The following is a 288,358-nucleotide window of genomic DNA, read 5'->3' on the forward strand; positions in this document are numbered from 1 at the left end:
AGATCTTTGGTTCCACTCACCGTGTCATTGTGCAGTGCAGAAAGGGTGAGCGGATGGTCTCTATGTGCATGGTTCCCCCCATTAAGCATGGAGGAGGAGGTGTGACGGTGTGGGGGTGCTTTGCTGGGGACACTGTTGGGGATTTATTCAAAACTGAAGGTACACTGAGCCAGCAGGGAAGGACTCCCTTATTTAGTGAGGACTTCTGGGACTTCAGCAAGCGTGTTTCCCTCTGCCCTGCCTGCAAAAGGTTTTCAGTGTTGCTTTTGCCATTAAGTGCACTGTTTTTGTTGTCCAGGCTGTACAGTTTAAGAAAGGCGAAATCTCTACATTTTGCAAACAACACTTTAGCTTCCGATTCACTCTCATCTCCTTCCTGCTCCGATTTCCGCCCATCTAATCGTGCTTCCCACCTATCTTGGTAGACATCGTCCCGCCTGTCCTTTCAGTGCAACCTCATGCCTAATGTTCACCCCTGCTTTAGTTGTAGCAGGGGTTGACAGTCTATTCAAGTGCTCACCTGGGCAATCCCACAAGTTGCATTTATACACTTCTTACAAGATGTGTGCGACACTCTTACAGAAAAAAGCAGTACAGTTACATGGTATACTTGTACATGTGTTCTGGATAACAGATAGCAAAGCAGCCACAGCAAAGACTGAGAAAAGGATCATATGGACAGAGAGACAAATACACTCCTGCAGCTTACTGTAAAGAATATTGCATAGCTTTCATTTCAGAGAGTGTTGTATAACTTTAAGAATTTTTCCATCACTCTCCTTTGCTAAGTACATCCATTTAATTTATTCCCTTGTTATTTTCACCTTTTCATTGCTTTCTTCTTGAGGTTGCGGCCCCCCCTCAGCCCCTCCTTTCACCACTTCATCAACATCACTGTTCTACAAGCTGCTTGAGAGGAGGGTACGGTGGCAAGATTTGATTGGATAATACAGTGTCAGAAAATGAAAATGAATGAATGGGCGGCACTCAGTGCTTGCTGGGCTGGTGTGGGCTGATAATTTCTGTACTGCGTAACAGTCGGCAAAAATGTTACCTGACAGAAGAGAAACAGTCCTGATCAGTAGTTTTAGACCACTTGAAAAATGGCAAAAAATCTTATTTTGCATGGTTGGATCTTAACAAGGTTACAAGTACAGCTTCAACATGCAACAAGAAGAAATGGGAGTGAGACAGAACATTTTTTTGAGTATGCAATTTATTGAAGACAACACTGGTCAGAGGGGCCGATGGCGCGATATGGCAGCCTCGCTTCTGTCAGTCTGCCCCAGGGCAGCTGTGGCTACAACCGTAGCTTGCCTCCACCAGTGTGTGAATGTGAGAGTGAATGAATAGTGGTATTGTAAAGCGCTTTGGATGCCTTGAAAGCGCTAAATAAATCCAATCCATTATTATCATTATTAAACTGAAACAGGCTGTTTTACAGCTGATCAAACGTTTAGGACCACATTCCTTTAAAAGGCCAAATCTGTGCAAAAATGTGTATTCATTGTCATTTCTGTCAGCTATTACACTGTCATGATGTTCTGATAGTTTGTCCTTTGCTAAATATTCAATCATTGTTGCTGCTTCTGTGTTGGTTGATGGAGATGATGTTTTTATTATTATTATTATTATTATTATTATTATTATTATTATTATTATTATTATTATTATTATTATTATTTAGTATTAAATAAAACAGTTTCCTGTAAACGTCAGTGAGAATAGTTTAATTTTACATAACAGGGCATGACTGTATTAGTATTGGCTGTTATTCACTGATAACTTTTAACTTCCCCTGCAACAAAAAACAAATGACTGGTTTTGTTGTGCACACAGTGAATCCATCTTCACAGCACTTAATATTTTATTATGTTACAGCTTTATTCAAAAACTGTATTACAGTCATTTTTCACCTAAAAATGAAGTCTTACATCTCTCTTGCAATGTTTTATGTTTTTGCAAGAGTTCAGTATTAACATTGTCTTCCCAGTTTATGTACAGTCCTCTTACTGTACTTACATGTATTACTTTGCTTTTGTACTTGATAATACATTTGTGAGAATTGTTGGATTGATGCAATATTCTTTTCATTAAGACATCAAGAGTTAAAAGAATACACTGCTTAATAGCATTGTAACTCTTAAGTGTTACTCAAACTGTGTAATATCTGTTTGCAAATAAGACACAGTTGTTTTCTTCTTTTAGTTTTGTTAAACAGGAGCATTTACTTTAATAACTATTGGCCTCTAAAGCAGTGCATAGTATTAGTGTTGTTTGAAAAGATATACATGAATGGCAATTCAATTCAATTCAATTCAATTTTATTTATATAGCGCCAAATCACAACAAAAGTCACCTCAAGGCGCTTCATAGGTACAGAGAAAAACCCAACAATCATATGACCCTCTATGAGCAAGCACTTTGGCGACAGTGGGAAGGAAAAACGCCCTTTTAACAGGAAGAAACCTTCGGCAGAACCAAGCTCAGGGAGGGGCGGCCATCTGCTGCGACCGGTTGGGGTGAGAGAAGGAAGACAGGATAAAGACATGCTGTGGAAGAGAGACAGAGGTTAATAACAGATATGATTCAATGCAGAGAGGTCTGTTAACACATAGTGAGTGAGAAAGGTGACTGGAAAGGAAAAACTCAATGCATCATGGGAATCCCCCGGCAGCCTATGTCTATTGCAGCATAACTAACGGAGGATTCAGGGTCACCTGGTCCAGCCCTAACTATATGCTTTAGCAAAAAGGAAAGTTTGAAGCCTAATCTTGAAAGTAGAGATAGTGTCTGTCTCCTGAATCCAAACTGGAAGCTGGTTCCACAGAAGAGGGGCCTGAAAACTGAAGGCTCTGCCTCCCATTCTACTTTTAAATACTCTAGGAACAACAAGTAGGCCTGCAGAGCGAGAGCGAAGTGCTCTAATAGGGTGATATGGTACTACAAGGTCATTAAGATAAGATGGGGCCTGATTATTTAAGACCTTGTATGTGAGGAGCAGGATTTTGAATTCAATTCTGGATTTAACAGGAAGCCAATGAAGGGAAGCCAAAACAGGAGAAATATGCTCTCTCTTTCTAGTCCCTGTCAGGACTCTTGCTGCAGCATTTTGGATCAGCTGAAGGCTTTTCAGTGAGTTTTTTGGACATCCTGATAATAATGAATTACAGTCGTCCAGCCTGGAAGTAATAAATGCATGAACTAGTTTTTCAGCGTCACTCTGAGACAGGATATTTCTAACTTTAGAGATGTTGCACAAATGGAAGAAAGCAGTCTTACATATTTGTTTAATATGCGCGTTGAAGGACATGTCCTGGTCAAAAATGACTCCAAGGTTCCTCACAGTGTTACTGGAGGCCAAGGTAATGCCATCCAGAGTAAGAATCTGCTTAGATACCATATTTCTAAGATTTTCAGGGCCGAGTACAATAACCTCAGTTTGATCTGAATTAAGAAGCAGAAAGTTAGCGGCCATCCAGGTCTTTATGTCTTTAAGACATTCCTGCAGTTTAACTCATTGGTGTGTGTTATCTGGCTTCATGGACAGATAGAGCTGGGTGTCATCTGCATAGCAGTGTAAATGTATGCTATGTCTTCTGATGATGCTGCCTAAGGGAAGCATGTATAATGTAAACAGAATTGGTCCTAGCACTGAACCCTGTGGAACTCCATAATCAACCTCAGTGTGTGAAGAGGACTCTCCATTTACATGCACAAACTGGAGTCTATTAGATAGATATGATACAAACCACTGCAGTGCAGTACCTGTAATACCTACAGCATGTTCTAATCGCTCTAATAGGATATTATGGTCGACAGTATCGAACGCTGCACTGAGGTCTAGCAGGACAAGCACAGAGAGGAGTCCACTGTCAGAGGCCATAAGAAGATCATTTGTAACCTTCACTAAAGCTGTTTCTGTGCTGAGCTCTGAAACCTGACTGAAACTCTTCAAATAAACCATTCCTCTGCAGATGATCTGGTAGCTGTTTGACAACTACTCTTTCAAGGATGTTTGATATAAAGGAAGGTTGGAGATTGGCCTATAATTAGCTAAGACTGCTGGGTCTAGAGATGCTTTTTGAGTAAAGGTTTAACTACAGCCAGCTTGAAGGCCTGTGGTACATAGCCGATTATTATAGATAGGTTGATCATATTTAAGATCGAAGAATTAATTAATGGCAGGACTTCTTTGAGCAGTTTTGTAGGAATGAGGTCCAAAATCTGCACGGCATAAGGTGTACCAGCTTCTTTCAGGTTTCACAGGTAAAAACACTGCTTCCACAGAATGTCTTTATTGTACTCTTTTCTCCCTCGGGTAGTGAGACCCAGGGAGAAGAAAGATGACACTCATTTCTAAAATAGTGGGCCAAAATATAAACTTGTTCCCAATGAATATACAACAATAGTGTTTTACCAGCAATTGGCTATTGCTTTACAATAGTTTCCAGTGCTGGGAATATGTTATGTAATACGGAAACCAAGCAGAAAATTGTGTGTGTGTGTGTGTGTGTGTGTGTGTGTGTGTGTGTGTGTGTGTGTGTGTGTGTGTGTGTGTGTGTGTGTGTGCGTGTGTGTTTGAGTGAGACAGTTTTTGCCTAAGGGGCTGCATTCCTTAGCATTCTCAGTATTTATGCAATATAGCTGTTAAGACAGTTTCTTCATGTTCACATTTAAATTTGGAGATGAATGTGCATTTAGCATATAACAGGCATTCAGACTATTGACCTTTTAGAGTAATTTTGCTTGTCAGTAAGATGTTGCTATTTTCACTGAGTGGTGAACTGGGCTGGTCTTTCTATTGTTCAAATCCAGTAAACTGACACTTCACTCTGGCTTTTCACAATAGATTCCATTGTGAAGGTGACTGGTTTTGTTGCTTTGAGCGAGATACTTTGTTCATGAGATAATGATGTAATGAAAAGACTTTCATGTATTTAGAAAGGAATTCTTTTGTCTAAGCAGGTTATTGGCATATGTTGAACTTCAGTGTTTTTAATTAAGTTTTTACAAAGTTTATTTACATTTTTAATGAAACATGAAATTAGCATCATTAGCATATGAGGACTACAGTCCTTTAGACTATAATTGTCACGGTCTGCGGGGCAGGCCGAGTGGAGAGAGTGAGATGGACCCAGGAGCAGACACAGGCGATGAGGCAGAACTGAACTTTAAACAGAAAGCAAGCCTTTATTGTGGCTGATGCAAAGGGAGACAAAACAGCAGGGACAGATACTAACCTTAACTAAAATCTAACCTGGAGCAGACGTCTCCGAAAACGTCAGAGCGCGTTTGGAAATATATGATATCTTGATAAATCGAGCAGATATTTAAAGCTTACACAGCTACATTCTTGCTTGAAAATAACTTAAAAGTTTATTTTGTGACCCAGAAAGAGGAATATTTAAAAGTTTTTAGCCCCGCTCGGCCGCCATTTTGGACGAAATGCATTCTGGGATATTTAGCTGTACCAAGTCCACACAAGTCACCACCGATACATGCTCGATAAAACGGGCGGAGCGAGAGCACGTCCGGGACTTTTTCGCGTTCTCGGCTTGATGCGTACTTCGAATTGGAACAGTACTTGGTCTCCGACTGATGACGTATCACGAGTACACGAGAACGCAAGTACGCACAAGTACGCATATTGAGAAAGGCCCAAGGTAAGCAAAACTGAATACGCTGACATAAGACAGGGACTCTCAAAGTAAAACAGGAAACAATTCACAAAGACGCAGATTTGACACAGAACTAAACCTACACTAAATACGAGGGCACAAGACACAAAATCTAAGAACAAAACCCTAAACCAGAATAAACCGGAACATAGAACTATAATAATAAACAAAGCATATCAAGAGAATCAGAATTCAAACCATAATACAGAAGAATATAAGAAACGCTGGGTCAAAATGACCCAGAACTGTGACAATAATACTACTGGAAAAATGCAGAGTGTTTCAGTGTGGCACTGCAAAATAGTGTTCATATTACAGTTTTTTCTGAATGCTTAAACCCTAACTGTGATTCTTACAGCACAATTTCTAAAACTATTGATACTTATAGCAAAACCACTAACTGAGTTTGCAAAACTAAAAGCACAAACACTGTTTGCACTTAGTTTGCCATTTTGTAACACACACTTTGCAAACCTGTAGCTACAATCCACTGCACAGCACTCTTTTTGCAGAACTGTAAACACAACTCACTGCTTTACACTCAATTCCCAAATGATCAACGCACTCCTAGCAAAACTATACACATGTACGGACATTATTTACACTATTTTGCCAACTGTCTGGCACACTGCCACAACTTTTTTAGATAATTAGTTCACTTTGCAATCAGCCTAAGCATTATAATACAGGTAAGCTGTGTGTGTGGAGTACAATGGAGGGAGCAGGAAGAGTGAGAAGTAGAGGAGACCGAGGAAGAGGACGTGGAGATGAAGAAGTAGGATGAAGAGGACGACAAGGACAAGGAGGACCAAGAGGAGGACGAGGAGGGGGGAGAGGAGGACGAGGAGGGGGGAGAGGAAGGGTAAGAAGAGTAAGAAATAGAATTGCTGACGACATCAGAGCTACAATAGTGGACCATGTAATCAACCGTGGAATGACCCTGAGGGAAGCTGGCCAACGGGTCCAGCCTAACTCGAGCCGCTACACTGTAGCAAGCACCATAAGGACATCTTGAAATGAGAATCGGTGAGTACAGTCACTTCGCACTAAGACTTGTAGCACTGCCATATGCTAATGAGAAACACAACAATACCATAGATGTAAAAATACTGAAATTGTTACTTTACAGAATTGCTAGATGACCAGATGCTGGGGGCAGAGGAAGCATGTTCACTGCAGACCAAGTAACCCATATAGTCATTATGGCGATTGCAAATAATCCTATACTTGGAAATAAACACTTGTGTTTGTTTTGATGTGTATACAGTTGAGATCTGAGTGCACAGGGCAGAGTTAGTGTTAGTTCAGACGAATACATTTTCATAAGGGCTTTCCCGCAGGTGTACGTTACCGCTGAGAGGCGACTACGGACTGGTCGCCTCTCAGCCTGGTGATCGCCTGGGATGGGATGCAGGTGTGGAGTTAGCAGCCACGCCCATGGGCGTGGGCATCCCATCCGCACCTCGGACGCCGGGCCGCGGACCATGACAGTACCCCCCCCTCAAGGGTTGCCCCCAGGCGACCGGCCGGGCCCCCGCATAGGGGAGAAGCATGGAAAGCAGAGATGAGACGAGGGTCCAGAACGAAGGAGCGCGGGACCCAGAGGCGGTCCTCGGGGCCGTACCCCTCCCAAACCACGAGATACTGCCAACCGCGCTGGCGCGCATCCAGGATCCGCCGGACCGCATAGGCCGGACGGCCGCCGACGAGCCGGGCAGGAGGAGGGGGCTCGGAAAGAGGGCACAGGGGGCTGAGGCGGACCGGCTTAAGCTGAGACACAGCTACCGCCACCGGGTTGATGACTCGGTCCACCTCGTACGGCCCAATGAAGCGGGGAGCTAGTTTGCGAGACGTGCCGCAAAGTGGAATATTCCCAGCTGCCAACCAAACCTTCTGTCCCGGCTGGTAGTCAGGGGCCGGGGCACGGCGGCGATCGGCGTAGTGCGCACGCCGTTCCTTCACGCGCAGGAAGGCGCGGCGAACGCTGCGCCACACACGTTGGCAGCGCCGGAGGTGGTGTGGAGCCGACGGGACAGAGAGAGTTAAGTCCTCTTCTGGGAAGAGCGGAGGCTGATATCCGAGGGACGCTTCGAAAGGAGACAGACCGGTGGAGGACGAGGTTAGAGTGTTGTGGGCGTACTCCACCCAGGGCAGGTAGTTGACCCAAGAGGAGGGGTTTTGACTAGCCACGCACCTCAGCATAGTCTCCAGCTCCTGATTGAGACGTTCAGTCTGCCCGTTGGATTGCGGGTGAAAGCCGGAGCTCAGATTGACCTTGGCGCCGAGAATGGAGCAGAAGGTCTTCCACACTTGTGAGGAGAACTGGGGACCTCGATCGGAGACAATTTCCAGGGGGATTCCGTGGAGCCTAAAAACATCAGTGATCAACGTTTGGGCTGTCTCAGCGGCCGAAGGCAGCTTGGCTAGCGGGATGAAGTGAGCGGCCTTAGAAAACCTATCTACAACGGTGAGGACGACACACTTCCCGGAAGAGGTAGGGAGACCGGTAACAAAGTCAAGGGAGATGTGAGACCACGGCCGGTGGGGTGTAGTGAGGGGGTGGAGCTGACCTACGGGGTGCTTGGTGGATGACTTATTACGGGCGCAGACGGCACAGGCAGAAACATAGTCCCTTACGTCCCTTATTAGCGACCTCCACCAGAAATGTCTTCTGAGGAGGTGCGTCGTTCTGCTCACGCCTGGGTGGCACGTGAATCGTGCAGTGTGGATCCAGTGGATGACAGCCCCACGGGCGGCGGCGGGAACGAAGCGCCGTCCGGGTGGTCCGGTCCCTGGATCAGGGTCCCCCAGGAGAGCTCGGTGAATGGTCTCCTCAATTTCCCAGGTGAGAGCGCCCACCACGCAGGCGGCGGGTAGGATGGTGGCGGGGGGGGGGCGCTTCACTGTCGGAGGAATATTGACGGGAGAGCGCGTCGGGCTTAATGTTCCGCGACCCTGGACGATAGGAGAATGTGAAGTTGAAGCGGGCGAAAAATAAAGACCAGCGGGCTTGGCGTGGATTCAACCTCTTGGCGGTTCTAAGGTACAGTAGATTCTTATGGTCTGTCCATATAAGGAAGGGCTGTTCAGCCCCCTCCAGCCAGTGGCACCATTCCTCTAAGGCGAGTTTAACAGCTAGGAGTTCCCTGTCACCGATGTCGTAATTCTTCTCCGCGGGGGTGAGTCGGCGCGAGAAGAAGGCGCACGGCCGGATTTTATTTTGAGGCCCGGACCGCTGGGAGAGAACCGCTCCAACTCCCGCATCAGACGCGTCAACCTCAACGATAAACTGCTTATAGGAGTCGGGATGGGTTAGAATGGGTGTGGACGTGAATAATCGCTTTAACTTGGCGAAGGCTGCGTGGGCCTCCGGGGACCAGGTGAAAGGCACCTTAGGTGAGGTGAGCTGGGTGAGAGGCGCGGCCACTTGACTGTAGTTCCGAATGAAGCGGCGATAAAAGTTCGCAAACCCCAGGAAGCTTTGGAGCTTCTTCCGCGACTCCGGGACCGGCCATTCCAACACTGCCTTGACCTTCACCGGGTCGGTCTTCACCTGCCCACCTGCTAGGATGTAGCCAAAGAAGGAAATAGATGAAACGTGGAACTCACATTTCTCTGCCTTGACGTACAACCTGTTTTCGAGCAGCCGTTGTAGCACGCTCCTCACATGGATGTGATGTTCTTCGGGCGTCTTGGAAAAGACCAGAATATCATCTAGGTACACAAAAACAAACACGTTCAGGAAATCCCGTAACACGTCGTTGACTAGGGCCTGAAAGACCGCCGGGGCGTTAGTTAACCCGAACGGCATCACCAGATATTCGAAGTGCCCTAGTGGGGTATTGAAGGCGGTCTTCCACTCGTCACCCTCACGTATCCGAACCAGGTGATAGGCGTTCCGCAGGTCCAGCTTGGTGAAGACTGTGGCTTCCTGGAGTGAGTCAAAAACAGAACTAATGAGTGGGAGGGGATATTTATTTTTGACGGTGATGTCATTCAGCCCCCTGTAATCGATGCACGGGCGTCCCGTCCCGTCCTTTTTTCCCACGAAGAAGAAACCCGCAGCTACGGGGGAGGATGACGGCCTAATTCGTCCTGCTGTTAGCGACTCCTGGATGTAGTTCTCCATGGTTTCTCTTTCGGGGCGAGACAGGTTGTACAGTCTGCTGGAGGGCAGCGATGCACCCGGGAGCAGATCAATGGCACAGTCATACGGACGGTCAGGCGGGAGTGAGAGCGCCTCGTCTTTACTGAACACCTGCCGAAGATCGTGATAGTCGGGGGCCACGGAAGAGAGATCTAGTGCGGGTGGCGGGGCGGGGCTCCGTTCCGTTGAGGCGGAGGGAACGGCTGACCTCAAGCAGTTCGCCAGACAAAACACACTCCAGCTCGCGATGCTCTTTCCAGCCCAATCAATGTGTGGGTTATGTCTCTGTAGCCAGGGGTAGCCTAAGATAAGCGGGGTGTCAGGAGCAGGAAAAGTGAAAAAGGACAGCTGCTCTTGGTGGTTACCTGACGCGACTAATCGTACTGGCGCGGTTTGGTGAGTTATGTACGCAAACACTTGGTTATTCAATGTGGACGCAGGGATGGGCGGTTCGAGTGGGGTAAGAGACACAGCTAACCTCTTAGCCAGCTTCTCATCCATGAGGTTCTGTTCCGCCCCGGAGTCCACCAATGCGGGGCATGTAAAAGTCTGGTTATTAGTCACGATGGTAACGGACAGTAACAATCGGGGTCTAGTAGTGCTTAGAGCGCTGCCCACCCGTATCCCCGGACTTACCGGTGGGCCGGGTCGTTTGGGCGGACCGGGCAAACAGCGATGCTGTGACCGGGCCTCCCACAGTACAGGCAATCCCCAGCCCGAAATCGGCGTTCCCTCTCCTCCGGAGAAAGCCGAGAGCGTCCGATCTGCATGGGTTCGGGCGGGGGAGGCGATGGAGAGTGCGCACACGCGGCTGTGGGCGGGGGCGGAGAAATGCGGATCCCGGGGCGCAATACGGAGCCCATAGGCTTAAGCCGCCGCTCGGCATCCCTCTCCCGCAAGCGTCTATCGATCCTACGGGCGAGGGAAGCCAATTCTTCGAAGGATTTAGTTTCTTTGTGAAACGCTAGTTGGTCCTTCATCTGGTCGGTTAATGACCGTAAAAAAAACCCACGGAGGGCTGAATCGGGCCAACCCACGGCGACCGCTCTGGTACGAAATTCAACTAGGTACTCCACAATACTGCGCCGCCCCTGACGGAGCCCCAGCAACTTCTGCGCGGCATCGTCCTCCGAAACCGGAGGGGAGAACGTAGCCTGGAACTCCTCCAGGAATTCATCGTAAGCACAATCGCGAATGGGGTGAGAGGCTAAGTAAGCCTCAGCCCATGCTAGAGCACGCCCCCGTAACAATCCCACGAAGTGGGAGATCTTAGCAGCATCCGTGGGAAAGGCGTGTGGCGTGTGGCTGAAAAACAAGGAGCACTGAAAAAGGAACCCCCCCACACAGGTCTAACTCCCCGTGGAAGGGTTCCAGCGGCGGAGATGAAACGCTGCGGTGCGCGGGGTCGGGCGGTCTAGTTCGCAGCTCATCCTGAGTGTCACTGAGCTCTTGGTAACGGTCTTGGAGAGACTGGAGCTGCTGATCGTGGCGACCGAGGATAGCGCCCTGTTTATTAATGGCGGAGCGGAGTGGATCTGCTGGGTCCATACGGGCCAGTCCGTACTGTCATGAACCGAAGTTCCGTGCGCAAGCTGGACCCAGAAGCAGAACTCACACACCAGGGTAGGAGAGAATAAAGAAACCAAATTTTATTATAACTAAAGGTGTCCCGTGAGGGTAGCCGGAAAAAAACAACGTATGGAACCAAAAAACACCGAAGGACCGGGGAGGTGAGTCGCGCAGGGAACGTCGAGAGCAGGGCTGTGGGAGGCTGCAACAGAAAAAGGAAAAGGAATATTGGGGTGCGGGGAAATGGCAGCATACGAGGGGAGGTAGAGTATGCGTCTTACGATGATATCGGGGCCGAGGGAGCCGGAGGGAGGGGTGAGGGTCCGCGGGGGAGCTCCAGAAAAGTCGAGGCGGCGAGTGCTGATCGAGATCCAAATTCCAGACGGGCAGGTGGACAGGCAGGTGGACAGGCAGGTGGCTCAAAACACGCCAAGTTGAGATCTGAGTGCACAGGGCAGAGTTAGTGTTAGTTCAGACGAATAAATTTTCATAAGGGCTTTCCCGCAGGTGTACGTTACCGCTGAGAGGCGACTACGGACTGGCGTGGAGCGGCAGGCTGGGCAGGATTAAATAGTCCACCTGGTGATCGCCTGGGATGGGATGCAGGTGTGGAGTTAGCAGCCACGCCCGTGGGCGTGGGCATCCCATCCGCACCTCGGACGCCGGGCCGCGGACCATGACATCCATAAGCATAGAGGCATCCAAACTTCAAGTACTGGTGTTTATTCAAACACATCAAAACAAACACAAGTGTGTATTTCCAAGTATAGGATTATTTGCAATCGCCATAATGACTATATGGGTTACTTGGTCTGCAGTGAACATGCTTCCTCTGCCCCCAGCATCTGGTCATCTAGCAATTCTGTAAAGTAACAATTTCAGTATTTTTACATCAATGGTATTGGTGTGTTTCTCATTGGCATATGGCAGTGCTACAAATCTTTGTGCGAAGTGACTGTACTAACCGATTCTCATTTCAAGATGTCCTTATGGTACTTGCTACAGTGTAGCGGCTCGAGTTAGGCTGGACCCGTTGGCCAGCTTCCCTCAGGGTCATTCCACGGTTGATTACATGGTCCACTATTGTAGCTCTGATGTCATCAGCAATTCTATTTCTTCCTACCCTTCCTCTCCCCCCTCCTCATCTTCCTCTCCCCCCTCCTCGTCTTCCTCTTGCTCCTCCTTGTCCTTGTCGTCCTCTTCATCCTACTTCTTCACCTCCACGTCCTCTTCCTCGGCCTCCTCTACTTCTCACTCTTTCTGCTCCCTCCATTGTACTCCGCACACACAGCTTACCTGTATTATAGTGCTTAGGCTGATTGCAAAGTGAACTAATTATCTAAAAAAGTGTTCACATGTGAAAGTGTGCCAGACAGTTGGCAAATTAGTGTTAATGATAGCCATACATGTGTATACTTTTGCTAGGAGTGTGTTGGAAATTTGGTAATTGGGTGTTGTGCAGTGAATTGTGCCTACAGTTTTGCAAAGTGTGCGTTACAAAATTGCAAACTGAGTGCAAAGCAGTTTTTGTGCTTTTAGTTTTGCAAACTCAGTGAGTGGTTTTGCTATAAGTCTGAATAGTTTTAGAGATTGTGCTACAGGAATCACAGTTAGGGTTTAAGCATTCACAAAAAACTGTAAATAAACACCAGTACTTGAAGTTTGGATCCCTCCATGCTTACGGATCTATGACAGAAGTATGAGCTCAAACTAACATAGCCTACCTTGTGCACAGAGGAAGCAAAAGCCAGATGTGTTTTTTATTCATACCATCAGTGTGTAGTTGGTGCATTGTGTGCTTATTAATATGATGGCTTGTGTTAACTGTTGGATACGGAAACACAATTTTTACAAAGGTGTGGAGCGTTAAGCAGGGTTATTCACTTTTACAAGGAAACTACAATGTTTTGCTGATTGGGTGAAGAGTTTTCTTATTTGTGTGTAGAGTTTTGCAAAAAATAGCCAATAGTTACAAAAAATGTGCTTACAGTTTTTTTTATTGGTTTGGCGCAGTTTTCACAAACAATTGGTACATTTTCAAAACTCTTAGTACTTATATCACAACAGATCATCAAAAGTGCACCTTTTTCAAACATTTCAGCATATTTTCAATTGTGTTAGTACAATACACATAATGACAAAATATCATTTTCACTACACAAAATAAGTGTTTCATCTAAATAAATGTTTTGTTCACAGTTACTGCCTTTCATAATGTTATCACTATAAAATTTTTGAGTTGCATCTCTTATTATTCAGTTTAATACATTTTTCTGTCATTTAATTCAACCGATCTTAATGTTTAATCAATGAATCACTATGTCTATGGATTGTCCACTTGACTGATTGTTGTCTGGTCATTTGTAAGTTCCTTTTGAGAGGAACAATGTCCAGGTGAAACAACTGCGTCCAGAATATATTCAGGTACAACACTAAACTGTCATGCAATTACTGTAACAGAGGGTGATGGAGCTGGACGCTGCTTTGAATCATCATACTACGATTTATGAACAGGAAATATAAAGTTGAACTCTTAAAGATGGGAAAGAAGTTAAAGGGAACCGGTGTATCTGTGAATGAGCATCTTACCAAGAGAAATGCTGAAATTGCACGACAGGCAAGACTATTGAAGAAGGAAAAGCCCATCCAAGATACCTGGACCAGGAACTGTAAGGTATTCATAAGAGTTAATGGGACACCAGAACAAGCTAAAGTAATTGTTGTCAGAGACATTGCAGATCTTGAGAGATTTAAACAAAAGAAATAGAGTTCAGTGTAGAAAAGAATTGTGTTGCTGACTGTGATATGAACAATATCTGATAAGTGTGAAAAAAATAACTATGCATGTGAACAAAAAAAAAAAAAGGCAAAAAATGGAATATTTTGGATCTCATGATTATAAATTTTATGAGTTGGACAATAGTATTGATACAGATATCCACCTCTATCAGAATGTTGATATGACATGTGAATATTATAATGGGGAAGAGTTGGATCCCAAGATAAAAGGTTTTTCATTAATCCACTTTAACAGTCGGAGTCTTTACAGTAATTTTTCTAAAATCAAAGCGTATCTTGATCAATTCCAAAATAAGTTTGCAGTGGTAGCAATTTCAGAAACATGGTTGAATGACGACAAAGAATTGCAAGATGGATTAACCCTAAGCCTGCCAATTCTAAGACTGTTTTTTCTGAGCCTGCTCCTTTGCCTGCTCGTGTTCCTCCTCCCGGCACCCCTGCACCCGTACCAGTTCCTCGGGTGAGGGAGGCTGAGGTCCAGTTGGTCCCTGCTCTGGTTTCCAGGCCGGCTGAGGCTCTGTCAGTTTCTGCACCCGTACCAGCTCCTCGGGTGAGAAGTACAATTGCCCAGCCGTTGCCGGTGCCTGTCCCGGCTTCCGGGATGAGGGGGGCTGTGAACCAGTCCACCCCTGCACCCATGCCGGTCCCCAGGGTGAGGTCCGCCAGGATACAGCCCGTCTCCACACCCGTATCTACTCTTCGGGTGGGAGCGACTAGTGTCCGGAAGGTGCCTGCACCCGTTCTTGTTTCTGCTGAAGGCTCAGGCAACCCCGCCCAGCAGTCCTCCCTGTGGTCCAGACCATCGCCACCATCTCTACTGCATGCTTTTCAGTCTATAGCTCAGTCATTAGCTCTGTTAGCAGCCCAGTCCATAGTTCATTTTCCTGTGTTTCCGTTAGCTCAGCCCTTAGCCCACTGTGCAGCTCAGCCAGCTCCCCAGTGTTTAGCTCAGTCATTTGTTCCATCACCCGCTCAGCCTTCTGTTCAGCCAGTAGTCTCTGCACCTACTGGTCCTGCCACTGCTTCAGCTGGAGGGCCCGAGGAGCCCGTCCAGCCTCATGCCACGTCAGCTGGAGGCCCCGAGGAGCCCGTCCAGCCTCATGCCACGTCAGCTGGGGGTTCAGGGGAACCGCACCAGCCTCACGCCTCGTCAGCTGGAGGGCCCGAGGAGCCCGTCCAGCCCCCACCTGCAGCTGCCTCGCCTGGTCCAGCCTCTGCACCTCGGGATCGCCGGCCACTTTCCGGGCCACCAGCTGGACGTCACCGCCGTCGAGGTCGGCCCCCTGAACTGTTTCTACACCGCTGCCGGCCCCCTGAACTGTTTCCGTGTTGTTGCCGTCCGCACGGTCGTCCCCCTGAACTGTTTGGACTCTGGTGCTGCTGTCCTTTGGGTTGGCCCGCTGAACTGAGTTTTGCACTGTCCCCTGTGCTTCTGGTGGAAGTTCTTGTTTTGGCCCTCCGTCCTGGACCCCCGCCGCCCGCCCGTGGTGGGCTTTTTTTGTTTTCATGGCTGTGGGCGTCTGAAATCTGCCCTTGAAGGGGGAGCTCTGTCACGATCCTGGGTCTTTTGACCCAACGTTTTGAGTTTTAGTTTATGTTTAAGCCCTTCGGGTTTTCTAAGTTCATTTTTTGTCATGCCTAGGTTATTCTAGTTCTTTGTTATTTGATTCTCCTTGTGTCTTCCGCCCATGTCAAGTCTCCCTTCCCCTTCATGTTTCATGTCTGTGTCTTATGTTTCCTGTTTTATTTTGAAGAGGTCTGGTGTTCCTGTGTTCATCGTGTTTAGTTTTACTCTGCCACTGTGACGTTGTTATGTTCATGTGTCAGCTGTTTCTCCATGTGTTCCCACTTCCCTCATTATCCTCCTGTGTGTATTTAGTCCGTGTGCTTTCAGTCATTCTTTGTCAGGTCGTCTGCTCATCCACGTCACTACTTCAGGTATCTATGTCAGTTCACCATGTTTAAGGTTTTTTCATGTTTAGTTTTAGTTCACCCAGTTTAGGTTATTGTTTAGTTTAACCAATGCCCTTTTGTTTGTACCCTTTTTGCTAGCCTCAAACGGCTTGTTTTTTGTTAAACCCACGCCACGTTCAGTTTTTGGTCTGCGTTTGAGTCCTCTTTTGCAAACACATACAGTCTGGAAAGAGCCTGTAAAAAGAAAAATAGGTTATACAGGATTTTTTTTTGACACATAGAACAAAGGAAAATGAAGACAAATATAAGAAATATCGAAATTAACATTTATTATGCGATATGAAAAGAAAAGAGTTTATGAACAGCTGCTTCAAAAACATAAAAGTAATATTAAGGCTACCTGGAGTGTATTAAATAGGATAATAAAAAATCAACATAATACATGTTCTCCAACACGTATTGTAAGAAGAGGTAATGTAGTGATTGAGAATACTGAGAGCACAGTTAATGAATTTAATGATTATGTTGTTAATGTAGGTCCCAACTTGGCAAAAGAGATTTCTGTACCAGGAGGAAATGATGAAGTAGATTCTACTTCTTGTGAATGTAGCTCAATGTTTCTTGGTGGAGTCTGTGAGAGTGACATTGTAGAAGTGGTGAGTAAAAAATCCACAGATTGTGATGACCTTGACATGTCATAATTAAAGAAGTTCTTCATAGTGTCCTTCAGCCGTTAACATATATTTGTAACAAATCATTTCAAACTGGAATTTTTCCAGATAAAATGAAAATTGCCAAAGTGATCCCACTATATAAAACTGGTGATAAACAGATTGTGTCAAACTATAGACCGGTATCTTTACTGCCTCAACTTTCAAAGATTCTTGAAAAACTATTTGCAAACAAACTAGATTCTTTTATTGATAAATATGATTTATTGAATGATCATCAGTATGGGTTCAGAAGAAATCGCTCAACATCTCTAGCTGTGATGGAATTTATTGAAAATATTGCAATGGCTGTGGATGAAAAACAGTTTGGAATAGGTGTGTTCATTGATTTACGTAAAGCCTTTGATACGATAGATCATTCTTTACTTTTACGGAAGTGTGAAAGGTATGGTTTAAGAGGTGTTGTACAATTGTGGTTAAATAGTTACTTGAATAATAGGTTCCAATATGTGAGTATTAATAACATGAAATCTAAACTTAGAAAAGTAACTTGTGGAGTTCTGCAAGGATCTGTTTTGGGACCTAAGTTATTTTTACTTTAAATAAATGATATTTGTACAGCCAGTGATACTTTAAAATATGTGATGTTTGCTGATGATACAAACTTAGTTTGCTCAGGAAAAGACATAAAGAAATTACTGAAAACAGTGGAAACAGAGCTCATGAAGTTAAATAGATGGTTTGTATTTAATAAACTATCATTGAATGAAAGTAAAACAAAATTTATGTTATTTGGAGGTAGTAAAAGTAATATTAAAGTAAAATTGAATTTAAATAATGTTGAAATTGAAAGAGTATATGAGACAAAATTTTTAGGAGTAATTATTGATGATAAACTTTGTTGGAAGCCCCACATAGAACATGTGAAACGGAAATTATCCAAGTCGATTTCTATTCTTTATAAAACAAGAGATTTTTTGAATAAGAACTGCCTTTATTTATTGTATACTTCCCTTTGTTTGCCTTATATGACCTACTGTGCAGAAATTTGGGGGAACACATACAAAACATATTTGGATTCAATATTTAAATTGCAAAAAAGAGCGATTAGAATAATAAATAAAGTTGGACATAAGGAGTCCACCAACCAGTTTTTTGTAGGATCGTCTATGTTAAAATGGACATTATATATTCTAAAACTTTAGAAATGATATATCGAGTGATGAAAAAGAATGTTCCAATTTGTATTTTAAGGATGTTTCAACTAAGAGATGGAAAATATGATTTGAGGGGGTCTTATAAGTTTGAAATGCCTAAAGTGAGAACCAATGTTAAGTATAGATGTGTGTCAGTTTTGGGAGTGAAATTATGGAATGGACTTAATGATGAACTGAAGATGTGTTTTTCTTTGTCATTCTTCAGGAAGATTTTAAAAATTAGTATTATACAAGGTTATAGAAATTTGGTTTGTTAACATTTTTTTGTGTTGATTTAATTTCTTGATTTATCATTGATTTCTTTTCAAACTGTTATACAACTTATTTATCAATGCTATTTATTTTCTTGGTTAAGGATTTGATTATTTCTATGGGGGTAAGGGATAGGATAAGTACTGTATAAGCCATAAGGCTTCAGCCTATTCCTTTTTCGGTTACTGTTTGAGTACTTTTATGTAAAATTGTAATCTGTTGTTGTTGTTGTTGTTGTTGTTGACTTAAATAAAAAATAAAAAAAAATTCAATTTCAAATCACTAGTATATTTTTGTTGATCAGGCTGGTTTCAATCTGGCAAAAACTAGACACAGAGGACGTAACCTTATTGGGCTACCATCCACGTCCCTGGACAACGTGGGGGGAACATCTCAATGTGTGCAGCTATATCTGAAGACGGTGTGGTAGGCTGTAGACCAGTTCTAGGGTCATACAACACTGAACACCTGATAGTTTTTTTTTTTTTTTTTTTTAAATGAACTGGAGCAGGCTTGTCAGGGAGAAGACATCGTCTATGTTGTTGTGTGGGACAATGTCAGCTCCCACCATGCACAGCTGGTTCAGGAATGGTTTCAAACACACCATATTCCCCTTTCCTCAACCCAATTGAGAAATTCTTCTCTACATGGAGGTGGAAGGTGTATGATCGCCATCCCCATGAGCATGTCTCCCTTCTTCAAGCCATGTGTGAAGCTTGTGGTGATATAACTGCTGAGCAATGTCAAGCCTGGATTCGTCATGCCAGGAGATTTTTCCCACGGTGCCTGAACAACGAAGACATCCACTGTGATGTTGATGAAAACTTATGGCCCAATGTTAATGACTGGCTTGATTAATGGTTTAAAAGTGATAAAAATATATTTTGCTTAGGTAAATGACTTTCCTCTTCTCCCTTGTGTGTGTGTGTGTGTGTGTGTGTGTGTGTGTGTGTGTATATATATACAGTGGGGCAAAAAAGCATTTAGTCAGCCAGCGATTGTGCAAGTTCCCCCACTTAAAATGATGACAGAGGTCAGTAATTTGCACCAGAGGTACACTTCAACTGTGAGAGACAGAATGTGGAAAAAAAATCCATGAATCCACATGGTAGGATTTGTAAAGAATTTATTCGTAAATCAGGGTGGAAAATAAGTATTTGGTCACCTCAAACAAGGAAAATCTCTGGCTCTCACAGACCTGTAACGTCTTCTGTAAGACGCTTTTCTGTCCCCCACTCGTTACCTGTATGAATGGCACCTGTTTGAACTCATCATCTGTATAAAAGACACCTGTCCACAGCCTCAAACAGTCAGACTCCAAAGTCCGCCATGGCCAAGACCAAAGAGCTTTCGAAGGACACCAGGAAAAGTATTGTAGACCTGCACCAGACTGGGAAGAGTGAATCTACAATAGGCAAGCAGCTTGGTGTGAAAAAATCAACTGTGGGAGCAATCATCAGAAAATGGAAGACATACAAGACCACTGATAATCTCCCTCGATGTGGGGCTCCACGCAAGATCTCATCCCGTGGGGTCAAAATGATCATGAGAACGGTGAGCAAAGATCCCAGAACCACACGGGGGGACCTGGTGAATGACCTGCAGAGAGCTGGGACCAAAGTAACAAAGGTCACCATCAGTAGCACACTACAACGGCAGGGAATCAAATCCCGCAGTGCCAGACGTGTTCCGCTGCTGAAGCCAGTGCATGTCCAGGCCCGTCTGAAGTTTGCCAGAGAGCACATGGATGATACAGCAGAGGATTGGGAGAATGTCATGTGGTCAGATGAAACCAAAGTAGAACTTTTTGGTATAAACTCAACTCGTCGTGTTTGGAGGAAGAAGAATACTGAGTTGCATCCCAAGAACACCATACCTACTGTGAAGCATGGGGGTGGAAACATCATGCTATGGGGCTGTTTTTCTGCCAAGGGGACAGGACGACTGATCCGTGTTAAGGACAGAATGAATGGGGCCATGTATCGTGAGATTTTGAGCCAAAACCTCCTTCCATCAGTGAGAACTTTGAAGATGAAACGAGGCTGGGTCTTCCAACATGACAATGATCCAAAACACACCGCCCGGGCAACAAAGGAGTGGCTCCGTAAGAAGCATTTGAAAGTCCTGGAGTGGCCTAGCCAGTCTCCAGACCTCAACCCCATAGAAAATCTGTGGCGGGAGTTGAAAGTCCGTGTTGCTCGGCGACAGCCCCAAAACATCACTGCTCTCGAGAAGATCTGCATGGAGGAATGGGCCAAAATACCAGCTACTGTGTGTGCAAACCTGGTAAAGACCTATAGTAAACGTTTGACCTCTGTTATTGCTAACAAAGGTTATGTTACAAAGTATTGAGTTGTATTTTTGTTATTGACCAAATACTTATTTTCCACCCTGATTTACGAATAAATTCTTTACAAATCCTACCATGTGGATTCATGGATTTTTTTTTTTTTTCACATTCTGTCTCTCACAGTTGAAGTGTACCTCTGGTGCAAATTACTGACCTCTGTCATCATTTTAGGTGGGGGAACTTGCACAATCGGTGGCTGACTAAATACTTTTTTGCCCCACTGTATATATATATATATATATATATATGTGTGTGTGTGTGTGTGTGTGTGTGTGTGTGTGTGTGTGTGTGTGTGTGTGTATATGTATATATATATATATATATATATATATATATATATATATATACACACACACACACACACACACACACACACACACACACACACACACACACATATATATATATATATATATATATATATATATATATATATATATATATGTATGTGTGTGTGTGTGTGTGTGTGTGTATATATATATATATATATATATATATATATATATATATATATATATATGTATGTGTGTGTGTGTGTGTGTGTGTGTGTGTGTATATATATATATACATATATATATATATATACATATACATATATACATATATGTATATATGTATATGTATATATATATGTGTGTGTGTGTATATATTTTTTATGTCTGAACATAAGTGTAATATTTGCTGTGTAAAGTTTTACAGTTCAGTTACACTCATACATCACCCAGGACAATTTGAAATGCTTGCCTTGTATTATTTGCTCCTGAATGAAATGATTGGTAAAAGTTCTAAGTTGAAAAAAGATCTTACTGTTTTGTTTGGTTGAGTAAAGCAAATGTTCTCAAAATATATCACAATGATCACATGTTCTGAAACAATGATTAATTGGAATGAAAATATGTGCAAATACAATGAAATCATGACATCAGATTTTAAAGAATGACTAGTGGTGTTACAAATGTGATCAAATGTGAGTTTTGTACTGAGAGATTTAAAAATGCACTCTTTAGTTATGAAAATAGTACCAAACCAATTAAAAAAAACTGTAAGCTATCAGAAAAAACTGTAAACGTGGTTCCAGCCACCCATTCATCCAGCCATGGTAAATCAGAACGTCATGACAGTGTGATAGCTGACAGAAATGACAATGAATACACATTTTTGCACAGATTTGGCCTTTTAAAGGAATGTGGTCCTAAACATTTGATCAGCTGTAAAACAGCCTGTTTCAGTTTAAGTGTTGTCTTCAATAAATTGCATGCTCAAAAAAATGTCTGTCTCACTCCCATTTCTTCTTGTTGCATGTTGAAGCTCTACTTGTGACCTTGTTAAGATCCAACCATGCAAAATATGATTTTTTTTGCCATTTTTCAAGTGGTCTAAAACTTCTGATCAGGACTGTTTCTCTTCTGTCAGGTAACATTTTTGCCGACTGTTACGCAATACAGCAACAATAACTAAATATTAAAAAACAACAACTAAGAGATACATACTTGTAAGTCATACAAAGTATGCTGATAGGGAAATAGGGCTAGGAAAATATAATTAATTAGAATTCAATCTGATGGCAGCAGCTAGTTACCACAGAGATAGCAACATTTATTTAAAAAAAATGTGCCAGATATCCCCTGATGTTCATTATCAGCTCATTAACTATATGTAATTACAGTTAATATATTCATTTACATAATCTAGCTAAATAGTCAGAGTAGATCATTGCAGAAGCAGCTGCCCTGTGTCACAAAGAGGCAGGACTTCAGTTTGGTCTATTTAAATTTCTGTTAACTTTCTGTTAAACAGGCCATAAAAATATATGTAAAAGTTAGAAGTAGATGTGATTATAAGCTCATCAATGTATTGTCTTTATTGTTTTAAGTGTATTTCAAACAACATGAAAACCAGGGAGCCCAACCTATATGTTCAAAGTCAAACTTATTTTTAGAGATTCAGGTAAAAAGCCCCAGAGCTAGGACTTATGCTACTGTTTGCTTTCACCTCTGTGATAATCATCTTGGCAGATCTCATGTGTTTAAAAAAAACTGTAGTTCTTCCTGGGAATGGCCAGGGAAAATCCCTTTCGCTAGCATATTCAAATCACCCATTTAGTCATAGGCTTAAAAGTTAACTTTACTAAACAGCAGCAGGCCTTCAACTGTGCTTACCATGCTGTTGTTGCATCACAAGGTTATCACTATCTCCCCCTTTTCTCAAATGTTTAATGTTGAATTTTGTTAAATGGGAAAACTATGAAAACATGAAGACAATAAACACCATTTATAGTGGTAGTGATTTTAAACGAGCATTTAGTAACACAATAAAGGTTAAGTTTCTATCTGTTTTCTCAGTATTATTATTCATGCCCTTCATAATAGGAGAAGCCAGATGCATGCATTTACGTTTCAGCTTCTGTCTTCATTTGTGTAGTCGTAGTAGTTTAAAAGAAACATCCATCCATCCATCCATCCATCCATCCATCCATCAATAATTCAATAATGTTCAATAATGCAAAATGAGAAAACATACAGAATGACAAAAAATTGTATTTTACCAGCCAAAAACAGTGCTATGAATTAATCACATGGGTATTTCTTATTGCACTCGATCCTTTTCTTCTGTCACCATCTTGTGGTCTGTCTCAGGTACTTCCCTCCTGGGAATAATGCAAAGTCATTACACACTTTGGGCGTTTTTTTCATATTTTGAGATGTTATGGTATGACATTATGAGCTCCAGCACATTCAGCCACATGATCTAATTGAATCATACATCCTCTTCACATTCCAAGGTTTGAAAAAAAATCTCTGGTGAACTGCAAAATGTGAAATGTGATAGCCTCTCTCAAAATTTTGAGTTTGCTTTAGGATAAGAAAAGAGTTTTGGTTTGGTTTATTAGCGGTGAGCCTTCTTGCCTTTGCAGACAGTAGTTGGCTTCTCACCATCTCATCATGAGCCCTGTTCTCATGTCTGCTAATTAACTTTTGTCTATGTATTTGTAATGTGTGTGATACCTTTATCTTTTCGTTGTCCATGCTTGTGTTCTTTGTCATTCCTTTTAAAACAGAGATTTTAACATTGTGGCTTAACTTTGCTTTTATGATGAATCCCAATTAAGGTTTTTTAAAAGTAGTTTTTTGGTGGTGGTCAGAGGGCCCGGTGGCGCCAGTGTCCGGCAGCCTCGCCTCTGTCAGTGCGCCCCAGGACGGCTGTGGCTACAATGTAGCTGCCATCACCAGTGTGTGAATGGGTGAATGACTGGATGTGTAAAGCACTTTGGGGTCCTTAGGGACTAGTAAAGGGCTATATAAATACAGGCCATTTACCAAAGGATAGTGCACAATGATCTCATTCACCACGGGGGACCATAAAAGCCACATGCATCGAAATGAAGAATTCTGTGCTTAAATAATGAAATGTATGAATAAATTATTTATTTGTAAATTAATTTACAAATACATTTTTTACAGTATTTCATTTCTTCAAACACTACTAATTTATTATTTAATAATTTCATTTTAAATAAAAACACTATTTTTACATTTATTTTTCAAAATGAATTTTTAATCCATCAATAAATACTTCAAATTGAAGATTGAAAAAACAAAATTAAACTCTCAATAAAAATCACATTTCAAAAACAGATTTTCAAAATCTTTTTTAAAACAAAATTTAAGAAAGAGAGAAAGAAAGTAAAGATTTATTTTTGACATTTAAAAAGGCAATTACATTTCCCTTTCCTGTTTGCTCCTGATTAGCTCATAGATTAATTATTGGATTAGCTATCTCATTTTCGAAATCGCAATGCAAGTTAACCACATGGTGCAACATAAAGAGCTCTCTTAATTGGTTGGACAGACTCAGGCCTGGATTTTTCTACACTGTTGTTTGTGCTCCTAGCTTTTCCCTCCTATGAAGCGGACGATACCTAGCACGACACTAATCAGGTGATCTACACCACCGCAGCAGTGATCAGTGAAATGCTTGGCTACAAGACTAGAGGCCAAGATCAAAGTAGGACGGAGGGAGGTTAACCATCTATTGAAGCTGGAGAAAGGTGCGATGAAGAAGGTGCCAGCAAGCTGTCCATTCCTGAGGCTTTGGAAACTACCAAGCAAAGACTCACAGCCTTGGCCATCCACTTGAAGAGGTACACCAGAGAGACAGAAGACAGGAGAATCAGCTGATCTTGATGGCTCTGTTCTCATGTTGTTCTCCGCAGTGGCAGGAGAACAACATGAAAACAGCGCCACCAAGATGAGCTGGAGACTGAGCAATACCTGAAGAGCATATGGGAGAACGACACAACCAATGCTCAGTGGCTAGTGGATCTAAGCGACCACAGCAACCTTCCTTGACAGGGCTCAGTAACCATCACAGTGGCAGACATCCAAGAAAGGGTCTCCAGTATGACGACTTGGACAGCACCAGGCCCTGACGTGGTTCACGCCTCCTGGCTCAAGAAGCTGACTGCACTCCACGAGCGTCTGGCAGCATAAATCAACCAGCTGCTCGTCAATGAGAGACACCAAGAACATCTAACCGAAGGCCGGTGTGGCTGGTGTTCAGAAACATGTTTCCCGAGGTCAAAATGGGAGGCGCCCCCAAGCGTGGTGGAGAATAGCCAAACTAAGGTCCTATGGGACTTCAAGATACAGACGGAAAAAATGGTGATTGCTAAATTACTGTTGGCCACATGTCGGCAAAGTTATCTGACATGAGTGATGTTAGTACTTAATGCGGTTCAGCTTCTTTTGGCTTTAAAGCCTTTACTTTAAAATATATGCAGTTCAGTAGCTGACCTCAATCTTACAGAGAATGTGACGCTTTTATGGATAATTAAAGTCAGTATTATATCCATAAACATAACAAGCTGAAAGTCTGTGAATATCCTGTCCTGAAAATCATGGCACAAGCAGGATTCACTGCACTGTTAATGTTAGCTCTGTCATTCTGCTGCTTCCGTTCAGTGGTGTCGAGCCAAATGGACTTCTGTGTAACGTTAAACAGATCTAACGTTTGTTTGAACAAAGCCAAACACAACAATCTTTTTTTGAAATCTAAGTTAGGAGGATTCATGTTTTAATTTCCAAAACTTGCATATGATCTTCAGTTTGTAGCAGATTCACTGACTATCACACAGCAGCTGGAGCAGTCTCAATGGAGGTCAGTCCACTGCTGCCACCTGTGGCCAAGTACCACAGCCTACTACTAGATGTGACTAGAGTGGCTGCACTTACCCCTGGCGGAGTCAGATCCGATGAACTTCAGATTAACTTGTGTTAATAAGTACCATCTTATTTCTCTTTCTTAAATTGTGTTTTAAAAAGATTATGAAAATCTGTTTTTAATTTGGAATTTCAAAATGGTTTTTGAAATGTTGTTTTTGTTGAGAGTTTAGTTCTGTTTTTGTGAAATTCATTTTTAATTTGAAATATTTATTGATGGATTAATAATTCATTTTGGAAAATAGATGTAAAAATAGTGTTTTTATTTAAAATGGAATAATTAAACAATAAATTACTTTTGTAATGTTTGAATAAATAAAATAATGAAAAATGCATTTGTAAATGAATTTACAAATGCATAATTTATTCTACAATTCATTATTATTATTATTCATTGTTTAAGCACAGGATTTTTTATTTCAATGCATGTGGCTCATGTGGTCCTCCATCCTTGGCCCCTTCTGGTTGGTTTAGAAGAAGGAAATGCATGGGCCAGCGCACATCATCTCCCCATCCCTATGTCCTCCATCCTCTCTTCCCCCTGCTATATGGCTCTTCTATCTAACAAACCCCTGTGCTACATAGGACCAAGGTAATGGTCCTATGTAGCACAGGACCATTCCCACAGGACCATTACTGTGGTAATGGTAGCACAGTACTATACAGTAATATAGAGATATGGCACCTACTGTTCATTAGCTCAACATCAGCACCTCTCTGGTAGCATGGTAGGATTTTCTAAACGTGACTGAGTCTTCATTAATCTCAAGCAAACACACACCCATCTGGAACAACCCTGACAAACGGAACAATGACATGATTACCTTCCTGAATTGTAAAGGAATTGGAATACGTATTCGAAGGAAAATTTGTTGATATTCTAAAAATGTATTCTTGTGGGGTTGTGGTTTTGCCCCGCCTTCGTTATTGTAGTTGATGTAGGCGTGGGTATGGGTGTGGTTTCTGGGGGTTCCCTAGGGGCAGGCTTCTGTTTATTCAGCCTCACCTCTGGTGCCGGTGCCCACTTCTCAATTTTAAATACATATAGACATTGAGGGTTCTCGTAAGGGACCATACTGACACCAGCTGTTATCTGGCAGATGACTGTTTTAAATGCGCTTTAGAACAGCACACATCAGCACCACATATGAGTGGGCGGAGTGACGTATGGGATCTTCACACAACACTATCTGGGGCAGGGGGCCAAGAAGAGGAGCTGCTTGTCTCACAGGGGTCTGGGCTGCTGCAAGACTGGGAGTAGTTTGCTTGTCTCCACCCCAGAGTAAAGGGAACCATCTCCTGGGTCTGGGGGCGGATTGCTCCTCTGGGGTTGCTGGTTCCTGGACCTGGGAGTGTAGAGTATGTATGGGGAGCGTGAGTACTGCGTTCAGTACTGTGTGTCTCCATGTTAGGTCGGGCCCCTTCCAGAGTGTGGAGGGCCCCTCAGGTCTCTGGGCCTGGGCCTCAGTCTCCTCTGGCATAGCTGACTGCAAGCACGCTCACACACACACAGGTGCGCACACAAGTGTTCACGCAGGTGTACAACAAACAGGTGCTCACAAACACACTTTCTTGATTGGCTGCTGCCTCTAAACACATCATGCATCGTTAGTCCTGTATGCTGCTCAGTAACATTTAAGATCAATTATTTTTACTGTCACTTATGGTTATGTTGGTTTTTGCTGTGGTTTCCCTACTGTGTTGTTGTTGTTTTGTTTTTGCTTGTTTATTTTCAGCAGGTGATCAAGCGAGTTTTCAGTGTCTTTCTTTCTCTTTCCTTCTTCTCTCTCCATTTTTCTTTCCCCATTCGAGCAGGAGAGTAGTTATGGTGAAGATACTGTTACAATCCAATGTTGTCAGTGTTTTGTTTTAGGCGTGACTGTTATGTGTTTCCTGTTTTACTTTGAAGGTCTGTCTTATCTCAGTGTGTTCAGGTTACACTTCCTTGTCTCGTCAGTTCTGATTTGCCCCAGCTGTGTTTCCCTCCTGTTGTCCATGCCCTGATTGCTCCCTCTATGTATTTAAGCCCTGTGTTTCAGTTTGTCATGGTTGTGATCTCCCCTGTGTTGTTGACACTTTTTCTTACTCGGTAGCTGTAGGGGTGAGAAGTAGTGATGTGACGTTCTGTATCGAGGCTTCGGAGCGTGTGTCGAGTAATGGAGGGGGCGTTTCCGCGAAGCGCGTATCGAGGCTTGCTTCATTTATGGGAGGAGCTGAAAATGATGACGTCCGAAGCCTCGCTGCCCGGCTGTACCACGTGACTGGTTCATGAAGCGGTTCGAACTTTGCCGCGAGATATGACAGCGATATAAACCCCTCAGACTTCATTCAAAATGTGGGTGTTTGATGGAGAGTTGCGGTTAGTGAGAGTTTGGAGACAGTTTGGAGGTTTATGAGAGTGAGGAGAGAAAGTCAGGAGAGAATGGAGCCAGCTAAGAAGAGGAGGATGTCCTCCCCTGTGTGGGAACATTTTGATCTTATTCCTCCCAACAAGGTATGTAAATTTCTACAGAAGATGTATTTTCATAATACTGATGGTGCAATACAATTTATGTTGAGCTGTCTTGACTTTTGTACAAGGTGAAGTGTTTGCTATGTGCCAGGGAGCTGGGATATAACAACAACACCTCATCCATGCTTAGGCACTACAGAGCTTTGCATGAGAATAAGGGGAACACCGATTGTGGAGCAAGACCAGGTGAGCCATCAAATGCAATGATAATATAGCATGCAGTAATGTTACTAAATGATATAACAATATTATACAGCTGTAATAAGTTACGTGTGTGATATTTATATTTGTGCTTTGTCTTTATTGTCTTTCCTCAGGAGAACAATCTCAAATAGATGAAGACCTGGTTAGCATGGTGATTGAGGACTCACAGCCATTTAGCATTGTGGAGGACAAAGGATTCAAAAGATTTGTTAAATCATTAGATCCTAGCTATGTTCCCCCCACTAAAAAGGTCGTAAAAGCAGTGAAAATTTAGTTTTTACAGAATAAAATGTGAACAGGCAGGACTGCCTCAGTGTGTAGCTGTCCACACCCCAACCTCACCTCACAGTAAATGATCGTTTCCATTTCAAGCATTTCCAAATAATCATTTCCCATACTGCCACTATAAATATACACAGTATACTGCCATCACTACAATATACATGTTTTACACACTCCTTTTGTTGTTGACATTTACAGGCTGTGTGCAAAATGCCACACTCTTCAAATTCATGCCAACTAATATTTTTACGTCCAGTAGGTGTCCTACTAGAGCAAATGAAGCTTCGCGTTGGGGTGAACCAATTGGATGAAAAGCTTCAGTGCTTCATGGGGCTTCATCTGCCCATCACTAGTGAGAAGCCATTTTTCTTTGGGCACCTTGTCTCCTGTTTTTGGTTAGGGAGGCAGGTAAGACACCTGTAATTTTTGTTTGGGCTTTTCTGTGTAGGTAAGCCAGCTGCATTTCATTTCTAGAGTTTTTGTTTATTGTTTTGGCCATGCTCACCCTGACGCCTGCTACTTTTTGGGACTTGATAAATTGACTGGCTGTTGCAAAATCCGTGGCAGCTGCTTTTTGTTGGTTTGTCTTCCTTGAGAGCAGGGAGTGTGGGGGCATTTCTCCTTTATTTTTCTTATGTTGCACGCCAGTTTTCCCTGGGCTGGGGTGTAACAATATCCTTCCAGGGAAATGGAGCAGGGTGGTGTGAATCCAGTGAGAGGAGCTCAGTGGCAAATTATCGCTCAGACCATGACAAGATTGTTCTCTCATGCTGGCCGAAGTGATCACTAATGATAAATGAGGGGGGGTTTAACAGAAAATGCGGATCTCAGTTAACACAAAGCCACTGGTAGATTGTCTAGCACGCTGATCTTGAATCAACTGCCCGTCCAAGACAAAAGGGCAAAAACCAACAAAATGTAGCTTAACAAAAAAGCTTGACAAGCTCAACACACTGTTTTCACTCATGCTCATTAGATCACTTACCCTATACAGATTTGGCAGTAATTTAAACATTAGATGCAAACAGGCTTGAGACAAGGTCTATAACAGAACACTAAAACGAAAGCACGGACGTTGCTTTACTTGGGTATGATTTCCCCATAGGCACGACTTACCCTGACAGAATTGACCAATGAAAAACTTGTTTCTGGTGGTGGACTGAGTTGACCTTCATTCTGCCACCACCACCCACTTTTTACAAATTTGTTGTTTCAGCCCTGATTCATGTGCAAACAATTAAGTCTTGATTTAATTTTTTCCTTCAGTCATAAACATCATTTATCAAAATAAAGTGTTGTATCAAGATGTTCTCCTAAGCTGCTGTTAAGCTTGGCTAAAATGAGATGATTGACGTCACCTGTAGTTAATGAGAAGGATCAAGCAGCAATTAATCTAGATCTTACCTGTCATCCTCCAGCTTCTTCTCTTTCACAGCACTGTTGTTCTACAAAAGTGCTCTAAAAGTGGTCTACTATCAGCTCCAAAAAGCAAAGAAATGAAAACAACAATCACAAGCAATGAAGTTAAATATTTTATTGGTTTAAAAACCCTGGTTTGGCCACCAATCCTCATTTTGCAACTTAGTACAATATGCAATCTGTACATTACCTGTGTGTTCAGAAAGAAAACTGAAAAGGTACATTTATAGTAATATTTAATATTGTTGTGTCTTAACAGGTTATTTCATATTTTTCATTTTACTTGGTTGACAATGAGATCTATCAGATCTAAAATAACTAATGGTGATTTACACTGCAATTCAAGTTTTACCAATTGTAAACACACACTAAGTAAAATAAATAATTTTTTTATTTATATAGCACCTTCCAAGACAGAATCACAAAGTGCTGCACATAAGATTACAAGTCATAAAAAGATTTAAAAAGAGAAAATAAAACAGGCAAAAAATTAACCAAAAGCAGTTTTAAAAAGGTGAGTTTTGAATAGTTTTTTAAAAACTACTCAAAACTAACAGTTCTTAATGTTTGGGGGAGAGAGTTCCATAGTCTCGGGGGGCCACAGTGGCAAAAGCTCTGTCACCCTCAGTCCTCCTCTTAGTATTTTTTATAGCAAGTAAGCCCTGATCAGATGACGTCAAAGACCTGCTGGGGACATCGGGCTGTAGCAGATCAAAGATGTAGGCTGGTGCCAGTCCGTGCACAGCTCTGTAGGTCAAGACCAGGATCTTAAAATCGACTCTAAATTTAACAGGAAGCCAGTGTAACTGAGATAACAACGGTGTCACATGTGAGTACTTGCAGGATTTTGTCAAAAGCCTCACTGCAGCGTTTTGCACAACCTGCAGACGATCCAGAGAACCTTTGCTTAGACACATAAACAGCGAATTACAATAATCCAAGCGTGACGAAATAAATGCACGTATAGCAATCTCCAGTTCAGAGCGAGATAAAACCGGGCTTAGCTTAGCCACGTTTCTTAAATGATGAAAACAAGACCGAACCAGAGATTTCACATGCCAAGTTGTCCAAAGTATTTGCTCGTCCACCTAAATAGTTCTCAACTCTTTTGGGAAGGCTTTCTGCAAGGTTTAGGAGTTTGTTAACAAGAATTTTTGACCAGTCTTCCAGAAGTGCATTTGTGAGATGTTGCATGAGAAGGCCTGGCTCACAGCCTCTGCTCGAATTCATCCTAAAGGTATTCTGTCAAGTTTAAGTCACAACTCTGTGCAGGCCAGTCAAGTTCTTCCACACCAAATTAACTCCTCCATTTATACACCTTGTTTTGTGCACTGGTGCACAGTCATATTGGAAGAAGGGGCAATCCCCAAACTGTTCCCACAAAGTTGGGAGCATGAAGTTGTCAAAAATGTTTTGATATGCTAAAGCGTTAGGAGTTCCTTCCACTGGAACTGGGGCGGTGAGCACAACCACTGAAAAATGACCATCTACACTTGACACAGTGCAGTGAGACAAGTACCGTTCTCCTAGCAACTGCTAACCCCAGACTGATCCTTTGGATTTCCAGAAAGAGAAGCACGATTAATCATGAACACAACACCGCTGCTCTAGTTTCCAGTGGTGGTGTGCTTTGCAACTCTTCACACTGTGCTTTGTGATGTAAGGCTTGAATACAGCTGGTTGGCCATGGACTCAAATCCCATGAAGCTCTCTACACACTGTTTGTCTGCTAATTTGAAAGCTACATGAAATTTGGAGGTCTGTAGTGACTGACTCTGCAGAAAGTTAACGACCTGCCTCAGCATCCACTGATCTTACTCTGTGATATTAAGTTGCCTGCCACTCTATGGCTGAATTGCTGACATTCCCCATCCCTTCCACTTTGTTATAAAGCCTAACGGCAGACAGCGGAATATTTATCAGCAAGGAAATTTTCACAGCTTCCTTTGTAGCAAAGATGATATATCATATCTCCGAGCTCCTGAAAGTGACTTTTTTACAAATGTTTGTCTGCAGCCTGCATGTCTAGGTGTTTGATGTTATACACCTGTGGCCATGAGAGTGATTGGAACTCCTGAATTACATTATTTGGACGGGTGGGTGAATACTTTTGGCAGTTTATTCATTTTGAGTACACTGCCCCCTCGATTTTCTACTTGTTCCTGTTCGGGCTGTATGCCAAGGTATATATGTCAAGGCATATATTTTGGCTCCTTGCTTCAGAGGTCAATACAGTGGATCTTCTGTCTCCATCTAAGCTTAGTCTTAGGTTACTGTTTTGTCTCACCAACTGCATGTCAATTTTTACCACATAAATCTTCTGTTACCTTCATCTTTTCCTTCTAGTTGGCAGCTCCATATTCAACAATCTTTCCCTAATATATCCACTGTTCCTTCTGCGAGCGAGACGTGACAAGGGAAAAGGTTAATCGTGAATTGTATGTGAGGTTGGAAGGTCCAACATCTCTTTATTATTGAACAGTGCCTGTTCAAAGGAATTAAGAAATGAAGGACTCCAGACATCCCAAGAGGTTGATTCTGTTCATCTGGACGTAGAGTTTTCAGTGGGAGAAACGCATCGTCACTCATCCAGTGACTTCTTCAGTCTCAGCTGACTGCAGGTTTCCCCAGTCTTACAAACAATATATTTGAACAACTGAAACCAGCCCACTGAATGAACTTTTTTTTTGTCACTGAATGATTGATTTATTTTGAACATGACTAAAATAACAACAAAATACACTTTAAACAACAATGAGACAAAGAAAGGGTTGGTACAAACAGACTTAAAGGTAAACTCATTTGATCCTACCTCAACATACAACATACATGTATAATTACATACAATTCTATAAGTCTACAAACAGATGTCACGCATAAAAATCCTAATGATGAAGCTAAATATTGGGTTTAATTGTGCCTGTCTGTAGAACAAATGAAATGTTTTGAATAAAAAAGGGTCCACGCATATCTCAAATCAGGCACCAAAGTATGTATCTCATTTACAGTGACAGAGTTTTCCCTTCCTTCCTCTCCCCCTCCTTTTACATAAAGTATAATTACCATTATATAAGCAATCATATATCTGTGTCTATACATACATATACCTAAATAAGTATATACAAAGGAGGGGGAGAAAAAAAAACAACGGAAAACAAACAAAACAAACAAAAAGTGCCATTACTGGGTCTGGGGGAGGTGTTTTTTAAAAACATCAGACAAAGTTTTAAATATTTTAGACCAGCAGGTGGCGATATTAGGACATGTCCAAAACATGTGACAACGAGGCAGAATTCTGGCCACATCGATCACAGCTTGAGTCCGCCCCTGGAAACATCCTTGAAACCTTCGATTTAGACAGATGGAGCCTATGCAGGACCTTAAATTGTACTAGTCCGTGCCTGCAGCAGACAGAAGTGGAGTGAACCAGTTCTTGTGCCTTAGTCCATTGATCTTTAGTGATGATGTTAGCCAGTTCTTCACTCCAAGCATTTCTTAAGTGGTCCAGTGTAGTTGTACTGTCTATTTGCAAAAGTTGGTTGTAGATCCTGGAAATAGCTCCTTTCTTTAGCGGGTTCATCAGGAACAGATCATCTGAAACTAGCTTTTGTGGTTCATTGGGAAAGGATGGAAACGTTTCTATGTTGGCCTTTCTTAGTGTTCTCTTTCATTCAGCTGTATGCAATCTCAGCACCTGCTCGCCATGAGGTAGAATATTTTTTTCTTCCCTCATTGCTTCAAAACCTACAGCTGAACCCATCCAACACATCAGGGAAGGAAACGTCCTACACTTATGGTATTATTTTATAGTCTTTTAAGCCTAAATCTACTGCGATTTGCACACCTGAATGCTACAGACTAGCAAACTGCCAAAACATGTATTTTACTGAGGTGGTTGATAATCAGTTGATCAGGTGCATTTGATTAGCACCTGGCTGCTACCTACCCTCTTAACTCCTGTGGTGAACAGCGAGGGTGTACTTAATTTTTCATATATTTTTTTATGATACATAAAGCCTTAGAATTGAAAGAGGATGTAGTTTCTACCATGACTTTTTCACCAAAATTCCAGTAGATGTAAGTCTCAACTCCAATCACACTTTTTACAGCTTTAACCACTATTTACACTATTTACTTTTTTATGGTAGCAGTGCTCAGTGACAAAAAAAAGCTTTATTTACTTTTTTTTTTAAATGGATGCATTAATATTCACTGATATTCAATTTCATGTGGATTCTTTTGTTTCGATGAGTGGATTTGAACAATCATCCAGCCGCTGTGGACCCTGGCACTGGAACGTAGAAAGGAGCGCTGAAGAGAAATATAAACGTATAGCCTGTATACTTATAGAAAATACAATTTTAATCCTTTCAACTTTTTGTTGTATGACAAAGAGACACACATTTGTATACAATTTTTGTATGTTTCAAACTAATGAAATGGCAGTCCAATCCACATACATTAGTAACTGGTGATTGCTCATTTTTATTCAACAGGTCACAAAGTCTGCATGTTTCTGATAGTTTGCCCACAAGAATCTTTCCTATATTCTTGCAGTTATTTCATAATATTTGACAACCTTATATTTCTTGTGCAAATTTAGGTCACTGATTTAAATGTTATTTAATCTAATATTTTAATACATTTTATTTTTATAAATGTTAATAAAGGAATTTTTCTCACTCAATCTGTAAACTTATTTAGAAAATCATTCAGACTGTTAATTCAGCCCCTTTAGCAACTACATTCGACTCTTCTGGAGTATTCTACAAGATTTTTACACTTTGATACCCAGGAGAGAATAAACTGCCAAACTCAAAGAAACCTTAGCTATGAAGCCTGATGACACAAAAAAAACCTAGTTAAGCTGCAAGCTGTTTCGTAAGACATAAATGCCAGAAGGGCCTTTATTTTCAAATACTAGATTCAGGCAAAAGTGAAGTCAATCTACTTGGCCCTGAAAATCTTTGAAGCACAGTGTCCAAACACAGATACTACACAAATTCTATAATACAGTAATGCTGTAAGGAAACGTGGTTACTCTTTTCAAGCACATGTCCTCTGTGTTTCATTAAAGAAATGTCAGTGACTGCCATCTTTCATCTGTACAATACTGCTGACCTTAGGAGGAAAGAAACATTCACTGTGTAGCTTTTATATTTCAGTTAGATCAAGTTAAAAACATAAAAGTAATATTAAGGCTACCTGGAGTGTATTAAATAGGATAATAAAAAATCAACATAATATATGTTCTCCAACACGTATTGTAACAAGAGGTAATGTAGTGATTGAGAATACAGAGAGCATAGTTAATGAATTTAATGATTACTTTGTTAATGTAGGTCCCAACTTGGCAAAAGAGATTTCTGTACCAGGAGGAAATGATGAAGTAGATTCTACTTCTTGTGAATGTAGCTCAATGTTTCTTGGTGGAGTCTGTGAGAGTGACATTGTAGAAGTGGTGAGTAAAAAATCCACAGATTGTGATGACCTTGACATGTCGTTAATTAAAGAAGTTCTTCATAATGTCCTTCAGCCGTTAACATATATTTGTAACAAATCATTTCAAACTGGAATTTTTCCAGATAAAATGAAAATTGCCAAAGTGATCCCACTATATAAAACTGGTGATAAACAGATTGTGTCAAACTATAGACCGGTATCTTTACTGCCTCAATTTTCAAAGATTCTTGAAAAACTATTTGCAAACAAACTAGATTCTTTTATTGATAAATATGATTTATTGAATGATCATCAGTATGGGTTCAGAAGAAATCGCTCAACATCTCTAGCTGTGATGGAATTTATTGAAAATATTGCAATGGCTGTGGATGAAAAACAGTTTGGAATAGGTGTGTTCATTGATTTACGTAAAGCCTTTGATACGATAGATCATTCTTTACTTTTGCAGAAGTGTGAAAGGTATGGTTTAAGAGGTGTTGTACAATTGTGGTTAAATAGTTACTTGAATAATAGGTTCCAATATGTGAGTATTAATAACATGAAATCTAAACTTAGAAAAGTAACTTGTGGAGTTCTGCAAGGATCTGTTTTGGGACCTAAGTTATTTTTACTTTATATAAATGATATTTGTACAGCCAGTGATACTTTAAAATATGTGATGTTTGCTGATGATACAAACTTAGTTTGCTCAGGAAAAGACATAAAGAAATTACTGAAAACAGTGGAAACAGAACTCATGAAGTTAAATAGATGGTTTGTGTCACGGTTTGCCGGGGGCAAGCCGTGTGGAGTTGTAGAAAAGGACCCAAAAGGCGGCAGCTCTGGTGCATGTGAATATTTATTTACCACGGTGGGTACAAAACAGCACTGGTGGAAAAACAAGAAACCGGAAACCTAAACTGGGTAAGCTAATAACACAAACCAGAAACGAGGATGCAGGGAGGTCCGGGGAAATACATACGGAGAGACGCAGGGAGACCGAGGGGAAACAACACAGACGAACCAGCAATTACTATGACAGAAGACACAACTTAAATACACTCAGAGAACACAGGGAGATTACATACAGGTGGGAACACAGCTGGGAGTGATTAACATGACGAGACTAAGGAGGCAAATGAAAACACTCGCATAAGACACAGACCTTCACAATAAAACAGGAACTTACACAAGAAAAGACACAAACTAAGAAACGCGGACTAGATACAGGAACACACGGGCAGAACAGAGTAAACACTAACCAGAGAAAGAACAGAACCACAATCACGAAGAGAAAACACAAAACGCTGGGTCAAAAGGACCCAGGATCATGACAGTACCCCCCCGTCAAGGGCTGGCCCCAGACAGCCCAACACAAGAACACCAAAGCAAAAAAAAAAAGAAAAGAAAAGAAAAAAGAAAACCGCCCAAAGCAGAAAACAACCTGACCAGGGCGGGCGGCGGGGGACTCAGGAAGGAGGGCTCGAGGCAAAACAAAAACAGGAGCACCAGAAGGCCAAAAGACAAAAAAACAAAGAAACAAAACACGAGGCCAAAGACCAAAAGAAAAGAAGCACACCAAAGCACAGGAACACAGAGACCAAAACCAAAAGAAAAAGACCAATAAAACAAAACACACCATAGCCCAAGGAAAATGGAGACCAAAACAGAAAGGTCCAGGGGGCCGGCCAGGGGGCCGACAGCACAGGAGTCCAAGACAAAAGAGTTCAGGGGGCCGACCGTGCGGACGGCAACGGCGTGGATACAGTTCGGGAGGCCGGCCGTGCGGACGGCAACGGCGGCGACGACGGCGCTGGTCCGGGGGCCGGCTGTGCGGAAGGCAACGGCGGCCACTCAGGCGAAGAGGGTCCGGGGGCCGGCCGTGCGGAAGGCAGCGGTGGCCACTCAGGCGAAGGAGACGACGGAGCAGTTCAGGGGGCCGACCGCGCGGAAGGCAGCGGCGGCGCTCCAGCGTCAAGCGTACTGGCCGAGGCCCAGTGGGCACAGGACCAGACGAGGCAGGCAATGACGGGGCCGGACCAGGCGGGGCTGCAGAGGCCGAGGCCGGACCAGGCGGGGCTGGAGAGGCTGGACCAGGCGAAGCACAGGCCGGAGCCGGACCAGGCGAAGCACAGGCCGGAGCCGGACCAGGCGAAGCACAGGCCGGAGCCGGACCAGGCGTGGCTGGACCAGACGAGGACGAAGACTCGGATGAAGCCGGACCAGGCGAAGCACAGGCGGAGGCTGGACCAGACGAGGCTGAAGGCTCGGAGGCTGGGCCAGGCGAGGCGGAAGACTCGGAGGCTGGGCCAGGCGAGGATGATGATGAAGCTGCAGCCGGCGGCTGGACGGGCTCCTCGGGGCCCCCAGCTGATGAGGCAGGAAGCTGGACGGGCTCCTCGGGCCCTCCAGTTGACGAGGCAGGAAGCAAGGGCCGGAGTGGTCCCTCGGACCCTCCAGCGGAGACATGAGACGAAGGCCGGAGCGGTCCCTCGGACCCTCCAGCGGAGACAGGAGACGAAGGCCGGAGCGGTCCCTCGGACCCTCCAGCGGAGACTGGAGACGAAGGCCGGAGCGGTCCCTCGGACCCTCCAGCAGAAGTCATCACTAAGCCAGCAGTCATGGAGTCCTCTGGCAAACACGAAGGCAACTGGCAATGCACTGAGCACGGGCTCTGCACAGGCAATGCTGACATGGCGCAGTTCTCAGGTAGCTGCTTAGACTTCAGGGGTCCAGAATCAGCCGGGGACTGAGACCTAGCCTCTGGGGAAGCCCTGGAGCGGCAAACTGTGCCAATGGCGGCTGAACCATGAAAAGCACCTTGAGGTGAAATTAGACTTTCTCCCTGCATGGAGTGAATGAGTGAAACCGGTGATACTGGAGCCAGAGCTACGGGTAGCGGGGGCACTGGAGCTACTGGGGCCTGCGCTACAGGCGGCGCTGGAGCTACTGGGGCCTGCGCTACAGGCGGCGCTGGAGCTACTGGGGCCTGCGCTACGGGTTGCGCTGGAGCTACGGGGGCCTGAGCTGAAGGTGACTCTGGAGCTATGGGGGCCTGAACTGGAAGTGGCACTGGGGGCTTTGGAAACTGAACTGAGGGTGGCTGCGGGGGAGCTAACTGAGCTGGGAGTAGCTGCGGGGGAGCTAACTGAGCTGGGAGTAGCTGCGGGGGAGCTAACTGAGCAGGTGATATGCTGTTCACAATATCATATGCTGCACAGAACATCGCCCCTGAATGAACAGTCATACAGTCCGAAAATGAAAAAGAGTCCTCACTCACCACAGCCGGCGATTTAGAAGCCCGAATGTCCGGCTGTGGGGTGGCGCGCTTGCGGCGCGATCGGCGTTTCCTCCCCGCAGACGGCTCCGACGGGCCGGGCAAGATCATATCCGGCGAGTTGGGCAGCGAGGCAGGAGTGGCTGAGAAAAGGTGCGGTGTGAGCCGGAGAAAAGCCTGCATGGTCGGAGGAAGCGACTGCAGAAGCCATGGCAGGCCAGAAAAGAGCCGTTGCAGCCGACCTTCCACGGCGCGGCGAAGCTCGTACGGAGGATTCTCCAGCCACAGCCCGAGGAGGATCTCCACATTGTAGCCGATGTCATCCTGGAGCTCCTCGGACGGATTGACTGCCGCTGGGTCCATGGTGGCTGGTTCGTACTGTCACGGTTTGCCAGGGGCAAGCCGTGTGGAGTTGTAGAAAAGGACCCAAAAGGCGGCAGCTCTGGTGCATGTGAATATTTATTTACCACGGTGGGTACAAAACAGCACTGGTGGAAAAACAAGAAACCGGAAACCTAAACTGGGTAAGCTAATAACACAAACCAGAAACGAGGATGCAGGGAGGTCCGGGGAAATACATACGGAGAGACGCAGGGAGACCGAGGGGAAACAACACAGACGAACCAACAATTACTATGACAGAAGACACAACTTAAATACACTCAGAGAACACAGGGAGATTACATACAGGTGGGAACACAGCTGGGAGTGATTAACATGACGAGACTAAGGAGGCAACTGAAAACACTCACATAAGACACAGACCTTCACAATAAAACAGGAACTTACACAAGAAAAGACACAAACTAAGAAACGCGGACTAGATACAGGAACACACGGGCAGAACAGAGTAAACACTAACCAGAGAAAGAACAGAACCACAATCACGAAGAGAAAACACAAAACGCTGGGTCAAAAGGACCCAGGATCATGACAGTTTGTATTTAATAAACTATCATTGAATGAAAGTAAAACAAAATTTATGTTATTTGGAGGTAGTAAAAGTAATATTAAAGTAAAATTGAATTTAAATAATGTTGAAATTGAAAGAGTATATGAGACAAAATTTTTAGGAGTAATTATTGATGATAAACTTTGTTGAAAGCCCCACATAGAACATGTGAAACGGAAATTATCCAAGTCGATTTCTATTCTTTATAAAACAAGAGATTTTTTGAATAAGAACTGCCTTTATTTATTGTATACTTCCCTTTGTTTGCCTTATATGACCTACTGTGCAGAAATTTGGGGGAACACATACAAAACATATTTGGATTCAATATTTAAATTGCAAAAAAGAGCTATTAGAATAATAAATAAAGTTGGACATAAGGAGTCCACCAACCAGTTTTTTGTAGGATCGTCTATGTTAAAATGGACATTATATATTCTAAAACTTTAGAAATGATATATCGAGTGATGAAAAAGAATGTTCCAATTTGTATTTTAAGGATGTTTCAACTAAGAGATGGAAAATATGATTTGAGGGGGTCTTATAAGTTTGAAATGCCTAAAGTGAGAACCAATGTTAAGTATAGATGTGTGTCAGTTTTGGGAGTGAAATTATGGAATGGACTTAATGATGAACTGAAGATGTGTTTTTCTTTGTCATTCTTCAAGAAGATTTTAAAAATTAGTATTATACAAGGTTATAGAAATTTGGTTTGTTAAAATTTTTTTGTGTTGATTTAATTTCTTGATTTATCATTGATTTCTTTTCAAACTGTTATACAACTTATTTATCAATGCTATTTATTTTCTTAAGGATTTGATTATTTCTATGGGGGTAAGGGATAGGATAAGTATAAGCCATAAGGCTTCAGCCTATTCCTTTTTCGGTTACTGTTTGAGTACTTTTATGTAAAATTATAATCTGTTGTTGTTGTTGACTGAAATAAAAATTTCAATTTATTTAAAAAAAAATTCAAAAGTTAGATTTCTTTTGGTTGACTTGGTTGGTTGATATACAGCATAATTCAGCAAAGATTTTGAGGATTTAATATACATATAATCAAATTAAGTCAAATAAAACAATAATATTTTTTATTATAGTTCACATTGCAGATGTTTATGTTGAACTTTATGTTCATGGCGGTGCTGCCTTTATTGAATTACTGACATCATTGGTTCAGGTTTCTAGAGCTGCTTCCTCAGATCTGAAGCTTCTGCTGCCATTTCTTCCTCTGATCTCCACTTGGATGGTATGTCCTTATCCTCTTGATCGTGGTTTTGTAACTACAAAGACAATGAAGATGTGATATGTAATAATATATTGCCAGAACAAATTTGGATTGTTTTCTGTATTAACTAGTCCATGAAAATGCATTGAGATATCAGCTGTTATTGGGTTTAAAAAAATGTTTACAGAGTGCAGATTTTCTTCTTCAAAACTGTACATGAGACCACTCTTTAAGTTCAGTATGGAGACCCAGTGATCAGCTTTTGCTTGCACAAACTCATCATAATGAATTTGTTCCTCGACTTGTTTGTACTTGTCACTGTATATTCTTTTATTGTTTATAGAAAAAAAGCGAGAGCATATGTAAGAAGATTCAAAATATCAATTAAATAGTTCCACTTAGCACATCAGGTCAACACAGTGATTTATACGTAAAACCTAAACAGCTGGTGGAGCTTGCACTTCATAACTTGCTTGTCTTGTGAATTGTGAACTGCAAAGTGGTCACTTCCTGTCTGAAAAATATGACATGGTTATTTAAAAGAATCTAGTTTTCTACTGTACTCATAGAGATAGGCTATTCACACTCATGTAATAATCTGTCTCCTGGTATCTCTACCACACTCTTGAGACTGCTTGGAGACACAGGCTACGCCCACATGTACACGAGAATTGGATTGGAGTTTTGGATCACTGAAAACTGAGAAATTCCTCCAAGAACATCAGCTCGGTTTAATGTTGACTTTGGTGAGTGCCCGGTGTTTGATAACTTGTGTAAAGCGATCACTCAGCAAACTAATGTTAAAAAACCTCAATGTGAGCCCAAAGTATCACTGACCCAGCTGGGTGAGGCAAGTTCCGCTGAAGGCTGGAAAATAGGGGGCAGCGCTTACTCAGAGCTAGGTGAGGCCCCAGAGGCTGTTAAAATCTGCTGCTATTATGGCTCAGGTGCAGCATTTTTGTGGGGTTCAAAGTCCTCTTTATAGCTATACTTTGGCAAAACTTCCAATTTTTGCATCTGACTCAGCAAGAGCAGTCTGCATTGCATGCATTTCAGTTCTAGTGTCTATAGCAGCTTCTATTTGTTTGTCAAAGGAGCTTGCAAAGAAAAGCGTTTGGACTTCTTTAAGTTGCTTGAAGACGTTTCACCTCTCATCCGAGAAGCTTCTTCAGTTCTAAGGCCAAATGGTGGATAGTCCCAGATATAAACCTAGTGGGAGTTTCCCCCCACAGAGGGACAAAAGGACCCCCTGATGATCCTCTAATCGCCTGAGCCAAGGTGTGAAACTGGGTGTGGGTCCCAATCAGCCAGAGTTTCGGGTGTGTTCATTGTGAAACCTGGCCCCACCTTATCATGCGAATTCCTGAGGTCAGATGGCCCAGGATGTGAGTGGACGTTAAGGCGTCTGGGAAGGGATCTCAAAACTGGATTATAGATGGCAGAGAGTTGGTGTCGTAAACCCCCGCCTCTGTTCAAAGATGGTCACTCACAGTGGACATAGATGCTTCTTTCACTCCTCTTTCAAACCATCTGTCCTCTCTGTCCAAAATGTGAACATTGGCATCCTCGAAAGAGTGTCCTTTATCCTTAAGATGCAGATGGACTGCTGAGTCTTGTCCTGTGGAGGTGGCTCTTCTGTGTTGTGCCATGCGCTTGTGAAGTGGCTGTTTGGTCTCTCCAATGTAGAGGTCTGGGCATTCCTCGCTGCACTGTACAGCATACACCACATTGTTAAGTCTGTGTTTTGGAGTTTTGTCTTTCGGGTGAACCAGTTTCTGTCTGAGTGTGTTGCTGGGTCTGAAATGCACCGGGATGTCATGCTTGGAGAAAACTCTCCTGAGTTTTTCTGATACACCGTCTACATAGGGGATGACAATGTTGTTGCGTCTGTCCTTCTTATCCTCCCTCGCTGGTGTCTGGTCTTCCTTTCTTTGCTGACTTTAAGAACGCCCATTTAGGATAGCCGCACGTTTTGAGTGCTTCCTTTACATGTGTGTGTTCCTTCTTTTTCCCTTCAGGCTTAGAGGGAACATGTTCTGCCCGGTGGTGTAGGGTCCTAATCACTCCAGGTTTGTGTTCCAAAGGGTGATGGGAGTCAAACAGGAGGTACTGGTCCGTGTGTGTGGGCTTCCGGTAAACTTCAATGTTGAATTTGCCGTTCTCTTCAATGTGCACAGCGCAGTCCAGGAAAGGCAAACAGTTGTCCTTTGTGTCTTCCCTCATGAACTTGATGTTTTTATCCACAGCGTTAATGTGCGCAGTGAAGGATTCCTTCCTTGAGATCCCTTCCCAGACGCCTTAACGCCCACTCACATCCTGGGCCATCTGACCTCAGGAATTCGCATGATAAGGTGGGGCCAGGTTTCACAATGAACTCACCCGAAACTCTGGCTGATTGGGACCCACGCCCAGTTTCACACCTTGGCTCAGGCGATTAGAGGATCATCAGGGGGTCCTTTTGTCCCTCTGTGGGGCGTCACTCTCACTAGGTTTATATCTGGGACTCTCCACCATTTGGCCTTAGAACTGAAGAAGCTTCTCCGATGAGAGGTGAAACGTCTTCAAGCAACTTAAAGAAGTCCAGACGCTTTTCTTTGCAAGCTCCTTTGACTACGATGACCTGGATGACTGAGAACCTTCACAGACATGGCTCTATTTGTTTGTGTTCAACATCAGATTTCCTTTTAGCCTCCAAATTTGCCAACATTTTTAAGAATGAAGAGAGACAAAGAGGTCAAAAAAGGGGGTTGGCTCCACACACATACGTGCATCTCCTGTCTTTTTTCCTTTTCTTTTTTTTTCTTGGTACATGTTCAAATTGCACCTTATAGAAATGCAATAATAAACACACACATGATAAAAAATAAATAACAACAATTACCTTACAAACACATAAATTAATTATACTAAATGAGCACCCCACCTTACAGTGCCAAAAAATATAAATCATTTGCATGTTACTATTAAATATTACTCAAACGAATGAGCCATGAAATCTGACCAATCTAACCAAGTATCAACCCATTACATTCATCATGCAAAATATTGGACATGAAATTAAGACAAATCTGTCTATGCATTTACGCTCCTACAAACATCTTCAGACTATGTCTCATTTGCTGGATGTGATATGGAAAATACAAATGGGACTGCTCTTACAATAAACCTTATGATCACATGCAAATTAAAAACAAACCTATTTCCATTTTGCTGCTGGGACTCCACTGTGGAGATGCACGTCTCATTTCTCCCCTTAGGCAGGAGCAGGAAGTATAGAGAGCTCTTTTTTATTAGACGTGGTTATTAGAATATTCATATCATAGTCCCCAGTCATTGATATTCATTTGCCACAGACTCTCTTGTTACAAATTCAAAATATCACAGTGAAATTTAAAATAGTCTGAAAGTCACGTTCATTATTTTCATAGTGAAGTGCTATAGTTCATTGGTTTGGGGATTCTGGCTCCTGAGGATAGATAGCTCACTGATATTTGTTCAAACTCAGATGTTTAATTAACATTATTAGCAGCCACATGTGACTCAGTTCATTAGCAGTGAATTGTCCTTTCATACTGCTGTGGTGACACACTGAAGCATGAGCTTGGGAGAACAATGCCAGTTGTGCAGAACTAGAAGATAAGTCAGCAGCCACCATAGTGCTGTTTTCATTTAGTTATGTTCTTACTGGTCAGCAGGAGAGAATGGGGAAATAGGCTGTCTTGTGTCACAGACATCTCATCAGTGATCAAGTACCCAGATCATATTTTTTTACAAAAGCCATGCAAGTCCTGGTACCCTCAACTATTTCTTAACATTTTTCACATAGCTTACCAAAGTATAAGCCCACACTGACTCAGATGTTTTTGTGTCCTGTACACAGTGACTGACAGTGAAAAAAATCCTTTTTTTATTTAAAATGAAATCTAAAATAATTTTTAAATGGACTAATAGGGATGGCCCAAAGTTGTCCATCTTACCTCATCGTAGATGCTGTCATTGTGCTTGAAATCCCCAGCCTTCCTGGGCAGCACGTGGACGTGGACATGCTGTAAACATACAAACAAGGTTTAGATATTGTGGTTGATCTGGAGAAAATCTTACTTTTTCCTGGGAGCACTATGACAGAGTTTCACAGTATGCTGGAGAAGCCATCAGAATGTTACTGGCATGGCACAAATCACCGGAGGGAAGGGTGCATTTCACCAAGCAGGGATTTTTTATTTTTATGTTTTTAAGAATTGACCTGACTTTATTCTAGGACCCAGGAGCAACAGATAGCTAACAGTTTTTGCTAATATACAATTGTACTATATACCTATACTACTGAGTATATCACTTTACAGTAGGTAACTAGTAATTATGCATTTTATCTACAATTTACAAAGAAATAAAAAGACAAATTCAGACCACTCCAATATAAAACTATGTTTTAGCAGCAGTGTTCTGGGTCCTTTGAAATTCAGAACCATTGCTTTTACATATCTTTATTTCTTGGTTTTGAGTAATTTTGCCATATTAATCTACACTGATGTCATAATCTGTAGTAAATGTTTTTACTTCATTAATTAAACTATTATTTTGTTTGTTGGCTGTGTTTACTTTAGAAGTAGAATTTCCCCAATTACGGGATAAATACATTTGCCTTTAAAATACAGAAGGTGTGTGTCTCTGAAATCCAAACTAAAAGCTCGTTCCACAGGGTCTGAAAGCTGAAGGCTCTGCATCCTAGAAATGCTACCCCACAAATAAATCAAACAAAGCCTAAGAATAAAGTGATAAGGATAATGTGGTACTATGAGATCTTTAAGATAAGATTGGGCCTCATAATTCAAGACCTTGTGTAACCCAGTGTTAAAAACAGGATTAAAAGTATAAATATTCATACTCTCACAATGGGAATAAATATTGATAAAAATAAAGTTAATTATAATAAATACTGATAAAAAGCATGTAAATATAAGTTTAATATGTACATATGTATATGTAATGTATAAATGGTGTGGGGGCAGGACTTAGTCCTGTAGAGTGTGTTTGTCAGATCCACTGAGCGACCAATCATTGGCCGGTCTGACCCTCCCCCAGACTGTGCGCTGCTCAGACACCTGTGTGTGCCTTCGTGTGCCAGTCAGATACGCCAGAGACACAGACGGTGAAAGATCAGTTTACCCGTGTGGCGAAGAAGCTAGCTGGATAGAGAAAGTCCTTTTTTCGGCGAGAATAATAAGAGTGATACTGTATTCCAGAGGCCGTGAGCCAACGTGAGCACTGTGAAGCCCCGTGTAGCATTTGTTGCTTCGCATGGTAAGTCCCAGGCAGTACACGTGCGCTAGCATAGCATGCTACCTGCCGCTAGCTCTGATGCTAACTTCCGTTAGCCATTTTGCAATGAAAGTGCCTCTTCTGAGGCTAAAGCAATTAGCACTGAGTCTGCTGCACTTTATACGAGATGTTCTTTAAAGGTTTATGTCACATTACTGTGGTATTGATGTATAATGCATGGTTTTGTGCGATGTTGTTATGTTAGCACATGTTCCCTTTTCTCATGGTGCTAATTATAGTTCTGCACAATTAAGTATTAGCAATGTGAAATTAAGTGCCTTCACCTGCACTTTACTTAGCTGAAACTTGATAAGTCTCAAGCCAATGTGTATTTTTAATGCACTGCTGAGCTATTTTGTATTATTTTAAATGTGTGTTTCCTATGCACTTTTCCCTTTGAAATGAGAATAATTTGTTGTACAACATAGAATATTTTGAAAGAAATTTAGAAGCACTACAAGCAACCAGTAGTAATAATAAGTTACAAGCATGATAGCTTAAATGTTGAACTACTGTGTTCTGGCCTGGTCCCCAGGTCAGGTTTTTTTCCCTTTGCTTATTTGGATTGGATTGGTTTTGAGGACCTGAGAAGAATCGAGGATCCCTTTTCCAGTACTGGATGGCGAGCCCAGCCCAAAGAGCCAGATGAACTGGTAGATTGTAACCCGACTGGTTACACACACACTGAGTGACTATTGAACATTGAAAGACTGAAATTGACTTTAAAAAAGACACAAAGACAATCTATCCTTAGGTCGACCATTTGTGGGGTTTATTTTATTTTATTTTGTCTTCAAGAAGAGCGCTCTACTTTTGTTAAATGTGCACAACTTTAATAATTGCTAATAAATGCAATTGTGTTTTCTACACCTACTGTGTACAAGTCCTCTGTTGTCATACACCCTTGGCTCCTACAAATCTAGAACCTGTCTGATCTGGTCCATATTTCCCTTCTGTCCTCATACTGTGGTTAAAGGTAACTATACTGCCGTACTACATACAAAGAAGGCAAGAAGTAGCACTAACAGGTCTAGTATTGCACCACCATTGTTACACTTGTGTGTCAGGTAAAGGATTTTAAAGTCAGTTCTGGATTTATCAGGGGGGCAATGAAGAGAAGCCAGTGTGGGAGAAATATGATTTTTCTTTCTTGTCCTCTTTCAAGTATACAAATGAATAAAATCCTTTTCCAGCATCACTCAGACAGGATATTTCTAATTTTAGAAATGCAGTGCAAATAGCAGAAAGCCTCCATATTTGTTTAATATGCACACAGAACATATTGTGGTTAACAATGAGTCCAACAGTGCACTTGAGGCCAAAGTAATATCATCTAGACTAAGATTTTACGTGCAGAGTACAAGAACCTTTTTGTCAATTAGGAGAAAGTAGTGGTACGTAATGATATGTCTCTAAGCTGGTTATGAATCATTTCTTCTATAATGATTAATATTGTATTTGTGAAGAAGGTCATTACTAGTTAAGGGTAACGGACGCTTGGCTCAAACAGAGCTCTTACTTTTTGTCAGCCTGGCCACAGTGCTGAAGAAAAACCTGGGGCTTTTCTCTGTCAGTGACGTTTCACAGAATAAAACAAGTAAAACTTTTTCCAAACCAAAGAAAGATCTTTTAAATAAATGCAAAGCTATTTTCTCTCAAGCTTAAGACTTTTCTGGTTTGTCATGACTTTATACCAGGGTATGCCGGGGCATAAACCTCCAAAATTTCCTGCTTCCTTCGCATGCAGTGAGCATGTAACACTATTAACGAGATAATCGACCTCTGTGGGAGTCGAGTCCAGGTATCTTCTCTGCACAAAGAAGAGAAGAGCTTCTTTCAGTTTTGTTCCAACACATTCAGAAAGATATTTAGTGTACTGAAATTGTTTTTTCGTTGTTTTCCTTTCCAGTGCTGTGCAATCCATTGTAAAACTAAATGCCATTAAGAAATGGTGAGAAAAAAGATCATTTAAAAGTTTTTCCTGACAATGTTCTCATGGTGGGTGTGTGGAGACTGGAAAGAGGACCCACATGCAGGACTTGCAGGCTGATTGAGGAAGTTTTATTATCGAGACTGGATGAACTGAACATGGATGATGAAATGAACTGAATGACTGATCTAGACTGAGAACACACAGGCGGAATTAATGATGCGCAGAGGGACTGACCTGAAAAATAGGATCATGGCCAAGCTAGAAAACTGGATCCCCCATAGCCGGTTACCAAGATTACGTGAAGTACCCTCAGAAGGTCTGCTAGATGATGTTAATGCAGCACTACGGACGATACCTACAACCACGATTACCGACACTAACAAGCTGATCTACAATACGGCAGCAGTGATCAGTGAGATGCTTGGCTACAAGTTGAACAGCCACAAGGGGCAGTACCCTCCATGGAGAAGGAGGCTAGAGAGCAAGATCAAAGTAGCACAGAGGGAGGTTAGCCAACTAACGGAGTTGCAGAAAGGTGCGGCAAAGAAGGTGCATAAGAAATACAGCAAACTATCCACACCTGAGGCCTTGGAAACTGCCAAGCAAAGACTCACAGCCTTGGCCAGCCGCTTGAGGAGGTACACCAGAGAGATAGAAGGCAGGAGAATAAACCAGCTGTTCTCCACAGAACCAGCAAAGGTGTACTCTCAGTGGCAAGGGAACAATAAGAGAACAGCACCACCAAGGCTGGAGACGGAGCAATACTGGAAGAGCATATGGGAGAAGGACGCAACCCATAACAGCAATGCTCAGTGGCTAGTGGATCTGAGGGCAGACCATAGCAACCTCCCTGAACAGGGTCCAGTAACCATCACAGTGGCAGATATCCAAGAAAGGGTCTCCAGTATGAAGAGTTGGACAGCACCAGGGCCCGACATGGTTCACGCCTACTGGCTGAAGAAGCTGACTGCACTCCACGAGCGTCTGGCAGCACAAATGAATCAGCTGCTAGTTGACCAGAGACACCCGGAATGGCTAACCGAAGGCCGGACAGTCCTGATCATCAAGGACCCCCAGAAGGGACCGGTCCCATCCAACTACCGACTAATAACCTGCCTCAGTACTACATGGAAGCTCCTATCAGGCATCATATCGGCTAAGATGAACAGGCACATGGGTCAATACATGAGTGGGGCACAGAAAGGGATTGGCAAGAATACCAGAGGCGCAAAACACCAGCTACTGGTAGACAGAACAGTCAGCCGAGACTGAAAGACCAGACTGACCAATCTGTGCACTGCCTGGATTGATTACAAGAAGGCCTATGACTCAATGCCCCACAGCTGGATACTGGAATGCTTAGAATTGTACAAGATCAATGGGACCCTAAGAGCCTTCATCAGGAACTCAATGGGGATGTGGTGTACAACACTAGAGGCCAACTCCAAGCCCATAGCACAAGTCACCATCAAGTGCGGGATCTACCAAGGAGATGCTCTGTCCCCACTGCTGTTCTGCATAGGCCTGAACCCCCTCAGTGAGATAATTGACAAGACTGGCTATGGATACCGACTACGGAACGGAGCAGTTGTCAGCCACCTCCTGTACATGGATGGCATCAAGCTGTATGCCAAGAGTGAACGAGACATCGATTCACTGATCTACACTACCAGGCAATACAGCAATGACATTGGAATGTCGTTCGGACTGGAGAAGTGTAGTCAAATGGTAACAAAGAGAGGGAAGGTAGTCAGAACTGAGGGGATTGAACTACCAGAAGGCAACATTGCAGACATAGAGGACAGTTACAAGTACCTGGGGATCCCGCAGGCGAATGGGAACCATGAAGAGGCCGCTAGAAAAGCTGCAACCACCAAGTACCTGCAGAGGGTCAGGCAAGTCCCGAGGAGTCAGCTGAACGGTAAGAACAAGATCCGGGCTATCAACACCTACGCCCTGCCCGTGATCAGGTACCCTGCTGGGGTAATAGGCTGGCCAAAGGAGGAGATAGGAGCCACTGACATAAAGACAAGAAAGCTCCTTACCATGCATGGAGGGTTTCACCCCAAGTCCAGCACCCTGAGGCTGTACGCTGAGCGGAAGGAAGGGGGCCGGGGACTGGTGAGTGTCAGCACCACAGTCCAGGATGAGACAACGAACATCCAAGAATACATTGGGAAGATGGCCCCAACTGACCGAGTGCTCAGTGAATACCTCAGGCAGCAGAATCCCAAGAAAGTGGAGGAAGGCGAGGAACCATCATGGAAGGACAGGCCCCTGCACGGTATGTACCACCGGCAGATAGAGGAGGTGGCTAATATCCAGAAATCCTACCAATGGCTGGACAAAGCTGGACTGAAAGACAGCACAGAGGCACTAATCATGGCAGCACAAGAACAAGCTCTGAGTACAAGATCCATAGAGGCTGGGGTCTATCACATGAGGCAAGACCCCAGGTGCAGGCTGTGTAAAGATGCCCCAGAGACAATCCAGCACATAACAGCAGGGTGCAAGATGCTAGCAGGCAAGGCATACATGGAACGCCATAACCAAGTGGCTGGCATAGTGTACAGAAACATCTGTGCCGAGTATAACCTGGGAGTCCTGTGGTAAAAATGGGAGATGCCCCCAAGGGTGGTGGAGAATGACCGAGCTAAGATCCTGTGGGACTTCCAGATACAGACGGACAAAATGGTGGTGGCTAACCAACCGGACATAGAGGTGGTAGACAAACAGAAGAAGACGGCCTTAGTGATCGATGTAGCGGTTCCCAATGTCAGCAATATCAGGAAGAAGGAACACGAGAAGCTGGAGAAATACCAAGGGCTCAGAGAAGAGCTCGAGAGGATGTGGAGGGTGAAGGTAACAGTGGTCCCCATGGTAATCGGAGCACTAGGTGCGGTGACTCCCAAGCTAGGCGAGTGGCTCCAGCAGATCCTGGGAACAACATCGGAGATCTCTGTCCAGAAGAGCGCAGTCCTGGGAACAGCTAAGATACTGCGCAGGACCCTCAAGCTCCCAGTTTACCCTACTACTCTCGATACCAATGCTGCCCCTTCAAAAGCGAGTGCCTTTACCGACATGACAAAAGTCGACACAGCGCGTCCTTTCTGCATTTTGGAGAAGATGACTTTGAGGATGAAGATGATGGAGTGGATCTAATTAGTTTATTCAAGGATTTAGTTTCTTGAAGGATAAACCGCCCGCAGGGGCGTGCCGGGTGCTTGCTTATATATATATATATCTATATATCTATCTATATATATATATATATATATATATATATATATATATATAAAACACCCAGCACGCCCCTGTGGGCGGTCAATCCTTCAAGCTCGGGTCCTCTACCAGAGGCCTGGGAGCTTGAGGGTCCTGCGCAGTATCTTAGCTGTTCCCAGGACTGTGCTCTTCTGGACAGAGATCTCCGATGTTGTTCCCGGGATCTGCTGGAGCCACTCGCCTAGCTTGGGAGTCACCGCACCTAGTGCTCCGATTACCACGGGGACCACCGTCACCTTCACCCTCCACATCCTCTTGAGCTCTTCTCTGAGCCCTTGGTATTTCTCCAGCTACTCGTGTTCCTTCTTCCTGATGTTGCTGTCATTGGGAACCGCTACATCGATCACTACGGCCGTCTTCTTCTGTTTGTTTACCACCACTATGTCCGGTTGGTTAGCCACCACCATTTTGTCCGTTTGTATCTGGAAGTCCCACAGGATCTTAGCTCGGTCATTCTCAAGGGGGCGTATCACATTTTGACCACAGGACTTCCAAGCCATACATATCACAGATACTTCTGTAAACTATGCCAGGCACTTGGTTATGGTGTGCCATGTATGCCCTGCCTGCTGGTATCTCACATGCTGCCGTTATGTGCTAGACTGTCTGAGTCTGGCCTGTACCTGGGGTCTTACCTAGCATGCCAGACCCAAGCCTCTATCATACTTGCAACTTGTTCCTGTGATGTGTTTCTAGCTTGTTCCTCTGTGCTGTCTTCCAGTCCAGCTTGGTCAAGCCATTGGTAGTGTGATGGCCAAACCCATGGCCACACTCTAAAGTCAGTAACTCTTGTATTTTCATTTCTTCATTTGAACATAGTAATACACTTTAGTTTTCAATAACTTTATTGATTGGTTTGGATACATTTGTTCTATTGTTAAGCGCGCACATTTAGTTTACTTATGTGTTCATACCACTTCATTTTTTTCACTTTGATTTTTGACTAACCTTTGTCTTTTTATTTCTTACCTGCCGTCATCCATGGGAGTTGCTGGACAAAAGATGGTAGCCAAGGTTTGAAACCACTAAATGCAAAGAGGGATAATTGGACCACACCACCACTTCCTACTGAAGGGGAGAATGTTTTTAAATTAAAGAAAACACACAAAGTATTTCTATTTAATTAAATATTTGAGTTTAGGGTTTAGTGGTTTTGATTTTCTTCTTTAGTGTTTAGTTTATTAACAAACTAGATTGTACTGCATTGTGTTGTGATTTATGATTGTGTTTGTTTGTTGCCCCTCATGTGTCACAATGGTCTGATCAGCTATTATATATACCCCTGTGCGTCATGTTTAGGTCAATTATGTTTGTTTGGGCAGTCATTTGGTTTGTTAAGTTTGCAGTCTTTGCCTGAGTTCAGTTTTGTTTCTTTGACCTCTTTCATGAGCTCAACATTTATTACTTTTGTAAATCTAATTTTTGGGGGTTAAATAAATGAAAACCATATTTTTCTAATAATTCCTGGGACTCCTGTTTTTCAACTCAGTCCATCACAGGTAGGATTTTTCAATATCAGCCACTTTTTCTGTCTACTGGTGGTTCATGCCATGTAGGGGCCTGTTGTTCCATGATTGTTCCTCTTCTTGATCCCCTTGTTTCTTGGGTTTCTCGCTGCCTCACGTATTTACTGAGCAATTAAATTAAATTTTATTTATATATCACAAAGCAAGGTGTTTAAAGCACTCTTCTGGGAGATCTCAGATATCACTCCTGGGATCTGCAGGAGCCACCTGCCCAGTTTAGAGGTCACTGCCCAAAGTGCTAGCATCTTGCACCCTGCTGTTATGTGCTTGATTGTCTCAGGGCCATCTTTACACACTCTGCACCTGGGCTCTTGCCTGGTGTGGTAGACCCTAATGATTTGTGATACCACTGATTTCCTTTCCGATCCAATATTGAATTTTATTTCATAATGCAATATGTAATTGTAATATTATTATAATATAGCTTCATAATGATTACAGGAAATCACACTACTTGTTCTTATTGCTTAAAAATGCAGAAAAATCATATAGAAATAAATAAAACCTGAAGTTGTGCTATTTGAACACGTTGCCTGCCTGCAGCACTAAAGGACTCCGTGAGAGACGTCTGTCTCGCCCTAGCAGCACCTGTCCCTCTCCTCCTCTTCAGTTCGGCTCAACATAAGCTCGTCATATTCTGTGATATGATTTACTCTGAGGTGTTTGACGAGGTTAGTGGTGTTGCTACAACACCTCACTTTCTTGCCACATGTATCGCAAACCGCGTCTTGGCTGTTTGTGGAAGTAAAATATGCCCACACATGACTCTGTTTACACTCAGCCATTGTGAGTGCGCACGCCAGGGGCTGCCACACATTTATACAGCCGTATTTCGCATATGACTATGAACGGCATAAGAGGAAGTGGTTCCTTCCAATTTAGACGATCCGAATGATATAGTTTCTTTCCACTGTGTTCCTGTTAATGAAAAACTACAAATTTACCCCAAAGTACTAAAATATTGATATTTTAATATGAGAAGCGATTCTAGAACTTAAACTACTGGTATCAGAAGAATCGATATTTCTATATCAATCCGCACACCACTAGTATACCCATCTATGAACCTTGTGAGGTTGTTCCTGTGCCCTTCACACTTGGCTGCAAACCATTCCAGTGTGAGCTTGAGGCCATCACCTGATGAACCCAACAGAACAACATCATCCGGGAAAAGCAGAGATGAGATTCTGAGACCCACTAAGTGAATGCCTTCCGTCACTTGGCTACGCCTAGAAATTATGTCAATAAAAATTCTGAACAGAATCGGTGACAAATGGCAGCCCTGGCAGAGCCTATCACCCACTGGGAATGAGTCTTATTTATTACCGGCTATGCGACCCAACGGTTGTATAAAGATCAAATGTTTCCTTCTTGCCTCATACAGCATACAAGCACATCATCTAAACCTTTTACTCATTTGTTGCCAAAAACTTCTCCACTTATGATGTGCATTTCAAACTGTAATATGAGCAACACATATGCTGGATCTCATACACTGATATTTTATTTATTATTCATAAGGTTCAAATGCATCATACATTTTTTAATATAGTAAAAAATAGCACAACAGTACAGTGGATTATTTTACAAGAGGATGATTCTCTCCCCTCCTTTAACCTGTGAACTTTCCCAAAGGCTCCCAAGCAAGTGACATGAATTATTTCATGTAGCCTTCAACCAAACTAAAAATTACACCTTTTAGAAAAGATAACTGAATAATTCGCCATCTCCAGGAGTTTAGCTCTACAAGTTAATTATGATGATTATTTAATAGTGCATAACTATTGCAGAGGGTTCATGACATATTTCAAGGTCATAAATTATTAAGTTCTCACCTTCACAGTTTGTCCGGCTTCAGGGCCATCCTGGTGGGAAAAGAAAGGGGTAATTAGTCCAGAGATGAGAATTTAGATATACTTGCATTAATATTTTAAAGAAAGAATTTAATTTAAGATGAGGTAATAACATCTCACCTCCCCTAAAACAACCCCCTTGGTTTGTGTCAAAGCCGTCTTTATCCTGAGATATTTGTCTTCATAGGCAACTTTTTGGCTATATTTATTCAATGGGATTTAGTTTTTTAAATGTTCCATATTTAGACTAAAGTGCATACAACCAACGTTAATTGATGGGTTTTAACAAAGATATAGCAGTATCTGTTTAAGAATTACAGCCAACTCAAAATCTCCACTTCAAACCATTACTCAAAACCTTTTGGAACAGATGGATTTGCAGAACAGTCATTAACACTCGATCCAACAGCTATAATGTAAAAATACAGCAGGTAAATTCTCCATTTATCTTGTAGAGATTGTCAAATTATGTTAAATGTGATTTTTTATCTAATTGCATTTATGTATTTTGTATGTGATTTTTCCACTGAGCTTACCTGCAGTGGAAAAATTGCCCTGGCAATAGTCAGTTGGGTCACTCAGATTTCCCATGCTAGGAAATATTATTAAAACCTATTTTGTGGCTCTAGTCAGAGTGTGAGTGTGGTTTGTTACAGATGCAGCAGTACAAGACACAGTATGTTTGTTGTCCCTTTACTGTCCGCTGCAGCATAATACTCGCTGGAGGTGAGTGACTATTTTTTGCGCCTCGATTCTCTTCCAAAATGAAGGAAAGTGAAATAAATACTGAGTTACCAGTTTATGGGCCCACGCATGAAAAGACCAATCCTCTCACATGTACTATTGCTAAATCGCCACCTTTTTTTCTTTACTTGTGGTCCCTTGCGCAAAAAGATCTAAGAAAAGACCTTTTTTCAGATTAACATTTGATATGTTTTCAAGGCTATATTGTGAACAAATATGGTTGATCTGATCATTGAATCTGACTTTTCGTTTTTACATGTTACACAACTTTTCAACTTTCTCAGATTTGGGTTTGTAGAAAAAAAGATACAGTCAGTATCTACACAATTATGTGACCACACTGATCATTATTTCCCATCACCTTACAGTAAAAAAAATGAGCTACATAGTTTTTTTCCCCCCTCTCTCTCTCCTAAATGTGCTTCAAGACCATCTCCATTGTGCCAGGGCCGAAACACTCACCACCAACATACCTGAACAACTGTCACCCTGTTGAACTCGTGCCCATAGTTATGAAATTTTTTGAGCAACTGCTCATGGCAAAGCTCAAGAGATGCTTGCTCCCCTCGGATCTTCAGCTCTCTTGGGTGCCGTGGACGGCTGGGGTCTCCTGGGTCTTACCCAGTCTACCTCTGGCTCTCGGGAGGGTGGCATTACTGCATTATTATCCTATTTTTTTATCACCCTATTTTTATTATTACCCTACTTTTCAAGTACCGTCATGGTTCTGGGTCATATCACCCAGCATTTTGAGTTTATGGTGTTTTCATGTCTGCGTCCTGTTTTGATGCCTGTGGCATTCCTGTCCCCTGTGGAGTCCTTGTGATCATTCACCTCCTGTGTGTATTTAGTCTGTCAGTTTTCATTCATTTCTCATCTGTCCATCCTACTTTGTCATGCCATGATTCCAGGTCTATGAAATGATGCTTCTTCAAGTCTTCATGTTTCAGGTTTCCCATGTTAGGTTTCTATGTTCACGTCCAGCTCGCCCTTTGTTAAGATCAAGTTGGGTTTTTGCTTGTCTGCACCTGGGTCCACCAGGTCACTCCACAAAGTCAGTTTCTCCCCGACTGTGACAGTGACTGTTAAAAAATATTACCGAGTGTGTGGTTTACCTGAATGGCGATGGTGATTGAGGTGGCATTGAAGTGTTTCTCCACCAAGTTGGCGACTCTCTGAGCGGTGGAGAACAAATCTGCTAGCTCATCTGGCCGAAGATCCCGAAAACGCTCAACTGGTCTGAGTGGGCACACCAGCACATCTGAGCAGCTCTGTTAAGGAATTACTATGCTGCAGATATGGTTGGAAAGTCAGAAAGCACTGAGATAAGAAAGTCGGTTAGCTCTGCAATATTATGACAAAAGCTCGTGTTTTTCATTCAGCAAAGTAAATCTGAGAGTTTTTTGTTGAAGTAATATAAGCTTAAAAGATATAATCAGGCAATGCTTTTTAAAGTGAAAATTGTGAAAATGGCCTAGAAAAAATTGAGTGTACCCTTAACTAAATATTTTATTACAGCCTTATGAGACAAACTGCAATCCAGGGATTTCTGTAACTCCTGGTACAGTAAATAACCAAAACAAAAGGTTGCACTTCTGATTTGCAGCTCAAAACTAAGAATCATGTCAAAGATGACACCTAAATATTGGATTTGGAGGTATTCATTGCTAGTAAATATACATGTGCTGACAGCTTCTAGTACCAATAACTAAAACTTCTGATGAGCTGTAAAATGTTTTCTCCCATCTACGTTTTTACTATAAAAAGATCTAACTTAAAAGAGTCTATTGGCCCAGGTTCAAAATGAGACACAGAGTATTTGGGGTGGCTGTCACCTTTGATTTTATTTTTATACTTAGGTATACTTATACTTTAGACTTAATACATATTTGCCTTAAACAAATATATATTAAATTTTTAACAATAATATTCTATGATAATTACAAAAGACCTCAGCAAATTTAAAATGCATATGCTGTTAATGAATTAACTTCTTTTGGATTACTTTCACTGGTTGAAACACTATACTTCATCACTGGCAGGAACTGATTGTAGCCAAGGATCTCGCAAAATCATGTCAGAGGCCAGCTGTCTGCTTCAAGTGGCTAAATCTTACTGCTCAAGAACCAGTGGGGAGCGAAAGTCATCAGAGATGCTTAGCATCCGATTTTAAACTCCTCCCCTCCACCTGGCAGGTACTAGAAAACCTCCCATACCACAACAACTAGAGACAGTTTGTTCCCCCACTGCCATCACACTCATAAATCATGACCAGTATCTGTGCTATATACCCATTCTAGGTTATTCTACAGGGTGGGCCATTTATATGAATACACCGTAATAAAATGGGAATGGTTGGTGATATTAAAGTCCTGTTTGTGGCACATTAGTATATGTGAGGGGGCAAACTCCTCAAAATGGGTGTTGACCATGGTGGCCATGTAGAAGTCGGCCATCTTGGATACAACTTTTGGTTTTTTCAATAGGAAGAGGGCCATGTGACACATCAAACTTATTGGTAATGTCACAAGAAAAACAATGGTGTGCTTGGTTTCAACGTAACTTTATTCTTTCATGAGTTATTTACAAGTTTCTGACCACTTATAAAATGTGTTCAATGTGCTGCCCATTGTGTTGGATTGTCAGTGCAACCCTCTTCTCCCACTCTTCACACACTGATAGCAACACCGCAGGAGAAATGGCAGCACAGGCATCCAGTATCTGTAGTTTCAGGTGCTGCACATCTCATATCTTCACACCATAGACAATTGCCTTCAGATGACCCCAAAGATAAAAGTCTAAGAGGGTCAGATCGGGAGACCTTGGGGGCCATTCAACTGGCCCACAACGACCAATCCACTTTCCAGGAAACTGTTCATCTAGGAATGCTCGGACCTGGCACCCATAATGTGGTGGTGCACCATCTTGCTGGAAAAACTCAGGGAACGTGCCAGCTTCAGTGCATAAAGAGAGAAACACATCATCATGTAGCAATTTCAAATATCCAGTGGCCTTGAGGTTTCCATTGATGAAGAATGGACCCACTATTGTTGTTCCCCATATACCACAGCAAACCATCACTTTTGTTGTTCCAACAGTCTTGGAGGGATCCATCCAATATGGGTTAGTGTCAGACCAATAGCGGTGGTTTTGTTTGTTAACTTCACCATTCACATAAAAGTTTGCCTCATCACTGAACAAAATCTTCTGCGTGAACTGAGGGTCCTGTTCCAGTTTTTGTTTTGCCCATTCTGCAAATTCTGTGGCCGATCTGGGTCATCCTCGTTGAGATGCTGCAGTAGCTGGAGTTTGTAAGGGTGCCATTTGTGAGTAGCTAATATCTGCCGAAGGGATGTTTGACTAACGCCACTCTCCAGTGACATGCAGCCAGTGCTACGCTGTGGGCTCTTGCTGAATGAAGCTAGGACAGCCACTGATGTTTCTTCATTAGTCACAGCTTTCTTGCGTCCACATTTTGGCAAATCCAACACTGAACCAGTTTCACGAAACTTAGCAAGCAGTTTGCTAACTGTAGCATGGGAGATGGATGGTCTCGTAGGGTGTCTTGCATTGAAATCTGCTGCAATGACCCGGTTACTGCGTTCACCAGATATCAACACAATTTCGATCCGCTCCTCAAATTTATGATATCGGTATCGGACATAAAAAAGTGGTATCGTGCCATCTCTAGGATACCACTTTTTTATGTCTGATACCGATATCATAAATTTGGATATCTGCCGATACCGATATGAATCCGATATAGTGTTTTTTAATCAACAAAACTGTTTTTTAAATATCTTGCTGCATTTTGTATAAGTTCATACTCAAGTTTAAAACAACAACTACACTAAAGCTATTCTGTTATACCTGTATGCAAAAAAAAAATTTCATAGTTCAGCAATACTGATCAATCTAATAAACTTAAACCTACACCATCCTCCCTATTCTGGTATTTTAAAGAGTACTTAGCATAAATATTAAGCAACCTAACTAATAGGGTTCCAACTCCCAGCAACAACAAAAATAAATAAATAAAAAATAGGGAACCACCCCTCACGCTCCACCTCATGATGCTTAATCGACGTAATCAACCTTAATTTGATGGAGTGTGAAAAAAAATGCACAGAAATCAATTATTTTTCAAGAAATATTAAATAGAACATCTTTCTTCAACAAAATTGCAGACTGCACAGATGGTACCTTCCCAAAGGAAAAAGTACTATAGCTTACTAGGGTATATATATTAGACTTAATAGTCACTATATACAGTAATTGACTTCTATTCATTTTACATCAAATTAAAACTTTGGGTGTCAGATAATTATTTATTAAAAGCTAGACATTTTAAATGAGAATAAGAAAGAAAAGTATGTCTTTGTGCCCCTTTTCCCTGTTAATGCCCTATCGGCCCCCCTGGCTAAACTTTTCTAGATCCGCCCCTGCACAGTTACCAGTGTCAGCTGTAGAAAAAGATCCTGGAGTAGAAAGTAATATTAAATACATTCTAACAACAGCTGATCAAGCTTAAACGTGCTGCTGTTGTTCAGCCGCTGGTTTCCTCTTTCTGGTGCAAAGTGGGCCAAAAGCAAACTAGAGACACGGACTCGCGACAGAAAAGCCGATCAGCTGATCGTTAAGCAGTTTCATGATTGAAGTAGCAGCAAGAAGAGGCAGTCGCTCCATATATCGCTTGTTAAGCTTAACGCAGGAATGCTTTACAAACATTCAGAGATGGACTTACACACTTGCTTTACTTCTCTCGGGGATAACTTTGTCGGAGATGAAATGCCGGGTTGCTAGCGAAGCTCCAAATGCTATCCAGACCACCGACAGGTCCTGCATGCCACAGCCGCTCTATCACGTGATGCATACTGCTCCAACGTGCTAACGTTCTGAGGCGAGTTACGGCGTGTTGCAAGTTTTGTGAGGTGCTTTCGTGATATTTAATGGATCGGATTACATTTTTTATTTTTCTCCGATATCCGATCCAGTAATTTAGGTCAGTATCGGACCGATACGTAATATCGGATCGGTCCATCTCTACTCCTCACATGTTAACCTCTTCGACATGTCAATGGCTCTGAACAAAGAGAGAATTGTAAATAATTCATGAAAGAATAAAGTTACATTGAAACCAAGCACACCATTGTTTTTCTTGTGACATTACCAATAAGTTTGATGTGTCACATGGCCCTCTTCCTATTGAAAAAACCAAAAGTTGTATCCAAGATGGCCGACTTCTAAATGGCCACCATGGTCACCACCCATCTTGAGGAGTTTGCCCCTCACATATGCTAATGTGCAACAAACAGGACTTTAATATCACCAACCATTCCCATTTTATTACGGTGTATCCATATAAATGGCCCACCCTGTAGAGAGTTACTACACTCTGCTGTTACTGTACACATACTCAGCATCACATCTTTATCTATCTATCTATCTATCTATCTATCTATCTATCTATCTATCTATCTATCTAGATACTGCATCATTATATATATATATATTTATTCATTAGGGGTGCAACGATACTCGTATCGATATTGAACCGTTCGATACAGTGCTTTCGGTTCGGTACGCATATGTATCGAACAATACAAAATTTTTAATTCATTTTATCAACTTTTTCTTCTGACGATGCTGTCTGTGTTGAACGCTTGGTGGATCTGCGCTCGACAGTGCAGCCTAGGCGGAGTAGTCGAATGCAGATTCACAGAGTGTATGACCCTGAAGGTAAGCGCGTCATGGACTAAAGTACAACAGTATGTTGGATGTGCCACGCAATGCTCAATTACATGGGTGGGAGCTAGTGTGTTAGCGCAGTTAGCTCGTTAACGTGTTGGCCGTGTCTAGCCCCATGCACGGGTCGATCAGGGGTAGCTCGTTAACGGAGATTTGCCGTGTTGTGGCGTTAAGGTCATTTCAACGAGATTAACCTGAAATCACTGGTGGGAACACAACGAATATGACTGCACACTTACGCCGACGACATCCTAGTGCAAAGACAAGTGGAAGCAGACAAAAACAACAAGCATGCATGCTACAAACTTTACCCGAGTCATTTAGACAGCCGTTAGCACATGATCCTCCTTATGGGGACCTGATATGTTTAATATGCTGCTGAGAATATAGCCCAGAAGAAGCGTATAGTATACACTGTAAAAAAAATCCATAAAAATACAGTACAATCTACTGTATAAACGTGAAGGAATTTTCCGTATTAGTCATTTACAGGTATTTTTCTGTATTTCTCAACTACTGCAATGCATTGTTGGAAAAAGAACCTGAAAAGGAGGGAAAAGTAAGCGCAAGAGCAGCCATTAGGCTTCTTTCAGGCTTCATCTGGATTTTGGATTCTGAAGTTGGAGAAACTGCCTTCAAATTTCTGTGGTAAGTATTAAAACTCATGTTTCGTTTTATTAAAATAATGTTTTTCAAAAGACTCCGTGTTTTTATTTAGAAAGAATTGTTAATTTATTTGTTAACTGGTTTCGGCTGTCTCCAGACAAGTCAGGAATATTTTGCTGACTCATTTTTTAAAATAATTGTTATTTAGGTTTAACATGACTTAAGCTTTATTTTAGTTAATGTTAAAATAATTTTTACTGTGATACCACCAGTTTTGCCCTTCAGTGGCTGAACCAGTTTTCATAAATATTATAGTTAGCTGTCTGTGTCTCTCTGGGTATTACACAGCTGTGACTGCTAACTAGCTAATTAGCGAAAGTCAGCGATGTGGATAACTGGGAAAGTGAGAACTTCATGGTCCTAGAAATTATTCTAGGACTCTAATAAGTACTGTATCAATACCTGTGTTTTACAGTTGGCTCTACTGTACACTTTAAAGGGTTTCAGGCAAAGTTACACTAACCCTAGTTTAAGCCTCAGACCTTCCTGGCTGACGCTAGCAAATGCTAATGTTAGCCTCTGATTTAGGCTGCTAAAGTAAAGACTTTTAGCTAGCTGACCAGCATAGATTATTTCGGTGGTTAACAGACTGTAGTGGTAAAATTATTGAAAGTATAGTTTCACCTCAGCACATTTACAATTACAGTGTGTCTATTTTGTAGCACATAGAAATGTTTAGTTAATATTTACAGACAGACACATTTTCCCTGTAACTGTGTTTTTACTCCAACATTTGTTGAAAATGTAATTTATGAAATGCTGAGCAGCATTTCTTGTATGTGGAATATTTTTGTCACCCCACTGTGCTAATGTGATTAAATACTAAAAATTATTACTAAAAAAATTCAATAATAAATCAATAATAACTATTTCTTGATTGAACTATAATGTTTTTTTTTTTTGTTTGTTTTTTTTTTTTTGCCTGTCCCATTTGGTTCTTTAGCCATCAGAATTGTTGTCTGAAGACCAACAAGGATACCCAATGGATTTACTTTGCCAAATGGATCATCGTGGCATTGCCGTATTGGTCCATTTGGTCGATCTTTGTTTTTATTATTTATTATATTTTATTTTCAGATGTTACAGACGGGACAGACATGAGTGAGGGATAGGAAAGGGAGAAAGAAAGAGGAAGGAAAGGAAAAACAGAAGGGGAGAGGGACAGTGAGAAAGGGGAAAAAAATCTCCTGGATCACCTGTTGAGAGAAGAATAGAAAACAAGCAGAAAAAAAAACAAAGCAACACACTAAACACAACACCATCGCATTAATCTAGCTAAGTGTAAACAGCAGTAAATACTAAATATTCAATGTTGTTGTGCAGCACGCAGGACAGATGTGCTTCGAAGTAGCAGCCAAGAAAGGTGTAATTTGGGTCTACGAGCAGTGAACACCCGTGTGCATACCTGTGTGGATCAGCGCGCTTGTATTCCAAAGGTTGAACTATAATGTAAGCGCAATGCTGGTGTGCAGGGGCTCTATATGCCTTGTCTATATCAAGCTTTTAGCCAAATATAAGCAGAGATATTTGTATCTTTCTTAAAAATCCAGATCCTTACAGATTATTTGAGAAATGGATCAACAGCTATCACTACTTGAAGCACTTTAAGTCCTGCAGTGGAAAAATATCCCTTATTTCACCTTTGATCACACACTTTGGTTTTCCAGTGCAGAGCAATGGCCAAGAAAAGGAAAGACTTCCCCGAGTGGAAAAAAAGATGAAGATACAAGCTGGTGATGATCCAGAGCAGCTGGTCTCAGGAAATGAAGAAAAACCCTGATCACCTTCTCTACAAACACAAGGTGAGTTTAATGTTGTGGTTGATTTAGTTTTTCAAGGTATGTATGTTACTTTAATTATAAACTGCTTTTGCTGCAACAGAATGGTGTTATGTGTATGCAACTCTACGTGAATTATAATCCTTTGTAGGGCTGCGTGATATGACCAAAATCTCATATCCCAATATAAGACGTATCTCTCCTGATAACGATATATATCACAAAATAGTGCATTTTCTGTAAATTCTGTGATTCTCGGGCAACTCGACTTATGTGAAATGTTTTCAGTTGGGCGTCGTGTACCTGGAGTCGAGTGTTTTGACCGATGCATGAAACTATACATTTTTAGACATGAGTTTAAATGGCCGCCATTTTCTTTCTGAGTATTTATTACACGGCGTGCTGCAAGGAAAAGCCTGTTCTAACGTTTGAGTCTAAGGATTATTTTGAGCACCTGACGACTCTTTTTTGCTTTTCATTCGTAAACTCTCTCGAAACTCTTTCATGTGATTCTTGTGTAGGTGGTTAAAGAGGTTTGTCGTGTTCGAGTGGTGGTGGGGACCAGTTTGTGGCATAATTTGCATAGTACAGTTTTCTGGGGCGTGTCAGACTTTTCATAACCAAACCATGTCCATGCTACAGAGGTAGCCCCTCATTTAACAATAAGGTCCTCGATTTCTTTTGACTGGTCCTTCTGGTTCTGCCTCATCCTTGCTGGCCATGCTGGTATTCTCTGTGCCTTCATCTGCGTGGTGACTGTAAGCGCCATTTATAGTTACTTGATGTTTTTATTTGAGGTCATTTGTTTGATGCATATTCTGAAATTTTATGTTTGAGAATAATGTATATCATTTCAGTTTAGTTTGAAAAGTCTCAACAGAAACTTGAGCTTTATTGTGAAAGGTTTATGTGGAAAATAAACAAGCGTACGGCGGAGCCACACGATGGTTTTATCCTCATTGTTGGTAACGAAAGTACGCGTAAAAACAGTCACTTGTCCGTCCATAGTGTGGTTATTTTAAGTATAAGAGAAGGAGAGAACTTTAAGAAATAATATAGCAACTACAGTGACCATCAAAACCATGAAAAAAATATTGCCGTAAACAGTTTATTTTGCAACACCACAAAACAAAGAATAGTGTATAATATGAAACGATAGACATTTTTATATCGTAATCTGATATACATCGTCATATCGCACAGCCCTAATCCTTTTTTTGTTTTTGTTGTTTATGCTCTAGGTAAAAAAAAATTATAAAAATACAAACTTTTTAAAAATGTCTTGTTGTTTCTCTTTTTTTCCTCAGAATAAATTGCGACTAGTCTCAATGGCTGACACGGAGGAGCAACACAGCGACACGTTAACTCCGACTGCTGCAGTTCCTGTATGAACTGAGCAACTCTTAAAATCCAAGGAAAAGCTGAGTGTATTTTACTTAAAGCTCAGATGGACCTTGATGTACTAACATGCAGGCTGCATTCAGGACTTTGTCACACTGTTATATGAAGAGCGGTAACAAGACTTTGTAGTAATTTGTCTTACTATTGTCTTATTTGTTGTGATTTAGGGTCTGTGCGCACAAGCAGAGGTTTTTGTTTGTAACTGTAACCTCGTTTTCAGAGCCTTGTCTAACATTTAATGGTCATGAAATATGTCAGACTTTTTCCTCTACTTAAACAGCTTAGAGAATTTGAACACCGTGGAGAAAAAGGTGTGCATTAAGGATTTTGAACTATGATGTTTAAGTGTTGTCACTGCTGAGGATTCGTGGACACAGATCCTTATTCACTATGCTGCTGTTTACAGTTTAACTTTTCATCAGAACAAGCACTTCTAATTATACTTTGCTCCTCACTGACAAAACAAGTCCCATAAATACACTTTTATCTTTAAGTTTGGGACAGTAATCTGTCTTAATTTATTATGTGTTGTAGTTATCATATGGGGAAAAGTCCTGTGGTTATCCATCAGTCCTGTTCGAATAAACCCAAAGTTCAGGAACATCTTCTTTAGATCTGTTCAGTTGTATTCATGTGGCACCACTTAAACAGTCAACAAATTTTGACTCAAGTATGTTATATTGTAAGGTAAAGAGCCCAAAGAGTTAATCTCAGACAAATGTTCACACAAATGTGAATTACATTCACTTCATTAATGAAGTGAATGCAATTCAGTAATCAAAGGTGTTTGGCTATAACTGACTACATGTGTATACTGTATCATAAGTGGACAGAGATGGATGTAAACCACACCTTAACCATTTGGCTGAGGCAAAACTACCACAAGGCAGTGATTCTAACTAAAAGGTACTCTGGATATTATTAAATGTGAACATGTCGTTAAATATGACATTTTTTGTTTGTCAGGTGTCCTGTTTGAAGAAAACACTTGGTAGCCACTTGAATGAATGTAAATAAACACATTTACATGAGGGAAACCTGATTTCACGGAAATAAAAATGCTCAAATTTGAAAGCTTGTGAGTTATTTTGTTCATGTATCAGCTGTTTAGTAGTTTTATGACAAGATGGATGCTGTCATTATATTTTAGTATAGTGTTTGAGTTAAGGAGAATAAAAGAATATTTAACATTAATTGTACCAATGTTGTTGTGTACGAAGCACAAATTAATTTAAGTTTTAATTTATGAATTTTTGAGTACATGGTGTACTAGGTTGTAATTGCATAGAAATGTACGTTTAAGGATATAAAGAACTATATTTAATGAGTTACAGTGAAAAGAAGTGCTTGGAAATAGTAATATAAACAGAAATTTCAATTTTTCTATTAACGGAAAATATCAGTTAATGATACAGAAAATATACTGTGAATAAACGGAATTTTCTGTTTTATAGCTGAAGGAAATGTCCGTAAATAGTACAGAGAGTATACTGTAAATCTATAGAATTTTCCGTTTTATCATTTACAGAAAGGTCCGTCAAACCTCCGTAAAAAAACAGAAAATGTACTGGCAGAAAATTACCAGGACATTTTCTGTTTTTCTACGGAATATTTTTTTACAGTGTAGCTTTTATTTTGGAAAGAGCCATTTCTCTGTAATAAACTCTCTTTTCCAAAGATGAGTGATTCCTCAATCAGATACAGGGCTCGCAATATCGCTAGCCCGACGTCCTGGGGCTAGCGATTTTTCCAGTCGGGCTACCAAAATCTATCTCTGCCCTGCCTGTCCGGCTATTGTAGGAAGGAAAAATATATGTCAATGCTTTTGCATTCTTTCGGAAATGTAGCTGGGTAATTATGTCATTGGCATCGGTGAGCCACTGTCAATATGTGACATATTGAAATCGCGTTTGAATTTGCGCTTGTTTTTTGCTTTCACTCTGCAATCGCGCGAACTGTGTATAGAGAGCGACAGCACTGATTGGTGAGTGACGATAATTTGTGCACCAATTCCTCTGACATCGTCTTATCAATCGTCAGCTTACTATGCAAACATGACAAGTGAAATCTCCCGCAGCTTAAACATGTGAGTGTCACGATGAGTTGTGTGGCTGTCAGTGGCTGGACCCACGTGCAGGACTCGGAGACAAAACATTAACTTAAACGACGGCTTTATTTGCTGGAGAGTCACCCTTGGACGATACATAAACAACAACTTAAACTAACTAGACAGGAGATGCTGAAGGTAGACGACCATGGATACACACACAACAAACGTGGAGGACGCAACAACTGGCAGGGAAAAACACAGGGCTTAAATACATACTGAGGTGATTAGGGAATGTGAAACAGGAGGAGAGCACAGCTGGGACTCATCAGACATGACAAGGGGAGGCAAAACTCAACACATTGACATAGTACACAGACTTTCAAAGTAAAACAGGAAACTGAACAGACGAGGACTAAACTAGGGGATACAGTGACAGAAATCAAACCCAAGAGAATCAAAACACATCATGAAAACAAAGATAACTAATACAAACAGAAAAACACTGAGTCCACAGACTCAGGACCGTGACAGTGAGAGGTTGATCGCGCAGAGAATCGCTGAGCTTATGTGAGTGCGTGTGTAAAAGCAGCAGGATTTATATTTCAGTTCTGCTGAGCCAAATAAGACAGGTCAGGGTGAAGAAGTGACAGCCAAAGAAAAGCTTAACACAAAACGGAGAAGTTATGACAAATCAGACTATAAGGCAAAAAGAAAGTGCAGCTTTATGGTTTCATGGACAAAAGAATTTCTGTGGCTGCAATATGACTGTTTGCTTTTTTTCAACAGGCCAAACAAAGGTTAGTTTTAATGTTTGCTGATGAATTATGATTATTTAAAATGATTTATTTCAGCAGAAGTTTTCAGTCTGATAGCTGCTATATTTTCACGAGCCATTGATTTGCTTTTTGTTGTTTTGCTTCCTCAGGGATAAAACTAGTGTAGTGATTTGTGCTCTGCAACCATAAAGCACACAAAGACAAACCATTATAGCAGTGGTGATTAATTTGTATTTTAAAATATGGATACAGTGTATCTATATTAGTAAATAATCTTTATTCAAATAAAAAAATCAACACAGTTTCAATGACTTCAAAAAGGAGGTAATCTAGGAGGTAAAATATTATTCTGAGCCATCACAGAACAAATGACTAGTTAAATGGAATTCTCACAGTTATAATTGAATGTTTCTGAACCAATGTGGACGTCTTCTCTCACACGGGCTGCTGTGTATAGCTTAGAGGCCTGCAGTAAAGGCAGGAATGATGGTGTAATCATCATAAAGCATGGACGCTGCAGATGCAACTAAATGAGCTTGCCTTCCAAGCCATTAACTGCATTTCAGATCCAGCATCTTTACCACAGAGCTTTCTTCTCACAGTAGCTGCCTTTCTGTGCTTTAGGCTACACTCACCACAAGCTCTATCCACTTAAGCTCTTTAGAGAGTCCATTAGGGAAATGAAAGACACCATTTGTGAAGATACGATGCTTATTGGAGAGATAATCAAGACGCTTGATTTGCCTTGGGCCCATGACTTGCTGTAGTTTACTGTGGGGTCAAGAAGACACAAACAGTGCATTCTAAACAGACACAATGCACCTACAATTTAACAAAGGCAGAGAAAAAACACCAAACCACCTGTCAGTCACACAACTTGCAACATGCTTTTTCATTAAAAGTTCAAGAAGACTGCAGTGCAGGTAAACAGCCTCAGAACCTGTAAATACACTACCAGTCAAAACTTTGGACACCTTCTCTTTTAATAGTTTTTCTTTATTTTCATGACTATTTACATTGTAGATTCTTACTGAAGGCATCAAAACTATGAATGAACACATATGGAAAATATGTAGTAAACAAAAAATGTGAAAAATAAGCCTTTGCTTTGATTACTGCTTTGCACACTCTTGGCATCCTCTCTCTGAGCTTCATGAGGTCGTCACCTGAAATGGTTTTTAATGATGTGTCGGTCGGAGCCGGCTCTTTGAAGTGAACAAAGGAAGTGTTTTGTTTGTTTTCTTTCTCTCACCCTCTCTCTCTAACTTGTGTTTGCGCTGAGCAGAGGGGTGGTAGTAATTCCACACTCTTCCAAAAAATCATCCCAGGCCCATATGACAGAGAATGTGCATCTTCTTTTTGTTTTGCATATTTTAATTTATATTTTATCGTGTTGTGGTTTGCAGTGTTTTGTGTTGTTTCACTTTAAATTTGTTTAAAAGGAAAAAACTGAAAATTTTACTAGTTAAAAGTTGAATTGTATATATATAGTTGTTTTTTGTATTTTATAATTTATTTTTTACATATTATGTGGAGTGAATAAATAAAAGCATATTTATATATAAACATATATAAATAAAAAGCATGTTTTTTTAACATTAGTAATTCATTTTGTGCATAATTTTATATTGTTGTTGAAAATTTATTAATTAAAGCAACAAAACAACCTGAAGAGCCGGGAGCCGAAAGAGCCGGAATTCCCATCACTAATGGTTTTCCAACAGTCTTGAAGGAGTTCCCAGAGATGCTGAGAACGCTTGAGGGGCGGGGCATCAGACCTTTGCATTCATTATAGAGGTTGGTGTTGTGCCAAAAAATGATTTTCAACGTTTCCTTGTGTTTTTTGTGTGTGATATCTTTATCTATGTTGGTAAATAGACTTCGGTGAACAGGGTTTGCAAAGGGGTTATATGTAAAGTTTAAAAATGACCTGTTTTTCAAGTATCTTTATAACTCTGTGTTACTGTACTTACATTATAACCAATCCGGTCCTCTTTGTCCATGTCATGGCGAGTGCTGTGTGGCAGGCAGGTTGAAGGACCCAAGTGAGGACTCAGAAACAGAGAGTTAAGCTTAGGGCGCAGCTTTGTTGCTGGGAAAAACCATTTCAGGTGACTACATCATAAAGCTCATTGAGAGAAGGCCAAGGGTTTCCAGTGCTGTCAACAAAGGAAAGGGTGGCTAATTTGAGGAATCTAAAATATACAAACATATTTAGTTATTTATTAATTTTTTCTTTACTACATAATTCCTTATATCTTGCTTCATATATCTGATGTCTTCAGTATGTGTATGCAATGTGCAAAGTAGTACAAATAAAGAAAAACATTGAATGAGAAGGTGTGTCCAAACTTTTGACTGGTAGTTTACAAATAGTCATTTATTTACTTTTATGTTGCTATACACTGCATAAAGGCATTTGACTTTTAAATTTAATCTAGCAGTCCGCCACTTTAAATCTGCAAACACAATGACAGTGTAAAAGTGTATCCACTATTGGATTGTCCCTCATAAATAATCATGTCCAGGAGCTTCAAAGTGATTAGCAATGTGGAGACACGTCACAATCATGCACAGCTCGCCACCCAAGCAAAAGGCAAAGAGAAGGAAGACTATAACATTCTCATTTTCCATCATCCGCTCTATTCCTCTGGGAACTCGGAGCTCTGTAGTAAGATTGAAGAAGAACCAAAACTCTCATCTTTCCTTTCATCTTTTCCCAAACTCAACTGCTGTCATAAAGTTTTAAATGCAAACCTCACCAGACTGCAACTGCTTGCTATTATTCTGCTAACCATCCCTTGGTTGATGCTGAGAAGAAAAAGCACAATGAGGGGAATTTGGGGGGGCATCTGTTAATGCTACCACTTCCATAGCTGAAATTCATTAAAGGCTGTTCAGAATTTAGGCTTCACATTGCTCTGTGCATTTATTACAGTACATCAGTCAAATAGACGATTGTATACCTGCACATTTGGCAGAAGAAGATCTTCATGGGAATTAGCCTTTGCAGTTTTCTTGCTTAAAATAACCACAGAGCTTCTGAAGAAAGTGACAGGAAATCAAGTGCAAACACATTGGCCCTTAGATGCAAAGTCTTACGGTAAGGTGAAAACAGATCGGAAGCATGAAAAATGATTGTGAAATGATGCTGCTAACATTTTTGTCCTGGTTAATTACACAACAAATGAAATGTGAGGGAAAAAATGACCTCACAGCCTCCACTGGAAATAGTAACAGCAGCTGGTACAGTAACTGTTCTTATTACTTTGGGTTTAGTAAGTGTCACTCTTTGAGACGTCTTTGGGAGAGTGAGGGAGCAGAAATTGTAGGAGGTCAACTTTCTTCTAATTGGCTGGCCCTCACAAACAGAATGTTCAAGCAGTAGGTAAGCATAATTTATGTACCCACAACGAGAACTCTACACCTGAGATGACCACATTTAAGGACATCCCCTCTCACTGACATCATAAGAGCCACGAACATGAATTAATTTAAAACTTGAGCTGTAATTTATGTACAAACTGACCTCAATGTTTACAATTGTTACAGTATATAGTAGAGATGGACTGATCCGATATTACGTATCGGTATCGGTCCGATACTGACCTAAATTACTGGATCGGATATCGGAGAAAAATAAAAAATGTAATCCGATCCATTAAATATCACGAAAGCACCTCACAAAACTTGCAACACGCCGTAACTCGCCTCAGAACGTTAGCACGTCGGAGCAGTATGCATCACGTGGTAGAGCGGCTGTGGCATGCAGGACCTGTCGGTGGTCTGGATAGCATTTGGAGCTTCGCTAGCAACCCGGCATTTCATCTCCGACAAAGTTATCCCGAGAGAAGTAAAGCAAGTGTGTAAGTCCATCTCTGAATGTTTGTAAAGCATTCCTGCGTTAAGCTTAACAAGCGACTGCCTCTTCTTGCTGCTACTTCAATCATGAAACTGCTTAACGATCAGCTGATCGGCTTTTCTGTCGCGAGTCCGTGTCTCTAGTTTGCTTTTGGCCCACTTTGCACCAGAAAGAGGAAACCAGCGGCTGAACAACAGCAGCACGTTTAAGCTTGATCAGCTGTTGTTAGAATGTATTTAATATTACTTTCTACTCGAGGATCTTTTTCTACGTAGCTGACGGCTGTAACTGTGCAGGGGCGGATCTAGCAAAGTTTAGCCAGGGGGGCCGATAGGGCATGAACAGGGAAAAGGGGGCACAAAGACATACTTTTCTTTCTTATTCTCATTTAAAATGTCGAGCTTTTAATAAATAATTATCTGACACCCAAAGTTTTAATTTGATGCAAAATGTATAGAAGTCCATTACTGTATATAGTGACTATTAAGTCTAATATACCCTAGTAAGCTATAGTACTTTTTCCTTTGGGAAGGTACCATCTGTGCAGTCTGCAATTTTGTTGAAGAAAGATGTTGAATCTATTTAATATTTTAATATATTGAAAAATAATTGATTTCTGTGCATTTTTTTTCACACTGCATCAAATTAAGGTTGATTACGTCGATTAAGCATCATGAGGTGGAGCGTGAGGGGTGGTTCCCTATTTTTTATTTATTTATTTATTTTTGTTGTTGCTGGGAGTTGGAACCCTATTAGTTAGGTTGCTTAATATTTCTGCTAAGTACTCTTTAAAATACCAGATTAGGGAGGATGGTGTAGGTTTAAGTTTATTAGATTGATCAGTATTGCTGAACTATGAAATATTTTTTTTGCATACAGGTATAACAGAATAGCTTTAGTGTAGTTGTTGTTTTAAAATTGAGTATGAACTTATACAAAATGCAGCAAGATATTTAAAAAACAGTTTTGTTGATTAAAAAACACTATATCGGATTCATATCGGTATCGGCAGATATCCAAATTTATGATATCGGTATCGGTATCGGACATAAAAAAGTGGTATCGTGCCATCTCTAGTATATAGTATGCATAACATCCATCAATCCATCCATTTTCTTCCCCTTATCCTGTGCCAGGTCACAGAGGCTGCAACCTAACCAAAGGAGCAGATTCTGCTGTTTGTCCTAAAGCTTCATCAGTTTTCAGAAGGTCTGTATGTAAGAACTGTGAAATATCAACAGCGAGCAAAACTGTCAGAAGGCAATATGAAAAAAACAGCTACGCTTTCTGCAGGTGTATACCAAAGCAGATCCCCTTTGAGAGCACAGGAATGAAAGAAATCTCCACATGAAGCACAAAGCAATCATTTGTATTTGTCTGGCAGGCAGCAGTACTGCTCATCTCAATATATTTCAATTTCATTTACATTTATTTAAATACTTCAACCCTAGTCTGTGGCTGATTTTCATGGTGGCAACAGACAAGACATCTCTTTAAAGAACTAAAAGAGCAGGATAGGACCCGCAGGTGACTCAGCTACAGGCTTGACAATCAGTTTAGTGCCATGTTTTAATGACAGCTATTCAGGAAAATTACAATAGATCTGCATAAAGCTTGATCAAGTCAGTAATTACAACCTGAAGGTATATGAAAATGCTGGAGTGTAAGCTGTTTTAAGTATAAGTTCAGAGAAGTGCTTGTGTAACCATTTTCAGTTCAGGTGATTTCAGAATAAACTATTTTGAAAGAATTCAAACCTGAAACAAGAAGGAAAATAAGGAATATTTAAGTTATACTTGTGCATATGCACATATGCCACAATTTAAGATACTGCATATTTATGGCCACTGAGGTGGAGTTAATACCTCTTTTAAAAAGACAGCCCGCTCTAGGTTGAATGTATTTTATTTATTGACACAAATTGTCTAATTTAGAGCACTTGTGCCACAAACGATTATTTTGATAGTCGACTAGTCACCGATTATTTATGCAATTAGTCGACTAATCAGATCATCATCCATTGGACGTAAAACTACAGCTTATTGCACCAGCAGCATCTGCTCTTATAACTATCATTAGCTTACAGCTTTAAGCTTTTAAGGTGCTAACTAAAAATAAAGACAAGATGATAGTTTATTCAATTTTAATGAAATTTGCAGATTGTTTTGGTAAAGTTTAATAAACTCCTTGCTATCTAAAATATAACAGGACACTGGAGTATATTCTCCAGCATCTCACACTTCTGATAATCAGCTGTCTGCTTGACGTTTATTCAGCTGTGTAAAAACTATAACTTTAATCTCAGCCAAACCGATTTACTCAGGAACAAATAAAATACTAAAAAAAAAAAAAGCCAAACAACAACATTTTTAAGTTATCTAAGTGACTCATATATATTTAACCTGAGTCGCGAAAGACGGCGGTGGGTTTGAAAACAATTTGCCGGGAGTCCGGTGTTCTCACGGCGCTAGTGACCTAGCCCCCGGCTAGCTGTCGAGCTAGTGGGTAACAGACGTCTCCGAAAACATCGGAGCGCTTTTGAAAATATGTGGTGTCCTGATAAACTGAGCCGATATTTGAGGTTTGCACAGCTACATTCTCACCTGAAAATATGTTAAACGTTTATTTTGTGACCCAGAAAGAATAATAAGAATAACATTAAAACTAACTAGCTGCCGCCATTGTTGGAAACTAAGCTGGGCCGCGCTATGAATTCTGGGACACAGCTGCTTCTTCTTCTTCTTCGGGGTTTAACAGCAGCTGGCATCCTTGTACATGCGGTGCTGCCATCTTCTGTTTCAGTCCGTTATTACACTCTTAAATCCTGCAATTATTCCTGCGTCTTTTGCGATCTTACAAAGCTTCAAACGACACGTCGACTATTAAATCAGTCGTCGACGATTTTGATAGTTGACGTAATCGTGACTAGTCGACAAATCGTGGCAGCCCTACTTGTGATAAATATGTCTTCTTTATATTGTCACGTGTAGTTACATTGACAGCTTGTTTTTGTAGTGATGTTTTAATTCTCACTGAAATAAAGTAAATGGTAAACAATTTTTTAACCACTTATCCAGCTGAACTTGCTGGAGCCTATCGCAGCTGGCTTTGACCAAGAAGCAAGATAAAGCCTGGTCAGTTTACCAGTCCAATAGATGGCCAACTTTTTATTCATATTCAGTGTAGTGGGACATAAGCTGTAAGCTGGGACAGTGTAAAGGAACATCTGTGGTACATGCATAAATATGTTCCCAAGTCTTGATCTTAGCCTACATAGTTATGAAATATTTATCACAACTCGATTCTGTAATAGCCCTAAGCCACAGTCTATTGAGGGCTCATCATTTTAAGAAAGAACGCTGATATTCCTGTAGAAAAAGTAAAAGATGGAATAACGCACAAAGAACTTTTTGTTCTGTAAAGTGTCCTTGGGTGTTTTGAAAGGCGCTTTTAAATAAAATTTATTATTATTATTATTATTATTACAATTATTATTATTATTATTATAACTGTGTGCAAGTCTAAACAAATAAGTGTAGACAGGGTGTAGAGGGTTTTAGCCAAAGGACTCAATTTTGCCATTTCCCCGCAACAGTTGCCCATAGTGGACCTCATCACAGCCACAGAATCTGCCATACGCATTAATAAATTATCACCGTCAGAAGCAGAGCAAATCAGGATGAAAGTCTCAGCCACCCTCTCCAGTGCCAAAGTCCCTCCATCCAACCTCACATTACAAGAAAAGAAGGCCGTCGCTTCCCTGAGCAAAGACCACAACATCACTGTTTTACCAGCTGATAAGGGAAGATGCACCGTGGTCCTAAACACTACAGATTACCACACAAAGATCACTACTCTCCTCAGTGACAACAATACCTACGAAGCCTTAAAGCGAGACCCCACAAGCAGCTACAAAAAGAAAGATAAGATAAGATAAGATAAGATAGAACTTTATTAATCCCTCGGGTGGGTTCCTCTGGGAAATTCGACTTCCAAAAAAAGCACAGCAACGACCGAAGTTACAGTTACAGAATTGTTATATATATATATATATATATATATACACACACACACACATATATAAATACAGAGACAAATATAAATAAAATATACAAAGGGGATAAATAGAATAAATAGGAATAAAAAATAAAAATACAAGTGAATTGCACATTTCAAGTATTGAGTCTATTGCACTGTTGACTATTTACAAAAAGGATTGCACAAGGTATTGTACAGTGAGGTGAAGAGGCACTACAGCTTAGTTGTTCCCCCCTCCTTTGTCCTCCTGTTTCCCCTCCCTCTCCCCTCCAGAGAGGAGTTAAACAGTCTGATGGCGTGTGGGACAAAGGAGTTTTTAAGTCTGTTAGTTCTTGTCTTTGGGAGAAGCAACCTGTCACTGAACAGACTCTTCTGATTGTTTATGGGCGTGTGCAGAGGATGCCCAGCATTGTTCATAATGTCCATCAGTTTCTTTAATGTCCTTTTCTCTGCCACTGTCACCAGAGTGTCCAGCTTCATGCCGACCACAGAGCTAGCCTTCCTGATCAGTTTCTCCAGCCTGGATGAGTCCCTCTTTGCTGTGCTGCTCCCCCAGCACACCACAGCATAGAAAAGTACTCCAGCAACCACCGACTGGTAAAACATCCTCAGGAGCTTCCTGCAGATGTTAAAAGACCTCAGCCTCCTGAGGAAGTACAGTCGGCTTTGGGCTTTTTTATACAGGTGCTCTGTGTTGCATGACCAGTCCAGTTTATTGTCCACCCACAGCCCGAGGTACTTGTACTTGTTGACCACCTCCACCTCCTCCCCCTCTATCTGAACCGGCAGTGGACCTTCTCTGGACCTCCCGAAGTCCACAACCAGTTCCTTAGTCTTTGAGGTGTTGAGTTGCAGGTGGTTTGTGTGACTCCATGCGACAAAGTTCCTCACCAGACTTCTGTACTCCTCTTCCTGATCATCCCAGATACACCCCATGATGGCTGTGTCGTCTGCAAACTTCTGAATGTGGCATAATTCAGAGTTGTAGCAGAAGTCAGAGGTGTACAGGGTGAAGAGAAGAGGGGACAGCACAGTTCCCTGTGGTGCTCCTGTGCTGCTGACCACTGTGTCAGACGTGATGTCCTTCAGCCTGACGTACTGTGGTCTGTCGGTGAGGTAGTCGGAGATCCAAGCCACCAGGCAGGGGTCCACCTCCATCCTGTTCAGTTTTTCCTGAAGCATACAGGGCCGGATGGTATTAAAGGCACTGGAAAAGTCAAGAAACAGGATCCTGACCGTGCCTTTTCCCCCATCCAGGTGTGAGTGGGCTCTGTGTAGGAGGTACAGGATGGCATCCTCCACTCCACACTCAGTTATAGCTTGCCTTCAAGACTTTGAAAAGGACAAAATCATTGACCGCCTCACATATCACCGCCTTTACCCAGGGGATGCCATACCCTGCATCTATGGACTTCCTAAGATCCACAAGGAAGCTGTCCCACTCAGACCCATAGTCAGCAGCATAAACTCAGCCACTTATAACATTGCTAAACACCTTGCTACCATCCTTGCTCCTCTCGTGGGGAACACCCCACACCACATCAAGAACTCCACCAACTTCACCGACAAGGTCCAGAAACTTACCCTGGATCCAGATGAAACCATGGTGTCCTTTGATGTAGTCTCTCTCTTCACTTGCATACCCACCACGGAGGCCGTGGAGACTGTCAGAAAACAACTACAAGAAGACAGCTCCTTGGAGGACAGGACCAACTTCACACCCGATCAGATCTGCACACTGTTAGACCTCTGCCTCACCACAACATACTTCAAATACAACGAAGGCTTCTACAGACAAAAACATGGCTGTGCCATGGGCTCCCCCGTGTCACCTATTGTAGCCAACCTTTACATGGAGGAAGTGGAAAGGAAGGCTCTTGGCTCTTTCAAAGGAAGAGTACCCAGCCACTGGTACAGATATGTGGACGACACCTGGGTCAAAATCAAGACACAAGAAGTGGAATCCTTCACTGCGCACATTAACGCTGTGGATAAGAACATCAAGTTCACCAGGGAAGACACAAAGGACAACTGTTTGCCTTTCCTGGACTGCGCTGTGCACATTGAAGAGAATGGCAACCTCAACATCGAAGTTTACCGGAAGCCCACACACACGGACCAGTACCTCCTCTTTGACTCCCATCACCCTCTGGAACACAAACTTGGAGTAATCAGGACCCTACACCACCGGGCAGAACATGTTCCCTCTAAGCCTGAAGGGAAAAAGAAGGAACACACACATGTAAAGGAAGCACTCAAAACGTGCGGCTATCCTAAATCGGCGTTGTTAAAGTCAGCAAAGAGGCACAGAAAAGAAGCTCAGACACCAGCGAGCAAACAACAGATTAAAGAAGGGAATATCAAACAGATATGGCACTACCCTGTGCAGAAATTCTAAATATTTCTCAGAGCTGGGTAGCCAGGCACATTTGAACAGCTTTTTCTCATTGCTATGTATGAACAGAAAAAGTGCAAAAACAGCAAAATGACACTGCATGTCTTTACATCCCAATAACTCGACAATGTTCTGTAAAGTGATGACAGAGACAAGCAACCACAATAAGAGCTTCAAGGGACATTTTGCCCAATTCTATTCATAGAGTAGAACCAATGACAAGACTGTCATCCAGCAAGTCTTTGATATTAAAAACAAAAACTGAGAGCAATGAGAGGAAATTGAAGTGAGAGAAAAAAACCCCAACAAAACAATACTCAAGACCTAACTGAGTTATGCAAATAGTGTCTGTTGATAGCAAAGTATTTTGAGATGCTTTCTTAAAGTCTGCTGGGAATAGGAACTGAGTGATGTAAACAGCCTTAAGATAAGATAAGATAACCTTTATTAGTCCCACACGTGGGAAATTTGTTTTGTCACAGCAGGAAGTGGACAGTGCAAAAGTTATGAGGCAAAAATTAGAATACAATAAGAATAAATACAGTACACAGCTGTACAGAATAGAATAAAATAAAATACTATATACAGTAGAATAAAATAAAATAAATATACAATAAGATAAAAATAGAATACAAATACAAATACTATATACAACTGAGTAAAAATACAACGATGACAGAAAGGATTATTGCACTTAGTATTATTGCATATGTATGGATGTGTGTGCTTGATCAGTTAAAGTCTTTATTATGGAGTCTGACAGCAGTGGGGAGGAAAGACCTGCGAAATCTCTCCGTCCCACACCGTGGGTGCCGCAGTCTCCCACTGAAGGAGCTGCTCAGTGCTGTCACAGTCTGCTGCATGGGGTGGGAGATGTTGTCCATCAGGGATGACAGCTTAGCCGCCGTTCTCCTGTCACTCACCACCTCCACTGGGTCCAGAGGGCATCCTAGAACAGAGCTGGCCCTTCGGATCACCCTGTTCAGTCTCTTCCTGTCCCCAGCAGAGATGCTGCCGCCCCAGCAGACCACGCCATAAAAGATAGCAGAAGCCACAACAGAGTCATAGAAGGTCTTCAGGAGTGGGCCCTCCACTCCAAACGACCTGAGTCTCCGCAGCAGGTACAGCCTGCTCTGCCCTTTCCTGTAGAGGGCGTCTGAGTTATGAGTCCAGTCCAGTCTGTTGTTCAGATGAACACCAAGGTACCTGTAGCTGTCCACAGCCTCAATGTCCATACCCTGGATGTTCAGTGGTTGCAGTGGAGAATGGCAGGAGATGAAAAATGCTCACACTGCTTCAGCTCTCTCGCAGCCATTTGTTTACCCATTAAGTAGGAAGAAATCTATCATAAAAGCCACAGTCATTAACAGTTAGGATGACTCAGTTGTGCACTCTTTGTAGTAAACTTCAAAAATTGATACATCATGTAAACTGCGCAGCTAAGATTCACTTCACTATGTAATAAAATGATGAAATTTTCAGGTGCAAAAAACATAATGGCCTGTCTATTTAAACATCAATTTAAACAGGCCAACATTTTGGGAAATCTACTTGTTTGTTCAGTCAGAGGTTAGTGGTATGTGGTATGTACCACTGGCAGAAAGAGGGAGTGGCTGACATCCAGAAATCCTACCAGTGGGTGAACAAAGCTGGACTGAAAGACAGCACAAAGGCACTAATCATGACAGCACACGACCAAGCTCTCAGCACAAGATCCACAGAGGCAGAGATACATGGAATGCCATAACCAAGTGGCCGGCACAGTAAACATGAACATGTGTGCCGAGTATGGCCTGGAAGTTCTGAAAAATGGAACACGCCACCTAGAGTGGTTGAGAATGACTAAGCTAAGATCCCTTGGGACTTCCAGATACAAACAGACCAACTGGTGATGGCTAACCAACCAGACATAGTAGTGGTGGACAAGCAGAGGAAGGCGACCATAGTGTTAGATGTATCCATACCAAGTGATAGCAACATCGGGCTGAAGGAACATGACAAGCTCAAGAAATAGCAAGGGCTCAGAGAAGAACTCAAGAAGATCTGGAGGGTGAAGGCAACAGTGGTCCCAGTGGTAATCAGTGCACATGGTGCAGTGACCCCAAGCTGGGTGAGGGGGTCTAGCAGATCACAGGAACAACATCTGAGATCTCCAGGAATGAACCTGACTTATTGCCATCTATGCATAAGCTCTTGGTTGTATAAGGATCAAATGGCTTTCATCAACAAGCCAGACACCCCATACTCCTGAACCACCTCCCACAGAATACTACCGAGTGAAACGGTTGAATACCTTCTCCACAAAACACCTGTAGACTGGTAGGGCAAACTCCCATGCTCCCTCAAGCATCCACGAGAGGATAAAGAGCTGGTCCAGTGCTCCGTGACTGGGACAACTGGGACTAAAACTGCATTGTTCCTCCAAGGAATTGAACTACTGGAAACCAGTTATCTACACAAACCTGTTCTCGATTCCCAACCCACCTCCAGTGTCCAACAACGGGTTCGGGGGTTACCACCACGAAAGACATCAGCCACTGTGCAGCCGCAGCTCAGTGCAGCAGCTTCAGCATACAGGGAGTGCAGAATTATTAGGCAAATGAGTATTTTGTCCACATCATCCTCTTCATGCATGTTGTCTTACTCCAAGCTGTATAGGCTCGAAAGCCTACTACCAATTAAGCATATTAGGTGATGTGCATCTCTGTAATGAGAAGGGGTGTGGTCTAATGACATCAACACCCTATATCAGGTGTGCATAATTATTAGGCAACGTCCTTTCCTTTGGCAAAATGGGTCAAAAGAAGGACTTGACAGGCTCAGAAAAGTCAAAAATAGTGAGATATCTTGCAGAGGGATGCAGCAGTCTCAAAATTGCAAAGCTTCTGAAGCGTGATCATCGAACAATCAAGCGTTTCATTCAAAATAGTCAACAGGGTCGCAAGAAGCGTGTGGAAAAACCAAGGTGCAAAATAACTGCCCATGAACTGAGAAAAGTCAAGCGTGCAGCTGCCAAGATGCCACTTGCCACCAGTTTGGCCATATTTCAGAGCTGCAACATCACTGGAGTGCCCAAAAGCACAAGGTGTGCAATACTCAGAGACATGGCCAAGGTAAGAAAGGCTGAAAGACGACCACCACTGAACAAGACACACAAGCTGAAACGTCAAGACTGGGCCAAGAAATATCTCAAGACTGGCTTTTCTAAGGTTTTATGGACTGATGAAATGAGAGTGAGTCTTGATGGGCCAGATGGATGGGCCTGTGGCTGGATTGGTAAAGGGCAGAGAGCTCCAGTCCCACTCAGACGCCAGCAAGGTGGAGGTGGAGTACTGGTTTGGGCTGGTATCATCAAAGATGAGCTTGTGGGGCCTTTTCGGGTTGAGGATGGAGTCAAGCTCAACTCCCAGTCCTACTGCCAGTTTCTGGAAGACTCCTTCTTCAAGCAGTGGTACAGGAAGAAGTCTGCATCCTTCAAGAAAAACAGGATTTTCATGCAGGACAATGCTCCATCACACGCGTCCAAGTACTCCACAGCGTGGCTGCAAGAAAGGGTATAAAAGAAGAAAAACTAATGACATGGCCTCCTTGTTCACCTGATCTGAACCCCATTGAGAACCTGTGGTCCATCATCAAATGTGAGATTTACAAGGAGGGAAAACAGTACACCTCTCTGAACAGTGTCTGGGAGGCTGTGGTTGCTGCTGCACGCAATGTTGATGGTGAACAGATCAAAACACTGACAGAATCCATGGATGGCAGGCTTTTGAGTGTCCTTGCAAATCGTTGGTTGTTACAATAAAAAAATGTCAGTTAAATATATCATACAGGAGACACACACAGTGATATTTGAGAAGTGAAAAGAAGTTTACTGGATTTACAGAAAGTGTGCAATAATTGTTTAAACAAAATCAAGCAGGTGCATCAATTTGGGCACCACAAAAAAGAAATGAAATGAATATTTAGTGTATATCAATGTGTGTGTCTCCTATATGATATATGGGGTGCCTTTGTCTGGACGTGTTTCCCATCCAGAACTGCACAGCACAGAGGAAAGTTCCAGCGCTCCTGGAGTCCCTCTGTGATGGACCGCCAGTCTCCAGGTGAAGGCGCAGCCATGAAGTCGTCCACTAGACAGTCCCAGATGGCCGTCGCTGCCTGGGGGGTGATCTGACACACCGACTCTGTAACTGAACGCTTGGTGCTGAAGGAGTCCGCGGTGACAAGGAACCTGGACAAAGTTGTTCAAAATCAGTATTATGTGTACTGCAGTTACAAAATACATTATTCAAATTCCAAAATACTTTTGTGATGTCAGATTTAAATCACAAAACTTAAATCTGACATAAAACATTTTGTAATTATAAGGATAATTACAAAATATATATTAGATAATATCTAAAACAGTTGTGTTTTATTTTAACTTTAACATATCATAATTTGATTGGTAGCAACTTTCACAACTACAGTGAGCCAATCACTCATAATTCCTAAACATGTCAATCAGGTAGGAATGAAGTAAGACATTAATAGAAATAAAGAGTTGTGTGTTGACATGTAGCCCTTTCCTTGCTTAAATCATTAATATTTTTGAAAAATTAATCTGTGATAAGACAGCTTATCAAGATAGAACCATGTAACTAAAGATGAACCAAACTGTTCAGTTTTATCTAACTCTGTTTTAATAAAGGCTGGTGACCCCTGTTATAGAGTCTGACAGCTGCAGGGATTATATACAAACATTCAACTATCCCAGAATCAAACCAGGTCTAAATAAAAAGGAGTGAGTATCACTACAAAGGTTAACTCAGTGGTCCTAATGCTACAGTTTGATATCAGCAAACACCGAGCGCATACATTGATGTGACACCACAGCCATGCTATCATTCAAGCACTGATAACAGCATAAATCGAATTAAATCGGGGCTTGATGAGACCTTCTGAGTATCACTAGAAATATTATAAATAGTTGTCTCTGTACCACAGTTTGCTTTCAGTAAACACCGACAGCATTCACTGTTAGCATAGCACATCCATGTGTATAAATGGATGGTTTAGCATATTAGCACAGGTATCAATAAAGGACTACCGTATTAAATACTTTTACTAACCTCAGGCAGACGGACAGGCGCTCTGCAGGTGGGATTGAGCGCCTGTAATTGGTGTCTAGGCGGGCGATTCTGGGACCGACGCGGGACAGCAGGTCCTCAAACTGGCCGAGTGAATGATGGTGATAGCGCTGGAATCGGCCGTAATCCAGGCGCAGCTCCTGGAGCAAGTGGTGAAACTCACCAAACTGCTCACACCTCTGGAGGACCTGATGGACCCAGGTACGGCAAGGATGTCCTTTACGCCGCTACTCTGCTCTCCACAGTAAATAGAGAAGGGAGACTCTCTCTTCAAGCGCTAACTCGACAGCTGCCATCTTGCAAAGATACCGGTCTGGCAAAACTTCCTCCCACATCCCTCCCACATTTCCGGTTCACGCACGTTAAAATATGATATTTTGGGGCGCGATGGATTTTTCTTGGACACGCGTAGAGGTGCGAATGTGCACGCGTCAAGTTAGGGGCGTTTGGGGCTTTTTTTTCGCGTCCATCGCGTTCGGTGTGAACACACCGTAAGAGGTATGTACTAAGAAAATAAATAATAAAAAGAGCCTATTTTAACGTTGACATTTGACATGCAAATTTTTTTTATCAATAATAATAATAATGGATTGGATTTATATAGCGCTTTTCAAGGCACCCAAAGCGCTTTACAAGTTTATCAAAAAGTTGGAACAAGAAAAAAAAGCATTTTTTTTAGTGGTTCTCAAGAGCCATTTTTATATTAAATATTATTTTGAAAGGACTTTTTTAACAAGACATTCACATTACTCACACTCTCATAACACATACATATAGGATCTTGGGGGTGGGCACGCTACACGGACTCCAAAAGACCATCAGGGTGTACACCTCACCCCTGGCGTCGTTGCCCACCTCTCAATTTTAAATACATGTAGACATTGAGGGCTAGCAGGAGGGACTATGCGCTTACCTGCTGCTCTCTGGCAGGTAGAACACACATGCACATGCATCAACACTACATATGAGCGGGTGGAGGGAGGTTTGGAGTCTTCTCATACCCCCGTTCTCTTTAGCCTGCTGGTGCGGGGGGGCTAGGAGGAGAAGTTGGCCGTCCGACTGCGGTCTGGAGTGTGGGGCTTCCCTGCTGCTGCGGAGTCGGGGCGGTCTGCATCTCCCCACCGCAGGGAAAAGGGTAACACCACCTGGGTCTGGGTGCAGTTTCCCCCTCCAGGGGCAAGGGTACCTAGACCTGGAGCATAGAGTACGCTTGGGGAGTGTGATCGTGTGTACAGCGTCTCTTTATGTCTGTCTCCACGTTGGTCGAGTGTGGAGTAAGTGCATATGAGAGCATGAGGGTGGGAATGGATGTTTGTAATGTGTGTGCCTGTATGTCTGTGTCTATATGTCAGGTTGGGTATCAGACGCCACCTCTCTGGGGACATCTCAGGCCCTCCAAGGTTTGGAGGCCTATCTCCACCCACCACCACTTCCCCTGCCAGTGGCAGACGCCCTCAGACATCGGTGCGTTGGTGGTTCTTTGTGTCCGGTGATGGGCGTCCAGGTACACACCGGCTGACTCCTGGTGGCTGCTTGTCCTCGGCCTCTCAGCCTGGGGCTCGGTCACTCAGGCACGGCTGGCTGCCAGCGGAGCTCACTGCAACTCCCCCTGGCTTATGCTCCACAGCTGCTGAGTGAGCCCTCATCTGGGACTCTCCTCAGCTCTTTCTGGGACAGTGGCGCGGCTGCCCCTCTGTTGGTCTTCCTTGGTCTCTTGTGTTCTGGGGGCCTCTGGATGTCTGGAGTTTTGATCTCCTCCATACCTGCTTCATGCTCTGGAGGACGGGGCTGTGGCCCCCCCACACCCTCTAGCAGATCATTACATGAAGGAACCTTTTAAAAACAAGTGCGTCCATGCTCACAGGTGTACACACGGGTGATCACACCCACAAACTACACCCTTTTTGGCTCCTACCTCAAAGCACACTGTGTTCTGTTGATCTTATGTGCTGCACAATAATGTTTAATATTTAGTATTTACTGTTATATTCCCATAGATCATCGTGATGTTGTTTATTCTATTACTCTCGTCTTCTTCTGCTTGTTTTCTTTTTTCTTTCTCAACAGAGATCTCTTCTTAAGAGGAAGAGTTTTGATCACCAAAGCAGGGCGAATTTTACGATTAATATATGCAGCTCTGTGTATCCATGTGGAGAGAAAAATTCTTGGATGTTGCTGAACTGCAGAGCTCCTTCAGTGACAGACTGCTGAATAAAAAATAAAAAATGACACTACTCCACACAATGGTGTGAAATCAAAACATACTGTTAGAGGTCGTGGCTACTATTTATGCTATAGCTACTAGACACTGTCAATCTCACGAAATGTTCTTCATTTAAATGTCATCCTAAATTGCTATGAGGGTGTCAAGCAATGTGCACCTAGGGCTGCACAAATGTCTGCCTGAAGCTAAAAAATATTCACAACCATAAGCATAGATGGAACTTAGGGACAAATTAAGATTTAAAACATGATGCTAAATGTTTTCAATTTAATTCAGTTCAATTCAGTTTTATTTATATGGCAGCAAATCAGACACTAAACCAAGGAACAATGTACATTTCAAATTCCTTTAATTTTAAATATGTTTATATTGTCTATCCTGTAAAATAGTCAGGTGTCTATTCATATTAATGTACAGAATTCACCTGCTTGCTGCTACTACTGCACATTCACCCAATGTATAATGTTCTTCCTCTACACCCCCCCCCCCCCCCCCCCCCCCCATTTTTGCACATGTCGAGGAGCGTGTCAGGCTACATTTCACTGTGTGTTATACTTGTATAACTATGCATGTGACAAATAAAGAACCTTGAACCTTGAACCTTGAACATCAGTTGCCTCAATGCGCTTTATATTGTAAGGTAAAGACCCTACATTAATACAGAGAAAACTGAGAAAACCTCCACAATCATATGAGTAGGGATGGGTATCGAAAACCGGTTCTTGTTGAAGTACAAGATTAACTACAGAATTTATAGAGTTATATAGAACACGAGGGTTATGCGAGCTGGCAGCAATAAGTTGAGAAAAATAGAAGTGCTTGGCAGCCTTTACTGCTCTCTGATAGACTTTCCAGCTAGTCTTAAGAGCTTCCATAGAGACACATCTTTTTTCCACCATCTTTCACATATTCTACATTCTTTTCTAGCGGCTCTGGTAAAATCAGTTAGCCAAGGACTAGCCTTTGGCTTGCATTGTCTGAATCTAAAAGGAGCGACAGCGTCGAGGACAGATTTACAAGCAGAATCTAAACAAGAAACTAATCCATCTGAGATGGACAACTCAGGAGGATAAGAAATAAATTGGTCAAACAATATGGAAAACCACTCGGCAGTATCTGAGCTAAAAGCACGATAACATCGAGCAGCCAGCTTAACAACAGGATTAAAAAGAACAATATCACATAAAATAGGCATATGGTCAGAGAAAACCGCATCCTTGACGAGTACATTATGGACAGATAAACCACGAGTTAAAAACAAAACCAGTGTGTGACCACGTTCTTGAGTGGCACCTTTAACAGACTGAACAAAATTAAAAGAGTTCACTAAGTCCAGAAAGTCCTTAGCCAGGGGCTTCCCCGGGCAGCAGACGTGTATACTAAAATCACCAAGTAAAAGGATCTGGTCATACCGTGATGCACAGTCAGCAAGAAACTCTGAGAACTCGGATAAAAACTCCTTATTATATTTTGGGGGCCGATAAACAATCGCACACAACAGCGAAGACGAGTGACCCAGTTCGCACAAACAGAGTTCTGGTGTGGCGTGTCGATGGGGATAGCTGCTTAAAGTCAAGATGTGCCTTTAAAACAACATCTAGCCCTCCTCTGTGACCAGAAACTCTTGGAACACTAAAGAAGGCACAGCCAGCCGGCAGTAATTCAGAAAAGGCACTTAACTCACCAGGTGGAATCCAAGTTTCAGTCAAGCAGAGAAAATCCAGCGCATGGGAAGTGAAAAATTCCTTCAAAATGAATGTCTTATTTGCCACCGATCTGGCGTTAATTAAACCCAACCTGAGAGGAATTGGCGGGAGCTTCCGAGGCAGCAACAACCAGATCCACAGGTCGGAGGTTTGTTTGGTCCACTCCACGCCAACGCAGATGTCGGAGAGGAGAGGGTTTTGCAGAACCCTTCTCGAGAGATCCCACAACAGGAACCAAGCAGGAGTCCACCGGGTCCAAAGCACGCAACGGCACCAAGAGTCGACAAATGGAGCAAAGCTCATGAGGAAAACAAGAAATCCTGAGTCTCAATTTGACGAGGCGACCTCCACGGTTACCCTGTCTCCTGCGTCGCTTCCACACATCCAGTGGCAGTGGTAAGGAACGGCAGTGAGGTGGTGTTACTTCCAAATTGCGAGGCAGAAAGCCTTGGTTGTCACTTCCAAACCGAGCTAAAGCTTGGGTAGATAAGCCTATTTCCAATAATGTCTGGCGATCATAAAACAATGTAGGGCTGACATGTTGCACAAAATTGACTAAAAACAATAAAATAAAACAAATAAAAGAGAGCGATAGACGGCATGCCAAAGACACAGGCGCCATCTTGTCATCTTGTCAGATGTGTCTAAAACGCTCAGTCGTAGCTCACATGACAAACAGTGATGAATAAAAAGTTGTTATACCTTTACTGAGGTCTTCTCTATAGAGCAAAAAACTATTTTTCTATGGTAAATGATGAATTTCCTAAACAAGTAACACCTTTTCTTCTTCAGGTTATAAGTTATCTATTTGTGTGCGTTTTAGAGTTGAAGTTGAGAGTTTGAGAATGAAGTGAAGTTCATACACTCATCAATTAAATCCAAAATATAAAATAGTTTTTTGTTTGCTTTTCTTCTATATAACTGGAAGAGTTTTTTCTTAACTCTGCTACAGACGTTGAATTTAATCAGGACATGTCCTTCAATGCACATATTAAACAAATATGTAAGACTGCTTTCTTCCATTTGTGAAACATCTCTAAAGTTAGAAATATCCTGTCTCAGAACTAGTTCATGCATTTATTACTTCTAGGCTGGACTATTGTAATTCATTATTATCAGGAAGTCCTAAAAGCTCCCTTTTTTACAATAAGAATAAATCTGACTAATTAAGTAATAATAAATAGTTTGATTCAGTTTTTGGAAATGAATTAAATCCATGTCTCCTGTACATGTTGCTTAAAGGTCTCAGAAGATGTCATTGCTTATTGCCAGTTGCTAACAGCAGCAGGTACCTCTCCACCAGAGGTACCTGCTGGCCCTGAGCCTGCCTCTGGAGGGTTCAAGACGGCCCCTGGGACCCTCCAGTGCAGTGCCGTAGCTCCGCAAACGCACATAACGCACACTGCGTAGGGCACCAAATGGCCGGTAGGGCACCAAAAAAATCAGGGTCGTAAAAAAAAAAAGTAAACCATATTAATACTATAAATATCATATGCATTAATATGGTTAAACAATACAAAAGCAACATAAAACAATTTTCCCGAGAAAAGGGGTGAATCTGCTTTGTGCCCTGTCTCCAGTCTCCTCCTGGTGCCCCCCCACTCCCAGTGGTCTGTTCTATAATTGGTAAACACCTGTTTGAACATGGCCTCGAAACGGCAACAGGAGTCGGGAGCGGAGAAAAGAAAGAAGAAGAGGAAGCGTGATGAAACTCAGGCGTCGCTTGCCGGTAAGGCAATGTTTAAATAATAATAATAATAAAAAAAGTTCATTATTGTAGCCCTTGCTTGCACGCTCATGTCCGTCAACTCTGTGATAGCTCCTGTTAGCAGTGTTCATACTGTGTTAACAAATGTTGCAAATGATTGATGTTGGGTAGTTTGTTTACGTTGTGGATATGAATATAGAATGGACTACTAAAAGCAACTCATCATGGTCACTCAATTGACGGTTTTCAGATAACGTTAGCAATCGTGACTCGTGAGACTAGCATTTCCCTCCTCAGGTTGCTAGCTGGCTAACGTCATGCATGCTACTGATTAACCTTAACTTTGGGATAGGTCAGTGATGCAGTCAAGTATTATTATCAGATTAGACAAGATTACTTTGTATGTTGCTGCATTTCAGGATATCTATAAAGACGCATATCTTATTTATGCCATTGACGTCTGAACACATAAATAGTTCTCGTCTTTCTTTAGGTTCATAGATCAAGGGCGACATCTGTTGGTGAAACTGTAATATGAAACCTATATCTTCCAGTAATATAGATTTCCTACTTGCGCATTTATATCAAATTATGTACAGCATGTTTATATTGCCATTTGCCATTATGAAAATCTATACATGTAAAATATAGTTAGTAATTTTTAAATGTACCAGTGACTTACTTAATTTATTAGTCTTATAATGCAATCTTTCGTAGGCCTACTGTAGATTCAAAATTGTATTTCTGTAAAATCCCTGAATATTTTCTCTTGTATGCAGGGTCAATGCTTAAATATGTTCAAGGAGGATCTCAAGGACAGGATGAACCATCCAGTAGTAGTGCCATCCCTGGACATCAACCACCAGCCATTGTAGACCCTGCAACAATCCCTAGCCAAGAAGAACAAGAACCATCAACCACCAGTTCAGGTACAGTTCCATACACAAGTACCACTGAGAGTCCTGTCACTGAGAGACTATCAGAAAGTGACACTGTGGAGACATGTGTGCCCCCTTCAACCGATCCTGCTCTTTGGCCAGCTCACATTGTAGATGCTGATCGTGTTGAAATTGTGCGGAGAGGTCCTTTTAATGTCAGCTCTGATTTTAATTTTCCAAAGGGGCCTGATGGAAGAGCATTTCACACTAGCCTTAAGTTCAAAATTCTTCCCAATGGAGAAAAGGTTCACCGGAGCTGGTTAGTGTACTCACCGCAGAACAATGCTGTGTTCTGCTTTGCATGTAAGCTTTTCAGTGTGAAGGATATAAAGCTGAGTACAGAGGGCTTCAGTGACTGGTCGAACATCAACATCCGTTTGAGGGGTCATGAGTGTAGCCAAGACCACATACAGTGCATGCTTAAGTGGAGAGAACTGGACACACGGCTAAAGAAAAGCATGGCAATAGATCAACAGGAGTTGACCTTACTAGAGGCAGAAAGGAAAAAGTGGCGAGAGATTCTCAAACGATTACTCTCAATAACTCTCTCACTGGCTTCCAGAAATTTGTCTTTTAGGGGCTCTTCTGACTGTCTTTATGAGCCGGACAATGGCAACTTCTTGAAGGAAGTAGAGCTTATGGCAACATATGACCTTGTAATGGCAAATCACTTGGCCAACATAAAAGATGAAGGTTCCCACACACATTACCTCAGCCCTGAGACACAGAACGAACTAATTCAGATTATCTCTTCAGAAACATTCCGCGCCATTGTGAAGCAAATCCAGTTGGCAAAATACTTCTCCATCATTCTTGACTGTACTCCAGATGTGAGTCACACTGAACAAATGTCAGTCATAGTACGCATTGTTTGTTTCCAAGCACAACCAGATATTAAAGAATACTTTCTTGGCTATATAAATGTGGAGCAAACAACTGGCCTTAACCTGTCCAATGTTGTCCTTGACAAGTTGAAGGAGCTTGGCATTCCATTTGAAAACTGTCGAGGACAGGCCTATGACAATGGGGCCAACATGAAGGGGAAGAAGCAAGGTGTTCAGGCCAGACTGCTACAATTAAACCCGAGAGCATTGTTTGTGCCTTGTGGAGCTCACACGATGAATCTGGTCATAGCTGATGCTGCCAAGTCCTCTCCAGATGCAACTGGCTACTTTGGGTATTTGCAGAAGTTGTTCAATTTCTTTTCCAGTGCCACCCAGCGATGGGCCATTTTAACAAAACATGTGAAATTGACACTTAAATCTTGGAGTGACGTTAGATGGGAAAGCAGGCTTCAAAGTGTAACTGCTGTCCGGAGTCAGACAAAAGAAGTGAGGGATGCTCTCCTGGAGGCCAGAGAAGCTGTAAGTGATGCAGTCGCAAAGGTGGAGGCTCAAGTGCTTGCTGAGGAAGTAGCCTCATTTCGATTTTTGATTTGCTCCATCGTGTGGTGTGAACTTCTTACAATCACAAACCAGGTGAACAAGTTACTACAGTCCAGCTCCATGCAGCTCGATGTTGCTGTCAGGCTCATTGACACTGCCAAAAGTAACCTCTCTAAATACAGACAGTCTGGGTTTGATGAGGCTGTGTCAGCTGCCAAAGAACTCTGTGAGGCCCTGAACATAGAACCACAGTTGAAGGAGAAAAGGCTCAGGAGCACAAAAAGGCAGTTTGCATATGAAGCTGTTGATGAGCCCCTCCATGATGCCCTTAAAAAGCTTGAGGTCACATTTTTCAATTGTGTTGTGGACTCTGCTTTAATCTCCCTACAGGAGAGGTTTGAGACCATGAATCAAGTGAAGGAGAAATATGGAGTGCTGCTTGATTTCAGCAAAGTGAATGGGATGTCCAAGGAGGATTTAAAAAAACACTGCACTGAAGTACAGAAGACACTGACAGATAAGGGAGTAGCTGACATTGATGGACCTGAGATGATGCAGGAAATCATCAACCTTCCTCAGCTGCCACCACAGACGTCTGCTTTGGAAATGCTGTCATTTTTACATGACAATCAGCTTCAAGAGGTATATCCCAATCTGTGGATTGCTCTGCGTATTGCACTGACCCTGCCTGTCACAGTTGCCTCTGCTGAGCGAAGCTTTTCAAAGCTCAAACTCATTAAAACGTACCTGCGTTCATCAATGGGGCAGGAACGTTTAAGTGGTCTGGCTGTTATCAGCATCAATGGTGACGTGGCTCAGAAGCTATCATATGATGACCTTATAGCTGATTTTGCAACCAGAAAATGCAGGCGTGTGCCTCTCTAGGCCCTAGAGAGGCACACCACGCCTGCATTTTCTGGTTGTCAGAGTATGCCCTAGAGTCTAGGGCATACTCTGACAACGAATTGTAAAAATGTTTAACATAGTTACTTAAGGAATGTGGCTTTTGTGTTCAAATTCTTATTTTTCTTATTTAAGTTTCTTATTTAAATTCTATTGTGAAACTATTTGTAAATATATTAATAATAATACTATTATATTATATATATTATTTTTTTATAAAAAAAATTACACATTATTGCCAGGCTCTTTGTTCTTGTTCCAATGTTCAATTTTTGTTTCAGTATTTATTTGTAACAGTATTTTTAACCTCCTTTAACCTTATTTATTTGTTTAACTGTCATGTTTGTTATTTAATTAAACAAATTCCACTGAGAAATTCAAAAGTATTAATGTTTTGTTTTTTTTTTTTCAGTGGCGGGGGGCACCATAAAGCATTTGTGCTTAGGGCACCCAAATGGCTAGCAACGGCCCTGCTCCAGTGACCTTCAGTCTCAGCTGGAGGGTCCAAGGGATCGCTTCAGCTGTCGTCCATCTCCGCTGGAGGGCCCGAGGAGGAGCTTCAGCCACCCATCATCGCTGAAGGGTCAGAGGAATTGCTTCAGCACCTTGTGTCCGCTGATGGCTCTGAGTCCACTCAGCCACATCCTGTGTCTCCAATTGCGGTTTCCACACCGTCACCCGCAGTGCCACCATCAGGGGCTTCCACGCCATCACCTGCAGCATCAGCACCTGCAGCTTTCACACTGCCGTCTGGTCCTGGAGTTGCCACGCTGCCGCCTGGTCCTGCCTCATCTGGTCCTGCCTCGTCTGGTCCTGCGCTTGGTACACCACCGTCTGATCCAGCTCGGCTGAACCACCTTGCCTTTGCCAGCCGACTGCCAGGCCTCTAGCTGGACGTCATCGCCATCGAGGGCGGCCCCCTGAACGAGGTCGTCGCCGCCACTGCCTTCCTTGCCGTCGGCCTCCGAACCTGTCTCGTAGCCGTCGCTGGCCTTCGGGTCGGCCACCTGAACTGCTCGGACTCCTGTACTGTCGGCCCCCGGGTCGGCCCCCGGGTCAGCCTCTGGAACGATTTCAGTGGACTCTGGGTTTGGTTATGCTCAGAGCCCTCCGTCCTGGACCCTGGTACTGTCACGGTTCTGGGTCTTTTCGACCCAGCATTTTCAGTTTCTTGTATTTTTTTGGGGGGGTTTTTTTTGTTACCCGTTTGGATCTTTAGCCATCAGAATTGTTGTCTTAAGGCCAAGAAAGATGCCAAGCGGATTTATTTTACCAAGTGGATCATCATGGCCTTGCCATATTGGTCCATTTGATTGACCTTTATTATAATTATGAATTTATTTTATTTTCAGTTGCTACAAACGGGACAGACATGACTGGGGGATAGGACAGGGAGAAAGAATGAAAGAAAGAGAGGGAGAGAAAGAAAACCAAAGGGGAGAAGAGACGGTGAGAAGGGGGGAAGAAAGAAAAAAAAAACAAACCAAACAACAAAAAAAAACAAAACACCTGGGTCACCTGTATGGAGAAAAAAAACAGAAGAGAAAGCAAACAACAAAGAGCAACATAATAAAAAAAAACGGCACCATCACAATAAACTAGCTAGCAGTAGATATCAGTAGATACTAAATAATAAACGATATTGTGCAGCACGCAAGATAGACAGCGCACAATGTGCTTTAAGGCAGCAGCCAAGAAAGCTGTAGTCCGCGTCTGTGAATACCCGTGTGTACACCTGTGTGCATACCTGTGTGGATCAGCATGCTTGCATTCCAAAGGTTTCTCCATGTAACGATTTGCTAGGGAGTGTGGGGGGGCCACAGCCCCGTCCTCCAGGGTATGAAGCAGGTATGGAGGAGATCAAAACTCCAGACATCCAGAGGCCCCCAGAACACAAGAGACCAAGGAAGACCAACAGAGGGGCAGCCGCGCCACTGTCCCAGAAAGAGCTGAGGAGAGTCCCAGATGAGGGCTCACTCAGCAGCCGCGGAGCAGAAGCCAGGGGGGGTTGCAGTGACGCGCCCGTGAGCTCCGCCGGCAGCCAGCTGTGCCAGAGTGACCGAGCCCCAGGCTGAGAGGCCAGGGGCACCCCACCCCTGAAGTGGCCCGAGCGAGCCCCAGGCTCCAGGCCCTGATAAGCGGCCGCCAAGGAGTGAGCCGGTGTGTACCCGGACGCCCACCCCCAGACACAAAGAACCACCAACGCACTGACACCTGAGGGAGTCCGCCACTGGCAGGGGAAGTGGTGGTGGGTAGAGATAGGCCTCCAAACCTTGGAGGGCCTGAGATGTCCCCAGAGAGGTGGCGTCTGATACCCAACCTGACATATAGACACAGACATACAGGCACACACAGACACAAACATCCATTCCCACCCTCATGCTCTCATATGCACTTACTCCACACTCAACCAACGTGGAGACAGACATAAAGAGACGCTGTACACACGATCACACTCCCCAAGTGTACTCTACGAACCGGGTCTAGGTACCCTTGCCCCTGGAGGGGGGAACTGCACCCAGACCCAGGTGGTGTTACCCTTTTCCCTGCGGTGGGGGGAGGCAGACCGCCCCGACTCCGCAGCAGCAGGGAGGCCCCACACTCCAGGCCGTAGTCGGACGGCCAACTCCTCCTTCTAGCCCCCCCGCTCCAGCAGGCCGCAGAGAACGGGGGTGAGAGAAGACTCCAAACCTCCCTCCGCCCGCTCATTGTAGTGTTGATGCATGTGTGTTCTAAGGTGCATTTAAAACCCAGGAGGGCATGGAGCTACCTGCCAGAGAGCAGCAGGTAAGCGCATAGTCCCTCCTGCTGGCCCTCAATGTCTACGTGTATTCAAAATTGAGAGGTGGGCAACGACGCCAGGGGTGAGGTGTACACCCTGATGGTAATTTGGACTCCGTGTATCGTGCCCACCCCCAAGATCCTATATGTGTGTGTAATGAGAGTGTGAGTAATGTGAATGTCTAAGTTGTGGGATAAAATTGAGGCAGAGGCAGCCAGAAGGGGACAGGGGGGGGGGTGGCCTCCTCTGCACCCTGGTGACATACCCCTACTCCAAGGCCCTGCATGTGTGGGTGGTTGTGGTGGAGCGGGAGGAGGGAGGCAGCTGGAGATGGGGAGGGAAGGAAGGGAGGGGCAGGTGACCCCTCCCTGGGGCCAGCTCCCCCGCTGACCCCAGTAGGCACTCCCATACTCCGCGACCCGCCAGGGAAAGGGGGCCCAGGCCCATCCAGACCGGGGCCCAGCGCAGCAGCGCCCCCCGGCCCCACAGAGCCCGGGACAGTCCACCCAACCCCACCACAGAGAAAACTGCACCCACCCCATCCACTCATCTTCCAGACTACATGAGACAATAGACGCCCAGGCTGAGATCTTCCTCCACCTCTCCTGTATCTCCCCCTCCTGCAGAGAGTTCCTGGGGAGAGGAAAGCTTCTGCTAGGTGTGACAATCTCCCCCACCAGTTGAAGAGCCCCCCAGGTGGCTCGACGCACCGGCGGCACCCTGCGCCAGGGATGGGCCCCCATGCACCCACCCGCCCACAACTCCAGCAACACACAAACCAGGACCCAAGGCCCCGAGGCCCGGCCAGGGCCCCAGCCCAGAGACGGAGCGCCCCCAGAACCTCATGCCCATCCCGGACCCACCCAGGGGCAGACAGGCTATCAGGTCAGTAACCCACGTCCGTCAGCACAGACCCTCCCCTAGCCCCGCTGCACGCAGCCACGAGGAAACAGTCACCCGAGAGCCAAAAGAGCCCCCAACCGGACATGACCGCTACCCCGGGTTGAGCCCCCCAAGGAAGATTCCTCCGGGGAACCCCCCGACGCCCTAAGCCTGTCCCTACCCCCACACCAATCACAACAGTGAAGGTGGGACCAAACTAAGACCCCCCCACCCCCACTAGGTGATGGAGCTGATCAAAGGAGCCCAGAGCAATTGATCTGATGTGGTGGCAGAGGCTGTATCAAGACTAATGTAATCTAATAGATAATTTCTATATTGGTTAGAATTAAGATTGTTTTTATTTTTCCAGTTCATGAGGACTGTTTTCTTGGCTATGCATAGGGCAGTGAAAACCATATGGGCGATATTCTTTTCTGAAGTGACATTATCTAAGCTGCCCAACAAACACACTAAGGGGGAAGTTGGAATGTTACATTTCAGACACTTTGATAAGTCTTTACATTAGGGGTGCAACGATATTTGTATCGATATTGAACCGTTCGATACAGTGCTTTCGGTTCGGTACGCATATGTATCGAACAATACAACATTTGTAATTTATTTTATCAACTTTCCTTCTGACGATGCTGTCTGTGTTGAGCGCTCAGTGAATCTGCGTTCGACTACTCCGCCTAGGCTGCACTGTCGAGCGCAGATCCACTGAGCGCTCAACACAGACAGCATAGTCAGAAGGAAGAGCGCAGGGCAAGCTAGCGAGACAGAAGTTAAGCTCTACTTGCAAGATGGACCTCCCCCACTCTCATTCAGATCTGGCGTTTGGAATTATTTTGGTTTTCATGTGACGTATGACCCTGAAGGTAAGCGAGTCATGGACTAAAGTAAAACAGTATGTTGGATGTGCCACGCAATGCTTAATTACATGGGTGGGAACTAGTGTGTTAGCGCAGTTAGCTCGTTAACGTGTTGGCCGTCTAGCCCCATGCACGGGGCGATCGGCGGTAGCTCGTTAACGGAGATTTGCCGTGTTGTGGCGTTAAGGTCATTTCAACGAGATTAACCTGAAAGCACTAGTGGGAACACAACGAATATGACTGCACATTTACACCGACATCATCCTAGTGCAAAGACCAAAACAACAAGCATGCTACTAACTTTAGCCGAGTCATTTAGACAGCTGTTAGCACATGATTCTCCTTATGCTGCTGAGAATATAGCCCAGAAGAAGCGGATAGTATAGCTTTTATTTTGGAAAGAGACATTTCTCTGTAATAAACTCTCTTTTCCAAAGATGAGTGATTCCTCAATCAGATACAGGGCTCGCAAAATCGCTAGCCCGACGTCCTGGGGCTAGCGATTGTTTTCAGACGGGCTACCCTGCCCGTCGGGCTATTGTAGGAAGGAAAAATATATGTCAATGCTTTTGCATTCTTTCAGAAATGTAGCTGGGTAATTATGTCATTGGCATCGGTGAGCCACTGTCAATAAGTCACATATTGAAATCGCGTTTGAATTTGCGCTTGTTTTTTGCTTTCACTTTGCAATCGTGCGAACTGTGTATAGAGAGCGACAGCACTGATTGGTGAGTGATGATAATTTGTGCACCAATTCCTCTGACATCGTCTTATTAATCGTTAGCTTACTATGCAAACATGACAAGTGAAATCTCCCGCAGCAAGCTTAAACATGTGAGAGGTTGATCGCGCAGAGAATCGCTGAGCTTATGTGAGTCCGTGTGTAAAAGCAGCAGTATATATATTTTAGTTCTGCTGAGCCAAATAAGACAGGTCAGGGTGAAGAAGTGACAGCCAAAGAAAAGCTTACCACAAAACGGAGAAGTTATGACAAATCAGACTATAAGGCAAAAAGAAAGTGCAGCTTTATGGTTTCATGGACAAAAGAATTTCTGTGGCTGTAATATGATGAGCTAAATAACCAGGGCTGCACATAAGTGGTCCGCAGGTGCGCATTCGCTGTCAAAATAAAAAACACGCACAAGGGTTAGGGTTAAATTTAAAAACTGTACTTTTGAATTAAAATATATATTTATAATTTTAATAAATGACAAATTAAAAAGGCATGAACATTTTTTTTGTATCGAAAAAATATCGAACCGTGACACCAAAGTATCGAACCGAACCGAACCGTGAATTTTATGTATCGTTGCACCCCTACTTTACATATCTCGCGCCAAAACTTCTGCACTGGTGGACAGAACCAAAGAGCGTGAATGTAATTGTCTGGTGTATTGCCTTGACAGTGTGAGCAGTTGTTGGAAGATGTTTCTTGTGTTTTGAGTATTTTTCTGTATTATGATTTATGTTCTGATTCTTTAGTTGTGCTATTTTGATTATTATTGTAGGTTTAGTTCCGTGTCAAGTCTACGTCTTTGTTTTTTGTTTCTTGTTTCCAGTTTTACTAGGTTCATGTCTGATGTCAGTGTGTTCAGTTTTGCTTCCCCCTGTCTCGTTAGCCCTAATTTCACCCAGCTGTGCCTCCCTCCTGTTTCCCATTCTCTTATTACTCCCCTGTGTATATAAGCCGTCGCGTCGTACCCTCTACATGCTGTGTGTTTGTCATGTTCTAGTGTTCCAGTGGTCCAGCTACTCTGTTCTGAGTTTTGTTTTGCTTTTATGAGTTTTATTTTATGAAGAAGTTTTGCCAGCATTAAAGCTGCATTTTGAGTTCCAGTCTTGTTTTTGAGAGTCCTGCATTTTGGGTCCTTTGCCTGCCTTCCACACAGCCTATCATGACAAAAATAGCAATCGTATTATTAATATAGCATTATTTAAGGCTAATAATAAATTCCTGTCAGAGGAATAATTGAAATATTATCACTATGAAGTTTCATGTAATATTTAACATATACAAATCTGCATATTTATTCCGCTCTCCTCTCCTCTATCTGCCACGTTGTCTTCTCTAGCAGACATCTGTATGATAGCTCTTAGTGGATGCACTTTAAAAAGGGTCCTACAGGGAAAAATGATATTGCAGCTAATTGCAGGTGGATCCCAAGAGAAACCACAGCAGTCTGGGTTTTTTTTTTTTTGGTCTTTTGTTTTCCCGTCAGTATCTGGCCGCTTCAGTCTATAACCCTATTTGCACATTCCAACGGAGTTAGAAGTTAAGTCTCAGCTCCAATGTGAGTGGACAGTTGGGCCTCTATGCTTCTTTATCAGAGGTTGGGTTAAAACACACACACACACACACACACACACACACACACACACACACACACACACACACACACACACACACACACAGAGTCAATAACACATAAATACCTCAAGTTAAGTTTTAAAAAAAGTAAAAAATAAATTAATTGTGGGTAAATTGCAGTGATTACTGATCAAAAGGAGAGCTCCACTCCAGTCCTTAAGCTTTGAAAAGCTTTAATAAGTTGCCTACATGCCCAACAATGTAGACTGCTTTTCGCAAAAACCAACTTTTACAGAGAGGTAAGAGAGCCCAGGCTATTATTAGCATCACAACAAATACTTTTGTCACACGTTAGGTGACCATTCAATCTGCTCTCCGACCCCCCACAGAAGTCCAACGACTTCCAAACATCCTCTCTATCCTGTCGCTGTGATTTTGTCACAGACTTGTAAATGGTATTGAGGAATGAGGAATTTTTGCTTTCCTCATTTCAGTGCTCATTGTTTAGCTGCTGCACTTTATTTGGATTAGTTTGACGCTGTCAACACTCATCAAATGGTGAAATAAGAGCCTTCTACAGACAAGCAGCAACCCCGCCCCCATCTCTGCCTGTCTGTAAAACCTTACTTCAGGGGTCGGCAACCTTTCTGATGACGAGTGCCATCAAAAATTTCCTCTAAAGTCAATGTGCCATATGATTGCCTTAGCAATAAATTTAATAACGCTCTATATGAACAGTTACACACTATATAGAACCACTTTACAGAATTATATTTGTTCACAGATGTTGGCAGCTATCAGCGAATAGTTATCAGCTATTTAGAAACAAAAAAAGACTTTTTATCCATAACAGCAAATGAACTGAACAACAGAAAATGCAAATGCTATTTATGGTCTCCTCTCAACAATAATAAGAAAAATAAACTGGACCAATATGGCATGTTTGTTTTTTTTGTTTTTCTGCCTGTCCCGTTTGGTTCTTTTGCGATCAGAATTATTGTCTAAAGGTGAAGAAAGATGCCCAATGGATTTACTTTACCTCAAACAGAGGTCTGAAGAAGCAACAAACAGGCTAAATGAAAGATTTCTGCAATTCAGTTAGATTAAAATGGCTAAATGAAGAATGTTTACTGGAAATAGTTCTTTGTGATCTACAGTGTAAAAGTTCTAAAAAGTTGTATTTATTTATTTTACATCTTTAAAATGTAATTTTTTTTATAATTGAACGGGTGAAGGGAATTACGAACAAAAGCTATCAATGAAATGTGAATAAATGTGAAATTCAATTCAATTTTATGTACATGGCATTAAATCAAAACAGTGAGTTCAAGCTGCTTTTCATTATAAGGCAAAGACCCGACAATAATACTGAGAAGAGCATCTACAGCCAACTATCCAAGTTTTTTCTTTTGAAGAAAGCGCCATCTCTTGGTTATACTCTGCAATTGAGTGAATGGGGCGTGTTTGTAGTTGAAAGTTAGGGAAGGAGGGGGGACTCGCAGTGGCTGACTGTCAGCTGACAGCTAACAGAAAATACCTTTCCCTATAAACATAAAATGGAGCTTAGTCATTTGTGGTCATTAGTATTCCCATTTGGATTTTCCATTTGAACCCTAAACTTAAATACCGAACGTTAGTAACAGCACAGTTCACGTCTTCCTAATGATTCACAAGGAAATGTCACCTGACCAATTTTAAGTACATCTTTGACATGTTCAGTGCAACATAATGAAGTTTTTCTGCCAACAAGGATAAAACATTTCAAAAAGTTTAGAATTTTTGAGACGAGGCTTCTGTGTCTCTTTGTTCTGCTCACAGATGTAAATTTGGTCAACTTGACTGTCTTTATTCTTTAGCTCAAGAACAGAAACAAACAGTGAATCCTGATAAATAACATGAATTTACCATTTCAAGCTATGTTCTGTATTCTAGTGGAAAATGTGTGCTTTTGTTTAACACCGTGTAACCATAGAAACCTTTAAAGGAATCTTAGCTAAGCATTAGAAACTGCGTGATCTCTATGCCATTACATCAGAAACCTGAAGTTACTCCAGGCCTACTACCGTCACCTTTTTGACATTATCTCTTTAATCAGGTTAAATTTTTTGATCTAAGATGCTTACAAAAGTGTGGCTCACTCTGATCACAATCAGCACCCTTCGTCTGAATTCTCTCTTTCATCGTGATGTTTTACAACATTGCTTTGCCTATCTTTAAGGAAAAATACATTGAGCACTTGAAAAGCTTCCATGCACACATGGCCTAGTGATGTGCACAGTGAGAGTGCCATTAAAGCAGAGCCGAAATTCTGCCAGAGCTAAACCCACAGCAGCTTATTGTTCTCATTGGGAGTGTGGAATGTGCATCTTGAGCTGTTTATGGTAATTGACAAATATGCATATCTCAGTATGAGGGATTCCTCAAGTGTTGATGAATAGTTACCCATGTGTTTCTTTTCTGGCGATGCAGGTTACTGCTTGTGTGTCTGAAACCTCATTGGGCATATGCTGTCATCCTCCATCTGTTTAGCTGTCAGCCAGTAGAGCCAAGGAGAGAAGGGAAGCAAGCTGTCCACTTACTTTGACTTCACTTTTGATGTTTTTCTTCATTGTGTTTATACAAATGTTATACATTTCTTATCTTTTTTTGTTTGCGTTTCCTTATTACATCTCTGCTGTCCTTATTTTCTACCTCCTACTACACTACCCTGTCTAAAACAGCAGAACTGAATACTGACACTTCCTTTGCCTTCATAAAAACGGAAATAGCATTATGGGAGATTCACATTATGATTATGACTGGTTTACGACTGTACTTACAACGTTTCCTTTGCCCGCCCCTAAGGTACACAATAAAAAGTAGGCAAATCTTTCACATAACAGCCACTTTAGAATTCAATTTCCTTTATCAAATATAGCTTGGTGTTATTGTTTTGCATTCTGGGTTTGTCTTCTACTTTCTCTGCTCGCTTGTACAGGTAAACACGTGATACTAAGAATTCTGTTATCAAAGTGAAATGAGGTAAAAAATCTACGTATTGAGAAAAAGAATTCAGCATTACAGATTCTGTGGAGAAATTCCTCTGTGGTCCAAGAAAACCCAGATGTACTTCAGCAGGGAGCACAGAAAGACTGAGCTGGGAAGAGGTGAACAGGTGGATGGAGGCAAAGAGATGCAGTGTTTCCTCTGTCTGGATGGGATGTAAATAGAGTGGCTGGGATCAGAGTTTCCAATGAGAGTTGACCTCCAGAGGCTACTGCCTCGGGGATTCTGAGCTCTGTCAACCTTTGGGCCACTTCTGGGCTCTGCTAGCTGCCCCCATGCCCCTCCAAACTTTTTAATGAGGCGGTTAAGCCATGCAGTAGTGGCCTTTCAGTGGTGTTCACTGACCGAGTGCTCTGATGAAAGGAAATATTGATAAAGCTGTTGGGATAGAAGGTTCTACCTAACAGGAGCCTTATATAAGACTGCATACACTCACAGTCACACACATACTTATGTGTGTGACTGTGAGTGTATGCAGTCTTAATTATTTCCTGTCAGTCTGTCAGGTCCTGTATGAGTCCAAATAATCAACCACACAAATAAATGGGATGATTGCAGAGAGGCCACAAACAGAACCAGTTGGCCTAAAGCCCACTAGTTCTTATCTAAAAGAAACCTTTGGGAAAATTAGCACAGATTTCAGGCTGTGTGTATGCATACACTATGAAGTCACATTTTACAGTAGTCCGAAGTACCTGGGTACATGTGAGTGCACCATAAAATTGAATTACTTTGTTCACAACAAACAATCATATAAAGTTAAAAGAATAAATGCCTCAATATCCACCAAGAGCTTTTCTTTTTTAGCTGAGGCTACACCAAAATTACAACAGGGGGATGCACATTGAACTCACGGAGAAGCTTGTTGAAGATTTGGCAGTGACCACACTCCAGCCAGACATTGTCTTTTTAACTAGGTGTACAAAACCAACAGTCATTGAACTCAGTTTGCATGAACTGAGGAAGGCCAAGTACCATGATCTGGTTGATGAAGTGACTTCCAAAGGCAGCTGCTGTAGGTTTCCAGCAACAATGGACTCTTTCCATCAAAAGATTGACTTGGAGGCAAAAGAACTGAAGAAACCATTGGGGATTGTCACAGCAACCACGGTCAGCTTAGACGGATTGCTAGTCAGCTCACGCAGGTGGAAGCCTTTCACAGAGGAAGGCTAACCACTACCACAGATTTTCCTATAAAGCCACTGTGATCAGAAATAGGCCCCTTTCTGTAGTTGCTTCAGCGATTTCTGCTTGTAGCAAAATGTCACCTCATGGTTAACGTGTTAAACTTCTATATCTGTCTCTGAAGATAATGCTATGATGTGTTACTACTCATGGTAGATAACAGATTCATGGATCACAGAACAGTGCCCACCGCTGTTAAAAAAGTAAAAAGATGGAGTGACGGACAAGGTAAGCGACTCGTGTTGTAACTGACGTCAGACGCCGGAGATTTTGGCGGAAAATTTAAGCGAATGGTAGTTTAGAATTCAACAAAGTTTCTTTAAGCTTCAGTATTACCAAATATACTAATCAATTGTCATATAACTAACAACATCTGTCCTATCATCTCTAACACCCTGGAGGACAACGGGGAGAGTTTAGACGCTCTCCAAGATTACATCGACCGCTGTTTTCAAGATTTAGTCATGAAGAAGGCCCAGAGTGCATCTTCCCCGCCAAAATTGAGACGCCGTCATCGAAGAGATGTCGCCCGGCGGACTACCCCGGCACAACATCGCCTGCCGGCAAAGACATTGCAGACATACTGGAGTCAATCGACAAGCGATTGTCCAGTTTCGATGCGAGGCTGTCCCTGGTGGAGATTTTACACCGGGAATTTAAATCTCTGAGAGAATCCCTGGAATTCAGCCAGCAGCAGATGGAAACGCTTGCCGCTGAAAATGCCACGCTACGGGAGTCGGTCAAATCTCTCACCGATAACGTGACCCAGCTAAACATAGAAAATAAAAAAAATAAGAGAGTCCGTTATCAATCTACAAGCCCGTAGCATGAGAGATAATGTTCTGTTTTCTGGTATTCCAGAATCTGTCGGAGAGGACGCGGCGGCAACGGTGAAAAGCTTCATTAAAATCCACCTGAAGCTGCCGGAGGACACAGTAAAGAACATCGCCTTCGATAGAGTGCATCGCTTGGGGGCCGTGAGGTCGCCGGACGGGAGACCACATCCAATTGTGGCCAAATTCGGCCACTTCAAACAAAAGAAACAGGTGAAAAGCCGTGGCAGGGAATTAAAAGGAACGGACTTTTTTTATTATGTTGCTCTTTGCTGTTTGCCCTCTCTTCTGTTTTTTTTCTCCATACAGGTGATCCAGGTGTTTTGTTTGTGTTTTTGTTTTTTCTTCCTCCTCCCCCCCTTCTCACCGTCTCTTCTCCCCTTTGGTTTTCTTTCTCTCCCTCTCTTTCTTTCATTCTTTCTCCCTGTCCTATCCCCCAGTCATGTCTGTGTTTGATCCAAAAGATCCAAACGGGACACAAAAAAAAAAAAAAAAAAAAAAGGAACGGACTTCAGCGTGAACGACCAGTTCCCAAAAGAGATCCTGGAACGACGCAGGGTCCTCTTCCCAATCCGATGTGGCTTCATGCGGAAGGGCTCCCGCGCTGTCATCGCTGTGGACCGGCTCTACGTGGATGGACAGCTGTACCGCGAACCCGGCATCACTCCGTGGCTGTATTAACCTCACACCAGATAAGAATCAGCTACACCCTTTCCCTATCCACTCACACTAGCTTGCATTAACTTAACATTAACATCTGTTTAACTTACCAGTATCAAATCGCATTTTAAGTGTGATATCATAGCACTCTCTGAACACTTACATTGCACACTCATTCTTGGCGGCGACCTCAACCTTGGACTAAATGAAGACATGGATAGGCTCAACACAACAGGAATTCAGTGTAATTGGCAATCCACAAATATAATCAAACAGCATATGAGCGACTTTGGTCTTTGCGATGCATGGCGCTCTCTTCACCCCACCAGTAAGGAATATACTTTTTCCTCACATGTTCATCACTCTTACTCTCGTCTGGATTATTTTTTGGTCAGCAGCTCACTGCTGAACGACATTTCAGACACTGAGATTCATCCTATAGCTGTCAGCGATCATGCTCCTGTATCTTTAACACTAATGCACAAGAACAATACTACGCCAAGTAAAAACTGGAGATTTAATATATCACTACTTAAAGATGAAGACTTTATTAAATATTTTAAAAAGGAATGGACTTCATATTTAGACTTTAATGACACTCCCGGAACATCAGCTTCTGTTCTATGGGAAGCAGGGAAAGCTGTGATGAGAGGTAAAATAATTTCTTTCTCATCACACAAAAAGAAAGAAGAAAACAAAAATATTCAGGAATTAGAAAAAAACCATCAAATCACTAGAAGAAGCCTACGCGTCCCACCAAGATCAGGAAACATTGAACAAAATACGCAAAACAAAACTAGAATTAAATGAGATAATTGATAAAAAAAACAAAATTCTTAGTAGTCAAAGGAGCTTGCAAAGAAAAGCGTCTGGACTTCTTTAAGTTGCTTGAAGACGTTTCACCTCTCATCCGAGAAGAAGTCCAGACGCTTTTCTTTGCAAGCTCCTTTGACTACGATGACCTGGATGACTGAGAACCTTCACAGACAAAATTCTTAGTACAAAGACTACGCCTACAAAATTATGAACATGGTAATAATTTCTAGCAAACCAGCTAAAAATAAATAAAGAAAAAACAACTATATGTGCTGTTCAAGATTCATCTGGGAACACAATATATGAACCGATACAAATAAACAACATTTTCAGGGATTTCTATAAAACGTTGTATTCACCACAAATAAACCCATCTAAAAAAGAAATTGATCAGTTTTTGGACAACATAACTCTTCCAAAATTATTGGACACTCAAGCAATGGCACTGGATTCACCACTGACACCAGGTGAACTCCAGGAAGCCCTGATAAGTATGCCCAATAATAAGGCTCCAGGTCCAGACGGCTTTCCTGCAGAATTCTACAAAGAATTCTGGTCGATTCTAGCACCAGTTTTCTACAGAACGTTGTTGGAAATTAAAGAAAAGGGCAGACTTCCATCAAATATGAATTCTGCAAACATTAATCTCCTGCTAAAACCAGGCAAAGACCCTGTATATCCCTCAAGCTATCGTCCAATATCCCTTATAAATGTAGACCTTAAAATAATCTGCAAAGCTCTCTCAAAGAGACTGGAGAAAATAACCCCCCTCTTAATTCATCCTGACCAAACTGGTTTCATAAAAGGTAGGCACTCATCAACAAATACACGTAGATTACTTAATTTGATAGACTACTCATACAGTAAAAACCTAGAAACTACAATATTCTCTTTAGACGCAGAAAAAGCATTTGACAGAGTTAACTGGAAATTTCTATTTGCAACTTTACACAAATTTGGTTTTGGATCCTCTTTCATAAACTGGTTAAAAATATTATATAATTCCCCAACAGCTTGTGTCAGAACAAATGACCAAACATCCTCCAGCTTCTGTCTCCTGAGGGCACCAGGCAGGGTTGCCCACTCTCCCCTTCACTGTTTGCAATTTATTGTAAAATAATATTGAGCCACTAGCAGCAGCAATTACACAGGCTACAACAATTAAGGGCATAAAATGTAAGAATGTAGAACATAAAATCAGCCTTTATGCGGATGATGTGTTACTTTTTCTCCAAAACTCACAAACCAATATCTCTGGGTAATTGCATTGATAAATTCTTTGTCTCAGATTACTCAATTAATTGATCAAAATCTACAGTCCTTCTGATTAATTGCTCCTTCCATAATTCTTCTCCTGCCCCACTGCAATCTGGAAATATAAAATATTTAGGTATGGAAATCTCTCCTAAACTTTCAGAATTAACTAAATTAAACCATATCCCACTTTTAAAGACAGTAGAAGGCGACCTGGCTAGATGGAAATCTCTACCCATATCACTCATGGGAAAGGTCGCCGCTATAAAAATAATGGCCTTGCCAAAAATAAAATAATAAATAAGCCATCACAAGATTGGTTCAGATCTCTAGACTCGTATATTTCTAAATTCCTTTGGAAAGATAAACCCCCACGTATCAGCTTAAAAACACTACAAAGGACCAAGGATAAAGGAGGATTAGATCTGCCAAACTTTAATCACTATTTTTTAGCCAACAGGCTTCAGTTCATCTCTAGATGGTTTAAACACACCCTCTTAGATGAACCTTGGCTAGATGTAGAACAGGCACTATGCAATAATCTAGAGATTTCAGACAATTTATCAGCTCAAACATCAAACGACATGAATGCTTCAAAAGCATCAGCATCAGCTCTTCTCTGACAGCATGGTGGGAGTTTCTAAAAATGACAGTCTTCATTAAATTCAAATTCAAATTCAAATTTTATTTGTCACGTACACAGTCATACACAGTACGATATGTAGTGAAATGCTTGGACAACTGCTCGTGACCTAAAGAAAACAAAAAAGGAAAAGGCTATGAATAAGATAGGAAATAAATATGAAAAATTAAAAAGGGTAAATTTAACTAGGAAGGAATAAAATATAAATTAAGGTTAAAAATGAAATAACTGTACAACACAAATTAGAATGAAGGGTAAATTTAACTGGGAAGAATAAGATAAAATATATAAATTAAAGTTGAAAATAAAATAACTGTACAACAAAATACACAATATAGAACTATATAAGAATGTATGAAGAAATATAAATAAATATATACACAATAACAGCAGCATATACACAATAACAGCAGCGTGATTTAAGTAATGAAGTGAAAACAATGTCCAGAATGTCCAGTGTGTGTAAGAACTGTATGTGTGGGTCAGTACTGTGTGGTGGTGTGATTGAGAGACCGTATCGCCTGCGGGAAGAAGCTCCTCCTCAGTCTCTCTGTGTTGGTCTTCAGGGAGCGGAATCGCTTTCCTGACCTCAACAGAGAGAACAGTCTGTTGTTCATTAATCCCATGCAAACGTACACCTATCTGGAACAATCCGGACATATTACAAAACAATAATATGATAAACTTTCCAGATTGGAGTTGCAAAGGAATTAAATACTTCGAATATATATTGGAAGGAACAGACTTTATTTCGTTTGACAGACTAGTTACACAAAATGGGATCAACAAGAAGCGATTTTTGGAATATCAACAAATTAAATCCATTTTTAATCTAAACCCCCCCAAATTATTGTCTAGAATATACAGAACACTTTCTAAAATAGATGAATCAATATCCCTTCCTATTGCAAAATGGGAAGCAGATTTATCGATCAGCTTAGACCAAAACCTTTGGTCTCAGATATGCTTAAAAACCTTTCAATGGATCAGAAATCCCAGTTTGCAATTAATACAATACAAAATATTACACAGAGTGCACTATACTGGTCATAGGATGTTCAAGATGGGCTATACGCCTTCCAACAACTGCTCACAGTGCACAGCAAATACACCGGACAATTACATCCACGCTCTTTGGTTCTGTCCACCAGTTCAGAAGTTTTGGCGTGAGATATGTGAAGACTTATCAAAGTGTCTGAAATGCAACATTCCAGCCTTTAGTGTGCATGCTGGGCAACTTGGATGAGGTCACTGCAGAAATAAACACAGCCCACGTTGTTTTTACGGCCCTATGCATTGCCAAGAAAATGGTCCTCATTAACTGGAAAAATAATCTTAATTCTAACCAATATAAAAACCATCTAATAGATCACATTAGTCTTGATACAGCCTCTGCCATCACATTTGATCAATCCCTTTGGGCTCCTTTGATCGGCTTCAGGAGGGGCCGCTTGCCCCTCCCTTTCTTCCCTCCCCATCCTCACCTGCCTCCCTATTCCCGCTCTACTACACCCACCCACACACGCAGGGCTTGGGGTGCAGGTATGTCACCAAGGTGCAGGGGAGGCACTCCCGCTCTGTCCCCTTCTGGCCACCTGTGCCTCAATTTTATTCTGCAACCTAGATGACCACATCACTCACACTCTCATAACACATACATATAGGGCCTTGGGGGTGGGCACGTTTTACAGCATCCAGAGGATGGTCGGTGTATTCCAACCCACCTCTGGCGCTGGGGTGCCAGTTTATATATTATATTTATAGTTTCAGTTCTTTAGTGAACCTGTACTTGGCCTCTCTGTCTCCGCTTCTGAACGCCTTTCTCTTTTCCAGCCACAGCTTTTTGAGTTTAGGAGTAAACCAGGGTTTGTCATTGTCCCACTTCAGGTCCTGAGTGATGGTGGGACTCATTCCGCTTCCTGGGTACCACCATCACTCAGGACCTGAAGTGGGAGCCCACCATCACCTCCGTCATCAAGAAAGCCCAGCAGAGGATGTACTTCCTGAGGCAGCTGAAGAAATTCAACCTGCCAACACAGACGATGATGCAATTCTACACCGCAATCATCGAGTCCATCCTCACCTCCTCCATCACCGTGTGGTACGCTGGAGCCACTATCAGGGACAAACAGAGACTGCAGCGTGTTGTGCGCTCTGCTGAGAAGGTGATTGGCTGCAGACTCCCATCTCTGCAGGACCTGTACACCTCCAGGACATTGCGGCGTGCAGCTCGGATCTCAGCTGACCCTTCTCACCCTGGACACAGTCTGTTTGACCTGCTGCCCTCAGGCAGGAGGCTCCGGTCCATTCGCACCAGAACCTCTCGCCATAAGAACAGTTTCTTCCCCTCTGCTGTTGGACACATGAACAATAACCATATGACTGTTCCCACCACTAACACATGACCCTACGCTGTGTTCACTGCATCATTCCATGTTTTGGCACTGATCACCACCTGCACTCATGTATATATCTTTCTACGTAGCACTTTTAATTCTTATTCTTACTTTTATTTTTTCATGTCTATTTAAGCGCAATTTATGACACTATGTTTGCACTGAAGCACGGCAGCAATTTCCCAATGTTGTAAACCTGCTCAACATTTGGCAATAAAACCCTTTCTGATTCTGATTCTGAGTTAGGTTGTTACACATATGAGAGTGGCTCTGTCTGGTGAGAGGTCATGAGTCGGCGAGGTGAGACAGAGTGCATTTGAGGTCAGACACACACCCACACATCGTAGGTAGATTCATTTCTAGGTAAGAGATCAGACATATTTCGCAAGCTTTCAACTGCATTTTGTGCCTGCATAAGTGATAGTTTGTTGCAGAGCATGCATCTGATGTTCCAGAGATAAGCAAGAGCAAGATGAGCTACCGGATGCGCCTGGCTTGGAGACGAAGAGAATGTTCTTTTCAAATGTGTCAAAAATTGTCAACAGAACATTTGTGGTTTTAACTTATGTATGTGATGTATTTGCTTGACGCATGTGGGGGCGTAAGAATACCCTGAGGTTATAAAAACAACTGCTTGTGTAATTTTGGGCAGAGATCGACGCTGATTGCGTAACGGTGTTCATCTCCCCACACGTGTGTTCATTAAAATCATCGTTTGACCAAACTCTCCTGGACCATCGTAGTTTTGTTCTCATCCTCAATATTCTGGACACGCGACACCTCCGATTTATGTAACCGGGTGTCATTTCTGCTGATGTAATTATTCTCATTGGTGAATTATAATTCTGCTGAATTTACATTTAACCTTAGGCAGCAGCTTTAAATTTCCCTCAATGTGGCCTGCTCTGGCCCCTGGAAGACAATCAACTATGGTTGCTGGTGTCTCTAGTTTCATATGTCTCAGAACATCATCCTATCCACCACTGTTTCTACTTTTCCCAAAAACAAGCAAAATTTGTGGCAGCTGTATTTTTCACACTCTCTTTCAACTGTTTACGTTCATATAAAAAGTATATCTGTGGCGGGGCGTGGCCTGCGGTGCTGTGCAGAGGAGGCGGACGCACCTGTACAGCATCCGCAATCACGCCCCGCCAAATTAAATATTGTACTGGGTCCTGTGGTTGGGTTGTTGTTGTGATAGTGTTGAGCGGGCAGCGGGAGAGCTGCAGCTCTGTGAGTATTGTGGACAGCAACCGTCAAAGCTTTAATAAAAAGCATCAAAATGCCACTGGGTCTGCCGTGTATGTTTACAATATCATTGTGTAGCATTTTTACCACATAAATGGTAGAGTTAGGATATGTCATATGCTGACTTGAAAACCAAAAGTGGTTTTGCCAAATCTAACAATCATTCTCCATGATCAATTATGCTCACCTTAATTTGTGTATCAGAGCTAGCCACAACAGTTTTGTTGGGAATGATTTCACTGCCTGCATATAGATTATGCATTATCATGTGTGCTACCCCAGACACCAGCTGTAACAGGAAGAAAAACAAAGGCAGTTTTCAGTCATTTGAGTTTGCTGGGAGGGTTTGAATCTATGAAGGTTGGAGGGGTTGAAATGTCCAACTCGTGCTCATATAATAATCTAATCACACTCACACACACCTTTACACACAAATACTGAAAGCTTATTGGCTATTCAATAAAGAACTTTGAAATTACTTAAAAACAATAGCATTAGCATTCGATAGAGTTGCACCTGCATAAATTACACTGATTACCCCTTCAAAATAGAAGTGGTAGTAACACATAAGATGTTAATATGATATGCAATTTCAAATCTCATCTCTCAGCTCCTCTGTCAGTGACACAGTCTATCACCTTGAAATGCTGAGCTGAAAGACAAAACCATTAAGTTCTGTAACTTTTTTTTTGGCATATATTTTCCTGATTGCAATTTTAAATTACAAGTTATAAGACTGAGTGCAGTGTTATTTTATTATCCCTGCATATTTATCTACTAATTATGGACCATTTCAGTAGCTCCAGAGTACGTTGTGCCTTAATCTTTGTTGGTGCGATTCACTAAGTAGAGCCCCCTTAAAACTCCCAATGAAAATGCAACATGGTTGTTCTGCTTTGCTGATTGTATTCCACCCTTGTGTTAACCCCAGGGGTGAATATAATTATATAATCCATCCTACAGGGTGGATAAGATCTAATTTTCTCTCACATCCAACTCTTTACATATGGAGGTTCATAAACCTCCCGGTATCATAACATTTAAACACATTTAAGCTTAACAAGATTTGATGGGTTATAGGTTTACTGATATACAGGGTGGGCCATTTATATGGATACACCGTAATAAAATGGGAATGGTTGGTGATATTAAAGTCCTGTTTGTGGCACATTAGTATATGTGAGGGGGCAAACTCCTCAAGATGGGTGGTGACCATTTAGAAGTCGGCCATCTTGGATACAACTTTTGTTTTTTCAAAAGGAAGAGGGTCATGTGACACATCAGACTTATTGGTAATGTCACAAGAAAAACAATGGTGTGCTTGGTTTCAACGTAACTTTATTCTTTCATGAGTTATTTACAAGTTTCTCTTTGTTCACAGCCATTGACGAAGAGGTTATCACGTGAGGAGTGGATCGAAATTGTGTTGATATCTGGTGAACGCAGTAACCGGGTCATTGGCTGAATTTCCCAGCCACTTAATGAAGATGCTAAAGAGACAACTCACTCACTGTCTTGTTGATAAGAAGCCACAGAGCACAGCCGTTTGCCTCCAACAACACTGGACAGGGAGTACACCAACAGTGTAAGTAAACTCTGTTCACTGGCAGGTCAGTATACTTATTTATTAACTAGATTAAACGAATACTGATACTGTCATATACCATTCCAATACTTTGATTTGGAGAAAATGTAGGCCTCATTACTGCTCCTATTCTTTGGTTTAAGAAAGTCTTTTATCAATTTATTTTTCTTTTCTGAGCATGTGCAGGGATTTTTTGGGAAAGATAAAAATTAATAAATAATAATAAAAAAAATCAATCAAGAACATAGGAGCTTACACATGAGATTAACCCCTACAGAGTAATAAATATAGCATTACTTTTCAAAAGGTAAAGTCAAATAAAAAAATAGGAACATTAGGAACAGCATTCAAACAAATAATCACTTGTTTTGAGGAACAGCACTGTCATCCAGTTGCAAGTGTTTGCACTTTGTAAAAGTGATAACTTTCCTGCTACTTGAATAAAGTAGACCAGGGGACGGCACCCCTGGGCACACGTGCAACGCGAAGGGTTAACTGATGGCACGACCATAGCTGGACTGGCCATTGGGCCTGATGGTGATTTTTTTGTTTTTATGGGCCGATGATTTTGTATATTTTTTTGTAACGGTATGAACAATGAGAGGTGGTGGATTGGCCAGATGACTCAGTTATTTGGTGGTGACCATGGCGAAGCTTCCACAGAGGCTGGCAGGTGGATGAGGGAAAGGGGAGGAAGGAGGAGGAGAGACCCGAGGCGGCCGCCGGTCCGAGTGTCAGGTGAACTGAACTTCAGGTAAGAAGTTATGACCTGCAGTCTATCTGGGTCAGATATAAACCAAGTTTAGGTGGAGTTTATTTTCCCTGTGCTGACTTTTTAGTTACAATAACTCATACCATGTACTAGCTAGCATGACGGAGTTTCTATACTGCTGGGTGGGTGCTATGATGTTACTGATCGTGAACTTTATTTTATTCATAAGGTTAGTTAGTAGAGTTGCCAACCGTCCCGTAAAAAACGGAATAATCTCGTATTCAGAGAAAATATTACGCGTTTTGTGTTGAGCTGAGAAGGAACACAGTTTGTCCTTCAGCTAGAATGGAAAAAGACACAAAGCTGGAGTTATTTTGCAGCTTTCCTCTTGATAGAAAGAGAGAGCAGATTTCTCCTGTTTTGGCTTCCCTTCATTGGCTTCCTGTTAAATCCAGAATTCAAAATCCTGCTCCTCACATACAAGGTCTTAAATAATCAGGCCCCATCTTATCTTAATGACCTTGTAGTACCATATCACCCTATTAGAGCACTTCGCTCTCGCTCTGCAGGCCTACTTGTTGTTCCTAGAGTATTTAAAAGTAGAATGGGAGGCAGAGCCTTCAGTTTTCAGGCCCCTCTTCTGTGGAACCAGCTTCCAGTTTGGATTCAGGAGACGGTGACCCTGAATCCTCCCTTAGTTATGCTGCAATAGACATAGGCTGCCGGGGGATTCCCATGATGCATTGAGTTTTTCCTTTCCAGTCACCTTTCTCACTCACTATGTGTTAACAGACCTCTCTGCATTGAATCATATCTGTTATTAACCTCTGTCTCTCTTCCACAGCATGTCTTTATCCTGTCTTCCTTCTCTCACCCCAACCAATCACAGCAGATGGGCCCGCCCCTCCCTGAGCCTGGTTCTGCCGGAGGTTTCTTCCTGTTAAAAGGGAGTTTTTCCTTCCCACTGTCGCCAAAGTGCTTGCTCATAGGGGGTCATATGATTGTTGGGTTTTTCTCTGTATCTATTAGTGTAGGGTCTACCTTTACAATGTAAAGCGCCTTGAGGTGACCGCTGTTGTGGTTTGGCGCTATATAAATAAAATTGAATTGAATTGAACTGAATGTACATTTTAGATAGTGAAGCGATAGTTTTAGCTATAGAGTAGATGATCCAGAACTGCTCATCTGGACAGCAGTAATGACAAACTCCATTTTTAAAGAACCTAACATAAACCCCAGCTGTGTCCTTAAGAGGTTGAATTGTTTATTATCTTATAACCCACCACAGTGTCCTTGAACAGGACTGCTGTACAGATAACTATTATTTTGTGAGTAAATGGAGCCTTTATCAGACAGCTCAGGGCTAGAAATGCAGAAGGGCAAGATGATCACATTTCTGTGTAGACTAACTACTAGCCTGGTGGGCAGAAAAATAAGACAGGTGAGTGAGAGGGCTGAAGCTAAGGAGACAAATGACAAGCTCTCTGTGCACTGGCACTATCAAAAGGAGACAATAACCCCAGGTCTTTTTGCTTGGCTGAATTTCCCAGCCACTTAATGAAGATGCTAAAGAGACAACTCACTCACTGTCTTGTTGATAAGAAGCCACAGAGCACAGCCGTTTGCCTCCAACAACACTGGACAGGGAGTACACCAACAGTGTAAGTAAACTCTGTTCACTGGAAGGTCAGTATACTTATTTATTAACTAGATTAAACGAATACTGATACTGTCATATACCATTCCAATTCTTTGATTTGGAAAAAATGTATTACGCGTTTCGTGTTGAGCTGAGAAGGAACACAGTTTGTCCCGGACTTCAGCTACAATGAAAAAGACACAAAGTTGGATTTATTCTGTCTTTGCTGCACAGCTGCCTCTTCTCCTCTCATTCTCTCCCCTGCCTCTCCTGTTGCTACTTCAATCATGAAAACTGATCAATGATCAGCTGATCGTCTCTCCTGTTTGTTTATCGCTCACTTTGCGCCAGAAAGAGGAAACCAGCGGATGTCGCGCTAAACAACAGCAGCACGTTCAAGCTTGATCAGCTGTTGTTAGAATTTATTTAATATTAATTTCTAGTATCAGCTGATGTTTGCTGGAGCCACAGCTGTAAAGCTGCTGGTCACGATGTCGGTTTGGTTATCTGGTGAGAGGGAAACATGAAGATGAAACCAGGAGATGTCCTTACTGGATCATCAGAGCTGAACAGGTGATGGAGAAACAGGTTTACCTTTTAGGTGACATGAATGAGTTGAAGGGAAGTTATGAACTGTTTCTGAGAGACAAATAACACCAGCATCCTTTTCTAAGCAGCTGACAGCTGGTAACTGTGCAGGGGCGGGCCTAGCAAAGTGTTGCCAGGGGGGCAGGTAGGGCATTAAAAGGGAGAGGGGGGCACAAAGAAATACTTTTCTTTCTTATTCTCATTTAAAATGTCTCGCTTTTAATAAATAATTATCTGAATCTTACAACCAAAGTTTTAATCTGATGTCAAACGTATAGAAATCATACATATACCAACAAGACTGTACATCACTGTCACCACAGTGTTTGTTTTTATTCAAAGGCTTTATGGCTTTAATAACTGGGGGGCCGGTCTCTAGTCAAAATGCCCGGGCTGTGTTTTTGTCCCAGTCCAGCCCTGGGCACGACATGCAGTGAATTAATCTGAGAGGGTGCATTAAAAAATAAATGCCGGGCCAGCAGTGCACATCGCAAATTAGCTCGCATAGACACATTAGTTGTGCCGCTTCCTAATGATGGTATCTCAGCTAACAACCCCAACTACCAGATTCAACTTGTAATTGGCTAAAATCACTTCGCCTACCGGTGAGAGGGACGTTGCTAGCTGGCAGTCTTTTAAAGCGATGTTGAAATTTCCACATTCTGACACTTCAAATGCTTCAGGAGCTGTCGGCTCAGCGCAGCATCAGCACCACGGATACATCCGTAGACTCGAGACAGAATTCACAATGTGTTTTCGGGACTTTCAGGTGTTTGGACCAATGTTTTCTTTTCTGATCAAACCAGAAAGGTTTGTCAGCTGGATTTGTCTCGCATTAACTGGCTGGACACAGAGGACATCGAAATGCAGCTGATTGAACTGAAAAGCTCGACTCTGTGGGGTCAAAGTTTGCAGAACTACGAACTCAGCTGGAATCCACAGCTGTGCGTGTTCATGGAGCTGCATGTTCACCTGCTGGACATCACTACCTGACAGGTTTAACCCTTTAAAGCCAGTTGGAGCGGGCACGCTCCGTTTCTCATAACTATTTTTAGATCCCTGTAGAACCTGAACCGTGTAAGCTAGCGCAATAATTTTTTTTGCATATGAAACTGGAGGAGTTCCAAACTCCCTTTTATTTCCAAAATATTGGAAAAGGTAGTTCTAAAACAACTACAGGCCTTTTTAGATGCAAATGCTATTAATGAAAAGTTTCAGTCTGGTTTTAAACCTCGCCACAGCACAGAGACAGCCTTACTTAGAGCCTTACTCTGGATATTCTGTGGTCTTAGTTTTACTTGACTTGTCTGCTGCTTTTGACACGGTTAACCACAACATTCTTCTATCAAGACTGGAACATGTTGTTGGTCTCAAAGGTACGGTTTTATCTTGGTTTAAATCCTACCTCTCAGAGAGGTCGTTCTCTGTTGCTATGGGGCAACACTCCTCGGCTTCTGCCCCTATTTATTGTGGTGTGCCTCAAGGGTCCGTGCTCGGTCCTGCTCTCTTCTCTTTGTACATGTTGCCCTTGGGATTAATTTTTAGTAAATACAACATCTCCTTTCACTGTTATGCCGATGATATCCAGATTAATTTACCTTTGAAATCCGATGTGACTGCTTCTTTGCCTTCTTTTGCGTTCCTCTGTTCAACCTCTGTTCAACTGTTTGCATGAAGTTAAAATTTGGTTATCACATAATTTTCTTACATTGAACGAGAATAAGACCGAAACCATAGTCTTTGGTAGTCACACTCCGCTAGACCAGTTAGTTGATGCCCTAGGCCCTCTCACTAGCCATCTTTCGTCCACTGTAAGAAACCTCGGAGTGTTCCTGGATGGCTCTTTTAAACTCGAGAAACAGGTGTCCACTGTGGTAAAAAACAGCTTTTACCAGTTGCGTCAGATTTCCAAAGCAAAGCCGTTCCTTCCTTTAAAGGACCTTGAAACGCTTATCCACACATTTATTACATCCAGATTGGTCTACTGTAACTGCCTCTACTCGGGCCTCCAACACTCCTCTCTTTGCCGGCTCCAGTTAATTCAAAATGCAGCTGCGCGTCTTTTAACAGGTACGAGAATTCATGAACACATAACTCCAATTTTAGCCAAATTACATTGGCTCCCTGTTAAATATCGTATAGATTTTAAAATTCTTTTGTTCACTTTTAATATTTTGAATAATTTAGCGCCCAGTTATCTTTCTGATTTACTCCACTCATACAATCCCAACAGAGCACTTAGATCGTCCAACCACAGGCTCCTAGCACAACCTAGGACTCGAATGAAGTCGAGAGGTGACCGGGCCTTTGCATCTGTGGCACCCAGACTCTGGAATAACCTCCCCGTTCATATTCGCACTGCCGAGTCTATCCAGTCTTTTAAATTACGTCTTAAAACTTATTTTTTTACTTTGGCTTTTGATTCTGTCTAGTTGGCTGTTTTAGCTTGTTGCGTTGTTACCTATTGTTTGTTGTCCTCTTTTATTGTTTGTTTTAACTGTCTCATGTTTTTATTGACTGTGAAGCACTATGGTCAACACTGTTTTTTTACTATGTGCTATATAAATAAATTTTGATTTGATTTGATTTGATTACATCTTATGCCATCAGCTTGTCCTCGGTCACGGTTTCCTTCCACATAAAGCTTTGCAAAAATTGCATAAAAAGCACTTGCAGCAACAAAAACATAATATTCCAGAAACACGCTTTGCCGATCCGATCAGCTGTTCATAACACTTCCCACATTGAAAAAGCTGTCAGCGAACGATCGCATGTCCACCATTTCCTGCCCGGAAGTGACGTCATTTTCGCGGAAAATGTAGTTGTAGGCCTTAAAAGCCTATACTGGTGTTTTTATAAGTCATGTTTGACTTTTCTGAATAGTTGCTGGGATGCTTAGAACTCGAATTGCACTGCTGGAAATAGTTTATTTTGATGCACCTGCTGTTTTCTTTGCAAATTTGCATCATAGGATTGTTTTTTCGTTTTTCCTGCAGTATATAAAAATTGCTGTATCTCTAAATTAAACTATGAAGACACTTAAAATAAATTTCCTGTTGTTGTAAACTATTTTTTGCAATTTTTTTGTATTTAAAATTTTGAGGGATAAACCTCTTAAATTTCTCCAAGTAGAAATTTATGTAAAAAAACAAACAAAAAGATTTTCAATTTTCTTGTAGTTTATTGCACTTTTTTGCAATTAATGTAGTTACTATGGACTTAATGCATACATATATTTAAAATATGGGCTATACTGGTTGTATTGATGTATATAAACTTGAAATGCTCCCAAAAATGGCTCCACAGCATGTAAAAATATAAAGTAAGCTCTGGCGGACTTGGTTCTATGGTAGGTCTTAAAGGGTTAACTGGCTTTAGAACATTGCAGAGGCCTTATTGACAGTGTTTGGCTCTACATGTCTGTGTGAGCAGGTTTTCTCTCACATGAGTCCTCAGGTAGCCTCTGAATGCTGGACACTCGGAGACCTGTGTCTCTGAGTGGGAGACCACAGATCACATTAACATGTGTGTCTCTGTATTAACAAACATGCCATATTGGCCCAGTTTATTTTTCTTATCATTGTTATGAGGAGACCATAAATAGCATTTGGATTTTCTGTTGTACAGTTGTTAAGAAATATACTCTAAAACACTTCTTCAGTAGAGAATCAGAGAAGAGAAACACACAGAACTTCTTGCTAACAAGGGCAGCCTCCAGAACTGAGACTCGCACTGAGAAACTGCCCTGGTCTTTATTTATACTCTTCAGTGAGCGTTTGTTCCTTACATTGGATCGTGGAGGGGTGTGTGTGTGTGTGTGTGTGTGTGTGTGTGTGTGTGTGTGTGTGTGTGTGTGTGGGGTCAGAGTGTGGCCCCATATACGACTTCCCTTAACCTGCTGGTCTGGAAAATCCAGCAGTTCATCTATATGTAAAAAAGCACTTAAACTAAACCTGACATAGCTACGTTAATCCTACCGTAAAACAATAAGACAAGGTACGACCTCTCCCAGGATGTGGGGGTGAACGCCAGAACACCTTGAAAGAATGTCACAGACCCCCTAGGATGAGACATTCTTTCAATATGCCACCAAATATATACTTCTAAACATGATTACATGCAGTATTCTACCATATCAAACTTATATCATTAAAATATTATACTGACTACTAAGTACAATTTTCCATTGACAACAGTTCATTTGCTGTTATGGATAAAAAGTTTTTTTTTGTTTCAAAATAGCTGATAAGTATTCGCTGACAGCTGCCAACATCTGCGAACAAATATAATCCTATAAAGTTGTTTTATATAGTGTGTAACTGTTAATATAGAGCGCTATTAAATTTATTGCTAATGCAATCATATGGCACATTGACTTTTGAGGAAATTTTCGATGGCACGTGTCTGTGAACGGAAGTCACAGTTTTGTTTCAGTCAAACGAGTTGAAAAGTGTTGAACTCACACTGACAAACTGCAAAAACTAAACTAAGGAGCAAACAGAACAAATGGTCGCAAGCAGTCTTGCTTGCTTTATTTAAAGTAGATTTATATATATAAATACCTCTGTGCCTGGTATAGATATGAAAGTGGTCATATTTTTCAGTTATATGTGCACTAATATATACATATTGACTATAACGGCAGACTGTATGTAAACAAAACTCAACAACTTTTTTATGCTGTGCAGTGTATAAATGACTGGACATTACAAATGTGATGATCAGCAAGCAGAGACATTGCTTGACTAATTTCTATATATTACTAAACACAATAAATGCATGTACCAACAAGGCCTTTGTGAATGTGTCATAAACAGTGAAAGATTTCAAATTTCAGTATGTGTTATAAAAGTAGAGCGAAAACTTTGACAGAGAAAGCTAGCAGAGCCCTATGTAAAGCTCTTAAAATATGACCTTTTTTTCTGTTGTTAACCATGAATTGCTAGCAGATTATTGCATTGTGCTGTGTTGATCCACGTTCCACAAAAAAACACTGTAAACTGGCTAAGCACATAAAGGTTGGACCAATTACCAGCAACAACCACAGGCTTCCAGCTATAAAACAGGACACTCCCTCAGCAGCTACTTTTCACATGTAGTTGTCAAGCGCTGAGATATTACACAAAGCACATTAAAAACTGGGGAAAGAACTTCAACAGTTTCCCATAGGCTAACACAACGCAAGTGGAAGGTCTTGGCTGTAGTGGTGCATATTTTCCCTTCCTCTGCTCTCTGGTAAATGAATTAATTAAACGAAGGAAAACTCTAGGAAAGTTGGTCCGACCAGCATACGTAGCCTTAGCGTTGTTCTCCTTCACTATAACAACTCAAGTTTGCAAGCACTAAACAATCCCATAGTGCCACCTACTGACATTCTTTGGGGGCAGCAGTTAATTTTCATGAGGCAAATTTTAGGTGGGTTACATAAATAATTTTAATTAATTAATTAATTAATTAATATATATCTAATATATACATGTAGCTCAAATGACTGACATTTTACTCTACCCTGTAAAACTTTGTGACATGTGTATGTATCTTTGCAGATAGTGTAACTAGACTGCTGACAAGATCAGACAAGCCTCAGGACAGATAATTAGTCGCTGCACTGTGCTTCACAGCTCACCAAGGCCGCCTGCATAATTTATTTTATTTTTTTCCAACACATTTTAAACCAAATCTTTGGATCCACTTCACACTTTTGAAATAAATAGCAAACAATAAATACATAAATCATTCAATTAAGTCAGTCAGAAAGAAAAGAAGCTGTATTAGCTGTGTCAGTACACACACACACACAAATAAAACACTGCATAAGTTTTTCAAATGCTGTCAAATTATCTTGACATTTCCTGCAGCTTCTGTACGACATTGGTGGCTTTTGAAGCTGTTTTCATACAATCAGTATAAGAGGCCATTGCTTCCCTGTCGGGTGGAGTCAGAGGCAGTTCTAGCTGAACAGACTAAACGGCCGGGATCATATGGTATTCTGAATTTTTTCTAATTCAAAGCCAGCATGGGTGATGATTGGGCTCAAAGTGTACAGTCATGGTAAAAAAACAAAACCAGTATGCTCTTATTCACATCTCAGGTTTCAAATATCATTCTGAAAACTGTCTCGTCATTACCAGGTCTTACAAAAAAAAATCAGCAACAAATCCATGAAACATCCTACCTCGTCATTATCAGCTTAACTAAAGCTAAACTGAAACTCAAAAGCAATGTGTGGAAAAACTACAAGGCCGATCCAATACAGCAAATCTGGATAATAAGTCCATTCTCTGATCCTGTGAGTATTACCCTGTAGGCAGTGCAGAGCTTGGACAGAGCTGAGATGTGACTCTATATTCTGGACATCTAGAATATGCCTACTCTGATAAAAACCAGCAGCCCTGAGTAGCGTTGCAGGCCTGGCATCTTACCAGCCACACCCACTGCGGCAGCTCCCGTCTTGATCGGTGCATCTAATTAAAAATTACACAATAATCAAATCACTTGAATTGCACTTGTCTAACTCTATTTTGTTCTGCTATTTAACAGGGGGGACATGGAAAAGAGAAGGGTCAAGTCCTATAGGCATGACCCAAAGAGGACTATCAGTGATTATCAGTGGTCATTGTCACTGTGGGCCACTCTTTTTATGATATTGCCGCAGCGCACAGCTTTGTTTATGCACAGCTTTCTTCAGGTCACAGAGTTTCAATGAGATTGAGGTCTGGACTTGAGTGTAACATTCACATGCGCTATTTATGTAACGCATTTGTGTATATGCACTATTAGTGAACGAGGGCCATTGATTTAAAGGTCTTGTGTTTTTTTAGATGTAGCTCTAAGCTAAGCCTGTCATTTGGAAAAGCCTTCCAAATAAGCCGCTTCAGTCTTTTACTAATTAAATTTGTGGTATGAATGTGTAACATGCTTAATGAGGCCCTAGAATTAAAATGTACCTATTTGAATTTTTGCACTTTCTCTGAGACAAAATCTGAAATCAAGCGCAATTTCTTGATTCTTTTTAAGTTATTTTTTTTATACTGAATAATGGCATTGAGTCATATGTATCTTATGTCATGCTGTATTGTTCATCTGATTTACCTATTTTTCCAACTTGCCATATTAACATTATTACGTAGTGGTACACGAAACTGACGGAGGGTGTACTTTCTTTTTACACCGTTCTTGTGTACCTCTCTATCACTCTATTTGTGGAAGGAGAGGAGAGTGATGGAGGAGAAACCCGTGCTACGTCACCTCACAGATGACCAAAATGAAAATGCTGTGTGTGCTCACACATAGTTTGCAAGAACACCACCAAACTTGAATCCCAGCCTCTCTAGGATATCAACCCCTGCTGCTTCGTGGACATGAGATGAGCCCGCAGTTCCCACCGTCTACCACCGCCACCTGCAATGCTACCACCGAGCCTGGACACGAACACGTAAGGTAGCGCCGCTACAATTAGACACATGAACCAGGGGCTTCATAGTCCTAAGACTATGCTTTCTCCTCACCATCTACTAGCCATCCTGTTTTCACGACTCCTCAGGACAATCTGGCACGGAGTGCTAACAGTGACCTTGGGTCTTTGATTCCAACATTTTGCATTTCTGTTCAGGACTTTCTTTGAAAGTAGGAAATCATTTATGTTTTTCTGAATTAATTATCTTTAGTTCTTTGTTCCTTTTGGTGTTAGTTCCCATTTGTGTCCACTCTGTCCTACTCTCACCTCCGTGTCCTGTCATGAGTCTCTCCATGTTTTTTTTACCTTCAGTCTCTCTACTCAAGTCCCCGTTGTCATGTCTCTGTGTCGTCTGTCAATGTGGCGTTCTGTGTTCTCTGTCTTGTCAAGTTCCTGTCTTTAGTTCTTGTCTCTGTGTTTATCTCTTCCTGTTACTGTGTCCATTTCTCTGTGTTTTGTCCTTTGGTCCATTAATATTTCTTTGTCAGTCTACTGTGACTCATCTTCCACCAGTGAAATTACAACCTTTACATGCTGGTTTCCTGTATTGTTAAATAATGAATTAAGTTTGTGTGGAACCATCCATAGATAGCTATATATTATGAAATTATCAAATCTATATGTCATAATATTCTGAGTAACATTTATATTTAAAAATTGAATTAATATCGCATTATTCAAACTAAAATCGATTCGAATCAGGAAATTGATACATACAAACCATACACGACAGCAGCTCTCACTGCCATCTTGTAAACCTTTCCTTTCTCTCTTGCTGCTATCCTTCTGTCACAGATCACCCCTAAGACCCGTCTCCATGTTTCTTCACCTCTCTTGTGCTCTTGTGTCTGTGGCTTTGGTAGGTCAACCCTGGGTAGGTAACTCATCTACCTTCTCTATCTCTACTCCTTGTGTCTTTGCTGTTTCTTTCATGCTAAGACAGAAATTAAATAGCATACTTTCGGCATTGATGAGTGACTATGTTCAGTTTTACAATACTAGTGTACAAACCCTTACACACAGTTTTATATTATCAGATTCTGCAGACCAACACCACCATGTTTGTCTCATAAGGACAGGAAAGAAGAGAATACGCATGTTTATTTTTTACAGGTTTCTATACTGAATCGAAATAGGTTTCATATCCATTCATTTATAAATATTTGGTGAAAGCACTCAGAAGTGCATCTGCTACTGACAGTTAATGAACAGGAAGTCAGCAATTAAAGATAGAATGCTAACACGCTAATTCAAAGCATCAACTGAAAGTTGGAGATGCCCAGAGGCTTCATGTACGATAGCCATTTCCACCTGATGTACTTTCAAGTACCTTCTGCTCATCACCTTGCACACTGAACAGCTACTGACAACTCAGGAAAAATGTAAAAATTCATTTATGATCCAGTTTTAAGTGAACAAATACAAAATATTGTTTTTATTCCAGAATTTCTACTTTCAGAATTTCAGATTAGTGAGGCTAGTCTGAAAGTGGCCAAATTCTTCATTGAGATAAATTAGAAAATGTAAAATGCAACGATTTACAGGATTGGTACTCAGTAGTAACTGTCATGGAACCATGCTTTTTAACTGCCCCGACCCAAGGGCAGGCACTGATGACAGCGTAGCATTGAGGGAGTTTATTTATAGTGCAGGAGCATGGTGGGGACTTAAACTAACAAAACCCAAACTGGTAGAAACTAACAAAAGAACATAAGGAAAGTAGAAAACATTACAAAAACTGGAATGCCGGGAAGGAGGAGCCTGAGACATAAATACAGAGGATGATACAGAGGATGGCATGCAGACAAACGAGCACAGGGCTTAAATACACAGAGGGATAGCAGGGGAATGAGACACAGGAGGAGAGCACAGCTGGGAGTAATCAAACATGATGAGACCAAGGGGAAGCAAAACTGAAAACATGAACATAGGACAAAGTAAAACAGGAAACATAACACAGAGACGCAGACTTGACAAGGGGAGACAGAGCTAACAAGGAACACAGAGACAGAAACCAAAAGACTAGAAATCACCAAAGAACTAGGGAGCTAGAAATACAGCAGTCCCTCGTGTATCGCGGGAGTTACGTTCTAAAAATAACCCGCGATAGGTGAAATCCACGAAGTAGCCAACTTTATTTTTTTACAATTATTATAGATGTTTTAAGGCTGTAAAACCCGTCACTACAGACTTTATACACTTTTCTCAGACAGGCAGGAACATTTTCAAATTTTTCTCTCTTGTTTAAACTCCATCCATCCATCCGTTCGCTTCCGCTGATCCTTTTCAGGGTCGCGGGGGGCGCTGGAGCCTATCCCAGCTGTCATAGGGCGAGAGGAGGGGTACACCCTGGACAGGTCGCCAGTCTGTCGCAGGTTTAAACTCTCAAAGTTCAAACCGTAAAGTTTTTGTAGTCCAGTATTATAGAAACCAAAGGGCCCCACGGTTGCCTTAGACAGTGCAAAACGATTCGTCAACATTGTTGTTTGTTGGGGAGAAAACTTACAAACATACAGTACAGCACTTCAGAATCACACTGCTAGCAATCACAGATTTATGTAAATCTGACAACCTGAACGCACCCTGTACTGTACAAGAGACACGGCATGGAGGAGATTGATTGACAATGCTCCACAGCCAATCAGGACGCAGAACACAATGCGCTGTAAAAAACAAACAAACAAACAAACAAACAAAAGCATGCAAAATCGCACAAAAAAAATAAATCCACAAAACAGCGAGGCTGCGAAAGGTGAACCACGTTATAGCGAGTTACCTCTGTACTGCAAACCAAAATCAAGAGACCAGCTGTGAAAACGTTTGATGAAATTAGAGATCAATGATAGTACAAAACTCAAAGCACTGGTTCGCAGTCCCAGGAAAGTAACAGTCTGTGCTCTGCAGGAATGTTACGACTCTACAGACAGGGACATGCTTAAAGAGACTTGTGTGGATGTTTCAGACATGCATACTGGTGTCATACTCAGAGGTGGGAAGGAGCAAAGTACAAATACTTTGAAAAATACTTTGTTACTGTAATTAAGTAAAATTTTAAAACTTTACATGAGGAGTGCCAGTTGTCTGGATTAAAATCATTTTCATTAATGTTGTGGTGCAAGCCGTAAAGGCACCTTTTTCACAGAAGAAAAAGAAAAAACAGTGTCTTTGTCCATCGCTCTAATAAAGCTAACACAACAAAGTGTGTGGACAGCCCCAGGGAAAGAAGGCTCTGAAAGGTGCTAAGAAACAAACCCGCACTGCAGCACACAAAGCTAAACACCTCTAACCTGTAAGTAATGAAAAGATACGTCCGGGCACCACAGGCTTCCTGTTGACCAGTGCGAAGGACAGCTCAGTCTGCAGGAACACAGCCGAGAGCTTGATGAGATGCTGTCCGAAGCGTAGAGTCGCCATGTGTCACTGACTGCCAGGCCTGGAAGAAATGCAGGTGCAGCAGGTTGTCAGTAACATCACACTAAACAAAGCTTCTGTTCACTGGCTGTATTTATGGTCTGTCCCAGGCAGAGCCCTCTTTTTGTGGGCTCTACCAGAGTCTGCTTTGTAACTGAAAGGCAATTTTCCAGCTGTAATTTTCTCACATTTTGTTTGGTTCTATTTTGTGTGTTGATTTGTAGGTATTTGAGTATTTGTTGATTAATGATAAGTGGGATGTACTGTGGCATAAGATTTACCGCTAAGTTTAACTTTGTTTGCTCCAGATGTGGTAGTTGTGTAGTTGTGGTAGTGTACACACAGGGCCAAACCTCGGCTTAGCTATTCTCTGAGTGCACGTTCAGAGCTGAGCTCCATATATTTCTGGTCCTCATTAATACTGCTAGTCTGATAAAACAGAGCTGAACTTAACTGAAGTTAAAGTGGAGAATTGTAGGCAGTGAAAGATACGTCTTTTTATTGTTTATTACAAACAGCCAGAATAGGTTTCATGGTGACTCATGTTCTTTTTTGAACAGAGCACACACACAAAGCCACTTTCTTTTTATGCTGTCTAATATTGTTACATACCAGTGAAAATGTCCATTAATATACTGATATTAACTCGGAGACATGCATAATGTGTTCAATCAATTTCTGAATCCCACAATATGTAATAATGACTTAAATATGCTGGAGCAGCCTGATGTGTACGTTTAAGGTGGCACATGCATTCATTAATGCATGTGTGGTTCAGGATCTGACAGTAAGTATATGTTCTGCAACATGTCAACGGTAACACTTAGAATTCAGTTGATATTCTTTTTTTTTTTTAGTGGAATAATTTATAATAAATCAGCCCTCCTTTGAATAAATAATGCGTTTCTCCTGTGTTGTTGGATTGATCCAAAGATCACTCCAATTTACACATTGATCCACACACTAATCCTGATATAAGAGCATCTGTTGTATTGTTGGGAGGTCAGTGATCCCTCAGCTGCTGTTCACTGATCTGAATTTCCTTTCTGTTTCAGCACAGAAAGACACAAATAATAATATGCATTATTAACCCTTATTACTTTGGTTAGCAAGTTTCATTGGTTTGTTTTCACCCACTTATTTGCTCCTGATACACTGATGACCATTATTTAAATGAACTGGCTGCATTTTTCTATAAGATGTGTATTTCCTTACCAATCCCAATGGTCCACTTCTGAAATGTGTGTGTGTGTATATATATATATATATATTAGGGGTGCAACAATTTTCGTATCGATATTGAACCGTTCGATACAGTGCTTTCGGTTCAGTACGCATATGTATCGAACAATACAACATTTGTAATTTATTTTATCAACTTTCCTTCTGACGATGCTGTCTGTGTTGAGCGCTCAGTGAATCTGCGTTCGACTACTCCGCCTAGGCTGCACTGTCGAGCGCAGATCCACTGAGCGCTCAACACAGACAGCATAGTCAGAAGGAAGAGCGCAGGGCAAGCTAGCGAGACAGAAGTTAAGCTCTCCTTGCAAGATGGACCTCCCCCACTCTCATTCAGATCTGGCGTTTGGAATTATTTTGGTTTTCATGTGACGTATGACCCTGAAGGTAAGCGAGTCATGGACTAAAGTAAAACAGTATGTTGGATGTGCCACGCAATGCTTAATTACATGGGTGGGAACTAGTGTGTTAGCGCAGTTAGCTCGTTAACATGTTTGCCGTCTAGCCCCATGCACGGGGCGATCGGCGGTAGCTCGTTAACGGAGATTTGCCGTGTTGTGGCGTTAAGGTCATTTCAACGAGATTAACCTGAAAGCACTAGTGGGAACACAACGAATATGACTGTACATTTACGCCGACATCATCCTAGTGCAAAGACAAAAACAACAAGCATGCTACTAACTTTAGCCGAGTCATTTAGACAGCTGTTAGCACATGATTCTCCTTATGCTGCTGAGAATATAGCCCAGAAGAAGCGGATAGTATAGCTTTTATTTTGGAAAGAGACATTTCTCTGTAATAAACTCTCTTTTCCAAAGATGAGTGATTCCTCAATCAGATACAGGGCTCGCAAAATCGCTAGCCCGACGTCCTGGGGCTAGCGATTTTTTCAGTCGGGCTACCAAAATCTATCTCTTCCCTGCCCGTCGGGCTATTGTAGGAAGGAAAAATATATGTCAATGCTTTTGCATTCTTTCGGAAATGTAGCTGGGTAATTATGTCATTGGCATCGGTGAGCCACTGTCAATATGTGACATATTGAAATCACGTTTGAATTTGCGCTTGTTTTTTTGCTTTCACTTTGCAATCGTGCGAACTGTGTATAGAGAGCGACAGCACTGATCTGTGAGTGATGATAATTTGTGCACCAATTCCTCTGACATCGTCTTATTAATCGTTAGCTTACTATGCAAACATGACAAGTGAAATCTCCCGCAGCTTAAACATGTGAGAGGTTGATCGCGCAGAGAATCGCTGAGCTTATGTGAGTGAGTGTGTAAAAGCATTTCAGTTCTGCTGAGCCAAATAAGACAGGTCAGGGTGAAGAAGTGACAGCCAAAGAAAAGCTTACCACAAAACACAGAAGTTATGACAAATCAGACTATAAGGCAAAAAGAAAGTGCAGCTTTATGGTTTCATGGACAAAAGAATTTCTGTGGCTGCAATATGACGAGCTAAATAACCAGGGCTGCACATAAGTGGTCCGCAGGTGCGCATTCGCTGTCAAAATAAAAAACACGCACAAGGGTTAGGGTTAAATTTAAAAACTGTACTTTTGAGTTAAAATATATATTTATAATTTTAATAAATGACAAATTAAAAAGGCATGAACATTTTTTTTGTATCGAAAAAATATCGAACCGTGACACCAAAGTATCGAACCGAACCGTGAATTTTGTGTATCGTTGCACCCCTAATATATATATATAATATATATATATATATATATATATATATATATATATATATATATATATATATATATACACACACACATATATATACACACGCACACACATATATATATATATATACACACACATATATATATACACATACATATAATAAATCAATGCATTGTAAATAAAGACATGCATGTACTGGTGACACTGTGTGCTGCCGGTCCTTTCTACTACACCCACCTACACTCTTTCATAAAAATCTTAGCAAAGCAGGAGGGGAGCCCTGCTGTCAGTGATGAAGCAACCTGCTAATGCATAATCTGGGTAAGAAAAGAGACTTTCATTTAATTAAAGAACATCTATGACAAGACTTTCACTGTGCAGTCCCCTACATCATACTCGGCACAAATAGGAAAAAAGGTCGTGAAAAGAGAATCTTATTTAGATTCAATTTTCTGATTGGAGATAAGTGAACAATATATCTGTCAGGCACACTTATCACATCTTCAGACCAAAATTACATGTTGACAAAAGGATAAGTAGATCGCTAATGGAGTAAGTGGTAATACAAAGACTAGAATAGAATAGAAATATCCTTTATTGTCCCTCACTGGGGAAATTCAGGTGTTCCGGCAGTAAAGTGACAGGCAGATGGAGCATGCAAAAAAGTGAAGAATATTAAATTAAAAACAAGAAGTAAGAGACTGTACAGTTATTAAAAATAGCATAATCAGATAATTTTTTCAATGTAATAAATGTGCTGTATATTTGTGCTTAAAAGAACAACAACATACTTTTAAAGAAAATGGAAAAACTGTGCAAATGCCAGCAGGGATGTAAACGATTTATTGTGTTTGTTGTGAGCAGTGATGGTTACAAAGTCTAACGGCTGCTGGGAGGAAGGACCTGCGATAACGAATATCTAGTCCTTGTGAAATTCTCTCAACTCATAATGATAGTCAAACCAAGACAGTTAGATGGAAATCATTGCAATGCTCTCTTATTTAGCCAAGAAAGGGTTATGCTGTCTTTACCATCCATGTATATAACCAGTGTTGGGAAGGTTACTTTTAAAATGTATTCCACTACAGATTACAGATTACATGCTCCAAAATGTATTCTGTAACATATTCTGTTATGTTACTCAATGAGAGTAACGTATTCTGAATCTTTGAATTACTTAATATATTATCATGCTGTTTACAACTACATGAATGTCCTATTGCTGTGATTTATTACTATTACTGAAGGTTACTCTCCACACCAACACCAACCAGATGTTTAAATCTTAATATAATGAGTAACAGTAGGTGGACATTAGGTAAGGCTGCACTTTTTGCAGCGATCTCGTGTAGAAAACTATTCAGCGCGCGTATATAAAACAGGTCCGCGGCTCCGAACTGTAGTAAAGGGACCTCTGGCTAATACGTCGAAAACTAGCTTTACTTTGTTGTCTGGGTCACTTTGCTAGCGAGAGACAGAGAGAGGCGTTGAAAGGCTGCTCCAATGGAGCTTATTGTTTCAGAGGAAAACACGAACACAGCGTACAGTCGAGTTTCTCCCTCCCTCGCTCACAGACACATAACAGGTATGGCAGTCCATTCGCCCTGCAGCACAGACTACACTGCCCACCAGGCTACATTCTTTAGGGTGATGCCTGTAACACTCTGCCTATTGCCTTCATATTAAATCATTTTTTGAATAGCGGGCCCAACACTCTAAAGGAAAAGAAAGACAACGCAGGAAATTTCACACCTTGCTTTCAAAAACACACACTCCTCATTCTGAATCTACACAACCCGGAGAAGAAAACACACCTGAAGACAGTCAGGAGAAATGGGTGAAGAACTTTTCAGACAGGATTCTCACTGAACCTGAAAAGAGAGTATTAGCCAAAGGACTCAATTTTGCCATTTCCCCGCAACAGTTGCCCATAGTGGACCTCATCACAGCCACAGAATCTGCCATACGGATTAATAAATTATCACAGACAGAAGCAGAGCAAATCAGGATGAAAGTCTCAGCCACACTCTCCAGTGCCAAAGTCCCTCCATCCAACCTCACAATACAGGAAAAGAAGGCCGTCACTTCCCTGAGCAAAGACCACAACATCACTGTTTTACCAGCTGATAAGGGAAGATGCACCGTGGTCCTAAACACTACAGATTACCACACAAAGATCACTACTCTCCTCAGTGACAACAATATCTACGAAGCCTTAAAGCGAGACCCCACAAGCAGCTACAAAAAGAAAGTTATAGCTTGCCTTCAAGACTTTGAAAAGGACAAAATCATTGCCCGCCTCACATATCACCGCCTTTACCCAGGGGATGCCATACCCTGCATCTATGGACTTCCTAAAATCCACAAGGAAGCTGTCCCACTCAGACCCATAGTCAGTAGCATAAACTCAGCCACTTATAACATTGCTAAACACCTTGCTACCATCCTTGCTCCTCTCATGGGGAACACCCCACACCACATCAAGAACTCCACCGACTTCACCGACAAGGTCCAGAAACTTACCCTGGATCCAGATGAAACCATGGTGTCCTTTGATGTAGTCTCTCTCTTCACTTGCATACCCACCACGGAGGCCGTGGAGACTGTCAGAAAATGACTACAAGAAGACAGCTCCTTGGAGGACAGGACCAACTTCACACCCGATCAGATCTGCACACTGTTAGACCTCTGCCTCACCACTACATATTTCAAATACAACGAAGGCTTTTACAGACAAAAACATGGCTGTGCCATGGGCTCCCCCGTGTCACCTATTGTAGCAACCTTTACATGGAGGAAGTGGAAAGGAAGGCTCTTGGCTCTTTTAAAGTAAGAGTACCCAGCCACTGGTACAGATATGTGGACGACACCTGGGTCAAAATCAAGACACAAGAAGTGGAATCCTTCACTGCGCACATTAACGCTGTGGATAAGAACATCAAGTTCACCAGGGAAGACAAGACTCAGCAGTCCAACTGCATCTTACGTATAAAGGTCACTCTTTCGAGGATGCCAATGTTCACATTTTGGACAGAGAGGACAGATAGTTTGAAAGAGGAGTGAAAGAAGCATCTATGTCCACTGTGAGCGACCATCTTTGAACAGAGGCGGGGGTTTACGACACCAACTCTCTGCCATCTATAATCCAGTTCTGAGATCCCTTCCCAGACGCCTTAACGCCCACTCACATCCTGGGCCATCTGACCTCAGGAATTCGCATGATAAGGTGGGGCCAGGTTTCACAATGAACTCACCCGAAACTCTGGCTGATTGGGACCCACACCCAGTTTCACACCTTGGCTCAGGCGATTAGAGGATCATCAGGGGGTCCTTTTGTCCCTCTGTGGGGGGAAACTCCCACTAGGTTTATATCTGGGACTCTCCACCATTTGACCTTAGAACTGAAGAAGCTTCTCGGATGAGAGGTGAAACGTCTTCAAGTAACTTAAAGAAGTCCAGATGCTTGTCTTTGCAAGCTCCTTTGACCATTTTTTGAATAATAATTTTTTAAAAATATTTTGTCTGGTCATTATGCGGCCGCAAGTAGAGGTAACATGGGCCGTGAGACTGAGACACAGACATTAGAGCAGGGGTGTCAAACGTACGGTCAGCGGGCCAGATCAGGCCCGCAAGCAGGTTTAATCCGGCCCGTGAGATGATTTTGTAAAGTATAAAAATGAGCAGCAATTTTTCAATAAAGAAACTGCTGTTCAAATTGTGTCCATTGGATGGCGCAATAGCAATTGTGAGCTACTTTGTTTTGCCTGTGAAATTTAAACCTGATGTGCTTTGGCACCCTCATTGCCCCAATATGTCTCTGTCAAAAAAGAGAAAAGTGGATGCAGAGTGCAGAGTGTTCCAAGAAAAATGGTCATCCTCCTATTTATTCACGGAAGTGAAAGCTGTAAGTTTGGTGTGTTCCCAGCATGTTGCAGTGCTGAAAGAATATAACCTCCGTCGCCACTATGTGAGTCTTCATGCCGACAAATATGACAACTTTCAAGGACAGCAGAGAAGAGTGAAGGTGAATGAACTGTTGGCGGATCTGAAGAAACAGCAGCAGACATCAGTGACACTGCAGTGAAAGCTGGCTACCTCGTTGCTAACGAAATTGCACTAGCTTCCAAACCATTTAGTGAGGGTGAATTTGTAAAAACATGTATGATGAAGGCATCGGAGATTGTGTGCCCTGAAAAGCGCCAGGCCTTTGCAAATATCAGCCTGACAGGAAACACGGTTGCCGACAGGATTTCTGATCTTTCAGTGGATTTGGACAGACAGTTGAAGCCAAAAATAAAGTTATTTATTGTGTTTTCAGTTGCAATTGATGAAGGCACGGACATTACAGATGTTGCACAACTGGCAATTTTCATCCGCGGAGTTGATGACACATTGACCGTCACCGAGGAGTTCGTGGAGTTGGTACCGATAACAGATACAACGACCGCATCTGATATTTTCACCCCACTCGTCGGCGCGCTGGACAGGGTCGGAGTGGACTGGTCCCGCGCTGTCAGCCTGGCTACAGATGGTGCGCCCTCAATGATCGGGAAGAAAGCAGGCGTTGTAAAAAAGTTCAGAGATAAAGTGCAATCTGCAAATGCAGGACATGATTTTTGGACTTTTCACTGTATTTTGCACCAGGAGGCTTTGTGTTGCAAGTCACTGAAAATGGATAACGTCATGAAGGTGGTCATCCAAACTGTTAATTTTATCCAGAAGCCTCAATCACCGTCAGTTTGACAGTCTTCTCAGAGAGAAAGACCACATCTATGTTCAAGAAATTGAACAGTTTATGGGAGAAAAGGGCAAACCAGTTTTAGAATTTCATTCCGCAGAATGGATGCAGCACCTTGCATTTATGGTGGATGTTACAGAGGACCTGAATAACTTGAACAAACAGCTGCAAGTTGTCACGCAGTATTATGACAGCATCCGTTCTTTCAAGTTGAAGCTGTTATTGTGGGAGACGCAGCTCGCTGGTGGTGATGCAGCTCACTTCCAAAGTGTGGCAGATATGAAGCAGTTCAAAGATAAAATAACGGGACTGTTACTAGAGTTTGAGCAACCATTTCAGATTTTTGGTGAACTGGAGAAAGACTTCAAAGTTTTGTGCTCGCCGTTCACCGTGAATCCCTTTGATCCGCCCGTCCGGATCCAACTTGAAATAATAGACTTGCAGTGTGACTCGGATTGAGTGTGACTCCTGAAGTTAGCTGCCGCTCAGGATGTGAAGCCTGATATTGATGAGCTGGTGAAAGCTAAAAGATGCCAGGTATCAGGAGTCAAATAAACGATGCAACCCCACTGAAAGTGCTGCATGACACACCCTGATGTAGTTCTGTGATCTGTGATATACTTCTGTGAATCACTGAGGCACTGTGTGCTTGTGTGTTCTTTGTCCTCAGAATTTTCAAATAACTTGAGGTGTTTTATGATTAATAGCTATGTTGTGCTTTTGGACATACTGTCCTCAGGCTCCAGCTTTATGTTTATATGTTTTTATGTTGATGTGAGAGTGTTTCTAATTGATTATATTTGATTTATATATTTAACTTATTCTGTGGTTCTTGTACTTCTTTGGGGAACAGCATTACATTATTTTTATCTACATTGCTGCCTGCGAAGTGACACTCTGATGTAGTTCTGTGATCTGTGAAACAGTTCTGTGAATCACTGAGGCACTGTGTGCTTGTGTGTTCTTTGTCCTCAGAATTTTCAAATAACTTGAGATGTTTTATGATTAATAGCTATGTTGTGCCTGTACTATTTTGAACATACCGTCCACAGGCTCTAGCTTTATTTTTATGTTGATTGTATTAAAACAAAGAAAACAATCTGAAGTTGTTGTTTTTAAGTTATATATACAATGGTCAAAGGAGCTTGCAAAGAAAAGCGTCTGGACTTCTTTAAGTTGCTTGAAGACGTTTCACCTCTCATCCGAGAAGCTTCTTCAGTTCTAAGGTCAAATGGTGGAGAGTCCCAGATATAAACCTAGTGGGAGTTTCCCCCCACAGAGGGACAAAAGGACCCCCTGATGATCCTCTAATTGCCTGAGCCAAGGTGGGAAACTGGGTGTGGGTCCCAATCAGCCAGAGTTTCGGGTGAGTTCATTGTGAAACCTGGCCCCACCTTATCATTCCTGAGGTCAGAGGACCCAGGATGTGAGTGGGCGTTAAGGCGTCTGGGAAGGGATCTCAAAACTGGATTATAGATGGCGGAGAGTTGGTGTCGTAAACCCCCGCCTCTGTTCAAAGATGGTCGCTCACAGTGGACATAGATGGCTTCTTTCACTCCTCTTTCAAACCATCTGTCCTCTCTGTCCAAAATGTGAACATTGGCATCCTCGAAAGAGTGACCTTTGACCTTTAGATGCAGATGGACTGCTGAGTCTTGTCCTGTGGAGGTGGCTCTTCTGTGTTGTGCCATGCGCTTGTGAAGTGGCTGTTTGGTCTCTCCAATGTAGAGGTCTGGGCATTCCTCGCTGCACTGTACAGCATACACCACATTGTTAAGTCTGTGTTTTGGGGTTTTGTCTTTCGGGTGAACCAGTTTTTGTCTGAGCGTGTTGCTGGGTCTGAAGTACACTGGATGTCATGCTTGGAGAAAACTCTCCTGAGTTTTTCTGATACACCGGCTACATAGGGGATGACAATGTTGTTGCGCCTGTCCTTCTTATCCTCCCTCGCTGGTGTCTGGTCTTCTTTTCTCTGCCTCTTTGCTGACTTTAAGAACGCCCATTTAGGATAGCCGCACGTTTTGAGTGCTTCCTTTACATGTGTGTGTTCCTTCTTTTTTCCTTCAGGCCTTCGAGGATGCCAATGTTCACATTTTGGACAGAGAGGACAGATGGTTTGAAAGAGGAGTGAAAGAAGCCATCTATGTCCACTGTGAGCGACCATCTTTGAACAGAGGCGGTGGTTTACGACACCAACTCTCTGCCATCTATAATCCAGTTTTGAGATCCCTTCCCAGACGCCTTAACGCCCACTCACATCCTGGGCCATCTGACCTCAGGAATTCGCATGATAAGGTGGGGCCAGGTTTCACAATGAACTCACCCGAAACTCCGGCTGATTGGGACCCACACCCAGTTTCACACCTTGTCTCAGGCGACTAGAGGATCATCAGGGGGTCCTTTTGTCCCTCTGTGGGGGGAAACTCCCACTAGGCTTATATCTGGGACTCTCCACCATTTGACCTTAGAACTGAAGAAGCTTCTCGGATGAGAGGTGAAGCATCTTCAAGCAACTTAAAGAAGTCCAGACGCTTTTCTTTGCAAGCTCCTTTGACTACGATGACGTGGATGACTGAGAACCTTCACAGATATATATACAATGATTTTACCAGTCCGGCCCACTTGAGAATAGACTTTTCTCCATGTGGCCCCTGAACTAAAATGAGTTTGACACCCCTGCATCAGAGCATCTTAATGCGTGTTTTGTTTGGGTTTCCACCGGCGTGGAATTACCAAAAATATAATTACATCTGAGAGAAGGTAAAAAGACTCGAAATCCAGCCATTTTTGTTTACTGTCACGGGTTACCAGGGCAAGCCGTGTGTAAAGGATTTAGGACACGGAGGCTGGACCAGGCGACGCTGAAGGCAGAGACACGGAGGCTGGACCAGGCGACGCTGAGGGCGGAGACACGGAGGCTGGACCAGGCGACGCTGAGGGCGGAGACACGGAGGCTGGACCAGGTGACGCTGAGGATGAAGACACGGAGGCTGGACCAGGCGACAGTGAGGGCGAAGGCACGGAGGCTGGACCAGGCGAGGCAGAAGCTGAAGAAGAGGCTGCTGCAGGCGAGGATGATGAAGCTGGACCAGACGAGGATGAAGACTCTGAAGCTGGACCAGATGGCATGAAAGCCGGAGACGGTGGCGCTGCAGGTGACGGCGTGGAAGCCGGAGACGGTGGCGCTGCAGGCGACGCCGTGGAAGCCGGAGACGGTGGCACTGCAGGTGACGGCATGGCAGCCGCAGGTGGTGGCGCTGCAGGCTGGACGGATCCCTTGGACCCTCCAGCGACGACAGGAGACGAAGGCCGTAGCGGTCCCTCGGACCCTCCAGCAGAGACAGGAGACGAAGGCCGGAGCGGTCCCTTGGACCCTCCAGCGGAGACAGGAGACGAAGGCCGGAGCGGTCCATCGGACCCTCCAGCGGAGGCTATCACAAAGCCAGCAGGCACGGAGTCCTCTAGCCGACCGTCGTTTCCTCCCCACAGACGGCTCCGACAGGCCAGGCAAAACCACATCCGGCGGGTCGGGCAGCGAGGCAATAATGGCTGAGAGAAGGTGTGGTGTGTTGTGGAGAAAGGCCTGCATGGTCGGGGTAAGTGATTCCAATAGCCATGGAAGGCCCGAAAAGAGCCGTTGTAGCCTGCTTTCAATGGCGCGGCAAAGCTCTTTCGGAGGGTTTTCCAACCACAGCCCGAGGAGAATCTCCACATTGTAAGTGATGTCGTCCCGGAGCTCCTCGGACTGATTCAGTGCCGCTGGGTCCATGGTGGCTGGTTTGTACTGTCACGGGTTGCCAGGGTAAGCCGTGTGTGAATGATTTAGGACCCAGGAAACGGCAGCCAGTGTTGGGGAGTAATGGAATACATGTGCCGCCGTTACGTATTTAAAATACAAAATATGAGTAACTGTATTCCGTTACAGTTACCGTTTAAAAAGGTGGTATTCAGAATACAGTTACTTTGTTGAAATAAATGGATTACACGGTGGTACTTCCCTGTTTCATATTGTTGCGGGTCAGGACTGTTTGGGTTTTGTTTGACAGCTACATTCTGTTGTTCCAGGTGGCAGCGTTACGGTTGCCATGGTTACAGGGTGACGCTCTCTCTCTGCGTGTTTCCTGGGTGAGAGAGCGCCTTTTTGTTGTTGTTGTTGTTGTGCTAAGCTAATAGGTATAGCTCTAAAGCATGCAGCCTGATGGGCAGTGTAGTCCGTGCTGCAGGGAGAATGGACTGCTGTACCCGTTATGTGTCTGTGAGCGAGGAGGGAGAAAAAGGAAAAGTAGAGCTGTCATCGAGCAAAAACGGGAGCTGGAAGCATGTAAATATAATAATAACCACTGCAGCCAAACAGAGAGCCTGATGAGCCCAGTTTGAGTAAGCTGTTAAGACTCGACTGTACGCTGTGTTCGTGTTTTCCTCCAAAACAATAAGCTCAGTTGGAGCAGCCTTTCAACGCCTCTCTCTGTCTCTCGCAAGCAAAGTTGACCCACACAACAAAGTAAAGCTAGTGTTTAGCTACAAGCCCGACACGAACCGGAGGTCCCTTTACTACGGTTCGGAGCCGCGGATCTTCAGTAACAGTAATAAGTCACAGCAATAGTCCATTCACGTTGTTGTAAACAGCATGATAATATATTAAGTAATCCAAAGTATTCAGAATACGTTACTCTCATTGAGTAACGTAACGGAATACGTTACAGAATACATTTTGGGGCATGTAATCTGTAATGGAATACATTTTAAAAGTAACCTTCCCAACACTGACGGCAGCTCTGGTACAAGTGAGTTTAATAAACAAATGTAGATACAAACAGAAATGGCGAGGGTGAACGTGAAACAGGAAAACCTAAACTGGGCAAAACTAACAAAACTAACCAGAAACAAAGATGCAGGGAGGCACAGTGAAATACGCGGGATGACGGACGGAGAGACGCAGACGAACCAGCAACTACTATGACAGAAGACATGACTTAAATACACTCGGAGAAGAAGGTAGAAAATAAAATCAGTCTTTATGCGGATGATGTGTTATTTTTTCTCCAAAACTCAAACTCTCTGGGGTAATTGCAGTGATAAACTCTTTTGCAAGAGTTTCAGATTATTCAATAAACTGGTCAAAATCTACAGTCCTTCCGATTAATTGCTCCTTCCATAATTCTTCTTCTACACCACTGCAATCTGGAAATATAAAATAAAAATTTAGGTAGTAATATGTTTCTCCTAAGCTTACAGATTTAACTAAATTAAACCATATCCCACTTTTAAAGAAAGTAGAAGGCGATCTGGCTAGATGGAAATGTCTACCCATATCACTCATGGGAAGGGTTGCCGCTATAAAAATGATGGTACTACCAAAAATTATTTATTCTCAGTGATCCCGACTAAACCATCACAAGATTGGTTCAGATCTCTAGATTCGTATATGTCTACATTCCTTTGGAAAGACCACCTACAAGCTTAAAAACACTACAAAAGACCAAGGATAATGGAGGATTAGATCTACCTAACTTTCAACAGTAGTTTTTAGCCAACAGGCTTCAGTTCATCTCAGGATGGTTAAAACATGGTAGCACCATGCCCTCCCAGGTTTTAAATGGACCTTAGAACACACACACAAAAGCAATACATATGAGCGGGCGGAGGGAGGTTTGGGGTCTTCATACACCCACGTTCTCTGTTGTAGGTCGGGGCGGGGGGAGAAGTTGGCCGTCTGATTGGGGTCTGGGGTGTAGGGCCTCCCTGCTACTGCGGAGTCAGGGGCGGACTGCTTGTCTCCACCCCAGGGAAAAGGGTAAAACCTCCTGGGTGCAGTTTCCCCCTCTGGAAGCAAGGGTACCTGGACCTGGGGTAGAGAGTATGTTTGTGGAGTGTGATTGTGTGTACAGTGTCTATTTATGTCTGTCTCCACATGGGTGAGTGCTGAGTATTTGAATACAGGGAGTGCAGAATTATTAGGCAAGAAGAAGTCTGCATCCTTCAAGAAAAACATGATTTTCATGCAGGACAATGCTCCATCACACGCGTCCAAGTACTCCACAGCGTGGCTGGCAAGAAAGGGTATAAAAGAAGAAAAACTAATGACATGGCCTCCTTGTTCACCTGATCTGAACCCCATTGAGAACCTGTGGTCCATCATCAAATGTGAGATTTGCAAGGAGGGAAAACAGTACACCTCTCTGAACAGTGTCTGGGAGGCTGTGGTTGCTGCTGCACGCAATGTTGATGGTGAACAGATCAAAACACTGACAGAATCCATGGATGGCAGGCTTTTGAGTGTCCTTGCAAAGAAAGGTGGCTATATTGGTCGCTGATTTGTTTTTGTTTTGTTTTTGAATGTCAGAAATGTATATTTGTGAATGTGGAGATGTTATATTGGTGTCACTGGTAAAAATAAATAATTGAAATGGGTATACATTTGTTTTTTGTTGAGTTGCCTAATAATTATGCACAGTAATAGTCACCTGCACACACAGATATCCCCCTAAAATAGCTAAAACTAAAAACAAACTAAAAACTACTTCCAAAAACATTCAGCTTTGATATTAATGAGTTTTTTGGGTTCATTGAGAACATGGTTGTTGTTCAATAATAACATTATTCCTCAAAAATACAACTTGCCTAATAATTCTGCACTCCCTGTATGTGTGCATGGGGGTGGGAATGGATGTTCGTATTTCTATGTGCATGTTTGTCTGTGTCTATATGTCAGGTCGGGTATTAGACGCCACCTCTCTAGGGACATCTCAGGCCCTCCAAGGTATGGAGGTCTATCTCCCCTCACCACTCTCCCTGTCGGTGGCTGACACCCTCAGACATCGGTGCGTTGGTGGTTCTTGGTGTTCTTGGTGGTTCCACTTTGTATAATAAATCTTGGTATAGTAAATCCATTAATCCATTGGGCATCTTTCTTGGCCTTCAGACAATAATTCTGATGGTAAAAGAACCAAATGGGACAGGCGGCAAAAAAAAAAAAAAAAAAGGAGCAGCAATAGAGGCCCGGAGTCAAAATTTTTTAATATTTGGTACAGAAGCCTTTGTTAACAATTACAGAGGTCAAACGGTTCCTGTAGTTCGTCACCAGGTTTGCAGGAGGGATTTTGGACCACTCCCCCATAAAGATCTTCTCTAGGTCTGTCAGGTTTCGGGGCTGTCGCTGAGCAACACAGAGTTTCAGCTCCCTCCAAAGATTTTCTATTGGATTTAGGTCTGGAGACTGGCTAGGCCACTCCAGAACCTTAATATGCTTCTTATGGAGCCACTCCTTGGTTTTCCTGGCTGTGTGCTTTGGGTCATTGTCATGTTGGAAGATCCATCCACGACCCATCTTCAATGCTCTGACTGAGGGAAGGAGGTTTTTGCCCAATATGCCACAATACATGGCCCCGTTCATCCTCTCCTTAATACAGTGCAGTCGTCCTGTCCCCTGTGCAGAAAAACACCCCAGAGCATGATGTTTCCAGCCCCATGCTTCACTGTAGGTACGGTATTATTGGGATGATACTCATCATTCTTCTTCCTCCAAACACGGCGAATGGAGTTAAGACCAAAAAGTTCTACTTTGGTCTATCTGACCACATGACTTTCTCCCATGACTCCTCTGGATCATCCAGATGATCCCTGGCAAACTTCAGACGGGCCTGGACTTGGGCTGACTTAAGCAGGGGAACCTTCCATGCGATGCAAGATTTTAAACCATGACATCTTAGTGTATTACTGATAGTAGCCTTGGAAACCATGGTCCCAGCTCTCTTCATGGCATTGACCAGCTCCTCACGTGTAGTTCTGGGCTGATTCTTCACCATTCTTAGCATCAATGGAATCCCACAAGGAGAGGTCTTCCGTGGGGCCCCAGTCCGAGGGACATTGACAGTCATCATTAGCCTCTTCCATTTTTTTTGACAATTGCTCCAACAGTTGTTCTTTTTTCACCAAGCAATTGCCCCGTAGCCCTTTCCAGCTTTGTGAAGGTCTACAAGTTTTTCTTTTGTGTCTTTTGACAGCTCTTTGGTTTTGCCCATACTTAGACTTTGGCTGATTGTGGGGTGCACAGGTCTCTTTATGACAGCTAACGACCTCAAACAGATGCTACTAATTTAGAATCATGAGCAGAGTGTAGCTAGACTATTTGAAAGCAAAATAACAGGTCTTTGAGGATCAGAAGTCTGGCTGATAAGCAAGTAATCAAATACTTATTTGACACAGAAATTCAAAAATAAATTGTTCAAAAATCATACAATGTGATTTCCGGATTTTTCTTTTTAGATTCTGTCTCTCACAGTGGAAATGCACCTATGCTGAAAATTGTAGATCCCTCCATGATTTCTAAGTAAGAGAACTTGCAAAATAACAGGGTGATTAAACTGAACTGAACTAAAATGAATCAAATTGAATTGAACTGACCTGAGATGCTAGAGCAATATGTGTAACAAAGAAAATCTCTATTAAATACTAAATATATATACTAATATCCATCCATCCACTTCCGCTTATCCTTTTCAGGGTCGCGGGGGGCGCTGGAGGCTATCCCAGCTGTCATAGGGCGAGAGGCGGGGTACACCCTGGACAGGTCACCAGTCTGTCGCAGGGCTAACACACAAGGACAGACAACCATTCACACTCACATTCACTCGTACATTCACACCTAGTGGCAATTTGGATTATCCAATTAACTTATCCTCACAAGTCTTCCGCCCACTGTCCAAAGACATGCAACTTGTGGGGATAGGTTATACTAATATTATTATTATATATATTACTAATATATTCTTTGAAGTTAGTTCATTTAAACTAACAACCCTCTATCTTCTGTACTTCAGTGTTTCTAAATTTTCATTGCATTCCACGACCACGTCCACTGGCTCAATCACTCCATTTTGGGCAAAAACATTAAAATTATAAATCAAATATGTACAAATAGACACACAAAGACTGGCAAATCTTTTTAAATATAGAACATAGTAGAAATAATAAAAACACACCACTAAGTCACACTAAGTCAGCCCTGAGCTTATCTAATGTGGGACAGGAAGTACATGTCATGGTCCTGGGCCCGTGACCCAGCGTTTTGAGTTTATTGTTATTATTTTCTAGCTTCTTCTGATTTTGTGTTAATTCTTATTTTGAATTAGTTCTTAGGGTTTGGTTCTTGTGTTTAATGTTTTAGTGTTCTCCTTTCTGTGCTCTGTTCGCGTCCCTGAGTCAGTATTGTAGAACAGCTTTTGAATTTCCTGTTTTACTTTGAAGGTCTGTGTCTCGTCGTGTCTAATTAGGTTCAGCTGTGTTCCCGGATTACCTTGTGTGTATTTATAGTGTGTGCCTGCCTGTGTTCCTTGTCGGTTCGTCTTTGTTATTTGGTAATCTCTGCGTCTCTCTGCTCTCCATTCTGCTCTTCATTCCCTGCGTAACCTCCTTATGTTTTCCCCTGCAGTTATGGTTTCGTGTTTTGTTTGTTATTAGTTTTCCCCAGTTTAGGTTTATGTTTAGTTCTGCCCTCGCCTCTGTAAATAAACTCACTCGCATCACCGCCGCTGTCTGCAACTTGGGTCCTCCTTCACTTCACCACACAACTGCTGCCCCAGCCAGACACTACAGCCCTTATATAAAAGGGACCGGTACTGTCAATAAAGACAAAAAATTTGAATCGATGTCAGATTAATGCCAACACCAAGACACACATACAGATGTGCACAGGTGGCCTTAACGCACACCAACAGCCCAAAGGTGTCACCAGGGTTTCCTCACAGTATGTGTGGAATCAAAACTCACGTTCAAACACGTTCTTAATGTGAGCCGTATTCTCAGGAGGACCCGCTAGGTGAAATAAAATAACAAAATCCAGCGTACACCCAGGAGGCAACATGACTGAACAGATACAATAATTCAATTTGCTGTTCAGTTACATTCACATTCATGCTTTCCCTCCTTTAATTAAACGCTTGCACATGTTGGTGCTGAGCAGACGCAAATACAGTCAAATAAAATCCATCCCAGCGCCCAGTATTCTTCCTGATTAAACAAATGGGGGATTTGATATTTAGCATCAAGCTTTTGTGTGTGTGTGCAAAGCAAATCAGTAATTTGCTAGCATGAAATGACATTCAAAGCAATATATAGTTAACAAACTGAAACTAATGAACACATTTCAAGGGAGTCCAGAGGATGAGAATGAACGCAGCAAGCAGACTCAGCTTCGATATCAGTCACACATTTGGAACCTGTAGACATCAAACACATAATTACAAAGGATTCCTACATTTTTCTGGTGTGATGACATGACTGCAGGTTGTTGCGTACACACGCAACCTGAAGAAGCTATCCATCTATCCATCACCTGTAATCTGTTATTTAAACCATCAAACTGCTAATGTTGTTCATGAAAAAACATACAGTTGAGTGTTAAGTGTCCAAGTCTTAGCTGCGGGCACCTCAAATTGTCAGTTTTTATTCTGAGAACTTGATAAAGAACCAGAAAGCATCTGTGTTACCAAATTAGTGTAAATGGCCTTCAGTTGAGTTTTAGCAGAGAGCTTGAAAGTGATTGTCCATTTACTTTAATGTAATGATGAAGAGTTCTATCGAAAAATACCTAAAATAACCAGTACTTTGGAGCATAGCGTACTACCCTGCTAACAGCATGACTTTACCCATGAGCAGTCTACTGGACGCACTTGATGTTATTTGGAGTTGAGCCAGTGTTCTTACATGTCTTTGTTTTACCCTTGAAAATACTGGAGCCTGACTAAGTGACAGAGACCACTAAAAACAAGATCACCCTGAGCGTGCTGTCAACACAGGTCACAATCATACCGTGTATTTCACAAATATTTGTGGGGAAAATAAAAGAAAGGCCACATGTATTCTGTGCATGTGTTTATCTGACGTGAGACTCCATGGCAAGCAAAAAAACCCAAACCTGTCCCTGTGCACATGCACATGAATGAAAGCGAGACAGAGATGTGCAATCTTTTCGTTGGATATTGAAGATTTCCTCAATGCTCGTGAAGGTTATGGAAGGTTTTGATGCAGAAGGAAGGCAGGGAGGAAGGAAGGTTGGGTGGATGGATGATGGATGGATGATAGAGCAGGACAAATATCAGAAAGAAAGGGGAATTAGAGATATATTAGAAATAATAATAGAGCTCTCTTTATCTAATAATAGAAAAAAATAAGGTGACAAATCAGTTCTTCGGTCCCTGGACCACTGGCACATCAACTAAGGGAATATCTTTTGTTTTTTTGGTAAATCCTCCTCATCATCATCCAGAGACTTGGAAAATCAATGCTAAGGCACATGAAACCTGTTATGTATCCTGGTATGTGGTGGCTCAGTCATTCAGCCTAGAGACCAGCCGATCTCTCACACTGTATAGTCTCAGGGCCAAACATACAGGGAGTGCAGAATTATTAGACAAATGAGTATTTTGTCCACATCATCCTCTTCATGCATGTTGTCTTACTCCAAGCTGTATAAGATCGAAAGCCTACTACCAATTAAGCATATTAGGTGATGTGCATCTCTGTAATGAGAAGGGGTGTGGTCTAATGACATCAACACCCTATATCAGGTGTGCATAATTATTAGGCAACGTCCTTTCCTTTGGCAAAATGGGTCAAAAGAAGGACTTGACAGGCTCAGAAAAGTCAAAAATAGTGAGATATCTTGCAGAGGGATGCAGCAGTCTCAAAATTGCAAAGCTTCTGAAGCGTGATCATCGAACAATCAAGCGTTTCATTCAAAATAGTCAACAGGGTCGCAAGAAGCGTGTGGAAAAACCAAGGCGCAAAATAACTGCCCATGAACTGAGAAAAGTCAAGCGTGCAGCTGCCAAGATGCCACTTGCCACCAGTTTGGCCATATTTCAAAGCTGCAACATCACTGGAGTGCCCAAAAGCACAAGGTGTGCAATACTCAGAGACATGGCCAAGGTAAGAAAGGCTGAAAGACGACCACCACTGAACAAGACACACAAGCTGAAACGTCAAGACTGGGCCAAGAAATATCTCAAGACTGGTTTTTCTAAGGTTTTATGGACTGATGAAATGAGAGTGAGTCTTGATGGGCCAGATGGATGGGCCCGTGGCTGGATTGGTAAAGGGCAGAGAGCTCCAGTCCGACTCAGACGCCAGCAAGGTGGAGGTGGAGTACTGGTTTGGGCTGGTATCATCAAAGATGAGCTTGTGGGGCCTTTTCGGGTTGAGGATGGAGTCAAGCTCAACTCCCAGTCCTACTGCCAGTTTCTGGAAGACACCTTCTTCAAGCAGTGGTACAGGAAGAAGTCTGCATCCTTCAAGAAAAACATGATTTTCATGCAGGACAATGCTCCATCACACGCGTCCAAGTACTCCACAGCGTGGCTGGCAAGAAAGGGTATAAAAGAAGAAAAACTAATGACATGGCCTCCTTGTTCACCTGATCTGAACCCTATTGAGAACCTGTGGTCCATCATCAAATGTGAGATTTACAAGGAGGGAAAACAGTACACCTCTCTGAACAGTGTCTGGGAGGCTGTGGTTGCTGCTGCACGCAATGTTGATGGTGAACAGATCAAAACACTGACAGAATCCATGGATGGCAGGCTTTTGAGTGTCCTTGCAAAGAAAGGTGGCTATATTGGTCACTGATTTGTTTTTGTTTTGTATGTATATTTGTGAATGTGGAGATGTTATATTGGTGTCACTGGTAAAAAAAATAATAATTGAAATGGGTATATATTTGTTTTTTGTTAAGTTGCCTAATAATTATGCACATAGTCACCTGCACACACAGATATCCCCCTAAAATAGCTAAAAATAAAAATAAACTAAAAACTACTTCCAAAAACATTCAGCTTTGATATTAATGAGTTTTTTGGGTTCATTGAGAACATGGTTGTTGTTCAGGTGGACTTAAAGGAACACAATTGGAATGAGGTTTTTGCAAATGAAGATTCAAATAGTGCGTATGATGCATTCTTATCAACTGTAATTTCACTATATGAAAAACATTGTCCTTTAATGAAAATCACTAGAAAGCATCACAGATCAAATAAGCCATGGATCACAAAGGGGATAGAAGATGCATGTAAAAAGAAAAATAATCTATATAAGAGATTCATAAAACAGAGGACAAAAGATGCTGAAATAAAGTACAAGTTATATAAAAATAGATTAGTAAATATTATAAGAACAAGCAAGAAAGAATATTACCACAAATTATTGGAGCAAAGTAGAAGTAACACACAAGAAACATGGAGGATATTAAACAGTCTAATCAAAAAGGGCTCAAAAAATAAGAATTATCCAGATTATTTTAAAAAAGATAAAGATATTGTGCTTGATAAAACTAAAGACATTGCAAATGAATTTAATGATTTCTTTGTAAATGTTGGCTTTAATTTAGCAAAAGAAATTCCAGAGTCAAGAAATAATAACGACCTGAATAAACATATTACCCAGAATGTGTCCTCCATGTTTATTGGTGCTGTAACTCATAGAGAAATAATTAACATTGTGAAGACATTTAAAAATAAAAAGTCCACTGACTGTTTTGGTATTGACATGATATTAGTTAAAAGTATTATAGAATATATAGTGCAACCTTTCGCATACATTTGTAATCTGTCCTTTCAAACTGGTGTGTTTCCCTCACAAATGAAAATAGCAAAAGTTATTCCAATCCATAAAAACGGAGAGAGATGTCAGTTTACCAATTATAGGCCAATATCACTACTCCCACAGTTCTCAAAAATTTTAGAAAAGTTATTTGTTAATAGACTTGATAAATATATTGAGAAGCATAATCTCCTAAGTGATAACCAATATGGCTTTAGAGTGAAAAGGTCCACTTCAATGGCAGTGATGGAACTTGTTGAAGGGATATCTAATGCAATAGATAATAAGGAATATACTGTTGGTGTTTTTATAGACTTAAAAAAGGCGTTTGATACAATTGATCATTCTATATTAATGAATAAACTAGAGAGATATGGCATAAGAGGGATAGCATACAAGTGGATGAAAAGTTACCTGGATGAAAGATATCAATATGTCGAATTCAATAATGTAAAATCTAAGCAGTTGAAGGTAACTTGTGGTGTTCCTCAGGGCTCTGTGCTGGGCCCTAAATTATTTATATTATATATAAATGACATATGTAGTGTTTCCAAACTGTTAAAATGTGTATTGTTTGCTGATGACACCACTCTGTACTGCTCAGGTAAAAACTTAGAACAGCTTCTGACTACAGCGGAAAAGGAGTTAAATATATTAAAAAACTGGTTTGATGTAAATAAGTTATCATTAAATATAAAGAAAACAAAATTGATTATTTTTGGCACTAGACAAATGAAAAATGTATCTAAAATCAGGGTTAATGGAACTGAAATTGAAAGAGTGTACGAAAATAAATTTCTTGGAGTGATAATTGATGATAAGCTGAGTTGGAAGTCTCATATAAACCATGTGAAAACAAAAATGTCAAAAACCATTGCTATTCTCTATAAAACAAAGCATGTCCTGAACAAAAAATCATTATACACACTTTATTGTACTCTGTTGCTTCCATATATGACTTACTGTCTGGAGATATGGGGTAATGCATATAAAACGAACACTCTTCATATTTTCAAGTTACAAAAAAAAGCTATAAGAATTATAAACCAATCAAACTTATATAGAACCAACTAACATTTTGTTTATTAATCTGAATACCCTGAAATTTTATGATTTAGTTGAATATAAAATGGCACAGATAATGTATAAAGCACAAAATAACTTGCTTTGCCCCAGTACTCAGAAGCTGTTCAAAGTCAGAGAGAGTCAATATGACTTAAGGGGAACAGATTTCTTTAAAAAAAAACAAGATGAGGACAAATATAAAGCAGAGATGTGTTTCTGTTAGAGGAGGTAACCTGTGGAATAGTTATGACAGTGATTTAAAAAGGTGTAGTTCATTTTCCTTGTTTAAAAACATGTTTAAAAATAGAGTAATAGAAAAATATAGAAATCAAGAATGAAAAGAGCAAAAAGGAGAAAAAAAAACAACCTCTTGATTCTTTTGCTTTGATGTAGTTACTTATCTAAGGTGGAAAGTTTTTTTTTTCTTTGTTTGTTTGTTTGTTTGTTTGTTTGTTTGTTTGTTTGTTTGGTTTTTGCTTTGTTTTATTATTTTCTTCAAGCCCTGTGTACAGGAGCTGCATACAGAAAGATATTTTGTGAAAAGGGTTGGCGTAATAAGCAAATGCTTCAGCCAATACCTTTTGATTAGCCTTGTCTCATGCTTTCTTTCTTTATGGTAGATTTTTGTTCTGTTTTCACTGTTTGTTTGTTGTTGTTTTTTCACTGTTTTCACTGAGATTTGAATTTGAATGCTAATCAATAAAATCAAAATCAAAATCAAAAAATCAATAATAACATTATTCCTCAAAAATACAACTTGCCTAATAATTCTGCACTCCCTGTATAGCAACAAAGATGTAGACAATCAGAAAGAGTCTGAACAGAAATAGTTCAAATATAGTTCAGAAAGAGTACAATTTCTTTCATTTCAACTTTGCCATTTATTGGGTAAAATCACTCAAAATAAACAAATAAAACATAACCTAAACATGCAATTTGTTTCTGGATAGATGGCAATGAGGAGAAGAAAGGCAGCATGAGCTGGCTGTTGCATCCATCCAAACAACACTATAATTTCTATGGCAAATGTCTCTATACTTCAATCTATCACCAGCAAAGAGCCTGACACCTGTTGTGAATATGTATGAGTTTATGGCAATTAAAAGCAGGAGAGCACTGACAATGATAGCACAGACAGAAGAGCTATGGGCCATTCAAAGCTGCAGAGATGTGATTCATCTGCCCCACACCACTCCGCACTCCTTTTGTAATTCCCCTCTTTTCTCCCCCTCAAGTCTTTCCAATCCACTCCCACTTCCTTTTTTGCTGGATCTGTGTACAAATTAATCTTTTCTGCTCCGCCCTTGCTTTTCAGCCAGACCCATACAGCAGCATATGAAAAGCAAAACATCCCCTAAACAAAGAGAAAATAGTGAAAGTCTTCAGAGACTGGGATTCAAAGTCACCCGAGACTTTTAGTAGCTACAGCTATGGTATCAATTTGAAAATCCTAGGGGAATTCTTTAGTTACGCGCATTCACAAACATTGGTGTTCACCCGCCTGGTGGGTCGACGACATCAGCTTTGCACATTTGAGCCATAAAAAAAGCCATAAAATGTCATTACCGTCAGGGTTCCTGGGTCGTTGACCGATGAATGTAAAAACAAAGAATTACCAGATTATTTTTTTTTTTTACATTATTTTAGTTTTTATGAAAAATGAGAGCCACATATGAGGATATTTGTTTAAAATTTTGATAGAACAGTAGCAGCATAATGTCCTCGTAAGTGGATATCAGGCCCTTGTAGAGCAAAATTGAGTATTTTGGTCTAAATAACCCAAAATGTGACGTCCACATATGTGGACGCAGGTCCTAGGAGGTTAAATAACAAAATTTCCACCACAGTAAGAAGCCATTCTTAAAGTGTAGGTTGACACAGTATGAGCTCAGTCTAACTGCATCTCTCTTTCAGCACTGACAGATTTGACTCAGTTATTGTGTGGTGCACTTTCAGTAATGTCTCTTTAGGCCTTTTCGAGCAGTAAAAGCAAACACCTCAGGGATACAGTCAGATGGAATGAATGATAGATGAGGCAGGCAACGCTTTTGTTCAAGAACTTCCTTTGACTTCTTTCCAAAAAGTTTTGTTTTTGTTTACCAACCTCTGAGAGTAACTGCCGACAGTGCTGAGGATGTTGCTGTATAGCGAACAATCACTGATCATCAGTCATGCCAAGCAAGAGTGTCTGTGCACAGAGAGGGAGAAACACATACTCTGTGTGGTGGATAAACGAGACGAGCTGAGGTCTTTCCCTGGTGGTGTGTTAATGGGACTTGCAGAGACAAGGAATTAAAAAAAAAGAGTATTTTAGAATATTTTTCATTTCAAAATGTCACTTTGTGTGACAGCTTCCATATCTCTTGAGAGAAATAAGCAGAAAGGTACGTCTGCTCAATTAAAGATGGCAGTACTTATTTGGCAGTAGTAATTTCAGCCTTGTTCTTATACAGTGCCTTTCTACTCCACTTGAGCACCAAAGTGCTTTATACAGCATGTCTCATTCACCCATTCACACACAGTCATACTCCTGAACGCATTAAAAGCAACTTAGTCCTGTATCTATCTATTCTTAGTTAGCGTATTGTCTGTCTTGTCTTAATGTTGGTTTTAAATGGAGCACTGTAACAAAAAATAATTTCCCCCAGGGATCAATAAAGTATTCTGATTCTGATTCTGATTCTGATATCTTAATATTGAATCGGTACTGTATGTAACTTTGCCAAAACAATGTTGGACTGTGGTTTTCTCTGGTCCCCTCCCCAATCGGACCAGGAGGGACATGTTTAGCTGCATGTTCTCCTAAAATAGCTGGCTGTCTGAGTGGTGCCCAAAGAACGATGTGGGCTTCATAGATAATTGGGAAACTTTCTGGAGGAAACCTGGTCTTTTTAGGAGAGACTGCATCCATCTCACTTTAGATGGAGCAGCTCTCATTTCTAGAATTAATTAATGCTTCAATCTTAAATATGATAAGATAAGATAAGATAAGATAACCTTTATTAGTCCCACACGTGGGAAATTTGTTTTGTCACAGCAGGAAGTGGACAGTGCAAAAGTTATGACGCAAAAATTAGAATACAATAAGAATAAATACAGTACACAGCTGTACAGAATAGAATAAAATAATATACTATATACAGTAGAATAAAATAGAATAAAAATATACAATAAGATAAAAATAGAATACGAATGCTATATACAACTGAGTAAAAATACAACGATGCCAGAAAAGATTATTGCACTTAGTATTATTGCATATGTATGGATGTGTGTGTTTGATCAATTAAAGTCTTTGTTGTGGAGTCTGACAGCAGTGGGGAGGAAAGACCTGCGAAATCTCTCCGTCCCACACCGTGGGTGCCGCAGTCTTCCACTGAAGGAGCTGCTCAGTGCTGTCACAGTCTGCTGCATGGGGTGGGAGATGTTGTCCAACAGGGATGACAGCTTAGCCGCCATTCTCCTGTCACTCACCACCTCCACTGGGTCCAGAGGGCATCCTAGAACAGAGCTGGCCCTTCGGATCAGCCTGTTCAGTCTCTTCCTGTCCCCAGCAGAGATGCTGCCGCCCCAGCAGACCACACCATAAAAGATAGCAGAAGCCACCACAGAGTCATAGAAGGTCTTCAGGAGTGGGCCCTCCACTCCAAACGACCTGAGTCTCCGCAGCAGGTACAGCCTGCTCTGCCCTTTCCTGTAGAGGGCGTCTGAGTTATGAGTCCAGTCCAGCCTGTTGTTCAGATGAACACCAAGGTACCTGTAGCTGTCCACAGCCTCAATGTCCATACCCTGGATGTTCAGTGGTTGCAGTGGAGAATGCTTGTGCCTGCGGAAGTCTACCACCAGCTCCTTGGTTTTACTGGCATTGATCTGGAGGTAGTTCAGCTGGCACCAGTCCACAAAGTCTTGAGTCAGTCCTCTGTACTCCTTGTCGTCCCCATCAGTGATGAGGCCGACTATTGCAGAGTCATCAGAGAACTTCTGCAGGAAGCACTGGGTGGAATTGTGGGAGAAGTCTGCAGTGTAGATGGTGAAGAGGAACGGAGCCAGGACCGTTCCCTGTGGGGCCCCCGTACTGCAGACGACCCTGTCCGACACACAGCCCTGAGTCCTCACATACTGTGGTCGGTCGGTGAGGTAGTCCAAAATCCAGGTAGTGAGGTGATGGTCCACTCCAGAGTTCTCCAGCTTGTCCTTCAGAACCGAGGGAAGAATGGTGTTGAAGGCACTGGAGAAATCAAAGAACATGATTCTCACAGTGCTTCCAGCGGTCTCCAGGTGAGCGAGGGAACGATGTAGGAGGTGAATGACGGCATCATCCGCTCCAATGCCAGGCTGGTAGGCAAACTGAAGTGGGTCCAGTGATGAGCTTGTTAGGCGCCGAAGCTGAGCCAGGACCAACCGCTCCAGGGTCTTCATCAGGTGATCAACCTATCTCTAATGATCGGCTATGTACCACAGGCCTTCAAGCTGGCTGTAGTTAAACCTTTACTCAAAAAGCATCTCTAGACCCAGCAGTCTTAGCTAATTATAGGCCAATCTCCAACCTTCCTTTCATATCAAACATCCTTGAAAGAGTAGTTGTCAAACAGCTAACAGATCATCTGCAGAGGAATGGCTTATTTGAAGAGTTTTAGTCAGGTTTTAGAGCTCATCACAGCACAGAAACAACTTTAGTGAAGGTTACAAATGATCTTCTTATGGCCTCTGACAGTGGACTCATCTCTGTGCTTGTCCTGCTAGACCTCAGTGCAGCGTTGAACACTGTTGACTAGGGATGGGTACCGGTATCCGGTGCCATGATAGCACCAGTTCTGACATAAACGGTAGTAACCAGACCGAAAAGCAGCGCACATTTCGGTGCTTGATTTCGGTGCTTTTTTTTCCTGAGCTGTGATACACTTTAGATTCTAGCCAATCACTTTACGTTTCTGAGGATAGTAGGCGGGTCCAGGTACGTCCGTTCTTTTAGAGCAGAGCTACAGATTAAAAATGCCCAAGGCGAAGCGGTCAAGGTCTGGCTGTACTTCACAGCAAAATATGCAAACTCAGCAGCCTGCAACAAGTGCTTTAAGCTGATACTGTGATACTGTGCAAAGGAGGTAACACCTCGAATCTGATGAAACACCTGGCGACGCATAGCGTTTTTTTTAAAAGCCGAAAAATGCGCCGTATTTGATAGCTTGCTGCGAGACCTCACACCGAGCACATCTACTGTGGGTGTGGTGCCTGTTATCGGACCCGGAGTTAGCAACATCCCCAAAAACCCGAAGAGGAGAGTCCTGGCCCCTAGCCCTGCCAGTGTAGCAGAAATGATGAGGATGATGATGCAGCAGCAGCCGTTCTTCTCTGCGTGAGTAGCTTAATGTTGTTCGTGTGTAATTTACGTTGAGTAGGCTAACCACGTTATTATATTAATGCATGTAAGGTGAACTAGCAAACATCATCATAGCTACATGCGGCTGTCTTCTTGTTTGATGGCAGATACTCCCTTCACCCTGGCCAAAAAGGCTAAAATGACCAAAGAAAAAGTGGGAAATAGTTAAACATGAGAGGTTTTTGGACAAAGTTTGTGTTTTTTCCATTGATTAAGCACTGCTTCCAGCCAAGAGTGATGCCATATATGCCCTATAGCTGCAGAAAAGGCTAACATTGTTATCTTTTTACAAAAAAACAGCTGAACATGAGAGGTTTTTGGACAAAGTTTGTGTTCTCCATTCTTTAAGCACCGGTTCGAGCACCGTTTAAGCACCGGCACCGTTTCAAAAGTACCGGTTTGGTACTGGTATCGGATAAAACCTAAACGATACCCATCCCTACTGTTGACTATAATAATTTATTACAGCATGCTGACCAGCATATTAGAGCATGTAGTAATACTCAAAGGGGGTCATATGATTGTTGGGGGGTTTTCTGCTTTTTTTGTATTATTGCAGGGTTTTTACCTTAAACCACATTGAGGCGGCCATTGTTGTGATTTAATTTTATAAATAAAACTGAATCGAACTGAACTGAATAGACAATGCCTGGTCAGCTGGTACTATTTTACTTTTCTAAGACTATTAATGGAATCTTCATTAAATGACATATCACAGTTTGGGTCATGGCAGCAGCACCTCCTGAGAATATAGGAATACAAATAAATAAATACAAATTTTCCTCCTTTACATGTGATTTTCTCTTTTAGCATCATCTATAAAGAGAAGGAAAGTTTTGGTATCTGTAGCAAGAAATTACCAGCCTTCCATCAACCTTGGTGTCATCCATCTGCCTGTCCTAATTTTTTTATTTTTTTTTTGGCCATTAGACATTGGACTGAATGACAAATTTGGAACAGACTCTCAAACATACATTAGGATTGAGAGGGGAAGAAAATGACTCAGTAGGTGAGGTTATGCATTACAGGTCATTATATGAGCAGCCTGAGAGCCACTCAGCCACCATTAACCACGATGAGGGGCGAATGGGACCATTTCCTGCTGGGACGTAATGGAAGAGATGTGGAGTACATGTTCAGAACTGATGGCTTCAGATGTTCCATGCTGGAAATTAACACTAAGGCCACACTCTGGACTATAGCACAGAATCTGTTTTTAATGCACTGCCCACAAGTCATTTATAGCAAAACCTGTTTCTCTGCTACCTTAAGTGGAACTGATGTACATAATGTGTAATAATGTCACTCCATATACAGTACAGTTAGCAAACAGAAAAGTAAGTGTTTAAAATAAGCACTGTTAAAATAAGACAATATTTCAGTGATTCTTAGGAGCTGTGGCGTGTCCAGCGCCACCCTCCCAACCAGACTGGCCACCCCAGGTGCCACCCCGAAGCTAAAACAATAAAATTCAATCAAATATCAAATGTACGATTATGTTTTCACAGTGAAGCTCAGATATCCGAGTGTAAGTGAATGCAGCATTGGCTTGTGCACTATGAGCATCACGTTAGCAAAGGAAGGAGAGCCAAGCACGAAAGACGGCACAGCAGAAAACAATTTTTCGGCAAAAGAAAATGAGGAGAGAATAAATGTCCCGGGAAGTAATATTAAGTTTGTTGAGCTTAGTAAACTTCGGTGAAATTTGAATACCAAGGAAAAAATAACACTTAAAGAATTAGTGAAACCGTCGAATACTTCAGACAGTAGGCTACTGAGGGGAGCTAACATAAGAGTTATGAGTTATAGGATATAATCCAAGTCGTAACATTGCTGTGTGGAGCTGCAGATTTGGTTGCAGGTTAATACTGGCAGTGTCACCATGCCAGCTGACTGTACTTCATCATCAGCCAGTGTTGTTCTTTATACATCAATATTACCAAAGTTTACCATGAGGCAGCACTTACACTACACTGTGCGGTCTAGCTAATTTCTCTCATTACTCTCCTATCTGCCAGCTCCATGTTATGAATAGAGTGTAAATCACCCCTGTGCCATGTTCAATGCAGGAATGTGCAGTTCTGGTTCTCAAGGCTCCTGTCCTCCCGGTTTCAGATGTTTCCATACTTCAACACAGCTGATTTAAAGAATCGTTTACAGACTCGTGCACAAATAGGCATTTGGGGATTATTTGATTTGAACTGGCTATGTTGGTATAGGTAACATCTAAAACGTGCAGGATAGGGGTCCATGAGAGCCAGAATCTGACATCCCTGACTTCTAGTTAAGGTCATACATCAGGAAAGTTGTTGTTGTCTTTTTTTAATAGGCAGATAAAGTTTTGCATTGGCATTGGCTAATTTGCCAATTGTATGCTAAAAATGTTTGTATTTTAATATTCAAAAATGTTTTTCCCAAAACATATGTGCACTACATGTCAGTAAAAATGCTATGCAAATATTGCTGTCCTTGAATGCTGAATAAACACTGACAGAGCACTGATTGTATCTCTTGTACTTTATCAACACAGTATCTAAAAACCGTAGTGGTTAAAATCTCATTCTAATAAGAGTTAAAAGCGCATTCGGTTATTAGGTTTATAGGGTTATTGAATTATGGTTAATGGTTGGTAGAATTTGTTTTGTTTTACATTATCTGCCAATTACATCTGCCACCCTTCTCCAAATCTGTGCCCCTACCTGGCCCCCCCAACAAGTATTTTCTAGAAATCCACTGTTTAGGAGGAACAGTGAAAACCAAACAATGAATTCAAACATATCAGTTTCAGCCTAATTCATCACAAGGATTAGTCAAACATACAGTGGGGCAAAAAAGTATTTAGTCAGCCACCGATTGTGCAAGTTCCCCCACCTAAAATGATGACAGAGGTCAGTAATTTGCACCAGAGGTACACTTCAACTGTGAGAGACAGAATGTGAAAAAAAAAATCCATGAATCCACATGGTAGGATTTGTAAAGAATTTATTCGTAAATCAAGGTGGAAAATAAGTATTTGGTCAATAACAAAAATACAACTCAATACTTTGTAACATAACCTTTGTTGGCAATAACAGAGGTCAAACGTTTACTATAGGTCTTTACCAGGTTTGCACACACAGTAGCTGGTATTTTGGCCCATTCCTCCATGCAGATCTTCTCGAGAGCAGTGATGTTTTGGGGCTGTCGCCGAGCAACACGGACTTTCAACTCCCGCCACAGATTTTCTATGGGGTTGAGGTCTGGAGACTGGCTAGACCACTCCAGGACTTTCAAATGCTTCTTACGGAGCCACTCCTTTGTTGTCCGGGCGGTGTGTTTTGGATCATTGTCATGTTGGAAGACCCAGCCTCGTTTCATCTTCAAAGTTCTCACTGATGGAAGGAGGTTTTGGCTCAAAATCTCACGATACATGGCCCCATTCATTCTGTCCTTAACACGGATCAGTCGTCCTGTCCCCTTGGCAGAAAAACAGCCCCATAGCATGATGTTTCCACCCCCATGCTTCACAGTAGGTATGGTGTTCTTGGGATGCAACTCAGTATTCTTCTTCCTCCAAACACGACGAGTTGAGTTTATACCAAAAAGTTCTACTTTGGTTTCATCTGACCACATGACATTCTCCCAATCCTCTGCTGTATCATCCATGTGCTCTCTGGCAAACTTCAGACGGGCCTGGACATGCACTGGCTTCAGCAGCGGAACACGTCTGGCACTGCGGGATTTGATTCCCTGCCGTTGTAGTGTGTTACTGATGGTGACCTTTGTTACTTTGGTCCCAGCTCTCTGCAGGTCATTCACCAGGTCCCCCCGTGTGGTTCTGGGATCTTTGCTCACCGTTCTCATGATCATTTTGACCCCACGGGATGAGATCTTGCGTGGAGCCCCAGATCGAGGGAGATTATCAGTGGTCTTGTATGTCTTCCATTTTCTGATGATTGCTCCCACAGTTGATTTTTTCACACCAAGCTGCTTGCCTATTGTAGATTCACTCTTCCCAGTCTGGTGCAGGTCTACAATACTTTTCCTGGTGTCCTTCAAAAGCTCTTTGGTCTTGGCCATGGCGGAGTTTGGAGTCTGACTGTTTGAGGCTGTGGACAGGTGTCTTTTATACAGATGATGAGTTCAAACAGGTGCCATTCATACAGGTAACGAGTGGGGGACAGAAAAGCTTCTTACAGAAGACGTTACAGGTCTGTGAGAGCCAGAGATTTTCCTTGTTTGAGGTGACCAAATACTTATTTTCCACCCTGATTTACGAATAAATTCTTTACAAATCCTACCATGTGAATTCATGGATTTTTTTTTCACATTCTGTCTCTCACAGTTGAAGTGTACCTCTGGTGCAAATTACTGACCTCTGTCATCATTTTAAGTGGGGGAACTTGCACAATCGGTGGCTGACTAAATACTTTTTTGCCCCACTGTATATATCATATATGTGTGACTATATGCCAGGGCTGCACTGTATCAAGCACATCCCGTCTCAAACATGGTGCTCTTGAGGAAAATACAAATAATAATAATAATACAAATAATAATAAATAACTTTATTTATAAAGCACCTTTCAAGGACACTGTACAATAGGATAAAACACATAATAGAACAATGACACAATGAAGAACAATAAAACAAAAGCACAAGATAAAATTAACAAACAGTGTGTTCACAGTGAATATGCAGATTTGAACAGATGGGTTTTGAGTTGAGATTTAAACTGGGGGAGAGAACCAATGTTTCTTATATTTGGGGGCAGAGAATGCCACAGCCTGGGAGCAGAGCAGCTGAAAGCTCTGCTTCCCATGGTGGTGAGGCGGAAGGAAGGGTACAGCAAGCTGGATAGAAGAAGGTCGAAGTGAGTGGGCAGAAAAGGTAGTGCTTAACAGGTCAGATAGGTAAGGAGGTGCGAGGTTATGAAGGTGAGCAGAAGAAGTTAGTATATTATCTGTAATTTCACTGCGAGCCAGTGAAGTTCCTGAAGAACAGGGGTGATGTGCTAGCAGAGTTCTGAACCAGCTGAAGCTTATGGAGGGATTTTTGGGGGAGACCATGCAAAAGAGAATTGCAGTAGTCAATACGGGAGGTAACAAGACTGTGGACAAGAATGGACGTAGACTGGGTGGAAAGAGAAGGAAGCAATCTGTTAATGTTACGTAGATGGAAACAGGCAGAACGGGTGAGATTATTGATGTGAGATTTATAGGAAAGTGAACTGTCTAGATAACACCGAGGCTCTTAACCTTAAGGAGAAGTGAAAGCTGTGGAGTTGATAGTGAGTGAGAAATGATTTGCCTTCAAAAGGTTGGATTTGGTGCCAATAAGGAGATTTCAGTTTTATTCTCATTGAGCTTTAGAAAATTAGAGCTAAACCAGGATTTTAATTTGGATAGATATTCTGTGAGGGAAGAAGGTGGGAGGAAGGAATCAGGTCTGCAGGAGAGATATAACTGGGTGTCATCAGCAAAAAGAGTAGATCAAATTTGCGGAAAATGGAACCTAGAGGGAAGATGTATATTCTGAAGAGAAGAGGGCCTAAGACTGAACCTTGGGGTACACCAGAAGTGACCGGGAAAAGACGTAAGTGGATTGATTTCAGTTGAATAAACTGGGAGCAGTCAAGGAGATATGATTGAATCCAGGCTAGCGGTGTGTCAGAGATGCCGAGAGAGGAAAGTCTGCTTAGAAGGACAGAGTGAGAGATGGTGTCGAAGGCTGAGCTCAGATCCAAAAGGACGAGAATGCTGAGTAGACCAGAGTCAGCTCCGATTAGAAGATCGTTAGTGACTTTAAGTAAAGCAGTTTCTGTACTGTGACATGAACGAAAACCAGATTGAAATCTGTTGTAGATGTTATTATTAACCAGGTGTGAATGAAGTTGAACTGCAACTACTTTTTTGAGTATTTTAGAGATGAAGGGTAGATTAGAAATCGGACGGAGGTTGTTAAAGTTGTTAGGATCTAAAGAAGGTTTTTTCAGTATGGGAGAGACTGAAGCAATCTTGAATAAGGAGGGAACGATACCAATGGTGAGTGAAGAGTGGAAGATAGCAAAGATGAGTGGGAGTAAGGAAGAGAGGCAGGATTTCACAAGCCCTGTAGGCATAGGGTCAAGATGACATGTGGCAGGCTTTGATTTGCATATAAACTCAAAAATATCAGATAAATCAGGAAGATGAAAAGTGGAAAACGGCTCAAAATAGAGAAACGGTTCTGGAGAGGGCGTAGACACAACATTTCAACAGAGTTAAATGGTAAATGGCCTGCATTTTGTAAAGCGCTTTACTCAGTCCCTAAGGACCCCAAAAGCGCTTTACACTACATTCACTCATTCACACACTGGCAATGGCAAGCTACATTGTCATTGCCGTGGGGCGCACTGACAGAGGCGAGGCTGCCGGACACTGGCGCCACCGGGCCCTCTGACCACCACCAGTAGGCAAACATGGGGTTAGTATCTTGCCCAAGGATATTTGGCATGCAGCCAGGAGGCAGCCTGGGATCGAACCACCGACCTTCTTATTCATGGCTGACCTGCTCTGCCACCTGAGCTACAGCCACCCCAAGTAGCTAGTGAGAGTTGCTGGTGGATGTTATTGATTTTTGTAGTCCAGAAGAAGCATCAAGGAGTTACAGGTTTCAGAAGAAGAGAAGTGTGGTGGTAAAGCGTTGGGGGTTGAATTAGTTTGTTGAGAACCGAAAACAAAATCCTTGCGTTGCCCTCATAAGAACTGATAATACCTGAGTAGAAACTTTGTTTGGCCTTGTTGATGGAGTCTTTATACTGAAGTACGTGGTATTTGTAGATTTCTACATCAATGATTAAACCAGATTTCTTATATTTACACTCAAGCTGCTGAGCTTTGGCATTCAATGCTCGGAGGTCAGAGGTAAACCAAGGAGCAGTGCGAGCGAAGGAAACGGAGTGAGTTTTTACAGGAGCCAGTGAATCAAGGACATTGAGTAAACAATTATTATAATATAACAACAAATTATCAGGAGTAGAATAGAAGTCTGGATTCTGAATATTGTCCAATCAATGTTCTTGATGTCGCGGAACGAGATGAGACGGGTTGACAGAAGAGCAGCTGAGAGTGAAGTTAAATGAAAGGAAATGGTCAGTTATGGGAATTTCAGCAGCAGAAAGATTTGAGGGAGTAAGACCAGAACAGCAGATCAAGTCCAAGGTATGTCCTTTGGAGTGAGTGGGAAAGTCAATAAATTGTTTAAATCCAAAGCCCTCGAGACAGGAGGAAAAGTCTCTGTTGAGCAGAAGGTCATTATTATCCATATGAATGTTGAAATCTCCCACCAAGATCACATTTGGGGAGAGAGATGAAAGATGGGCTAGTAGATTAGCAAAGTCACTGAGGAAGACAGGGTTAGGTTTGAGGGGGCGGTATACAGTAGCTACACAGCAAATTCAAAAGTGTTAAATGTTTTGGTGTTAATAGTCTTCTTGCAAAAGTAGAGTTAATTTTACTCTAAGTAGAGTCACATTCTTTTAATGTAACTCTTTTAATGTAAAATGATAGTAGTTAAAATCGAGTGTTAAAAATGAGTGTTTCTCTGTCAAATCTGGAGGTGTTACAATGGAAACATTAACTCTTGACCTCTTAACTCTGAACTCCTAGAGGGGCTATGACACCAACAGAGTAAATTCACAGACTCCGCCCCCAGCACGGCTCCAATCGAAGCTGAAGTGAAGCCGTTTCAGAACATTTTGCTCTACATATTTGAGTTGTTTGCCATGCTTGGTAAGTCATTTTTTCAAAGATTGTTTCAATTATTGTTATTAGCTTTTACTTCTGTGGCTCTTTGGAGTTGAGACAAAGCTGTGTGAAAGGCATTAGCCATGTTGCTCGGTGATAGCATAATATTCTGTTTTAGCTAGCTGAAAGGTATTGTTTGCGGGCAAATACCACAGCCTTGAAAAAAGCTTGCATGTGAATTTTCAGTCAAACTTTTGGTCAAATACACCTAAAACAATGTCTAGAATGTGAAATGTTGGTATAATGGTGCTGCTTGAAGCCTGAAAATGATCGCCCATAAAACAAAACGAGCAAACAGCAGTAGCTGACGTCCTGACTGGATTCTACGTTAGCATTTAGATCCCTCCAGAGTTTTGTGCACACGGTTTAGGTAAAAATTAAAAAGGTTGAGGTTTTACATTTAGTTCAGTATTACCTGTTGCCTGTGTCTTTGTCTTTTGGGAAAATACTTTACACAAGTAATGGCTCAAAGAGGATTCCTTTTTTTTTCTGTGCTGCAATTGTTTACTGGATTATTTGTACCATTAATTAGTGTCAACTAATTTTTATTCAATCTCCGCACAGGATATGCTTGTGAAGATGGAATATGGGGGAGAGCAGAAGTGCGTTGAAGTTCCACAAAGGGATGAATGAAGGACATGCATATTGTATTGAAGAAATAAGTGATGAGAATGCTGTTATTTGCATTTACCAGCTCACCTATGTCAGACCTTTTGATAAACAAAATTCTAATGAAAGTGAGAACATGTACACTGTTACATCTTTCAGAAAATGTTTTGAAATTGTGGTGCACAGTTCAGAATAAATGTTTTTCAAAAACCATTGCATCTTTTTAGTAAATGTTTATTTCCAAAAGAAATTTCTAGAAGTTCAGAACAGTAAAATTCCCGCTTTTTAGAATGAATTAGAAGATAACTCTTACGTAGTTAAACTAAAATACTCTTTGAGAGTTAATATATAAACTCTTAACACCAAGTGTTAAATTATTAACTCCAGACAGATTTGGTGTTTAACACTAAATCAGAGTTAACGTACCAACTCTCCAAAAAGAGTTAAATTAACACTCTCTGGTGTGGACCCATATAGACACTTTAATAGTGTTGAAATCAAATCCGACAGTGTTAATTTGGACATGCTGGATTTGCTGTGTATGATGGTGGGAATAGGTCCAGTCAGCTCACATGCAAGGCACTGTAGGGAACTAAAGGTATCAACATTTACTGGCAGGACTTTCAAGTGCTGGCGAAAAATGACCGCGAGACCACCCCCACAACCTGAGCAGTGAGGTTTAGAAAAGTAAACAAACCCCGGAGGACTAGATTCATTTAGATGAGAAAAGTCATCAGGTTGTTGCCAGGTTTCAGTTAAACAGAAAACGTCAAACATACAGTCAGATAGGAGGTCTTGGATGAGAGGTCCCTTACTTGTCAGTGAGCGGATGTTTAGAAGACCGAAGTTGAGTGGAGTATTTCCTTTTTTGCTAATCATAGTGGGTGCTCTGGTGAGGTGGGCTAGAGATCGGTGGTTGACAGCCCGATCAGAGTTCCTGCGAGGGCGGCGAGTAGCAGGCCAAAATGATTTGATTCCACTGGAGTTGAGGAAAATCCTGCGGGACCCACGATGGATATATCTCCAGTGAGGCTGGAAAATGATGTCTAGGCGGTAGTGGAGCTCTGCCGGCGATGGGAGCGACAGCTGGTCGTGAAGGCGCAGGAGCTCAGCGGCAGTATAGCGGAACAGTCCAGCCGTAGGATGGTGGACAAGTGTCAGGAGAATCCAGAATAGTGCCGACCAGCTCAAAAACATCTTGGCCCACATCTTAGACAATGTGGAGGAAAAAAAAAAAACAGCCGGTCGGAGCGACAAACAGGTAGGCTAAAATAGCCCAAACAGTTAAGCTAGTGCAGCTCACTGGGAATAAGATGTCAGAGCACATTTAGCTGGAGTAGCAGATGTTGAGGACAATCATTACAAATCAATCCCTGGCAGAGATTGATCTGGTCCTGAGTGTGTGTGAATGTCCCTGTTGATTCAAATCTGAATCCAAATAATCGAAAATGTACCATTGAGTAGCAGCAGCCAGATGCGTCAGCATTCACTCAAGCAGGAAGTCACCAAGAAGAGAAGGCATCAAAGAATTCCAGTATAGACCTTTCAACCAGTCCTACTGCGACTGCCACTGACACTGGCATTGTTTGTTGTTTCACTGGAAAGATGAAAATTAAAACAACTAAAGCATAATACAGTGGTATGCAAAAGTTTGTGCATCCTTGGTAATTTTCATGATTTTCCATCATAAATCATTGGTTGTTTGGATCAGCAATTTCGTTTAAATATATCATATAGCAGACAAACACAATGATATTTGAGAAGTGAAATGAAGTTTATAGCATTTACAGAAAGTGTGCAATAGTTACCTAAACTAAATATGGGCACCCCAACAGAAAAATTACATCAGTATTTAGTAGATCCTCCTTTTGCAGAAATAACGCCTCCAAACACTTCTCATAGCTGAGAGTCTGGATTCTGGTTGAAGGTAGTTTGGACCTTTCGTCTTTACAAAACATCTCCAGTTCAGTCAGGTTTGATGGTTTCCGAGCATGGACAGCCCGCTTTAAGTCACACTGTAGATTTTCAATAATATTCAGGTCTGGGGACTGAGATGGTCATTCCAGAACGTTGTACTTGATCCTCTGCCTGATTTTGAACAGTGTTTAGGGTCGTTGTCATTTTGAAATATCCAGCCCTGGCGCAACTTCAACTTTGTCATTGATTCTTGAGAATCTGCTGATACTGACTGGAATCCATTCGACCCTCAACTTTAACAAGATTCCCAGTACCTGCACTGGCCACACAGCCCCACAGCACGATGGAACTGCCACCACAGTTTACTGTGGGTAGCAAGTGTTTCTCTTGGAATGCTGTGTTCTGTTTCCGTCATGCATACCACCTCTTGTTATGCCCAAATAACTAAGCCTCTGCTTACCTAAGATTTTTCTTGACCTGTCACTTCCGGCCTTAACTAGAACTGTGCCTGTGGTCTTCCATTCCTTCACTATGTTCCTCACAGTGGAAACTGACAGCTGAAATCGCTGAGATAGCTTTTTGTATACTTCCCCTAAACCATGATGTTGAACAATCTTTGTTTTCAGGTCATTTGAGAGTTGTTTTGAGGCTCCCACGTAGCCACTCTCGAGAGAAGATGCAAAGAGGAGAAAAACTTGTAATTGGTCACCCTAAATACCCTTTCTCATGACTGGATTTACCTGTGTCAAGTGTCAATGAGCTTACCAAACAAATTTTATGTTCCAATAATTAGTGCTAAAGGTATTCAAATCAATAAAACGACAACGGTGCCCAAATTTATGCACCTGCCTAAATTAGTTTAAGTAACTATTGCACACTTTCTATAAATCATATAACTTAAATCTAAGTTAGTAATCCACAGGCCTAAATTACAGCTTTATCAACTAAAATTAAATAATTTGAGCAAATAAATCAAACCAAACCACAACTTTTGTCTGTGCTGCATCTGCTGTCTAGGGGGGAAAAGAGTTGTAGTTGTTTATCCAACCACAGAAATCCACTGTACAAGTAAATGTGATTTTTTTTTGTTACCAGGCAATGTTCTTTATATATATATTTTAATATTTATCTTAAAGAGTAAGACGTCAGAATAATGTCTCTTCTGCATATATCTTCCTGTGAAACTGAAGTGGGATATTTTGCACAAAAACTTCAGTGGAGATTTTGACTTGAGTAAGTGAAGTACATTTTATCTGTGACACTTGACAGAGCTCAAAACACCTCACAATCCAACAGCTAACAAATGAGTTTGTTATTTTAAAAAGAAATGTGTTTTTTTGAAGTGTAGAAACATGAGACTGCTTTTGAGCCTTACTGTACTCAGCTGAATGAATTAATAGTTATATATAATTAATAAAATTATCACTATTGTGCCGTCCCTTTCTCTGGAAACTCCAATATAGATCCTACTGCTGACTGAAGCAACAGGTAAACATTCTCTATGATTACAGACTAATGAAAGTGTCAATGTACTAAACATTTGATTAAAATGTTGCTCTTTATTGGAGCTACATTCACAAATGTGACCTCCAGATAACCGGAATGATATTCCTTCCTTTTTATTGCTTTTCTTAAAAAAAAAAATCTCTGGCCTTGTCAAGGTTAGAGTGATTTTAAATAAAAACATTTTGTATTCTTCCACACCCAACATCTTGACTAACGGCAAAACAATAACCGTATTTTCCACACCAAAAGGTGCACTTAAAATCCTTTAATAAGTGTGCCTTATAATCCGCGCGGCTTATGTATGAATTCTGGTTGGGCTTACTGACCTCAAACCGATTTGATGTGGTATACAGTGCTCAAAAATCTGTCAAAACATGTTTTAGTATGACTTCGATAAGCTAGGAAGCTTATCGGAGCCGCACCTCTTGATCGATTGTTGGAGCATTACAGCTACCGTAGTCAGGAGCCTGACGGAGTAATCTGGGTCCAAAACTCTGTCCGCTTCAGGTCCCAAAGTCAAATGATCACTGCGGCATCACTGAGAGTTAAGAACTCTCTAAATGTTTTCATCTTTAATGAAAGGATCAGCGTTGCTGCTTTACCAGGTGTAACAATTAAGTTTAACATCCAGGCATCCATGAAAACAGAATGTATTAAATCGTGGCTCAAGAGATGGCAGGTCATCTTGTAATCGGAAGGTTGCCGGTTCGAGCCCCGGCTCGGACAGTCTCGGTCGTTGTGTCCTTGGGCAAGACACTTCACCCGTTGCCTACTGGTGGTGGTCAGAGGGCCCGGTGGCGCCAGTGTCCGGCAGCCTCGCCTCTGTCAGTGCGCCCCAGGGTGGCTGTGGCTACAATGTAGCTGCCATCACCAGTGTGTGAATGTGTGGATGACTGGATATGTAAAGTGCTTTGGGGTCCTTAGGGACTAGTAAAGCGCTATACAAATACAGGCCATTTACCATTTAAATAAAATTGATTTCAATGCAATTTAATATAGATGGACAACTAGTGAAGGCTAACCAAACAGACATAGTAGTGTTGGACAAGCAGAGGAAGACAGCCATAGTGGCAGATGTAGCTATATGTAGTGATAGCAACATCAGGAAGAAGGAACATGAGTACCTTGTGTTTCTTCTTTCAAGAGCTGAGAGAGGAGACGAGAAGATGTGGAGGATGAAGGCAACAGTGGACCCTGTGGTAAATCAGAATCAGAATCAGAAAAGGTTTTATTGCCAAATGTTGAGCAGGTTTACAACATTAGGAAATTGCTGCGGTGCTTCAGTGCAAACATACTGTCATAAATTGCGCTTAAATAGACATGAAAAAATAAAAGTAAGAATAAGAATTAAAAGTGCTACGTAGAAAGATATATACATGAGTATGTTTGTAGCATGTAATGTAATGTAGCAATCCCCGTGTTTGCCACATGGCTCATTCAAACAGAATCTTATCCTTTCTCTCTACTATCTTGAAAATATCTGAGTTTTTTCCCTCAGAATACAACACACGCACACGTACTTTGAAAGGCCCAAGTATATCAGTCAGAAAACACTGACATTATATGTCCGCAACGAGGACATATAATGTCACTAGAAAGGAACAAATATTGCTATACTTTAAAATCTACTGTACTGGATTTTATTGATTGATTCTAACATGTTATGTAAATTGCAACAGCAATAGTTTGAATCGTTCAATTCAAAATAATGCAAAAGAAAGGGAATTTGCCTCTTTCTCACTACTTATTGACCAAAATTACCTCTGGATACGATAGACTTACACTACTTACACTACCAGTCAAAGGTTTTTAAACACCCCAATTTGTCAAGTTTTTTTTTATTGAAAATTATGCAGTTTACTGTCTAATTGCACTCTGAAGTGAAAGCATAGTAAAAATAAGCAAGTGGAGTTAAAAAAGAAATCATTGAATCAGTTTATAGACCAAAATGTATTCTAAACTTTTGACTCATCGATGTAGGCACCTTTGGCAGATATAACAGCTGAACACACACGTGGCATTCTTTCTACAATAGAAATCAAATATTCTCCCATATCTGTTGCAGATGTTCCCATAAATGTGGACCTTGTAGGCCGCTTTGCTCTTCTGTCCAGTTCATCCCAAACCAGCTCGATGGAGTTTAAGTCTGGAGACACTGCTGAACACGCCGTGTTTTCAAGTTCACCATCTTGTTCTTTTTTCCTGAGGTAGTTCTGGCATAGATTGGACTTATGTTTTGGGTCATTATCTTGCTGTAGGATGAACCCCTGACCAACTAAGCATGATGTTCCAGAATGCTGTGGTTTTGTACAAGTCACCAACCCTGGATCCAGCAAACAGGCCCGGACCATCACACTTCCTCCTCCACGCTTGACAGTTAATGCCACACATTGTGGAACCATCCTTTCACCTACTCAACAGAGATCCTGCATGATGAACCAAAGATTTCAAATCTTGCTTATATCAGTCCATAATACCTTCTTCCAGTCTTCAGTAGTCCAATGGCGGTGTTTCATGGCTTAGCGAGGGCTATCTTGCTGTAGCTCATCCTCTCAAACCTGCAGCTTGACCTACATTTTTAAGTGTTATGATGGTCTTTCTCTCTTCTTTTGTTAATCGCTCTTTTCTCCCCATTTTTGTAGCAATACACTACTTTCTGCACACAATACTGTTTCAACTCTTGCTCACGAGGGTGTGGTACCACAGTGTGTTCCAACACTGCTTTTATGCAGACAGCGGGGGCTGTAAGTAATCCAGTAAAGTTGGAACACCTATAGTAATTAGTAGCACCAGCTTTTAAGGCTTGATCAACCTCCATTAGTGCAGAACAGCTTTAAATTATTAACCTATGTTGTGTTCCCTGAAAGCTCTATTTCTTTTAAATAATTTGGAAATTTACATGATTTTTTAGTTTGGGTAACGTTACCTTTTTTCTTTTTTTTTAACCTCTGACAGTTCTTCACTTTCCTTTGTACCATTTCAAGCTATTCATTGGACTTAAACGACTTGAATTGCAATAAATAACTGGTAAAATTGGGATGTTCTAAAATGTTTAACCGGTTCTGTATATGATCCACAAGGCATCAAATCTAGCTGGGATTAAGGACACAGAAAGCTGCAGTTTTTAAAAATTCAAATGGCAAGTCTAGGAAGTCTTAGTCCTGTGCAAAAAAGACATTTTATGAGTGCAAATTCAGAAGGCACATGTAGCTGCTCAGGATGTAGAGCTGTTACATTTCATGTACATCTGGAGATAATCCTCTATTTTTGGCCAGTTAATAGAAGAACAAGACAGACACTGTTTATACGTTGCAGATTCTCAGCTGGAAACAGATGGGTGTGGTTCTTAGATCACAAAAGATCCCCAGGTAACAGTAGTCTGTTATCAGACATGTTCAGTTTGAGCCGTTTAAAGATGGCTCCTGATGTAGAACTAAACACAAAATAAACCTGCTGCAAGCTGTCGTAGCTGAAGCAGATGACTGGCTATCCATGTCTGTCCTGCTTGTTACTATTGCATGACTCTGTGTGTGTGTGTGTGTGTGTGTGTGTGTGTGTGTGTGTGTGTGTGTGTGTGTGTGTGTGTGTGTGTGTGTGTGTGTGTGTTAGTCTTAATGTGACTCAATTCCCAGAGGGCCAGAAGCAGGTTCCAGCTCCATTTAAAGCAAAGAAGGCTAGGGTGTATGCGTGTGTGTGTGCGTGTGTGTGTGTGTGCGTGTGTGTGTGCGTGTGTGCGTGTGTGTGTGTGTGTGTGTGTGCTGGGGGGATTATGAGCAGATGGCATGGGAACACACACACATGCAACCTGCCATCCATCTGGACAGTTCTGCAGGTGAAGTGAAAAGTGTTTGCTGAAAAAACGTGTGTGACATCACAGTGGTAAACAGCACAGGCAGACATAAAAGAAAACAGCAGCAGGACTTAAGGCCTGGTCAGGGAGGCTGCATTTCTCTGTTGATTAGCCAACATACCAGACAGACAGCCAGATAGGAAAGGGGGAGGAAAACACTGTGAAGGACATTTGGATAGAAAAGTGTTTTGCATGGTTTTTCACATCCAAGGCCTTGTTAGATAAACAACAACTGTGAAACACAGCCCACAGTTGATTAACACACTCTTTATAATTATTATATGTCCATAACAGATGATTCTGTAACTGACACTATAACACATGTGTACTGCATTAGTGCAGTTAGTCCATCTGTAGCTAACATGCAAAAATCAGCCAAGCACATGATAGAATTTAACTGAAATCAAACCTCCGCTAAGGTCCAGGGCAGAAGTCAGCAACCACAGACGTAATTTACAGTTAGGGTTAACCGTAACTAATTCATATGCTATGTGTAGTAATTAATCCTCTCCCAATTACATCTGGCATCTGCCCATATCCCCCTTGTCACATGGGTTTTTTCTCTTTGTGTCTCACTGTTTGGTAGGAGGAGCTAAAATGGCTCTTTTGATGTTGAAGGTTGTTACAGCCTGATCTAGGACACGAGCAGTAAGGAAATGGAGCACAAGTACAATGTGCAGTAAAAGAATACAATGGCAAAAACTTCCCCAACAAAGAGAGATACACCAATATGACTACATCATATATCATATCATCAGTATGTACAGTTAGAGCCATCATTTATTGGACAATTCTGGTCCAATTTTCTGTAACTTTAACTGCAACTTTGTATCTCTGTACAGAATCTCAGTAAAGTTTTGAAATCAAACAATCAATATGTGATTGAAGCACAGACTCCAACTTTAATTCAAGAAATTTTACAAAACTGCACCAACTCTTTAGAAATAAAAGCCATTTGTACAGATAGCCCTGCAGAAATGAATGAGAGAATTGACTGACGAGCAGTTTCATGTCCAGCTAACTGTAATTCGCAACAAATGAAGCAGATGTAATATTGAAGCTGACTCCAAGTGTTCAATTTTTATTTTTTTAAACTTTCACTACAGTTTTGAATATGAAGAGATAAGCACTGGGAGCAGGAGCCTATTCCAGCTACCACAGGGTCAGTAGCAGTTGAAGTGAGGGAGGTTTAATTAAAACACTAAATAAAGTAGACCTATCAGAGAGATAATCATTAGGAGTAGCCAAATCAACAATCTGGTACATTCTTAAAATGAATGAATTCAATGGCCAGTTCAGCAACACCAAAATGCCTGGAAGACCAGAACATACAGTGCAAATGTATAGCTCCAAAAGTTGATTCTGTTCATCTGGATGTAGCGTCTTCAGTGGGAGAAACGTTTCACCACTCATCCAAGTGTTTTCTTCAGTCTCAGCTGACTTCAAATTCACCAGGGAGGATATGAAAAGTGGCAGGTTAGCCTTCTCAGACTGTGAGATTTCCATCAGTAATGGGGGACATCTAAAAGCTGACGTGTACCGTAAACATACACAAACAGAGTAACATGGTGTACGCTGTTAAGTGCAGGAGGATTGGCATGATTTATACATGGGGGAAACCAAACAACCTCTGGCTAAGAGGATGGCACAACACAGAAGAGCTACCTCGTCAGGCCAGGACTCTCCAGTCTATTCACACCTACAGGCCAGTGGACACTCTTTCAAGGATGAGGATGTAACATCCTGGACAGGGAGGAACGCTGGTTTGAGGGCGGAGTCAAGGAGGCCATTTACGTGAAAAGGGAAAGACCATCTCTGAATCGAGGAGGGGCCTAAGGGTACATCTGTCACCATCTTACAATGCTGTGATTGCAGCCATTCCCCAACTCTCTGTGAATGGGACTCATGGCCTTTGATCAGTGGTTATTGATCAATGGCCATGAGAATTTGCATAATCATGATGAAGGAACTGACCTCACAGCCCATTGTTCCTTCATTGGGCTGGTTTCAGTCATTGTGCAGATGTCCTGTTTGTAAGATTGAAACCTGCAGTCAGAGTGATGAAACGTTTCTCCCACAAAACGCTACGTCCAGATGAACAGAATCAACTTTTGGAGATTTACTTACCTGGATGATTGAGAATGCATCAAGATGCATATGTATAGCTTTTGGCTATCACTAGCTGACTCTACAGAGTCCTACCTTAGTACACACCTGCAACAGCAACCACTCCCTGAAATTATGCTAATTTATATCTGAATTATATCTATTAGAATCTTTATTTATACCTTTTAGATATAGATTTCCCCTGGGCAGCACAATTGAGCAGTGATTAGCCTGTGCTAATTACTAAGCTAAACCCTGATCTGTGTGGGTTCTCTCCAGGTCCCAGTGTCCAAAGACACACAGTTAGATTAACTGATGATTCTAAATCAGGAGTCGTCAACCCTGGGCACAGCTGGCACGCGAAGGGTTAACTGATGGCACCACCATAGCTGGACTGGCCATCGGGTATTTGCCCAGTGGGCCGATGGTGATTTTTTGTTTTATTTTATTTTATTTTATTTTTTATTTTTGTAACAGTATAAACAATGAAAGGTGGTGGATTGGCCAGATGCTGGTCGATGCGTGAAAATAACTCTAATTTTTTGTCCCAGTCCAGCCCTGGGCACGACACGCAGTGAATTAATCTGAGAAGGTGTTTTTTGCAGACGGACCCAATCTGAAGCAAGCCCTCATTGAGGAGCAGCGATTCCACAGTTCCAGTTAACTGGATGGTGAGCCAATCCAAAATTGAATAGGATTTGCTGAGGTTTTATGAAGCCAAAGTTTCGTTCCCATTGAAGCTTCAGATACCTGCAGGACTACGAACTTTCTTCCTCCATCGGAGTGTGGTAGGACAAACATTAAACAAACTGAACGGGCCCCAACGATCCATCAGTTGCCAGACATTATTCACTCATACATTTGACTCAGAGAAAGCTGTATGCGCGCACTTTTATTTAGTTTGTTATTTTGGGGGAAATATTTTGTATTTTATTTTATTGCTTTCATTACATTTGTTGCAGCTGCTGTGTGTCAAATATAACAAATTTGTGAACAGTCTATTGTGGTGTGGTCTCTCCTTATTGGTGTTTATACTTTGGGCTCCTGCCGATCCTAGATCTTCTGATACTGGCTAGTGAGAGTTCGGTCATTCTTAATAATAATTCGTAAGTTGGGTTACAAGTGCACTTCGCAAATTAGCTCGCATAGACACATTAGTTGTGCCGCTTCCTAATGATGGTATCTCAGCTAACAACCCCAACTACCAGATTCAACTTGTAATTGGCTAAAATCACTTAGCCTACCGGTCAGAGGGACGTTGCTAGCTGGCAGTCTTTTCAAGCGATGTTGAAATTTCCACATTCCGACACTTCAAATGCTTCAGGAGCTGTCGGCTCAGCGCAGCATCAGCACCACGGATACATCCGTAGACTCGAGACAGAATTCACAATGTGTTTTTGGGACTTTCAGGTGTTTGGACCAATGTTTTCTTTTCTGATCAAACCAGAAAGGTTTGTCAGCTGGATTTGTCTCGCATTAACTGGCTGGACACAGAGGACATCGAAATGCAGCTGATGAACTGAAAAGCTCGACTCTGTGGGGTCAAAGTTTGCAGAACTACGAACGCAGCTGGAATCCACAGCTGTGCGTGTTCATGGAGCTGCATGTTCACCTGCTGGACATCACTACCTGACAGGTTTAACTGGCTTCAGAACATTGCAGAGGCCTTATTGACAGTGTTTGGCTCCACACGTCTGTGTGAGCAGGTTTTCTCACACATGAGTCCTCAGGTAGCCTCTGAATGCTGGACACTCGGAGACCTGTGTCTCTGAGTGGGAGACCACAGATCACATTAACATGTGTGTCTCTGTATTAACAAACATGCCATATTGGCCCAGTTTATTTTTCTTATCATTGTTGGGAGGAGACCATAAATAGCATTTGTATTTTCTGTTGTACAGTTCATTTGCTGTTATGGATAAAAAGTCTTTTTTTGTTTCAAAATAGCTGATAAGTATTCGCTGATAGCTGCCAACATCTGCGAACAAATATAATCCTATAAAGTTGTTCTATATAGTGTTTAACTGTTAATATAGAGTGCTATTAAATTTATTGCTAATGCAATCATATGACACATTGACCTCTGAGGAAATTTTAGATGGGACTTGTCATCAGAAAGGTTGCCGACCCCTGTTCTAAATTATCTACAGTTGTGAACGGCTGTTTGTCTCTGTGTGTTGGTCCTACAACAGACTGGCGACCTGTCCAGGGTGCACCCCACACCTTGCCCTATGGTAGCTGGGATTTATAAAAACCAGAGGTGCTCACTGGACAGACTTGAATGATAGAATCAATATATAATAGACCCAATATAAATCGATGAAAAGTTTTTGTTTTTTATGATCCCATTTTCATGGCTGCTATTCTAGACCTGTTGTGATGTTAGATCAGTCAAAACTAGAGTGAACAGACTGCTACAGTTCTGGTATCTCGCTCATTATCCCAGCCTTCATTTTTATGTCAGCTATACACAAAATGTCATAACTGGAGGAGTTTAAGTAGCTCTGGAGCTAAAAAATATTCTCCATCCTTATTTATATGTTATGTTAAAACGTCACCTGTTGTACTGCTCTGACAGAATTCTGACTTTGGTGGAGTTGTTCTATAACTAAACTGATGGGAATGGAAATCTCAAAATCTAGAAGAGCAACCTAGTGTGTCTAAACAAAACACTCTGGGTTTGTACTGAATATGGGGCCAAGCACCTATTTAACTGTGCTGAATTGTCCATATTTAACTGCTAAAGAGCGATAACTCCATTTATCATGACATCAGCATCCTATCAGGCACTGAGAAGAGCTGCCTGTGCTTCTGATAGACTAGCAAAGGTCACATATTACTACAGCCCACAGTCACTGGCAAACTCATCAGAATACCATTGGTCACTGGATGCATTCACCAGTTTGCTAATCCAGACTGAATAAATCTATTTGTCAGATGTCAGTTATACACTTATTTCTAGAGATCAGAAGCTGCCGTCATATGCTGCCAGACTCGTTTAACTGTTGCACAACAAATTTCAGGATATTAAAAATAGTTTGGAATCAGATTCTCCTGCTAACCTAAGAGAATTAACAAGTTTCAGGACTTGATTATGACTGTCACTGAATAAGTTGCGGCCGCAACTACAGAAAACAAAAGGATGAAACAAACAATATTATATTTACAATCACGCTTAAGGTACAATAAGCTACTTATCACTAGTCCAGAAACATTATTATTGAGTTATAATCCATATTGAAGGACTTCATGATGGCTCAGCTTAAGATCCCCACAGTCAGCGTCAACCAAATAACCTTTATCACATCCACCGTCTCGGTGCTGTTAAAAAAGACGCCAACAAACCAAGATAAGTAACTGCTCAATTTAACCATTAAAAGCACAAAGAACTAGTGAAAAAAACAAGAAAAAGAACTGAAAGGAACTCACAATTATAAATGATCAATTCCCACTAGAAATTCAGGAAATATGCAAACGCCTCTTATATTGCTTTGCCACTCCTTACACAATAGCACCACTGCACATTAAAACTACACTTTTAATCATCACTCACACATGTCCAGACATGCACAGTCAACCATATATTTAATCAAAAACCACATATCCATATTCATCATATCTCTACAAACGTGGATCAAATGTTTCTGTTGGAAAATCTGTGGAGTTGGAAGTCGGGCAAAAATCATTCAAGTCTGGTAATCCACTGTAATTCTAAAGCAATACGTGGAAGAGTATGGCCTTTGTGATAGTTGGAGGTTAAACCGTCACCAGATGATTGAGAATACACTTACGTCTGATCAAACATAGAACAAACATGGGAATTAAACAACAACACTAAGACAAAGTTTCTTATACAGCAGCTGAGACATGACAACATTGAATACAATAATAATTCTGGTAAATATCTGACAAACATACTTGATCAAAAAAAACAACAACAACCCAACAACAAGCACAGTTATCGAGGACTCAGCAAGTCTTCCCATAGTTCTGCGAATAAAAATTTGGTTTTTTTAGGGGGGTGGGGGGGATTTTTATATAAACACCTCTGACCATGAACCAAATATGGAAGATATTCACAAATTCAGCAATACTAGAGTTCAATCATTTCTATTTGCAGCACTTGAAAAATTTGGGTTTGGAGAATCCTTTATTGGTTGGATAAAAGCATTTTACACATCCCCAAAGGCAGTCACCACTGACAGGTCAATGTCAGCTTCACTCTCCTGAATGCTATCAGGCAAAGATGTCCTGTGGCTCCATCTCTATTTGCATTACTCATTGAACCACTAGTTTACGCTATGAGATACAATAACAATACTAAGGGGATTTCAAACGTTAACACAGAACACAAAATTCTCTTTTATGCAGATGATGTGCTATTACTCCTTCAGGATCCTCATTCTTCCCTGTCCCAAATATTTACGTTTATAGATATCTTTTCAGAAGGGATAATCTCTTCACCCGAGTTTGCATGTCCATCACTTGAACTCTCATCTGGATTCTTTTCTAGTCAGCAGCTAAATGTGTCAGGATCCTGGGTCTCCTGACCCAGCGTTTTTAATTCTGTGTGATTTTTGTGTTTTGGTCGAGTACTTGTGTGATTTATTCTATGGTTTCTAGTTTTGATCCCTTGCCCCTCATGTTTCTCTGTGCCCCCTCTGTTCTGTGTAAAGTCCGTGTTTCTTGGTCTGTGTCTTTGCATGTTTTGAGTTTCTTGTGTTTTCTGTCACTCTGTATTGTGAATTATGTTCTCATGGTTGGTCTTTTGTTACTCCCTCGAGTCCAGTTTCTTGTGTTCCCTGCTCAGTATTTCCCTCCTTGGTTCTTAGAGTCCTCTGGCTTATGGTTTATGTTTCTGTGTTTCTTAGTTGCTGTCTCCACCGTGTCAAGTTCGCATCTCTGTGTTATACTTCCTGTTTTACTTTGAAGGTCCGTGTCTAATGTGAATGTGTCCTGCTTTGCTTCCTTGCCTCGTCAGTTCTGATTTCTCCCAGCTGTGCCCTCCTTCTGTGTCTCATTCCCCGCGTTACTTCCCGGTGTATTTAAACCCTGTGTTTCTCTGAGTTGGTGTCGTCCCTCATGCTGTGTGGATCTCCCTGTGAGTTTAGTTTGTTATTTCCCAGTTTAGTTTGCTTTGTATGCTCGTTTCCCCGTGCCAGCAAACAAAGCTGTGGTTTTGAGTTCATCCCTTGTGTCTGAGTCCTGCCTGCCACGCAGCGCTGCCTGACAAAATGTGACATTTCACACACTGAGAAACATCCTATAGCTGTCAGTGATCATGCTCCTGTGTCTTTAATAAGGTTATTTCACCAAGTAAAAACTGGAGATTTAAAACATCATTGCTTAAAGATTAATTCTTTTTTTTTAAACTGTAGGATTTATATGTAGACTACAATGATCTGCCTGGAACATCAGTAATTGTTTTCTGGGAAAAAGTTAAAGCTGTGAGAGGTAAAATTTCATTTTCATCACATTAAAAAATCTAAGGAGCTGGAGAAGAAAGGCAGCTGGACCGCGTTGAGTCAACCATATATTTAATCAAAAAACACATGATGAATATGGATAGCTCTACAAATGTGGATCAGATGTTTCTGCCGCCTATGAAATTTCTGAGTTGGAAAATCAAATGTTTCATCTTTCATCTGAGAAGCTTCCTCAGTTCTAAGACAAATTGGTGGAGTTTCTCCTATGACATACAGCTGAGCCCGGTCCTGCGTGTTGACCCACTATTGACCATGTACCTAATCACATGAGCCAAGTTGTGAAAATGGGTGTGGGTCATTATCAGAAGAGGTTTTGGGTTCAGGAGATCTTAAAGCATGTGGTTATCCCAATTGGGCTTTCATCAAATCATCAAAGGTGTACAGTAAAGGAGGTCAGACACAAAGTAGGGAGAAAAAAGTTCAGGGATGGGTGGCTGCCCAATGTGGAGGAGTTTAAGCATCTCAGGGTTGTGTTCACAAGTGAGAAGGGAGCAGGAGATTAACAGATGGACTGAGACTACAGCTGCAGTGACACTGAAGCTGTAGCACTGTCCACTGTAGTGAAGAGAGAGCCCAGTGTAAAAGCATATTTTCCAGTCGATCTACATCCCTGTTCTCATGAGTTTTGAGTGACTGAAAGACTGAGAATATATAATCAGCAGAAATCTGCTTTCTCTGAAGGGTGGTTGGCCTCTCCCTTAGAGATAGAGTTAGACATTCACATTATTCACACTCTCATTACACATACATATAGGATCTTGGGGGTGGGCACAATCACGGAGTCCAAATTACCATCAGGGTGTATACCTCACCCCTGACGTCGTTGCCCACCTCTCAATTTTAAATACACTTAGTCATTGAGGGCTAGCAGGAGGGACTATGCGCTTACCTGCTGCTCCTTGGCAGGTAGCTCCATGCCCTCCTGGGTTTTAAATGCACCTTAGAACACACATGCATCAACACTACAATGAGCGGGTGGAGGGAGGTTTGGAGTCTTCTCCCACCCCCATTCTCTGCGGCCTGCTGGAGCGGGAGGGCTAGTAGGAGGAGTTGGCCGTCCGACTGCGGTCTGGGGTGTGGGGCCTCCCTGCTGCTGCGGAGTCGGGGTGGTCTGCCTCTCCCCACCGCAGGGAAAAGGGTAACACCACCTGGGTCTGGGTGCAATTCCCCCCTCCAGGGGCAAGGGTACCTAGACCCGGTTTGTAGAGTACGCTTGGGGAGTGTGATTGTGTGTACAGCGTCTCTTTATGTCTGTCTCCACGTTGGTTGAGTGTGGAGTGAGTGCATATGAGAGCATGAGGGTGGGAATGGATGTTTGTGTCTGTGTGTGCCTGTATGTCTGTGTCTATATGTCAGGTTGGGTATCAGACACCACCTCTCTGGGGACACCTCAGGCCCTCCAAGGTTTGGAGGCCTATCTCCACCCACCACCACTTCCCCTGCCGGTGGCGGACTCCCTCAGGTGTCGGTGTGTTGGTGGTTCTTTGTGTCTGGGGGTGGGCGTCCGGGTACACACCGGCTCACTCCTTGGCGGCCGCTTGTCGGGGCCTGGGGCCTGGGGCTCGCTCGGGCCCCTTTGGAGGTGGGGTGCCCCCGGCCTCTCGGCCTGGGGCTCAGTCACTCAGGCGCAGCTGGGGGCCGGCGGAGCTCACGGGCGCGTCACTGCAACTCCCCCTGACTTCTGCTCCGCGGCTGCTGGGCGAGCCCTCATCTGGGACTCTCCTCAGCTCTTACTGGAACAGTGGCGCGGCTGCCCCTCTGTTGGTCTTCCATGGTCTCTTGTGTTCTGGGGGCCTCTGGATGTCTGGAGTTTTGATCTCCTCCATACCTGCTTCACACCCTGGAGGACGGGGCTGTGGCCCCCCCACACTCCCTAGCAGATCATTACATGGAGAAACCTTTGGAATGCAAGCATGCTGATCCACACAGGTATGCACACATGGGTATTCACAGACGCGGACTAAAGCTTTCTTGGCTGCTGCCTCAAAGCACACTGTGCGCTGTCTATCTTGCGTGCTGCACAATATCGTTTATTATTTAGTAAATACTGATATCTATGACTAGCTAGTTTATTGTGATGGTGCTTTGTTTTCTCTATTATTATGTTGCTCTTTGTTGTTTGCTGTCTCCTCTGTTTGTTTTTTTTGTTTGTTTGTTTTTTTTTTCTCCATACAGGTGACCCAGGAGTTCTTTTTTTTTTTCTCTCTCTTCCCCCCCCTTCTCACCGTCTCTTCTCCCCTTTGGTTTTCTTTCTTTCTCTCCCCCTCTTTCTCTCATTCATTCCCCCTGTCCTATTTATTAAAAAAAAAAAAAAAAAATGACAAAGGATGAACTGAAGCTCTGCCATCACGTAATGTCGCATACTGCTGTTTCTGATGTCATTTAGAAAAAAAAAAAAAAAAAAAAAAAAAAAAAAAAAAAGAGATAGAGTGAAGAGTGCAGTCATTCAAGTGGGGCTCGAATAGTGTAGAGTGCCAAACCTCTACATTAACAGAACTCAGACAAGTTGGTTCCGGCATTTTACAAGCATGCTTTTTCGGTGAGGTGCTTGTGATAGATTGTATGTCTTGGCTGGCCTGGAAATGCCTGTGTTTCTTTGGATAACCTGGATGAGGCAACTAGAGAGAAGGAGCTCTGGGCGTTTTTGCTTAGACCATGAAGGAAATGAAGGGGTTGTGGTAATAATAACAATAATAATAACAAGAAGAAAAATAAGATTATTATTATTACTCAGTACTCCACCAAAACACTAGAGTGTAATGCTTGCATACTGCACCGATTAGATGCTGTTTATAGACGTAATGATAGTGATCCTTCTTATTATCTGGCTGATTGTCTATGAGTTCTGAGCCTCCCTCCCTTCCTGTCGGGCTTGGTCTCCCTCCTCTTCAGAATGAAAGTCACTGAGTGAATTACTGAGGCTTCAGCCTGAAGCACTGTCAGTTCACAAACTCTGAATGAGCCATTTGCTTTAACACGGCTCCTCACAGGAGTGTGTTTGCAGCACAACTGATTTGCATTTATTTATTACTGATGATGAATACTCCACCTTGAAGGATTCCACTGGTGAGTTTACATGTATTAATAACTAATTGTGTACACTTCAAATTGATGCCAACTGTTTTCAAAACAACTGTCAAAGATTGTTTTTCTCCCTAGAGCACAGAGAACAGACAGTACTCACATTTAACAATATGTTTGTTTTAGAAAATGTATTCCAAAATTATACTTTTAGATGTTTTCTTGTCTTTGCAAAGTTATGTTCATGTGTACTGAAATGTGCATGCTACGAAGACTGTGTTTTGTATCAAGTAGACACAGTTTGCAGCTATTTGCTTAAGTTTTTGTTTTCCACAGAATTGCAAAACAGCAGTGAGGTAGCGCTGTGATCTTTACCTTGAAGGATGGCTTCTCAGTGGTTCAGTAGACTGCTTGCGTTTGTGGCTGAGGCAGAATGTACATGCTGGGAAGGAGAAAGCAGAGTGGATGTTATTTTGATGTGAATGTAAGGACCAAAGAACCAACAAGGGGAGAGGTGGAGCACTCATATTCAGTTTTCTGCTCCTCCACATTAACCCTCTTGGTGGAAATCAGATGGCAGCTCCACTGACCTTGTACAGTGTGCATAGACACACTGATGGCTTACAACTGAGGAATTATTACAGCCAGCAGCCTCTCTTTCTAACTTTCTATTACTGTTATTTTTAAACAGTACTGATGGGCACAGAAATAGAAGAAGCCTGATTATGTAAATAAATTTGAAGTCATTCTCATTAACTACCTAAACTGTGGTACCCACATCTAACAAAGTTACACAATACTTACAAACACTTGCCAAAATGGCAACACTGACATTTTATTTTTGGAACCATCTAAAATCCTTTGTCACGTTAGAACTCAGTAAGTCAGCACTCTTCCCCCTCCCCTCCCTAAGTTTTATTAGATGACAGCAGCAATAAACCCTCTGCTGCCACAATCATGGGATGATATCAAAAATAGAGGATGATAACAACTTGCACGCATGATTTCCTGTCTGATGTCTTCTTGTGTCAGCAGAGCTAAGTCAGCATGTCAGAGAAGGAGCTCCACTGTGATGGAGAACACTTTGTTCATTCCAACACATCTTTAAAAGTGTCCAGTTTGCAGCCAATCACAGAGCTACCTTTATTCAGTCACCAGCTCTAATGCTGCTCTTCAAGCAGACCACAGCAAAGTTCATCACAGTTGCCAAAACCGAGTTACAGAAAATCGTCCTGTTGCTGCATTGACTGAAGGGTCTCAGCTTCCATAAGAAAAAGAGCCAGTGCATCTGCATTAGAGGCATCTTCATAAAATAGCTCCAGTACCAGTGCCACAACTGACATACTGGTGAAAAGCTGGTAATATATATTGAGTGTTTAGATCTACTGTAGTGATACACAAGTCAAGTACTCTAGACCACTCCACCTGTGCTCCACTGTGAGTATGAAGTCTTTATGGTTAATGCCAGTGCCCTTAAGTCTATCATCGTCACTCTAAACAAACAATTGCATTATTTGCTGCTCAGAGATGGTAAAAACAGTCCTTGAGTTATTTTCAGCCCTGAGTCTTGATTCTACACAAAAACAGGCAGTTTTTTTGTTTGGTTTTCTTTTTTGTGTACAACAGTATTTTCACACTTCTTACTCATCTTTGAAAAAGAACCCGTTATGGAATGACTAAATGCAAGGTGTTTAATACTTTAACAGTTCAGATGGTAGAATTACTGTGGGCAGTAATATTCGCCTGATTTTTTTTGCCGTCCAGAGAGACAGACAGAAAGGCCAGGGTCCAGCCTACTTGTAAAGCAGGTTAACTCATATATTGCTAGGGTCTCCAAGGCAAACTGGTCCTGGTTGAAGGACCAGAGAAGCGATTTAGATGCCTACGATGAGTAATAGAGCAAGGGAACGGTTTACCCTGCCTGGGATAGGGTTAGCAGCTCTGTCGGGCCCCTGCTGGGGGGCCTTTGGGTCTCGGGTCTGTGGACTCAGAGCTTGGTCTGCTCTGGCACAGACAGCTGCCACAGGCTTCTACACTGTGGCTGCTGGGTGACGCTTAAGTTGATTGTTGCTGTGTTGTTTTTGTTTTGCTTGTGTTTCACTGGCTCTCTTCACCTTTCCTTCTGTTAACTTTCTTCCCAACTTCTCTTTTCTTATTCTTTCTCTTTCCCATCCCCCGGTCCTGTACATTCTGACTGTAATAACTTAAAATCAAAAATATAAAAAATAAATAATAAAGATTGAATAAACTATGAAAATCAAGTAGACCAGTATAGTAAAAGCCGTAATGGGCAACAAACTAATCATGTGATTCAGGTGTGTTGACCCAGGGTGATATCTAAAACCTGCAGGACACCGGCGCTCGAGGCCTGGAGTTGCCCTCCCCTGGTCTACAGGAATCAAGACTGGGACCAGTAAGATGCAGGAGGAAAAATGGAGTATCCACTGAGTGGGCCACAAGAGCCTAGGTTGTTGGAAACAATGCCTAGATGGCTACTGCTGAGACTTGCCTACCACCAACTACGTTTGATGGACAGGTAGGTGGAGACAGATAACACCAAGAGATATTCTGATAAGTCTCTAGAAAAATAACAAAGGCAAACCTAAAAGAGAAGTTTCATACATGAAGCAGAGGCAAGGAAAACAAACTATATGACGTATTGTTGTGGCATGAATAAAAGATGCATAATTGACACAGGCCTCTTACATTATCCATCCTTGTTTGCAAATCTCCATGTGAAGTTATGACGTTAAGCAGGTCAATCAATCTGAGGGACACGGTGTCACTTATCTAATGACGAAAGATCAAATGCAGCCATTCTCAAATTAAATTTGAACCGCTGGCTCCACTAGCCTTTGGTACCAATGTAAAACTGCCACTGGTGTAAATTAACTTTGTCTGTCGTTGAGCATCAAGTACAATGGCAAACTGCAAACCTGAAATTTTTTTCATTTACATGCTAAGTTTTGTTTCTTATGGCCAGATGGTTCCTATTAGGGGTGGAGGATTCATGCAAGCTTCCTTAATAGCAATGAAGAGAACAGCTAATTAAATACAATTTTACAATAAATGATTCTAAAAATTAAGAAAATTAAAGTTGAGAGAATTTTAGTGCCAGCTCAGGTGTCAGCAATTCAAATTTGAATTCAAATGTTTCAGTGTGGCAGTTAGCCACATTGTGCAGTTATCATAACATATATAGGAAGCCTTATGATGACTCTTTATTGTGCCCTAGCAAACGTTAATGTCATGCAGTGCCTATGCCCCTATCCTCACTGCATCTGATCAGAGGAGCCCAAAGGATGAGCCCTGGCTTCTTCCTTGGTGATTTCAAAACTAGGATGCCATCACTTGCATTATCGAAGACAATAGTCCATAGGCTACTTGAGCTGTGTACTTATCACAGCGTGTGCATCATGAATAGCTGTGGAAACAGCAGCGCAGTGTTATGGCAGCACCCCATTACCAGAACACGGTGTTAAGCGTTCAACACATCAGACCATGCCTCGCAAGACAGACAGCACGACGCAGAGTTGAGTATCATTCACAGCATGAACAATGGGATAAAGAAGACACTAGGGCCTGATGTAAAAGGTTTCACCCCCCTCAGATCACAGGATCCGAGAAACAAATGGCCCAATAGCTGGAGCTGCGTGCAGTTATATTCTGCACCATATATTCTTCATTCACCTCTGATGTCAGCAGCACACCAAACCTGAGATTCTGGCGTTTTGGGCAAAATAAATTTATATTTAAAAATCGATTCAGGATTTTTAAAGACTCGATACCACATTATCCAAATTAGAATAGATTTTAATCGATAATCAAAAACCACCCCTACATCTGATGCTTTAATGACTTGCTGAAGTAGATCTGCATTATGTGAATCTCTTGTACTAATACTAACAGTAACAGTAACATAATAATAACAGCAAAGAAGCTTAAGTTTATATACGGTGGGAAAATATCATAATAGAAACCTGTGAAGGTTCTCAGTTATCCAGGTCATCGTAGTCAAAGGAGCTTGCAAAGAAAAGCGTCTGGACTTCTTTAAGTTGCTTGAAGACGTTTCACCTCTCATCCGAGAAGCTTCTTCAGTTCTAAGGTCAAATGGTGGAGAGTCCCAGATATAAACCTAGTGGGAGTTTCCCCCCACAGAGGGACAAAAGGACCCCTGATGATCCTCTAATCGCCTGAGCCAAGGTGTGAAACTGGGTGTGGGTCCCAATCAGCCAGAGTTTCGGGTGAGTTCATTGTGAAACCTGGCCCCACCTTATCATGCGAATTCCTGAGGTCAGATTGCTGGGTCTGAAATGCAACACGCTCAGACAAAAACTGGTTCACCCGAAAGACAAAACTCCAAAACACAGACTTAACAATGTGGTGTTTGCTGTACAGTGCAGCAAGGAATGCTCAGACCTCTACATTGGAGAGACCAAACAGCCACTTCACAAGCGCATGGCACAACACAGAAGAGCCACCTCCACAGGACAAGACTCAGCAGTCCATCTGCATCTAAAGGTCAAAGGTCACTCTTTCGAGGATGCCAATGTTCACATGTTGGACAGAGAGGACAGATGGTTTGAAAGAGGAGTGAAAGGAGCATCTATGTCCACTGTGAGCGACCATCTTTGAACAGAGGCGGGGGTTTACGACACCAACTCTCTGCCATCTATAATCCAGTTTTGAGATCCCTTCCCAGACGCCTTAACACCCACTCACATCCTGGGCCATCTGACCTCAGGAAATCACATGATAAGGTGGGGCCAGGTTTCACAATGAACTCACCCGAAACTCTGGCTGATTGGGACCCACGCCCAGTTTCACACCTTGGCTCAGGCGATTAGAGGATCATCAGGGGGTCCTTTTGTCCCTCTGTGGGGGGAAACTCCCACTAGGTTTATACAGTGGGGCAAAAAAGTATTTAGTCAGCCACCGATTGTGCAAGTTCCCCCACTTAAAATGATGACAGAGGTCAGTAATTTGCACCAGAGGTACACTTCAACTGTGAGAGACAGAATGTGGAAAAAAAATCCATGAATTCACATGGTAGGATTTGTAAAGAATTTATTCGTAAATTAGGGTGGAAAATAAGTATTTGGTCACCTCAAACAAGGAAAATCTCTGGCTCTCACAGACCTGTAACGTCTTCTGTAAGAAGCTTTTCTGTCCCCCACTCGTTACCTGTATGAATGGCACCTGTTTGAACTCATCATCTGTATAAAAGACACCTGTCCACAGCCTCAAACAGTCAGACTCCAAACTCCGCCATGGCCAAGACCAAAGAGCTTTCGAAGGACACCAGGAAAAGTATTGTAGACCTGCACCAGACTGGGAAGAGTGAATCTACAATAGGCAAGCAGCTTGGTGTGAAAAAATCAACTGTGGGAGCAATCATCAGAAAATGGAAGACATACAAGACCACTGATAATCTCCCTCGATCTGGGGCTCCACGCAAGATCTCATCCCGTGGGGTCAAAATGATCATGAGAACGGTGAGCAAAGATCCCAGAATCACACGGGGGGACCTGGTGAATGACCTGCAGAGAGCTGGGACCAAAGTAACAAAGGTCACCATCAGTAACACACTACAACGGCAGGGAATCAAATCCCGCAGTGCCAGACGTGTTCCGCTGCTGAAGCCAGTGCATGTCCAGGCCCGTCTGAAGTTTGCCAGAGAGCACATGGATGATACAGCAGAGGATTGGGAGAATGTCATGTGGTCAGATGAAACCAAAGTAGAACTTTTTGGTATAAACTCAACTCGTCGTGTTTGGAGGAGGAAGAATACTGAGTTGCATCCCAAGAACACCATACCTACTGTGAAGCATGGGGGTGGAAACATCATGCTATGGGGCTGTTTTTCTGCCAAGGGGACAGGACGACTGATCCGTGTTAAGGACAGAATGAATGGGGCCATGTATCGTGAGATTTTGAGCCAAAACCTCCTTCCATCAGTGAGAACTTTGAAGATGAAACGAGGCTGGGTCTTCCAACATGACAATGATCCAAAACACACCGCCCAGGCAACAAAGGAGTGGCTCCGTAAGAAGCATTTGAAAGTCCTGGAGTGGCCTAGCCAGTCTCCAGACCTCAACCCCATAGAAAATCTGTGGCGGGAGTTGAAAGTCCGTGTTGCTCGGCGACAGCCCCAAAACATCACTGCTCTCGAGAAGATCTGCATGGAGGAATGGGCCAAAATACCAGCTACTGTGTGTGCAAACCTGGTAAAGACCTATAGTAAACGTTTGACCTCTGTTATTGCCAACAAAGGTTATGTTACAAAGTATTGAGTTGTATTTTTGTTATTGACCAAATACTTATTTTCCACCCTGATTTACCAATAAATTCTTTACAAATCCTACCATGTGGATTCATGGATTTTTTTTCACATTCTGTCTCTCACAGTTGAAGTGTACCTCTGGTGCAAATTACTGACCTCTGTCATCATTTTAGGTGGGGCAACTTGCACAATCGGTGGCTGACTAAATACTTTTTTGTCCCACTGTATCTGGGACTCTCCACCATTTGACCTTAAAACTGAAGAAGCTTCTCGGATGAGAGGTGAAACGTCTTCAAGTAACTTAAAGAAGTCCAGACGCTTTTCTTTGCAAGCTCCTTTGATCATAATAGAAACCTGAAAACATTTGCTGGCTCAAAGACCAGCCTCGTACTGTAAAGCAGCAGCTCTGTGAATGACTTTGGCCATTCACAGAGCTGCATGGACATATTAATGGATTTGAATTAATATGTCCTGTCATAGTTCTGGGTCAGTTTGACCCAGTATTTTGAGTTCTCATGTTTTGGTTTGATTTTGTATTGTATTCTGATTCGTGTCCTTTCTTGATTATTATTAGAACTCTATGTTTCAGTTTATTCTGGTTAAGGCTTTAGTTCTTAGGTTTTGTTTTGGTGCCCTCGTTTTTCCTGCCGGTGTAGTTCAGAGTCTAGTCTGCGTTTGTGTTGTTATTTCCTGTTTTATTGTGAAGGTCCATGTCTTATGTCAGTGTGTCTAGCTTCGCTCCCCCTGTCTCATTAGCCCTAATCTCTCCCAGCTGAGTCTCCCTTCTGTTTTCCATTCTCTGATTGCGCCCCAGTGTATTTAAGTCCTGTCTTTCTCTGTGTCAGTGTCGTGTCGTACCATCAGATTGTGCCTGTGAGTTTCTGTTCTCAGGGTTCCTTGTTCAGGTCATGTTTTGTTCATCGCTGGCAATAAAGCTGCGGTTTTTAGTTGCAATCCGTCTACGAGTCCTGCATTTGGATCCTCACCTCTGCCTACCCGCACAGAGTCCTGACAGAACGACGCGACTAGCATGGGTCCAGCAGACTCGCGCGTCGCCTCAGATTGGGAGTATCTCGCACAGCTGTGGGATTACTACAGGAGGATAACCCAGGCTGCGGACCCCTACAAGAGGCAACTGGAGGTAGTGTTTGTTGATCACTTTTTGTTAGTGATGGCCAAATGAAGCTTTCTGAAGCTTGTATTGAAAACGGTTCATTACTCGAAGCTTTTCAACACAGTCCTCTCTGGTGACATCCAAACCATTAAGAGCAGCTTGAATCCACAAAATAAAACCAACCGCTTCATTAAGATGGCCCACTCTACAGAGTGGGATTCTGTCTGATATTGGGCCGCCGTTGTGTTGCTTTGAACGTGTATTTTTTTGGTGGTTTAAAAAAAAAGTGTTTTATTTGTTTAATAAATTTTAACCAGTAAACATGTTCAAACATGCACCATGGTGTGGTCTTTCTTTGCTTGTGACTTCTTGATGTTGGTAAATACTGTGATGGCATGCCACACATGGTAAGCTCCACACCTCACCACCTGTTGATTCACTTTAGTTTAATTTACAGTCACTACTTTAAAATATTCTATTTATTGTTCAATATCGTTTCTTTATTAAATGTATTCATTTTTCCATCACACCTTCCAATGTTTATATGGTGTGCACACATATTAACCTTGCAAGGTCAAAGTTCTGTTTTATGTTATATTAATACATCTTTCTTTGTTTGAGTTACCTGGGGGTTGGTGTCTCCTCCTGTCTGGCAAAAGGTGTGGCAAAGGGCTGGGAGACCTGAAGTACTACTGACAGCCTAATTGGATTGCACCACATGCTTCATTGCCTGGGGGGTGTTTCATGTTTGTTTAAATGTTTTGTATTAGTTGGTTATATGGCAGCCATCTTGTTTTCCCCCGTGTGTGTCATTTGGTTTAGCTAAACCAGTATTTAAGTCCCCCTGTGTGTCATTTCAGCAGGTCAGTTTACCATATGTTTGTTTGAGGTTTTGTTAATTATTATCTTGATTTTAGTCTATTGAGTTGACCTCTTTTATTGGTCTCCCTGTTTAAGTTTTGGCTTTGTTAAATGTTTTCATATTTTTGAGTCAATAAAACCCCTTTTTTGAATTGAAACCACCTGTGTCCTTTATGCTTTACTGCTTGGTCCCTGACAAATACAATAATTGAAAAATACCACGTTCTCTGAGACTTCAGGCATATAGTCCCTTCGTCGTCCATCGTCACTATTAAATTATATATACATATAATAATGTACAACACATTATGGAGTATGCTTCTGCTCTGAGGTCCTGCCTCCATGCACTTATGCAGTTAATCGCTAGACGGGTATATTTATAAATAATATTATATTAGGGAAATTGTCCCAGACATATTTTTGACCTGGGGGTAGAATTGATTGTGAAATGGAAAAGGAAAATGCTTATGAACTTGCAAATTAAAAACATGATGCATTTAAAGTAGCCCTTTTCCATTTATATTTAAGAAGAGAATTTGTTCCACTGTGCGATGGCTGAACCTGTTCCTTTTCGTGGAGATCATTTCTCCTGCCTTAAGGAAAATCCCTTCACATGGCACAGAGGAGGCTGGAGTGCAGAGAAACTGGTAGAGATGCAGGTATACAGTCTACCTGGGCCCCACAAACTATCAGCTAAAGAGAATAAATACATTCAATTGCTGCACGTTTGGCAGACTAACATTTTCAGATTAATTAAACAAAATATATATTTTCACAACATTACATGTAAAGAGTCAAGTGGAAGTTTTTCTAAAGTTATTTAATGATATTTATATTATGGAAGCAGAGTTTTGACATTTTACCTTTTTCCAGTTTTCAGATAAAATAAACACGCACAAAACAAAAGCAAACGGCCAGAACACAAAGCTGGAAAACCCACCGGATTGACAAAAATCAACTCAAAATCCTCCCACACAACAGAACCTCCTCTTTTCCTCACTGGTTCCAAATCTCTCAGTGGAATGATCAGTGGTTCGCTATCTGTCACCATCAAAACACCACAAATCCCCCGAATGATTCACTTCCTTATAAACCATTGAATCAGACACCGAAGCAGTTAGGCTCTAAATGAAGCTTCAGACGTCACTGATCACGTGACTCTGGCCAAACGAATCAAGCTTCGACACAGTCTGAAGCAGTGTGTTGATTTTTTTGACACATGCTTCAAGCGGGCCATCACTACTTTTTGTCATCCACTACCTCCACTGTCAGTTTTATGGACATAAAAGGACTAAAGCATATCATTACAGAGCTGAGGGCGAGGCTCTGTTTGGCATGGGCGGTCCGGGCAAGGGAAATTCAGCTGCCCTCCTGGAAGCCCTCACTACTTGGTGTTCTCAGTGTCAGCGGCCTTTCCCGTCGATGTTAATTGCCAAATTGCTAGATCCTCCCTTAAGGGAGAAATGGCACCCTCGTCATCTTCGCCCCACCACACCTCCACTCTCTCCTGTAGCATTGACTGAAGCAGCTGTTATTGGCCCTGCAGCACGGAACGCCACAGTGAGTAAAATAGACTCCGCCATCAGAACTAATTCACTCACTAAGACCTGGAAAGTTCAGAGGAGTCCTTCTGTGTTGACTGGCATTTCTAACACTGTTTTTGCTGCCAAGCCGCTTCTCTCTGAGAAGAAATCTGGTGTTCCTTCTTTTCTTGATTTTAAAACTAGAAGACTGAGATCTGTTCCGCTATGTTCAAGACTGTTAGCTCAGCCACAGTTAGCTTAGAACCTGTGAGCTTAGAAACTGTTAAGCCTGTGTCTGTTAATCTAACAACTCTGATTTCTGAGTCAGTGGGTTTTGAAGATGTTGACCAGTAGTCAGTGAACTTGGAAGTAATCAACCGTATCAGGTAGCTCAGAGCCTGGAGGTTTAGGGTTAGTCGACGCAGTGTTAGTGGACCTTTCGGCCCAGTCAGAGAGACAGAGATTCTCCCCAGGGCTTCCCCAGAGGCTGAGTTTGAGTCAGTTGCCACGTCTGGAGAAAGTAGAGCCTGCTAGGTTTCTGCCGTCAGTCCAGCCTGTAGTTCAGTCCTCTAGTCAGCCGCCCAGCAGCCGCCATCGGCTCAGTCAGCCGCCCAGCAGCAGCCATCGGCTCAGTCAGCCGCCCAGCAGCAGCCATCGGCTCAGTCAGCCGCCCAGCAGCCGCCATCGGCTCAGTCAGCCGCCCAGCAGCAGCCATCGGCTCAGTCAGCCGCCCAGCAGCAGCCATCGGCTCAGTCAGTACTAAGGATTTCTGTGCTGTCGGCCTCCGGGTCGGCTTCCTGAACTTCTGATTTTTGGACTTGTGTTTGACCCAGTTTCGTTTCGTCTCCTACTGCTGAGATTTTGATTTCTTGAACTGTTCCCTGGTCTCCAGCATTTTTGTTTTGGACTGCTTCCTTGTGTTTCTGGAACAATGCTCCCTCTTTTGTTTTGTTTCCATTCTCTGATTACGCCCCAGTGTATCTAAGCCCCGTGTTTCTGTGTCACGTCGTACCCTCAGACTTTGCCTGTGTGTTTCTGTTCTCAGGGTTCCTTGTTCAGGTCATGTTTTGTTCATCGCCTGCAATAAAGCTGCGGTTTTGTCCTGCATTTGCATCTTCACCTCTGCCTGCCCGCACACAGAGCCCTGACATGTCCAGTATGCTGACATGTTGCTATGTTCATAATCATAACACTATCAGGTGATAAATGATCTTATTTTGAAATTGGGGGGGGGACTATTCATACAGCACCATATCACCTGACAAACTCCAGGTCAGTGTGACATGTGGATCCATCATACAAGGTTTCAAGAAATTCAACTCTTTGACATTTCCAAAATTTGCGTATTGATTACTATAAAATGTGGCCTAATGTTAACATCTGCTGACAATAAGACTGACATCGTGCCAGCAGCTTTACAGAGCCAACAATTTTTGGTAAATTATTGTCACAGAAATGGAATAAAGTTAAAGTACCATAAGGCAAAGGGAACTACTTTTCTGCTCTATGCGCTCCTTCTTTCTTGCACTCCCTCTGGACTGGCAGTAGGTACAACTCAGAAAAAGCTGTCTGTGCATGTCAATGTCAGTTTTGTCTACAGAACATTAAAAAGCAAAGGGGGGGACATAGATCAACTAATAAAAAAGATAACGTAAAACCTGATGAGGCTCAAACTGAACTTGAATTAAAAGTCGAGGTAAATAAGAGAATTTTAAGATAGGATTTTAAAGACTGTATACACTCTGCAGTATGAATATCAAGTGGGAGGTTAATCCAGACAATGCAACTAAGAAATCCATCCATGCTTTAATTAAGACCTTGGCTGCATGCAAGAGCATTTAGATCGATGGTGTAAGTTTTGTTATATAAATTCATGCAGCTGATTGCCATAACATTTTAAACTATGCAAGTAAAAGAAAACTCTTAAAATCAATATGAAAATAGACAAAGAGCCAGTGTAAACTTGCTAAAACTGGAGTGATATGATCACGCCATCTAATACCTGTTACAGGACATGCAGCAGTGCTTTGGACCAACTACAAGCGACGAACAGAGGAATGTTCAGAGAACAGCAGTAGTCCAATCTAGAGGTGATGAAGGCATGGACAGGTTTTCCTTTTGGAGGAATAGTATTTTGCTTTGACATATCAAATTTTAGCATTTAATATCAGTAAACTAGTACCAAAATCGTGTTTAGATGTTAAAGAGATGAGAATGTTAAAAGTCCTTCCATACAATCAGAAAACAATGCAAAAGTAATACAGGCACATGCAAATGCAGTGGCCACATCATCCTCACTGTACGGCTGGCACAGTGAGGTACTTCATGTCCATCTCTAAGTGCCTCTTGTTCAAAAAAGCAACTTTAAAACGCCCCTTATCTTGAGATGCATACACATCATTACCACTTTTTGAAAACATGTATTTGCAGCCAATGTTGGGTTTAACTCATATTTATTGCATTACAAAGTTACCATAATAAACTTTCAATTTTTGTAACATGTAACACACTACTGTATTAAATTCAGTAAACACTAAAAGGCATGTGTCCTCATTTGGGAGGCGATGTGGTTTCTGTTGTTTGGAGGTAATTATTTGATAATGTATGTTAGCTCATGTTACACAGTAGCTCAAAAGTAATGTAAGGAATGGTATCACAAATTAGTTCAGTTCATTTTTTTTTCAAACATGTGCCTTCACAGTCATTACAAAATATCATTCTATTCTTTTGTTTGGAAAGGAGTAGGCAGAAGTATACTTATTAGTCCCCACCCCCTCAAGTTTTACCTCTCATTGATTTAATTTTCTTTTAGCCTTAAATTAAACAAACAACATATGAAGCAAAAGTAAAGCAAAGACAAAACAAAACAAATAAAGAAGCCCCACCACAGTATAGTTACTTTCATATAAATAAGGACTGAATGGTAACATTTGCAGATTCACAATGAGACAAACAAACTAAAAGACTATTACGAGCAACATTACTGCCCTGGGTTAACCCTGTGTTCTTCATTCTTATATTTGCTAAGAGTGTGTTTTTTATATTTCATTTTAAACTGGTTTATGTTGTTACTTTCTTTCATTTCTTCTGTTAAACTGTTCCATAGTTGAACTCCTGCTACAGAGAAACATACTTTTTAAAGTTGTTCTAATTACTTTGTATTTTTAAATTCCATTTCCCTCTTAAGTTATACCCACCTTCTCTTTCTATAAACCATTTACAGATTTCTTTTGGAAGCGTTTTATTTGTTTTACTTTATATATTATTTGCGCTGTTTTAAACTCCACCAAGTCCTGGAATTTAATAGCTTGCATTTTGAAAAATAGTCCATTTGTATGATCCCTGTACCCTGTTTCCCCAGACCTCTACACAGTAGCTCGTATACAGCAGTAGTAAAGCACAGTATAATATATGCAGGGCTTTCTGATCCAATATTTGCTTTGCTTTCCCCAGGACAGCAATGCCCCGTGCCAATCTCCCTCGAACATAAGTAATATGTGGTTTCCAACAGACCTTGTGGTCAATGATCACACCAAGAAATTGTATTTCATTTACTCTTACTAAACAAACATTGTCAACACATATTTCTACTTTGATATTCTTCTTTTGGTTTCCAAACAACATCAATTTGGTTTTATCTAGATTCAATGATAATTTATTTATATCAAACCACTTCTTTAACATTGTTAATTCCTGTGTGATCATCTCCAAAACTTGTGGCAATTCCACATCTGAAAACAGTACAATTGTGTCATCTGCAAATATTACAAACTTTAAATTCTGCGAGACTCTGCACAGACTATGTACATAATAAACGATGTACTCCACAAGCAATATGCATCATATTAGATTTATATTCATCTATTTGTACATATTGTTGCCTATTCCCTAAACAGCTTTTTAACCAGTCCAAAACCACTCCCCTAAACCCGTACCTTTCCAGTTTTTATAATAGAATTTCATGATTAACAGTATCCTGTGCGTACCTCTTATTATCCATACATTCTGTTATCTCTTCCATTAAGTCTATCAATGCATAGTTGTTGATCTGTTGTTTCTGAACCAATACTGATTATTTTTCAGCAATTCATTAAATGTAGTATTATTATTGTTATAATTAAGTAATGGAACACTCCCCCCCCCATGGAATGAGTCGTGTGTGTGTAATTGTGGATTACAATTACAACATCACTTAAAAAACGAATCTAAAAATATAAACTCAAAAAATCATTTTTGTGTGAGGTCCCACTGTTACCTCCATCATTGCAGACATAAGTACAGAAATTACTACCAGCACAGCAGAGGTCTGAGTTTCCAGGTTGCCAGAGCCATATCTAGAAATTAAAGCTGCAAAAAGCAATGATAGGGCCCTTACAACCTGGGGTACCTTGAGATATGCTGCAGCTGGATTATGCTGATAGCAGAGCAAGATGCAGTTTCGGGTTTTCTTGCAATAATTTAGATTAAACTTTAATTGACTTTTGCATAAGCAGGTTATTTAGGTTAACCGGTAATTCTATATTACCCATAAGGGTGCTGAATTTCAGACATGTAGTGCTGGAGCAGCTTCATTGAATGCTGGTAGGTGGCACACTGCCACACTCAGTAGTAAAGCCCATAAAACAGCCTTCATCACGTTGCAGCTAACGTTTATTTTAACCACATGAGGTGAATAAGAAGAAGTCCATCAAAATAACTAATAAAACGTTAAATTATTTAGTTCTCACTAGGTCGAGCTCAAACTATCCCTGACTACTGGCATAAAGATGCGCTCAGGTTGGGACTTCAGTGAAACATGAAGTTTGGGGCAGACTGAACAATGCGTAACAAGCCTCCGGTGCTTTATGGACTAACATCGAAATTCATCATGCTTTCAGAGCCATTTAATGACAACACACAGTTGTATAGGTAAAATTAGACCAGGGTTTTCTGACTACATGTTAGATTACTTTGTTCATTCACCTTGAAGCTGTGCCTTAAAGCCTGAAATAAGAAATATTTGCTAGAAAATTAAAGTTTATTGAACCATCTGATAAATTTGTTTAAAAAAAGATTTTATTTATTTTCATTTCTGTACATGATTTATAATTTGTATCACATTTGCTACATCTGACTTTTTTTTTTTTTAGATTTGCTTAAAGATGTATTGTGCAATTTTGTATTTGGTTTTTGAGAGGAAAAAATCACACTGATGATGTAACAGCCTTGAAAACTCACCCAAAAATTTTTTTTGTCAAATACGACACAGCAGTAAGCATTACGGTTTAAGTGTGAAATATGACCTTTCCTGTTGCCACTATGACCATCATCAAACATTACTATTATTATTGTTTCTATTACACTATTATTGTGGACCCTTATCAGAGCAGATAAAAAAGGGGCCTTTACAGTTCTCATGCCCTAAATATTTAAGCTGCCATAACTAAAAAGCCCAATAAGTACGACACAATGGCTTCAACAAGGGACAAACATACTCTAAATGAATGCAATACATTAAATGAAAGGTGAAATGTAAATAATATCAAGCATGGCAGTAAGTTGTTGGGCCATCCCAGTTTCTTTTTTCCTTAGCACTGAATCCCCAAGTCACTGTAGGGATGGCACACGATTTCATGACTGTAAAATCAATGGCTTAACCCTTCCCTTGTGTCCTATGAATGGGGCAGGTCCGATGGTTTATCACACGTAAACGTGAGCAGCCTTTTATCTTCAGTGACAGGTAAACTTTAACCATGACAGGTAACAGCTCCCACAGCACAACCAACCCTTAGACACTGCGGTGTGGAGGGGGGGCATATTTCTGTAAAACGTTGTGAGCAGCACATGGGAAGGACGGGTCAGCTGACCACACGCAGTTTTCAGTGGATATCTGCGTGTCAGTATCGCGCTCGCTGACTCATTATTTTACTTTCAAACACGAGCCTTCAGCTAGCCAGGCTGGCTAATTTAAAGGGACTGTTAATCTCGCGGATGTTTGCGGTATACATTGTCACGTGGAGCACAGGAAATCGCGTACCGGGTCTTGACCGGTTATTGTTCAGTAAAGATTTTGTTAAAAATCACGGGCACGTTTACAGTTAAGAAAAAACAACAAGATAACAGAGACATGCCGACAGGAGCTAGTGAGCTAGTGCTAAAGGCACTTTCAAAACAAGTAAATGTTCGACACACTCACCGTCTGTCAGACAGCTTCACCCACGTGCATTATGGGAAGTGTAGTTGTATGAACGAGTTGTAGACCGAAAAACATGTTTGAAAAACTACAAGTACCAGAGGGCATGAGGGACGATCTTTATGTGGCGTTCACAGCCAGGAGGAATATTTTTCACAGATTCGACAGATTATTTTCTGTAATCATTTAACTGAAATATGCTTTCGGTTAAAATATTGATTGGATGTGAGAAACAAAGTATGACACAAAAATGATGCAACTTACATCCAGAATAACAGAAAATTCCCACATACACGTTTAGTTTGTGTAGGCATAATCCTGAAAGCCAGAAAGTTAAATACTTTAGACTCAATAAGAAATTCAGTTCAATTCAGTTTCATTTATATAACGCGCCAAATCACAACAGCAGTTGCCTCAAGGCGCATTCAGGGCCGTTGCTAGCCATTTGGGTGCCCTAAGCACAAATGCTTTATGGTGCCCCCCGCCACTGAAAAAAAAAAAACAAAACATTAATACTTTTGAATTTCTCAGTGGAATTTGTTTAATTAAATAACAAACATGACAGTTAAACAAATAAATAAGGTTAAAGGAGGTTAAAAATACTGTTACAAATAAATACTGAAACAAAAATTGAACATTGGAACAAGAACAAAGAGCCTGGCAATAATGTGTAATTTTTTTTATAAAAAAATAATATATATAATATAATAGTATTATTATTAATATATTTACAAATAGTTTCACAATAGAATTTAAATAAGAAACTTAAATAAGAAAAATAAGAATTTGAACACAAAAGCCACATTCCTTAAGTAACTATGTTAAACATTTTTACAATTCGTTGTCAGAGTATGCCCTAGACTCTAGGGCATACTCTGACAACCAGAAAATGCAGGCGTGGTGTGCCTCTCTAGGGCCTAGAGAGGCACACGCCTGCATTTTCTGGTTGCAAAATCAGCTATAAGGTCATCATATGATAGCTTCTGAGCCACGTCACCATTGATGCTGATAACAGCCAGACCACTTAAACGTTCCTGCCCCATTGATGAACGCAGGTACGTTTTAATGAGTTTGAGCTTTGAAAAGCTTCGCTCAGCAGAGGCAACTGTGACAGGCAGGGTCAGTGCAATACGCAGAGCAATCCACAGATTGGGATATACCTCTTGAAGCTGATTGTCATGTAAAAATGACAGCATTTCCAAAGCAGACGTCTGTGGTGGCAGCTGAGGAAGGTTGATGATTTCCTGCATCATCTCAGGTCCATCAATGTCAGCTACTCCCTTATCTGTCAGTGTCTTCTGTACTTCAGTGCAGTGTTTTTTTAAATCCTCCTTGGACATCCCATTCACTTTGCTGAAATCAAGCAGCACTCCATATTTCTCCTTCACTTGATTCATGGTCTCAAACCTCTCCTGTAGGGAGATTAAAGCAGAGTCCACAACACAATTGAAAAATGTGACCTCAAGCTTTTTAAGGGCATCATGGAGGGGCTCATCAACAGCTTCATATGCAAACTGCCTTTTTGTGCTCCTGAGCCTTTTCTCCTTCAACTGTGGTTCTATGTTCAGGGCCTCACAGAGTTCTTTGGCAGCTGACACAGCCTCATCAAACCCAGACTGTCTGTATTTAGAGAGGTTACTTTTGGCAGTGTCAATGAGCCTGACAGCAACATCGAGCTGCATGGAGCTGGACTGTAGTAACTTGTTCACCTGGTTTGTGATTGTAAGAAGTTCACACCACACGATGGAGCAAATCAAAAATCGAAATGAGGCTACTTCCTCAGCAAGCACTTGAGCCTCCACCTTTGCGACTGCATCACTTACAGCTTCTCTGGCCTCCAGGAGAGCATCCCTCACTTCTTTTGTCTGACTCCGGACAGCAGTTACACTTTGAAGCCTGCTTTCCCATCTAACGTCACTCCAAGATTTAAGTGTCAATTTCACATGTTTTGTTAAAATGGCCCATCGCTGGGTGGCACTGGAAAAGAAATTGAACAACTTCTGCAAATACCCAAAGTAGCCAGTTGCATCTGGAGAGGACTTGGCAGCATCAGCTATGACCAGATTCATCGTGTGAGCTCCACAAGGCACAAACAATGCTCTCGGGTTTAATTGTAGCAGTCTGGCCTGAACACCTTGCTTCTTCCCCTTCATGTTGGCCCCATTGTCATAGGCCTGTCCTCGACAGTTTTCAAATGGAATGCCAAGCTCCTTCAACTTGTCAAGGACAACATTGGACAGGTTAAGGCCAGTTGTTTGCTCCACATTTATATAGCCAAGAAAGTATTCTTTAATATCTGGTTGTGCTTGGAAACAAACAATGCGTACTATGACTGACATTTGTTCAGTGTGACTCACATCTGGAGTACAGTCAAGAATGATGGAGAAGTATTTTGCCAACTGGATTTGCTTCACAATGGCGCGGAATGTTTCTGAAGAGATAATCTGAATTAGTTCGTTCTGTGTCTCAGGGCTGAGGTAATGTGTGTGGGAACCTTCATCTTTTATGTTGGCCAAGTGATTTGCCATTACAAGGTCATATGTTGCCATAAGCTCTACTTCCTTCAAGAAGTTGCCATTGTCCGGCTCATAAAGACAGTCAGAAGAGCCCCTAAAAGACAAATTTCTGGAAGCCAGTGAGAGAGTTATTGAGAGTAATCGTTTGAGAATCTCTCGCCACTTTTTCCTTTCTGCCTCTAGTAAGGTCAACTCCTGTTGATCTATTGCCATGCTTTTCTTTAGCCGTGTGTCCAGTTCTCTCCACTTAAGCATGCACTGTATGTGGTCTTGGCTACACTCATGACCCCTCAAACGGATGTTGATGTTCGACCAGTCACTGAAGCCCTCTGTACTCAGCTTTATATCCTTCACACTGAAAAGCTTACATGCAAAGCAGAACACAGCATTGTTCTGCGGTGAGTACACTAACCAGCTCCGGTGAACCTTTTCTCCATTGGGAAGAATTTTGAACTTAAGGCTAGTGTGAAATGCTCTTCCATCAGGCCCCTTTGGAAAATTAAAATCAGAGCTGACATTAAAAGGACCTCTCCGCACAATTTCAACACGATCAGCATCTACAATGTGAGCTGGCCAAAGAGCAGGATCGGTTGAAGGGGGCACACATGTCTCCACAGTGTCACTTTCTGATAGTCTCTCAGTGACAGGACTCTCAGTGGTACTTGTGTATGGAACTGTACCTGAACTGGTGGTTGATGGTTCTTGTTCTTCTTGGCTAGGGATTGTTGCAGGGTCTACAATGGCTGGTGGTTGATGTCCAGGGATGGCACTACTACTGGATGGTTCATCCTGTCCTTGAGATCCTCCTTGAACATATTTAAGCATTGACCCTGCATACAAGAGAAAATATTCAGGGATTTTACAGAAATACAATTTTGAATCTACAGTAGGCCTACGAAAGATTGCATTATAAGACTAATAAATTAAGTAAGTCACTGGTACATTTAAAAATTACTAACTATATTTTACATGTATAGATTTTCATAATGGCAAATGGCAATATAAACATGCTGTACATAATTTGATATAAATGCGCAAGTAGGAAATCTATATTACTGGAAGATATAGGTTTCATATTACAGTTTCACCAACAGATGTCGCCCTTGATCTATGAACCTAAAGAAAGACGAGAACTATTTATGTGTTCAGACGTCAATGGCATAAATAAGATATGCGTCTTTATAGATATCCTGAAATGCAGCAACATACAAAGTAATCTTGTCTAATCTGATAATAATACTTGACTGCATCACTGACCTATCCCAAAGTTAAGGTTAATCAGTAGCATGCATGACGTTAGCCAGCTAGCAACCTGAGGAGGGAAATGCTAGTCTCACGAGTCACGATTGCTAACGTTATCTGAAAACCGTCAATTGAGTGACCATGATGAGTTGCTTTTAGTAGTCCATTCTATATTCATATCCACAACGTAAACAAACTACCCAACATCAATCATTTGCAACATTTGTTAACACAGTATGAACACTGCTAACAGGAGCTATCACAGAGTTGACGGACATGAGCGTGCAAGCAAGGGCTACAATAATGAACTTTTTTTATTATTATTATTATTTAAACATTGCCTTACCGGCAAGCGACGCCTGAGTTTCATCACGCTTCCTCTTCTTCTTTCTTTTCTCCGCTCCCGACTCCTGTTGCCGTTTCGAGGCCATGTTCAAACAGGTGTTTACCAATTATAGAACAGACCACTGGGAGTGGGGGGGCACCAGGAGGAGACTGGAGACAGGGCACAAAGCAGATTCACCCCTTTTCTCGGGAAAATTGTTTTATGTTGCTTTTGTATTGTTTAACCATATTAATGCATATGATATTTATAGTATTAATATGGTTTACTTTTTTTTTTTACGACCCTGATTTTTTTGGTGCCCTACCGGCCATTTGGTGCCCTACGCAGTGTGCGTTATGTGCGTTTGCGGAGCTACGGCACTGGGCGCATTAAACAACGACATGAAATGAAACTACTTTCCCAAGTGAACTATTACCTAATACCTATGGAGGACCACAAGAGCCACGTGCATCGAAATAAAGAATTCTGTGCTGAAATAATGAATTGAAGAATAAATTCTCCATTTGTAAATTCATTTTTGAATTCCACTTTAATAAACTGCATTTCAAAATCCATTTCCTGTTCGCTCAGGGATTAACTTTTTGGATTAACCGTTGGATTAACAACTTCACTTTAAAAATACTGCTGCTATTTTATTCTGCAACCTAGACATCCACATTACTCACACTCTCACATAACACATACATATAGGGCCTTGGGGGTGGGCACGTTTTACAGCATCCAGAGGATGGTCGGTGTACTCCAACCCACCTCTGGTGCTGGTGCCCTACCCTCAATTTTAAATGCATTTAGACACTGAGGGTTTTCGGGAGGAGCCGTGCTGCTCTCTGAGAGGAAGCTAGTACCATGCTCTCCTGTGTTTTAAATGCACTTTAGAACAGCACACAGCAACACAACATATGAGCGTGCGGAGGGAGGTTTGGGGTCTTCGCTCACCCCGGTTCTGTTAGCCGTCAGGGCTGGGGGGCTGGGAGGAGGTGCTGGCCGTCAGATTGGGGTCTGGGATGCGGGGCCTCCCTGCTACTGCAGATAAGGAGGTGGTCCGCTTGCCTCCACCCCAGAGAGAAGGGTTACATCTCCTGGGTCTAGGTGCGGCTTGCCCCTCTGAGGGCGGGGGTACCTGGACCTGGGATATAGAGTATGTTTGGGGAGTGTGAATGTGTGTGCAGTGTCTATTTGTGTCTGTCTACACGTTGGGTGAGTGCCGAGTATTTGGTTGTGCATATGGGGTGGGAATGCACGTCTGTGTCTGCGTGCGCCTGTTCGTCTGTGTCTATATGTCAGGTGGGGTCTTAGACTCGACCTCTCTGGGTACATCTCAGGCCCTCCAAAGTACGGAGGCCTCCTCGGGTCCTTGTACTCTGGGGCCTCTGGATATCTGGGGCCTGGATCTCCTCCATACCTGCTTCATACCCTGGAGGACTGGGCTGTGGCTCCCCCACACTCCCTAGCAGATCCTTACATGGAGAAACCTTTGGAATGCAAGCATGCTGATCCACACAGGTATGCACACAGGTGTACACACGGGTATTCACGGACGCGGACTACAGCTTTCTTGGCTGCTGCCTCAAAGCACATTGTGCGCTGTCTATCTTGCGTGTTGCACAATATCGTTTAATATTTAGTATCTACTGATATCTACTGCTAGCTAGTTTATTGTGATGGCGCTGTATTTATTATTTTGCTTTTTTTTTTGTTTGCTTTCTCTTCTGTTTTTTTTCTCCATACAGGTGACCCAGGTGTTTTTTTGGGTTTTTTTTTCTTTCTTCCCCCCTTCTCACCGTCTCTTCTCCCCTTTGGTTTTCTTTCTCTCCCTCTCTTTCTTTCATTCTTTCTCCCTGTCCTATCCCCCAGTCATGTCTGTCCCGTTTGTAGCAACTGAAAATAAAATAAATTCATAATTATAATAAAGGTTAATCAAATGGACCAATATGGCAAGGCCATGATGATCCACTTGGTAAAATAAATCCGCTTGGCATCTTTCTTGGCCTTAAGACAACAATTCTGATGCTAAAGATCCAAACGGGACACAGAAAAAGAAAAAAAAAAAACCTTCAGCCCAGTTTAAACACAAGATTAATATTTACTTCATTTAATCATAATCATCTTAGTTTCACACACATCATTTTCTCATGGTGATTGTTGCCCAACTTGGCGAACCAGTGATTTGCCTTACGCCCTGCGGTGTGAGGACAAAAAAGGTACACACACACATACAGCCAAAAATCTGACTTTGAAGGAAAAACTATATCTTGATGGTTAATAGCTCACATTGGTCGACAAAAAAGAAGCAGAACAAACAAAGAGAGGTATAATTCTGCGTTTCTTAATATCTATTTGAATGTTGCTTGTTTTTGAAGATGCTATAAAGTCTGTTTGCATTTTCAGTGAGCTCAGCATTTATCTGTTCTCATCAGAGAAGTATGAGCTCAAAGTTTATGCTCCAGGTGAGGCTTGAACTCACAGCCCAATACTGTCATATAAGTACCGCACGCTAACCGATTGCGCCACTGGAGAACATGCACAAAGATTTTATTCCTTTCTCCCTTCATTCAACTGGTCTATTGGAAAAAAGGGGGGACAGTAACCGCTTGCTCAGTCATTCATAGAAAGAATACTTTACACTATACTATATTGCCACAAATCTCATGCTTGTAGTCTATGTACTATATATAAGATCCATGGATAGATCCATGCATTAATATATGTGGGAAATCAGTCTTTTTTTCTATACATCTATCTTACAAATGTTTTTTCAGTCTGTACACGTTTGTTTCAGGTCATTTCTGTTTCCTTTTTCATATTTCCCTTTTATTCTTTAATTTTTGTAGTTTTTAGTGTATTTTACCTAATAGATATGGAACTAATGGATAAAGAATTTAACCATGTGGCAATAAAGGCTTTGTATCCCTGTATTTTACCCCTGTATCCTTAACTCCTATTTTACCAAACTAAAATAGATTAAAGAAAACTGAAGTCTGTGTGTACTTCTTTTCATGTAAGTGAAATGTGCTTCTCTGCTATACTGTTTTCTAATAATGTGTTAGCAGCAATTAACTATACTAATGGCCCTAACGGCACACATTTCATTGCTATACTCACTTCCTTGGCTCTAACTTTTTGAGTGACATAAATGTTGATTAGCCTTCAGTATGATTAGCTCGGTACCACCGCAATTTTCTTGCCCGTCATATCAATACTTCAGTGTTTTTAACACTAACCTTTGACAGATTTAATTACAGTATTGATGCAAGTCAAGCAGAACCTTGGTAGCCATAACAATGATTGGTCAAATCCTGGTAGGTGGTTGGCTTCTGTAGTTCTTGGTAGTGGAAAAGCATATGATTCCTTATTTACTAAGAATTAGCCAAAGATACTGATTGAATTCATTTCCCTCCACAATTCCAGCAGTGGTGCTGCCGGGATAGAGAGACAGTACAGGAAAGCTGCAATAAAAGAAAAAGGAAAAAAAGGAAAAAAAATCCTGCTGCTAGACACAGCTAGCTCATAGCTTCGCCCTGCTAAGAAGCATGTGTGCATCTCCAGAAGTTGAGTAACGAGAGTAAAGACGGCCAGCCATGGACAAACAGATCAGAATCAGAATCAGAATCAGAATACTTTATTGATCCCTGGGGGAAATTATTTTTTGTTACAGTGCTCCATTTTAAACCAACATTAAGACAAGACAGACAATACGCTAACTAAGAATAGTACAATATATACATATATATACATACATACATACATAAGTCACTTATAAATAAATAGTTGGAAAAGAAACATGTGTAGTTGTAGCAGCAAACAGTGTGTTAAGTGGATGCGTTGTACAGGGAGATGGCCACAGGCAGGAATGATTTCCTGTGTCGTTCAGTGGTGCTTTTCGGTAATCTCAGTCTCTCACTGAACGAGCTCCTGTGACTGACCAACATGTCATGGAGTGGGTGGGAGGTGTTATCCAACATTGTCTTTATCTTGGACAGCATCCGCCTCTCCGACACCACCTTGAGGGAGTCCAGCTCCATCCCCACAACATTGCTGGCCTTACGGATCAGTTTATTAAGTCTGTTGGCATCTGCGGCCCTCAGCCTGCTCCCCCAGCATGCAACAGCATAGAGGATCGCACTGGCCACCACAGACTCATAGATTAAATAGATTAAATTTGAGATTAAATCTGCTCGGCTATTTTGAAAATAGCTTCTAACTGGTTCCTCCTTTTGCAGGATGGCTTCTCGGGGATAAGGCCATCACGCAGTCCAACAACAACAATTTTTAATCACCAATTTATCATCATCTGATGTGTCTCTGACTAGAGTAGGTGGCACTCATGGGGATCATTTTTTGTGGAAGAAAATCCTTTTGACCCGAAAAACATCCTTTTTAGATTATCAGATGCTGCCAACACCACGACTTCATGTGAAAGCACCTGATTTATCTGATCACCAGCTTTGCTTAGTTAGGTCAGGGTGGCTTTGCCCTTTGACCATTGTTCTCTTGCAGCTGGAGTACACCCTGAACCAGCTTTTGGAGAACAGGCTCTATGATCTTTGCCTCTGCTTCTCTTTTCTTGTAGGGCTTATTGTCCATCCTGGTTGTGTCAACTGGGACACCATTTTGGATCTCTGTTAGCCCACTAACTAACATTCTTCCAGGCTTCCTTTTGGCTTCCAAGCTTCTTCTGTTGTTGTGGCAGTTGTGCAGCTGCCTATAGTCTTGCCACAATCTTCACCCTAAACTCTGTCAGTGCATCTGTCATTGGGCATAGTCTAGTTCAGTTAAACTATTTTCTTCTACCAGAGTTACGTCATTATGGCCATTCTGATTAGTAATGTTCCCATTGTGCTGGAGTCTCTAGATCTCTAGCAGCTTTCTTCTGTTAATACTACAGCACTGAGCTGCCATGTGTTACTTGGTCAGCGTGAATGTTGGTCTTGCGTGCCCATCATCTGATGCAGATCTTGTTCGTCTGGCTAATCTCTAAGTTGATGTGTCTCTTGTGCATATGCTGAATTAAGAATGAGGCTAGTTGCAAAAAGCAATTTGAGCGCTTGGTTATGAGTAGAAACATGCTGTCCATGTCAATGTTCTAATCAGCCAACCACACTGCAACACCTCAATGCCTTTAGACATGTAGGCATGGTCAAGATTTTCTACTGACTTTTAAACTCAGAGTCGGTATGGGAAAGGGTCAATTCAGTGACCTTGAACATGGCACAATTCTTGTTGCCAGGATATGACCAAGTTTCAGGCAGAAAATCAGCTATTGGCTAACCAGTCAGTCAGTGACAATGTGTGGTTGACAATGAGTAGAACACCACAGCTGTGACAGATGAGGTGTTGCCAGGAGACAGCAACATCAGGAAAAAGAAGAAGAAAAAAGTACCAGAAATTTGAATTTAGCAGATTCTAGGCAAAACATCAGAGGTCTTTGTCCAGAAGAGTGCGTAACACTAATGTGTCTGTAATACTCTAAGACAGAGCTTCCCAAAGTGTTGGGCCCACCCCCTGGGGGGGGGGGGGGGGGGGGGGGGGGGGGTGCAGAGCCATTGCAAGGGGGGTGCGGTATGAACAGGGAAAAAAAAAGAATGCTTGGACACTGCTAGCATAATGGACAGGTTTTTGAGGGGGTGCCCAAACAAACGCTAAGCAGGAGATGAAGCATCGCTGAATATGTTTCCAAACCAACTTCCTTCCAAGCCAAAGACTAGAAAATATGATGAAGCATATCTTCCCTTTGGCTTGTGCCAAGGTAGGTCTCCCTGCAGAATTGGTTTTCCCCACGTCGGGAGCAGCGCTGGGCTCTCCAAATCACAGACAAACAGGATCCCACATTCTTGATTTTTAGTTCACAAACACTTGTTGTAATGACTAACTACTCCTGACATTTTAGAGATGTTTGCTCTTTATACAGTAAAGTTACAGCGGGATACAAATAACATCAGGCTGATCCTGACACGATTTGTTCCCTCGGTTCAAATCACAGACAAACAGGATCCCACAGCTGTTTATGTTTTTAAACCCATTTTGCACAGAGAGACATGTTTTGAAAAATGCATTGATTGCAGTGTTGAATATTATAAGATAAGATAACCTTTATTAGTCCCACACGTGGGAAATTTGTTTGTTACCACACAGAAAAAAAACAACTACATGTAAAATAATGACACCGTGACGCCTCTGCCTTTGTAAATGGAGGGACAATAACTGCGTGTAAAACCTGCAGACAGTCAGATTAACAGTGTTTTGTCTCTATCTGCCATTCTGCAATTCATCTCATGTAAACAATAACGTGGCCACAGCGTGACGTGAAAAAAGGCACATACCTTTGACGTTGTGTGACGAACTCTGTATTCCTCGTCCACACGGAAACGCAAAACAGGAGTTTTTAAAAAAATCTCCTTTGTCTGTGATTGGAAACGCCGTTTATGTGGACGAAACAGCTGCGTGTAGGTGTGGACGTAGCGTAAAAGAGTTAGTAGTGTATTTTATTTCTACCTGTAATTTATTGCAGATTACTTGTATTTGCTTAATTGTTTACTAAATGTTTTAGGTGTGAAATAAACCGCAATGGAGCAAAATATGGGCGTGTGGAGGATGTGTTTGTGCTGGGGGGGGGCAACATTTGTCTTGTAAAACCAAGGGGGGCGTAGCAAAAAAAGTTTGGGAACCACTGCTCTAAGATCAAAACGTGCTTCACCCAATTTTGATGCAAAAGAGCTCACTGCTTTGGACCAGTAGGTTTGACTACGTACAGGAGAGGCAAACTGAATGAGACTCAGGCAACTGCGAGTTTTGAAAACGCCGGCTTTTGTATTTTACTCACCCAGAAAACAAAAGAAAGAAAATGACAAACATACAAAAACATTACAAATAAAAGGCTCTCTTTTTTGGTACCAGTATTTTCCTCAGTAACAACCCTGACGTACAATCACAGTAATCACTTTAAAAAAAAACAACCTTACCTGCGTGCACCCTTCTAAATGTACAAAGTTCACGTTCAAAATGACCCACAATCTCAATTACCAAAATCCAGGGAGTCCAGGGAGATGTGTGTGAAGAAGGGGCAGTGTTGGGGAGTAACGGAATACATGTACCGCCGTTACGTATTTAAAATACAAAATATGAGTAACTGTATTCCGTTACAGTTACCGTTTAAAAAGGTGGTATTCAGAATACAGTTACTTTGTTGAAATAAATGGATTACACTGCGGTACTTTCCTGTTTCATATTGTCGCGGGTCAGGACTGTTTGGGTTTTGTTTGACAGCTACGTTCTGTTGTTACAGGCGGCAGCGTTACGGTTGCCATGGTTACAGGGCGACGCTCTCTCTCTCTCTCTGCGACTGTGTGTTTCCTGGGTGAGAGAGCGCCTTGTTGTTGTTGTTGTTGTGCTAAGCTAACAGGCAGAATGCTACAAGCATAGCTCTAAAGAATGTAGCATCATGGGCAGTGTAGTCCGTGTTGCAGGGAGAATGGACTGCCATACACGTTATGGGTCTGTGAGCGCGAGGAGGGAGAAAAAGGGGAGTGGAAAGGTACGAGTTGTCATCGAGGAAAAACGGGAGCTGGAAGCATGTAAATATAATAATAACCACTGCAGCCAAGAAGAGAGCCTGACGAGCCCAGTTGTAAGTAAGCTATTAAGACTCGACTGTACACCGTGTTCGTGTTTTCCTCCGAAAACAATAAGTTCCGTTGGAGCAGCCTTTCAACGCCTCTCTCTGTCTCTCGCAAGAAAAATTGACCCACACAACAAAGTAAAGCTATTTTTCGGCTACGAGCCGACAGGGACCCCGCCGTATTAGTCAGAGGTCCCTTTACTACAGTTTGGAGTCGCGGACCTTCAGTAATAGTAATAAATCACACAGCAATAGTACATTCATGTTGTTGTAAAAAGCATGATAATATATTAAGTAATCCAAAGTATTCAGAATACGTTACTGTCATTGAGTAACGTAACGGAATACGTTACAGAATACATTTTGGGGCATGTATTCTGTATTCTGTAATGGAATACATTTTAAAAGTAACCTTCCCAACACTGAGAAGGGGAACAGTAAGCTCAAAGTGGCGTGGTGTGTTTTTTTTTTTTTGTTGCAGCTGGCCTACCACACTCTGCTGTGCAGCACAGAACAAAGTCAATTGGTCCGTCAACGGGGTTGGCTCGCCATCGATTACAGGATCCGTTGCAATGCATCAAAAGGAAGACACAAAGGAAAACAAAAAAACCTGACCTGTCAACTACAGTGTCATAGGACATATTAAGTTCTCATATAATCACAGTCCACTATCACCTAAGATGTATTATTTGCAGCGTTACCCATGTTACAAATTGAAAATAAACAATAAAACACACAATCTGTGCATCGGTTTCAAATGCTTTTTTTTTCAGTACATTGAATAAAGTTTTCCACAAAGTATTTCTAAACAATTTCCCAATAAACACTAGACAAACATTTTGCTCGCAAAGAACTCATGAAAATGCAGATAAACAATGAACTATTAAAACACTTTGCTCACTGATCTCAGAAAAGAAAGGCGGAGCAGCGCGAGATGGCGCAGGAATGATGAAATGGCGTCGTCTTTAACTCCCGACCTTCCTCGACCAAACAATGTAAAAGGAACCAGCTAGTTACTTGACTTAGCAGTACATATACCATAAAACGATCTTTCATAAGCAGTAAATGCTAACTCTTCCGTTTCTATTGTTTTTTTTCCATACCTCGTTTCAGTGAATCTCCATGTCTTTTTCCTCGCTAGCGTGCTCATGGAGGATTTTCAAGAGAGGAGAAAAGCCTGCGCTCTCTCAGACGGAGATGGCGGGCGAGGCCCTGCACCCTGTTTCAGCAGCTCATTGGCTTAGAGCAACTCACGTCTACCTCAGAGCAGTTAACGCTTTAACTGCTGCACCTATGGCTTATTCACTATAAACCGAGTGTAACTGCTAAGATTAATGGTCTTTTTTTCATTTTGGTATATTTTATGCAAGCCATCGTTAATTATGGGTTACTAGTGCAGTCCTCAACTCTTGAAAGTCTCTAAACCCTTAAACTCCCAGGCCTTTTGTAGAACTTCAGAAACACAAATGTTGTGATGGGAGAGCCATTAGCTGCAATGAGCTGCGGCCCGCAGTTCGCTACTACCTACTACCTTTCGGCGGTGTTCGGGGGAAGGAGGCTCTTCTGGGAGCTGGAGTCCACGAGAGAACGTCTCCCGGAGCACGAGTCCTCTATGAAGAGCAGCCTTTCTGTATTGCCAGCGATCACGGCTGCTATGGCACGCTGGCAGGTCCGTTTCCCTGGACCGTGAAAGCGCAGGGCGGCAGGCAGCGACATGCTTTGGCACCAAAACGCTGATGGTAGAAACAGATGGTAGCAATCCCTGCCGTCAGCAAAGGGGCGGATGCTCCGGGGGAGACAGGTGGAGGCATGGAAGGTGCCACCGGGGGCGTGGACGTCGAAAGTGCAGCTAGCCAGAAGAATACGATCCGCTTCTTCAGCCAGGGAGCAATAATCCTTCGCAGCCAGAAGCGGGGAGTTGGCGAGGACAGCTCTCATGGCAGCCGGCAGTTGGCGGAGGAAGAGGTGGGCGAAGAGGAAATCCCCGTCATCCGGGCCGAGCAATGACAGCATGTTCTCCATGAGCTCGAGAGCCGTATCGCCACCCAGGCTTGACCGGGTGAGAAGCTTTTTGGCTCGTTCTGCGTCGGAGAGGGCATAGCGCCGAAGAAGCAGCTCTTTAAGGGCGGCGTATTTCCCTAAGGCGGGTGGGTCCTGGAGGAGGCTCATCGCACGACGGGTGGCCAGCGGGTCGAGCGAGGTCACCACATGGTGATACTTCGTGTCGTCAGCCGAGATGCCGCGAAGGGTGAACTAAGCCTCCACGTGCACGAACCACAATGGGGGATCGTGGAGCCAAAAGTCCGGCGGTTTTAGCGCCACAGCAAACGTAGCTGCAGCAGGGGGTGGAGGACCGGTGGCCGCTGACGCATCCATAGCGGAGTCTGCGTTATCCTCGGCCCATAGCATGCTCGAGTCAGGGGTCACCAATGTGGAGGTAAGCATGGACGACACGGAGCACTTAGTTCTCACTCCTGCTTTATTCCTCTCCACACTTCAACTGAACACATCGCGCCACAAAACACAGCAACACACTTCCTCAACACTAGGTGTGAGTGGAGCCCTCTAGTGGTCCACCACAAGACAAGTGATGGTGTCCTGGGGTATTATGTGGCAAATGCCAATCCACAGTTTTAGGCAGAAAGCACAGAGCTTGTTAAAGGAAATCAGGCCCTTGGTACCCACATGGAGTCTGTTTCTGATTCACTGGTCAGAGACACATAAGTGGCATGCTGGAGGTAATTTTGTAGCTCTATCGTGCTCATCCTATTCCTCCTTGCAATAAGGGGCAGATACCAGTCATGCTGTTTGGTTAAAGACCTTCCCCTCTCAGAGCAGGCTACAGATCACAACTTCATTCACTTCCTCTTACAAAGCTATTCACAATAAAACATGATACTTGTAAAAATGAACCATATGAAATGCAAATGCTTTTTTAAATTTATTACAAACATTGTACTCCTTTTTTAAAAAAAACCCAGTTTTTTTCTAAATACTTTAAGCATTAGTATTTTACATTGTTACACTGAGTTCAACGTTTTTAAGATTTCAACTAATTTTAATAAATTACAGTTTTAATCTGGTTATAAAGAAGTTAATTAACATCAATAAATAAACAGTTTTAAAAAAGGATAATGCAAACAACAACAACAACAATCCACATGTGCTGAATAAATCAACAGGCTAACACATATTAAAATGACCTGTATTCATATGTATCATAATGATGATATTCATAAACAAAATCTATTTATTCATTTTATACATTTCCTGTACCTGTCACATAAATCCACATGACTTCCAGTCCCAATTTCAAATGTTGAACATCATATTGATGTCCAAGTTGGGTCATGGTTGGATGTCAGAATTGTGGACCTAGTCCAGAATTGGTCACGGATGACAATCGTCTATCTGACGTCCAATGTCGAGTGGGTCTGATCACTAACGTGAGGAGTTTTATTGACCTATTTAATGAAGGAAATGTAGAAATATTTCTTATGGAACGCCAGGACTGACATAATGAATTAATTAAATACACCATTAAATAATTAATTAAATGTGTCATTAATTAATTAAAATGGAAAATAATTAATTAAATACTTATTTACGACACATTTAATTAATTAATTATTAACAGTTTTAATTAATTATTTAATGATGTATTTATTTAATTCATTTTGGCACTATTGTCCCCTTCATGTCTCACCTTGAAATCATTTTGTCTGTCAGCCTCACTCATCAAACTAAGAGGGCAGGGCTAATGCTGCCACTGCAGCTTCTCTAACATTTGATTGGTTGCCGTGCAAAGTAAGTCAAGACAGGTCGATCCTAGATAATCGATTGCTTGTGTGGACTTGGGGCAGCCAGGTATCCCAGAATGCATTTCAAATCACAGGCAGCAGTGGTGGTGGTGTAGTTTTAAAATACCCCGTTTTTCTGTCACCAACTACATTTTTAACAGTGTTTTAGCCGCGAATGTCGCGCCGTAATCTTCACGTCTGGTCAGGTTGTCAACATAGAACATGTTTACAAAAGTACTCAGATGTTTTCAGAGATGTCACTAGCTCTGCTAACAGTCGGCATGCAGAGTGCACCGAGCTCACAGCCCCGGTGTTCCAGCTGTATTTTTTTTGTTTGACTTTTGGGGGGAAGGGGGGTTAACCGGTTTGTTTACATATTCCACTCTCCGTGTTCCACATGTTGCATTCGCAGATTCTCATTTTCACCGAACGATCGTCTCTTTCCGCCTGGTCTTTTGTCTCTGTGCTTCTGTAACATAAAGAACGAGCTGACATTTTTCTCACAACACCAGCTATCAGCTCAACAGGCCCTCAGTTCACCTGCATGCACCCTCCTCCTCACCTGTCAGCTGTTTAACACCTGGTGCTAATTCAACAAACACACCCACTTTACCTGGTGATAGTCACAGTTTAACTGGGCAGCCGGTGCTCGATATAACGCAATGTTGGCGCATTTTTCTGCACAAGAAAAGTAAATATAGTTTTTTTTCCCCCGAGCGCATTGCTGCTGGAGCTCATTTCCCAACAGAGCACTTTATAAGCCAACCCACTTTATCAGCGGCTGATGTCCAATCACCGGCACACAGTGTTATGTGACAGCTGTGTGCAGGCAGGAAAAGGACCCAAAGGGCAGACTCTGGAGACAGACATGAACTCAAAAAACAGCTTTAATGCTGAACTCAAAAGGGTAACAAAACTGAGAATACAAAATAAGCTTACGCAGACAGAACACGCCGCAAGATGAGGGTAGATAAGGGTAGATCGCGACACAGACCAAAGAGAACACAGGGCTAATATACACAGAGGAGCAATCAAGGAATGAGAGACAGGAAGGAAACACAGCTGGGTCAAATCAGGGCTGACGAGACAAAGGAAGCAAAACCAGACCCATTAACATGAGACACGGACTTTCAAAGTACAACAGGAAACATAACACAGAGACGCGGACTTGACAAGGGGATACAGCTGACAGGGGAGACAGAGCAACTAGAGAACACAGAGACATAAACCATAAGACAGAACTCTAACAAAGAAACCAAAGACTAGTGAGGGTAGGGGCGTAGATCGACTGGTAAATTTAGAGCTTTGCTTTTACACTCAGCTCTCTCTTCACCACAACAGACCAGTACAGCATCCACATCACTGCAGCTGCTGCACCAATCCGTCTGCCCATCTCCGGCTCCCTTCTCCCATCACTTGTGAACAAGACCCCAAGATACTTAAACTCCTCCACTTGGGGCAGAGTCTCGTCCCTGACCCGGAGGGGGCACTGCACCCTTTTCCGGCTGAGGACCATGGCCTCAGATTTGGAGGTGCTGATTCTCACTCCCACCGCTTCACACTCAGCTGTGAACTGTTCCAAGGCGAGCTGGAGGCCCTCACCTGATGAAGCCAGCAGGACCACATCATCTGCAAAAAGCAGGGATGAGATCCTGAGACCACCAAAGCGAAAGCCCTCCGCCAGTTGGCTACGCCTAGAAATATTCTGTCCATAAAAATTATGAACAGAATCGGTGACAAAGGGCAGCCCTAGCAGAACCCATCACCCACCAGGAACAAGTCTGACTTCTTGCCGGCTTTGCAGACCAAGCTCTTGCAACGGTTGTGTAAGGACTGAATGGGCCAGACACCCCATACTCCCGGAGCACCCCCCACAGGACCCCCTGAGGGACACGGTCGAATGCCTTCTCCAAGTCCACAAAGCACATGTAGACTGGTTGGGCAAACTCCCATGCACCCTCAAGTATCCTGGAGAGGATAAAGAGCTGGTCCAGTGTTCCACGACCAGGAGGAAAACCGCATTGTTCCTCCTGTATCTGAGGTTTGACTAACGGATGGACTCTCCTCTCCAGCACCCTGGTGTAACGCGGTAAAGGACCTCTGCTGGCATATGCTACAACTCTGTTTTTTCCATCCTGCTCTTGATACAGCACCGCACCAAGACCTGTGGGACTGGCATCAGTGTGGAGTGTGTATGGTTTTCTGGGATCAGCAAATTCCAGAAACGGGGCAGAAGTAAGTTTGTCAATTATGGACTCAAAAGCTTGCTGACACATTTGCGTCCATCGTCCTCCAAATGGCTCTTTGGAGTTGAGGTAATTTTCTGGCTTTATAGTTGGTCTCAGTTTCTTCTGGGAAGGTGGAAGGTGATTGTTTGCAAACTGAGTTTGCGGTAGTCAATACAAAGACGTACACTGCCGTTCTTTTTACGCGCAACCACAATTGGAGAGGCAAATGGTGAGTCGGATTCTCTGATAACTCCAGAGTCAAGAAGTTTTTGCAGGGGTTTCCTTACAGCATCAAGATCTTGAGGATGAAATGGTCGTGGTCTTTGCTTGGTCTTTGGAGGTAAGCGGATGGTCGTTCACCTGGATTTTGAAGAATATTTAAGTATTGAGCATACAATTCGTCACCATCTTGAACTGTTCCAAAAGCTGAGTCAAGTACACGTAGTATGACTGAAGGCAATGTGTTGGGGCTTAGACCTTTACCAAATCAGCAGCAGGTGACAATAGGCTCTCTATAATACATCTGATGATGTGTAGAGCTGACAAACTGGGGTCGGCAAGCAGTAGATCAATTTGGGAACGCCATGATTCAAAATCTGCTTCACTACTTGGCTTAGGAATCCTTCCTGAAAAAGCACAGAGACGTAGTGAAGTTGTGGCGCTCATGTCTGGGTTTCGGACCACATGCTCAACAACAACCCTTTGTATTTGTGGTGGATTGAGATCATGTGCTGTGAGTGATACTCTTGGAGTTGGTCCAATCTGGCTTTGACGGGGTTGTGCCCCGTGCTGGTCAGTGGAAACCGGTCTGAAAGGAGGTGAAGACAATTGCTGCTGCTCCAGTTCCCTTTCTTCTTCCTCTACTCCATTGTCCTCATTTAAGTAACGAGGTATAAGTACGCAAGTAATCAAGATTTTCGTTATCAGCTTTTGTGTTAGACACACCGGAGATCATCACAGACTGTGATATATTTATGCCAGAAAGTGCAACTGAATCCATTTTTGAATTTCAGCAAAAACAAAGCAATTAAGAAAAGAAAAATTCACACACAAAGGCTCCTGGCTGGCTCACCACTTGTAACGCGGTAAAGGACCAGAGCGCCTGACTGCAGCTTCATAGAAAATGAGCAATCAGAAGTAGTTTTGTCTATGGAGCCTGAGTGTGTGAATAAAACACAGGAAACCAAAATAGAGCTCAAAAGTATATATATTATGTTTGTTATGAGAAATATATAGACAGATGTACAAAAAAATAAAAAAAATATATGCATATATATATATATCACAAACAAAAATAATGTTGACAATACAGAACAGCTTATTAGGTTCCAAAAGGAGGTGGGATGAGGTTTAGTCCAGTATGTGATCACTTTAGTTTCATTGACCTGTGACAGGTCATGTGTCAACAGTTCAGTTTAGTCCAAAGGTTCGCAAGTCCTACCGCAATGCAGCGGTGGTCGGGTGGCTCGCCATCCCGCGCTGATCAGGGCTGATCACGCGGAAAAAAAACCTGACCGTTGAGTCGATTGAGAGAGGGTGTAAAGGTGAATGAATCGGCCGGGTTATTGCACGCTGTCAACTGGTATGTAGTCTGTAATTTGTCAATATCTGACAAGAACGCCAACCACAGGCACAACAGCAGCCAGGGGAGCAGGGAACATGCAGCTGATTGACCCGGAACTTATACAGGGTTCATTCCTGCCACAATAAAGGGATTGGCGGAAGTGGGGTCAGACGTTACCGTGGTTACACTGGTGACCAGTGTTGGGCAATTAATTTTATAGTTTGTGACAAAGTGGGTGAGAAGACCATTTGTCTATATTCTTAGTTAACATTCTTGCTTTGATTTAACCATATTTCACATGTAATCTGCAACAGGCAAACATCTACTATCCCGGGTTTGTTTATGTTCTGCACTTTTACAGATTATATAATATAACATCTTGGTTTAAATCAATCCCTACAAGTTTGTTAAGTTAACATGTTCTTTATTTCAACTGTTAATTTGTATTGTTTAGAACTTACCTTATCTACCTGTCTTCCAGAAACAAAAGGAGGAAATGTAGTTTTACTTCCTGCTTTATAGCTTCTGGGTTCATCTGAGGTCACAGGAAGAGACCAAGTGCAGGAGGGGAAGAACTCTTATGATTTAATAAAGTTGATTTTAGAGGGTTCATAAAGAAATAGATTTATTGTTGTAATATGTATTGATTACACCACAGAGTTTATGTTGCCAGTAAAGAGGAGTAGTAGAGGATTGAATATAATCATGTTCATCTTACCTACTGAATGGAATAGCCCAGAGGAGAAATTGTTTGGTTAAGTGGACGATTTAAGCAGAAGAACTCAGGTGTTTCACGAGAAAGGTTCAGGTCAGTGTAGCTGTGTGCAGTTTGACTTTAATTTCCGTTGATTTAAGTTCAGTTATGTTTATTTGAACTGAGTTAATTATAGACTTGAGTTTCTTTTTTATTTCTTTGTAAATATTGTTTGGGTCACAAAATGGTGAATAAATCACTTGCTACACTGGACAGCATCAGTCTCCTGCATTCCTCCGCTTAAGTCAAGTCCTACCACATAGTTACTTATTCAAAAAAGTAACCGAGTTTTGCAAACAACAAAGTTTTTTGCAGCTGTTTTGTTGTAAAGGCTCACCTTCTAGCACATTCACTTCACCAGATGCACCTTGTTTCTTTTCCTCACCTTTGATTGGGTGTGGTGCTTGGCCTTAATTAAATCCTCTGTTTGCGGTTTACAAGCCATTCCCCAAACACATCAGCAACATGAGCAGTTCCCAGTGATTGATCCAGCAACATGTCAATCACCCTCTCAGCCCCCCCCAGGTTAGCCGTCACTCTGGTGAAGTTCTGGCTGCCAGCCCTCCTTTCCCTAATTCAACAATATTAGATGCTGCAGTTCCTTCAAGTGGTTTGCCTAGACCAGTTTTTCCGACACCAGATGAGACTCCTTTTAATTTCCTGGCCACGCCACTGCAAGGTCCCCACCAGATTTCATGTGTTCAACCTGCTGTTCCTCTAGATGAAGACCCCGCTCAACCTCTCGTTTGCATTCCAGAACCAAGGCAGCACCCTCCTGTAAAGCAGCAACCAGCTACATCTGATGGTTTGCATGCACAAAACCCTTCAGTACCCATTACTGCTAGTTCTAGTCACCCTGTTAGCACTAGAACACATGTGTATAAACTTGAGGGTCCTTCTTTCCCAGACCTTACCAGAGAAGATGAAATCCAGTATAGGCTGTTACGAATGGCCCTTACTAACCTGCTTGACCCTCATGAGACAGAGCATTTCAAATATCATGTCCTTCTTGATCATCTGAAAGTAGACCAAGCTAAACGGTTAGCTATTTCCTTTTCCTATGCTCCTGAACCATACACTCAAGCCATCAAAGCCCTTGATGAGCGTTATGGGCAACCAAGACAGCTAGCATTGAAAGAGCTACGGAATATACTGGAGCTTCCTCCTATCAGAGCAGGTGATGGTCGGACTCTGGATAACTTTGCTCTTCATGTGCAAGCTTTAGTTGGTTTGCTTAGCACTATGGGTGATCAAGGACGGACAGAACTAAATTGTGGCTCCCATGTCGATCGCCTACTTGAAAAGTTGCCCGCAGAGCATTCCAGTCGCTTCAAACGGCACATTTACAGGGAACAAGGAGATATGACGTATGACTTACCTTTGTTCTCATCCTGGTTGCAAATTGAATGCAAGTGTCAACCAAGAAAGGACAGTCGTGTTTCATCCTTTAACCAGCCACGACCTGCCCATAAGTACACCTCTCCACTCACAACAATATTACATGGGACAAATGCATCCGATCCTGTACAGGCAGCACAACCCATCATAATGACTAAGGCAAGATGTGCATATTGCTGCTCACCTGAACATCACATTAGTAAGTGTCCCAAGTTCATTCAGAAGACAAAGGATGAGAAAATAAACTGGATAAAGAGAAACAAACGGTGCTGGCGTTGTGCTAGGACTCATCAGGCCGCAAAGTGTGATCTGAGGAAAGCATGTGCCACCTGCATGGAACTACATCTACAGATCCTATGTGAGGTGAATCAGAGATCTAAAACTGACACTCATCCTGTAGTGAGGACACTACACTTTGATAGACCTAATGATTGTCCCAGTGTCCTTTTAAAGGTTGTGAAAGTGCTCCTGCGAAATGGCAAAAGAACCCTTGAAACATATGCAGTACTTGATGATGGCTCCCAGCGTACCATTCTTCTAACATCAGCTGCACAGCATCTCAATCTAACTGGGGAAGCAGAGAGATTATCACTTAGAACGGTCCGTCAAGAAGTTGAAACTATTCAAGGTTCTTCCGTAAGTTTCAAAATCTCACCCATCGCACATCCAGAGAAAACATACACAATTAATAATGCCTTCGCTACAAGTCACTTAGCACTTTCAGACCACACCTACCCCGTATCCTCTCTTCAACGGAGACAACAGAGAACAAGCATCTTCAAGGTATCCCATTAACCTTCATTAACAAAGCAGCTCCACTACTGCTCATAGGCTCTGATCATACCCACCTTATTACGCCTATTGCACCAGTTAGACATGGACCATTCGGATCTCCTGCAGCAGTCAAAACCTGCTTAGGATGGACACTCCAAGGTCCAATCACAGACTTCAACCCCAGAGCAGTTCCACACATGCCCAATGTTTATTCACATCTTCCAGTTCAGGTTCAGGAGAACCGCTCCAGCACATCCTTGTGTCCGCTGATGGCTCCGAATTCATTCAGCCACTTCATACTCTACCATCAGCAGTACCTATGTCGTCACCGGCAGTGCCACTATCACCAGTTCCACCACCTGTGGCTGCCATTCCGCCAGTGGTCAGGGCGCTGCCTGCTCCTGCATCACCTGGTCCTGCCTCTGCCAAGCCCCGTACATTGCCCCCAGCACCTGCAAAACTGCCCAACGGTCTGCAGGTCTGGGCCTGCCGCTGCATCCCAGGTGGTTGGCATTTGGACCTGCTTTGCCGCCACCGCTGGCTACATGGTCGGCCCCCTGAACTGTCTAGCCTGCATTGTCGACCTCTAGGTCGACCCCCTGGACCTATAGTAGACCTGTAGCATGTCTGATTCTTCTGCTCCCGCTTTGTGAAAGGAGCATCTCTGATCCTTTGAACATATTTCTCAGTAGAAATATGGGGGCGGCTGTTGTAAAGGCTCACCTTCTAGCACATTCACTTCACCAGATGCACCTTGTTTCTTTTCCTCACCTTTGATTGGGTGTGGTGCTTGGCCTTAATTGCACTCACCTGTCACACATTATATGTCACACAGTATATAAGGACTGCACTCACCTACCCCTCACTCTTTCTTCACTCCCACATGGGGCGGCAGCTGAGGTGAGTTTCTCTTTGAGTCTCCTGAGTTCATGTATCATTTTGAGTTACTTAAATCATACTTTATGTCCTTTTTAGAGAGAGCAGTCCATGTGTGTCTTTCTTTCCTTCCTTCTTTGCCTTATTGATTTGAGTTGAGAATAAAAGGAGAACCCTGAGAATAATTCTGCATTAGATGGCTGCTTTTTCTTATTCTAACCGGATGAGCCCATGATGCTGATTGCTTCAGCCCTGAACCTTCCTTCCTTCAAAACATGTTTACCTAAAAATGCAGCCAAGGCATTTTAAACTATTTCAAACTATTTACAGAACAATCAGCTGTTCTGCATCAAATTATTTGTGCCGCTCCAAAAAATAATTTCTGTCCACTATGAGATGAAGGAGAACAACAGCCTGATACCTGCAGGCCTGACAACAGCAGACGTGTCACTGCTGTAACACCTGTAACACTCAGCAGGCGCCTCATTGTTCTGACACACACAACAAAACTGTTGACTACACTACACACTAACTACACACTAACTACACACTAACTACACACTAACTACACAAGATTTGTGCAAAACGTCACAAATCTCTCACATCTCAAAACACCGCCTTCACTCCTTTTTTTTTTTTTTTTTTTTTTCCCCTGTCCCGTTTGGCTCTTTTGCATCAGAATTGTTGTCTAAAGGCAAAGAAAGAGGCCCAACGGATTTACTTTACCAAACTGACCATCCCAGCCTTGCCGTAATGGTCCATTTGATTCACCTTTTATTGTTTATTTTATTTTCATTTACTGAATACGGGACAGACTTGACTGGGGGAAAGAAGGGGAGAAAGAAAGAGGGAAAGAGAAAAAGCTGAGAAGAGGGACGGGGGAGAAGGGCAAAAAACAACAACCAACAGAATGAGCAGAAAAAAAAAGAAATAAAAAATGCATATATCAATCACCTGGATCACCTGCTGAGAAAGAAAAAAGAAAACAAGCAGAAGAGAACAAGAGTAATAGAATAAACAACATCACAATGATATATGGGAATATGACAGTAAATACTAAATGTTAAACATTATTGTGCAGCACATAAGATCAACAGAACACAGTGTGCTTTGAGGTAGGAGCCAAAAAGGGTGTAGTTTGTGGGTGTGATCACCCGTGTGTACACCTGTGAGCATGGACGCGCTTGTTTTTAAAAGGTTCCTTCATGTAATGATCTGCTAGAGGGTGTGGGGGGGCACAGCCCCGTCCTCCAGGGCATGAAGCAGGTATGGAGGAGATCAAAACTCCAGACATCCAGAGGCCCCCAGAACACAAGAGACCAAGGAAGACCAACAGAGGGGCAGCCGCGCCACTGTCCCAGAAAGAGCTGAGGAGAGTCCCAGATGAGGGCTCACTCAGCAGCCGCGGAGCAGAAGCCAAGGGGGAGTTGCAGTGACGCGCCCGTGAGCTCTGGCGGCAGCCAGCTGTGACTGAGTGACCGAGCCCCAGGCCGAGAGGCCGAGGGCACCCCACCTCCGAAGTGGCCCGAGCGAGCCCCAGGCTCCAGGCCCCGATAAGCGGCCGCCAAGGAGTGAGCCGGCGTGTACCTGGACGCCCACCCCCGGACACAAAGAACCACCAACGCACCAATGTCTGAGGGAGTTCGCCACTGGCAGGGGAAGTGGTGGTGGTGGGAGATAGGCCTCCAAACCTTGGAGGGCCTGAGATGTCCCCAGAGAGGTGGCGCCTGACACCCAACCTGACATATAGACACAGAAATACAGGCACACACAGACACAAACATCCATTCCCACCCTCATGCTCACGTGGAGACAGACATAAAGAGACGCTGTACACATGATCACACTCCCCAAGCGTACTCTACAAACCGGGTCTAGGTACCCTTGCCCCTGGAGGGGGAAACTGCAACCAGACCCAGGTGGTGTTACCCTTTTCCCTGCGGTGGGGGGAGGCAGACCGCCCCGACTCCGCAGCAGCAGGGAGGCCCCACACTCCAGACCGCAGTCGGACGGCCAACTCCTCCTCCTAGCCCCCCCGCTCCAGCAGGTCGCAGAGAATGGGGGTGAGAGAAGACTCCAAACCTCCCTCCACCCGCTCATTGTAGTGTTGATGCATGTGTGTTCTAAGGTGCATTTAAAACCCAGGAGGGCTTGGAGCTACCTGCCAGAGAGCAGCAGGTAAGCGCATGGTCCCTCCTGCTAGCCCTCAATGTCTACGTGTATTTAACCTTGAGAGGTGGGCAACGACGCCAGGGGTGGGGTGTACACCCTGATGGTACTTTGGAATCCGTGTATCGTGCCCACCCCCAAGATCCTATATGTATGTGTAATGAGAGTGTGAGTAATGTGAATGTCTAAGTTGTGGGATAAAATTGAGGCAGAGGCAGCCAGCCGCCGTCACTCCTAAAACGTCCCCCCTCCCTAAACAACTAAATGTCATGTTTTGATTGGTCAACATGGTACATTTTTTGACCAATAGGAAAGGGCGGGGTTTTTTGGTTTTGTTTTTGCTCACAGGCGGAGAGTGATTTCCAGCGTTTTTCTTATAAAACGCAGTTTTTACCGTTTCTTCCCGCAGTAAATATAAACAACGACAGTATTCAGGAAGAAAACCAAACATTGCAGATATTTTTATCATAACTCTGGTCACAATTTAAAAACTGGTATAAAGTCCACACTTTTTCCATCAATTCTTCCGTCTGTCCTGCTCAGATCTCCAGTGGTTGTAGTCGTTGTCATTAACGTGGCTTCACTCCACATCAGCCGCTTTGCTCGCTAAAACACCGGTGTGGGCGCATAAGGACGCTGTCATAGCCTGTCAGCGATGTTGATTAGCTGCGTATATACGAATGTGAATCGCGTGATTGGCTGGACTGTGGGATAAGGTGGCATCGTTCTAATCCCATACTGGAGCAGCCAGTCACTGACTGACACTGCCAAACAGAATTATTAATGTATTTACTGTAATTTCAATTCAGGTTAGATTGTTTTCTGCGCAGAGACGTGCCAGCAGTGCACAATTGGCCACTGGGAAAAACGGGATTTTGAAATAAAGACTGACTTTGAAAAAAGGTCATTTTGGAATAAAAACGGCTGGAAATAAATAAAATGCCTCAGGAATAATCTCTATTATTGTGAAAAATAATGACCATGAAATAATATTTCACAATAATAAGTAAATTTATATAGCAGAATGTAATATATTTCACAATAATGAGCATTTTTTTGTGTTCCATGATTTCACAATATCATTCTCACATTACATATCTGTGTCTTATTTATTCACATAGTTATTTATTTCATCTTGACCTATTTATTTATTTAATTTTGAACACTTTGGAGTTCCATACTGCGGGGGTTACAGCTGTACAGCTGTGTACCAGGCCTGCGCTTTGTCGGTGCTAATAACAGCTCGATTGCTTGGGAGGCGAGTGGGTCTATCCCACGCTTTGCCCTGAGACTGGGCTGGGCAGACATTTCCGAAATTATCGAAGCACTTTTGCAAAGAGGCTGTATCTTGACAAACCGACCAGATATCTAAGATTAAACCGCTACATTCTCAGCTAAAAAATATTAAAGCGGTATTTGGTGACACACAAACAGGGTTTTTCAAAGTTCAGTTCTGTTCGTTTCCACATGCCGGTTGTTGGTGTGCAGAAACGCCTTTTAAAAACAACGGCCACCAGGCCAAAGCAATGGTTTTGACTCGATCAGTGTTAACCCCGCCCCCTGGGTTTGATGGGTGAGGCTGACAGATAAAATAAATTCATGGTGAGACCTGAAGGAATCAAGTGTGCCAAAATGAATGAATTAAATACACCATTAAATAATTATTTAAATGTGTCAATAATTAATTAATTAAATGTGTCAAAAATATTTATTTATTTAATTAATTATTTCCCATTTTAATTAATTATTTTCAATTTCAATTAATTATTGACACATTTAAATAATTATTTAATGGTGTATTTAATTCATTCATTACGGCGGCGTTCTATAATTTCAAGGCTTTGTTAATTTTGTTTGAATAACCACGGTCGCTGCACTCATTCCAAGACAAACCTGAGGCGGAGGTGCAATCCTTTAATTGTGAACACACACCGAAGCTGTGGAGATGGAACATCTCTAATTATCTGTGCGTGTGCTCAGAGTGCGCGCTTCCTCCCCGGCGCTAGGATCCAGAGGACTGACCGCTCTCTCTCTCTCTCTGGCCGTTTGAAGCGTGTAGCAGAGTAGGGCTCGCTTGTTACTTGGTGGATGGGTGGAGGGATGAAAGCTACCCTCCCCGCTGCTCCAGCGCCGACTGTTCTCTGTCCCTGTGCCTAAACAGCGCTACCTCCACCGCCGCAGCCACACAAGCCAGAGAACGCTTTGAGGAGCTGCGTGCACACGCACACGCGCGCTTTCCCGGAGACACCAGCGTCCGCGCGAGTGGTATGATAAGAAGGGAATAGTGTGGACCTCTGTGGGTCCGTCCGCCTGCATCTTGCCTGCTGCGCGGTCACTGAGTGGACGGTGAGGACGGAGAGTCAACAGTTGTTCGTGGGTGCTGTATGCATGTGGACGCGCACATCCCTGCCATGTGGACACTACTGCGGTCGTGCTGTTGCTGGATTTTACCTCTCGTGTTTGCAGCCTTCGTGCTCCGTGGGGCCCACAGTCATCCCGGTAAGTTTCATCCGCACACGTCCAACACGGGCTTTCTGTTCCACACACGACCACAATTATTCACTGAATAATTGTCTGTCTCTGGTCCGTGACCTGTTTGTGTCCCTTCACGCACACTCCTAGCACAGCGTTACAACCCCGCGCTCCGTCTGCTGGAGGAACTCGGTTCACCTGTCCACACCAGCAGAGTGGGCTCGGTTTGGCTTGGATGTGATGATGTGATGGCTTGTTACCTGCCGGCTCACCCTGGAGCGAGACAGTGGGGCTGTGACGCGTTCACACAGCCCCACTGCAGTGAGGCTCTAATCTGTGTGGGGGAGGCAGACCTGATGTCTGTGTTTGGGCTGACACTAGACCCACAGCACCTGATTGTAACACTGCACGCCTGCTTTACAGTGAACGGTGGAAAATGTCCTGCTCTGTCTTTTTATTAGGCCTCTCCAGCTGTTCTATGAGGCAATTTTACCCTCACCTCCAACACCGGACCTAAACCCTTCACTTGTTAGGAAGCAATACTTGTACCACAGATTGTTCTTTGTCTTCTCAAAGGTAGAAGAGGACAAGTGTGTGATCACATTCAGAAATAAAGCCCACAAATCGAATTTGACCTTGACCACGCTGCACTCTTTCAACTGTGGAAGATGCTGCAAATAGACATTCAACACTTTCCGGGCTGTCAGCCCAACAGAAGCTATAGATGTGTAATTACCACCCACTCAGCCACAAAAGGCTCACACGTATTCCACTCGTATGCAGTAATATCTAACAAAGCAACGAGCCTTTGTTGTTTGCAGGCGTTCAGCACCAGAAGGTGTACCTACGTTTGAAAGATGTTGGATAATGGTATATGCCGATACGTACCTGTATCATGGGATGTCAACAAAGGCATTTCCTGTGGCACGCTTGGATGCTGTAGTGTCAAGGAAGGGCCCACAGTGTGCAGGTAACATGACAAAGAAGAAGCCAGCGGCCACATTCAAAGTGCAGCATTTATGCTGTGTTGAGTCACATCCCCGTAATGCTATGGGTGAACACACATTTTTCACATAACCTGCCATGAGAAGAAAACCACTGACCCCATTGGGCCCTTTACCTTACAGTAAACTCTGTTTGGCTCCCAGACCCCCACCCTGAGGAGCCAGGCTGATGTAGAAGTCCTGTGGCCGTCTGTGGATATGACACGTTTTCAGAGCTGCTAGTTAAAAAAGAATAGACTGAAATAGCCTTTTATTATCATTGTACGTGTACAGTGAAATTGTGGGTGCTCATGCACATTATTAGACAGCAGCAAATGACAAGCAGGAGAAATATAGTAGAAATAGTAGAAAAGCACACAATTGAGAACAAAATAGTTGCAAAGTGCTCAGACGTAGTGCAAAGAAAAGAGTCCATGTGTGAGTTGCCCGAGTGATGAGGTTTACTGAGACTATGGCTCAGATTGGTAAGGTGTGTGGGAGTGTCAGTGGTAGACAGCATTAGCCTACTTTCAAGCTCAACTACATTAGCTCTGATGTGTCAGATATCACAAAACACACTCACGGGAGAGTTTCTGGGACTGCTGTACTGAGCAGTAGCGTGCCTTTGCTCGAACAAACCGTACCAGTGCTAGTGACACTTTGGGAGCGACTGACGGATTTTCAGACGTAGAAAGTTAAAGTTTATCTCAGACGCTCATGTCAATCACAATCTGATCACAGATCCGGAGAAAAGCAGAGTGCAGGGAGAGTGAGAGGGACCCACTGACCCACTGGTGGAGAACGTATACTTGGACTCCTTGAAAACACAAAGATTCAGTTTCTGCTCAGAGGAAATACTGAAGCTAAAAAAAGAAAGTCTCAGGGTGTGTGACATCTGGCCAGGAAACGTATTTATCCGACAAAAGTCAAAATTAGCTGCGTGATGCTTTGTCTTCTCAAACATAATAACTCGTCCTGCAATCACAAACCGTCTCCTTTTTGTGGATCTAAGGATGGAGCGTGTGAAAATGTGCACAGTGCTAATATGTTTCTGTCTGTTCTCTGTCTCTGCTTGACCGGCTCTCGACTCAGACCCATGCAGCTGTCATGATAGTGAGCCCAAGGTGGCGGCTCGCTGTCGAATGGCTGACAGACGCAGTAGAAACAGAGACGAGCTGCTGTCCTGCTGGGTATCGGCATTGACAGCCTCTGGCTTGCTTACTTTCCCATTAGCTGTACGGAGAAACATGCAAACGTGGATCACGCCAGTGTCTGTGAAATCAGCCGAAACCCCACAGAGCAGCAAATGATCTAAACATGAGAAACACAGCGAGCTTCTCCTCAGAGTTCTGTGCAAATACATCCAGGAGTTCAAATAGGAAAGTGCAAACAAATTCAAAATTCTTCAACATCCTGGTTGTAATACAGTCCTGTCACAGACAGATCACTCTGTCACGCCTTATAGTGGGCGTGGCTGTGGCTCAGGAACGAGAGCTTTGAAGGTTGCTGGTTCGATCCCTGGCTGCTTCACACTGGATGGGCGTGATACTCGCTGCAAGTATCACGCCCATCCAGTGTGAATGTGTGAGAATGTTGGATAGAAAGAACTTGTCCCGTGTCCGTTCACTAGTTCTTACAATGCTCGTCCAGTGTGTAGCGGCACCGTCAGAAGCACGCGTACTTTGTGCTGTTATGTCTGCAAAACTGACCTGAGTGCTGTCAGTGCCCCCTCGCCCTCATAGTGGGCTGTTTGTAGCCACAAACATGTGCTCGCTGTGCTTCTCTGTTGGTTGGGGTGTTGAGAGCAGTGGCTGTCACTGCAGGGTGTCTGCTTGCTGACACGGGGCATCACGTTTGCTTTCCCATCTGTGGTGTGCACTGTCACACCCCGTCACGGTGCCACCCGTCAGCCCCGGGTTAACCAAACACACAGAGGTCACTGTCATCTGTAAAGCTAGCACACCTTTCCCACAAGCACCACCCCCTGCTCCTCCATCTATCTCCATCTCGTTCCTCTCTAACTCTCCGTTCATCTGTCACAGTGGATATGCTCACACAGGGGCCAGGCTCATAACTGTAGGCAGGCCTGCGTGTCACAAGCCTCGTAGTCACAGTAATGCAGGAAGACGGCTGACATTTAGGATGGGGCTGGATATGCTCCGTGGCCTTGGGTTTCTAACATTATCATCATCATCATCTTGGTGCTCACTGAGCTGTTATCTGTCCTCTGCTGTGGCCGGAGTGGGGAACGCACACCGGCTCACAGGTCACTTTATCATCAGCACGGCACCCCTGCTCTCCTTAATAGACTGATTAAAAGATACTGCTCTGTGTGTGTGTGTGTGTGTGTGCGCGCGCAGGGGTGGTGTCAGGCAGTTGGTAGATGTGGTTTTGTCATGAGGAGGTAGCAACAGGAGAGGCATCGGGAGCCAGATTAATGAGGACAGAAGAAGAAGCATCCTCTTTAAATCACTATTGATTTTTAGCAGGAAAGTGTGCTGCTCGCTGCACACAGGGGGACTACAGATAAATAGTTCTGATAATGATAACAATAGCAATAATGATATTAAGCGCAGAGGCACTAATGATATCTGTAGAATGCGGTGAGGGAGGCCAAGTGTGCAGCATAATTTATTCTGCTGTGAGCCTGCTCGGCTGAGCGTGCCACTGCAGAGTCCACTTGTTCAGGCTGTTCTTCTGATTGCTACGTGAGTAAGGAGTGTAGACTGGAAGGACAGAGCAGTCCTGCTGGCTCCAAAAGGATCTCCATTCTTTTCCTCCTGTACAGTTTTAGCTCTACGTCAGGTTATTTGGAGGGGCTGTGCTGCCCAGTATATTTTCCAGAGGAAGCTCCATCCAGCCCGTAGCAGCTATTTCCACCTGCAGTGTAGCCCTCCATCTCTGCTGCTTTTGTTCTGCTTTGCTAGGTCTCGTTTGCTGGTGGCAGGAGCCATATGTTCTCCTTGCCCATGCTGTTATCACCATAATGTTTCTGAAGCAGATATTTTTCAGACTTTATCGTTAGTGTGACTTTTTTTCTCAGATAAATCACACGATAAATTTTTTCTGGAACAATTTGCAAAAAACATCTGATGTAGAAAATATGAGACAGTTAAAACACAGATGCAAATAAATGTTAAATTCATTTTTGAAATTTCATCACAAAGTTCACTCGTGAAAAATGGCCTGATCCAAGTCAGCTTTGTGACGCGATGATGGATGAAACATTAACCAAGGTAACCGGTAGTGTTATGAGCCACTGTGACATCACAACGTGCTCAGCTTGTACCAGCGTTGAGCGTGCACCGTACATGCTACAGTACAGCTGTCATCACACAGACAAAACTCAGCTTTTGTCCCTGTTTGGAATCTAGTCTCATTTATTATTGAAATGCTGATTAAAAAGCAGCATGGCCGTACACCTGCACTTTCAAAAATCAGTCAAAAATTGAGAACCAGCCCTTAGTGTGGCAGAAAGCAGCACATTCCTCCTCTACCCTTCTTTGCCACTGTGGTACCATTGCCTCTACCTCTGTCATACTATATCATTGCATACTGTCCAAAGTTTGACGTTATACCCCGCATGCTGATACCATACCAATGTCATGCCATGGGCACATCATGCATTACTGTGAGATCAGGGTGCAAAGAAACTAAAAAGATTTCCCTCTAACACAAGAATGAAACATCATCATTATTTCAGCTCTGCGCTCCTGAAAACTGAAAAAGCTGCCAAAGAACAGCCAGTTTGTTTGACTGAGAGAAGTTAGAGTGAATTTCCATCCAATACAGTGGTCCCGCCTTTATCGCGGGAGTTACCTTCTAAAAATAACCCGCAATAGGTGAAATCCACAAAGTAGCCAACTTTATTTTTTACAATTATTATAAATGTTTTAAGGCTGTAAAACCCCTCACTACACACTTTTCTCAGACAGGCATGAACATTTTCACACTTTTCTCTCTTGTGTAAACACTCTCAAAGTTCAAACCGTCATAAATAAGTTCAGTATTATAGAACGAAACCAAACCCTGTTTTCAGGTCCAGAACATGGGAATAGAGCAGCTGCGAGAGAATTCAACATTAATGAATCAATGGTACAGAAGTAGATGATGCAAGAAGAATGAGTTGTGTAACGTTTGACTTACAGTGGTTTGCAAAAGTATTCGGCCCCTTGAACTTTCCCACATTCTGTCACATTACAGCCACAAACATGAATCAATGTTATTGGAATTCCAGGTGAAAGACCAACACAAAGTGGTGCACACGTGAGAAGTGGAACGAAAATCATACATGATTCCAAACATTTTTTACAAATAAATAACTGCAAAGTGGGGTGTGCGTAATTATTCAGCCCCTGAGTCAATACTTTGTAGAACCAGCTTTTGCTGCAGTTCCAGCTGCCAGTCTTTTAGGGTTTGTCTCTACCAGCTTTGCACATCTACAGACTGAAATCTTTGCCCATTCTTCTTTGCAAAACAGCTCCAGCTCAGTCAGATTAGATGGGCAGCATTTGTGAACAGCAGTTTTCAGATCTTGCCACAGATTCTGGATTGGACTTAGATCTGGACTTTGACTGGGCCAGTCTAACACATGGATATGTTTTGTTTTAAACCATCCCATTGTTTCCTGGCTTTGTGTTTAGGGTCGTTGTCCTGCTGGAAGCTGAACCTCCACCCCAGTCTCAAGTCTTTTGCAGACTCCAAGAGGTTTTCTTCCAAGATTGCTCTGTATTTGGCTCCATCCATCTTCCCATCAACTCTGACCAGCTTCCCTGTCCCTGCTGAAGAGAAGCCCCCCCAGAGCATGATGCTGCCACCACCATATCTGACAGTGGGGATGGTGTGTTCAGAGTGATGTGCAGTGTTAGTTTTCCACACATAGCGTTTTGCATTTTGGTCTCATCTGACCAGAGCAGCTTCTTCCACATGTTTGCTGTGTCCCCCACATGGCTTGTGGCAAACTGCAAACTGGACTTCTTATGGTTTTCTGTTAACAATGGCTTTCTTCTTGCCACTCTTCCATGAAGGCCAACTTTGTGCAGTGCACGACTAATAGTTGTCCTGTGGACAGATTCCCCCACCTGAGCTGTAGATCTCTGCAGCTCGTCCAGAGTCACCATGGGCCTCTTGGCTGCATTTCTGATCAGCGCTCTCCTTGTTCGGCCTGAGTTTATGTGGACGGCCTTGTCTTGGTAGGTTTACAGTTGTGCCATACTCCTTCCATTTCTGAATGATGGCTTGAACAGCGCTCCGTGGGATGTTCAAGGCTTGGGAAATCTTTTTGTAGCCTAAACCTGCTTTAAATTTCTCAATAACTTTATCCCTGACCTGTCTGGTGTGTTCTTTGGACTTCATGGTGTTGTTGCTCCCAATATTCTCTCAGACAACCTCTGTCACAGGGCAGTTGTGACGGCCTCAGAGGCCTCTTTTTTATTTTTGGTGATATCGCCCTGCTCTAGCGTCAACATAATATTACCGCATTGTGTGTATAAGGACCCCAAAATGGCACCTGTTAAGAGACATGCGTATGAAGCCCATTTTAAACTCAAGGTTATCAGTCACACAGTAGAACATGGGAATAGAGCAGCTGTGAGAGAATTCAGCATTAATGAATCAATGGTACAGAAGTGGAGGAAGCAAGAAGAATGAGCTGAGTTAAGTTTGACTTATCCCACTGTTTTGTTTTGCTTAATGCGCCTTATAATCCGGTGCACAAAATGGTCTGAAAAATATGTATTTGACCTGTTTATGTGGCACACTGCAGTTTCATGTTGCAAAACACCTCTTTTTAACTTTTGTGGATATTATACATGGTTATGCTCAGGATATTTCAGCCCATTTCTACTGAAAATGTTAAATTGTCAGCAAGGAATTTGCATTTGCACTGTTAAATTTTTACATAGCATTAATACACATAAAAAACAGCTGCTTGTTTAAGTAAAAAATGAATTGATGGGGGATTTTTGCACTAATAAATTTGTGGAGTTGTAACGTATTTTGTCTCACGTCAATTATATCGTCAGTTATATCGTTATCGCAAATTTTCAAATATATATCGTGATAAACATTTTTGGCCATATTGCCTTGCCCTATGTGTGTACACGTGTACAAACGCAGTGTTTCATTGATTCCTGCATGCAGAATCCTTTACATTTATATTAGCAGACCACAAAACCATGAATAATGGGGAAAAATGTAACGTATAGAAATGAGATTTTATTCGCTAGGACCTGATTGGCTGAAGAACGCTGTTCACCTCTGGTTTTAAAATCAGTGTGTGGAACAAATAGGAGACTCTGATCAGACAATTGGAGATGCTGTGGGTATAAGGTCTCAGTAGCTCAGCTGTATATGCAGGGGTGATGTAGAGTTTTATGTTATTAATAAAATGTTCAAAATTCATTTTTAGTCAAAAATAGAGATGCACGATTCCACTTTTTTATGTCCGATACTGATATGAATCTGATACAGTCTTTTATAATCAATAAAACTGTTTTTTTTTAAATATCTTGCTGCATTTTGTATAAGTTCATACTCAAATTTAAAAAAACAAAACACTAAAGCTATTCTGTTACACTTGTATGCAAAAATACACTGCACCAAAATATTTCATGGTTCAGCAACACTGCTCTTTTTATTTAAACTTTTAGCAGAACTTTAAGTCTAAGTGTTTAAAGTAATATTCAAAAAGTAATTTAAAATGCAATTTTATGCAGATCTTTGGTTCTGACCCAGTATGAACCTTCCAGATCCCTCAGGTCATCTGGATCCGGTCTTTTATCAGTTCCCAGAGTCAGAACCAGACACGGAGAAGCTGCATTCAGCTTTTATGCTCCTTATATCTGGAACAAACTCCCAGAAAGCCTCAGATCAGCTGAAACACTCAGTTTATTTAAATCCAGGTTGAAGACTCACCTGTTCTCAGCTGCATTTGAATAAAACACCAAATCCACACTTTTAAGCTTAAATTTCAAAACTAACATTTTAACTACTGATTTTATCTGTTTTGTTTGTTTGTTAATTAGTTAGTTTGTTTGCTTGTTTTAATCAATTTTAAATCATGCTTTTTATTTGTTTTTGTTTCTAATGTCTCTGTAAAGCACTTTGAACCACCTTGTTGTTGAATTGTGCTATACAAATAAACTTGCCTTGCCTTCTGAAAAAAGAAGTGCAATATCAGCACAAAATAATGTTTATATTAAACAACTTAAAAAAACCAAACAAGTTGTATAATGGACCCTTTCATACTTAAAGATGAACATAAATAGACTTCCAGAGTGGAAAGCAGTGCAAATAAATGCAAACACGGCTTCACAACACTCATGTTTTTCTTTTTCTTTTTTTTGAACCACAGAACTGTTTAGCCTGGAGCACAGTTGTTTTTTTCAAAGTGAAACTCGAGTCTTTTCATTGTACGGTCAGGCTTAGCAATGACAACGCACAGACATCTGAGCTCCATATATCGGTTCTTAAGCTTAACGTGGGAATGCTTTACCAACATTCAGAGATGAACTTACACACTTGCTCTACTTCTCTGGGATAGCCTACTCCAGTGGTTCCCAAACTTCTTTTGCTGCCCCCCCCCCCCCCCTTTGTTTTACAAGAAAAATGTTCGGGCCCATCACCACCTAACCCCCCGCCCGCACAAACACATACTCCAACCACACATGCCCATATTTTGTTTTCAAACTCCATTGCGGTTTATTTCACACCTCAAACATTTAGTAAACAATTGAGCAAATACAAGTAAGCTGCAATAAATTACAGGTAGCAAGAAAATAAACTACTAACTCTTTTACGCTACGGTCACACCTACACGGGTACTTTTGAAAATGCAGCTGTGTCTATGGATTTGGACCTTTTGACCTCGGTGATTTTTTAAAACTCAGTTTTTGCGTTCATGTGTGGACGAGGAATAGAGAGTTTGTCACGCAACGTCAAAGGTATGTGCCTTTTTTCACGTCATGCCAGATCATTGACAGATAGAGACAAAATACTGTTAATCTGACTATCTGCAGGTTTTATACACACACGCAGTTACTGTCCCTGTCTTTACAGATGTGGAGACTGAAAATATGCTGTTGTTTGCACATATTTAATATTCAGCTCTGTACAGGAGCTGAAGCAGGGTGCCGTCTGTTGCTTTTACAGTATAATACTTGTAATAAAAGTACAGTAACAGTAATTGTGACTGAGCAGCCTGGAGCGTTTCTCTTGATTTCTTTTTTTTTTTTTTTTTTTTTTTCAACATTATGTTTATTAAAGTTTTACATATATACATATATAAAGTACATACACAAACAAATTTACACAATAAACGAAACACAAGGTACATTCAATGAAAGCACTTGAGTCCATGAGACCTCTGACAGATTTTAAAGAATAATTTTCAGATTGCAGCATATGGTTGTGGTCCTGTACAGGGAATAGCTAGGCTGTCCCTGTCTCACACAGTAAACCAGATAGATCTTTATTCCCAATATACTGGATGTAGCGCCCCCAAATTTTCTGGAAAATTTCTTGTTTATCTTTTAGAGTATATGTAATTTTCTCTAATGGTAAACATAAAGACAATTCTTTGAACCAATGTGAAATACTTGGTTTGCCAAGACTCCTCCACGTTAGAGCTATCACTCTCTTTGCTTGTAGTATTCCCATGTTTATGAAGATTTTTTCAAAATGATCTATGTTACACCCTACAGGATATAATCCCAGTAGGAAAAGTTTGGGATCCATCACAAGTTTAATTGACAAAATCTCCTTTATCATTGCTCCAACCTCTTCCCAAAACTCCTTTATTTTTGGACATGACCATAAACAGTGGAGCAATGTGCCCTTATCTTCTTCACATCTATTACAGATATCATGAATCTGCATATTAAATTTGTTAAGTTTTTCTGGTGTTATGTACACTCTCATCAACCAATTAAATTGTAGCAATTTTAGATGTGTGTTCCCTGTCTGTGTTTGGGCTAGCTTACATGCTCTACTCCATTGTTCCACTGTCAAGTCCTCCTGTAAGTCATACCTCCAAGCTTCAAGCTTAGCAGCAGATGAATCAGGAGAGGATGTCATCATCAAGTTATATAATTCAGATATCATCCCTCTACCACTGGGGTTTTTGGTTAGGATTTTCTCTAATGTGGACAGCGGGGGAATATGTGTAAAATCATTATGATAAGACCTGATAAAACTCCTAAACTGTAGGTATTTGAAAAAGTGCTTTCGGGGAATATTAAATTTAGAGATTAGTTGTTCAAAACTTAAAAGTCTTCCATCACCCCCGAAAGCATCCTTCACCAGTCCCAGCCCCGAGTCTGCCCACATTTTAAAACCACCATCCGCCCTACCTGGGGCAAAATAATTGTTGCCCCAAATCGGGCTAAAAACAGAGAGGGGAGATTTTACGTTTAAATATCTTTGAGTGACATGTACGATATAAATCGTGTTTTTAACTATAGGATTAAGCGTAATGTCTTTGAGTTTATTATATTTATCAGAGTATACATATGTAGGAAGTGGAAGCCTAAGAGAGAGAGACTCAATAGTTCTCCATGCGGGGGGCTTTTCTGCAGCATAATAGAACATTATAGTTCTTAACTGGGCTGCCCAGTAATACCAAACCATGTTAGGACATTGCAGCCCTCCTGCATCAAAGGGCAAGTACAAAAGTGATAAGCGAAGTCTGGGACGTTTGTTATTCCATAAAAACTGATTAAACAGTTTTCTTATTTTAAGGAAAAAGTCTGAGGGAGGTGGCAAGGGGATATTCTGAAACAGATACAGAAGCTTAGGGAGCACGTTCATCTTTAGTATATTTATTCTACCAATCAGTGAAATTTGGAGACTCGACCATCTCTCCACTGATTTGGATATGTCAGTCATAATTGGACTATAATTATGGTTCACCACCTCTTCCAATTTCGGGACAATCTGAATACCTAGATAAGTAAACTGATTCACATTTCTAAAATGGCAGGTGTATTTAGGTGGATTCATCCTTTCTTCTGAGTTCAAAAGCATTATAGAAGATTTTGATTTATTGATTTTATAACCAGAAATATGTCCAAATTTTCCAATTAGGTCTAAAATGGCTGGAATAGATTTTCCCAGATTTTTAAGAAAGAGGATCACATCGTCAGCATAAAGAGCTATTCGATGGTCGAGCCCTCCGATCTCTATACCCGTGATCACACAGTGTTCTCTTACAGCAATAGCAAGTGGTTCAATTGCAATTATAAATAAAAGGGGGGATAGGGGGCAACCTTGTCTACAACCTCTTCCAATCTCAACTGGTTTTGAGATAACATTATTGGTAATTATTTCTGCATATGGGTTATTATATAGAAGCCTGACCCAGTTACAGAATCCCACTCCCAAACCAAAGCGACCAAGAACCTCAAGCAAATAGGGCCATTCCACCCTATCGAAAGCCTTCTCGGCATCTAGTGCCAAGAAAGCTGTATCTGAAGACCCCCCTTGCTCGTGTAAAATATTTAACACTCGTCGAACATTGTGGAATCCCTGACGCCCAACCATGAACCCATTTTGATCTTCCTTGATGATGTCTGGCAAAAGGCCCTCCAGTCTCTTTGCTAGAATTTTACAGAGTATCTTTAAATCTGAGTTTAAGAGGCTAATTGGCCGCAGGTTTTCACATTTATCATTCGATTTTCCAGGTTTGGGAAGAAGTGTAATTAAGGCCCCTCTCAGAGTGGGTGGGAGTATCCCCTTTTGAGCAGATTCAGAAAACATTTCCAAAAGGGGTGCCTTTAATTTGGATACAAACTTTTTATAGATATCAATTGGCAGACCGTCTGGCCCTGCAGCCTTTCCAGAATTCATACTCATTATTGCCTCTGAGATTTCGTCCAGAGTCAATTTAGCCCCCAGTCTCAAGGATTCCTCTTCTTCTATTCTGGGGATATTCATATTGTCAAGAAAAGAGAAAAAATTGGGGTCACCTGGGTTTAAGTCAGAACTGTATAACCTTTCATAATAGGCCTTGAAAGAGTCACTTATTGCAGCAGGGTCAGAGATCGTTTCCCCTTTATCATTTTTAAGTGCAGTGATTGATCTTTCCAATTGGAATTGTTTTATACGCCAAGCCAGAATTTTACCTGATTTCTCCCCTTGATCAAAAACGGACTGCTTAAGTTTTAATAAGTTAGCTGTAGCTTTTGAAGCTGAGATTTCATTATATTGGGTTCTTAATAACAGCAAACTTTGGTGCAGCTTGGGACAGGGGTTCTTAAAGTACATATCCTCAGTAGCTTTAATTTTTGATTCCAATAATTTCAGCTTTTGTCTGGCCTTCTTAGATTTTGAGCTTGTGAAGCTAATTATTTGGCCTCTAATGAAGGCTTTGAATGCTTCCCATCTAATACACGAAGATGTTTCAGAAGTATTGAGCTCAAAGTAATCAGTAATTTGTTTGTCAAGGTACGCCAGTAGGTCTTTGTCCTTTATCCATTTTTGCTGAAATTTCCATTTTGGGGGATCTCGTACTAGCCCTGGATCCAAATAGACCAGACTGGCTGGGGCATGGTCTGAGATAAGGACACTGCCATAATCACAACCGTTCACTTTATAGGACAGACTTGCTGAGATCAAAAAGTAGTCTATTCGTGAGTATGATTTATGTGTGCTAGAATAACATGAATATGTCGATACACCAGGATTCCTGTCTCTCCATATATCCATAAGATTTAATTCCTTAGCAAACTGAAGAATGGTTTCCCTACTCTGGCTATGAGATTTGTCTAAATGTGATGATTTATCTATACTTGGGTTCAGAGTGCAATTGAAGTCTCCCGCTAAAATATATTGACCACTGAGTGCTGACAGCGTGCAGAACAGGTTATTAAAAAAAGATGGTTCATCCTTATTTGGGGCATAAATATTAACTAAAATCAGAGGTTCTGTATAGAGAGTACCCTGAACAATCAAATACCTTCCCATCCTATCTGCAATCACCTTACAAACATTAAAGGGGACGGACTTCTGTATTAGAGTCAAAACCCCTCTCGCTTGGGAGTTAAATGGTGCTGAAAATACCTCTCCCTGCCATCTCCGCTTAATCTTTAAGTCCTCTTTTCCAGTAAGATGAGTCTCTTGGAGAAAAATTATTTTGGAATGCATATCTTTTAACCTTCTCATCACTTGTTTAACTTTTTTAAGTTTTTGCAGCCCTCTACAGTTCCACGATGTCATCTTAATTTCTAAAACATTGGACATAGCTGCAATTTTCAGATGATCTTCTCATGCTAGTATATAGAAGTGTACCTTTAGACAACCAAAACAATGCAGACAACACAGATGCTTCTAACTGCATCAACCATTGAACACAACCCCTCTGACCTAAGGGCCAGTTTCCCCTTCTCCTTACTACACACTCCGGTAATGCTAATGACCAGTCCACAGTTATTGAGGAATGATCCAACATTATTGATATTGACTTATCCTGAACTTAAACACTCCCTCCATTGTTAGCTTTTACATACAAATAATAATTGCTTTGCCAGGAATTTATTGCTATCCCAAATATACTCATGTAAATAAATTAAATGTTAGGGGTCTACTGTGCTTTAACTCTATTTAAATGTAACTATAACTCAGAGAGTCCTCCTGGAAAACAAAAAGTAATCGATCCCCCACCCCCAAAAAAAGAAAAAAAAAAAAGAAAAAAAAAAAGAAAAAGGGGGGGGGGGGGGTATACTCACAATGCAGGTAATCACCAGCGTCTTTAACCCCCGTACAGATATAACGGAGGCATGTACAGATGTTCAGTGTGAATATATTTCAATGATCAGTTCACAGTAGCCCCAGGAATTAGCTGCCAAGCAAAACGTTCAATTATTTTACCAACTTTATCCGTATCGCTATTCATCCCGCTCTGCTTGGATCCGCGTAACGAAAGTCTCTGCGTCCTCCGGTTTGCCAAAAGTCAGTGTTTTATCCTTGTAGGTCACTAGGAGCCTGGCGGGGAGAAGCATCCCGTGTCTTATCCCCATGCCGCGGAGCTGTCGTCTCATGAGTCGAACTCTTTCTGCATCTTATGTATGCCGGCTGCCATGTCCGGGTAGAAACACACCGGTTTGTCCTCGTAGAGTATTTGCTTTTTGATTTTGGTCGCTTTCAGCACCATTGCCTTATCCCTATCGCTCAGGAATTTCATGATCAGTGTTCTTGGGGGGGCGTTTGGGTCGTTTCTCGGGCCGATTCGATGCGCCCTTTCCAGGAATGGCTTTGATTTCCGCAGAGAGATGTCCAGCGTCTCCGGGATCCAGGTTTCCAGAAATGCGCAAGCATCCGTTCCCTCCACCTTCTCCGGTAAATTCACCAGTCTCAGGTTAGCCCTCCTGGCCCTTGTTTCCAAGTCCATTACTTTGTCCTCCATATCTCTGGTTTTCTTTTCGAGACTCTGGACTTTTCTCTGAAGGCTATCGACCGTGTCCTCAGTGTCGGAAATGCGTGTCTCGACATTTACAATACGCTCCTTACACTCTCCGACCTCGTTTCTCACTCCCTCAATTGCAGCCATTATTCCGTCAAACCTGTTGGAGAAGTCGGTTTTCAAGTCTTTGATAGCTTCAAGAATCGGAGCGTGACTTGGTCCTTCCTCTTCAGCGCTAATTGACTCTTGGCGCTAGCTTTAGCTTTTCCACTTTGTTTAGTTGGTCCGAAATCAATTTTAGGTTGTGAGGGTTTACCACGACCCCTGCCCGATTTATCTGGTGCAGACGACATAAAAGAGTCCTAAGCGCGGATACCGTTAGAGTTTAACTTCAAAAGTTGATATTACGTTAGGTGTCTTGGCAAAGATTCACGGAGGAGGGAAGTGTGCGTCTAGCTAACGCGCCGCCATTTTAGGAGTGTTTCTCTTGATTTCTTTAGTAAATGCATTCACCTGCACAGCTAAACGAACCCTGACAGCCAAGTGCTCATCTTAGCTAGCTAGGTCTCAGGACCGAGCTAAGGACGGTAGTTACGGATTAGCTTACAAACACGTTTAACTTACCGGCCTCGGGTCCTTCTGTCGGGTAGTCCAGTTTACTGAAGAACACCTCAGGCTGTCAGGTTAAAACACTTGGTCGTGTTTTCGTAGCGTAAACGCTGGTCCTCCTCTCAGAGCCTACGCTCTATCTGCTATTCCCGAACAGAGATACGCAAGTTTCTCCGTGACTGCAGCTGCCAGTCAAAGCTCTTATGATGACGTTTCACCCCAATTTAACATCACCGCGGTAGGAATTAGAGTCAAACGTATGGGAGAGGAGACCCCTTGAACATCAATCAGCGTGATGAGAACTATTGAAAACAAAAGAAAGAATCTTTGGAAAAAATTATCTGAGGAGAATAAATTTATTTTAGTCTGACCCCAGTCCCATCCACTAACGTGGAGGAGGCGGGGTTTATGACCTATACTGCAGCCAGACACCAGGGGGCGATAGAGAAGTTTTGGCTTCATTTTTGGGGAGCTGTCGTGTCGTCCATGTTTTCTACAGTCATTGGTCCAAACGTTGTTTTTTTTTTCATACCGATGAAATGCCAGTTTGGCAGCACGTAGCGAGGCTCCAAACGCTTACTGCTCCGACCTGGGTTACGCCATGTCGCAAGTTTTGTGAGGTGCTTTTGTGAAATTTAATGGATCGGATTGCATTTTTTATTTCTCCCTGATATCCAATCCAGTCATTTAGGTCAGGATACCGATACTGTATGTCGGATCAGTCAATCTCTAGTCAAAAATAAGCTCAAAGTTCTCAGCAGACGATTTGATATTGTTGGTGCCAATGACCTCATTGACCTCATTAGTAAAACTCTCTGGACCAAGCACTAGAACTTCAACAGTGCGTGAGGTACTAAGCCGGTTCTGTAATCTGTCAGTGACAATGGTACACTGATCTTTATCTAAGCATAGAAGAATTGCCAGTAATGCTGTGTTGCTGCTGTGATTCTGTTGAAGAGCACACTGAAATTGATCAAACGTTACTCTCCCCCAGACTACAGCTTTCATTAAGATTTAGGAGATAAATGGACGTTTGGAAATAGGCCTGTAATTGTGTAAGAGAGCGGGATCTGCAAAGGGGTCTTTGAGCAGAGCAATGATGGTGGCGGTTTGAAAGTAAACTGGCATGGCCTGATAATGCAGAGGAGCCACAGGGAGGTGACAGGTAGAACCTCATTAGGGAATTTTGTCCAGTGGGTAGCTGTGTTACTAAAAAAGACAACAAGATGAATTAATCAATCAAAACATGTAGCTTCGTTTTCACTGACGTTATGAAAGCACTCCACCTATTAGCCAGTCTCACACTTCTTTCTTTATTGTGTCCCATCCTGTTTGGCAAATGCAGCGACACCCTGGAAGGCTGCGGTTGTATACAGGCCCAAAATAATATAAAGGGAAAAAAACAAACAAGAGAGTGAAGACAACAACATGGAGACAGCACAAGATGCACAACGAGATGCTGCACCAGTGCAAACCTGTGCTCTGGCAACAGCAGCTCACGCTGACGGTCTGTCGGCTGGCGTGGAGGACAAGCCTGACCGCTGACGACTCCAGAAAAGGGAAGAAGACGACAGCACCTGAAAAGTCACAGAGAGTTCAGCCCTCATAGTCAAAGTTGTCGTGTTGGATGCAGCACAATGTGATTTGACTCTGACATTTTGGATGGCTGCCAGGTGATGTTTCCTTTGGCCACTGGCCCTTGTTCCTCCTCCACTGCCACTGTGCTGCACGTCACCACTTTCAAGTACTGTGTTCTTTTGTCAGGCTCGATGGGTGCCCGCTCGCTCCGGAGCGGTGACAGCGCTCTGATGCAGCAGTGAAAGGTGCACATGGGTGTTTCTGCGTTTCCCAGAACACTTTCTCATTGTTAGTGGTAAAGTGCACTTCACTCCACTTCCATCAGTCATCCCTGCTGAGAGTGGAATGGAAGCAGCTGCCACCATGTTACGAATATATCTGCTGTAACAGTGACACCAATCCTCACGTTTTACATAACTGTTTCATAAGTTTTACTTTCCTTCTTTCTTTTCTTTTTCCTCTTTTGGTCGAGCCGTTTTCATTTCTTACTTCTGGGTGTTTGCACACGCAAAATAATTTTCCGTGATTTCCATTCACAAAGTTTACGAGAACAAAAGTGAATTATTAGTGAGAATTAGGATTCAGTTTGAATCTCAGTGTCAGCATCATGATGAGAAGTTGTGATGAAAAAGGCACTTTGCTCATGAACAACAGAAATATGATCGAATCATTTCATGAAACCACCACCAAACTGCCACCGCTGGCTTAGATACAGAGACTGAGGCTGCAACCAAGCCCTGGCTGCTGGCAGCCTGGCTGTCATGCGTGCAGTGCTGGCCATCATTCCCATCTGTAATGCAAGAAATTGCACACATTTTAAACAACACACAAACCGCAAACCGAAACTGTTTTCCCACAATTTCATTGTACATGTACAGTGAGAATAAAGGGCTATTTTATTTTATTCTAAAGGCAGTTTTGCTCAGCAATGTCAAATGAGCAGCTCCCATCCAAAAGTCATTGCCTGTGCTCCGGTCTCACGACCACCCATGGTCTTTACTTTGATCAAAAATGAACAAATGTTACAAAGACCTTATTGTTTTCTTGCTCCACTGAGACATGTGGCTGTGATCTGTTTAAAGTTATTGTGGGCTTAGAGAAACTGCAACTTCCATTATCTGCATTTATATAAAAAACGTTTGTAACCATCCCAGTGTGAAGGAGTACGGCACCCCAACAACAAACCAACACTAATGCCAATACCACTGTTACTGCTACTACTATTAATAATAATAGTACTGATGCTGAGGGAGCCGTTTATTTTTCATTATGTGCAGTTCAAGCATGCTTGGGTGCAAGGCAGGGTGATTTTCGCATTTGCACATTTGCATGCTAACATTGAGCCTGAGTGGGCCACTCCATTTCTTCTTGTGTAGGCAGTGGGGATAAAAGCATGAATAAAGAAGAAAGAACATCGCTACATGCCATTCGGTGTTGTGTCACAAACTGAGCAGAGAATAGCGCAGAGCCCTCCTCATTAAATTCTTGCAGCAGCGTTGGGTTTTTCACTTCGATGCTTGGGAGACACCGGCTTCCTCCTCAGAGAGGTAGAGACTTGGAGGCCTCTCAGATGAGCTCGTAGCCCAATTTGTCTTTGTTCCAGGGGGTGGTGGTTTAAACAGCGGCGCCCTCCTCTGTCTCCTAATCCCTAGTGACCGCATCCTCTATCTTATATGTCTGTCGTGCTTTGAGCTCCCTTTGTCTTCGGTGCTTTGTCCTATTTCAGCTGTCTTACTTGACTTCATGTTTTGTTTTTGTTTCTCAATCTCCGAGCCAATTCTCCCACTGATCCCATGTAAGGTAAGCAGGGGTGCTGCCAGGGGTTTGGGCTCCTGTGGGGAAAAAATGTCATTTTGGGCCCTACCACTTGAATACTGCAAACCATGCCAGCCCTAAAAATATACCACTCTGCAGACGAGGATCAATATTTTGCTCAGATAATGGAATCATGTGATTTTGTGCAAAGTTAATGAGCTATGTGCAAGCCATTTTTTACATTTTAATAATTTTAATGATAATACCTTACATCACATACTGATAAATTGATTGCACCTGATCACATGCTCTCAGAAATTAGGCAGCATATCAGTTTTTTAGACCCTTCATTTCAGTCGAGTCTCAGAAACTTGGGTGTTATATTTGACAGTTCGATGTCTCTTGAGAAACACTCTAAACAACTTGTTGAACAGTTTTTATCATCTAAGAAACATTTCTAAACTCAGACTGGTGTCAAAGGCAGAACTTGAGATGATTCGTGCTTTTATCTCTTCTCGTTTGGATTATTGTAACGGTCTTTTTACGCGTCTCAACAAACCAGCTCTGGATCGCCTTCAGTCTGTACAGAATGCAGCGGCAAGACTTTTAACTGGAGGTCACACAGTTTAACAAGAGGTCACACATTGCTCCAGTTTTGGCTTCTCTTCATTGGTTGCCTGTAAATTTTCGTCGTAACTTGTAGAGCTCTGCACGGTGAAGCTCCCCAGTATATCTCTGACCTGTTGAAACCTCATGCTTCATCACTTAGGTCTTCAGGTCAGAGGCTACTGGTGGTCCACGTACCAGGTTTAAAACACGTGGGGATCGAGCTTTTCACCGAGGCTGTGGGACGCTCTGCCGTTGTCTTTACGCTGCCTAGACTCTACTGACTCCTTTAAAAAGCAGCTGAAGACATTTTTATACAAACGGGCTTTTAATTAATTTAACTTGTATGTCTGATCTTATTGTAAAGCACTTTGTGGTTTTTATCTCTGAAATGTGCTATATAAATAAATTTTACTTACTTACTTAAAATACAGATTAACTTTTTGGATTGAAGTAAATTTAAATTCTCATCTGTATTAACTATTGACAAATAAAACGTAATAATCATTTGCATATGAACTACCACCCTTCCGATCAGTAGATGACCAGCTCTACCTCCTGAACTGCAGCCACCCCAGAGGAAATGTGATGAGTCACATGATTAATAGCAGGCCAACAACCCTCAGAAAGGACAAGCCCCACTAGGGTTTTAATACTTTGGACTCTTCACCAGTTTGTTTTAGAACTGAAGAAGCTTTTTGAAAAGTCTTCAAGAAACTGAAAGAAGTCCAGTCGCTTTGTTTCCAAAAGTCTTACAATCCTTAAAAGCTGTTAGAGCACAATAGTGTTCATCAGAGCAACCTTTCCTCTGAAGCATCATGATCATAGCAACCGTTGAATACCGGAGCAAAATTTGCATTCACGCGTGCAGTTTGGTCTTGTTATGCAATATTCCAAATAAAAAGCAAACAAACAAAATGCTACATTTTCGGAAATATCTGTGGGTGTTTTCTTGTTTATTTGTTTGTTTTTTGTGCTACTCACATGTGACTACAGATCCACAGCTTATTTAAGTTTGAGACCCCTGCTGTATTAAGGTACTGGACCACCTGTTCACCTACATGAACTGCTTGTTTGTTTGTAAAAGTTTCAGTTTTGCAATACTACTACTAACAGTTGACCATTAAATCTTTCAGGGAAGAAACTGACTTGTTGCAACAGTGGCATCCTATCACAGTATCACACTTAATCTAACAAGCCCATTCTTTTATATAAGTCTTTAGAATAGAATAGAATAGAATACAATAGAATGCCTTTATTGTCACTATACAGTTGTACAATGAGGTACAGAGCATCTCCTACTCAGTGCAAACATGCTGGGGGGGGGGGCACGGTTCTGCAGCGCTATATACATATGAATAGTATTAACAGAGTGAAAAGATATATATATATATATATATATATATATATATATATATATATATATATATATATATATATATATATATATATAAAATGCACAAATATATAAGCCGGTTTAAAAAAAAAAGTAATATGTAATAAATAGTGTTGTGTATATACAGTTGGGTTATTGCACATAGAATTGGTATTGCACAGTGGTGGTCCACAGAGGAGGTGGGGAGAAAAGGAGAAGAAAAAAAAGAAGGCTGTGTTATCGGTGCATGTGTGAGTTCAGGGTGGTTGTGGCTTTGGGAAAGAAACTGTTTTTGAGTCTGTGGGTTTTTGTGCTGATGCACCTGTAGAGGCTGAACATGTTGAAGCCAGGGTGGGAGCTGTCCTTGATAATGTTTGCTGCTCTGCTGAGGCAGCGGGAGGAATAAATGTCCATCAGGGGGGAAGAGGGCAGCCGATGATCTTTTGTGCTGTCTTGACCACACTCTGAAGCCTCACTCTATCTGCTTTGGTGCAGCTGCCGTACCATACCGTGATGCAGTAGGTTAGCAGGCTCTCAATGGACGAGCGGTAGAAGGTCAGCAGCAGGTTGGAGTTCAGCTGAGGACTCTCAGGAAGTGCAGCCGCTGTTGGGCCTTCTTGACGACCGCTGAGATGTTGTCTGTCCAGGAGATGTCAGCAGAGATGAGGACACCAAGGAACCGGAAAGTGTGGACCCTCTCCACACGCTCCCCGTTGATGTAAAGGGGGGCCAAGTCGGTGGTGTGTCTCCTGAAGTCAACAATGAGCTCTTTGGTTTTCTTAGTGTTCAGTGCCAGGTTGTTTTCTGAACACCAGGCTGCCAGCTTCAGGACTTCCTCTCTGTAGGCTGCCTCGTCTCGTTTAAAGGCTGACTGCATGGCTAGGTGCTTTACTTTATATAGCAGTGGTAATGGACCTGAAGCGCATGAAGTCCAGGCGTAGTATGGCTCAATTCCTTTTGTTCATGTGATGTTGTAAATGATGTGAGTGCTGTGAGTTAGTCTAAAACATAAACCTATCCAAGTGCTTTTGTTGTCTAAAGTGAACTAAAGCATAGTGGTGACCTGTGTGTTAAAATGTGAGGATGTATTGCTTTCATGTGCAGAATCATCAGATGGCGTTTATGCCATATTTGTGATTTTGGCAAAGTTGACAAAATGTCATATAATGACAAAAAACAACTGGCTTTTAAATGTCAAACTTCCTGAGTGGGATGCTCAAGGTGTTGGACTCTTTTGCCAGATGTTCAGCAGATGGGATTCACTAATTACCCCAGCCAGGGCAGGTAAGTTTCCACGCTAGCTGTCTCAGCCTCTGTTACTTTTTCTTCTGCTGTTTGTGTGAATGTAGCTTTTTGTCATTCTTTGTGGTTTATTAAAAAAAATCCTTTAGAATTTTTTGGGTTGCAACATTTCTCTGTGAAGTGGGAGTAAATGCACAGAGGGGGAGGAATTCAGTGCCGGATTGGGTGAAGCCTCACCCATTCCTCAGAGCTTGACAGGCACCAATGTTCCACATGAAACGCTTTTGGATTTATGCTGCAAGCTGCAGCCATTTCTCTTCCGTTAATCACCTCGGGGCTGTGCGCTCCTGCTCACCACGTCCCCAGGCCAATAGATGACCCGCAGGGGAAATCGAATGGAAGCCAGCCAAGCCTGACACTCTTAAAGCACTTTCTAGGATCCACGCTGAGATGGGGAGAATAGAACAGCAAAGTAATTTAGAGTGTGTGTACCCGAGGCCAGAGAACAGCTGTGCTGCTAATTCAGTATTTGCTATAATTTGTTCCTTATCTAAAAAAAAGTCTTTGATCCACGTTTGATCCAGAAAGTCATTAACACTTGGCTTCATTCCAAGCAAGTTATTGTAGCGCTATTTAAAAAAAATAATGACAAATACCAATCTGAAGGTTGCTAGAGGCTGCCTATAGGCTGATTTCACTTACATGCCTGCAGAACAACATCTGGCCCTGCTGCATTCATTTCGTCTGGTTTTAACTCTCCATCACGACCTTAACTCCTTTAAACCTAGATCTTGGTGAAGGGTCCAGTTTTGTGATTTTTGTGATGAATATGTAATAATATGTAATCAGTTGACTGATACATTGAAAACTAACTGATGGATACTGAAAAAAGAGGGACGGTCCCTCGTTTTCTCCCTGTCAAGCATTAGTATTCCACCGATTGTGTTTGCCCTAAGACAGAAAGTTGGTGCAGAGGAGTTTAGGTATCTGCACATCTGCATCAAAAACAGACTGAAGTGAAAAAGCAACACAGTAGCTGCATACAACAAGAGGATGATCTGACTCCATTTCTCCAGAACCTTTGATGTGTGCAATAAAATCATGACGATTTTCTACCATTTTGTTGTGGCAAGCACCTTTGTGCTTTCTGGTCTTCTTGGAGTTGATGACAATAAACAGATGAGGAGGCTGGTTCTGTGCCTGCCAGCAAACTGGACACATTTTCAGCTATGGTGGAGGGTGACACTGGGATAACATCTGTCCCAACCCCCATCTGGTCACATGGTCACATGGTCTTTTGGAGGTTTCCTCTTGTTAAAAGGGATTTTTCCTTCCTACTGTCACATAGTGCTTGCTCACAGGGGTCACATGATTGTTGCCGTTTTCTCTGTTTTCTCTTTATTATTGTAGTATCTCTACCTTACAATATACATTGCTGCTGTTGTGATTTGGTGCTGTATGAATACAATTGAACTGAATTGGGTAATCACCACCTTCTGCACCACATTCTCTAACAGACTGATTCAGCACAGTTGCAGAAGCAGCAAATATTTCATATCACACAGAATATGCAACCTTTTTTGGATTATGGTGATCTGCCTTTTATGAATGCACCTCCCCAGGACTTAAACAGGTTGAATGCTGTCTATCATTGTGCTTTACATTTTTTTACTGGCTGTGGAAATCGTGTACGTTATTGTTCTCTGTATGCTGCCGCTAAATGACCATCCCTGTATATCTGCAGGCTTTCTGTTTTCTTACCCCATCCTAATTCAAGTGTGTAATCCTAGCTATGGTGGATGCTCTGGGACATGTTTCAGTCAGCTAAGCAAAATCATCAGCAGATTAAATTTAGACTGTATCCCATAACAGCTTCAGCTGGCCAGCATTTAGCATTTTTCTTTTTGCCCCTGTCCCGTTTGGTTCTTTTGCCATCAGAATTGTTGTCTAAAGGCAAAGAAAGATGCCCAACGGATTTACTTTACCAAATGGACCATCCCAGCCTTGACGTAATGGTCTATTTGATTCACCTTTACTTTTATTGTTTATTTTATTTTATTTTCATTTGCTAAACACGGGACAGACTTGACTGGGGAAAAGAAAAGGGAGAAAGAAAGAGGGAAAGAAAAACAGCGGGGAAGAGGAAGTGGAGGGAGCCACAGCCCCGTCCTCCAGGGCATGAAGCAGATATGGAGGAGAGCCAGTCTCCAGACATCCAGAGGCCAGCAGAGCACAAGAGACCAAGGAAGACCAATGGAGGGGCAACCGCGCCACTGTCCCAGAAAGAGCTGAGGAGAGTCCCAGATGAGGGCTCACTCAGCAGCTGTGGAGTAGAAGCCAGGGGGAGTTGCAGTGACGCGCCCGTGAGCTCTGCCAGCAGCCAGCTGTGCCAGAGTGACCGAGCCCCAGGCCGAGAGGCCGAGGGCACCCCACCCCCAAAGGGGCCTGAGCAAGCCCCAGGCTCCAGGCCCCGACAAGCAGCCACCAGGAGTGAGCTGGTGTGTACCTGGACGCCCATCCCCAGACACAAAGACCCACCAACGCACCGATGTCTGAGGGAGTCCGCCACCGGCAGGGAGAGTGGTGGGGGGAGATAGACCTCCATACCTTGAAGGGCCTGAGATGTCCGCAGAGAGGTGGCGCCTGATACCCAACCTGACATATAGACATAAACAAACAGGCACACACATCTGTGTGTGCCTGTTTGTTTTTGTCTATGAGAGTGGGAAACATCCATTCCCACCCTCATGCTCTCATATGCAATTATGGTGGAGACAGACATAAATAGACACTGTACACACGATCACACTCCCCAAGCGTATACCCCAGGTCTAGGTACCCTTGCCCCTGGAGGGGGAAACTGCACACAGACCCAGGTAGTGTTACCCTCTTCCCTGGGGTGGAGAGAAGCAGACCGCCCCGACTCGGCTGCAGCAGGGAGGCCCCACATTCCAGACCCCGATTGGACGGCCAACTCCTCCTCCTAGCCCCCCCGCCCCAAAAGGCAACAGAGAATGGGGGTGAGAGAAGACTCCAAACCTCCTTCCTCCCGCTCATATGTAGTGTTGATGCATGTGTGTTCAAAGGTGCGTTTAAAACCCAGGAGGGCATGGAGCCACCTGCCAGAGAGCAGCAGGTAAGCGCATAGTCCCTCCTGCTAGCCCTCAATGTCTACGTGTATTTAAAATTGAGAGGTGGGCAACGACGCCAGGGGTGAGGTGTACACCCTGATGGTCTTTTGGAATCCGTGTAGCGTGCCCACCCCCAAGATCCTATATGTATGTGTAATGAGAGTGTGAGTAATGTGAATGTCTAAGTTGTGGGATAAAATTGAGGCAGAGGCAGCCAGAAGGGGAAGGGGGGGGGGGGGGGGGTAGCCTCCTCTGTACCCTGGTGACACACCCCTACCCCAAGGCCCTGCATGTGTGGGTGGTTGTGGTGGAGCGGGAAGAGGGAGGCAGCTGGAGATGAGGAGGGAGGGAAGGGAGGGGCAAGTGGCCCCTCTCTGTGGCCAGCTCCCCCGCTGACCCCAGTAGGCACCCCCATACTCCACGACCCGCCAGGGAAAGGGGGCCCAGGCCCATCCGGACTGGGGCCCAGTTCAGCAGCACCGCCCGGCCCCACAGAGCCCGGGACAGCCCACCCGACCCCACCACAGAGAAAACTGCACCCACCCCGTCATCCACTCATCTTCCAGACTACATGAGACAATAGACGCCCAGGCTGAGATCTTCCTCCATCTCTCCTGTATCTCCCCCAGCATTTAGCATCTTTGCATTTTCCCTCAGCACTAAAGCTGTACTTTCTCAGTCATCTGGTAACTTTTCCTTGGTACGCAGAGACTGTCTAAACTCGTTCTGGAATTCTGTGCACTATTTTCTTTGACGTGCACCATTTAGTCCTTAGCTCTGCATTCACTTAATTGATGTATGAAGTCATCCTACAGGCTACCCTTCAGTGCTGACGTGGTGGCCTGACACCACCATACTCTCTTTCAGACTGCACCTTTTGTATAAGTTGTAGTCCACCTGTGTGCACCCTTTTCCACTCTTTCATGTTCCTCCATCTTCCTGAAATACGTTTACTGCAGCCATTTCCATCCTTTTCCTAAAATCCACCTCTCCTTCCACATTACTCTCGTTAACATCATATCTACCCAGCGCCTCTTCATCCACCCTGTTCTCTTCACCTTCCTTCTCCTCTGACATCCAACCTGTGAGGCATATGCAGTGACAACAGGCAACATGCTCTATCGCAGTATGGAGATTTTGACTATACCTCCATACCGCGATAGAGCATATTGATGATGTCATCAAGCTGCGCCTGTTTTGGTCGAAAGCATGGCAGCGGCTGCAAGCATGGAGCTTACACCTGGGGAGGAGGAGGAGGTGCTCATAAAGAAGACCGGTGCGACCTCGGTCATATGGACCTGGTTTGGGTTTAAGCAGTCGGATGTTGAGCAGAAAAATATCATTTGCAGATTTTGCTGGGTAACAGTAATAGCGAAGAGAGGGAAGTAATTTGTTTTATCACCTCAAAACGAAGCACGTTTTGGAATATGAGGAAAGCCAAAAACTGCGGCTTCCACAAATGCCCAGTCAGTCAAGTGCAAAGAAAAAAGGTGGCCCCACACACCAGAAGACTGATATTTTCCAAGGCTTTTCCAAAGGCCTCCATATGAGACAACCAGTCAGCGGTGGATTGATATCACAAATGCCATTACTGTGTACTTACCATGGTGCCATTTCTTACAGTGGAGAAAAAACGGCTTTAAGAATATGATCAAGACATTTGACCCACATTACGAGGTACCTGGCCACAAACATTTTAGCCGAACTGGAATGCCCAAAGTGTATGACCAAGTCTGCGAGCAAGTGAAGAAAGAAATCCTGACAATTTAGAATTTTGTGTTTACCTGATATTTTACTTGTATTTTTTTATTCAAAAAAATTTGTGCATTTGTCTCCATTTTTTTTTTTTTATTTAAGAATTTTGTGTTGCATTGTTTGGAAAAAGATCTGTTACAGCTTAAAAATTTGAAAAGTTTTGTCATTTAAATTTTTTAAAAGAAAAGTTTTGCATAATAAATGTTTTTAAAATGGCATTCTATTATTTTTTGAAGTGTTTATTCTTCTGCAATGTATCTTGTATGTGAGTATGTTCAGTCATCCATCCATCCATCCATCCTCATCCGCTTTGTCCGGGGCCGGGTCGCGGGGGCAGCAGCCTAAGCAAAGTGTGTGCTCCTGGCCGCCACCCGGCACACAATGCACCCGACCCCTATGGCGCCTCCTGCGGGTGGTGGGCCTGCGGGAGGATGGGCCCATGTCTCCTCTTCGGGCTGTGCCCGGCTGGACCCCATGGACTAAGGCCCGGCCACCAGACGCTCGCCCTCGGGCACCCTCCCCGGGCCTGGCTCCAGGGCAGGGCCCCGGTAACCCTATCCCGGGCAGGGTAAACTGTTCCCTCGGTGTCCTTTTCATAAGGGTCTTATGAATCGCTCTTTGTCTGGTCCCTCACCCAGGGCCAATTTGCCATGGGAGACCCTACCAGGGGGCAAAAGCCCCCAGACAACATAGCCCCTGGGATCCCTGGGACACACAAACCCCTCCACCACGATAAGGTAGCGATTCAAGGAGGAGTATGTTCAGTCATTTTGACATATATGAATATGCATATTTTTGAATATATCACAATATATATCGTTACCGCACATGCTTGAAATTATACTGCAATATGGATTTTAGGCCATATCGCCCAGCCCTACGTCAACCTCCAGTGCTGATGGTTTGCTGCCTTTTCACTCTGTTTCCTGCACACACAATATGCAGTGGAACCCTGACGTACGAATACCCCATTTAACGAAAAATTCAAGTTACGAAGGCACTTAACGTCAATATTTCTGCCCGTGTTACGGCAAAATGCCCACGTAACGAAATCCGCTGGCTCTGATTGGCTGAGCCCAGAATGCCTACAATGCTCACAGTGCCTTCCGAATCATGTGACAACCCCCTTGGCTTTCGTACTTGCGCTTCGCTGTTCCACTTGAACGACATATTGTTGTTGCAGTTAGCAATTAGCCTATAGCCTATCGTTCACTCAAAAGGTGCGATGGGTGCTTCGACTTACGAAAATTTTCAACTTACGAAAGACCCTCGGGAATGAATTAATTTCGTAAGTTGGGGTTCCACTGTATATACTTTCCTTATCACCATCAAATCAGCCTGCTCTCCACACAGTCATAGTCCCTACAATTAAAGTCTCTATTCTCAACTCCACACATCTGCCTCTCCTTCTCTTTCACTGCCTCTTAACATGCCCCCCCCCCCCCCCCCCCCCCCCCCCCCCTTCCCTCTTTCTTTGTCTTTTGTCAACAGTAGCACAGGTCTCACTGACACCCTGTTGCCCAACAGCACTGGAAACAGTCATTGGAAACCTGGGCCCCAACCTTATTCTTCAGTTAAGTTAAATTTGATTACATTTATATAGTGCCAAATCAGGGTAAAGGCCCTAAAATAATACAGGTAAACCCCAGCAAATAGACCCTTTGAGCAGTCACTTGGTGACAGCGGGAAGGAATAACTCCATTTTAACAGGAGGAAACCTCTGCACCTGTCCTGCCACGACCAGTTGGGGGTGAGGGGAGGACGAGAGGACAAAGACACAGTTTTAGAAGAAAATCAGAGATGAATAATAACTAATAGAAATACAAAAAATGATAATGAGCCATGAAGTGAGATTGTTAGTCATCACTAATAATCATAAAAGCAAGAAAAGAAAAGTTGAAAAAAATGACAAGTTGCTTTGTTGTGATTGGACAGTACAATGACATTTTGGTGCATCGCCTAACTGTGCTTATATAAATATACAATAAATAATTCTAGACAAAAACGAATGTACATAAAATTAGGGCTGCAGCTATAGAATATTTTAATAATTGAGTAATCTATCGATTATTTTATTGAGTAAATGAGTAATTGGATAAAAAAAACTTTTGTGTTATTAATAAGAAATAATAAATATTCAGAAGAGAAAAAACAATTTAGAAATTTCAATGCAACTAACTGCATACAACATCTGTCAAAACAATCCTTTGATTGTATTAATATTATTAATCACTATTATTAATCACGAAAATTAGTAATATCAAATTTAATTTTTGAAAGAAAAGATTTTCTTAAATGCATAAATACATAAAAAAAGTCTCAAGTATAGTCAAAGAAAATAAGATATATATAAAACATGTAGCTTCACTCTGACTTCTTGGAAGGCTTTCTGACATTAATAGGAGGCAAACGGAGTTCTGACAGTGTTTTATCCTTCGGGTAGATTTGGTGTGTGTTCATGTTTATGAGCTTTGTTCATGTGTGTCTGTGCAAATGATTGAGTTTGTGTCTGTAAGCCTTTAAAGGAGTATGTTGAGGCTGCAATGAAGAAGAGTGAGCATATTAGCATTGTGAAGTTTGCCCTGTGCTTTCTGTGCTGTTGAAAAAAGAAAGTGTAGACGTTAATTAATATTCATAAGAATTAGTTAATGGCTCACAGTTTTATTGGCCCATGTACACGTTTTATTATCTTATGAAAAGTTTTTATTTTCATAGTCTTAAATATTAATGCAACTTAATTTACAAAATTCTACATTTCTTACAAGGAAGTAAAATCCCGGTAATAAATAAGGCCTTGTACACCCCATGCCCCCTTTAGACTCACCCCTGTCTGCTGCAGGTATTCCTTCCTTGTAAAATAGGATGGCAGCTGTCTGCCTTCAGAGAGCTGTATCATTTAAATGTGATATCAGACTAAGTTAACAGTTCATCAGTATATTTTAATACAACTTTTGGAGGTTATCGCAGATTTTTGCTGAGTAAAACAAACAGTGGTTTATGGAGCAGCTACAAAGTTTGTTTTTCTTCATGTCAGAGTTTGTTGATCAGGTGCTCTGATGATGGACTCGCGCCAGCTTTTTCACAGTAAAGGTTTTCATGGCTATTACATGTTTTCTTTCACTTCGTGGAGTGCGGACATACTCTGGTTTCACATTAAACTGTGCAAGCATTATATTCTCTGCTGCTTTTGTGTTCTCAGTGTTTTTGTTTTAACTGCGCCAAAACTCTTCCTCAGGTCCCAAACCTCAAACGAACACTGCGTTAATAAAATGGTCATTGTGGCTGCTCTACCAGGTGTAACAATAAAGGTTAACATACATGAAAAACAGGATTTATTTAGTTTAACAGAGTTCAAAGGTAGCAGGGAGTAAACTCGCTAGTTTCCATCTAAAGATGATATACCACGTTCTGGCAGAGGGATTTCTGAACTCCAGATCAGCTTCACATACCTATTCAAATCTTCCTAAGCATCAGAGACAACAGCCTTAATAATCACAGTGTAGTTTGGACCTGGGAGGCAGGTCTGTGGGTGAAGCATTGGCATTCACGTTTCCATGGTGACAGAGGCACCTAACGTGGTGTTTTTCTTTGGGGGGGGGTTTGAGACAAGATGAAGAAACTATAAGTTTTCAAAATGTATTAAACGGTTGAGGGTTCAAGTTAAACATGGCGCCATGGACCTCCTCCGTCCAGGAGTCCAGATAATGAAAGGGTGCCACTTTCTAGTGAACAAAGTTTTCATAATGTCATACTAAGATGATATGATTGGTTAAAAGGTTCGGGAGGAGCCATGGTTTAAACTTAGCTTGCACTTGGTGTGGTTCCTGGCTCGTGACATGATTAAATGCACAGTGAGTGAAAAAAGGTGAGAAAAGAAACACTGAGCTTTTTCTTTGAATTAAATGAGATTAGGTTGCATAGGTAAACGTTTAGGTAACAGCACAATGTATCACTGTGTTATAGAATCTGTCGCAAATCCCTTATGTAGCCGGTGTATCAGAGAAACTCAGGAGAGTTTTCTCCAAGCATGACATCCCAGTGTATTTCAGACCCAGCAACACGCTCAGACAGAAACTGGTTCACCCGAAAGACAAAACTCCAAAACACAGACTTAACAATGTGGTGTATGCTGTACAGTGCAGCGAGGAATGCCCAGACCTCTACATTGGAGAGACCAAACAACCACTTCACAAGCGCATGGCACAACACAGAAGAGCCACCTCCACAGGACAAGACTCAGCATCCATCTGCATCTTAAGGTCAAAGGTCACTCTTTCGAGGATGCCAATGTTCACATTTTGGACAGAGAGGACAGATGGTTTGAAAGAGGAGTGAAAGAAGCATCTATGTCCACTGTGAGCGACCATCTTTGAACAGAGGCGGGGTTTACGACACCAACTCTCTGCCATCTATAATCCAGTTTTGAGATCCTTCCCAGACGCCTTAACGCCCACTCACATCCTGGGCCATCTGACCTCAGGAATTCGCATGATAAGGTGGGGCCAGGTTTGACAATGAACACACCCGAAACTCTGGCTGATTGGGACCCACACCCAGTTTCACACCTTGGCTCAAGCAATTAGAGGATCATCAGGGGGTCCTTTTGTCCCTCTGTGGGGGGAAACTCCCACTAGGTTTATATCTGGGACTCTCCACCATTTGACCTTAGAACTGAAGAAGCTTCTCGGATGAGAGGTGAAACGTCTTCAAGCAACTTAAAGAAGTCCAGACGCTTTTCTTTGCAAGCTCCTTTGACTACGATGACCTGGATGACTGAGAACCTTCACAGACATATTGCTCCCAGGGCTATTAGAGAAACTCATTCACATTAAAAGCACAGACTTTTTTTCCTCGTTCTCGGGCTCTTCGCAGTCACACGGTCCTTGCAGGAAGCCCTCTTTTCTCACTCCTCTTCATTTTGTGTGATTTTTCAGCGGGTGAGTGCATGTTGTCTCATGTAGAGATTTTTCTTACAGCCCGCGGTAACTCTGCCTGAGTCACATATTGAATCTGTTATTTGAAGTTTACCTGTTATGATATGTGTGTTGGTGTTTCATTGGTGTTTCAAAATTTACCAGTCAGTCAACCTAAACTTGAGATAAGCAAAATGAGCAAAATCTAGCTAAATATCTCAAACACCAACAACTGTAACAGAGTCCTGTCATAGCTGTCAGCCAATCAAAGAGGGGTTTGCACTGTTGAAAGGGTATAGTAGTGTATATGATATTTGCATATTGTAGTGATGAAATTCCTCCTATTGCTTCATTGTCATGTCTCAATAAATCTTTTAAATTGATACCAATTGTGATAAAAGTATCAAGAAGAAGAATCCTTTACATACAAACAGCAATAACAGTAGTGTGTCAGCTGGCTGTCTCTGTTGCTGGTTGAATATTCATATTAATACAAGGACACACCATGTGCACTTCCTGCTGAGTCTCTTTAGGTGGATCCAGTCTTATTCCCAGAGTAAAACATGTATGGTTATAGCATTTATCTGTACTGCACCGTGGGACACTTTTCTGAGGATGGTGGTCAGAAAGCTCGAAGTGGCCTGAAGAACGCAGAGATGCATCCTCACATGCTGTCAGTTGACAAAATCTGGTTCACACTTCCTCCCTCTCTCCCTGTAGCGTGAGAGGAACTCGCTGGCTTCCAGAACATATTGATCCCAAAATAACATCAAAGAGGTCGGCTTAAGATGTGCTAGGAGAAGGCAAGGGCTGGAACAGCAGAGAGATGAGGGGGACACATGATCCAGTTACAGGGAGAATAGCACCAGCAGTGGGGAGCCAGATTTATATTTGATCTTATTAGTATTTAAATTCTGATTTAGTTCTTTGATCAGTGCTAAAGGATTAGCAAGGTTTTCTACTGCGACATGTAGGGATGGGTATTGATAAGAATTTTACGATTCCAATTCCATTTTCGATTCTGTTTAATGATTCGATTCTTTATCGATTCTTTAGCGATTCTCTTATCGAGAACACTAAGGTCGATTAGCTTAGAACTTTGTTTTATATCTTCTCTTTGAACAAGATAGAAATTTAGGAGTAACATGGCCTTACAAATCTTAAGATCTTAAGAGATCCATCCTACAGCCTGGCGTCCACATATGTGGACATCACATTTTGGGTTATTTAGACCAAAATACTAAATTTTGCTCTACATATGTGGCTCTCATTTTTCTTAGAAACAAAAATTATGTAAAAAAAAAATCTGGTAATTCTTTGTTTTACATTCATCAGGTCCCGATCAGCCCAAATATCAAAGAGAAATTAAAAATGCATGCAGTGGAAGAGTTCGGGTCTTAAGAGGTTAATAGTCTTTATCGAACTTACCATTTAGACTGCTACTCCCATTTTTTCCCTGCACTTTCTTCTTGATAGCTCCAATATGATCTGATCCATGCTTTCTGGAATTTCACCCTATCCCTCACTCTTTGACAAATGGCCTGAAATGCCATGCAGGCACTCTACACATGATGGAAGTCTTACAATTGCAGAAAGGCAATGACAAGGGCTAATCAATGATGGCATGCTGAAGGCACACTACACACTTCTGAGTAACCAAGTGTTAGAGTCTGTGAGGATGTGTAGATGTCATTAGAGGGAAAGTGCATGGATAGAATTTTAGCTGATAATGGTGTGGTACTGTTCCAGCGTTCCTTTCTTTCACGTCATATTCACAATGCTCTAGTCAGCCTGCCAGCCGAGTGGTCAGTCAGCACTGGTCAGAGGCTGCTGCAGCTGTAATGGCTGCTTCCCTCCTTCAAAGCTAATGCTAAAACTAATAGGCCAGTTAGTCTATGAGCATTGTTCTGATGGCTGCATGAGACAGATGCTATGGTGAGCTCTGTGTGTGCTAGGTTTGTCTGCTACACTGGTGCATTATATCTCTAAATCTAGAACCTACAAAATGTAGTTTGATTGTTATAAGGAGATTTAAGGATTAGAATATACAGGCCCTTTTATCCCTTTTACACAGGTGATGAATAAAAAACTCCTGCTGGTGGAACAATTAGAAGGGATAAAACATGGACATAGCCAATGCAGGAGAGCATTAACCTTAAGTCTTTCTAAGGTAGTAGGATGATGATGGCTTTGGCTGCAAAAACACATCAGGTCCCCAGTGTTGGGAGGGTTACTGTTCAAATATGAGTAACGTATTCTGAATACTTTGGATTACTTAATATATTATCATGCTGTTTACAACAACGTGAATGTACTATTGCTGTGATTTATTACTATTACTGAAGGTTACTCTCCACACCAACACCAGCTAGATGTTTAAATCTTAATATAATGAGTAACAGTAGGTGGACATTAGGTAAGGCTGCACTTTTTGCAGCGATCTCGTGTAGAAAACTATTCAGCGCGTATATAAAACAGGTCTGTGGCTCTGAACCGTAGTAAAGGGACCTCTGGCTAATACGTCTGGTTCGTGTCGGCTCGTAGCTGAAAACTAGCTTTACTTTGTTGTCTGGGTCACTTTGCTAGCAGAGACAGAGAGAGGCGTCGAAAGGCTCCAACAGGACTTATTGTTTCAGAGGAAAACACGAACACAGCATACAGTCGAGTCTTAACAGCTTACTTACAGCTGGGCTCGTCAGGCTCTCTGTTTGGCTGCAGTGGTTATTATTATATTTACATGCTTCCAGCTCCCGTTTCTGCCCGGTGACAGCTCCTACTTTTCCTTTCTCTCCCTCCTCACAGACACATAACGAGTATGGCAGTCCATTCTCCCTGCAGCACGGACTACACTGCCCATCAGGCTGCATGCTTTTTTTTAACTGAAGTCTTTATTTGTTTTTAACATTTAACCAAATGAAAAAAAACCAAAACAAAACAACAAAAACAAAAAAAAAGGACAGCTTCCAATCCCATGGTTAATTCACCTTTGCATTTTGGGTCTATTTTCAATAGTTACTAACTATTGGTACACACACAAAAAAAGGGACAATACAATCTAATTCTTAAGTTATTACGTTACTGAGTGCCTAAACAAACATACAACACAGCAAGCATAAAGTTTAACAAAAGATAATTGCCCTGACAAAATAAAATTCAACGATCTCAGCCAAAACCACATCCCCATGATTTGTCAAAACCCTACGTTCTTAATGGCTACGCCTGTAACGCTCTGCCTATTGCCTTCATATTAAATCATTTTTTAATAATAATTTTTAAAAATATTTCTTCACGTCACTATGCGGCCGCAAGTAGGGGAGAGATTGAGACACAGACATCAGAGCCTCTGAATGCGTGTTTTGTTTGAGTTTCCACCAGCGTGGAAACCAAAAACAGAGAGGGGACAGCCGAACATATGTAATAGGAAAAGACCGCCGTGTAATCCATTTATTTCATCAAAGTAACTGTATTCTGAATACCACCTTTTTAAATGGTAACTGTAATGGAATACAGTTACTCATGTTTTGTATTTTAAATATGTAATGCCGGTACATGTACTCTGTTACCAGTGTTGGGTAAGTTACTTTAAAATAGTAACTTAGTTACATTACTAGTTACTTCTCTCAAAAGTAACTCAGTTACTTCAAGTTACTCGTTACCTTCAAAGTAACTAGTTACTAGGGAAAGTAACTTTGGTTTTACTCAGAATTCTCTTGTTAATGTGTTGCTTCCATAACTTTGCCAGTCTTCTAGCTTGCTTACTTGCCACAGTGCACTGTGCCACCTACCAATAGAAAGGAAAAGATAATGTGCATATTTCCACGAGAGAAATCCCACGCCTGGACCGTCATTGACTGCTGCCATGATTCTAGCCTACGTCACAGCGTCATGTGCGCCTTTTACATCCAACACAAAAACTGCAGTCGTGGTGCTTTGATTGTACTCAGAACTCGGAAATTCTGCCTTCTGAATAGGAAGATGTAGGTAACAGCAGACTGCAGATGAGCTGCATACAGGGCTGGACTGGGACAGAAAATTGGCCCGGACATTTTGACTAGAGACCGGCCCACCATTATAGGAAAAATCATAAAGCCTTTGAATGAAAACAAACGCTGTTGTGACAGTGATGTTCACTGTTTTGATGTTATATATGCATCAATCTATCAATCGTTTGTTGTAAGATTCAGATAATTATTTTTTTTAAAAGCTAGACATTTTAAATGAGAATAAGAAAGAAAAGTATTTCTTTGTGCCCCCCTTTCCCTGTTAATGCCCTACATGCCCCCTGGCAACACTTTGCTAGACCCGCCCCTGCACAGTTACCAGCTGTCAGCTACTTAGAAAAGGATCCTGGTGTTATTTGTCTCTCAGAAACAGTTCATAACTTCAACTCATTCATGTCACCTAAAAGGTAAACCTGTTTCTCCATCACCTGTTCAGCTCTGATGATTCAGTAAGGACATCTCCTGGTTTCATCTTCATGTTTCCCTCTCACCAGATAACCAAACCGACATCGTGACCAGCAGCTTTACAGCTGTTGCTCCAGCAAACATCAGCTGATACTAGAAATTAATATTAAATAAATTCTAACAACAGCTGATCAAGCTTAAACGTGCTGCTGTTGTTTAGCGCGACATCCGCTGGTTTCCTCTCTCTGGCGCAAAGTGAGCGATAAACAAACAAGAGAGAAAAGATGATCAGCTGATCATTGATCAGTTTTCATGATTGAAGTAGAAACGGGAGAGAGAGGGGAGAGAATGAGAGAAGAAGAGGCAGCTGTGCAGCAAAGACACAGAATAACTCCAGCTTTGTGTCTTTTTCATTGTAGCTGAATTACGGGACAAACTGTTCCTTTTCACCTCAATAAGAAACGCGTAATATTTTCTCTGAATACCAGACGGGACGGTTGGCAACTCTAATATCTTATGAACAAAATAAAGTTCAACATCATTAACCCTTTAAGACCTACCATAGAACCAAGTCCGCCAGAGCTTATATTATATTTTTACCTGCTGTGGAGCCATTTTTGGGAGCATTTCAAGTTGCTATACATCAATACAACCATTATAGCCCAGATTTTAATAATATGTATTCATTAAGTGCATAGTAATTACATAAATTGCAAAAAAAGTGCAATAAACTACAAAAAAAATTGATAATCGTTTTTGCTTTTTTAACATATATTTGTAGTTAGAGAAATTTAAGAGGTTTATCCCTCAAAACTGTAAATACAAAAAAGTTGCACAAAATAGTTTCCCACCACAGGAAATTTATTTTGAGTGTCTTCATAGTTTTATTTTTGAAATACACCAATTTTTATACACTGCAGGAAAAACGAAAATAAATATTATACTGCAAATTTGCAAAAAAGCAGCATATGCATCAAAATAAACTATTTCCAGCAGTGCAATATGAGTCCTAAGCATCCCAGAAACAACACAGAAAGTCATAAAGTCAAAGATAACTTTTAAAAAGAGCAGTATAGGCCCTGAGGCCCTGATCGCAAAAAAGACTACATTTCCGCGAAAATGACGTCACTTCCGGTTTCGGGCAGGTAATGGCGGAAATGCAAAAGTTCGCGCTGATGTCTATTCCAACGTAGGAAGTGTTATGAACAGCTGATCGGACCGGCACAGCGTGTTTCTGGAATATTATGTTTTTGTTCCTGCAAGCGCTTTTTATGCAGTTTTTGCAAAGCTTTATGTGGAAGGAAACCGTGACCTAGGACAAGCTGATGGCATAAGATGTAAGTACAACTCCTCCGGTTTCATATGCAAAAAAAATTTTTGCGCTAGCTTACGTGGTTGCAGAGCTACCGGGATTTAAAAATAGTTACGCAAAACAGAGCGTGCCCGCTCCGATCGGCTGTAAAGGGTTAACTTCATTGCACCACCCAGCTGTATAGAAACTCCGTCATGCTAGCTACCACGCTGTACGTAAAAAGTCAGCACAATGAAAATAAACTCCACCTAAACTTGGTTCATATCTGACCCAGAGAGACTGCAGGTCATAACTTCTTACCTGAAGTTCAGTTCACACTTGGACTGGCGGCCGCCTCGGGTCTCTTTTCCTTCTGCATCCCTTTTCCTTCATCCACCTGCTGGCCTCCACTTGCTAATGTTACTGAATCTGTCGAAACTCCGCGATAGCCACCACACGAAGTAACGAGTAACGACCCTATCTAAATCCCAGTAACGAGTAACGCGTTCCTGGTTTTGGCATAATAACTAGTTACCGTGCTCGTTACCACAATAATAACGTAGTTACTGTAACGCGTTACTTAATAACGCGTTAGTCCCAACACTGTCTGTTACTCCCCAACACATCAGGTCCCATAGAAGTCTATGCACTATACACACTATAAAGTGTGAAACTACTCAAATATATTTTAAATTCTTCAAAATAGTCACACTTTGCTTTGACTACTGCTGAGGTATGGTTTTCCAACAATTTTCCAGATTGACTGACCTTCAGTTCTGAAAGTAATGAAGGCCTGTTGTTTCTCTTTACTTAGCTGATTGGTTCTTGCCATAACATGAATTCTAACAGATAGGGCTGGTGTACCAACCTGCCTTCTGCACAACGCAACTGATGGTCCCAACCCCATTAAGAAGGCAAGAAATTCCACAAATGAACCCCGACAAGACTAACCTGTGAAGGGAACCCATTTCAGGTGACTGCATCATAAAGCTCATTGAGAGAAGGCCAAGGGTGTGCAGCAAAGGGTGCTGCTTTTAGGGATCTAAAGTATAAGACTTATTTAGAGTTATTATACATTTTTTCTTTGCTACATAATTCCATGTATCTTGCTCATATATTTGATGCCTTCAGTTTTTATCTGCAATGCAGACAGTACTAAAAGGAAACCATTAAATGACAAGGTGTGTCCACACTTTTGACTGGTAGTGTATAGAGCTATATAGACCGTCTGTATCCAGTAAGGATGAGAAGTGGGCTACAAGAACAAGAAGACACAAGTGGGCAAGAGATGAGAACAGGGATGCTACTACTGTTGGAATGCTACTACGCAAGTAACCCCAGCAGAAGGGGTTACGTGAATATGATGGTGGACCTGTGGAACCTCTGATACCCAGCGTGACAGTGAAACAACTAGTAGCTCAGTGTTCCAACATCCAGCAGAGGGAACTGCTCTTACGGCTAGAGAGTGATGAGGTACAACACAAATGCTGCGGCAAGGAGGAGCCAGGACGACAGGTCGGAGGGGAGACTTGGACCCTGCGTCATTCTGTCAGCGATTGCTTCTCGTGGGGCTTTGCTTGCTGGGAACATGTAAAATTGCTCCTGACAAACATATACTTCAACCTACAAGACGCCCAGTACTAGTGAACATGTATGAAATCACACTGAGTTCATCTCCAAAGGTTGATTCTGTTCATCTGGACGTAGTGTTTTCAGTGGGAGAAACGTTTCGTCACTCATCCAAGTGACTTCTTCAGTCACAGCTGACTGCAGGTTTCCCCAATCTTATAAACAGTACATTTGCATAATGATTGAAACCAGCCCACTTCAGTGGGCTGAAAACGATACGTCCAGATCAACAGAATCAACCTTTAGAGATTTTCTTACCTGGATGACTGAGCATGCATCAAGACACACTGAGTTCAATTCAGTTTCATTTGTATCGTGCCAAATAAGGTAAAGACCCTACAATAACACACAAAAAAACAGAAAACTGCAACAGATGCAATCAGATGAGCCCTATGAGCAGGTGCTTGGTGACAGTGGGAAGGAAAAACTCCCTTTTAACAGGAAGAAACCTCCAGCAGCAGTTTCAGCAGCATTATTTGTATGCTGGTGAGGACAGAGGCCAGGTCTTGGGGATTTCCCTGCTGGAATTCACTTCATACCCTCAGCCAAACTTGCTAGACCTCGTATGTCAAGAGCTCGAAACATTTGATATGTAAAGATCTGACAGTTCCTTGAGCAGAATTTCAAATGTTGTTTATGTACTAGCCCTTTTGCCATCCTGAGTGCTAATTGCTTTAGTGTTTTTGTCCCACACCTCCCAGAGATCGTTAGTCAATCAAAAAGTCAGACTAGTATTAATGTTCGTTCGTTCGTTTGTTTTTAATTAGTTGGTTAATTTAGTGTTTGACTCCTGCAGAGCTCTTCTGTGCACATCATGGATCACAGGTGTGGCAGCGGCCTGTATCAGGGTTCAAGGTTTCCGTGGGCTGGATCCTGAAAAGTAAGACATAATTTGACTCACATTGAATTTTGGGGTCTGATGCACGGTGTACATTTTAGGATATCCTCAGGTCTCTGGAAAAAAGCTGTCAGGTCTCAGACAGGAAGTCGTCTTAGGTATCAGGTGTCAGGTGTCAGGTATCAGGTGTCAGGTAGCAGGTGTCAAGTACCAGGTACCAGGTGTCCGGTATCAGGTGTCAGTTGTCATGTCTCAGGTGTCAGGTCTCAAAAGTCAGGTCTCAGGTGTCAGAACACAAGCTATCAGACAGAGAGAAGCCTCCTTCACGTGGCGCTGTTGTCAGGTCCCAGCCAATGACTGTAGCAAGAATGGACGTCGCAACAGCGACAGTAGTTCTCACTATGCTGCTTTATGTTCAAGGGGTCTCCTTTCTCATAAGTTTGATTGTAATTACTACAAATTTGCTGTGAAATTGGGGTGTGACGTCATCATAACAGTTTTGACTGGCAGCTGCAGTCATTCAGAAACTCTGTTCGGGAATGGCAGATAGACGTTACAAAACCATGGCCAACTGTTTTAACCTGACAGCCTGAGGTGTTCTTCAGTATACTGGACTACCCGACAGAAGGACCCGAGGCCCTGCTGCACTTTTTCGGTAAGTTAAACGTGTTTGTAAGCTAATCTGTAACTACTGTCCTTAGCTCGGTCCTGAGACCTAGCCAGCTAACATGAGCACTCGGATCTCAGGGAAAAATTGTTTTGTAAAGTCTGTTTAGCTAATCGTGCAGGTGAATGAATTTAGCCTGATTAAAGAAAAGCACCGGGCTGCTCAGTCACTAACTACCATTACTGTACTTTTATTATGAGTATTATACTGTAAGAGCAACAGGCTTCAGCTCCTGTGCAGAGCTGATCATTAAATATTAAGCATGTTTTCAGTCTCTTGCCACATCTGTAAAGACAGTAACACCACATTTTAAAAAAAGAAGCTTGCACTTAAGTAACCTCTCATTTATCATTAACTATGGATTAAAATAGCAAAGCCTAATATTTATGCACTGAAACCAAATACTGCCTTTTGTCAGCTTTAAATTTACGTTAAATTCTTTTCACTGATGACTTTCTTAGCACTTACTTTTTTTTCTTACTAAGTTTGTTTCCAATATTCAGGTTAAAGAAAACAGTCTGGGTAATTCTTAATGAAGTATTGTTCACAGTCAAATGTATAGTACTCAGTACAGCTTACATCCTTTGAAAGAAATCATTTGAAGCATTAATGATTGTTGTATGCAGAACTGTAGAACTGAAAAAATGTAAGAATAGAACTTCAGATCCTGAGTGTGAGGACAGAGAAGGATCAGCTTTATTTCAATTTTGAGGGATAAACTTTATATTTTAGGTTGTGACGATTCTGTTCTCGTTGTGATTACAGGAGCTGCCCTCAGATTCAGACCTCAGCACCACCCAGTGACAGCAGACAGATCATCCAACATGTTCACATGTTAACTGCAAAATTAACAGATGAAAACAGTACAAAGCTTCAAGTACCACATGTGCTGTCAGTGAAAGCTGCAGCTGTTTTTATTGATACATTTAAAGACAAAAAGTCAAAAGGATTGATCACCCCTGTAACTCTTTCACTATATATCAGCATTAACAGGACTGCTGCTGATCTCAGACCTGCACAGCTTCTGTTTTAAACACTGAATGTACTCAGCTGCATGAAGAGCACATGATATGTTCTCTGACTCAATTAAATAAAACCTGATGAAAGTCAAAGGTCGTCACTTGTATGTTGAACTAAAAACTTCTGATCTGGAATTCTTTCACAGTTTTCTGCCAATAGTGTGTTATTTACCATAAAGTAATTCAGAGTCAATCATACCAGAGTAACCAGAGAGGATCATATTAAATATATAACTTTCTACAGGACTGAATATAATATCTTTATGTAAAAATCCAGAGCCTCTGAGGATTATCTGAGTATTTATAACATTGCTGGGTTTATCCATCTCCTGGGTCAGGCCTACGAAGGAGTGCTTAAGATTTTCCTGTGAGGGAGCTGCTGGTGAACATCATGAGTCCTGCTTGATCAATGCGATGAGCTTCAATCTTCCTGGTGTTAAATGATGGCTGTCTCAGTCGGTAAACAGAACATCTGGCACAGGACAGCTGTGATGAAAGAAAGGGAAGAAGTTTCTCCAAATCTCTGGACCCAGGAAATCCGGCTTGGTCCTGAGGGTCTCCCTCACTAGTTTCTCACCAGGGTGAATGAAGCTGTTGATAATAATGTGGAATCTATTATTAAATGAAAAGAACAAATTTTTTCATAGTAGTGTAACAAATGACACTACTATGAAACCTTCTGCTGCTGTCTTTATTTAAAGTTTCCATGTTAGCAGGCTGTGGAGTGCTCTGTCAGTGTAATTGATCTAAAAGTGTTTAACTCTTCAGTGTTATGTTAAAATCTCAAAGGACAGCATTACATTTTTGATATTAACAGTAACTCTGGGCCTCTGTGGATTGGGCAGCTGATCTACCTGATACCTGAGACCTGAGACCTGATTTTTTTTCTGAGACCTCACGGCTTTTTTCCTGAAACCTGAGGTTGTCCTAAAATGTACACCATACTGATGGCAATGCCAGTTTTAGGAAGAAAAAAATGCCAACATCAATAGTGATTCTCAGCCACTCTTTTTATATAATGTAACGATAATGTTTGTTATGAAAAGAGAAACAGTTAGAGCCACTGGTTCTAAACTTTTAAACATATGTTGTTCATGAGACTAAAGTCATCTCACTTTGGTAATGTAAATATAATATGGCCAATATTATATTAATCATTATTAGTTATTACAGCAGTGAGTGAACTCTGTGTCAAACACTGAGCTTCAGTAAAGATTCAAGTTGCAGTTATTTATATTTCCTGTCACCTTAAATCTTCACTCAAGTATCTGTGACAGTGTATATACAGATGTGTTATATATAAGAGACAAATGTTGTTCCTTCAGTATGTTGTAAATTTGGCTCAATGCTTACATATATGTGTAAAAGCAAATGTACGAGCTGTGATAACTGTGTCTGATAGAATGAAGAGTAGACTGATATATGAAATATTCCTTTATTGGGTGAGAAAATCAGACCATGTCATAACTTTGTCTTTTTTCCTATTTCCGTTGTGTTGTGTGTGCTTTTGCAGAGTTTTTCTTTTTGCAGCATTTTTCTTTTTGCAGCAATTTTCCTTTTGCAAGTGTTTTCTGAAGTTGCAGTCCGTTTGGCCTCTCAGGGCCACCGTAGACACAACTACAACACGGGAAAAGACCCAGGGAAACCGAGTTAAAGATTAAAACTTTGAAAACCATAAATTTCACACCCGAGCCTCAACTCTCGTTGGCTGGTACCAAATGACTCACGGTCTGGTACTGGTCCGTGGCCCGGGGGTTGGAGACCACTGATCTATATTCACATATAATCAGTTATTTGACTGTTAGCCCCTCACCTAACCTCTAATGTGTGTAGATACTGACTTAAAATTTAAATGAACCAAATCAGTAGGTTCAGGTAAAAATAAAATCAACCCAATCAACAAACTGTGACCCAGGAAGATATACATGGAGTGGAAATGATAATACATTTAAAAATGATGTAATATGTAACCCGTTTGTAAGTTACGCCTGTCAATGTGTTGTGTTCTGGCATGTAAGTAAGAGGCAGGAGACAGCACTGGGTCTATGGGCTCTTTACTGCAGATCTGCAACACAGAATTAAAGTCCGTGATCTGTGAGTGTCGCGCACCTGCTAGGACACCTTTCCTGCGGCCATGCTGAAAGGAGCTGTGCCTTGCAGCTTTAACGCCACAATAATATAATAAATCAAATACAACGAATTATTACTTCATGCATGTTGTCTTACTCCAAGCTGTATAGGCTTGAAAGCCTACTACCAATTAAGCATATTAGGTGATGTGCAACTCTGTAATGAGAAGGGGTGTGGTCTAATGACATCAACACCCTATATCAGGTGTGCATAATTATTAGGCAACGTCCTTTCCTTTGGCAAAATGGGTCAAAAGAAGGACTTGACAGGCTCAGAAAAGTCAAAAATAGTGAGATATCTTGCAGAGGGATGCAGCAGTCTCAAAATTGCAAAGCTTCTGAAGCGTGATCATCGAACAATCAAGCGTTTCATTCAAAATAGTCAACAGGGTCGCAAGAAGCGTGTGGAAAAACCAAGGCGCAAAATAACTGCCCATGAACTGAGAAAAGTCAAGCGTGCAGCTGCCAAGATGCCACTTGCCACCAGTTTGGCCATATTTCAGAGCTGCAACATCACTGGAGTGCCCAAAAGCACAAGGTGTGCAATACTCAGAGACATGGCCAAGGTAAGAAAGGCTGAAAGACGACCACCACTGAACAAGACACACAAGCTGAAACGTCAAGACTGGGCCAAGAAATATCTCAAGACTAGTTTTTCTAAGGTTTTATGGACTGATGAAATGAGAGTGAGTCTTGATGGGCCAGATGGATGGGCCCGTGGCTGGATTGGTAAAGGCAGAGAGCTCCAGTCCCACTCAGACGCCAGCAAGGTGGAGGTGGAGTACTGGTTTGGGCTGGTATCATCAAAGATGAGCTTGTGGGGCCTTTTCGGGTTGAGGATGGAGTCAAGCTCAACTCCCAGTCCTACTGCCAGTTTCTGGAAGACACCTTCTTCAAGCAGTGGTACAGGAAGAAGTCTGCATCCTTCAAGAAAAACATGATTTTCATGTAGGACAATGCTCCATCACACGCGTCCAAGTACTCCACAGCGTGGCTGGCAAGAAAGGGTATAAAAGAAGAAAAACTAATGACATGGCCTCCTTGTTCACCTGATCTGAACCCCATTGAGAACCTGTGGTCCATCATCAAATGTGAGATTTACAAGGAGGGAAAACAGTACACCTCTCTGAACAGTGTCTGGGAGGCTGTGGTTGCTGCTGCACGCAATGTTGATGGTGAACAGATCAAAACACTGACAGGATCCATGGATGGCAGGCTTTTGAGTGTCCTTGCAAAGAAAGGTGGCTATATTGGTCGCTGATTTGTTTTTGTTTTGTTTTTGAATGTCAGAAATGTATATTTGTGAATGTGGAGATGTTATATTGGTTTCACTGGTAAAAATAAATAATTGAAATGGGTATATATTTGTTTTTTGTTAAGTTGCCTAATAATTATGCACAGTAATAGTCACCTGCACACACAGATATCCCCCTAAAATAGCTAAAACTAAAAACAAACTAAAAACTACTTCCAAAAACATTCAGCTTTGATATTAATGAGTTTTTTGGGTTCATTGAGACCATGGTTGTTGTTCAATAATAAAATTATTCCTCAAAAATACAACTTGCCAAATAATTCTGCACTCCCTGTACATAAAATGTAATCTTGTGTTCCATGCGACATGTCCTTTCTTACAAAAGACAAATTACTGAGAAGCATAGATCTGAAGAATTTGCAACACAAATTTGTTTTCTTTTCTTTTCGTTGAAGTGCTTTGAGTGTTTGGATGGAGTAGAAAAGCCTATTTACCATGACTGGTTTTGCACCTACACACAGTTTTTAAAGGTGCAGGTATGGCCTTTTGATTGTTGCATTCTTTTTCTTTTGCTACCTCTTTCCATCCTCCGGATACTTCCTTTGGTTTTAAAAGAACTGAAATGATTTCCAGCTGATTCCTTTTGGCGAGGCTAAGATATACAATACTATACAAAAGTCTTGAGCCAACCTCTTTTAATCACCCCGCTCTACTCTTCCAAGGAGCCATTGGTTAATTGGAAGCAAAACAAGTAGTCTTGAGCAGTAGTTCTTAAGGCCTTCTGAAAATTGTTTGCTTTTTCTCACTGTCACTGTCAGAGGAATATTATTCTCTTTGTTAAGCCACTTATCACTGACCAATTAATTATTCAAGCATGAAAATCACCATACTCAAGAGATTCACCGCTGTTGTGTCTATACCTAACAAAGAACCAATTTTAAACTGTAAAAAAACATTACTAACAACCTGTCAAAAAACATAATCTGTTTCTTTAGTTTCTTTTGTTTTTTTTTAAATGATAGTGATCCCAAACGTACTACCAATAAAATCACCTGGATAGAAAACCATACCATAGAACACAATCCGTCCATCATAGTCTATATGAATGAATGAATAGACCGTTGCCCAGAGCGTTAGAAGCACTGGGACAGTTGCCTGCTTCTTCCGGCTATCAATGGAGGCCGAGCCTGAAATTAAACCTTCAGTTTATCAATTAGCAGATCATCACTATTTTATATTAGGGATGGGTATCGTCACTGATTTCTAAAATCGATTCAATTCTGATTCACAAGGTCCCGCATCAATTCAATTCGATTCGATTTTGCCTCCAACAATCAGAAATATTATAATTCTCATAATTTATCAGTACTGACACTTGTGAGACTTCATCAGAGGTGTGAGCCTCACAGCAGATGCCTTTGTGTCAAAGTACAGAAAAACATGACGGAGATTTTCCTGTCCTGGCCTTTTATAGCAGGTAACCTTAAAAATATTCTGCAGTAGAACAAAAACTGAAGAAAACCATGAATCAACATCTGAACATTACCTGATGCTGCTGAAATGAAGCAGAGCAAAGTTACAGAGGTTTGATTACAGACACAGCTAAGAGTTTAGCAATTTGGCATAATTTGTTTCTATTTCTTCGATATTGAACAGCAGAAATAAGGGTTGTGTTGGAAGTCAGTTTTGGAAAAAAAAAAATAGTGGCCGACAGCACTGTAATAAACGGTAGACTGGTGTTTAATAAGCGAGCAAATAATGCCAAAAACTGAGATTTGAGATGGGAAACTGTTCTCTGAGTACACTGAGAGAGTGCTGTGCAGGAATTGTGATTTTATCGTGGTGGAAACATGAAGATGTTTGAGTAACATCAAGCGTAGTTTTGATCTGCTTTTGTTGCTGGTTCAGTCAATTTTGGTTGGAGAGTGACGAAACCTGCAGCTTCAGAATCTGTGAGCTGTCGGCTTTCAGCCCCGACGGTGGGTGAGAAAGCCGACATCTCACAGATTCTGATGCGTTGGGTCCACGCTCTGTGTTTACGTCTTTGTGTGGAATCGGTTTACCTGCTCTCATTTACTGTTTTAGCTGTTTGGTGGTTGTTTAAATAGTTTTGTGAGGTTTAAGCTGAGATTCTGGAGATTTTGGCAAAGTACATTTATATTTAAAAATCGATTCAGGATTTAATGAATTAATATTACCTTATTAAAACTAAAATTGATTTTAAAATCGATAATGGAAACCCACCCCGAGTTTATATTATTGACTTCCATGGCTCAGATCAGAAAAATCAGGGCTTCAGGTAGTGGGATTCTACTACAATGAAACCGAGAGGACTTAATCGCTGGTCTTGATCACATATAATAATAATAATAATAATACATTTTATTTGAAAGCGCCTTTCAAAACACTCAAGGTCACTGTACAGAGTAGAATAAAAGCAACATAAATGCAAGCAGTTTACGGAATCATAAAAGCACAAGACATAAACAAATATGAGGGGAAGCAAAGAAGGTAGACATGCCTTAACCAAAACTGTAGGAATGGGGTCTAGCTGACAAGTAGAAGGTTTTGACTTACAGATGAAATCTGAAATATCAGTAACCGAGGGGAGCTGGAAAGCAGAAAAACAGTGTGATGGGAGATGAATTACACAGGAAGAGCTAAATGGAACCTCGGAAACCAGGTCATGGTGTATTTTGTGAATTTTCTCAATGAAAAATAACATTAAAGAATCACAAAAGGAGGACGAGTAAAGATGAGCAGGTAAAAAATCTGGTGACCTGAAAGAAGAGTTGAACAGTGAAAACAGTATCTTGGTTGAATCATCTTTTGAACAGATAATGGTGGAGTAGTAGGCAGATTTTGTTTGATTAATACACTCCTTGTAATACATAATATGATTATTAAACATTTCCTTGTGGATATTCAGACCAGTTTTCTTATAAAGGCGTTCAAGTCGTCGGTCTTTTGCTTTCAGGAGCCTGAGTTCAGCTGTAAACCAGGGTGCTGACTAGGGATGGGTATCGAAACCCGGTTCTCAACAAGAACCGGTTCCCACTGTTTCAGTTCCTTGGAATCGTTTGCCATTTTTGCAAACGATTCCCTTATCGATTCCAGTCGCCCCGAATGACGTCACCACGTTGCGGAGCGTCATTTACCTGGCAGGAAACACGGCGCCAGCGGCTCAAATGCTCAAAAGTTTGGTTATACTTTACGAGAACGGATGACAACAGGGCAACTTGCAATACTTGCAAAGTAGATATTTCATTTAAGGGAGGAAACACTACGAATATGCAAAAGCATTTGCTCACAAAACACGCGATGACCTTAAATGAATGTCGTGTTTTTAATTCCGCTCGACTCGTGAATCTCAACCGAGCAGCAGCGGTAACGTTTGCACGTCCTCTCCCGTTAATGCGGCAGGTAAATAATCAACTAACAGTGCATATTATGTTAGCGCGATCTGCCTCATTACAAACCTGCCATTACTGTGCATTTAGGTGACCATGACGAGAGAGAGAGACAGAGTCTGGCTCAGATGCTGGCAGTTCTCACTGCAGTCTACCGGTAGCGTCTCCTTTCAGGCCAGGATAGACGAATGTCACCGAGCAGAGACTCAGTTTGTGGTCAAAGGCTTGCACCCATTTGCCACAGCAGATGCCCCCGATTTCACTTTGGTAAGTGAATGTGTTTAATTGTAGGCAGGACATTACTGGATATTCTTGTGTAATTGCTACAGAATAATTTATGTTACACTTTGTTATTGCTACAGGAGAATATTTATTTTATTATTTTACATTTACATTTTTTTTCCTGGGGACCCTGTGACACCCCATTGAAGAGCCGCAGGCTGGATCTCTTAAGATCTCACTGTTGGGTTTGTAAGGCCATGTTACTCCTAAATTTCTATCTTGTTCAAAGAAAAGATAAAAAACAAAGTTCTAAGCTAATCGACCTTAGTGTTCTCCTTTTTTAAAAATAAGAATCGATAAGAGAATCGATAAAGAATCGAATCGTTAAACAGAATCGAAAATGGAATCGGAATCGTTAAAATCTTATCAATACCCATCCCTAGTGCTGACTGAGAGAATGATACAGGTTTGGTTTTGTGTGGGGCAACAGAGTTTAGACTACTGTTGAGACTAGAGTTATAATAGGAAACTAAGTCCTCTTGAGTGAGCAGGTTATGAAAATGCAAATGACTACAGAAAGCAAAAGAAAGAGTATCAGGATTGATTTTCTTAATATTCCGAAAAGAAATGGTACGAAGGTTCTTGGTTATAGAAAAGGTCATTTTGAGATTGAAAGAAAGAAGCAAGTGGTCAGAAATTAGCAGTTCATCAGCTTTGCAGTTAAAAGGAGTAAGTCCAGAGCAACAAACTAGGTCCAAAGTATGGCCCTTAGTATGAGTAGGAAAGTTTATGTGTTGTTTAAAGCCAATACTATCGAGGTAGGATGAGAAATCTTTGGTGAGTGGATGATCACTGTTATCCATATGAATATTAAAGTCTCCCAGGAGTATTATATTAGGGAAACAGTAGTTATGTGAGTCAGGAGATCAACAAAGTCACTTATGAAGACAGAATTAGACTTTGGGGGGCGGTAAATAACAGCTATGACAGTTGGAACAGGTCCTGAGAGTTGACAGACAATGGATTCAAAGGAACTGTAGACAGGTACAGACAACGGCGTGACTTTCCAGTTCTTGCGATAGATTACCGCGAGACCTCCACCACGGCCGGACTTACGAGGTTGGCAGGTGTAAACAAACCCCGGGGGGTGGAGTCGTTGAGCGGCGAAAAGTCATTGGGCTGTTGCCATGTCTCGGTCAAACAGAAAAAGTCAAACTTACGGTCTGTGAGTAGATCCCGAATTAGATGACCCTTGCTCGTAAGCGAGCGGATGTTAAGGCAAGGCAAGGCAAGTTTATTTGTATAGCACAATTCAACAACAAGGTGATTCAAAGTGCTTTACAGAGACATTAGAAACAAGAACAAATAAAAAGCATGATTTAAAATTGATTAAAACAAGCAAACAAACAAACTAATTAACAAACAAACAAAACAGTATATAAAATCAAAACAGATAAAATCAGAACAGTAGATAAAATCAGTAGTTAAATGTAAGTTTTGAAATTTAAGCTTAAAAGTGTGGATTTGGTGCTTTATTCAAATGCAGCTGAGAACAGGTGAGTCTTCAACCTGGATTTAAATAAACTGAGTGTTTCAGCTGATCTGAGGCTTTCTGGGAGTTTGTTCCAGATATAAGGAGCATAAAAGCTGAATGCAGCTTCTCCGTGTCTGGTTCTGACTCTGGGAACTGATAAAAGACCGGATCCAGATGACCTGAGGGATCTGGAAGGTTAAGGAGGTCGAAGTTGACATCGGTGTTGTCAGACTGGACAGAGGTGTTAGCCGACCTGGGCAGGGTGGCTAAAACGCTGTGGTCAGCAGCCCTGTCGGGGTTCCGTGGAGGACGGCATGAAGTGGACCAGAGGGACTGTATCGGCTTAGAGTCGTCATGGTGAAAATTCCGACGGGAGCACCGGTGGATGTACTTTCGGCGAGGGAGGAAGGCGATATCTGAGTGGAGATGAAGCACAGCCAGCGGTGGAGAAGCCAGGTGGAAGCGGAGACGGAGAAGCTCGTCAGCTGAGTATTGGTGAAATCCAGTACTGGGTCGATAAATTCAAATTTAAATTTCAAATTCAAATTTTTATTTGTCACGTACACAGTCATACACAGTACGATATGTAGTGAAATGCTTGGACAACTGCTCGTGACCTAAAGAAAACAAAAAAGGAAAAGGCTATGAATAAGAAAGGAAATAAATATGAAAAATTAAAAAGGGTAAATTTAACTAGGAAGGAATAAAATATAAATTAAGGTTAAAAATGAAATAACTGTACAACACAAATTAGAATGAAGGGTAAATTTAACTGGGAAGAATAAGATAAAGATAAATATATAAATTAAAGTTGAAAATAAAATAACTGTACAACAAAATACACAATACACAATATAGAACTATATAAGAATGTATGAAGAAATCTAAATATAAATAAATATATACACAATAACAGCAGCTGTACAAGTATTAACCGGAAATGAAGAATATAGTGACCAGTGTTGTGCAAAACCAAAGTCCAGAAAGTCCAGTGTGTGTGTAAGAACCATATGTGTGGGTCAGTACTGTGTGGTGGTGTGATTGAGAGACCGTATCGCCTGCGGGAAGAAGCTCCTCCTCAGTCTCTCTGTGTTGGTCTTCAGGGAGCGGAATCGCTTTCCTGACCTCAACAGAGAGAACAGTCTGTTGTTGGGATGGCTGAGGTCCTTCACCATCTTCCTGGCCTTGGTCCAGCACCGCCTGCTGTAGATTGAGTGCAGGTCAGGGAGCTCGGAGCGGATGGTGCGCTCAGCTGACCGCACAACCCTCTGTAGAGCTCGTCTGTCCTGCATGGTGCTGTTCCCGAACCAGGTTAAGATGTTTCCCGCCAGGATGCTCTCTATGGTGCACGAGTAAAAGTTCCTGAGCACCTTGGAGGGCAGTTGGAAGTCTCTCAAGCGTCTGAGGTGGTAGAGACGCTGTCGGGCCTTTTTCACCACGGTGTTGATGTGACAGGACCATGACAGGTCCTGCGTGATGTGAACTCCGAGGTATTTGAAGCTGTCCACTCTCTCCACTGGGCACTCGTTGATGACGGGGGTCTGGTAGTTCCTCTCCTGCTTAGTGCTGAAGTCCACTATCAGCTCCTTTGTCTTACTGACGTTTAGAAGGAGGTTGTTCCTCTGGCACCAGTTCTCCAGATTCCTAATCTCCTTCAGGTAGGCCGTCTCGTTGTTATCAGAGATCAGGCCCACCACGACGGTGTCGTCAGCAAACTTGATGATGGTGGTGGAGCTGGTAGTGGCCACGCAGTCATATGTGTACAAAGAGTACAGCAGGGGGCTCAGAACACACCCCTGGGGGGCTCCAGTGCTGAGAGTGGTGGAGGCTGAGACATGTCCGCCCATCCTTACTGCCTGTGGTCTGCCAGTTAGGAAGTTGGAGATCCACTGACACATAGATGAGCTGAGTCCCAGATGCTCCAGCTTGGTGGTGAGTGTGGAGGGAATTATGGTATTAAATGCAGAGCTGTAGTCTATGAAGCGCATTTTAACATAATTCCCCCTTCTAGTGTCCAAGTGAGTGAGTGATGTGTGGAGGAGATGAGAGATGGCATCGTCTGTGGAACGATTTGGACGGTAAGCGAACTGTAGTGGGTCCAGTGTGTCTGGTAGTGAAGAAATGATGAAGTCTCTGACCAGGCGTTCAAAGCACTTCATCACTACTGAGGTGAGGGCTACAGGGCGATAGTCATTGAGAGAAGCAGGGTGGGGTTAGCGCCGCCAACACTAGCATTGTTGGAGACCTTAGCTGCAGCCTCGAAGCGAGCATAGAAAGTGTTCAGCTCGTCTGCCAGAGTCACGGCCGCGTTCGTCATACCGGTTGTTGGTGCTTTATAGTCCGTTATTGTCCTTAGTCCCCGCCACAGGCTCCTAGAGTCACTCTGTTGGAGTTGTGACTCTAGTTTCCTCCCGTAGCGCTGCTTCGCCTCTTTCACCGCCCTCCGCACGTTATATGACGCGGCTTTGTACGGGTCCATGTCCCCCGTCATGAGTCCCGTGTTGTAGGCAGCGGTGCGGGATCTCAGAGCGTTGCGGATGGTTTTATCCACCCACGGCTTCTGGTTGGGAAACGTTGTGATAGTCTTTGTCTCCACGGTATCATCCGCTAGTTTCCTGATGAATCCCACAACCGCTTCCGTAAACACGTTGACGTCATCGTCGGAGCTGTTTCTGAACATGCCCCAGTCTGCGTCATCGAGTGCGTCCTGTAACGCGGCCACTGATTGATCCGTCCAGCGCGCGACCTTCCTCTGAACTGGAACTTCCTGTTTTAGCCTTTGTTTGTATTTTGGCATGAGGAAGATGGCGGCGTGATCAGATTTGCCAAACGGGGGGCGGGATTGTGCCTTGTAGCCGTCCTTGACCGTAGTGTAGCAGTGGTCCAGTGTCCTTTCACCCCTGGTGGGGCAGGTGATGTGTTGATAAAAGTTCGGCGCTGCGCGTTTGAGGTTGGCGCTATTAAAGTCCCCCGTCACAATAAGCGCAGCGTCCCGGTGTTGTGTCTGGTGCTGTGTGAGTGCCTCATGCAGCTCGCATAAGGCGGTGACCGTGTCCGCTTGTGGTGGAATATAAACGGCACTTACAATGACCGATGTAAATTCCCGAGGTAGATAAAAAGGACGACACATGATGGACAGTAGTTCCAGATTTGGTATGCAGGAGCGTGTGAGAGGAACAACGTTCGCACTGTTGCACCAGTTGTTGTTCACCATTAAACACACGCCGCCTCCCCTTGACTTCCCCGAGTCCCGTGTCCTGTCCATGCGGTGAACCGAGAAGAACTCGGCCGGCTGGATGGCGTGGTCCGGCACCGCTGGGTTCAGCCATGTCTCGGTGAAGCAGAGGAGATTGCAGTCCCGAATGTCTCTCTGGAACTTTATCCTGGCCCTGAGGTCGTCAAGCTTGTTCTCCAGTGACTGGACGTTGGCGAGCAGGATGCTAGGCAGAGGTGTGCGGTGTGCACGAGCTCTCAGCCTGTTCCTGACGCCGGCTCGCTTCCCTCTAGGCCGCCGCCGCTTCCCTTTGTTCTCCCTCGAGATCTCACTCGGCCAGCTCGGATCCGGAGTTAAAAACTTCGAATTGTCGAATCGATAGACCAATGACATAAAAATCCAGACCCACACGAGCAGGACGCAGATCCTGCCAGGCCACATCACGCACAGTTAGGTAAGCCAAACAGTCAGGTGTACGGATCCAAGTCAACAGCAAGTCGTGCCAGCGTTCACTCAACCGGAAATATAATACACTCTCCCCCTCACTGCAGTCACTCTCAACTTACTCTCCGTCATTACGCTCAGTCAGCCAGCTGCTTCTCTTCCTCCCTTTTAATTGTCTCATTTGTCTCCCACTGTCTGTCTTTTTCGCTCTTAGGTCTTTCTTATGTTTCATAAGCATAATCTGTGGGAGCGTGCTCAATCTAGTGAAATCGAGTTTTGGTGCTGCTGATGGTGGGCGATTTGCTTAAAGCTATAATCAATACTGGGAAACCATGGGGCCATTATGGAAATCAAGTGACATTAAAAGGTGCAGTGCTGGATAAATGCTGCTGATTGCTCTGCATAAACTCAGATCATGTTTTCACTTCAGTTATTTTGAGTTTTGGTGTTCATTAGAGTTTTTGTGTTTTTCAGATATTCCCAGGGTTTAATAGCTGGAAATCTAGAATATGCTTGAAATAATATATAATATTGGTGTAGAGTTTGTCCACTTAGCTCCTGTAGAGGAAGAGCCCCACATAAGGTTTCTGCTCTGAGCATCTTGAAAGGGAAATGGACTGTAATTCCAAGCTGCATGTTTAACTTCCTTTTTCTTCTCCTCACCAGCTAAGCTCAAAGTTTACAGCCCCTCAAGAATCTGGGTTAGGGTACAATAATGTATTTACACTGCTGTCAATAAGCAAATATTGCTTCATATATTGATATTGATATTGGGCCGTAAACTGTGACAAATCGGTTCTTCAAGGTTTATCATAGAGTTGCACAAACATCAATGAAACCAAGATGTCACCAGATGTGAACATTATGATATTTTTATTTTCAGAGGAGACCAATTTAACACTAAAGCAAACAGAAATACGTCCCACCTCTTTCTTTACCCTTTTACAATCATACTCATGCTGTGCTACAGAGGAGAGTGAACACTAGAAATATAAAATGTGTAAAAAGGAATAGTTTGACTGTTCATATGGAATTATGTAATAACAGACTGAACTTTTTTCAGGAAAATGTTTGACGTTAAGGAATCCCTATGTTTTTATATTCAATAAACAGAGGAAGATCTTGCAGTGGCATTAGACAAGTTAAAGCACAGCTATAACTTCTTTCCTTTTTTATTTTTTTCATAATAAACCAAGGTATCATCTAGGGCTGGGCCATATTATACCGTTCACGGTAATACCGGTATAATGTTAGGCAACGATAGGAAAATGAAATATCGCGATAGAATGGGAGTAAAACGCGCATGTGCGGTGCCTTTGTTTTCATACGCACATGGCCGATTGTTGAGTGAAACAGATGAACCAGAATTGGTTTGTAAAAATGGTGCAACTTCCGTGATGTGGAACTGGTTTGGTGTTTGTCCGTCAGATACACAACAAAGCACATTTTTTTGCAGAACATGCAAGCGGCCGTTGTTATTGTCATATTTGTCGGACTAAGATGCTCTTAAATCTGGGAGTAATCTGGGTCCTAAACTCCGTATACTTCAGGTCAAACAACACTGCAGCATCACTTAGAGTTAAAAAACTGTCTAAATTCTTTCATCTTTAATAAAACGATCAGCATTGCTGCTTTACCAGGTGTAACTATAAAGTTTAACTTCCAGGCATCCATGAAAACAAAAGTTATTACATTTAACGGAGTTAGAAGTTAGCAGGAAGCTAGCGGAAGTTAGCTCGCTAGTTTCGCTAGTTACCTAAGCATGATATAGCATGTTCTGACTGAGAGATTTCTGAAAAAATTCAAACGTACAGCTCTGCTATCACTTCCAACATAAATGAAGACAGGAAACTAAACAGCAGTGATGTTTGTAGGGTTACTGAAGTTGGGCTAGCTGGTATATAATGATGTGCTACGTGATCGCTAGCGACACAGCTATGTTAGCATAACATAAACAGTGAAGCTGGAGGACCAACACTAACACTTTTCCACCTATAAAAGTTAACGTGAAGGTTCTTCATGGTTAGAGACAAATGCAATCGCATGGCAGGATGCTGTAAACGGACCAAACTTCAGTCAGGAGAACAACTGAGATAATCCATCCACAATGCGAGGTTAGTCATTAATATACTGCAACAACATGGGAATAGAGCAGCTGCCAGAGAATTCAACATTAATGAATCAATGGTACAGAAGTGGAGGAAGCAAGAAGAATGAGTTTAATAAAGTTTGATTTATCTGACTGCTTTGTTTCGCTTAATGTGCCTTATAATCCCGTGCACCTTATGGTCCGAAAAATGCGTACTGCACACTGCAGTTTAATGTTGCAAAGCACCTCTTTTTAACTTCAGTGGATATTATACATGGTTATGCTCAGGATATGTCAGCCCATTTCTACTGGAAATGCCTTTTGGTTAAACTTTCAGCAAGGAATTTGCATTTGCACTGTTACATTTTTATAAAGCTTTAATGTACATAAAAACCAGCTTCTTGTTTAAGTGAAAATAAATGGAAGGTTGTCTTTTTGCGCTAGTAATGTTGTGGAGTTGTATTTTGTCTCGCATCAATTATATCGTCGGTTATATCGTTATCGCAAATTTTCAAATATATATCGTGATAAATATTTTTGGCCATATCACCCTGCTCTAGTATCATCACTTGATCATTTTACATTTCTTTAAACTTTCTGTTCCTTGAAAGGTCACCTCACTGTCCTCACTGTCTGCATCAGGCACAAGGAGAACATGCAATGTGTGCATGGAAAGGTCCCTGCCAGTATTTGAACCAGGAACCTTCTTGCTTTGTGGTGCATTGCATCAGCTACGTGATCATCTCTGAGGAATGGCTTATTTGAAGATTGGTCATCATAGGACACAAACAGCACTAGTGAAAGTCTGTGCCCCATTAACAATGGCTGGAGCTTGTAAAGCTGAGAGGCCAGCAGCATACAGTTGAGTTTTTTGCACATGTTCATAGTGAATAAACGTCTGGTCTTTAACAGCAGACTGATGAGAGATAAACATGTGAGACAAGCTGGTTCTGGCTCTGCTTTTACTGTCCAAAGTTAGTTATAAACTGATGTAACAGTAGCTAGCAACTAGACAAGACATCTCTGAGAAAACAGTTGTTTGACGTTTAACCATCCTTTTTTTTTTTTTTTTACATCAAGATGTAAGCCTGGTCCTCAGTGTCCTCACCCAACATCCAGACTGACAGCAGAACAACTACTAGCTCAGTGTTCCAACATTTGGAAGAAGCATCTGCTGTCATAACTGGAGATAGATGAGGTACAACAACCTTTACGAGATTGCGAACGTGCACCCGGTCAAATCCTTCTGCTCACCGGACCTGGAGTACCTGATGATTAAGTGTCGGCCATTCTGGCTACCGAGGGAATTTATAGCCGTGATTATTACGGCTGTTTACATTCCCCCACAAGCCGACACTGACCGAGCACTCAGGGAACTGTACAGCGCGATCAGCAGTGAGGAAACCGCACACCCAGAGGCAGCGTTTATCACAGCCGGAGACTTTAATAAGGGAAACCTGAAGAAAGTCTCACCCAAACTCCACCAACACATCCATTTTAACACCTGTGGAGACCGGCTACTTGACCACTGCTACACCTCTTTCCGGGATGCGTACAAAGCCCTCCCCCGCGCCCCATTCGGCCAATCAGATCACCGCTCCATCCTGCTCCTGCCCGCCTACAGGCAGAAGCTGAAACAGGAAGCTCCAACCCGGAGGGCAGTGCACTGTTGGACGGACCAATCGGAGTTTGCGCTGCGGGACTGTTTTGATCACGCGGACTGGGAAATGTTTCACGTGGCTGCTAGGGACATTGACGAGTACACAGACTCAGTCTGCGGATTCATCAGGAAATGCGTGGAAGATGTCGTCCCATCCAGAACAGTTAAATCCTTCCCAAATCAAAAACCCTGGATTAACGGAGATGTTCGCGCGGCACGGAGCACCGCTTTTGCCTCCGCAAACACATCGGACTACAAACACGCACATTACCAACTCCGGAAGATGATCAAAGCAGCAAACTGGAAACTGCAGGATCTAGGACTGTGCAGCTCCCTCTGCAGCTGGATCCTTAGCTTCCTGTCTGACAGACGCCAAGTGGTCAGACTGGGCAGCATCACCTCATCCCCCATCACACTGAACACTGGTGCTCCACAGGGGTGTGTACTGAGCCCTCTCTTGTACTCACTCTACACCTACGACTGCACAGCCACTAACAGCTCCAACATCATTGTGAAGTTTGCGGACGACACTACAGTGGTGGGTCTTATCACCAATGGTGATGAGACGGCTTACAGGGAGGAGGTCAGCGCCCTGACCCACTGGTGTCAAGACAACCATCTCACCCTCAACGTCGCAAAGACAAAGGAGTTGATAGTGGACTTCCGGAGGTGCAGAGAAGTACACACCCCCATCACCATCAACGGCGCTGCTGTGGAGAGAGTGAGCAGCTTCCGCTTCCTTGGTGTACATCTGGCTGAGGATCTTACGTGGTCAGTACACACAAACAAAACAGTGAAGAAGGCGCAGCAGCGCCTCTTCTTTCTCAGGAGACTGACAAGATTCGGCATGAGCCCCCGCATCCTCAGGACCTTCTATCACTGTGCCATTGAGAGCATCCTCACTGGATGCATCACCACCTGGTATGGCAACAGCACCGCCTACAACCGCAAAGCTCTCCAGCGAGTAGTACGGTGCTCTGAACGGATAATTGGAGGTGAGCTTCCCTCCCTCCAAGACATCTACAGGAAGCGGTGCCTGAGGAAAGCGGGGAGGATCATCAAGGACTCCAGTCACCCCAGCCATAAACTGTTCAGACTGCTTCCATCAGGAAGGAGGTTCTGCAGCATCCGGTCCCGTACCAGCAGACTGAGAGACAGCTTCTTCCACCAGGCCATCAGACTGCTGAACACTTCATAGACACCTCAGCTTCACTACTGGAACTTTAACATTATGCACTCCATACTGTACAGTAATGCCACTGTTTTGCACATGTCTCAACTCTGTATATTTTATATATTTTATTTATTGTTGACTCTATTTAATTTGTAAAAATGTGTATACACACACACACACACACACACACACACACACGTAGAAAAACATTTAGTATACACATCCAGAAAAATTTTTTTTTGCATATACTATTATATATTGTACATACTGTATATTTATTAGTTTCAGATGTAGCCATTCTTGTATCTTGCTTGTTTACGTTATTGTATTTTGCACAACTCTGTTGCTTGTGAAGCTCGCACACAAGAATTTCACTCGCATGTGCTGTACCAATGTACCTGCACATGTGATGTGACAATAAAAGTGATTTGATTTGGATTTGATTTACTGTTACGTCCCCTGGCTAGCCTAGGGGTGGGGGGGTGGGGGGCTACCATAAATTTAAAATAGTGAAGGAGTCAAGATGGCAGTTTTTAAAGGTTTATTTTCTGCTAGTCTTAAAGTTCTGGTTCAGACTGACATGTAACTTAAGGGAGAGCCAAGGCCAACGTGACAAAGAAAACATCCCTGACAGAAAATAAAAGGAACTTACCCAACTCCAAAAAATCACGAAATATACAACCTACAACGATTACCTAGCTAACCAACACATAAACAGGAGAAAACAAGTGATCACAAAACAAAAGGCAGTTCTCCCCTACAGGCAGTCTGAACACTCAAAGGCATGTAAGCCTGCACAAGTATGGCAGTTTGTGCCACATCCTCATTGCCACATACTCTTAGGGTCCTGTTGATCTTGTATAGTTCAAGGAATTCTGAAATCCACATGTGAGGGATTGAGTCATACGCTTTCTTGAAATGAACCTGATGTTACCTGATGTTCTGACTCCCTTTTGCTCTAGAATGTGTGTTGCACCTCATCAATCTTCAGTTGTGATAGCATTTGCTTCTTCTGAATGTTGGAACACTGAGTTATCAGTCTAGGTGTTGGATTCCAAGATTGGTCCCACATCCTCTTCATATAACCCCTTCTGCTTGGGTTACTTGTGTAGTAGCATTCCAACAGCGCCCTATTCTCATCCCTTGTCCACTCGGGCCTTCTTCTTCCTCAACAACTGATGCAGTCCTTGCTAATTATTCTGTCCAGATAACTTAAAAACTGAAGAAAAATTGTGATTGTTCGATTAGCAATGTGATTACTGAATTTAGAAGATGTAGCACACAATAAACACATACAATGTGACACAGTAAGGTGTTTGTTTTTAACATCAAACAGATAGATGTAGAGTATTTTTTGCGTATGAATCTATTTGGATTCGCAGCTGTATTAACATTTCTCTGATTATATAGTTTATGGAGTACATCAATATCATCACTACTGAGCCTGGTGCCACAGTGGAGCAAATATTAAAGAAGAAAGTTTAGATCGGTACAAAAATTTCCATTTTATCCACATGAAATTCAGGAACCTCGGCATTGTAATTTTCAACCCTAAGAGCTACTGAGTGAAGTTCCAAAGAAGAGAAATAATGAAGCGCTTGTGTTCTGTTATTCATTTGAGTTTATGTATATCAGTGTCCCATTGGTCCTTACATTGTAAGAGCCTGAACAATTTCTTCTTTTCTTTGAAGTCGGCTCCAAGTTTTTTTTTAATGGCATCACTGTGATTTGTAATGTGCTGATACTTGTGTACATGGTGGAGGTCTTAGTTTTGTTTTATTTTCAGTTTTTATATTTAATGAGTTTTTAACCTCAGCAATGTGCCATAAATGTACCAGTATAACCACAAATATAATGAAAACCTTGATTCTTACTATGAATTTAAGGGCGACTAATAATCTTAAGGGCGACTTAAGATTGTTGCTCTGTCTAAAGTGAGCCATTAGTTGACATATTTTAACCACACTGACCAAATGTGATGTCAGTAGAACAACACGGCATTGTACATTCAGGCTGTAGTGATGAAACTGTTAAAAGTTATTTGAATAATGTTGAATTTCTACTGCAGCACTGCTGTGTGCCACTGTTTCCCCTTCTCTATCCTGACTGATGCTGAGGCTATTTGCATTTGCTTAAGCAGCAATCTGACAGGAAAAAAATATATATTTGTGTGGAAGAAGAATTAACCTTTAGATTAAATTATCATCATGACATGTCATTATGAGGTAAGCTCTAATAATGCCAGTGTCCACTGTGAAAAGACAGCCAGTCTACTGCTAAGGCCTCTCATTGGAGTCATATTTGCTTTATCTCAAATCTCCGCTTTTGTTCCTCGTCTTTTCTTTTTGTGTCAAAGGCATGAGCGGATGAGGTTACCTGTATAATTTACTTCCCAAGTCATTGATCCTGTGCAGATTGATTCCATCTCAAATTTAGCTATCAGATTGGCACTGACTCCATTACAAAGTAGCTACGGGATGGGTCAATAAGTGGAAGCTGTACCAGTAATGTGGAGAATGAATGTAGATTCATTGGAATGCACCATTAAGCACTGGCGGATCGTGTGGTTGGTACGTGGGGGTGATGGAGGGGCTGGACATGGATCATTTTGTCCCGTGTTCAGTCAACAGTGATGGGAACAGAATAGAGGACAAAGTACTACTCTGGTAAATTCATCATCTCCTCATTTTTATCTCTCCTACAATGGCAAGTTAGTGTGTGTGTGTGTGTGTGTGTGTGTGTGTGTGTGTGTGTGTGTGTGTGTGTGTGTGTTTGTAGGTATGTGTGCGTTTGTGTGTTAAAATATGCCCAGCTGTCAGTCTGACCTAATCAGGAATGAGACGTCATTCTTCTGTTTCCATGCTCCATGCACCACAGACAGAAAGATGAGGCTTTAGAGGCTGATAGCGGCTTTGGTGGAAGACAGTTATGTATGTATATAGCCGAGGAGGGGAACAACGCAAGAAACAAAATGAAGATGGAAAACAGAGGCGAACCTCTGGCCTCACTGAACCTTGTGCCAATGCCAATGGGGTCTTTGTGCAGTCATTGTTTTGATGTGCTGGACTGTCTATGCAAAGAGTGATGATGGTAAAGGCATATTTGAGCAGAGTTCATCACGGGCTTTTCTGAATCAAAAAAGTGTGTTGCGGTGAGCCAATATCCACTGGATGCATGAATGTGCTAAGATTTATATATTGGACTGCTGTGCTTGTAATTCCCAACAACCGCCCCTAAAAAAAAAAAACAAATACAGAAACTATGTAAATAAAGGAGAAGGGCATGATTTGGGGGTAGCATGGCATGTTTCAGAATCAGAATCACGTTTATTGGCCATGTATATGCACAGACACATACAAGGAATTTGGTGAATCTCAACAATGTAAGCAACACAATTCACACACACACACACACACACACACACACGCACGCACGCACGCACGCACACGCACACACACACACACACACACACACACACACGCACGCACGCACGCACACACACACAGACACACACATATACAGCTACACATGCATACACATGCATACACATACATACACAAACATACATAAACATACACAAGCTGTGTAAACCAACCAACCATAAAAAAACAACCATCTAAATCTTATATACATAAAACACAGGATGACAGAAATGAAATGAAGTGAAATGAATACCACAGAAGGTACATAAGGTGCAGTTGCAGTCTGGCAGTGGGAGCAGTGTGACAGTTCAACTGTTTAGGAGGGAGTTGGCGAGGGGAAAGAAACTGTTCCTGTGACGGGTGGTCCTGGTCTGCAGGCTTCTGTACCGTCTGCCAGAGGGCAGCAGATCAAAAAGTCTGCGTCCAGGGTCTGAGGGGTCTGTGATGATTTTCCCTGCCTGTTTCCTGGTTCTTGAGAGGTGCAGGTCCTGGATGGAGGACAGTGGGGTGCCGATGATCTTCTCTGCTGCCCGTACAGTCCGCTGCAGTCTGCTCCTGTCCTGTTTAGTGGCTGCACCATACCAGACTGTGATGGAGGAGCACAGGACAGAGTCAATGACTGCAGTGTAGAACTGGATCAGCAGCTCCTGTGGGAGACTGTACTTCCCCAGTTGTCTCAGGAAGTACATCCTTTGCTGGGTCTTTTTGAGGATGGAGTTGATGTTGGTCTCCCACTTCAGGTCCTGGGAGATGGTGGTACCCAGGAACTTGAAGATCTCCACAGTCGACACCGGCCTGTCTGATATGGTAAGGGGGTGCAGAGTTGAGGGATGTCTCCTGAATTCCACTGTCATCTCTACAGTCTTAAACGTGTTCAGCTCCAGATTGTGCTGACTGCACCAGAGTACCAGCCGCTCAACTTCCTGCCGGTATGCAGACCTATCACCATCCTTGATGAGTCCCCTGATGGTGGACTGTTAAACTTAAGGAGTTTAACAGCCGAGTTCTTGGAGGTGCAGTCATTGGTGAAGAGGGAGAACAATAATGGTGAGAGGACACATCCTTGAGGGGCACCAATAGGGCTTTGGAGTTGATGCCACGCCGCAGTGCATTGTGGCATCGCGGCACCATGTCAGAAGGCAACAAATCAAAACAAACACACTGTGTTGGAAGCAGGACTGCCAGAACCATGCTTAAAATCAGTGCAAAAGGGCTGTATCGCGACCGATTGCGCCGTGAAGCCAAGAGATGGTACTTGGAAAAAATAGCGTGCATCGGTAATGTGGGTATGAAATAAGGCAGTGGAGTGGAAACCCAGACAGCCTACCGCCGTTGTCCTATCCCGATATCTTCGCGTACCTTGTCTGTGAAGTCAGCGCATAGGGGAAATCATTTTCGGAATTATAAATTCCTGGAGGCGCACATCTGATTCACAAACGGTTGGGTACAAAATTTGGCAGTTTTTAAGCCTCCACATTGTGAGTACGTTGACCGTATGACCAAGATACAGCCAGAGGTTGCACATAACATGGACTTCTACTCAGCAGCTGCCCCCAAAAATTGCTCTAGATGAATGATTCACGATTGATGCCAGCTGTGCCAGCTGTGCGTTGCCAAGTACTTGCTAAGTACTTGTGAACAGATCTTGAATTTAAAAAAAATTGATAAACATACTTTTTTCTGTTTTATTGAAACCACTTTACAGAAAGTACAATTATTTACAATGAACTGTACATGCAACACAGCACTTTTATGAATATTCAACAAGAGCAAGTTTCATTTGGCCCTGGTTTGACAACCACACTGGGGCACATATTCACCAAAACACAGCACACCTTAACAATCTTATCAAGCAGTGTTGTGTCTTCACCCTCACATGATATGAGTAATTGGATTGGCATTGTGTAACAAGTTCAAAATGCTACACACTACAAACTACCTATTACTCGCTCAACATGAATTCTCAGGTAGGCAATTGCTCTCATTTGGGGATGGCAGAGAACTCGATATCCACTCGTCTGACCGCTGCAATCCAAGCCTGATGTCTTCGTTTAGTATTATCGGATACATGAGATCCCTCCCGTTGCCTCCAGGAGGGGAAACGATGAAAAGAGAGCCCATTTTCCAGCTTC

The 288,358-nt window shown here is 42.3% G+C and overlaps 4 protein-coding genes and 2 long non-coding RNA genes across 15 annotated transcripts in view; 4 read left to right on the forward strand and 2 right to left on the reverse strand.

Moving 5' to 3' along the window:
* Positions 1–40,983: 40,983 nt before the first annotated feature.
* On the reverse strand, positions 40,984–196,754 carry fhit (fragile histidine triad diadenosine triphosphatase). Its single transcript, XM_004571419.3, has 8 exons — positions 196,730–196,754; positions 181,149–181,215; positions 167,435–167,504; positions 126,712–126,836; positions 56,908–57,053; positions 55,031–55,060; positions 45,113–45,181; positions 40,984–41,190 (listed from the first exon to the last, which is right to left on the reverse strand). Exons 4-8 carry the CDS (start codon positions 126,815–126,817, stop codon positions 41,092–41,094), a joined length of 450 nt encoding a protein of 149 aa, XP_004571476.1. The 5' UTR covers positions 126,818–126,836; positions 167,435–167,504; positions 181,149–181,215; positions 196,730–196,754; the 3' UTR covers positions 40,984–41,091.
* On the forward strand, positions 62,073–65,816 carry LOC143418548 (uncharacterized). Its single transcript, XR_013098539.1, has 3 exons — positions 62,073–62,188; positions 63,874–64,008; positions 65,292–65,816. It is a non-coding gene; the product is annotated as an uncharacterized LOC143418548 (long non-coding RNA).
* Positions 88,933–92,974, forward strand: LOC143418549 (zinc finger MYM-type protein 1-like). Of its 5 annotated transcripts, none has more exons than XM_076883629.1 (3): positions 88,933–88,990; positions 89,146–89,294; positions 90,053–92,838. In XM_076883629.1, the coding sequence occupies exons 2-3, from the start codon at positions 89,210–89,212 to the stop codon at positions 92,479–92,481; spliced, it is 2,514 nt and encodes an 837-aa protein (XP_076739744.1). In that variant the 5' UTR covers positions 88,933–88,990; positions 89,146–89,209; the 3' UTR covers positions 92,482–92,838. The 5 variants fall into 5 exon arrangements, with proteins under 5 accessions (XP_076739744.1, XP_076739745.1, XP_076739743.1 ...); XM_076883630.1 differs by lacking the exon at positions 88,933–88,990 and adding an exon at positions 92,912–92,973 and having other exon boundaries at positions 88,997–89,294; positions 90,053–92,238; XM_076883631.1 differs by lacking the exon at positions 88,933–88,990 and adding an exon at positions 92,912–92,974 and having other exon boundaries at positions 89,006–89,294; positions 90,053–90,202.
* On the forward strand, positions 180,689–188,803 carry LOC143418551 (uncharacterized). Its single transcript, XR_013098540.1, has 3 exons — positions 180,689–180,818; positions 183,124–183,309; positions 188,061–188,803. It is a non-coding gene; the product is annotated as an uncharacterized LOC143418551 (long non-coding RNA).
* Positions 196,755–197,148: 394 nt separating the features above from the next.
* Positions 197,149–201,192, reverse strand: LOC143418550 (zinc finger MYM-type protein 1-like). Of its 5 annotated transcripts, none has more exons than XM_076883636.1 (3): positions 200,831–201,098; positions 199,923–200,072; positions 197,149–197,213 (listed from the first exon to the last, which is right to left on the reverse strand). In XM_076883636.1, the coding sequence occupies exons 1-3, from the start codon at positions 200,913–200,915 to the stop codon at positions 197,164–197,166; spliced, it is 285 nt and encodes a 94-aa protein (XP_076739751.1). In that variant the 5' UTR covers positions 200,916–201,098; the 3' UTR covers positions 197,149–197,163. The 5 variants fall into 5 exon arrangements, with proteins under 5 accessions (XP_076739751.1, XP_076739750.1, XP_076739749.1 ...); XM_076883635.1 differs by having other exon boundaries at positions 197,887–200,072; XM_076883634.1 differs by lacking the exon at positions 197,149–197,213 and adding an exon at positions 201,135–201,192 and having other exon boundaries at positions 197,287–200,072; positions 200,831–200,979.
* Positions 201,193–223,973: 22,781 nt separating this feature from the next.
* Positions 223,974–288,358, forward strand: part of LOC101479224 (receptor-type tyrosine-protein phosphatase gamma) — a 371,804-nt gene continuing 307,419 nt past the window's right edge. The window contains exon 1 of one of the 2 annotated variants that reach the window (XM_076883640.1): positions 223,974–224,507. In XM_076883640.1, the coding sequence (XP_076739755.1) occupies positions 224,393–224,507 (115 nt within the window). In that variant the 5' untranslated portion in view covers positions 223,974–224,392. The remainder of the gene's footprint in view (positions 224,508–288,358) is intronic. The other variant, XM_076883639.1, reaches the window with a different exon arrangement.

This window comes from Maylandia zebra, linkage group LG5 (assembly GCF_041146795.1).
Source record: "Maylandia zebra isolate NMK-2024a linkage group LG5, Mzebra_GT3a, whole genome shotgun sequence".
Classification (NCBI taxonomy): Eukaryota; Metazoa; Chordata; class Actinopteri; order Cichliformes; family Cichlidae; genus Maylandia; species Maylandia zebra.

Excerpts from the sequence above, each read along its gene's own strand:
- fhit (XM_004571419.3), bottom strand. The coding sequence starts at position 126,817 with ATGGCGACTCTACGCTTCGGACAGCATCTCATCAAGCTCTCGGCTGTG. Across the intron at positions 57,054-126,711 it reads GAAGCCTGTGGTGCCCGGAC|ATGTGCTGGTGTGCCCACTC; the intron begins GTATCTTTTCAT and ends AGAGCTGCTCAG. Across the intron at positions 55,061-56,907 it reads CAATCACCATCGCCATTCAG|GATGGCCCTGAAGCCGGACA; the intron begins GTAAACCACACA and ends TTTTCCCACCAG.
- LOC143418550 (XM_076883634.1), bottom strand. The coding sequence starts at position 200,915 with ATGGCCTCGAAACGGCAACAGGAGTCGGGAGCGGAGAAAAGAAAGAAG. Across the intron at positions 200,073-200,830 it reads AACTCAGGCGTCGCTTGCCG|GGTCAATGCTTAAATATGTT; the intron begins GTAAGGCAATGT and ends TCTTGTATGCAG.
- LOC143418549 (XM_076883629.1), top strand. The coding sequence starts at position 89,210 with ATGGCCTCGAAACGGCAACAGGAGTCGGGAGCGGAGAAAAGAAAGAAG. Across the intron at positions 89,295-90,052 it reads AACTCAGGCGTCGCTTGCCG|GGTCAATGCTTAAATATGTT; the intron begins GTAAGGCAATGT and ends TCTTGTATGCAG.